Source organism: Pleuronectes platessa, chromosome 23 (genome assembly GCF_947347685.1).
Source record: "Pleuronectes platessa chromosome 23, fPlePla1.1, whole genome shotgun sequence".
Taxonomy (NCBI): Eukaryota; Metazoa; Chordata; class Actinopteri; order Pleuronectiformes; family Pleuronectidae; genus Pleuronectes; species Pleuronectes platessa.
The window spans coordinates 6,136,054-6,424,411 of record NC_070648.1 but is presented as its reverse complement, the minus strand read 5'-3'; the positions used below and the strand labels follow the sequence as shown (position 1 = coordinate 6,424,411).

The window sequence follows — 288,358 nt, the reverse complement described above, 5'->3', positions numbered from 1 at the left end:
CAGCTCTCACCAGCTGCACGGTTCCAGTCCCAGCTGTCCCATGAGCAGCTCTGGACCACCAGAGCGTCCCCCAGACAGATGATGCATCACGGCACGCAGCCCTGGTAACTCACACTTCTTTATGACGCTCGGTGAAGACGACACCATTTGCACTGGGGCCTGGAAGACATTGAACTGTCAAAATCCCGGTGGGGCGCCATTTATTTATTTTCATTTGGATGATTTATTTCCCACCAAAGCACGGAAAGGACTGAGCCGAGTAAATTACTTTTGTCAAACTTGTGATAAAACTGTCAAATTGCTCCCCACCACCAGCTGGCAAGCAATTGTATTACATAAGTAATTGTCAAAAGCAATGTCAAGAGAGGGGTATATTGCTTGGTGGGTTTCTGCTCGTCTTCCCATCAGGGTTTTACATTCCTTGCCTTGGTTTAATGGCCTTGTTGTGTGTTTTAACTACACTGCAGCGTGTTGCTCTTTAGGGATAAAAAACAAAAAGCAGCACAGATAGAGACAAAGTGAGTTTCTCTTTTAGGTCTTTTGTTGTTTCTGACAGAATCTGTTGGGTTTGAGTCCGGTGGCACCCCCTCCTCCTTTCTCTGGTTCAGAACCACACGTAGGCCAAGTGTTATTTATCACTTTTCATTGAGAGCTGATCTCAGCAAGCCCGTCAGGTTCCCTCAAAGCTCTGCTGTTATGAAAGGTAATAAGTCAGACATATGGAGCCATCACTGCAGCAGCTACTCCACCACGAGCGTGAGTCATACGACCAACAAAGCTGCGCCCCCACGCTCGCCACTTCAAGTCCCAACATCCATAATCTCCTCTTCTTCATCACATCATGTGAATGGCGGCGCTATTTCAGCTCCACTTCTTGACAGCCAATTAAGCAGCCACTGTCTGCTGCACGCCCCCCCCCCCCCCCCCCCCCCCCGATCTGATTGCCGATCCCTCGCTCTGATTGTGAGGGGCTGCACAGAAACAGCACTTTAGCAACTTAAATGGCATTTTGATGTGAAAATAATCAGGAGAAACGACCGCCACGGAGGGAATCGAGTGATTCCAAGTGTTGCTGGCTGTGGTTTTTAAATATATCTTGAATCAGGGGAAGGTGTTTCATGTGATCTCAGCAGCTTCCTCCAGTCGCTGCATGCTCAGTGTATGAGGATGAAGCATGGAACGAAGATTAATACTATCAGCTGTATTTACTAAACAGTATCAAACATGTATTCCAACCTATACGCACTTACAAGACCCAAAGGAAAACATCCGTTAAACCATTATATGTAAATCTATATGTGTACACCATAATAAATACTTCTGTTTGATGAAGAACTTGTTTTGACATCTTCTGAGATTACTGAGTAAGTCTTTTTAAAAGGATAACGCCATTTTATATATATATCTAGATGTATTATCCTTAATTTTCTGTTTTCATATCTCACTAAACAAAGCTTTGTGGTTTCAAGTAAAACAAAAGATGTTAAACTGATTGCTTTGCTGTGCCTGTATTGGGCGTATTGAGAAAACTTGTATAATGTTATGTTATATTGTATTAAATTACATTATAATATAGTCGAAAAATACCATCTATTCTCCTGAGTGGTAAAATTGAGTAAATTACATGCAGTATAATGATCTGAACCATTTTTTTATTTCAGCATTTGGTCACCGTCACACAGATTTGGTTTATCCTAATTAGCTCACTAGTCTTAGTGGAGTTTCTCTGTGAATATGAATAATGACCTTTTTAGATATGGAAATGTACGTGTCTTTGTGAAACCGTCTTTTCCACACAATCCAATAACTGCTGTTAGTTTGAAAAGTGCATTTTCTGGCACTTTGTCTTCATCTCTGTTGTTTTCCGAGTATGATAAGGACAACATTCCACATAGGAAAGTAAAGTAGGAGCTGTGATGTGGGCGTGATGATTCCTGTGTCCTTTATAGTTTTTGTACTTGGGTAATAATGCTCATTTTGCTCAGTAAATGAATGTACCTCTCAAGATTGGCCTTTTGGGAGTGAGGTCCTCATGTCACCGATGTCAAAGCGAGCACACATTCAATGGGGGACAGTGGGACAGATGTTAAAATGTCACCCCTCTCTTGTACCTCAGCAGGAACAGGTGTTGCCGGACCTGCTGTCAGATGGAGTCGGCGCCGTGCGAGGACAGGAGGTGGCCGTGTAACTACTTGTTCCAAGTGGCTGGAGCGTGTGGACCTGCTCCAACTCCCCAGGACCTGCACATCCTGCCTGCGGCGGTAAGTCTGCAGACAAAGTGCTGTTTTTTTATGCTCCCTGCAAATAATCCAGCTGGGAAGAGATGTTGACACGTGTCTTCATTACAGTCAGAGAACACTGTTGATGAGCAACAAAATATGTCAGCGTGGAATGGATTCACACTGTGTCCCACGGCTTTGGAAATGAACTGTTTGTTTGTCAGTGGCTAAATAGTTCAGCACACTAATAACGGTTTCTCTGGAATTAATCAAGGTGAGCTGGAAGTGACTGGAACATAAATACATTCCCTCGGCCATTCGGTTTAATCTGGTTCCGTCCCCAGACTAATCAGGAGCGGGGCGATGCAGCCGCAGTGCGACTTCACAAACGAGCGTCGGCGCCATTTTTCTTCCCCAAAATGAACCGACTGTCACTTTTTCTTTTCTTCTTCTTTGCGATTAAAGGTCGCGTGGAAGTGATGAGTCACTTAAAAAATCAACATCCCGAAACCCAGATCCATCATGAGTCATCCTGTATTCACTGCAAAAGGTCCACCTATCACGGTGCTCTTCAATATTGATAACACCCACCTCAACCTGTTCCGAGGTGACTCATTAGTCACCGCGGTAATGATATGTCATAAGGAAAGGAACCGGTGTTCATGATGAAAGTGATGACTGCGGTTTTGGACTGCCCCCCCCCCCCCCCCCCCCTCTCTGTTGTCTCTGCTCCCCGGAGGTAAACAAACAACCTCCTGTCACCGAGAGTTTACCTCCGAGCCCTTTAAAAAAATGCTTTTTTAAACAGCGGGGGGAAGTCACACCAGCCATGTAGGATGTTTCATCAAAAGCTTTATCATCCTTAATCCAGAGGCCCTTACACCGGGTGCAGGGATGACACGGTAATCAGAGGCGAGCAGGCCCCCCAGAACAAATGGCTCCCAACAGCTGAATATGTGAAACAATCAGGCGGAGGCTACTGTTGTACTTAACCTCATCACGCTCCTCGCTCAGGTGATGGAGCACGTGGATGGTGAGAAGGGGGAGGGGGGGGGGGGGGGGGGGGGCTGCTCGGGGGCTGTTTGTTATTTTCAATTTACGCCTGACGGAAAGAATCAGCAGTTTGAGTTCAGCAGGGATAATTGCAGCAGTAGGTTTTTTAGGTAATTATGCGCTGGAGTTGTTTTGCTTTACAGGTTAGGACTTTGTTTTGTTGGCCGCGAGCATCCGCTATTTCCTAAAATGCCTCTCCCCCCCCCCCCCCTTGCCCAGACTTGAATTATTAGATTAAGAGCGATCTGGACGGTGTCGGGTGATGCACGTGCACGTGAACCAAAGACCTCCACCCATCCAATACAGATTCAAGGTCAAAGTTTGGCCAAATTGCAGTGTTTTTAGCTCAAGGGTGGAAATCCCCCCCCCCCGAAAAGCTTCACCAAAGTGATGTGTAAGTGTCTGTTTCTGTAATGGGCTACGCCACGGGAGCGTTTCCATGGTAACGTGGCCAAGGCGCGAGTACAGCTCAATGGAAGCTCTCTGGGGAGTAACTGGGAAGCTTCTGCTTAGTGGGAAATGATGATAATAGCACAGAGTGTTGGATAAAACTCAAATGGGGAAGACTAACCCGCTTCATATTGCAGAGGCAGGAGACGACATCCATCGTCCTTTGCTGGCTCTTTTTTTTTTTTTTGGGGGGGACCAGTTTCCCTAGTTACCGTCTCATGCCGTTTGTCTCATTTTCCTTTTCATTGGACGTCGTTAAGGAAGAAAGACGGCGCTGCTGATCACGTCCTACACAAACCCAGCTGTAGAGCTCAGGGCCTTTCAGGAGCTTCACCTATTCAAATATACAAACGCCTGTTTAATTGGGAATGCTTGAGCTTCATAGTCTTGTCTCACAATTTTGTTTTTGTTTTTGTATCACCTACCTTGTTTTCTTGATCTGTTGCGTGACCTTCCTGCACAAAGCTATTCTGGTAATTATTATTATTATTTGTTGTGTTGTTAGCTGCTTGCACAGAGCTCTTAGGAAGCAGCCGCCACAGCCTCAGAGTCCATTTGACCCGGTGACTCCTCTCACAGTGAGAAACCTCCGCTCCAATCAGATCCCTGTTTACACCCCACCTGCACTCTGTTGCTCTTTCACCCGCCGCCGATGTGTGTGCACACGTGCTCCTGAGTTGTGGGGATAAAACACAGCGTTGTGTTAGATCACAACTGTGCATAAATTACATCCACGTTGTGAGGAGCTATAACTGAAGACTGAAGCTCTTTGGAGTTGAGAATGTCACATTCATTTCCAACACATTACCCCCTGCCTGAAGCCTTAATGAAGAAGCCCATTAGAGTGTCATACCTGCTTACTGGTGAGTTTTGTGGAAAGTTTATTTGATATGTCTGAGTCAATTACCCGAAGTCTTTGTGATAAGGAACTGCTCAACCGACCTGAACCCCCGGTTCTACTCTGGGAGCACTTGGATATTTTCTACACGGCTGTGCTTTGAATAATTTCCAGGCAGAGATTCTTTCTTGGCAGGCCACTTTATCCCCCCCCCCCCCCCGCCAGTTTAAAGGTTTTGTCCTTGACGTCTCTTTGCAAAGTGGGTGCAACTGATTCGAAGTTAAGATTTAAAGATCAGTTTTAAGAGGAGCCTTTAAGAGGGCTTCTTTTTTTCTAGAACCTGCACACAAACAGGCCGACAGGAGGAGGAGGCAAACATGCCGTGGAGTAATACACCAATGACTTTCAAATAGAACAAAAGGTGTTGTGGATATTACTCGGGGAGAGTTATTCCATCTATATAGTTGTAAATACTATAATAATATGCATTAGAAGCACTTTTACGGTCTAATCATAGTAATTACTATAAGTGTGCATTGGGTATGTAGGTGAAGAATAGTGTTTTTGACGTTTTGAAATATTGCCGCCCCTCTCATATGGCTCAGAGTGGTTTGTTCCACAGAGCCAGGTGACAGGGGCACAGCAGATCATGAGGACCCTTAATGCCATCACCAGCAGAGGCCTGCATTCATCATCCAGACTAGGAATAAGGATTTCCTATATATCAATATAGAATAGAATAGTAAAGAAATCTTTTATGTGAAAAACAAAACTGAAAAAGGTTTAAATCCGACATAACACATAAACCAATATATACTAAACTATGAATAATTTAAGATATGAGTATGCTCGTTATTGCACAGAATAGATAATACACCTGAAGCTTGAGTATCATGATCTTAAGTCCAAACTTCCTATTTTTCCCATAATGCAACTGGAAAGCATCTTTCACAAATGCTCTTTCCGACTATCGGTTTTGTTTTGTCATCACAGTAGTATTCATGACAACAATTATTTTGATCTGTAAAAGCGTAAAACTTCTCAATAACATTCACTCTTGTGTTTGTGAATATAATGGTGTGCAGTGTTCAGACAGATTCACTGACACACTGGCTTAAGTTTACATCCTCTATAAAACATACGAGGAACATGAGTGGACATTTTTGCACGTTGTTTGCTTTGAGTTGTTGCTACAAGCGTCCAACTTGTGTTTTGACTCCATCGCTGTCACTTCCACGTGTCGGCGTTGTCACCGTGGAGTTTGTCTCTCTGTGGACGCCGAGCGTTTCATGTCCTCCTCAGACGAGCTGCCGCAGCTCTGGGACAAACACCGGATGAGTGACTAAGAAAACAATTCCCCAGGATATGCATGTTGTCTCGCTCTTCCTCCCGCTCGTGCTCGCTCTGTGCGTCTCCGGGGCTGAATCACATTTCTCTTGCTTCCCTCCACTGTGTCTCTGTCATGTATAGGTGCATGGGCAGGCATACCACCACACACTCACAGACACACACACACCATACACAGTCTGACAAATCCCCCCCTTCTGCCAAAAAGTCGATAAATAAATGCATTGTCTCTTCACTTTCTGCTGTTGGCATCAGCCTGTCTAAATTGTCTGAGAAGGCAGTGGAGTGTGAAATTGAGTTCAGAACTGTACGCTGTGTGAGGGGGCACAAGATGAGCGCATGTTTGCTTATTTATTCATACTGCAGCTGCATTCAGCGGCGGGTTTTGCACGAAAGGGTCAGTTAAACACGTGGAGGGCTTGTATGTGGAAATTTGACAAGTTGAAAGGGAAGAGGCTTGGGCAGTGGCATTTTGCCATCGCACAGGGAGCAATAGGTTATCCATCCCAGGGCTAAATGAAGCTTTAAAGTGAAATTGTGCAGTAACGGTGCGTCTGGTGAGTTTCTTCTTTCTGCCGTGCCTGTGTGCTGTGAACCGGGATGACTTCCTTCTGACAGTCGCTATCATTTGTTCTAAATGCCATCCACACCGAAGCCCAGTAGTTGCATACAAAGCAAAAAGGTAATTTTACTTGAATCACTAGGTAGCGATTGAATAAATTCACAGTGATTTGCTCGGCCCCTATTTCTGAAAAGATGAATTTCCCCTCTCAAAGCCAAAGGGTTCATGCGAGAATAATAGCACCTGCCCACACTAATTTGCCAAGAACAAATGATTTTGCTTGAGAATGTAACTTTTGCGCCGCTTTCCTGAGATTTAATCAGAGGTATTACGCAAACCTCCCCTTCCTCAGCTCTTTTCTTGCCACTCGGTGATGAATGTGTTGTTACCGGATGATGTATGTTTATAGATTGCTGGGGATAACCGCTGTTTTGAAGAGTTATGGCTTCCCCTCACATCACAGAAAGTGCTTCTGTGCGAAAATCATTCAGGGATTTCAGGTTTGTCTCTCAATTTCACTGAGCACAGAACATGATTAATGGGCATTTGTTTAAAGACAAAACACAAAACCTAAACTTTGTTTCCAGACTTTTTGGACCAGGCGGATTGAATGTCAGCGTCCGTGTGTTGAGTAGTTTTTTTAAGATGAGCTGCAGTGGTGGAGGTGTCCTTCACTGTCACCACAATCACCAGCACTGAGGTCATCCCCTCAGACGGTTTTATTCTAGACTGACAGAAATTGTAATTGCAGCATAAATCCCATCAAAGTCTTTGCATTCTCAGCATTACCTGTAAGAAGTGCCCAGAGGTCATCTGATAGCCCAGACTCCATTTCCGCACCGCTCATCCCTCTGTGGCAACACCGCATTGCATTTGGCTGATTGGGAAATGTGTTACAGGGAATTAGAAATTGGAAATAATGTCTAAGTACAAGTGATTTGCAACAGCAAAAGGGTTTTGAAGGAAAATTAATTGCGACTGGATTACGTTTTCAATTAACGCAATGAGGACATGCTAATTTATTTAATTTATGTATTTGGAAAGTTGCAAATATGCTGGTGCTGAACAGGAGTCAAATTTTCACAGTTGATGTATTTGCCTTTCTGTAAAGCATCTGATTGTTCACAGCAGGATCTCCTTTATCGATCCTCAAGGGGGGAAATTGGGAATTTACAGCAGGTACAAGTACTGAAGGAATACAGCTAAAGATAATAGAAGTAAGGTAGAACGATGACAGAAACAAATTCCAGCTGTGCAGTGCAGTCAGCAGGGATGTGCTGTAAGTAGTGACTATTGTTAATTTAATTTAATACAGTCATATTGAAGCCATTCATCCCTTCCTGATTTCAGTTCGATGTGCAAAAACAACCAGGGAGTCATAGCCCAGGTTTCAGAGTGGATCGCCCACTTACCAGAAGGTCGTTGGTTTGATCCCTCGATTCCACATTCCGATGTGACCGTAGGCAAGATGCTGAACCCTAAACGGCCCCTGACGGCTGAGTGTGAGTCATGTGTGTTAACTAATACAAATATTGCTTTTAAAAGATAGTAATACTGTAGTGGTAGTGTTAACTGAATCTGTCTGTGCCGATTGAACTGTATACTTCTATTTTGTGTGAGCCTAAACGCTGGGACGACAGGTTTCCATTGCTCAACAGAAATACATTTTTCTTTCTTTTTCATTCTGTAGTTCACATCCACCCCCCCCGGCTGTGTCTTAAACCTTGATAAGGAGTGTGACCATGTCTGTATTGGAAACAGCTCGCTTTATGTTAATCACAGCACCCTGAGGACATATTGGCCTATTATCTACTTTAAGCATCTGCACTCTTTAAATGAGTAAATACACAATTACTGTCACAGTAATTAATATGCAATTTGGCCTCGTCCTTAATTTTCCAAACCTCATTCCCGATCGCAATGTTACCGCAACACAAAGCGTCTCAGACCGAACATGTTGTTTGGCCTTTTCTGGAATGCAAAGTCATTTCAATGCGGTTAATTGTTATTGAAAACCCCCCCCCTTCCTTCGGCTCGCTAATGCCTGTGACTGTTTCATTTCCATAAACCGTCACATTGAAGGGAGGCTCTGGTCTTGACGGGCTTGAAGCCTGCTTCTGAGGCCTGACCTCGATAGAGGAGGCTGCTCTTTCAGCACACGGCTGTTTAATATAGATTATATTTTTGATTGATCTCATCAGCTCGCGAACATACGGTGCTGTTAGCGTGAAAGAAATCGCCGTCAGTTTGCCAGCAAAGCTCCACCTGTAAATGTCAGACAATCTCCAAAACGACTGTCGGCGATTATTCTAGCGGCGTAACCTTTTCTATTTTTCTTTCAACTTGACCACATGCTGCACTTACACATGACTGCAGAATAGTGGCGAAAGGGCGTCAGTAGGTAATTATCACTACATTCTCTCTGAGTTTCATCCCGGCTAACTTTTTTAATTAAAAAATCTGTTTCCGTATTGTTCCTTGCGTCTCAGAGTCGGTGAGAGCCGTCGCCTCCATCGTGCCATTAAACCGGTGCCTGCCCGCAACTCCCCCGAAGTTTACTCCAATCAATATTTCAGTGCTGAATGGCGAGTTCGTCGTTAAACAAAAATAATTTTCTTCGACAACCTGGGCAAGCGTTAAGCCAGTGAGACGAGGGCTGTCCTCCTCGGAGCCCATTAAAAGGCTTTTAATGAAGGCAGAGTGGAAGGCAGCAGTGGACCCCCCACCGGCTTTTGATACAATGCACTGTCACCTCATTAAATCCTGATGATGTTCACTGTATCTCTGGACAGTTGCGAGACCCATGTGTTACTCTGCAGACGCTCAGCCGCCGTGGGGGCACTGCCGGGGGGGGGGGCGGCTGAGGAGTTACGGGTACCAGCTGGACCTGGCACCACAGCTTGGCCCTAGACAGTGATAATGGCCTCGCTGCTTCTTGTTCACATCACATGCTTTGTCACTTTAAACTGCTCCGTAATGGCCTTTATGGGCTTCCATGAATTGTGCAATAAAGACGGGCGTGGAGGCAACCCAAACAGAATAGTAAGCAACCACGGGACCTCTGCTAAAGAGGGTCTGCGTCGTGTCGGAAAGGTCGCGGGTTTGATTAACTGTGCTGACATTGTCTAATGCGGCGGTGCTCCATCTTTTCTCTGTCATACGTCCCACGTCTCTCTGGAGTTAATGATGTGCAAATGAAGAAAATGTGCTTCGGGTCTATGCACCAACAGAGACTTGGATTTTGACTTTGCTTGTAGGAGCCAGCAGCTAAAATATGAAGAAATTATAGAGAACCAAAGAACGACAACAATCTGATTTAAAAAGCAATGGCTTCAGTGATTGACACTGCAGAGGTGAGAAGTGTTTTATGTCCAGGCGACTTTTTAGAAAAGCTCTATTAACGGCTATCTTCAATTCTGCAGGTTTAAAGAAAAATCTGATCAGGAACCTCTGGACTCACTTATGAAACTTTGTTAATTAAATAATAGCAGGTGTCATGATTTTAAAAATCATTTTGTTTGGCTCCCATTTACAAAGTCAAGAATGACTTCTGTGCCCGTGTTAGTAAGTGTTGATTGCAGAAATAATGAACTTCCATTGAAATTAGAAAGAAAACACAAAAGCACTCGGATATTAGGATTATCGTGATTCTTTTCTCATTTCACAACAGAACTGATGAACCCTAATGCAATTTAAACACAATTTCCTCTCGCCTTCCTCTGCAGTGCAGAAAAAGGCGCTTGATGAATCGGTGTCTGCAGAAAGAAAAAGCATTTCAAAATCTGTCAGATGCATATTTAGGTTTTTTTGTGAGCGATATCATTTAGTGTTTGTTTGAAATATGCAAAGTGTCCCGGCTCCTCCAAATTAAGAGGTTCTCGGCTCTGAAGCGAAGCCATTTCTGAAAACAAGCATGAGCAAATCATGTCACCGTTATGAGCCTATATTGTCGTTCGATTTGAATTAGTGCCTAAATGAGGCATTATGATACATGCACACAACCTCTTGGTTTATTATCTCAGCCTTTACAGCGGCCGGGTGTTATTCTAATCACATCGAAGCATGGTTGACGCAGAATAATAAAAGCTTCTGTTTTGTGTTGGGCTCAACCTGGAGGTATATTTAAGGGATGTTGTTTTTAAGATGCAATTTGTGCACGGTGTCTGCGCTGAGGGCTGACGGTGCCATACTATCAACGTGATGGAAATAGAATGTAATCTTCAGTATTTCAGTCCCGGGAACACATCAGCTCCATTTGTCTTTGTGATTTTACGCAGCCACAGGTTCTATACCTGAGGAGATGGTAATGAGATACTGAGGCTACAGTATCAGTGGAAAAAAGATAATGGAAAGAAGAAGCATGTTGTTTGAATGTTATTGACGTGGCAACAAATCAGGCCACCTATCGCCTTCAGAGCATCCTCGTTTTTAATTGTGCTGTCGTGCACTTTGAAGGATCCTTCAGGAGAGAAAACCTCCAGTTCCTTGAGTAATGAAGGAGGCGGAAATCAGCGCTCCGCTCTTTCCAGAAATTCCCTTAAAGGATTATTCCTGTGTGATTGGAACGTTGGCTTATTTCCTGTCATCCTGCTCTGGTTTTTACATCACTCCATTTCCTTTTCTTTTTTAACAAGAGTTGATATTTACTGTGAAATCTAGTTTGTGGAGCACAGTTTCAATTTAATACAACCAACATGAGGCAAATTGAAAAACAAACCATAGTTTTTTTTCAACGCAATTTTTTAAAAGAAAACATGAATATCAGATTGTGTAGAAAGTGAAAAAGTTGAATTAAATAAGAAATAGTTTTTTTAATCTAGGTTTAAATTGTGTTCTTCAGTGTGTACCTTCACATGTAAAGCCACCAAACCACAGACTGTGTATGAAGATGACATGACAGCTTCCTAAACGTCAAAGCGTCGCAACTGCTGCGGTATTGGTCACATGCCCCCCCTCCTCTATGTTAGTGGACGGGACATGGGCCAAACTAAAAGCTTGAACAATGCTATAAAAACATTTGATTGACAGCTGAGTCTGACTCAGCCGAGCACAGATATCGGCCAATCTTGCCACCACGGCTCCATCGTCCAATCACAACTCTGCAGGCTCTTATGATAGCAGCAGAGATATTTTGGCTTCATTTCTGGAATAGTCGTCCATCTTTATAAAACAGTCTATGGACCAACCTTGGAATTCTCTCCTAAAAGTTAGTTTGATGAATAAGTAGATGGATGCGCTTTACTTTTGACCTTATATATTCTAGGAGTGAACGGGTGTGTGCTCCTCACACTGATGCTACTTCCTCCATCTTTGAGAGAGCGGCGCATTGTTCACATAGCAAACACACAGAGTCTCTTATCTAATCTCACACACTATCTCAATCCACAACTGCCTCACGTATGCAATAATATATTGTAACTGCTAGAGGGGATCCCATATATGATACGGAGACTAGAAGACAATCCACACATCTCCACCCTCGTTACCCTAATCCCTTAACCACTGTACTCCGGGAGACAAAGTAGGACAAAGCCTGTAAAGTACTGAAGCATCATGGGTGAACAACCAGCAGAGCAGACAGTAGTAGCATTTCATAGTGCACATTTTCTCTGGCAGTGATTTGAGTTTCTCTTGTTCAAGCTGATGTTTCGAAGTCGGTCTGACCTTCACTCCGAGTCTGAGACTGCTCTATTTGTCCCTGATGGCGGAGGCTAAAGAAGTGTGTGAATGGGCTTTCTTGGACTTTTAGACTTTTTGGTTTATTTACAGGAGGAATAGAGAAATGCCTGTGAAAGAAATGAATGTACCAAAGTGAAGTAAAAGTGTGTTAATCAGTAGAAAAACTTTAAATACGACAAAAGCCCAAACTGAGAATAACACCAGGCCTGATAATAAACCTAAGAAGGAACTGCCAACTGGAAGAAGTTACACATTTTGCAACATTTTCTATGTGAGTTGTGTTTATGTCCTTCCCATGATTCAACGTCCAACATTCATTTGCTCCTCTGTCTCCACCGACTCCTGTGGGAAATATCAAACTGGGATATAAGAGCTGATGGTGCTGCTGGAACAATTGCTCAGTTATTGTCGGGGAAATCAAAACAATGAGCCGAAAGATGCTAAAATGAGAAGTTGTAACTGCAGCTGTCGGTTGATAATTGACTTCACGTCCCGTGTTTGGAGCTGTTGTTAATATGACTCACAACACGGCCCGCTTTAGATAACTGCTGTTTGTGTGCAAGATATTTCAGCTCACAATAACACTAATCGATTCATTTAAACCAAAACTCCCGTAGAAACTGCTGTGCTCCTCAGTGCTCTTTGAAAGCTAATGCATCATTCATAATGATTTTTGTCTATAAAAGTTATTTGACACATGCGGCTTGCAGACACTTTTCACGGGAGGGTTGAGTCCACGCGCAGCCCTCTGCCTAATTCCCCAGTTTATATTTTTAAAGCCGTCTCCCTCTGACAACAGCCATTTGCCACTTTGGCATTTGTCGCAGCAATTGCATACGACTCTGACTTTTCATTCCCTTTTTTCTTTTCAGTCATCTGGACAAAGACAGTATGCCCACTTACTCACTGACACAGGCGCTGTTTGTAATTAGACGACTATTACTGTCTGCCAAATTACTGGTTGTTTTTCCCTTTTGGCGAGCTCCAAACTATCATATGCTCACATTCGCCAGGGAGAAACCGAAGCCACTTTGTCCATAATGGGGAGGGGGGAGAGATCCAAAATGGATGTTGTGAATTTTCATTTTTGAAATATGTATCTTGGCTGAGAAGCTGCTCCTGGTTGCTGGAGATTTGATAAGCCTCCTGCCCTTTTGTCAAGTTGAACAGACCGGAAAGGCAGAGCGATGTACCCCGGGGACCAATGAACGGCTAAACAGATGACATGAATCCGACCAAGAGTTCCAATGAACTTTCCCTGAACTAGAGAGGAGCAGTGATCCATGGCCATATCCCTCTTCTCTCCTCTTTTCTCTCGCCTTGATTATAACTCCTCTCCCTTCGCTCCCACACTCTATTTCTCTCTCTATTCATTTTTCCCAGCTCTTCTTCCCTCTCACCAGGAACCCGGTGCAGTCGTACTGCAGTTCTTAAGCTAAAGTCACTAACAAGGCGCTGTCACAGTGCAGTGCCACTTCGCTGCCTTCCCATCATGTGGGATTTTGGTTTTGAAAGACAGCAGTTCATTTTCCAACGGGTGGGCTTTCACTCCAACCATCCCCTGCTCGCTCTCCCCCAGTGAGGCTGACCAGGAGGGTTCCCAGGCCACTGCTTTGATTTATCCACTCTGTGAAGGCGCTGAGCAACAATAGATCACACAAAATGGAAATTCCCCCAACCTCTCAAGATATGCTTTGCTTCTCAAGCCTGCCAGCGTTACACAATGTCATCAGGAGAGTTACACTCTGAACAATCCGTTGAGCGATCGCTTGTGTTACTCTCTGCATGACAAACAAAACGACCTTTCTGCTTTTAAGTGCAATTTTATTAACCTGTCACCAGATACTAGATTTAAAGGTGAGCTTGAATATGAAGCTCTGGCATTTTCATTGACACATGTAGTCTGAATAGATATATATATTTTTTAATAACCCTATAATCCTTCCGCCATCCAGCCACTTTCTATAAGCACTTAACCGGTTCAAGGTTATTCTGACAAAAGCCTGATGTAGTTAATATGTGTCATGGAAGAAAAGAAAAAAAAATATTCCTGCATAAATTGGATGCATCTGGGCCTTCATTGTGCACTGCTGTGTCAAACCAACAGGGGGCAGTATAGGAGTTTACAATGATGCCAGCTCTTTCATTCCCGAGGCAGCCTGTCTGTCCTGTCAGAGACACAAAGGAGCGAGCAGGCATCGACTTACATGTATCAGTGATGTCTCTAAAATACTTTTCAAACACTGATAATCTCTCTGCCTCTTTCTGTTCGCCTGCTCCACATTTCAGTCTTTTTATTTTTTATAAAAGAATGAGTGTATTTCTGTTAGTCAGAAGCCGTTATAGGCACCTGTTGTTAAAATGCAATGGGTGCAGATCAATACTGATGATCTCAAAGCCGGTGTCCAATCATCCTGTTGTTTTAAATAATAGTATTGACAGTAATGTTTGCTTCTGCACTTACCATAATATTGGATTTGTTTGGAGTGATGTTTCTTGAATGCTTTCTTCTCAAACGGTGATTATACATGTTAGTAGTTTGAATTGAGGCGGCTGTGATCCATCACCCCGTCCATCTCACATGTTCACATTCCATATGGTTAGTCTATGCATGTAATGTAATGTGTGGACTCATGTCATTTAAAGGCATTTGTTTGCATGGTTTACAGTTTTGAGGAAAATCCAATTCATTTGGAAGCCGTGAATCAAGAGGTAGAGTGGGTCGCCCATGGAAGGTTGGTGGTTTGAACCCTGGCTCCTCTAGTCTGCATGTTGAGACGGTGAACCCCACATTTCCTGTGCCATGTGAATGGGATGTAGGAATAGAGAAGTACTACTCATTCAATATTTAGATAGAAGTACTATATGATTGGTTGAATGAGACTCAACACATTGAGTGGTGGTTAGGAATAGAATTGCAGTCCATACTCAATTTAAAGGAGCAAAAATGGCAATTGAGCTTTTGGAGATGCTGGTTATCTCTTATAGAAACACCCCACACTTTCCCATCATTTAATATGATATAGCCCTGTTGATCTATCAAAGTTATTAGGAGCTATATGGCCTTACAGTTCTTGTATTATCCATTATTTAATGTCTTTCTATACAAGTTCATTGGAAAATAATGGGTATATAACTTTTTTGCATAGTCTTTTCAGAGCTTAGTTAAAATATTTGTGCAATTAATGGCCCGGACATGAATTTTCCTCTCGTGTGGTTCCTCTGGTCTCATTCTTGTCTGAGACTCAATGCCCTGCAGACCTGGTCTATAGTCACTGGCACCAGACTAAAGAAGACTTGTTGGTTGCAGCCCTGCATGGCTCAGTATGTGTTAGAGGGCTTCCCAAGGTGATACATTGGCATGAGAAACCTACACCTGTCAGTGCTAATATTTAATGGAAGCAGTCCCTCAGGGTGAAAATGTCACAAGTCCCAAAGTGTCTGGCTATTTGCTGAATCCGAGGAGCCAAACCCATGTGGAATGTTGAACTGGTACAATATTTGCTCGTAGTGCTGCCTAACAGCCACAAAAGGTGGATTGAAGTGCGACTATAACGCTTAATGACGAGTAATGACTAGATAATGAGGCCAAGTGCAATTATTAATCCAATGTGAACCGTAATTATGGACTGGGAATCGAGCCGACTCTTCACAGAACCACAACAGGCAGATTATCTATTACCTTTTCATTACAGATTTAATTGTTCATAATCATCGTCAAGTTACTTTAATCATCTACAAATAAACCATTGCACACAGCAGGCGACTGCAGAGTTGGAAACTTTTTAAAGTTAGGTAACTCGGAGATGCAGACTTTTTGTGCCGAGAAGTAGGTTCTTCACAGACGTACATGAACAGGCACTTAATGATGCGTATCTTTTGGTCCAACTTGAAAATATATATATATATTTAAAGCATTTCCATTGTTTAAAGCAGCTGTTCACAAACACAAGGGGATGTGAGATACGTCTCTTGAGTCCCCTTACATCTGTTCAAATAAATCAAGAGGAAAACTCCAGAACTGTTCATTTACCTTTTTTCTTTCCGTTTATAAGCATAAAGGGACGACTATGATTTTATGCCATTAGTGGAACCTCTTAATCCAAGACAAGAAACACATGCTGAATGACATGTTATTATTCTGAAGACTACAGTCTACACCAAACATTCATCACTGAAATACTGCATTGTGAAATATCACTGGAAGTAAAAATCTATTTCATGTGCTGCAAATAGATTCCTTGAAATTAAATGTTGTTGGCAGTGAAGACCAGTGATAAACTGAGAGCATATTTCAAGGATCCCCTCAGCACTGATACCCGGCTCAGCTTCTGTTGCTTTTTTAACCGTGCTGCTTCAGGACACATTGGAAATCACTACTGGGCTTGTTTTTTGAAAATAGTCACCAAGTATGCAATTATATTTTTAATTGTGATTAGACGTGGGGCTTTTCTCCGAGCAGCTTGTTTACATTACTTCTTATCGGGCATTTACTGACACGATGCCTCATGAAATGGAGTGATACTCTGGGCGGAGAGTCGCGGGCATGGCCGGACTTCTCCTGCGACTTCCTGAGGCCACGGGAAGCTCCATTTGGGGGATTAAGTTCGCAATATGGCTTATCTGTGGAGCCGAGTCCCTCCTTCAGCCAGCTGGTACTTACAGATGAGATCTGGACCTTACTGCCTCTGACAGCTAGATTGGCATTCGATATCCCCCTACTCCATACCTCTTATCCTGAGCCGTCTCATAATAGAATAGACATCAACAAAACTGGACACGCTGAGGAAACTAGTGTAAATCCAAAATCCCCATGCTATCACTTTGGCATAGCTAATCAAAATTTAAAAAAACTGTTGAGCCACATTTTTTGAAAAAGGGAAATAGCTTCAAGGCTCGAGGCAAAATTCAGGATTCCCAGTAAACAAAGTGAAGTTCAGCGTTGCCTTTTCACTTTGGCATTGTTTGCAGGCGCCATCATCAATTCTTGCTGTGTCAGGACACAGGAATGCTTCAGGGCTCTTTGACTGTGCATTGTAATAGGCATCATTAAACAAATAAAAGTGCATTAGTCTGGTTTCCACAGCTTCGTATGTGCTGGATCATTGAAACAGCGTCAAGTGAAATTAAAGTATTTAATTGATTTTTTCAAGATATTATTGCAAGTGTTGTTGTTTTTTTTAGAAAAGTCATCTGGATCCTCTTTCCATACGTATTCTTGCAACAGTAAGACCCAATGTTCCTTTAGTAAGTAAATCATTTTTACATAAACACAGTATATATTTCATAGGGTTCCCTACTTCGATAACATTATATATTTCCCAACATAATTCGAGCGTAAAATATGAAATACCAGATGCTTCTTCTTTTTGTCCGATGATATTAGACAGTGGTAGTAGAGATGACAAGAAACGAGGGAGGAGGAGACAAAGGTCCCCATTGTGGTTGATGGTTGCTGTTTAAACTCCTCAGGTTTGAGGGTGGCCCCAAACGAGCTCTTTCACCACTGTAACAGTCAATTTGTCAGCAGAATGACTTTGGCCATTGACTCTGTAATTTCATGTAATTGTCGTGTGGGGTTATATATTGTTCACCCATATCTATAGGACAGAGACCGGGCTCGGATGTGAGGCAATTACAGTAGATGTGAGAAAGGAAATGCAGCTCCCCACTTCAGCTGCCAGAGGTATTAATACATTTCTGTGCTTCTCATGAGACGTACTTCTGCTTCTGACTGCTTGATACCATCTTCTCCTTTCAGCCGTACTGGTTTCTTCTTTCAGCTACTTTGGAATTTACCCTTTTGTGACTAAATTGAATCTGTGACTCTGGGATGTCTGCGGCTCCCTGCATGAACAGGTGGTGGATGAGGCTGCTGCGTTTTTTCCTGGCACTCTCTTCCACGGGGCTGTCCCTGGCTCCTCAGCCTCACCGCTGAGCCTCAGATGTTATTCTGTTTTATTTATGTTTCATATATGAAATTTCTCCGTCTGGTATTTTGCCAGAGTTTCCCTGGCAGTGATTTCTGCTCTTTGCATCTTTCTAGGAACACTTTTCAACTCAACATCTCTCTTGTGCTTCAGCAGTAAGCACTTTGGACTTGGTCTCATTTATGGCCAGTTTTTCTGCTAAGTGTCAAATTATTTCTGTGTTTACATCAGCATTGTTATTACCCAGCATTTTATTCCACTTTTTAAAACATATTGACCATATATTTTATAAGAGTAACAGGATTTCTGCAGGGTTTTGAAAAAGACAAACATTTTACTCGAGTAAAAGTGCAAATAATTAGACTTCAGAGTTGCACCAGGAGGCGGGGTCTAATATGACCTGCTCGCTCTGATTGGATCCTTGGACCAATTCCCCTTATATCATGCACTAGGTCTTAAATATAAAATAAATAAAAACTTAAACCTAATACTTCTGTTGTGCTTTAAAACTATATCAGAGGAATATTGTGATGGCATGCAGAGTTTGTAAAGTCTCCGTGTGTTGTAGTTCTTTCTCAAAGATACAGATATCATCCAGCTTTGATAAAACCACAAACAAGACCAACTTGGAACTGATAACTGAATCCTGACCAGAATGCATTGCAGTACACTCGGCTTGGCATCCAAAGAACCCTGTGTTTATCACTTGCTCCGATATAAATGTCCTTCCCTCGTTCGTCTTAAAAGCATATTTCACTCTCTGCGATTTGCTCCTGTTTGGATTTAGATGCTGTAGATGAAAAATAGCGAGACTCTTGATGTTCTTTTTGTGTTTTCTCATCTTTTAACCAAATATCTCTTGATACGAGGCGGCACTCATTAATCACAGCAACAGTCAAAGAATGCCATCTCGTCTTATCAGTTTATACTTTGTCTTCAAAGCACATTATATTTCAAAGACTTATTTACTGCTCGGATGCTTTGTATTTTTTACCCAATGCCCATTATCCAGTGTATTATTGCCTTGACACAAAAGTCAAGAGTTCCACCGGAAGATATAATGGGGATTATCCAACTTCCCCCTTTGCGGTTTCTGTATTTAAAGCTGTTGGACAAGTTCATAAATCACTCACTTAGCTAATGTGGATATCCCTTTTTGGAGAAAATGACTATGGATTTGGAGGTGATGGTGATTGCAGAAAGAAAGTAAGCACATTTGTCATTGTTATCATTCAGACCGGTGCTGGCCACTAAGGATGCTATTCGGGAAATGATGAGGCCAGCGGACGTAAATAGACTGGACGAGCTCAGGATAAATGGGAAATGCACTTAAACTCAATCATTACATCCGTTAGCTCTTCTTTTTCGGCAGCCTCGGTGCGGCCGGATGACTGATTATATAATGGAACATGAGAAGAGAAGGTAAATAGCAGATATCAACAAACCACTCTGGAGAGTTCTCGTTTCAAAGAGCGTTTGCTTCAGTCACACGTTTATCACCCATCGCGTCGGGGACTGGATCCAAGAAGCTTTCAAGTTCCCTTCTTGAAAGAGGCCGGTCGGAACCAATGTATCCGACAGTTGCATCATCTGAACACTAGAGAGAATTGGCTGCTTAAAACACAACCGCTGTCGCTTCTGTTGCTCGCGGGCGAGACGTGATAACGCAAAGTTTACCGCGCCGCCATCATTCGTGGTAAATCCGATCGATTCGGCTCCGTCAACCGTGAAGACGAGGCACAACAGGTCTGGGCAGTAAGCTGGTGAAGATCTGAATGTCTGTCATTCTAATCAGTTTCTCATACGTTCACAAAATAATATCAGTTCAGTGACGCCGCTCCGGAGGTTTCGGTCACACACAATCATCGGCAGCAGATTGAGTAAGCTCGGCTGCCATGGAACAAGCCTGTCTCACACAGATGAGGTTATACACTAACATGTTTGTAATGCTTAATGTGTTCTGCCACCACGGTTGGTCGGAGGACTCTCTGTTTTGTTCCCTGCTTCTGGACTTTTCCTTATTTAACCCACATCACAATCCCTCTCTAGCATTAACAAAGACCTCTGTGTTTCCTGAACATACTCTAATCACAGAAAGTATAATCGTACTTCAGTTGCTTTGAGTGGAATTGTAGGAATAACATAGAATATACTAATTATGTTTTGACTCGGCATAAACGCTAATTATAATTGAGGGCTGTGGATTTTCATTACTTTTCTTTGGTGTTTGGTCACAAATCAAACTACGGGACAAATGAGCACTTTGACGGTAGTTAATTGTGCATTAGGTGACTTCTAAAGTGAGTCAATGATCCTGAGGTGGGCATTAATGTGTGTATCAAATTTCACTGCAATCAATCCAGTAGTTGACATTTTATCCAAACTCCAAATGTCACATTTGCGTTGGTGCTAGAGGCAAAATTAGTTTTTTATGACCCATAGTTCAGTTTTATTGCGAGGTGACCTCTTGTGGGCATGTTAGCTTAAAAAAGTTAAAGTTCAGATTTAATGGTTGGAAAAAAAGCAACACCACCTCGCTTCATCGTGCCTGATATTCAACCAGTCTCATCTGACGCTGATTCCTTGTGTTATGAAGGAATCTGATATAAAGATCATCACATTTCAAAGCCTTTGGCCTCAGTGTCATTTGTCTCTTGTTTTACCCCAAGGACGAATGGAAATAATTAGATTTTCATATTCAACACCTAGCAAAAATTAAACCACATGCAAACATTTTGATAATTAATTGTTTATTGTAAATCATTTATTAAATTAAGCGTACTTTAATGTTTACACTTGTGTAGATGAGGGTGATGATCATTAAATAAATGCTCTTTTAATGTGTAATCAAACTGACAGGGGGATGGCCCACTTCCTGTCGTCCGGTATGAATTCAAACCACATTCACCCTTTAGAGCCGTTTCCCCGTGGACCTCTGGGGGAGGGAGAGAAAGTAAGCAAGTTTTGACAAAATCAAATTTGATACAAATTGCATTTGCTCCCAAGGAGGAGACATCGAAACCTTTTCGCCGGAATAAGCTGACAGTGATTTCATTTGTCTAAGTAGATAAATCATACATATTGAACTTGTCTCTCACGGCATGTCACTGCTCAGACCTGATTTAATTTGCCACTTTCCTGCCGGTGCAAGAAGCCATGCTGGAAATGGAGAAACACTGAAGGTTACACCATTTCAGCATTTTAATTAGCTGCACAGTTCCCCTTCTTTTCACATCCTAGAACTGGGTGAGTTACAGCCAACAGATTTCCCTTTCTTCTCTGATCTGAATGTAGTCCCCCCCATGTGTGCTTTCAAAACACAATACATTCCTCTTTACTGACCTTTTGAGAGTTTGGACATCTGCGGCTGTCTCTGTGCGTCCACTGCTCACCACGGTGGCCTCGCCCCCAAAAATCAAACAAGGGAATTCAAATGGCCCCTCAGAAAAAGCTCCATTAAATTGGGTGGAGTTGGATGGTTCAAGTGCACCTGATGTGAGATCAATTGTATTGGAGTGCCGGCGGTAACACTTAGGGTGCTCTCTGCAGCGGGGCTGGAGGAGGTGGGATGTCATGTCTGACAAGGGGACAGAAGCAGTCACAGGGAAAAAAGCCTGATGAAAGACAAACCATTTGTGCCCACGGCTGAATACTGAAAGCTATATTTTACCGCCGCTATTCTACCAAATTGCTTTTGTGCATCGGGTGGCTTTTTAAATAATGCAACTGGTTAAAAGCTCTCGGTAAATGCTGTGCTTGTATAGCGTGGGCGGCTGGGACGGGATTGAGTACATTTTTTAGGGAAAGAGGGTTATAATTTATGTGCCATTGAAATCGGGCCACTTTGTGTTTTTCTTTGCCACTTTTGATTCAACAGGGTTCAACATGTTGACGGTGGTTTTCTGAAGATGGGTTCAGAGACCCCTTTGGTCCATTGTCTTTAATAACAGTCATTGACAGGAGTCTGGACTGTTTTGATAGCCGGGCTTTGAGAGTATTATGATATGATGATGGCGACATGCGGCCGTTGCTCCTTTTTTAAAAACTAATTAAAATTCTCGCCGGCGGTAGGAGCACCATTACCGACACGACAGTGCTTTGTACCGTGGTAATACTGATGCTAAGAGCAGCATGCATCACCTCTGCCTCCTCCTCTGTTGTAATTAAAAGCCCTAAGTGGCACTTGTTAGCATGGTCACGCATTCACCAAGGGGGGGGCGTAGCTTTCCGACCCTCCCCATCACTGCTGCTGATGCTTCTCATTGGCAAAACGCAGGGTTTTGCCCTCTGGACTATGGCTGACAAAATGATGGATCAGTTCTTCCATATTGGCTTGTTGATCCATAGGCACGCCCCCCTTTGCCCCTGCGACAGAGTGGATATTGGCATTTGCCACTCAGGCGGCTGCGCCCCCGAGTCCCATAACTGCTGATTAGTCAAATGAGTCCCGGCCAGTGGAATAATTAATGTTTAACAGTGGGCTCTTCACTCTGTGGATGATCGAATGGCGCCGAGGTGAGAACGACGGTGAAAATTGGACTGCAGGGGCCTGGCACCCTGTGAGGAGAGCGAGGCTGGAGCCTGATCAATGTTAATGTTATCCCAGGTTAACCTTAGTGTGCTTGTAAGTGGCTGAACGGCGAGGCCAGGGGAGGGATTGGTGTCTGACGCTGGACCTAGCATTTAATTGTCTCTTAATTTGTTTGTTTATTGCTTCCTGGATCTAGAGGGCGTTTAGAGGAAGCAGGAGGAAGTGGCCACATGTGCCCTCCACTTGGATGGCTCCCTGTTTGTCAGTGAAACACCTTTTGAGTTTGCATGAGGGGCGGGCGCACATCTTGTCACAGACGTCCTCGTGACTTTGTTGATCCTTTGACTTTTCATCTCCAGACATAATCAGGTCCAAATGTCAAATACTTTGATTAATCTGTTTACAGTTCATATTCATTGTGAGCACAACTTCCCCCCCAGCGCTGCTTATGTGGCTCTACAGCTCTATCTCAACTCCTATCAATAACTGCTTGACTATTTTTTTATGATTTTTGACTCTCGATGAAAAAACTAGTTTTTCAACTTGAGTTCTGGGAAACTCTGACGGGTGCTTTCCACTATTTTCGGACACCATTTAGACCAAACACTTTCCGACAATGACTCAGGCTGGAAAATAATCTGCAGATGAATCAATAATGAATGCAAATGTTATTTGCGGCCTGTTAATGCATGCAGAATGTCTTCCTCGTGTAATCTTTCACTAATCAAAGCCGGCTGATTCAGTACACAACATGCACACTCTTTTTTCCCAGAGTCACCTTCATGCGATCCCGTCCATTTGAGACACCATCGATGATGAATCACATTTTCACTTCAAGGACAATAGAGGGGAGCAAATGCAGACGGTGATCCAAACATGATATCAAAATGAGAGGAAAGATTCAGCCCTGCTTATACCGTAAAACACCACATCTGAAAGCCATCCTGAATGACTCGCAGGTATGTTTGAATTGGATGTACTATTTTTCATTTTGAAGTGATAAAATATTTAAGGAGCAGACAGAAGTCTGTGTGACATGCTTGACCTTCAAAGCAGAAAGTCTTGCCTGTTATTGCAGTATTAATATGGCTGTCCCCACCCGCACAAGCAGGGATATAAAAATATTTAATTACTCAATTAACTGAGGTGCAATATGACCCTGTCGGAAACAGGTGAGGGAATAGGGCACACGTGAGTGGATTCGACAATAGGAAGAGCAACAGACAAGCACAATGCAAAGACAACAACATGCTTTTTGTGTTAATGTCATATTGTTACCTGGAGTTACAGATGAGACGAGGGAGAATAGGCTGACATTAAGAATTTGGAGTTATCATTCTGAGCTTTTCACTCCAGTTTGTCTTTTAGCAGGATTACGCAAGAACCACTGAACCGATTTGATTGAAACTTGGTGGAAGGATTGAACCTGGGCCAAGAAAGAGCCGGTTATTTGTCATGGAACACTTTCTTTAACATTGCATTTTTACCAATTTCCTACATAATGCTTCATGGATCTTGATGGGAAATAATCAGGCATATATAGGTGACTGACCTCTATGAGAAAATCCTGATGTATTGAATTTAAATGTAGTCTTTTATGGGGAGAGTTGTTTTTTTTGCTGAAGTGCGGCTCTACTGAGTGCAACTCTATTTTCACATTGAAATGATGCCTCTGAATGGCATTGATAGAGGAATAATGACAGATACCAGTGGTTTGCATTGCTGTATTTTTCTGTTTGTATAAAAAAAAACAAGAAAGCAGAGCGTTTTCTCTGTTCTGGCCTTGTCACTGGGTTTCAGCCATGATGTTATGGATTTATGGGGGAAGAGAACATTCTCGTCCCAGATGGCGGGGTGGGCTCTAATGTGGCCGGATTCAGTTCATTATCGATTGTTCCTCTTTTAACTGCACTGAGAGTGTTCAAAGCAGTGATGAGAAAGGGGATTACCGTCAGCGACTCGGAATAAAACTTTCATAGGAGCGGTTTTCCGTTTCCTTAATGCTCAAAGCTACTTTGAAAGTAAAATTTGAAAGCGAATTTGCATTTCACGTTCGCTCCACTAACCGGTGTGAAAGTGTCCAGTCCAGTGGGTGAGAGCTTGACTGAAAACTCACAGCGAGGGATGAAGAATCTTTTCAAATGAAATACTTGTTTTCACCCGTGGGCACTGCAAGTAAACTGGATATAACAGCCCACACTACATGGCTAATGATATGATTATTAAAACTGTAGATGTGTTTGATTCATTAAAAACTTTTATCTTCATTTTCTGCAAAACAAAAACTCTCTAATCGGATCTTTTTATATTTGCATTTTGCAGTCAATTAAACAAAACATTTTTCAAGCAGCTTCAACATTTCTATCGGTGTAATTTAAATCGTAATTCACAATAGTGTTTGACAATATGCGTGTCAAGTAATGATGGTGAACACAAAAGCAGAGACAAATGAAGAGAAAAAAAAACCTTAATTTTCATCTGCAATTCCAGGGAAGAACTCATTAGAATCAAAGCCGACAAAAGTCACCTCTTCCCCCTCAGAAAATGAAAAAAGAATTCTGCAGACATTGATTAATCATCTCTTGAGGAGTTTGAACACCCATTCATAAAGACGCAGCCTCCATTCCACCGACTTTATGGGAGAGATTAATCATGTTTTGATTTGTTAAAGGACTGCTGACTTGGAGTTGTCGTAGGAATCCATTTGATCTTCCTCTTTTTCTTCGATTAACAGTTTTCTAATAAGCACAGTGGCGCAGACTGCAGATGAGCTCAGAGCCACAAAATACAAACTTAGTTCTTACCTTGATAATAGCTGCTCAGGAACAGAGACTTAAAGGCTGTTGTGTATATTGTGCCCTCATGTGACAATGCAAACAACACATGCATTAGCGGATGAAGTGCTTCCAGTGGTTTCTTTATGGAGCTGCAATGGGCTTTTTCAACACCCTTTTCAGCTGCATTAGCGGAGGACATTGATTCCCAACAGATCACACAGTAAGAGCACTGCAGTCTCACTTACCAGAAACATCTCTGGATCGGGTAACCTTGGGCTCGGCGTGGTTTGTCTGACATGACGGCTCACGTGCCCGTATCAAGCCACAGAGTGTGAAATCCCAAAGAGATCCCATGACAGAAGCATGATCGGTAATAGATTAACACTGTCACACGTCTCGGACGTTAACACGTGTAAGACCTTGACTCATATTAGGATGTAAAGCCATCATTTAGCATTTTGATGGACTGCCCGGCGCGTTGATCGCACAAATAATGGAAAATATTTGCAAGATAAGACTTTGGCGATCTTCAAATCTCAGAAGCAGAGCCAATAGGCGGTTGTGTGTATATGCCGTGTGCATCATGGTAGATTTGGAGAGCAGTCCTACCCAGACCAATTTGTTTAGGAGGACTAATGCCAGACAGTTGCGCAATTACACCTCAGCACAAAGCTAAGCCAATCTACTATAGGCAGTAATGGTTCGCGCTGATATGCCCGTGTCTGTCTGAACAGTACCCACACACTGAATTGTCAACATAATGTCACACTCGCGTCTCAGGTTGAGCGCCGGAGCGCCGTCTGTTCTTTTTTTTTTCTTTCTCTCTCTTTCCTCCAGTGCTTGTTACTTGATAATGAAAGTGAGATGATGGCAGCAAAATGCACCCATATTAATCTCTCGGCATTTTTCCACCATGACAGCACAATTTTCAGTGGCTCCTCATAAACTATCATCCGCCGCAGTGTGCACGTCTCTCAGGGCAGACGGAGGTTGCACTCGTCTATCCCCCGAGCCAATTCGGACGGAATGTTTAAGGTCCGTCATTGTGAAAAGGAGAAGGAGAGAATCTGTTGACAAGAAACAAAGTTTGGGAAACATTTTAAGATCTCTGGATTCTTATTTTGCACACATTTGATTACTATAATCTATGAATATGTGCTTTTCAGTGCATTTCCCAAGTCTGAGTGACTGTGGGTGTAAATACCCACCCGCGGGGAAATGACTAATAGAGGATTTAACCTGCTCAGGAAAACAACAAGCCTGTTCTGTCTCCTTGCAGCTTCATTATCTGCTGCCATAAATTGAATTTGGTCCAAAACACGGCTCCTGTCTTGCAGCAGCACTCATCTCTTTGCTTTTTAGATTACAGACTTCCTTCAGATTGAATTCTCTTGGGCTTGATGGGGAAGACGTCTGTGTCCTTCTTTGTATCTCGTCAACAAAATGATGAAAGTCGCTCTTTGCTGTTCCCTCCAGGAACCAAACATAATTTCCAAGGTTGTAAGCAATTTTAAGGATAGTGTCTGTGTTCTTCTTGGTGCTTTCACATTTTTCTTATTGTCAACAAATTTACTTTGACGATGAAATAAACAATGAGTTAGTTTTAGAAAAGTGCTTCTGATGTTGATGTCCAAACATTAGTTTAAAACTTATTCCTTAACCATTTTGAAAAATTGAAAATTTTGATCCAGCAACATGTAAAAACTTTATACAACTTTTTTTTTAACCTGTTCTGTGGCCAAATTATTTCTAGATTCCGTTTATCGAGAATTTTATGTTTCCACGAGATTTCATAAAAACACACAAAGCTTGGAAAAATCAAACAACTGTCTAATATTCATAGACTGTATATAAAGATGGACGACTTGTCTCCACTTCCTTCCACTTTCCAGAAATGAAGCCAAAACAGTTGAAAGGTCCGCCGCCATCTTGTGCCGATTTTGAGTCTCAATCCGATGTTCCACCCTGTTTCTATAGCATCAAATTAAAATTTTACAGGGAACTTGAGAAAAATGTGTATGATGTACACTGTGTGACTTGTTAATAAGGTAATGTCCCTTCCTCTAAAATGGAGGAAGCACGCATCATGACCATACTATAGCCCGCCGACATGTGGCAGACACTTTCAATTTAAAAAAAAGTCGTCCATCTTTATATAAAGTCTATTCATGAGTCATGAGATAACAAGATAATAGCATCCACAAAGATAGGGAATATGAAATCAATAAATATCCTGTAGATATACAGATTTTAGTCATAATCCTGCTCTGGATTTCTTTCACTAAACTTCCAAGTGAACACTTTAGGGAAACTTGTTCGCAGCACTTTCTGTCCTGAAAGTTTACCATGACATTGGGTTTGTGTAAACTGAAAGCGACTGAGACCTTATTCAAAGCCGACCTTTCTCAGTGACATAGAGAGAAAAAAAGTGCAACAGGGTGAGGAGGCACTTTACAGCTTTGTCAGCTCGGAGTGACGGGGGAAGTTTGTATAGAGCAGTAGCCACAGTGTCTCCTTGAAAGACAACGTGTGGAATTATAATGCCTTTCTCTTTGCTTCCTCTGTGTCTTTCCTCCAAGTTCACAAAGAATCAATAATAATGGTCCGTTTTGGAAGAACAGCTCCTCAAATGATGCTGCTTTGCTGTGGTGTGCACATGTGCTCCGAGGCTGTGATTGGCTTTCTGTCTTATTCACGGCTGTGGAATAAAATGGGACAGCACTGGAGTATTTAAGGGGGAAGGCAGAGGAACAACGAAACCACTGCTGTGGCTCTGACTGTGGCTAACGACTGGCCTGTGATATTTCCCATAAAGGTTGTCTGCCATTTCTCCGTTATCTCCTCTTCCTCTCACTCAGTCTCTTATTTTCACTTTGGCTCTCTCTCCCTCTCCCACACCCTATTTCCCAGAGACCATTTTCTGACAGGAAACATTACCGCCATTACAGATCACTAGATACCGCTCAGTGGATGTCAGAAGAATCAGATTGATCACATGGCAGCGCCGAAGTGTTGCAATGTGGCAGAGGGGACAGTCAAATGGCAGGAAATAATAGGGTGCTTGCTAGGCCTGACAGATAACTTGGAGGGAGCCATACAATAGGCGGGCAACGTGGCTCCGCGGCACAATGGAATAAGCAGGAAATGGCTTCGCATTTCAGCCGTCCTCTCATTTCAGCTGACATCCCACATAGCATATGTCACGCCGTGGAAAAATATCTATGCACGGATATGGTGAATCACGGCTGCAGGCGGCCGGCGAACTCCCATTACAGACCCGACCTGCAAACTGTGCAGAAACCTGAAGGGTTATTTTTGCTTCCAATACGAGACGATCCCCTGATTTATGCTCAATTAGCTTTTAATTAGAAATCAATCTCATTTGAATAAAAATATCAATCCTCGTTCAAAATAAGCAATTTATCCGCAATTACAAAACCCATTAAAGCATAATTACACTTTCACACCGAAAATCGCATCAAGACAAAAGTGAGCGTTTCTCAGTGTGTGTTTGCGGTGCAGTGTCGTGCTCTGTCATTTTGTCCCAAGGCAGCTTGATAGTAAAATGTCAGAATTTGTTTAACTGATTATTAATTGGAAGCAAGGGAATACATCTTGACAGTTACTGCTGCAAATTGTGAGAGATTTTCCATAGACTGAATATGTAAGATAGACAACGTGTCGCCACTCCCCCCCACTATCCAGAAATGAAGCTTAAATACACAAGCGCTGCCATCTTGTGCCGATGATGTCATTTGGAGTTTCACTCTGTTATCAAATATGTGAAAACATCTTCCTAAAATTATAAAATGAAAAGAAAAAAACCTCGGTGTAATGACCTATATTGCAGACAGCCTTTAGGAGGTGCTCAAGATACTTTGGGTTCACTTTTGGGGAGCAGTCATGTCGTCCATCTTTATTTAGACTATTTTTTTTTTATTGTCTTTTTTTCTGTGTTGTCACAATCGGCTCAAATATTGAATTAGTACACAACTTTAGTTCATGACCAGATAACTCCAAAAGTTATTGACACTCTGCCTCAGCAGTACTTTGTGGTCTCTTCTAATTTTCAAATCTTCGAATGCTGACCGGCGTAATTAAGATAGTGAAATGGTATAATGAGCATGTTTGTACTGTCATTACGATCATGTTAACATGCTGATGTGCACATTTAGTCCAAAGCAGATTACAGCATCCCAACATTGCAGGCAAGGATTTAAAGTCTCACATGAATAACTTTTTTTTTTTTTTTTTTCTAATGACAGTAAACTGAATATTTGGGGGTTTAATAACGTTTGTCTGACAAATGATGGATTGAGAAAGCGGTTGGCAGGTTAATGTGTATTGGAAATATTTGTTAGTTGTAGCCTTGTGTATTCATTTATATGCTGTGATAAGCTTGACATATACAATGATTCACATCAGGACCAGCAGTGAGGACAACACTGCATAAAAAGATGCCAAACCAAGCAGAAAATAAAGAAAGCAAGTGGTTATTGGTAAAGCTTTATTACCATTGATTTCCACTGAACGCCTGATAGTGTAATGAATTAATACTTCATCTGGTTGAACACAGTCCATTCGCTGCAGAAATTGATCAGATGGCACACTGTACCTTCTCATAACATCTCAGCCATCACACCCCGCCTGTGAAGCTTCTTCTGCTGTGCGGTCGCAGGCTTGCAGCAGCAGTGTCCTGCAGTAAAACCAGCATGCTTCTCTTCGCTGGGTGTGGGCGTTGGCTTCCCCCCCCGCCCCCCGTCATAAAAAAAACACACTGCTCGCGACGTTTAACCTTGAGCCGTTGCTACCCGGGCACATATCACCTTTGCAGCCCCCTTGGCTACTGATATAAATCAAAATGTCCACCACTGTTTTAGGATGAATCAGCAGTTTTGGGGGGGATTGATTGAATTTTATCTTGATTTCATAAAACATTTAGACAAACCAATTAAAGAGGTGGCTGACTGCGGCCACCAGCACTTAATCCATCATGCTGTCGGGGGGATCAAATCGGATTGACACTAATGTAGTCGATATGTTGGTGTATTTGCAATCCGGTACAATAAAGTGGAAATTAATTATAGGAGCCCGAGGAAACGAGTCCTGATTGGGAGGGAAATGGCCGCACCTTTGACAACAAGTCATTTCAGATTCTCTTAGAGCAGCGAGGAGAACATTTTTTTTAACCACGTTAGTTTTGTCACACCCAACTTCCCCCGTCCCCTTTGACTCCAGTCATTTAATTTCCAATGTGCTCCACGGTGCAGCAAATCCATTGCAGTCCAACGGCATTATGCTGCAGTGCGGTCCAAATATTATAATAAGATGGATGGCTCCTGCACATTTTTTCCTGGAGGACCGGCTTTCTTGGTGTTGTCCACCAACTGCAGGTGAAATACAACGTGCACATTAACATGCAGCCGTCCTCCTCGGAGTTAACGGCCCAGCTCCCGCAGAACTCCTTCTCCCTTTGTTTTAAGGCAGGCTTCTTAATTACTGGCTGTCCCATTCAGGTTGTAAATGACCCTTTATTGCCATTCTGTAATCAGAATAAATCCTCGAGTTCTTTCACTGGCCTGATGCCCCTCCATTGATTTACAAATGACCCATGTATTATTAATATGATGTTTTCCCCCCTTCTCACCTCATTATAGGGACTATATCTGCAACCAGAGGGCACCTCACCACGGCGTTATCGCAGCGTACACTGTTGCTCCTAGTACACACTTGTTTGTTTTTCGATATGATACCGTGTTGTGTCGATAACAAAGAAAAAGGCGAAGGGGTGTGGCCATATCAGCGCTTCCTCCTCGAGTTCATCCTGAGCATATTATCACTTTTATCTGCTGTAGTCCTTTTCTCCTTTTTCTTCGACCTTTGCTGTTGTTGAAATAAGAACAGGGTGCTATGTATAAAAAACAAAAAAAAACATCATATTCTCAGGCAGGAAATTAAAGTTTCTAGGCGTCTGTGGCAGCGGCGAGTTTTTCAGAGCATGTCTTTAAGCGAAAGGCTTTGATGAATGATGTTGGAACCGAAACCTTGGTGTAAAGAGTTATCTTCTGAGATATATATATTTTATGACGAGACCTTTTGATAACGGCTATACATCTTCCAAGCTATGCTCCACAAGTCACCGCAAAGCTATTTCTATATCAGGCGAGACGTTTGTTTTTGGGCTTTGTGCACCATCCTAAACACAAACAGCTTTGTCACCATCGCAGCGCAACACAATCTGCGGGAGCGGCCATCATCAGCCATTAAATGAAACCGTAGATGGTTATCATTGGGAGATGTAGGGTTTCAGTTCCTTGAACCACTGGACCGGGCCGAACACGGGGATGAAATAAGTTGTCTTTATTGACCCTTTCGTTTCGCATTACCGCCTGAAATGAGATCATAGGAACGAGAGAAGCTCTGATCAATGCCTCGGCGGAGCAGTGGGATTAATAACAGTCATGGCCGTATTGACGAGGCCTTTGGCAGATAAAGGATTTCTGGGAGAGAATAACAGCAAATATACTGTAATTCATACAGTCAACACTTTTTTTTTTTTTTTCACAAAGCTGCCCATCTCCTCTGGAAAGCTTGTAACCGTATTTGCAGGGTAACAGACACTGACTTCCTTTTTTAAGATAAATAAGAGAATCCTTCATTTATCCCATGACGGGTAATTGTATAACTATATATTACCTTTATTTATATTTATGAATTTGATTTCAGATACTTCAGGACACTAGTGCAGTGCCCCTTCTAGCTTAGCAGTAATTGAGTGGCGGGTGTGAGTCCATTGAACCCTGAAGCCACCGCTGCCGCACAAAGAGCTGCTGGCCTGTTTGTTCAAGACTAAGTGAAGCTCAAGTTGTGTTGGTCATTGTCGGGAACTTGCTGTTGTCATGATCAAAGTCACTTGTGTTGATGAATCCCAATCGCCACGTTAAAATTGAACTCGTCGCAAATTTGACACTTTGCTTACCTGGGCCTTGACAATACACATGGCACTACGTGAAGCCGGTAAGATGAACGGTTCTCGAGATGGCAACTTCACCACTAGATGTCACTAAACTCCTCACACTGAACCTTTAAGTCACCTTCACCTCTTAACTGTTTGCCCAAAAGTTACTTGGAGGAGACAAACTGAACTTTAAAACCAGATGAATTTCCATTTAGTCCCCACCGTCCTCCTTGTTGCTCTGCAGTTGTTTCATTGCACACACAAAAAAATGTACAGACACTAAATGCAGTTATCAATTTCAATCAACATGCTGCCTGAAGTCCAATGTGTTCACAGTTTCATCTCCTTCAATTACCAAAGCAAATTGGCCTGAAAGTCAAATGAAGCAGTTCATTCTTAATCAGCGGGTGTGGTATACGCACCGGTCGCATCAACTCATTTATTACCTTTCGTGATATTGTGTTTGAAGAGAGGAGGAGGGGGGGGGGGGGGGTTAACGCTACCTGAGGCACATTTATTCTTCGTATGCATTAAAGAGGGGGAAGTGTCGGGTAACATTGCACAGCACGTCTTGGCGTTCTTCAAACAATGAATAACAAAGAGGGCTCAAGGAATGTTCCCGTACGGAGAGCAAAGAGAGCGCTTTACATATCCACAGTCTGTCAGGGAAATAAATAAATTACCCCCGCGCCTCTTCAAAAAACAAACAGCTGTCAAAAAGTCACTCCGGGGCGGCTCACACGCACCTCTTCCCCCCCCCCCTCTGGAAATACAAACCCAGACAAAGAGGATTCTTTAATTGTATTCCAGTTTTTTTCCATTTTTTTATTGCACCACTCCTTTTGTAAGTCGCCATCTAAGAACCAAATCAAGCAAATAACATCCCTCGGAGGTGCCGTCGTTTTAATGTGATGTCTGCGGTGCAGTGTCTCACCACAGAGTAATCCGCCTTTAGCCCCAGGATGAGCCTATGATCTGCTCTCTGACAGAGCAAAGGGGGACTTGGCGATATGATAAAAACGTCATTGTCATCGGGGTCGTCTGTACCTGCACTAAATGCAAATGGCGTGAATTAAGTGGGAGGGGGGAGCGGTTTGTAAACAAATACAAACAGTCAAAGATGAAAGCGTGGGAGTGTTTCCTCTCTTTGCTGGAGAGGGGGGTTGATTTGCATGTCCCCAGCCTCGGAATGCAGCGCCTGCTTGACTGACACGGGCAGAGCTCTTAGTTATGTGCCGTGTGTCGATTCCACGATAAGTTAAACCTGCAGTGTTTGAATTTGTAAAGTGTTTCATCAAGCAAACACTGCTGCTAAGTGCGTAGTTATTTATGAACATATATTACAGTAATGAATTGTTTAACCTACGTCGTATTAGTCGTTTTACATATTTTCTCAACTTGGTAATTATGGAAAGAAAATCATACATTTCTGTGAATTACATGGCGCTTATCACATGTTAGTTCTAGAAGAGAGACCCCTCCTTTCACAGCCCACTTAGACAAAAGTATGATTTTCTTTTCCATATTTAATAACTAACTGATAAAGACTTTCACAGACGTTTAGTTGTGTTTCTTTGCTGATATGTCCTGAGGAACTTCAGTGTCACCGTCTTTGTCACCTGCCATTACCTAAGACCTTGTTATGTTATCTCCGCTCCACCTTGGTTGTAGTTACTGGTTTGTAGCTCTATTTAGATCCACATTTGTTATCATCATTTCATCATTATAATAAACAATCTTCTTTTCTTGGTAGTGCTTAGAGTGGTTTTTGCTACATGTTGTTGACGAACAAATAAACCCACGGGGCGTAAACAGAACCTCCTTCGTGGAGGTAAACGACATAAACATACTTTATTAATAGAAAACCTAATTTTAACTTTGAATTGTAATAGGTATGCATACCCAGGGCTGGCCAGAGGACACATTTCTAATTTGGTTTAATCCATATTGTAAACATGTTCATGTGTGAAAGGTCACAGTCTGCTGGCAGAGTCTTCTCTATTTTATGCTTTCTTGAACTCAGGTGCTCTGCAAACGCCTCAATCCAGTCTGACAGCATCATCTCCATCTGACAGGGAGATGACTGCAGGCTCTCAGCGCCTCACACCTCCAATTAATGAAGTTACCTTTCCGTGCGGATCTAGGTTATGCAGAGGGATTGCCTGTCTTCTTAAATAATCATTTTGTAACAGGATTATTGTGCATGAAAAATAGGAGTCGTTTGAGCAGAAAGGTCAAACAGCAGCTGGGATCTGGTAAACCCAGGAATGAGTCACTTTCTCAACAGTGAGATTTATTCCTTCTTCCATTCATCCGTGTGCTTGATGAATATAAATCGGAGAATCGCTGCATATACACTGTTGGAAAGCAACGAGGAATAAAGTGAGACGGAGCCTTGAGAAACTTTTAGTGTAAATTGTTTTTGAATTATTCCTTCAGGGAATCTTCCTTTTTCAGTGTTGTGCCTGTATAGAGAGCAAATTAAAGGGATAAGTCACTGATGTAACAGTATTTGTTAGTTTTTGTCTTCCCTTCAAGGTTAAATAAAAGTGACAGAATACAAATAGCAGTATTTAAGCCCTGGGCGGAGAGAAATCCTCTGACCCTGGTGTCAACAAACTCACCTATTGCTCCACAGTGGCTGCAGGAAAACCTGAGGCGCATCCCCTGATGCCGCCTGTCCCGGGTTTTAAAGGGTAAATCATGGCTGTAAGTGTAAGCCGGTGTCTTTCTTCAGCTGTCGGAGACAAAACACCTGCTTGGGGACATGACTGGGGTGTGGTGCAACATACTGGAAAGTTTGGATGCCCACAGGGCAGCAGCATCTTTCTGCCAAATGTAATTCAGTGTTCACTCACCATTTACTGCATTTCGGTCGCGGGCAACAGGGTGGATAGTGTCATTTCTTATTTTAGCACAATGTGACATAAAGCAGTGTTCAGGCTGCCTCTGTGTATGAAAAGAGGTACGTCTATTTGAAACTACCAGTTTGGCACATTGCATTGCAATGTGTGTTTTTGTGTTAACACCCTGCCAAGTTGAGATTTCCAATTAAAAGATACAACCACTTCTGGTGCTGAGTGAAAACGTAGGGTCTCACCCTGCACGTGAATCACTGGGAGTGCTGGGCCACAATGGGAGATTATTAACTGAGGAAGCTTCCAATTTGCCTCTCAGCTGATTCCCCTAAAATTTCCACACGTCTATTTTACACCTCTTAGAACCGCCTCCATTTGCAATTTCCAATACAGACTCCACGAGCTGCACGAGCTATTTTAAATCCTGAGATATATTTATATAGGTGTGGTTATTGTTTCTAGTTCACTTTAACAATGTGAATGGAAATTTTACAATCACAAAACGGTTGTATATTTACTGCTTTCTTCATGTGGATTGACTTCACAGTATAAAAAAAACATTGCTTCCATCTTCACCTTGAGATACAGCACAGCGTGCAACGCCAGGCAATTCCAAAGTGTCACTCAGTCGTGCTGTTTCCTCGCTGTGTGCTGTGAGCGCACTGAGAGCGAGTGGACCTGTGCAGTGGTGTGTCCAGATTTTTGGTGGGCTCCCCGTGTTGGGAGGCATCTTGAATTATGGATTCCCCCCTGTTTGGCGAGTTTAGGGACCTGGTGAGGAAAGAAAGTTTCCATTTAATCTTTAGATAAGAGTAGGAGGGGGTTGCCCACCCCTGTCAGCCTGTATAACCACCCTGCAGGGAAACAATGATTACCAGATCACCAATGAGGCTTCGACTGAAGTGATGCACCAACAGTTTTTTTTCCAAAACCACAGTAGCATGAACTGTGTTGACTGTGAAACAGATGAGCACATTTTCTTGCTCTGTGTGTTGTATCAGGGATAACAAATACAAAATAAACCTAAAATGCTCTCATTGCCGTCATAAATGGCAAATATGGGCAATTGTTGTTAGAATAAGGAAAATATATATATATTTTCAGAGTGTGGTTCCTCTGTTGTCTCCGTGAAACAGGCTCAGGCCAGAACAGATTCCACATTGTCACTTCTCACTGTCGTCTACTGCAAAAGACCCCAGCCATTCCATCAGGTTGATTTATCTACTTTAAAACCTAAGAGAGGAGATGATTGTGAAAATGCTGCTGGTTGGGGGGGGAAGGGGTTTCTATTCCTGGGCTGTCATCGGTCACCAAACAGCTTCTGCTCTTTGGTAGAATTAGTGTGTGGCTGAATGAGCGTCCCCTTTTCCACAGCTCATCATTTAACGGATGGGGGGTGATTGTGAAGGACCCACCATCCTCCTCTCTGATCTCTGCACACCGAGAACTGCTTTCAGCTTCCCGACTGCAAACAACAGTGCACCTCAATGGAGAAAATGTTCAGAAGAGAGAAGGTGCAGAAATGGAAAAAATTCGAATAAATTGAAAAAAGTTCCAGCCCATCGATCCTCTCGGCCAGCTGTCGGAGGTGACATTTCATTAGCACACTTTGTCAATAGAGAAATCGTCTGCAGAGAAAGCGGCTGGGTGCGGGTAACGAGGAAGGACAGAGCCACGCGGAGAAAGAGGAAGACGAGGAGAAGAGCACAGTCCTTCTTCATTTGACCCCTTCCTGATTCAAGCCGCTGGGAAACTACTAACACGGTGGCTATAGATGCAATGAGAGAGGAGGTGGGTGTCCCTCTCTCGTCCTCAGTCTCTATCAATCATCCACGCTTCGCTCTTTTATCCCCCGTCGATGTGGCGTCGCCCACGTGTCTCTCTGCCTGTTAGGGGTCCAGCAGCGTCGCCGTGCATCCTTCTCTCCACCAGGCAAGCGGCAGACACATTCAAAGGAAAATCACCGGCATAACGACTCCTGCCATTTCCCATAACGTCCTCATCCATCAATTAAGGGCTTTGCAGTAAGTGGGAGATGGATATGGCAGAATAGGGCCAGACTTTCTGATGACTGTAGCACAGGGGGAATGGAGGCCCCCGCTGTAACCCCCGTGTAGGCCAGTAATCACGGCGGTGGCTGCAGGCGGTTTGAGGCGGGAGCGGTAATGTCAATCATAAGACTCACACTGTACACAGCAAAGGCATTTTGATATCTCTTAATCATTTTAACGATAGAGCACTATTGTGTTTTCAGTGGTTAAATGCTGAAATAGTCCAAGTGACAAGGAATCCACTGAAATAAGTAGTTTTTACTTTATATCACTCAACATGAATATAAAATAGATAAAGGAAATGTACAAGCGGGTTGTGACATAAACCAGTAATGGCTTATACGAAAAACCACTGTGTCAAATTTGACAAATAATGGTAAAACAGAAGAAAATGTGAGTGACGGTGGTCTGGCATGGATTATAGAGCTAAACAGTGTTAGCTCACTTATTAACCCTACATAATAAACACAGGCCAATTTACACGTTTGTAAGTACAGTAGGATTTAAGAAACTTTTCAGCCTTTACCAGCTTGTGCCAAAAGAAGGATTTCTGATTGAAACTGTTTATTTTTCTCTTTAACCTCTAGTGTACAAGTTTGACTTTTAGAATTCAGCCCAGTATGTTGATGGTTACCATGTTCAAAAAAGAAATGAATCGTAAAACTGAAAGTTAATCACCAGAGATTGAATCACTTCATCGTTGAAGTCATTAATCGAGCAGAGATGCCTAAATATTTCTTAATTAAGCATCTGAAAGTCTGAGGATTTTCTTATCTTCACTCTTATCTTCACTTATCTTTTGGGTTTCATGTTGCTTTCCAGACAAAAACAGCCATTTCTGAAGTTTTAGAGACAGATGAATGGATAGGGAAAATAAATGTTTGTTGCAGTCCCCAACTAGTTAGCTTTTTTTTTGACAGTTTGAAACCTGGACTTTTAATTCTTAAAGTCATTATTTAATAAACCTATTTAAATAAATGTGCCTTTGACTGTACATTCGTTTTTTGAGTCTAAATTCAAAAACTGAGTCAACTCTCGGTCTAAAAATCTTTGAGCGTCTATTAAGTTCGATATAACTCGGTGCAAAACTCTGACTGACTCCATCCTTTACACATTCATAACCATCCCGATGTGTAAACAGCAGTGTCACCCTGCCAGCCTCCACTTCCAAGTGTTCCAACCCTTCACAGCCCACTTAGCCCATATTCCCCCAGCACCTCGGCGCAGCCTTTGCTGTTACTAGTTCAACAGGGATCCGTTGGGCTCCTAAACTGCCAGCGCTTAGAAGCTCGCGAGATGCACATCACAGGCAGCGAGAGGGGAGAAGTCGTCAGTTTTCGGTCGTTTCAAGTGCGGAGCGGAAAACCTTGAGGCTCTCACCGTGCGAGAGACAGCCTTTCCACACGGAGACGGAGCAGACAGCGTTTCAGATGGCAAAAAGTCAAAATAACACAACAACAAAAAAAAAAGCTGTGTCAAAAGCTTTAGTTTAAATGTTTTAAGGTTCGGGGCTGGGGCGGAGGGGGAGCTGTGCAACGAGTCTGCAGATAATTAGACCTTTTGGGGTAAACAAACACAGGACTCCACTGGTCTAAAGCGTTTGGTGCCGGCTATTATCTCGGTTTGCATCACTAGACAGTGGATAAATAATCCGTAAGTGGCGGTAATCAGGATGATATTGTCCCAGAGGGATCCTTACCGCTGAGTGTCTCGTGTCCATCGGCAATAGAACCTCAGTCACATGTTTGTTGCTCCTTATGAGACACTAACCGACTTATTTATTGTCGAGAGAGAGAGAGAGAGAGAGAAAAAAACATAAAGCGCAGGGCAACAGGTAAAACAACATTTTCCTTGTTAATTAATTCAGCAACTTGCCGTCGTGTTGTTCTGAAGCATTTAATTTGACATATGAGGGGGAAAGAAGAAACGCAGAAAAAAGGCTGCAGTTAGTAACGTTGAGAAAATATTAGATTGGTTGAAGTCTCAACAAATTATTTAAAGAAAGCATTAGCTGGTTCTTTTCATGGCGCTGCGACAGCACATTTCTCGGGGAGATATAAATCCCTTTCAACTGAAATGAAAAGGCGGCTGAAGGTGAGTTGCTCTTTCCATATCGCTGATGAACTTTGTCCGGGGAGGACTCTGTTTCCGAGAGATAGTATATTGTATTTTTTGCGGCGCTAATAAGGGAACTGAAATGTGTCTTATGAACAAGTCAAAAGAAATCTACTCAAGGATCTACGAAGAGCATGGAAGATTATCACGGCTCTACAAAACCGCCTGTCTTAGGGCTTTGCCATTAAACCATTTGTTTCCTTGCGTATTGACTGTGGAGCCGCGATGACGGAGTAATCTCTTCAAACACTCAGATGTTGTCGACTTTCGCCCACAAAGGAGCAATCAGAAGCCTGGAGATCCTCAGCTGCCATAGAGCACTCTGTTTTCGAGCGGGCACCATGGTCAGAATTCTTAATTGAGCTGATGATGAATGGGCTTCTCTTATTTATGTAAGATTGTATCGGTTGTTGATATCAAATTTGAAAAAAAAAATACTGAAATGTCAGATTTGTTCGGGACTAGTTTCAATAACATCAAGAAGTCATTGTTGGAGGTTTGGGAATTGCAAAGTTTGACTTACAGGTGGCGCAAGAGAAAATGTGTGAGGATGTTCTGAAAAGGATTCATCCCCTGGCAAGCATGAATGTTCACTTGTATTAAATTAATATAGATGTAGGATCTTGAGTTTGCTGTTAATGTCCCACAAAGCAATCAGGTACATATTGAGATGTTAAAGTGACAATATGTTGATTTCTTTTCTCCTCACTGTGTTGAAGTAATTAGTATATGTACATCCTGTTTAAAATCAGTATCTAATATGGAATTGGGACATATGCCCAGGCTCAGTTTGCCCAAACAGGGGGTTTGTTTACGTGTGTGTTGCTACAGCCACTCGGCGCTCGGCGAAGTTGTTTATATCACCTCCCGACATGATGAACAGATTTAGATTAACTTTCCCTTTAAATCTCACTCTATTTATGCCCCCCGGTCCTCTGCAGAGAACCTCCGTCTCCTGAATGAATTGGCTGTGTCTCGGAAACAAATGTGCAACAGAATAACGGAGGAAGAAATGTTTCCAGAGTTTGCACATCGCGTGTTAAGCCAACATTTAAAGTCCTGCCGATACCTGCAGTGAAGTATTGATCTCCTGATGCTCCTTGAGGGCCCAAAGCATATTGATAGATTATGTAGATTATTTTGTGCGGCGTTCGGATGAGCTGTCTCTGCTATGATATAAGACCGCGACAACAATCTCATCTGTTTACTTCACCTGAGTTGTTGTTATGAATTTCATAATAGGCTTCCGGGCGGCCATAGGCGTACTGCAAATACGATGTGATTTAGCATAAATGGCTTATAAAGAAGAATACAGATCTATACGGTCCATCTGACTGTACGGCAGACGTAAATGTAGAAATATCAGAATTCACACGAAAAAGCTTTCTAAGCTACCGGGAATACTTTCTCAGTTTCCTTTAAGTAATGCAGGTGTTGATGCTTCTCTGAGGGGAAAACAGGATTAGGGAGGAAAGTAAATTGCACTGTCACTTTGTGATGGGTGCTGAGGCTGTATTTCCCTGTGACACCGCCGCTGCACAGACTGACTTAAACACAGATGACAAGGTGTTGCTATGGAGACCTTAGCGAGGAACCTGCAGCAGCCGATCCGTGGACACTTTATGCAAACACAAAGACGAGTGTGTCTGTGGCGCTGGTTTTTGTGGAAAACATCGAAGGAGGCAGGTTAAGCTCCATCTCGAAGACACTGGGTATGTTCATTAAGACAAAGCAGCAATGTGACAACAACTTGTTTATTAGGTCTACACAACGGTAATCTATAGAATTCACAGGTGACCACATGGTATACAAAAATGTGTATACTGTCGCTATCTGAGAATGTAACTGTGGCTTTGTAACAAGTCCTCTCTGTCCATCGGTCGGATATTTATGACAAATCTTCAAGTAAATAACAGACACTGTGATAGACTTAAAGGTCCAGTGTGTAAGATTCACGTGAAAGGGATCTGTTGGCAGAAAGGGAATAGAAGAGAAAAAGGTTGTTTCATCTAAATTGTACAAATTGTTTTTTTCTTTAACCTGTAATGGGCCCTTTAATTTAAATACTTTATATTTATGGAGGCTGACATGTTTTTTTTACAGGAGCCCAAACTGGACAAACTGAAAACCCTTTGAGTTTTTTTGACAACTGAAGGTTTCCACAGGTTCTCGTTCATGTTTAAAAGGGGAGGGCGAGGTGAGAGGTATTCAGCTGCAATATGAAACCTCACCACTAGATGTCCCTTAATCTTACACACTGAACCTTTAAAATTCTTCTACATTTTCTGCTGTAAATAGCTAACAAGTGAAATGGCCCTCCACTGTTAACGTCAGATATTTTTTTTCTCTGATTAAATAAGATAATTGCCTTTGGTAGTATTTTCAGGAAAATTTTTGCAGATATTAGATACTATGAGAGTTTAATTTGTGATTGTATGTCAAACAATAGTTGAAGGAATAGTCATGGAATTTGCTACGCAATCCCACGCCTCCCTTTAGAAATACATTTTAGCAGTTTTTGAGATATTCTGGCCTTGGCTACTAAACTGAACCTTTTTTCCTGCACAAAAATGCTTTGAAAAAAGGAAAAACACAAAAGCCTTATATGTGCAATTGAAGTTCCTGATAATGTGAAGGATCGATTGATGTCCAGTTTTATTTCCCTCATGATTTGTTATTGTCTCCATACTCGAGTAATATTTCAGTGCAGATGTATTTGTATTGAAAGTTCTGATGGGTGTCTACATCTGCCGTGCTTTGCTCCGATATCCATCTTTTGAATATGGTTACTGCCGCCCTGCTCCTGCTTGCTGGCTCAGAATGATCGATAGCTGGAAATGATGGTGTGTCCGTGTTAGTGATGATGACAGGCGAGGACGAGGAGCCTTTCTCACCAGCGTCCAACTGGCAAAACACGCTCGGTTGTGTGTTTCTAATTGTGCCGCGACTGGGGAATTTCAGACGGGTCTTTTTCGGTGGTGGAGCGGAACTTGAGAGTCTCCAAAACAGTTTTCAAACATTACTCTGCCAAACGTGTATGGTTTGAGAACGCACAAGAATTTGCAAGTGTTTTTTTCTATTCCATATCCAGGGTGAAGTGTGAATACGTAAACCATCATTAACCACAACATTAAAACCAGTAAAATGTTATTATAGCTGATATAGCTTGCAACTATACTTAGAGTATCATGTCTGCTAAGTAGAGAAGATACTGGACTCGCTTGATTGTGAATCGTTGCATATATGTAGTTATAGTTAGCCAGTACCACAAACCATATTCTTTTGGATTTTCAAAATTGTGGTCACTGTTGGAACATCTCTGTGTCTTTCCTACGTTTGTGCAGGTTTATGATTCTGCATATCTCGGGCAGATTAGTCGCAAATGTGCCAATCACGTCGGATTTGTCAGCCTCAAAATCCAAATCTGTAGTTTGAACTGATTTAGCGACAGAAATCCGAGCAGGGCATATGCCAATTTCCTCAACCTGTAAGTTCATCATTTCAAAAAAGCACCTGCAGTACATAGCTTCAGGTGTAGAACTGCACCAAGTGATGGTTTGTGACACCTAACCACGACCCACATAAAAACATAGTTTCTGTCTTCCTTTCTCTTTGTTGGTAAAAATGACCCAAAAATTGAATAATTCTGGGAACTATGCAAATGGGCAAAGCAAATGACCATTATGATTATGCATCATTGAAATTCAGATGAAAAAGATGAAGCCCCCTATTTTGTAACATTCATCAATATGGTAATTTTAACATTTACTCCCCCTGTTCTCCATTTATTGCTTCTGTACTTTCGACTCCGAGACTTGAAAGCACCGCAGCTGCTTGAGAGCACCCACAGACACGCACACAGCACCCACAGACACACTTTACACATAAACACACAACTGGCAGCAGTTATTAAATGACGGTACAGTCGCCTTTTGTCTCCGCAGCTACATATTCTAATATTAATGTTTCAAAAATATTAATCACCGAATTATCTTTGACATGTAATTTCATTCAATTTGCTGCGGGCGCTCTGGACAATCCCTGATGCTCAACCCAAATATGCAAATCGTGAAGTAGTCTTTGTAATAATTAAGAACATTGTATACATTAGCACATCGTCGTCTAAAGTAAACTGAGGATATTTAGCAGTAACTTTATCGTAGGAAAACAGATGCAGATTAATGGGTCCCCGCATTACGGGAAAGAGATGCATTATTTCTTATTTGTATGATCCTTTATCCAGCAGGAATAACAGATGTGGGCAATAACAATAAAAGACCAATAACTCCAACTCTAATGTATTATAGTGTGTGGCTTCATTTTTTTTATTGCTCTGCTCTTTTTTTTTTGGTGCCATTTGTTGTCTGTTCTCTTTTTAGCCATTAATGGGAATTGTTGCAAATTAGTGTGTTTTGTTGTGGAAAGATATTTTCTTTATTTGTGATGAAGAATCTTGATTTGTTTGGGATGTAATAGCGATGCCCTGATGTCATCGATCACCCGCACTACTTACTTATACTAATTTAATTGATCAAACCAATGAAAATGCTTGAATCAACAAACATTTTAGTCCCTTATCTCGATGCACATCTTTAAAAACAACAGCAACAATGTGGCTAAAAATACTGCGTATTTAGTGAGGCGTGTGTTTAGTGTGGTGTCTGAGATTTGATTCATAATATATTTCAGTTCATGGAAGGAACTTGTCACCTAGTGCAACACTGTGGCTCATTGATGTGTTTGCACAACCTCAAAAACCTAACTAGTCCCATCAGGAATATATCATTCAGCTAATAAGCTACAGTACAACATGAAATTAATCAATATGTAGCAGTTTAAACGATTTATGTCCATAATTATTGCTTTTGTAATCTTATCTGCCCCCAGTATGTGCATCAGCTCATCAATGTGCTGTCATCAGGGAGATATGGAGTAATACTGAGTCGTAGATGGAGCTTAAGTTCATGCTTCAACCACCAAAATCAGTAATTTCTTGCCGTTTATCAAAAATAAATGCGATTATATGGTGGAGTGCTGCTGGGAAAATAGTTGTGCAGAGCTCTCCGCGCCAACAATACGCGGTGAGGTTTCTCCTCCTCAGCCTGACTAAAAATACAGCTGAATTGCAGCCAGGGAAGGTCAGTATGGATTATGGAGCTCTGCGCTCCCTGTGGAAAAGAGTTGTTTGTTGTCCGTCCCAATGTCAGATCGAGAATCAGGAGGGAAAGTGCCTCTCTCAGCAGGTCCAGACTTCCTGTCAATGATAATCCGATGGAATGGCTGATCTGGGCCGGATGGACCGTGGCCAGCCTGGAAAAGACAACTCGGGCGGTCCGGTTGAAGCTTGTAACGCCCTCGTATAATAGAGATTGTCCAGGCTGATAAAGAAAGTAGAATGACTCAATTGTTGGCACAGATTGCACGCTGGATATGGCTGTTTTTAAAGTTTTTCAAAATGATGCAGTTAAGCAAAGGAACACTCGTTATATTCAGCACGGACGCAGCCCTTTAATTAGGCCTTTAAATGAGGTGCTGTCGGGATTTCTCTGTGCTCAAGAGAACAAAGTAGCTTGTTTCAGTCGGTTCAGGAAAGTAACACTTATTCACTGTGGGAGGGGAGCACATCACAGCTCGGGTGTGAAATCTATACCAACACCTATTGTGCTTTGTGCATCAACTCGGGAAGCGCAGCTTTAAAATCATTTAAACATCCCTCAAGTTGATTCTAGGCAAACTGGTGTTGTACTGGAGCTATATTAAGTTGTCTTGTGAACGGGCTATTCGTTATGGACGTTAAACAACACCAATTGGGGCTTGGCTGAGATGGAGGTCACACCTGTGTTTGCTGACAGGGCAGCGTGTTCCACCCTCTGGACCATCACATCCAGATGGTGAGATCTCATGAGGGCACGAGGGCTGAGGCTGCAGAGTAAATCTGCTTCACCCATATGCTTTTAAAGAGTGTCAGGAATGTAGTTGTGTGTTCTGCACAAGCACAAACCACTCAAACAAAGTGTATTTGTTTTTTTTGTGTGTGTTTTTTACAACGCCACGTGGTGACAACTAGCAGTTCTAACTTAGTCTTTCCACCCACTGTGGTTGGTTGGTTGATTAACGGCGTCTTGAGCTCGGATGGCAAAGAAACTGAATCCGTAAAAATGATACAAAATACAAAAAGATATCTCAACACAATTGAGTTTTCGGTTCATTTTCTTCATTTGCGATCACAGAGCTTTGCTAAATGAAGCACTGGGGATCTAATGTATCGAGGCTGAGAAAGGAGCCTCGTGAGTTGTAGAAAAATATAATGTGCCGAACAAACCGTCTCTCGACCAAATGAAAACAAACACACACAGAGACCCGCCTCATTGTGAAGACGATTTTCTCATCGTGTGTTAAATCATTTGACTTCTCAGCATGACCAGGCGTTAATGTCTTAAATTACCAGCAGTGGCGACAAAGGTGATGCAGCAGCGCTCGTGTTTACCTCACTGTGATCTGGCCACTTAAGCAGCTGCCACCTTTGTCCTTGCTCCAGGAGCCCGAGAGAGGATGGGTTCGCGTCCTTGACTAATGCTAATCTGTGATTGATGCTTCAGAGCAGAAATCAATAAGGCTGCTCGAAATGAAACAGAATGATGTGCCTGGTGCTTCTTTTCATTTTTTTTCTTTTCTCCACTGTATAATCATTTGCGGCATAGACACTCGGGTTGTTGATGTTTGTGAGCAGAATTGTCAAAGAGGTCATAATATTGTATCGAGCTGTAAGCTGCAGAAGTGGTTGGTTACCTAACGTCCAGCTCCTCACTCTGCCTGAGCTTCATCTTCCCTGCGTTGCATAAACAACTCCTGAAAGATGTGATGTTTACTCGTGTGTCCCGACAGATGTGACACGATCTGCGTCTGAATTTGTCCGTTTGAATTGAATTATCGTTTTAATTATTGTATCTGCACAGAGAATTTTTGTGATTTTTTTATTTTTTGGAGTGAATAGGAGGTTGATTTAATCCTTGAATATGAAAACTCTATCTTACATAATGAATGCATTTCAGCTGAGGCACCGAATGACTCAATCAGAATGCCCGTTCTCTGACAGATTAAAAATGGTTATGAAGCAAAGGTAAAATAATGTGTGATCAGACCAAACTAAACAATTCAGCCCAGATTTTTAAGGTCAAAGCTCTTTTCCAAATCGCCACCAAATATATTAGAACTCTAAGCACAATCTTTCCTCAACTCTAACCTTACTGTCTCAGCTGCTGTGTTTTCCATTAAAGAGAAAAACCAGTAACACAAATATCCAGGACTTTGCAGAATTGGAAGAATATAGGAAAATCTGTCAATCACACTTTAGCCATTAATGTGCTTTTTCATCTTTCTAATTATGGATATTTGTCAACTTAAGCCCTTTTAGACTTTTGGTCAGACAAACAAGCAATTCTCAGACATCACTTCGGCCTCTGGTGACATGGTTTTCTTTTCACTTGTTAAGAACCCAGTCTTACCTTGTCTGGGTCAGATGTGTTCACCACCACAGGTCCAAAGGTCCAGTACATTCAGGTGATGAGTGGCATCAAGCAGGAGGCCGGTCGTATAAATTCTGCTCTAGAAATTCAGCTTTTTCTCTTTCCAGCACATTGATGTTTGTCTGTTCGTATCCGAGAAAGCTCTTGAATCTCATTGTCTTTCTAAGTCGACGTCTTCTCTTTTTCATCCATGTTAGAAACGTCATCGACCAATCGCGAGCTGTTAGAGAATGTCGTGCTACCCCTAACCAAACAATGAATTAGGTTAAATTGATAACCCCCCCCCCAATAGCATTGTTCGGTAATATCAATGTCATCCACGATGGCAAAGAGGTCCCACAACATGACAGCCAGCCTAACTCCACTGGACAGCCTTCACAATATTACCCTTCACCGGCGATGAGTATTGAAATTACACTGACCCATGATGACCAATCCTTTATGTCTGTTGTAATTGTGCGTTCGCGTTTCCTCAGGTGGCAGCTTTAATTGTAGAGCAAGACACACACACACACTCACAAAAACAAAAAAAAACCTGTGGAAGGACAGAAGTTGAATCATTTCCTGAAAGCAGGCCATTAATTATGATGTGCTGTAATTGCAGATCTTTGGGGCGGCCCGGTTATACGATTGAAGTGAAAGCTGGCAGCCCAGGTCTGCGCTGTTTTGGAAATAACTGACACCACTAAGTGCTAGATTGCCACTGCTGTGACTCAGTCTCATCAGATCAGATCATATTTACCATAAATAGAGGCAGGGTCACGCGGAGGTAAGAGGTGAACACGTGGCACGTCGGGACATTTCAGGGAATTATGTCACGGTAATTTCTAGTGTGGAGTTGCGAGATGTGCTTCAGATATTTCTTCCCGTCAGATCCCATGAAATTTAGCAGAGAAGACAGGGAGACACGTGTAACTATTCTGTTAGATCTAACGCAGACCTACTAAATCCAATTAGATTAAGATCTTTGAAATGAGGTTACATAATCTGGGTCAGCTACTGTCCAAAAATATAAAATAGCCCTGAGATAAAAAGAAAATAGGGGGTGTATTTCGTGAGACAAAATTCTTGAAAAACCATCGAGGATTTCTGCTTTGTGAGTTTTCTTGTGTTTTGGTTGGCAGCGTTACACACGGGGGAAACTCTACACATGTGTTTATGGGAAGGTCCTACAGCTGTACAAGTCAAAGGTCGTCATCATGGCATGAAAATGTCAGTTTTAACATGGCCGACATAATAGATTTTAGTATTTACGAGAGAAAACTTGACAATTTGCACACAATACTAGGGAAAACTGATTATACTACAAAAATACAGGTTCTTACGAATTATGGGACCCCCTCAGGGAAGAGCACAAGAGAAGGCACAACATATCTAGAGATCCAGATGTGTGCATACTTTGTGTATATGTACATGTTTATATGTGTTCTATGACATATTAGTGATAGATCTAAAATGAAAAATAAATCACATCTCTGTCATTTCAGACTCAAAACCTAAAATAAGCAGACAAATAACACGTCTGTGGAAAAACTTTGGGATAATTCTAACTTTGCTTGATTCTCTTTAGACCTTCAACGCAGTATTTCCAAACCCCCCCACTGCACCTCGCAATTTACGATTCCGCTGTGTTTGTCATTTGTTTTCATTTAGGTATGCATAAGCTTTATCATCACCCCGTGTGACCTGACTCCGGGTCTCACTCACAACATCAATAATGTGAATCAATTGTCCTGAGTCACTATACAATTAGGGCCACCTATTTAAAAAATCTTCTGTGTTCCTGTAAGGAAATGGGCTGCCCCAGGTGGCTGATTAATTTGCAATTTGTTGTGGACTTATCCTCCTCAATGCACTGGTCGACACACGTAGATCTCTCATGGGGGGGGGGGGGGGGTCGGGTCATCATACAACACTTGTCCCAATGTGGACAAACATAAGTGAAAGGACGATGAGAGGAGAGCGTTTACTCTCCATCTGTTTGGAAATAGTTCTGCTTTGGTTTTTCAGTGGCTCAGAAATGATCTGGTCAAACTAAAGGTCAAACTAGTTCTCCTTTGTCTCAGATTGAAACACAAACTGTAATGATACTGCAAATATTGCGCAGGAGAGGGAAACAATTTTTATTCGGACGCATTCGTGGAAACAGTGTTTCAGCCTCAAACCTCTGGGAGGAATCGGCCGTGGCAGCAGCTGACTGACATTTCAGTGCTGGTGTTGCTAGGATACGCAGACTCGGCTGCCGTCTGGAGGAAGTCGTCGCTGTGATACAACATGTTGTGTCCTCCTTTTTTTCCAACACAAAAACGGTGATGGTTATTTACCTTTAGGTTGTCCCTTTACAACTTTTGCGAGGCGTCATCATGCTGTTTGGTTTGGACTTAGTTCAAACTTGATTCAGAAAGTGGAAGCCAGATTGTTTTAAAAGTTGTTCGTGTGAAATCTGCGGAGTCGTTACACAATTCAATTCTTGTGATTACAATTTTAATTTTAAAGCAAACGCCCAGGCCATATAAACCCATTTCTGTCAGATAATCAATACTTTAAACATGCGGCAAACTGTGATTAACATGGTTTAATATTTAATGTTACATCTCCAGCTAATGTCAACGCCAACGTTTCCATTGCAGTTATGGAAACCGCGCTTCCCCTGGTGGCTCACTTAAACACACTTGCCCTTTCAGCCCCACTTACCTCAGCCGTCAGCACATTGATTATCACGTTGGCTGTCGCCTCCTGCGTGTCAGCCCCCTCGACTCTGATGAGCTAGGACAGACAGCGTCTCTCACATGTGTGCGTCCCCTCGCAAAGTACTGGCATCCGTGACCTTTGCCGAGTTAGGACCACAATTTACCAAAAATTAGCCGAGTCCGACATGCAAATCATCCGTCGAAAGGGCAGCGGAATCAATTTCGTTTAAGTTTAGATATTACTGTGTCGTCGTGGAGGAGAAGCAGTGGGACAGAGCAGGAAATAATTACCAGGATGTAAAAATAAAACCAGGGGGCAAGAGCCGAGATTGAGAGACGTGACCTTTTTAGTTTGAAAAATGAGTGTTGGGGTCCTTTAAGAACTCTGCACATATGAGTGATCATTATCTGCAAGAGTCTCTGAGTCTCTGAGTAGGGCCATTTGCAAACTTAGTATGTATTTCCATGCATCTTCACATATAAGGGTTGAAGCTCTTCTGTTGATTTTCTTGGTTTCGTGCCGATACATACTCTGAAGGTATTGACCTATAGGACCCGTAGGAGAGGATGCAGCATCTGTTGGCTTCTCCCTTTAGAGATGAATGAGACGTACTTGTAATGCAGTCGTATTTAAGACATGTCCCTAAAATTCTCCTCAGGAAGTTGAAATGCATTGTGGGAAATGTATTTTTTAGTTTTGAAACAGATTTTTGGAGTGGACCGACACTTGATATGCTTCCCGAGCTGCTTGTCGAAACTCAGAGTGAGAGACATGTTTGAGGAGGAGAGATCAGAGTTCGGCCAGTATCAATGAAATGTTGAGCCCTGCAGGATACACTGTTACAGGATCACTTCAATCTGTATTTCTCAGCCTCTGACTTTGATAGAAATATGGAATCAAACCACCTGAGGGCATAAATTGACCTTATGTTTCATTATTTAAAAAAAAAAATCTAAAAGCAATTAACCATAATCAGATGTAAGCTCCTAAGCAGTTTTTTTTTCATTTTTTTATCTGCTTCAGAGGCGGAGGAATTAAGGTTTTAGCAAACATTAGGTTTTTCAGAAAAGCCCGAGGTTTTAGGAGGTTGTTTTCAAACAATGCTTAGGTTTTGGAACGGGGGTTTTAGAGGCTGCCTCAGGTCCTAATGAGTTAAAGAGGCATCATTTGCATCCATAATCACAGTTCTCTCTTCTCACGGGGGCCCTTCCTCTTTAAATCCTCCGGTAAGGTTTCGGATATCAAGCATTGATATCCTTTCCCCCGATGGCACAATACTTTTTAAACCAATTAGGTGGCCCTGCCTCCCAAGACATCACCATTGACAAGTAGCCAATGCAATCTCCATAACAGAGCGATTGGCACCCTCAAGGCCAGTCGAAGAGCTTTTCGGGAACACGCTGCCATGCATCCTGACGTTTGTTCTCAATTTACCGGATTGGAAAGTCACATCGTCAACAGGCCAAAAGACTTAAAAGTCTCAAAAGATTAGAGTCAGCAAAGTTTCGGGCTTTAATTGCCAGTGTGTGCCGTCGTCAGTATAACTCATGACCGGCTTGATGCTCATTACTCCACCAGTGGTGCTTCTCAAGGACAATTACCAGTAGTCCTCCCTCTCCCAGCATCTGAGAACGTCACGACCCTTTATTACAGAGGCGCAGTGATTCAGCTTTATCGGATTACCTCTCAACCTTGACCCCCCCCACCCCCCCACCCCCTGTCTGAGGAGGAGGAGACCATCTCAATGTGGGAACTCATCTCCCACTAAATGACTTGAACCGGACTCCATGTTTATGTTGACCCACGATCAGACTAAGATGGAGATGAGGGATGGTGGAAAAGAGAGAATACAGAGGGATTATCATTACACAGTAGCCACACCTTTTAATCATTAGGAGGATTAGTCATTGATACTAGTCACTGTTTGCAGGCTATTTATGGCTTAAACAATATGGATGTATCGATGCTTTAAGCCTCTCTGCATGTCTGCTGTGGTATCGTTTGCGCTTTTAATTGAAATGAATAGAAAAACTGTAATTAAAACCAAAGGAACAAACACAAGGGATTGTAGGATGAATCACAGAGGTCATGAAATAATCGTAAGACTAAAGTATTTATATATATATTTGCAGGAGGAAATATATTATTTCAATGCTAATTATCCTCTTTTCCCTTTTACCACAAAAAGGGAGAAAAATAAACATTTGATTTTCGAAATGCATCGAGCTCTAGTGGTTTTCCTGAAAGTATCCAAAAGGGCTGGAGGGGAGAAAAACAAATATCCGAATCAGTTACTCTGGACGTTTTCCCGGAACTTGTCCTGCCAGACACTTTAGGGAAATGTCTGGAATAAGTCTGAGGGAGTCCTTGTTAGAATACAGCAGGACAAATCTCAGGAAGTGAGTATGTCGGTGTTTCGAACACACGACTGAAGCAAAACCGAATTAAAGAAAAGAACTCACACGAAGATGTCAGCTAGGAAAGAAAACTAGATGCCAGAGGTTTGTTTAATGATGGCTGCTCCTGCCTCTCTACTCAGTCACCACCCCTCGCCTGAATGATACCGACATTATCCTGTTGTTCTGAACTCATCCAGAAAATCTCTTGCTGCGTTCTTGAGAAAAGTAAACTCTGGAAAGTTCTCTGGACCCATTTTTCTGCACATTTCCAGAGTCCAAATGGCTTTAGTAACGTTTGATTTCCTTTCCAGGTTTGTAAGATGTGTTCACAACTCCAATGAGCTGTGAGATCTATCACACAGTCAGTAGACGGAGGATGCACATATTTTACCAAAGTATTTTTCTTTCACAATATAGTATGACTTTAAAGATTGGCTGGAGAGTGACAACACAAGCAAAACCTCTTGTCTCTTTTGTTGTGAGTTGTCAGGAAAATGTCATGATTCAAACATGCCGCTGCCTCTCCAAGGTCACTGCTGCCCTTTAGAAAAGCATTCGCCGACTCAGACCAGCACATGAATAGATGTCAAGAGATGTTATCACAAACATTTCAACCTTTTTGAAGTATCAAAAGCCGGCCGAAACACGGTGGAACATGTGGCTGAATTACTTGAGCCCGCCAGGACCCCGCTGATGTCCCTGATGAAATGTGATATCCATGTAATCAATCCCAAATGGTGGCCTCATGCTCGGAACGCCGCTCGCATTGTAATTTCTATAGATCCAGAGTCAGGGTGACACAGCAGGGAGACCATGTGCAGCATATGAAATTTTACATGAGTTTGTCCCTTTTCAAAGATTCTGCTTCGTGATAAGAGTCTGTCATATCAGTGCTGGGCGCTGTGATAACGGTGGGCGCTTTGTTCAATCAGTGCATTGGTCAAACACTGAAAGGACTTTTAAAGGCAGTTTTTTTCTGACTGATGTGAAAGAAGCATGATTTAAAGGGGCAGGAGGAGGTATTACATTTTGTCTGAGAGCAATCCATAAGCCAGGGTTGTGAAAAAGAGCGAACGGAAGCTGAAAACAGTTGCTTCTTGTTAAAGAACACTTTAGGATTATGGTAAATAATAGAAAATGTCTTTGTAGTTGTTCACAGTGTCAGCACGTGGAGCGTATATTAAGATGGACCGCGGCTACTCCCCATATGTGAAGCCAAAGCACCTTGATTGCCACCTGGTGGCTGAATGCAGCAGAGGACACAAATCCCTGTTGGATGGGACATAAACCAAACCCCCCCAAAAAAAGCAAAGAACACATCAAATCATTTGTTCTCCAAGATGGTTTCTGTCAATGTACTTAGTTATCATCAGTGATGTATGTTCAAACCTTTTTGATTGGTTATTTGACTCTATCTATATGAAATGTTATAATTGACAGCTGAGAATGACCCGAGAGTCCTTCCACTGATCGCTATTGTGCAGACTTTAAATGTGCATCGTTGCAGTGTGTGTTTCTGAATTGGCTTCCCTTCTGGATAGAGGGAGGAAGTGGAGACACATTGCCCATTATCATAAACATCTGTGTCACTTAAACAATTCGCTGACACTGAAACAACCACCAGAAGACCACCAAATTAGGCATTTGCAACTGACACAAACCCCCAAAAAACCCTCCATCGGAAATCATTTGAAAACAGCAGGAGAGGAGTGAAGCAGACTTCAGCAGCAGCAGCAGCGGCGGAGAGAGCTGCTTCATCCACAGTCTCAACCTCTTCAATTGAGTCTCTCTAGTCACGTAAGGTGCGTGGGCGAGCGAAGGCTCTGGTTTCTGTGTCTCTTTGCCGGCCTGTCGGTTTCATCAGCGGGCGCGGCGCTCCGTTACTCGACATCCTCCTCCAGAGAAGACACCTGCTGTTTTCATCTTAAAATCTCACGTCGGTCTGCGATCAATCATTCCTTGTCAAGGGAAAAAGCAATATTGATCCGAAGTGGTAGTGTTTGGCTGTTGTGAGTGTGTTGGTTGAACCGCAGCCTACAGTACCTCAGTTGTTCAACATTTTGCACGTGGCTTCCCTGTATCAATAACGGCAAAAAGCTTTGGCACGTCGCCACCACTTTTTAGTCTTAAAGTTAGAGAAGAATATGGAAAGATAAATGGATTCGGAAAAGTTTGAATGCTGGAAACCGAGAGCTACAGATGTGCCACGTATAAGTGGGTGACTTTCCTGGCTAATGGTGCTGTCAGTGTCTAATCACACTGTCAGCTACCATTACAGTTAAGGCGTCCATCTTGTCTCTGTATTTAACCTAACCCCGAACTTTAAAGTGCTTCAATTCTCAGATGAACACAATTACACAAAACTTAAGAGTTTCCCCGGAGGCAACTTTACATCATAACAATGTCTCATGCAGGTTATTCCACTCTTTTATGTGCAGTTATTCTGGTCATTTCCCTATGCATCGCTCCGCAGGCATCCTGTGTGCTCGCTCACGCTAGAGTTAAGTTATAGGTTTGAATTTGTTCTGTTATCAGCCCCCGTGGGGAAATTTGTTCCGTGCACATGACCCTTTCTAACTATGTGGGAGCGCAGTGCAACGCCACAGTGCAACGCCACGGGATCAACTCCAGCTCTGAGGCCAGCGTCTTGGTCAAGGGCAAAGACCGAACATGCAACACCCAAGCAGACACGTGGGGAACATGCAACCTCCAGTCAGCGCGACCCGAGCCGACCTCCCCGACGTTTCAACCCACAACCTGCACGCTGTGAGGCTACTACCGCGGTGCCACCTACCAAGTGCACATTTAAATGAGGCTGTAGTAACAGTCTCCTGTGGGCGGCTGTGGTGTCATCACAGTTGACGGTGCACGTTTTTTCCCTCAGTGATTTCTGAACATGTGTATGTGTTGAAGGAGTGCGATGAATGAGATGACTTGCATATCACTCTTTTTCTCAATCGATGGAAGAGTGATGTCAGGGAGTAGTGGAAGATTCCCGTGTTTTTCACGCATCTTTGAAAGAAAGAAACAACTGCTCACATGTAATGGCTTCGGTTCAGACTGAAATGTTACTGGATTGATTACAGAGGGGACGAATCATGGACTGTATATACAGATGGACCCCTCCATGTTAGTGGATGGAACATGGATCCAAGTGCATCGGGATCATTTAACTCTTCATTTACAGCACAATCATTAGTGCAAAGTTTTAATTTGGAAAATACTTCAGTTTAGCAGCAAATACCTGCTCAACTTTAATTAGTTTTTAACGCTCATTAGCAAATAACAGGCCAAGCTAAGCTGGTGAATAGATGGTCAATTATAATTGGTTCGTTTGTGTGTATTAATGCATTTTGAAGATTTAATTTGCTTTGTGATTTTAAATAAACTGAATTACTGCAGCGGACTTAATACTGACGACATTACTCCTTTACCCTTTGTGCATAGACTCAACTAGTTTCCATTGGAAACTGTTTTCCTTTCTCAATTAGTGGAATCAGATCAACCGAAGCCACTTTTTGACGGCGCCGCGTGTCAGATTTCCCTGACCCCATGTTTTTTGCACATCAAAGCAGCTCATGAATAGATTCCTCCCCCAAATCCATGCAAATCAAACATGGCGGCTCCTGTTTGTCGGCGTGTCAACGTTCGTGTGCTCTTATTAATCTGGATGATTTCAGCAGACACCAGTGGGGGCGACGCTATCACTTTTGAACACTGGCTTATTGGTCGGGGGGGTTGAATTATCCATACGTACCACAGGACTGCTGCTCTGCTATGCGGTCCATGTCAATGTCTGTCTTGGGCCTGACGTGGGACGGATCCTGGAAGCGCTACGACTCAGAGAGATCCATGCCCCCCCCCCACACACTAACCGTCCTTCATCAGCAGAAATGCTACTCTTGATTTTTGTATTTTTTGTGGATGGATCTTGGGCCTGATCCAGCGTTTGCTTTTCTCCTCAACAACCATATTGCACAATAAAACATTGTCCACGCGCTCAGATATCTGCTGATGAATTGATCTCTGCTTGCGGCAGCTACACAGTAAAGTGTCCTCTCCAGGTCTGCTCTGTTGGGATTGATCGTCCCAATTCGCTGAGGCCATAAGGCAACGTATGCCAACTGCTTGACAGCGCCATATGTCCAAGGTCTTCTTTGCAAGAGCTGTTCCAGACAAGGTGAAGCTGTCATTGTCTCTGAGATGAAACTTTGATTGTACTAGTTCCTCTCTCATACATCCCCTCCTCTGACAGCCAATATGCTAATAAGCTCTATTGAGATGATAAGGTGAAATCTCTTTTAGTTTGTTAGACTTTTGGGTTCCACTTTTCTCATAGGGCAACATTAATTGTTTCACTTTTAATTAATGGCTTGTCAATAAGTCGTCTAGCCCAGATCAGTCATGAGCCATTAAGAAGACCAATGTTTGAGTTGTCAGCCGATGAAAAAGAAAAATATCTGCTGAGTTTTTAATGGTGAAGTCATTACTCGAGGGTCATGAGCTCTTCACATTTTAAACGCTGATCAAATCTGCATTCATGAATAGATGTGAGCGAGGGAAGTTTTCAGACAATCGGCCGTTAAACTTTAACAAGTAAACTATTGATTGATCTTTTTTTTATCCCGATTTCTTTTGGAAGCTAAATCAATCAATGAGAATTTAAGGGCTCATGAAATTAAAAGTGAATTTATTTGGATTGTTATTTGTATTATTAACATTGGGTTTAACTTTTTTATGTAGCAAGCTATTTGAAGATGTCAGGTAAAATGTGATGGGTATTTTTTTTAATGTTTTTACAAATACATGGACCTAACAATGAATTATGGTTTCATCATTATGACCAATGATAATGAGAACAACACGGCTGTCAAATCTATATCCACAAACGTTTTATAGAAGATAATAAAATGTGATATATATCTATAGAGTCTGACATATGCATACCTGGAAAACCACGAGAACCAAACCGGTGGGGAATGCACAGGCCTAAACTGTGGTTCCATGACTCTTGCTTGTGTACATCTGGAACCGTATCTGATAAACACTTTATTGTGCTGCTGTGTCATTTTTGAATTTCCTCTACGGAGGATAAATGAAGGTACATCTTATCTTACCTTATCTTAAATACCTCATGTGCCAGACATTTTATTTTTTATCGTTTTATTTGGTGCAATACTATCATTGTCAATCAATCAATCACATTTTATTTGTATAGCCCATATTCACAAATCACAATTCGTCTCATAGGGCTTTAACATTGGTGTGACATCCTCTGTCCTTAACTCTCAACAAGAGTAAGGGAAAACTACCAAAAACCCTTTTAACAGGGTAAAAATATGTAGAAACCTCAGAGAGACACATGTGAGGGATCCTTCTCCCAGGACGGACAGAAGTACAATAGATGTTTGGTGAAGAGGAGAACATCATCAATATTCAAGTTTTTAGCAGCACTGATGAGGGTAAACATCTTGAAGGATAACTTCAATACTATATATCAAGCAGTCCTGCTGCAATAATAGTCTATGGTAGAGAGTCCACAATGTTGCGGACTCTCTACCACAATGAAGCATTCTGTGGTTTCTGTCTTCTCAGGCCGCCCTGTCTCCTTGGGTTTGGGATCAGGGAGGTCGTTAGAGAGAACCTCTTCCTCAGTGAGCTCAGTTCTGGAAACACAGGGTTAAGATCTTTGGAAGACCAAATCAGCAGTAACCCTGAACTTCTCCAGTTTTTCTTGGAGAATGTTCTTTTCCATCTTCTCCTCCTGGAGCTCTCTGTTAAACTTCTCCTGGTTGGCTGCATGACTTTGGCAGACCTCGTGATGAGAAGCTTTGAGACTTTTCAGTTCTTCTTGGAGAATGTACTTCTTCCACATCTTCTCCTGGAGCGCTGTGTTTAACTTCTCCTGTTTGATTGCAACCCTTTGGCAGACCTCTTGATGATAAGCTTCTAGATTTTTCAGTTCATATTGGAGAACGTTCTTCTTCCTCATCTCCTCCTGGAGCTCTGTGTTTAACTTCTCCTGTTTTGTGGCAGCACTTTGGCAGACCTCGTGATGACAAGCTTTGAGATTTGTCAGTTCTTCTTGGAGAACGTCCTTCTTCCTCTTCTCCTCCTGGAGTGCTGTGTTTAACTTCTCCTGTTTTGTGGCAGCACTTTGGCAGACCTCGTGATGACAAGCTTTGAGATTTGTCAGTTCTTCTTGGAGAACGTCCTTCTTCCTCTTCTCCTCCTGGAGCTCTGTGTTTAACTTCTCCTGTTTTGTGGCAGCACTTTCACAGACATCGTGATGACAAGCTTTGAGATTTGTCAGTTCTTCTTGGAGAACGTCCTTCTTCCTCTTCTCCTCCTGGAGCTCTGTGTTTAACTTCTCCTGTTTTGTGGCAGCACTTTGGCAGACCTCTTGATGATAAGCTTCTAGATTTTTCAGTTCATATTGGAGAACGTTCTTCTTCCTCATCTCCTCCTGGAGCTCTGTGTTTAACTTCTCCTGTTTTGTGGCAGCACTTTGGCAGACCTCGTGATGACAAGCTTTGAGATTTGTCAGTTCTTCTTGGAGAACGTCCTTCTTCCTCTTCTCCTCCTGGAGCTCTGTGTTTAACTTCTCCTGTTTTGTGGCAGCACTTTGACAGACCTCGTGATGACAAGCTTTGAGATTTTTCACTTCTTCTTGGAAATCGTTCTTCTTCCTCTTCTCCTCCTGGAGCTCGCTGTTGAACTTCTCCTGGGTGGTGGTATGAATTTGGCAGGCCTCTTGATGAAAAGCTTTGAGCTTCTCCAGCTCTTCTTGGAAATCGTTCTTCTTCCTCTTCTCCTCCTGGAGCTCGCTGTTGAACTTCTCCTGGGTGGTGGTATGAATTTGGCAGGCCTCTTGATGAAAAGCTTTGAGCTTCTCCAGCTCTTCCTGGAAATTGTTCTTCTTCCTCTTCTCCTCCTGGAGTTCGGTGTTGAACTTCTCCTGGTTTGCATTGCTGGACTTTTGTAACTGCTCCAGCTCTTCCTCTGTTTTCTTTTCTCTTTTAATGATCATTTCCTTCAGCTTTTTCTGTCGAAACAGCTCTCGTTTGTGCTCCTCCAACTCTTGGCTCAGTTGGATCCTCCAGTTGTACTCTGTTCTATGGTAGGCATTCTCCTTGGCCAGCAGGTCTATGAGGTAGCTTATTTCTTGAGTCATACCAATAGAGTTCTGCAGAATCGTTGCTGGGTTTGGCATAGCCCCCATGTTTTGGTGAACAAAACCTTCCATCGCTGGTTTGATCTATTAGTTTGTAATAGACAGTTATAATTATTCTGGACAGATTTCTTAACAAGTAGAAGTTTATCCCTTTCATCTCATTTAGCTATAAAAGGACCTATCAATGGAACCTTTTAGATCAAAGAGCATGAGCCTTCGATATATAGAATATTGAACGTATCTTTAATCTTTAACATTAAAGATGTTTGTGATCTTAATGAGTCATTTTCCTTTACATGTATTTTTGGGTCTCTTTATAACCTTTATTTATTTTTTATAGAACATAGGCGTAGTTGTGAAAGGGGAACAGAGAGAGTGGGGGAGGACATGCATAAATGGCCGGAGCATTCCATTCATTCCTTGATTTCTTTATTAGGGCCCGAGCACCTCCGGTTGAAATTGTAAGGATTATTCTGAGCGTTTTTCAACGTGCTCAAAAAGTTTTAAAAGTTTGCAGTAAATTAGAAAGTGGTGAAAATTGATGTATTCTGGAGAATTTGGAAATGGGCATGGCAAAATGGCTAAACAGCGACACCTATGGAAAAGCCCCTCAGTTAGTATTCACTGAGCCTGACGAAAATGAGGATAGTTGTGTATCATGACTAGATGCACAAAAAAGCCTCAAGGAGCATTATGAAAAACGCAACAGGAAGCTCGCAATTTTAGATTTAGTGGCCATTTTGGCCATATTCCACATTTTTACTTTGATGTGTTTGTCGTAGAGCTTTTATCAGATCAACTTAAAATTTTGTTCAGTGTCATCACAACAAGATGTAAATCTAAAGTTATTGAAAGATCGATTTTTTTGTCACACCGTGTGACCATGGCTGAGCGTCAAAGTTTGATTACACGCCATCAAAACACAGGCTTCTGTATCTTGGACATATTTGGTCCAATCGAGTCCAAACTAGAGGTGTAAGACATCTATACAGAAATCGTGACTTAAAATCACAGTGCCCCCTGTTGGCAGCAGGAAATGTCTTGTTATTGGTACGACTTACACTTGGATGTATTTCTCCTCATCCACTTTGCAAAACCATGTCAAACTGGGTCGAATGGGTCTCAAGATAATGATAATGTAGCCATAAGATTACTGTGATTTTTCATCATGCGGATTATTAATCTTGGCATCAAAATTCATCAGCGCGCCATGACACACGAATTCGCTGCAACTTCCGTGATCATGGGTCCATCTCCCTCAAACTACATGTGTGTACCAACAGCCCCCCCTTGAAGATATTCAGATGGTGTGGCAAAATAACTGACTAGCGCCCCCTAAAGGGCAGCGCTGGCACTACGATTGGCCTTCATCTACAAAAATCGATAGGGACATGTGTCTTCATGACAAAGAAATAAGTCTGTTGGATAGATATGCTAGAACAAACAGGAAGCCTGCCATTTTGGATTTGGTAGCCATTTTGCCCATATTCCACATTTTTATTTTGATGCACTTGTCGTAGAGCTTTCATCAGATCAACATAGAATTTAGATTAGTGTCATCAAAACAAGATTGAGATCTAAAGTTATCAACATTTTATCTTTTCTTCCTACCGTGAGACCATGGCGTGGCCGCAAAGATTGATTACACGCCATCAAACACGAGCTTCTGTATCGTGGACATATTTGGTCCAATCGAGTCCAAACTACACATGTAAGACAAGCGGCGCGACCTGATGACATCAACAAAGACACAATGACTTAAAATCATAGCGCCACCTGCTGGCTACAGGAAGCGCCATATGTCCAAGGTCTTCTTTGCAAGAGCTGTTCCAGACAAGGTGAAGCTGTCATTGTCTCTGAGACGAAACTTTGATTGCACTAGTTCCTCTCTCATACATCCCCTCCTCTGACAGCCAATATGGGGGCTCATGAAATTAAAAGTGAATTTATTTGGATTGTTATTTGTATTATTAACATTGGGTTTAACTTTTTTATGTAGCAAGCTATTTGAAGATGTCAGGTAAAATGTGATGGGTATTTTTTTTTATGTTTTTACAAATACCTGGACCTAACAATGAATTATGGTTTCATCATTATGACCAATGATAATGAGAACAACACGGCCGTCAAATCTATATCCACAAACGTTTTATAGAAGATAATAAAATGTGATATATATCTATAGAGTCTGACATATGCATACCTGGAAAACCACGAGAACCAAACCGGTGGGGAATGCACAGGCCTAAACTGTGGTTCCATGACTCTTGCTTGTGTACATCTGGAACCGTATCTGATAAACACTTTATTGTGCTGCTGTGTCATTTTTGAATTTCCTCTACGGAGGATAAATGAAGGTACATCTTATCTTACCTTATCTTAAATACCTCATGTGCCAGACATTTTATTTTTTATCGTTTTATTTGGTGCGATACTATCATTGTCAATCAATCAATCACATTTTATTTGTATAGCCCATATTCACAAATCACAATTCGTCTCATAGGGCTTTAACATTGGTGTGACATCCTCTGTCCTTAACTCTCAACAAGAGTAAGGGAAAACTACCAAAAACCCTTTTAACAGGGTAAAAATATGTAGAAACCTCAGAGAGACACATGTGAGGGATCCTTCTCCCAGGACGGACAGAAGTACAATAGATGTTTGGTGAAGAGGAGAACATCATCAATATTCAAGTTTTTAGCAGCACTGATGAGGGTAAACATCTTGAAGGATAACTTCAATACTATATATCAAGCAGTCCTGCTGCAATAATAGTCTATGGTAGAGAGTCCACAATGTTGCGGACTCTCTACCACAATGAAGCATTCTGTGGTTTCTGTCTTCTCAGGCCGCCCTGTCTCCTTGGGTTTGGGATCAGGGAGGGCGTTAGAGAGAACCTCTTCCTCAGTGAGCTCAGTTCTGGAAACACAGGGTTAAGGTCTTTGGAAGACCAAATCAGCAGTAACCCTGAACTTCTCCAGTTTTTCTTGGAGAATGTTCTTTTCCATCTTCTCCTCCTGGAGCTCTCTGTTAAACTTCTCCTGGTTGGCTGCATGACTTTGGCAGACCTCGTGATGAGAAGCTTTGAGACTTTTCAGTTCTTCTTGGAGAATGTACTTCTTCCACATCTCCTCCTGGAGCGCTGTGTTTAACTTCTCCTGTTTGATTGCAACCCTTTGGCAGACCTCTTGATGATGAGCTTCTAGATTTTTCAGTTCATATTGGAGAACGTTCTTCTTCCTCATCTCCTCCTGGAGCTCTGTGTTTAACTTCTCCTGTTTTGTGGCAGCACTTTGGCAGACCTCGTGATGACAAGCTTTGAGATTTGTCAGTTCTTCTTGGAGAACGTCCTTCTTCCTCTTCTCCTCCTGGAGCTCTGAGTTTAACTTCTCCTGTTTTGTGGCAGCACTTTGGCAGACCTCGTGATGACAAGCTTTGAGATTTGTCAGTTCTTCTTGGAGAACGTCCTTCTTCCTCTTCTCCTCCTTGAGCTCTGTGTTTAACTTCTCCTGTTTTGTGGCAGCACTTTGGCAGACCTCGTGATGACAAGCTTTGAGATTTGTCAGTTCTTCTTGGAGAACGTCCTTCTTCCTCTTCTCCTCCTGGAGCTCTGTGTTTAACTTCTCCTGTTTTGTGGCAGCACTTTGGCAGACCTCGTGATGACAAGCTTTGAGATTTGTCAGTTCTTCTTGGAGAACGTCCTTCTTCCTCTTCTCCTCCTGGAGCTCTGTGTTTAACTTCTCCTGTTTGGTTGCAGCACTTTCACAGACATCGTGATGACAAGCTTTGAGATTTGTCAGTTCATCTTGGAGAATGTCCTTCTTCCTCTTCTCCTCCTGGAGCTCTGTGTTTAACTTCTCCTGTTTTGTGGCAGCACTTTGGCAGACCTCGTGATGAGAAGCTTTGAGATTTTTCACTTCTTCTTGGAGATCGTTCTTCTTCCTCTTCTCCTCCTGGAGCTCGCTGTTGAACTTCTCCTGGGTGGTGTTATGAATTTGGCAGGCCCCTTGATGAAAAGCTTTGAGCTTCTCCAGCTCTTCTTGGAAATCATTCTTCTTCCTCTTCTCCTCCTGGAGCTCGCTGTTGAACTTCTCCTGGGTGGTGGTATGAATTTGGCAGGCCTCTTGATGAAAAGCTTTGAGCTTCTCCAGCTCTTCTTGGAAATTGTTCTTCTTCCTCTTCTCCTCCTGGAGTTCGGTGTTGAACTTCTCCTGGTTTGCATTGCTGGACTTTTGTAACTGCTCCAGCTCTTCCTCTGTTTTCTTTTCTCTGTTAATGATCATTTCCTTCAGCTTTTTCTGTCGAAACAGCTCTCGTTTGTGCTCCTCCAACTCTTGGCTCAGTTGGATCCTCCAGTTGTACTCTGTTCTATGGTAGGCATTCTCCTTGGCCAGCAGGTCTATGAGGTAGCTTATTTCTTGAGTCATACCAATAGAGTTCTGCAGAATCGTTGCTGGGTTTGGCATAGCCCCCATGTTTTGGTGAACAAAACCTTCCATCGCTGGTTTGATCTATTAGTTTGTAATAGACAGTTATAATTATTCTGGACAGATTTCTTAACAAGTAGAAGTTTATCCCTTTCATCTCATTTAGCTATAAAAGGACCTATCAATGGAACCTTTTAGATCAAAGAGCATGAGCCTTCGATATATAGAATATTGAACGTATCTTTAATCTTTAACATTAAAGATGTTTGTGATCTTAATGAGTCATTTTCCTTTACATATATTTTTGGGTCTCTTTATAACCTTTATTTATTTTTTATAGAACATAGGCGTAGTTGTGAAAGGGGAACAGAGAGAGTGGGGGAGGACATGCATAAATGGCCGGAACATTCCATTCATTCCTTGATTTCTTTATTAGGGCCCGAGCACCTCCGGTTGAAATTGTAAGGATTATTCTGAGCGTTTTTCAACGTGCTCAAAAAGTTTTAAAAGTTTGCAGTAAATTAGAAAGTGGTGAAAATTGACGTATTCTGGAGAATTTGGAAATGGGCATGGCAAAATGGCTAAACAGCGACACCTATGGAAAAGCCCCTCATATAGCATTCACTGATCCTCACGAAAATGAGGATAGTTGTGTATCATGACTAGATGCACAGAAAAGCCTCAAGGAGCATTATGAAAAACGCAACAGGAAGCTCGCAATTTTAGATTTAGTGGCCATTTTGGCCATATTCCACATTTTTACTTTGATGTGTTTGTCGTAGAGCTTTCATCAGATCAACTTAAAATTTAGTTCAGTGTCATCACAACAAGATGTAAATATAAAGTTATTGAAAGATCGATTTTTTGTCACACCGTGTGACCATGGCTGAGCGTCAAAGTTTGATTACACGCCATCAAAGCACAGGCTTCTGTATCTTGGACATACAGTGCCTTGCATAAGTATTCACCCCCCTTGGACTTTTTCCCATTATGTACTGTTACTAACTGGAATTCAAATAGACTTAAATAAACTTTTTCCCGTTTGTTCAACAAAACATGCATAGTACTTTGGAGGTGCAAAATAAATTTTATTGTGACACAAACAATAATGAGAACAAAAAAGTTGACATCTGTTGGGTGCATTAGTATTCACCCCCCTGTGTCAATACTTGGTAGAACCCCCTTTCGCTGCAATTACAGCTGCAAGTCTTTTGGGGTATGTCTCTACCAGCTTTGCACATCTAGAGATGGAAAGGTTTGTCCATTCTTCTTGGCAAAAAAGATGAAGCTCAGTCAGATTGGATGGAGACCGTCTGTGAACCGCAATCTTCAAGTCTTGCCATAGATTCTCTATTGGATTGAGGTCTGGGCTTTGACTGGGCCATTTTAAGACATTAACATTCTTTAATCCAAACCATTCCTTTGTAGCTCTGGCTGTATGTTTAGGGTCATTGTCCTGCTGGAAGATGAACCTCCGCCCCAGTCTCAAGTCTTTTGCAGACTGCATCAGATTTTCTTCAAGGATTTCCCTGTATTTGGCTCCATCCATCTTTCCCTCTATTCTGACCAGTTTCCCTGTACCTGCTGAAGAGAAGCATCCCCACATGATGCTACCACCACCATGTTTCACTGTTGGGATGGTGTGCTCAGGGTGATGGGCAGTGTTGGGTTTTCGCCACACATAGTGTTTTGCATTGAGGCCAAAAAGTTCAATTTTGGTCTCATCTGACCAGAGCACCTTCTTCCACATGTTTGCTGTGTCTCCCACATGGCTTCTGGCAAACTCCAAACGGGATTTTTTATGGATCCCTTTCAACAATGGCTTTCTTCTTGCCACTCTTCCATAAAGGCCAGATTTGTGGAGTAGACGACTAATAGTTGTCCTGTGGACAGATTCTCCCACCTCAGCTGTGGATCTCTGCAACTCCTCCAGGTTAACCATGGGCCTCCTGGTTGCTTCTCTGATTAATTTTCTCCTTGTCCGACTCTTCAGTTTGGGTGGACGGCCTCCTCTTGGTAGGTTTGCGGTTGTGCCATATTCTTTCCATTTTCTTATGATGGATTTTATGGCGCTCAGAGAGATGTTCAAAGCTCTGGATATTTTTTTATAACCTAACCCTGCTTCATATTTCTCCACAACTTTATCCCTGACCTGATTGGTGAGCTCCTTGGTCTTCATGATGCTGTTTGTTCAGTAATGATCTGCAACAAACTCTGAGTCCATCACAGAACAGGTGTATTTATACTGAGATTAAATTGCAGACAGGTGGACCCTATTTACTAATTATGTGACTTGTGAATGCAATTGGTCGCACCAGATCTTTGTTAGGGGTTTCACAGTAAAGGGGGTGAATACATATGCACTCAACACTTTTCAGATTTTTATTTGTAAATAATTGTGAAATCCATGTAATATTTCCCCCCACTTCCAAATGATGCACTATTTTGTGTTGGTCCATTACATAAACTCACGATGAAATAAATGTTAATCTGTGGTTATACCATGACAAAATGTAGAAAAGTCCAAAGGGGGTGAATACTTATGCAAGGCACTGTATTTGGTCCAATCGAGTCCAAACTAGACATGTAAGACATCTATACAGAAATCGTGACTTAAAATCATAGTGCCCCCTGTTGGCAGCAGGAAATGTCTTGTTATTGGTACCACTTACACTTGGATGTATTTCTCCTCATCCACTTTGCAAAACCATGTCAAACTGGGTCGAATGGGTCTCAAGATATTGATAATGTAGCCATAAGATTACTGTGATTTTTCATCATGCGGATTATTAATCTTGGCATCAAAATTCATCAGCGCGCCATGACACACAAATTCACTGCAACTTCCGTGATCATGGGTCCATCTCCCTCAAACTACATGTGTGTACCAACAGCCCCCCCTTGAAGATATTCAGATGGTTTTAAGGAATAGGCGTGGCAAAATAACTGACTAGCGCCCCCTAAAGGGCAGCGCTGGCACTCGGTTGGCCTTCATCTACAAAAATCGATAGGGACATGTGTCTTTTCATGACAAAGAAATAAGTCTGTTGGATAGATATGCTAGAACAAACAGGAAGACCGCCATTTTGGATTTGGTAGCCATTTTGCCCATATTCCACATTTTTACTTTGATGCACTTGTCGTAGAGCTTTCATCAGATCAACATAGAATTTAGATTAGTGTCATCAAAACAAGATTGAGATCTAAAGTTATCAACATTTTATCTTTTCTTCCTACCGTGAGACCATGGCGTGGCCGCAAAGATTGATTACACGCCATCAAACACGAGCTTCTGTATCGTGGACATATTTGGTCCAATCAAGTCCAAACTAGACATGTAAGACAAGCGGCGCGACCTGATGACATCAACAAAGACACAATGACTTAAAATCATAGCGCCACCTGCTGGCTACAGGAAGCGCCATATGTCCAAGGTCTTCTTTGCAAGAGCTGTTCCAGACAAGGTGAAGCTGTCATTGTCTCTGAGACGAAACTTTGATTGCACTAGTTCCTCTCTCATACATCCCCTCCTCTGACAGCCAATATGGGGGCTCATGAAATTAAAAGTGAATTTATTTGGATTGTTATTTGTATTATTAACATTGGGTTTAACTTTTTTATGTAGCAAGCTATTTGAAGATGTCAGGTAAAATGTGATGGGTATTTTTTTAATGTTTTTACAAATACATGGACCTAACAATGAATTATGGTTTCATCATTATGACCAATGATAATGAGAACAACACGGCCGTCAAATCTATATCCACAAACGTTTTATAGAAGATAATAAAATGTGATATATATCTATAGAGTCTGACATATGCATACCTGGAAAACCACGAGAACCAAACCGGTGGGGAATGCACAGGCCTAAACTGTGGTTCCATGACTCTTGCTTGTGTACATCTGGAACCGTATCTGATAAACACTTTATTGTGCTGCTGTGTCATTTTTGAATTTCCTCTACGGAGGATAAATGAAGGTACATCTTATCTTACCTTATCTTAAATACCTCATGTGCCAGACATTTTATTTTTTATCGTTTTATTTGGTGCAATACTATCATTGTCAATCAATCAATCACATTTTATTTGTATAGCCCATATTCACAAATCACAATTCGTCTCATAGGGCTTTAACATTGGTGTGACATCCTCTGTCCTTAACTCTCAACAAGAGTAAGGGAAAACTACCAAAAACCCTTTTAACAGGGTAAAAATATGTAGAAACCTCAGAGAGACACATGTGAGGGATCCTTCTCCCAGGACGGACAGAAGTACAATAGATGTTTGGTGAAGAGGAGAACATCATCAATATTCAAGTTTTTAGCAGCACTGATGAGGGTAAACATCTTGAAGGATAACTTCAATACTATATATCAAGCAGTCCTGCTGCAATAATAGTCTATGGTAGAGAGTCCACAATGTTGCGGACTCTCTACCACAATGAAGCATTCTGTGGTTTCTGTCTTCTCAGGCCGCCCTGTCTCCTTGGGTTTGGGATCAGGGAGGTCGTTAGAGAGAACCTCTTCCTCAGTGAGCTCAGTTCTGGAAACACAGGGTTAAGATCTTTGGAAGACCAAATCAGCAGTAACCCTGAACTTCTCCAGTTTTTCTTGGAGAATGTTCTTTTCCATCTTCTCCTCCTGGAGCTCGCTGTTAAACTTCTCCTGGTTGGCTGCATGACTTTGGCAGACCTCGTGATGAGAAGCTTTGAGACTTTCCAGTTCTTCTTGGAGAATGTACTTCTTCCACATCTCCTCCTGGAGCGCTGTGTTTAACTTCTCCTGTTTGATTGCAACCCTTTGGCAGACCTCTTGATGATGAGCTTCTAGATTTTTCAGTTCATATTGGAGAACGTTCTTCTTCCTCATCTCCTCCTGGAGCTCTGTGTTTAACTTCTCCTGTTTTGTGGCAGCACTTTGGCAGACCTCGTGATGACAAGCTTTGAGATTTGTCAGTTCTTCTTGGAGAACGTCCTTCTTCCTCTTCTCCTCCTGGAGCTCTGTGTTTAACTTCTCCTGTTTTGTGGCAGCACTTTCACAGACATCGTGATGACAAGCTTTGAGATTTGTCAGTTCTTCTTGGAGAACGTCCTTCTTCCTCTTCTCCTCCTGGAGCTCTGTGTTTAACTTCTCCTGTTTTGTGGCAGCACTTTGGCAGACCTCGTGATGACAAGCTTTGAGATTTGTCAGTTCTTCTTGGAGAACGTCCTTCTTCCTCTTCTCCTCCTGGAGCTCGCTGTTGAACTTCTCCTGGGTGGTGGTATGAATTTGGCAGGCCTCTTGATGAAAAGCTTTGAGCTTCTCCAGCTCTTCTTGGAAATCGTTCTTCTTCCTCTTCTCCTCCTGGAGCTCGCTGTTGAGCTTCTCCTGGGTGGTGGTATGAATTTGGCAGGCCTCTTGATGAAAAGCTTTGAGCTTCTCCAGTTCTTCTTGGAGAACGTCCTTCTTCCTCTTCTCCTCCTGGAGCTCTGTGTTTAACTTCTCCTGTTTTGTGGCAGCACTTTGGCAGACCTCATGATGACAAGCTTTGAGATTTGTCAGTTCTTCTTGGAGAACATCCTTCTTCCTCTTCTCCTCCTGGAGCTCGCTGTTGAACTTCTCCTGGGTGGTGGTATGAATTTGGCAGGCCTCTTGATGAAAAGCTTTGAGCTTCTCCAGCTCTTCTTGGAGATCGTTCTTCTTCCTCTTCTCCTCCTGGAGCTCGCTGTTGAACTTCTCCTGGGTGGTGGTATGAATTTGGCAGGCCTCTTGATGAAAAGCTTTGAGCTTCTCCAGCTCTTCTTGGAAATTGTTCTTCTTCCTCTTCTCCTCCTGGAGTTCAGTGTTGAACTTCTCCTGGTTTGCATTGCTGGACTTTTGTAACTGCTCCAGCTCTTCCTCTGTTTTCTTTTCTCTGTTAATGATCATTTCCTTCAGCTTTTTCTGTCGAAACAGCTCTCGTTTGTGCTCCTCCAACTCTTGGCTCAGTTGGATCCTCCAGTTGTACTCTGTTCTATGGTAGGCATTCTCCTTGGCCAGCAGGTCTATGAGGTAGCTTATTTCTTGAGTCATACCAATAGAGTTCTGCAGAATCGTTGCTGGGTTTGGCATAGCCCCCATGTTTTGGTGAACAAAACCTTCCATCGCTGGTTTGATCTATTAGTTTGTAATAGACAGTTAGAATTATTCTGGACAGATTTCTTAACAAGTAGAAGTTTATCCCTTTCATCTCATTTAGCTATAAAAGGACCTATCAATGGAACCTTTTAGATCAAAGAGCATTAGCCTTCGATATATAGAATATTGAACGTATCTTTAACATTAAAGATGTTTGTGATCTTAATGAGTCATTTTCCTTTACATGTATTTTTGGGTCTCTTTATAACCTTTATTTATTTTTTATAGAACATAGGCGTAGTTGTGAAAGGGGAACAGAGAGAGTGGGGGAGGACATGCATAAATGGCCGGAACATTCCATTCATTCCTTGATTTCTTTTTTAGGGCCCGAGCACCTCCGGTTGAAATTGTAAGGATTATTCTGAGCGTTTTTCAACGTGCTCAAAACGTGCATGAAAAACGCAACAGGAAGCTCGCAATTTTAAGATTTAGTGGCCATTTTGGCCATATTCCACATTTTTACTTTGATGTGTTTGTCGTAGAGTTTTCATCAGATCAACTTAAAATTTTGTTCAGTGTCATCACAACAAGATGTAAATCTAAAGTTATTGAAAGATCGATTTTTTTGTCACACCGTGTGACCATGGCTGAGCGTCAAAGTTTGATTACACGCCATCAAAGCACAGGCTTCTGTATCTTGGACATATTTGGTCCAATCGAGTCCAAACTAGATGTGTAAGACATCTATACAGAAATCGTGACTTAAAATCACAGCGCCCCCTGGTGGCAGCAGGAAATGTCTTGTTATTGGTACGACTTACACTTTGATGTATTTCTCCTCATCCACTTTGCAAAACCATGTCAAACTGGGTCGACTGGGTCTCAAGATATTGATAATGTAGTCATAAGATTACTGTGATTTTTCATCATGCGGATTATTAATCTTGGCATCAAAATTCATCAGCGCGACATGACACACGAATTCACTGCAACTTCCGTGATCATCAGGGAGATGGACATCTCCCTCAAACTACATGTGTGTACCAACAGCCCCCCCTTGAAGATATTCAGATGGTTTTAAGGAATAGGCGTGGCAAAATAAGTGACTAGCGCCCCCTAAAGGGCAGCACTGGCACTACGATTGGCCTTCATCTACAAAAATCGATAGGGACATGTGTCTTTTCATGACAAAGAAATAAGTCTGTTGGATAGATATGCTAGAACAAACAGGAAGCCCGCCATTTTGGATTTGGTAGCCATTTTGCCCATATTCCACATTTTTACTTTGATGCACGTGTATTAATGAAGACAGTGACTTAGAAACCCTTCACAGACTTATGATAAAGAGGTACCAAATACTTTTCAGCTGTATCTCTCCCTCTATAGCCCGGTTGTGAACATTTACACTTGTGCTTGATATGTTTTTGGAACTTTACTTCCATATGTTGACTGAAGGGAAGGATGCCTTGGCCCTTAAGCCAAACACTGATAATGCCAAATAAAATGTAATAGCCCCGGAGCCCATGATTCATGTCTTGATCCCCGCAGCTACATTAAACAAGCATTGATCGTCCCCAACGCCCACCCTAATCCTAATGCAAAAAATAAATACCGTGGAAATTGCCCCAGCAGATATTCCTCTACCTTCTCCGAGAGGCTGTGCCGAGCGCACGCGATCAATACATGCTTTTGGGTGTAAAATAACCTTTTGATGACCAGTGAGGAAATGCAAGCCATTCAAACTGTTTCTCACACACCCTTATTGATTTCCCCATCTGTGCCTTTTTCTCTCTCTCTCTCTCTCTCTCTCTCTCCCCCCCTCTCTATCTCTTCACACTCCTAATGCCGCTATCGTTCCCCCTTTTATTCTGGGCGTTCGGTGGGAATCCTCTTTCCCCTGCAACACATTTGACCGCACATGTGGTTGAGAGTGCAGGCAGCGCAGCGGTGGTGGGTCCTGCTCCGCCCGTTCTCTTTTTCTCTGTGGTTTTAAAGGTTAGTTTGGCTGCTTCACCACTCCTCTGCGGTGAGGGTGGGTGGGTGGGTGGGGGTCTCCTGCTGTGCTTACTCAGCTGAGCAACCATCGCTTCAGTCCACTTAGTCTTTTCTTCTGCTGTTCAACTCATTTTTTCTCTCTAAATAAGAAACAGTTATTAGTTCGTGGAATATGCATGTTTGTTACATTAGTCGCACATTGGAAAGTAACGTAAAAGCATAATTTGGCACAGGGGGAAGTTGGATATGTAAATAAAGGTGAATGCACTTTGAGAAAATCAAGTCAAAGTTTTTTAATCGGATGAATTGCATTGGACACTGGCATTTTCACCTCTTTGATCTTTAAAGCCATTCAGAAAATACCATATATGTTATTTTTTACATGCGGATATTACACATGCATGTGAGTTTCAGCTGTTGAGGTTTCATTTTCTTGGTAATTCCCTATTCTGTATTCAGTGTGTCACACGGAAAAGACTCTAATTGCCTTTTAGTGATAATAATGTTTCCATTGTTAAAAATATGCACTCGTTTTCTACTATTTTGATCCAATTCAGCCTGAAACGTATCTCCTGCATCCAAATGGTTGAACCTCATGCTCCCTGCTTGTTCAATGCATTTAAAGAAATATGTTAATAAATTCCCTCTTTTCCACTAGAGTAAGCAGCACCGCTGCCGACTCAGCTTTCCTTGTGGACTTTGGCGCTGGCCAAATAAGATTTGGGCCTTACATCGTGGGCATTTACTTTGTCTGACATCTTATTACCATGCACGTGTTGCAGCATAATCTACAATGGGACGGACGGCTAAGACTAATTTGCTAGGTCGGCAGGTTAAGGGTAAACCTATCGCAGGGGACGATATTTTATTGCAGATAAGCCAACGAGAAATACAGATGATATAGAGTGAGCGGGGGAAATTAGGTATGAGAGGAAAGCGGATGCATGTTTGACAAATCTCATTATTATGTTTGTGTTTCCAGTCAAGTCAAGTATCGACTCTCATGATAATACAGCCCCTCAACAGGCCAGAGGGATTAGAGCAAACCAAAGTTACCGTAGAAAAAACAGTAGATATGCTTATTTAAAATTCACAGTAGTGTTGAACAAACCTCCAGGTAAACTAATCAATCCCCTCATCACTTGGATGTGTTGGTGCACACGTGCCTGGGCTCCTTTGTTCATGTTAGAGTCGATATCAGCCATTGATTGCACATGTGTGGAGTGCAGGAACCTCTGTGTGCGACAGGTAATGAACATCTTAAGTGCCTCGTGTCGAGCGGTCGAGTAGATAGCTGCTGTCATAATATATGTAAGCTGCTGTTCTATCAATTTGGGGGGTTATTTGTAAATGGTTTTACTGAGTGTATTTTGTGACACGGGCATGTCACAGCTCATGTACCTGAGAGCCCCTGACTGTGCGGGGCTCGCCTCCCGTCTCTTGGCGGATCCGTCCCTGCAGCAGCTGCTCCGAGACATTGTCATCACTCTCCCCATAATGAGCCCGGGGTGGGATGGGAAGGTTAGGCAGCAGGGGTGGGGAGTGCCGCTCGGTGGTGAGGGAGAAAACCCTGCAGTGACACAAGCTGTCTGTGTGGACATGTGCGCCTGCCAGACTCTCCGAGACTCCTCAGGTGAGCCAGTGAAACAGCCACAATAATGGAGTTTCATAAAGTCCATAAAAGTTGAATTATCTGAGCATACATCCGTCACCATACTTGTCATACAGTCAACTGTCACAAGCCTACAGAAATGTTATGAATTTTATGATTTGGCCTTCATCATTTCATGCCCCCGCGCCTCCAATCAGCCGATGACACGTCATGTCATGTGATTGTTGTTAATCATTGTGAGAATCTCTGCAATTTCTGAACCGCAGCTGCTTCTTTCTTCAGCCTCTCCTCCTGTTTGTCAGGGCCAGAGGACCTGGGCAGAGAAAAAGGCAATTAAGCTAATGCAGCATGGGTGTCATAAGGTTGCAGATATTTCAAGAGCGGAGCAATTTACCACTTGGAAAAAGAGAAGAGCGCTTGCATAAAGCATTCCACTCTCCCCCGGATTTATTATGCTTTTAGTTGTGTTTTATGTGATACAATTAGCGCTAGGTGCCAATAAGGCTCGCAGCTCAAGGACGTGGTCATCGCCGGGCCATCTGTCATTAATTGTGTTCTCCAGTTATGCGGCAGGCAGGCCGGCGAGCGGGAAGGCCCGGTGGTGGGTGGGGGGGGGGGGAGCAGAGTTGAGCTGCGTGTCACATCGCACCACAGGTGTGGATTCAACATTTCTGTCAGTGTGGATCTGTTCTTTAGTGGATAAAAAAATAGGCCGGGCCGACTCGTCCTAGAAAAAGTAAAAACTGAGCTCGGAATGTTCCCCGGATGACAGTCATTTTTCTGCGCTGATTTTTCAAAGGATTTAATTGTTCGACGGAGGAGGAATTAAAATGTCAGACATGCAGAGATTACGCAGGGTCGATATCTTATCATTAGAAATGGCTGTTTTATATTTATAAGAATAAATTAATAATGCTTTTCCCCCCAAAAGCCCTGTCGTAGGACAGCAAAAGGCTGCTAGAGGCCTGTTAGAGCCTCGGCATCGCCACACAGCCCGTTACAGCCTTATCAGCTCCTTCGGCTGTGTCATCTTCATTAGGGAGCAAATGGGTGTAGAACTGCAGAGGGCGGCAATGATATGTACAGGGATGGCCCCCCCGAGTTCCATGTTATCTGTGGAGAGGGGAGGGGAGACCTGACTGCAAATTCACCCAGAGTGCTCTCATACAGCAGCAGCAGCACATGCCTCGCTCTTCATCTGCTCTTTTTAATCAAGAGTCTGGGACTATTTATGGTTCCATTTCATGGGCTTTACATTAGCGTGTAATATGTCGCTGCGAAAAACAGGACATCACAACACACGGAGAATACAAAGCACCCGATCTCCTTCCTTACTGCCGCAGTAATAGACATGTTTCCTTTTTTCTATTTTTTTTCCATTTCTGCAGAATACCACTGATATTGGTGTTTCGAGTGCTTTTTAACAGCTTGTTTCTGTGCCCCAGCGGCACGGCAATAACACCCTTTATCAAGAGCTGTTAGGGTGCACTGTGAAAATTTCCAAGCAGGTGTGAAAAGCTTCCTATAGGTCAAATAAAGCCAGTGTCAGGCTGATGTGCTGGACTCTCCACAGTCTTTTTTAAATTCAGGGAGAAGAGCACAGTGTGCGTGGCCACTGCCAGGAAATGGAGGGATGTCAGCAATTCAGCCAGTGCAGCATTTGCATCCTTCCAGGTCACGTGGACCTCCTGGAATGCGAGTGAGACACTTTCTTCCACTAGTTTCCTTGCAAAACAGCCTCTGCCACAGGTTCATGTTCTCAGATTACAGTTAATACTTGTGTTTTCCATAAGGCGACAATGATGAACCCCGAGTGTAGGTGGAAACGCACAAACATGAGAAGTCGCTCCGGAAGAATTCACTGCACAAACATTTCACTCTTAGGCTGAGTCCACACCCTCCACCAGTGTGTCACTGATGTGTGCAAGCTTAATGGGATTTGATCTAAATTTAGAGGGATCGTGTCTCGCTTGTATTTAAAAATTTGGATTGCGGATACCTGGACAAATTGCTACTTTGCACAGCGCACTCCGAACGATGTGTCATGACAAGGAAGACTCGCTGCTGCCAAAAAGGGGACGCGGGACCCGGGGTCTATTTTAGGGGGAAACAGGGAGGGGCCCCCACCCCCCCCACCACTCTCCATCGAGCGCGAGTAAAAGCTGGATGGCACCCCGTGGCGGCGTTGAAGGACAGGTGCGGAGATGAGTTCCTGACACACGTTGGCACGCACGCTCAACATCACCCGGCTCGTCTGTGCTTGACAGGGTTCATTTTGTCGGCGAGGGTTTGACTTGACAGGTTGGCAGAGATGCAAATGATCATTTCCTGCTCCTTTTCCTCCCCTTTTTTTTTGGAGCGTGTGATTCCGTTAAAGCCAAAGGTTGGCAGACGAAGGTTGCTTAAGCATTCGGTGTTGTAGGACAGCATGTCGGATCCATCTCGGGCGGGTTGATGGACTCGTGATTGGCAGATGTTTCTGACTGAACTGGCACGGTGCATGCAAACAACTCGCCGAGGGCAGAGTCAACATGTTTGAAATCTTGAAGGGTCCTGATTGGCTCGGCGTCGCAGCATGCTAATTTAAAATTCAATGTACAGTCCTTAATCTGCCATATAAAAAAAAATATGAAGTTGATCTCAATTATTTCATTATGAATTAATTCAACGCATGCTCAAATGGGTTCATCTGAGACATCTTGAGATTTGTAAATATTTTGAAAGTATTTGCTAAAGGGCGTGCAGAAGAATAGGCACAGACAGGGCCCGCTGATGGGCCGGGGAATAGCAGGCTGCGATGCACCATCTGGCCTATTCTGCATATTCTTTTTCCATTTGAATTGCAGATTGGAGGTAGAGGGGACCATTTTTTGCAATGTGGGCAGTGGCACACGACCAAAGCTGGCACGACAAACCGTTGGAATGGGATCGTTTCGGTGAAAAATAATTACGACAAAGACTTAATTGAGAAGCTGGAAAATTTCACTGCATTTGTTTGTCACAGACATAGATGCACTTGTTGCCTTGGTGTCCAGGAGGAGTTGTCAGTGTTGTAAAGGTGTTATTGCCGGTGTGTAACCAGCGTGGAAGTCAGAATAATCTGAAGTGAAAGTCCACCTGAGGCACTTTCCTGACCTTTCCACCCTTGGCTTGTGGTCTTCGTCAGTCAGTCAATGCACTTTCACCTTGTGATAACAGGTGGTCTTACCATGGTGGAGAATAACCTCTGTCTCTGTTTATTGGCGTCAAACGGCAACGCTTGTTTTGCCCAAAGTTGTTTCTGCAACGTCAACATTAGTGGTTTTCTCATTTGTATACATTTCCACTCAAATCCCACTTTCAAAAGTGCTGATTCCCATCCGGTGCAAGTGAAATGCAGTTTATACAACCTCAAGTTCTCTGCAGCTAATTGCCATGGTTATAAACTCCCGCACTGTTATCGTTGCCCTTAATAATTACAGTCATTTCACTCCCAAGGAATTTAGCTTCACACATCTTAGATGCTCGTGCACCCACACACACACACCCCCACTCATGGACAATTTCAAAGACTTTGTTTTACTTAACACTTTGAAAATGTCAGGCAATAATGTGCAACTGTGGTCAGTGTTTATGAACAACCATAAAGGCAAACTTAGTGTAGCGTCACAGCCAAGCTATTATACAATAAAAGTTAATGTCCATGAAGAGAGGGGAAGGGAACGGAGGACAATGCAATCATTAAATAGGAAATTACTGCTGTGTCACTCAACTGAACGCTGGGGATAATAACAGCTTTGTAGGTTCCAGTGAAATGGTAAATGCAGCTCAGAAAATGTCAACAGAAAATGGGAAAACGGCGGACTCTATAGGGTCGGGAAGAAGAAGACAATGATGGGATTCGATGTATACGACAAACCTAAAGAACATACTGTGATTTCTCAAAAGTGAAAAACACTTAATAACACCCCAAGGCGTCGAAGAAAACACATCTGCAGAGTTTTTTTGAGAGGGAGCCAGGATTTATGAAACTCTCAAAACTTGGCCACTGACTCAGAGCAGACAGGAAAAATCAATAGAAGCAGATGCCCTATTTTCCCTTCGTCTTGAAAACAGATATATATATATTTATAAAAAAAAAAAAAAGAAGCCCTATCTCAAAGGTTAATGCTTCTTCTCTCTGCCCAAGTAGGAGCACTTGAGCCTGGGGACACGAGGTCTGATGGAAACGGGAACTGGAATCGAGTGCACGTGGTCAGGAACATCTCTGGCATTTCATCCTCCACTGGAAGTGATGCAACGTTGCCCTGACATTACTCGGCCGCGAGGAGATAAATCGGTTGCAGACAGAACCCGGGCCACTCTGCGAAGTCTGCTTTCTGAGGCCAAAATATTGCCGGCATATCGAATATGTCAAGTTTGCGTCGGCAGAGATACGACCGATTAATGGAAATACATTAAAACGAGGATTTAAATGCCATAAATGGGGGGGTGAAGTGAAGTTCCGATGGCGTCGCAGTGCATGGTCAGAAAGTTTATATATGAAACACATTTTTTCTTCATGCTGTTATTCAGAGCTGAAAGCGGTGCACTGAGATAATGGAAGGTTCCCGCTGGGTCACGGAATATAAATATTTTTCTTGCCCCTGAACCCAAAGCTTTGCTGTGTGTGTGTATATATATATTTGTTTGCCGGAGGTTGAAGTAATAAGACATTCCCTGAGTGAGCCCCGTTGGGTTTGGAGTGGTGTGTGCGCCGGGTGGCTTTCAAGAGGCGACCGAACAAAAAAACGCATCAGGTTAACTTATCCACCTCGGTTCAGGGCCTCAGTCGCCGCACGCCTTTGTGTCAACTTAATCCAAAGAGCTTTGCACAGTTTATTTGTTTACATAGAGAAATGCATCCCACGCTTCCCGACGGCAGCTCCAGACCGCCTGCTTATTAGCAAACGCTTTGGGGCAACAACCACTTTTAAATGAGCAACCACTAGACACTTGTGCAGGATATCATTCCCCTTTCTCCAGCGTGTCATATATAATACTCTTTGATTCTTGGAGTTCTCTGGACTAGGGGGGACGAGTCGCTGCACACAAAGGCAGAGGAGCAGGCTGACCCCGGGAAAGGACAAACAGCGGGCTGCCACAGACAGCAGATTACACTTTATCACATTTAAAGGACTGGGACCTTGGAATAATGCACCTTTAATATAATTACCTACCGGTGGCGCAAGAGGGGGAAGAAACACACACACACGTCTTTTGAGTGTCACTTCATATCTGGCCTGACCTTCGGTGAACCACTTAGAATTTCTGCTGGCGTAAAATCTTTTGTGCCGCTAAACTTGATTTTGCCGTATGAATTGAATGACGGAGGCTTTTAATCTGAGCCCGGACGGTTTAATTAAGTCTTTTTCCTTATCAGTGTTTTTTCTCGATAAGGTCTTTAAAATTGGCTCTAAAGGTATATTGATTAAGGTTAACTAGAGAGAACTGATAATGTAGTTTTTTTTTTTATTCAAACTTTTTCTGCGAAGCCTGGAAATCACAGAGATAAAGGTCAGAAAAGCCTCAACTCTGTTTGAGAGGGGGGAAAATCAAGACATTAGGCATTATGATTTTTTAATCAGGGCCTATGTTTGCTTTAGATTTGTTTTTTGAAAGGATTTAATTTTCAAGCATCACTTGGCTCGTCTATAACTATTTCTTTCCTTGTCAAGTTGAGGCTTATTGTTCACTAACCTCACATCTTACCCAGGCATGTTGCCATTTTTCTGTTACTTGTTTCCAATGATTGTCACTAAGTAGCTAGTTTAACTGTGTGGAGAGATCATGTGTCCATTTTTTATCCTATTTACGGATCTCTCGTTCCCCATCATTTTGGAAAAAGCAATATCTATCTGAAGATCTGAACAAATCTGAATTACATTTTGAAAATCTGGAATTGTTTTTCTATGAATTTGTACCTTCAGTGTTCGTGGATGGGACACGGATCAAGCTAAACAGTTTACGTACACGTTGTATACATTTGACTCCATGTCATGATGTATGTTCAAGTCTTTGTTATAGTTTTCGTGATTGACAGCTAAGACTAACTCACTCGCAATTGGTCAAACGTGTCTATCAATGGTAACGTGCTCTATCCCCCTATCGCCACTGTGTGTAGATGCTAACTCGTAATGCGCAAGATGGTAGCGTTTATTTTTACCTTGTTAGATAATTTTTTGGTTTGTACAAACTGATTTATCCATACAGCTAAACTCAGAGCATATATTATCATTGAATCTTGCTCTTTATGTGCTATTAATCCCCTGTATTGCTGATGGTTGTACACTTCTACATCACTGCAACAACAAAGAAAAGTGCAATAGCAGTAACTTCTCAAAACCGAATTGCTGCCCCCAATTTTACGATACGTGTCATTACAAATGGAACTATGTTGCCTGTGTTATTAAAATACCCTTGTCATTACCACCAGCAGTGACACGTATCGCCAAATCAACCAGGCCTGACATTTTAATATTCATCTTTTTTGAGACGGCTCAGAGGCACCTTGATTTTATTCACTGTCTGTAGAAATGAATATAAAAAGAAAAACACTCTTACCATCTGAATCCTGCAACGTAAATCAAATCTTATGAAACGTTAGCTCGCGTGTTAGCCGTTGCCTTTCATGTCGTTGTCGGCTGGATGTGTTTGCCCGGACAGATTCTAATTTGATTGGCTCCACTGGTAACGATCTGCATTAGCTCCATTATTGGAAACTATAAAACCCAGCGGTGAATGGACTCAATCTTGTTAATATCAATTTCCTTAATGTTAAAAGCACTGAGGTAGATATCTAAATGGAGATGTAGCCGGAGAGACAGAGAGGCGAAGGGGGAAAGACATGTTCTGATGCGCCACAGCAAAGCGAAAGCGTATCTAATCTGACACCCAGCACTCCTGGCTAATGTCTTGATAAGGCATAAGTGGATCATTTCTGCCCTTAGAACATTTTCTCTGCTGCAGCTTAAAAAGAAAGAGACTGAGCAATCTCTGCCTTTTCACTGAACCGTGCCCCCTGTTCTCTTACTATTTGTGTAATATTTTCTCTGTCTCCAGCCTTATTGATTTCGGATTACAGTCGCTTTATGTTTCCCTGCATCCCGTGCTCTGGTACAGTGAGATACCTCGCCACGCTGGCTACTGGAGAGTAGCTTTCCAGCTCATCCAGCCCGACGGCTGTTTACAGCACTCCGTTGCATTGCCTCAAATGTCAAAACAAATTCCTCAACTCTGCACTGTTCTGCAGTGTGTAGGTTTTTTTTTTTTAAATTGTGAAATACATGTCCAGGTTGATGCAGGAGTTCAGAGGAACACGGACATCCATCACCTCTCTGCGTTGGCATGGCTCAGTTGAAAGTATATTTTTTCCGTGTGGAGCTTGAAGAGGAGTTACTTCACCCTGGTGCCCGGCAGTGGTGTCCAGCTGAAGTGTAATAATCTTCTGCTTTTAGACTCCACAAGGTTTTGCCATAAACAAATCACTATTTATTTTTATGTTTATAGCATCTTTGCTGCGCTGTGGAGGTTAAAGTGCTGGAAACTTGCCAACTAATTCTCCTCGAGGAGCTGCCTGGACTTTGCGGTGGAGATACAGTGAATGCCTCATTCAGAAGGTGTCTCACCTCTTAACGGACACTTTCAAACGCAAATGTTTCACCAATAGATCCATTTTGGGAAACGGTGACCACTCCTTTTTCGCATTTGCTGGACTAATCACATATAGGAGGCCGGAGCCAACAGCGTTTCGATGCTGCAAGTCAACAATCACCCAGCGGACGGTGGAAATGACAGGGCAGACATCAGCCGCTCCTCACCGGCCACGATTGATGAGGTCATTTATCTCTCCCTGGCCCTGTCCTCCGCCTTTTTTTCCCCTCGGTTGCTATGAAAATGAATAGTCCATTTAAAATGAGAAAGAAGAAACCTGTCTTTACAATACCACAGAGGCATATTTATATCATCTTAAAGGGGAGGTTTGAGGTCACCCTCCAGTCCTTCCCCACTGACATTTTCTGACTTGACATTCTGTGACATTTCCAGTTAAATATTGCTGATATTCCTGCAGTGGAATTAAAAGCATGTCTAAAAGGGACACCAGCATTAAAGCTCTTTCTCTCCCCGCCTCCCTATCTTCCTCCTTCACTCCCTTCTTCTCTCCCCCCTCTCTCCGTCTCCTCCCTCCTCCTCTTCGCACAGCAACACAGGCTTACATCCACTACCTACTAAGTGCGGTTGACTTGCATCACCAGGTATTAGAGGAGGTCTTTTTAATCCAAAAGGATTACCAAAAATTCTATCGCCCATTATACACGGGAGACAGACACAAAGTGCGTGACTGGGGAAAGCTTACGGGGGCTATTTTGAGAGAAAACTCTGATTAAGATGCAGGAACATGTCAAGAAGGAGAGATGAAGATGGCCTTAACAAGTGTCCTACATGTGTAAAACTGGACCCGATGAAGACTGTGAAGAATCTAAATTCACTCACTTGCACTTAATTTGGTTTGTAGCGATTTTCTCCATTAAGCTTGTTTTGTTTTAATATCATTTACAGCAACTGCCCGTTTAGACGCATGCAGGACCTATACTCCTATAACCTAGGTTCGGCCTTAACGGTCTAGACGGGCGGCAAAAAACAATGAGACTATAGGAATATGTGACTTATCTGACCTGTTTTATTTCAACTTCAATTTTCTAAATTGCTATGTCCTACAGTGACATAGTTGCTTTTGATTGGACGGCACTTGAGATGTGTTTGGTAAAAGTCAAGCCGAGGAGTTTCTTAATGGTGCGACTCAACGTAGTGAACAGCTGATCTGAAACTAGCTCGTGGCTACTGGGAGCTCAGTGAGGAGATCACATACCAACCCGGTTGAAATATATTGTTCCAGTTAATCAGTCTTTAATTAAAAGCAAAAAAGCAATAATCAATGTTGTCACCTAACAACCATAAGTCTTGTATTTCGTCCCCTTCACAGGGTTGCACCATTTGACCAGTCACTCCAGTGAGTGTAACATCAGTGCGACGTGTGCTCTTACTGGCAATGCTGTGTAAATACAAGGTCCTTCTAAGTGTTTCCTATTGATTCCTCGGACCATTAGCTCCGACACACCACACAATCCCTAAAAGCAAGTGCGGACATGCGATCAGCTCTCAGTACTTTAGTTGAACAAAGCACCTTTTTAGTCTAGTCATGGTGATTCACTTCTTTTCCCTCTTCAGGATGACGCCAGCGTGAACTACTGCTCCTGTTGCTACAGAGAGAAGTGTATGTCATAACTCATCAGTATTATGTACTATCAGTATAATGTGTTTGATGAGCTCACCTCAGCAACGGGGGAAAACACAGTTTATCGTGTATTTAAAGTATCTTTCTTCGACATTATTCAGATTGTTATAATCTCTTATCTCATCACGTTTAATTTCTTGAATCTTATCTAATTACATCATACTTGTATATATAGAGCTGAATCACGATTTGATTGATTTCGATATGAATACAAATCCTTTACTCTGCCGGGAAGCCACACTTGATAACTGATATCCCTGGATTGGGGCTCACTGATTATTGATCAGTCAAAGCCCAAAAAACTCAGATCGGACAGAAAGTTGAGACCAAAATCACAAAGAAATATTAAATTGACCTCAAGAAAACAGGTGCATGTTAATACGTCCAGCTGACCCGAAGCAAAGTCGCTATTAATTTGAGTTCTTGTCACATTCAATCACATCACAACTCAATCTTCTTTTAACTCTAACTTCATTTATTCTCCCTTCATTTTTCTACAGGCAAATAAAAGTTCTCACTAACCTTCTCACATTGTACAGACTCCTCTGAACCTTTGTTGTTGTAAATATTGAAAAAGAGATATTCAAAGCCTTGAATTCACTTTTCACACTGACATATAGTCAGTCGTTGGTTTCTTACGAGTTGCAGCTCGACTCTTCTTCCTGTGGTTAGTCATTATGCTCGTCTCACCTTGGTGGCAGAGCCGTGCACTGTATCCGGCTCGGACTGATTCATGTTCCACGTATCCACTCCCCACACCTCATCCGCGCTCATCACACAGAATCTCTGTAAATAATCCATGATAAATATGGTACTACACCCACTCTGGACTTTATTTCTTACTTCCATCGCCATCAAGATCATAATCAGTGCCTATAGGGGGTCACTGAGTAAAAGCATAAACGCTATAAACCCTTCAAGTCTGCAGAGTAGAGCTTTCTAACAGTGGGACGGAACCAGATCTGTGGCCGGAGATAGCAATTGATCGTAATCAAAATGTAAAGCAAGCCTGAGCCATCCCGCTAATGGATTTAATAGTTTATTTGACCAGAGAGGTGAATCAATCTTAAGATATTGACCACAGGATCCTGAAGGATTACGGATGGGCCAAAGGGTCGCAGGGCAGACCAGTGTTTTCGCTGCGAGGAGGCTAGTACTTGGACAAAGTCCCCGGTTCTAAGCAGTTTAGCATATTGAATCGAAATTAACCTTCCTCTGAGGGGGGGGAGGCCAAGACGAGCAAATCCTCTTTCGTTTGTTAATTCATTCATCAGTCCGGGAATGACAGGACTGCTTAAGAAGCGGCGGCCATGCTCAGTTTGCAAAAGTTTGTCCACAGACAGAATCCTTCCAGTGACTCTGCGACGGCTATTTACGCCATCCAGCTAGCAGGAAGTTATCAATATTGAATGGATATCATTTTTGAAACGCAAATGTAGCCCCAATGTGGCTGAATGAGGTTCTTTCTCCGTCGCCAGGTTCCACTGTGACTATTTCCTTGAGGATAATACCGGATCAAGTGCTCACGATATTGACATAGTAAGCACGGGGGTGATGGAGGGTCTCAGCAGTTAGTGGCCCTCGATGGGGCACAAACAATAACTTCTCTTGCAGCCAGTGTCAGAACCAATCAATAGCGCAGTTAAAAAAAAATCCAGTGAATAAAATATGGATTATGAGCGCTCTCCGCCTTCATCTCCCAATCTGTGGGTGTATATGCATCTGGCATATTTCTCTCAGTAAATAAACCACCAACCCATCTATTCACATGCTGTTGACACTGGCACCAGACCATGCAATCAACACGGAGCACTCGCCTCAGTTTTGCGAAAATTAGAAGTGGAATTTTTGATTGTGCCATTAAAGAGGGCCCTCATTATGACTCGGCAAGGACAATTTGCATGCTCTGTTCCACAGAATCCGAATGAGGGTCCAATCAATTACACTCATTATCCAGGCAACTGATTGGTATGTGGTCAGACGCCGCACCCTGACGAGGCAGCGCCCTGGTTACCGGGCAAGCTGCGACACACACAGACACACACACACACACACACACACACACACACACACACACACACATCACGATCACAAGGAAGAAAAAAAAACAAAGCAAAACAGAAGTTAAGCAGTTTGCCCTTTCCTCATGCCTGCAAACACACTCCCTCAAAGACACCCACAAACACACACACACACACACAAAGACACAATGCATGTTCAGTGCGTGATGATGCCGCTATAGCCGATCAATTAGCACTTTAAAGCGTTTAGGATTTCTTTGTTTTGTTGTTTCTCACGACCAAAAATGTGTGTGTGTGTGTGTGTGTGTGTGTGTGTGTGTGTCTCTGTGTATATTATATCTATATAATTGTGTTGATTCTACCAGGAGTCATGGGCTTATTTATAGTAATGAAGACACATATTTGTGACACTTCTCCTTTGTCTATCCAAATATACGTGTTGCTATCATGATAGCTTTCAATGCTGCTTTCAAGTAATATTATTTTGTAATGTTTAATTTTCATTAATGTGCAAGTGATGAGATAAGTTACTAATTGTTTCAGTCATTTCTTAAAGAAAAGCTCCAACTTCTCACTGACTGCAGCTTCTCCAGTATGTGGCGTTGCTGTTTTGTCATGCTAGATCATTAAATGTTAAATATCTTTGTTCTTTTACTGCTGCTCAGACAAAACAAGACACTTAAAGATGTCTTGATCTTTTGGAGACTGTGAGAAGATTTCAGCATTAAGCAGAAATGTAACAATGGAACCAAGAATATGATTTCTAATGCAGCCATGTGAAAGATTTATTCCAAAAGAATAACCATGAAAAGCCTAAGAATTGTCTTAAATCATCCCGATAACCAGTAACAGAGAGCATTTAAGCTGTATCTACTTCAGGGAAATGGCACCATTGAATCCCTGATAAGTGTTTAACAGATGTTTGCTTTACATGTTTTTGCTTTTATTTCCTCTTTTTTAACTTTCATTATATTTTGCCTGGGCTTTGAGTATAAGCCAATACCAGCTTATGAGAAACAAATAAGAACTTGTAGAACGCTTTTTAACAACTATTTGCTTCTAACCCTGTATGGAAGTGATGTATGCTATCATTGTTCAGGTTAAACCCTTTAAAAAAAGAAATGCGTAAAGAAAATGAAGGCCTTTGATCTTTTTATTGCCAAACTGCTGAAATGTTAGCTCTGAATATGTAAAAATTCTAAATAATATATAATTAATAACTCCTTTAGGTCAAATGCACATGATGGTGTGAGGTTGTGGGTGTGATGAAGAGAAACACATAATCCTCCAAAACCGCTCAGTTGAATTTTACAGGCTCCAACAGCATGTAAAGAAATGTCGCAGTATTAATCTTCAGTATTAATTTTATAAAGCTTGTCTGTTACTCTTAATATTTCTTTACATAACTACAAGTATAGGATTAAGTGTAGAGCTGCATTTCTCTGGGGATTCAGATGCACAGAAATAACTTCATCCCCTTTCTTTTCTACAGTCAAAATATGTTCATTGTATCTGCCATACGTCAGTACTATAATCGATTTGATATTTTGAGGTCAAACTGTTAATTCGTTTTGGCTGGGTGACAGCTCACCCTTCAAGTCTTTAGTTTTTAAACGTGATGTTGAATAAGTCTGTTATTTTTATGCGTGAGCTTATCTGGGAATCGCTCAGCAGTGTTGTACTGTAACTGCTGGCAGACGTTACAGAGGTTGCTCCCGCCCACACAGTGTGTCTGTATTGTAGATGAGAGCGGCCTCACCCACCACCCTAGTTTAAATATTAATAAAAAAAAACATGTGACCTGTGTTTGTCTGAGTTTTCGTAGCTTCTGAGGAAATCCCCCTGCGAGGCTCCCCTAGCAGCCAGGAGAATGTAGCGCCCACCGACACTTTGCCAACTTGAGGAAAGCCTTGGCAGTTATCAGATAAGGTTTCCTTCGCCTCGTGGTGGTAACCAGACTGCTTCCCTGCCACGGGCTCAGCTTCGGCTGCAGGGCAATACATGCTCCCATGAGTATCTCCGGGATCACCCCGCTATTGGCAGGTTAAATGACTGGAAAGCAGCCAGATGCACGACGGCCCGCCACGAATCAGCTCAGCCCTCTCGAAAAATATGCGCCTGAGCGTAGTCTCGGTCGGTAATAGATGCTGCATTTCAGTGTTTGTGAAAGAACACGCGGTGGCCTGAGTAATCAATGCTGCATTAACCTCTCTCATCAGAGCGATATTTGCAGCCTCAATTTGAGCCACGGGTGCTCGTGTTTTGTGCATTAAACCACAAATACCATGATTGCTTTGCCTATTTGCGCTCGTCTATAGAGAGTTGTTCTTGTTGACAGAGCTATTAGTCTGAGAGATACCACAAAATTCATCATAGTCACCCTGCGGTTGTTTCACAAATTCATCATTTCATTACTTTTTCCACGGCGGGGCGGGGGGGGCTGCTGGAGACACCGTGTTGGTGATAACATCGAGATCCCAGAAGAAAACAACACACAGCGGTGCTGTTAGGGTGTGGCGCTGGGATACAATCCCCAGTAATTGCCAAAACAAGGGCACAAATTAAAATGTAAATTCATGAGAGCTTGGTTAGAGAACATAAAAAGGTTTTCATTATATCTTGATCAGAAAGCCATTTATCTCCAGGCTCTCAATAAGTCCGGCCCCGTATCCTGTCGGACAGATAATTAATGTCTGCTTATTGAGTAAATGAAAGTCATTATCTTGATTTCCTTTAGATAATTTATCTGTCTGTGCTTCACAGCGAGGACACTTTACGGTGGGGGCCACTTTGGCGCAGCATGACATTGATCACCGTCTCAATATATTCAGCTAAACAATCAACTGTAAGGTCGAGGTGCACTTTGTCCAAAAATGAAATGCGTGAACAAACTTTGAACAAAATTAAAATCAGGAAAATCTGCAAAGAGAGTCTGAAGCTCTCTCTTCTGGATGTGGATAAACAGTCTTTTCTTCTATGACAGTGCCCCCACATATCTACAAAGCCCCCCCCCCCCCCCCCTCAAACGTAGATTTCACACATCAGGACGAGGAAACCAAGGCAACCCACATACATACATACATTGATTGCCACAGAATTCCATATGTGCAGTTAATAAGTAGTTTGCTGCATTAACACAGATACAGAGAAGAGGCTGCGATGTGAAAATGTGTTTTTAAATAACATAATTACAGATTTTTTCGCATTCTCCATTTGCATAATAACCGCGGCTATACGTGCGACTAGTGTTTCACAGCTCGCACTCTAAATGTCACACGCTGATGTGCACTAGTGGCCACAGACTCAAATAAATAAATGGAGACTAAATTTATATATTTCTGATTTTCTTTCTACAGATTGTTTTTTCGGAAAAAGGGAAGATGAGGTGAGCCTGGACCCGACTGTGGCTTCGACTTCAAAGCAGATCGGAGGAAACTCACAGTTCGATGCCCTCAACTGACGACAACAGGTGATTTTATTGGAACACACAGTGGAGGACGGTGGTGCCACCTTGACCTTGGTAGCCACTCGCAAATAAACCAAAGATGCAATAATAAGGTGAAAAGGGGCTTATGAAGTAGCTTAGTAGATGTCGGTAATGCATTTTTTACGTTGGTTGCCACCCGCCAATAACCCGAACAAAGAAGAAGATCAAGCGAATATTAGAAACTCAAATGTAAAAAAAATTGTGCATTAATCTTCTTTGACAATTCTGTAGCATCTCACTCTGAGGGTTTGGTGGCATTTCTCAGCCCTGACACCCTTAACTCGGATGACGCACACTTGTACTTTTCCTCCCCTCTGCTTTCTTGTGGGATTTGGCTGAGCAAAGCAGCCGCCTCCCGCTGTGAGCCCTCAGGGGCGAGTGGAGTCCGCGGCGCTTATCGCCCAGGTGGACATCCAGCCGGAGAGAGGCTGCCGCGGCACAGCCCAGCCCAGGCGCCCCTCGATGGCATGCCCCCGGTCGTGTGCCTTGGCTCGGCTGCTCCCTGTCGTCTGGCTCAGCGGGGGGGCTGCGGTCGCTCCTCGCTGACAGGGGATTGTCCCTCGGCCCAGCGGAGAGTGGAAATAAAAGCAGTGGGACTTCTCGTCTAATGGGCCGAGACACTACTGTGAGGTTGCGTAACCGAGGGTGTTTATACTCGTGTGCAGCCAGGCAAACATACAGTTGGTGGCTGTTAGGGCTGCGTGGGATGCTCATGCCTTAGGCCTGTATTTAAACCCACTGTAAAGTAGCTGCCATTGTAAATGTCCCCCTTTATCCTGCATCTGCCATGCATTAATGCGGCAGCCGATTCTTTGTTGAACCAAATCAGTACAGTGTCAAGCGAAGCTCAAGTGCTCTCAAGCAACTAGTTGCCAGACCAGAGTTCGTAATTTGCAATCACTTAAAAGAGGAGCAAATTTGATTTTTAATTTTCCCGAAGAAAATCCTCAAGATGCAGCTGCGGCAGTGGAGGAGGAACCACAGAAACCCATCATGGAAAAAATACTTGTACAGTGGTTATGTATGTGTGGTGGTTGTGGCCGTGTTTATGAGCTGAAGTGGCAGTTTTATATATTATTAATTTCACGTTAATGAAATCCCTAAAAGTAAAGCCAAGCATCTCTATTACCAGCTATATAAACAACATATATCACCCAAATAACTAAGTGTTTAATTTGGGTTTTGATTTGTTATGTGATGCTTTAAAAAATTGGTTCCAAACACACAAAATGGCAGCGTTTGTATCCAGGATATTTTGGCCTCATATCTGGATAGCAGGAGGAAGTAGAGATCCGCTGTCTATCTTTACAGTTCTTGGTACAGACTCATGTTACTTAGTGAGATTTAAAAGGCACCAGGCAGTTTTTCCCTTAGCTATGAACTGAGCCACACTATAGCTTTATGACTCCTGGATGTAGTTTTTAGATTTAGAGACAAATGTTCGCGTGGAATCCACATTAATCCATTCCACTGACTCTAACAAGAAAAAAGCGCATCCCAAAGTGCCACGCTATTCCCTTAATATGGAGCCGGGGCCATACGATGTTCAAGTGTAGTTCAGTCAAGATAAGCAAAGCAGACAGTACCTGACCAATTAAAACCAAAAATAGACTTTTATTGGAATGATGCTGAATCGTAAACAACTTATCTCTTCAAGGTTCAGGCATTTTTATTCCTGGAAGCTACATTGACTGGTTTGTTGGTTCTGTAATAGTCACCATGCACCTCGGCCGAGTTCCCTCCTGGCACGTGATAGGCTTGTTCGTGTTCAGTCTCCTGCGTTCTCTTCACAAAGCAGATGTTTGGCTCGTCTGATGCTGAGGAGCCATGTGATGTATGGGATCTCCTCTGTCCTGTCCTGCCGGGCCCCCCTCGGGGAGGAAGGGTGGGCGGGGAGGGGGGGGGGGGGGTGCGGTGATGGCAGGCAACACTTGCTGGAGAGTGACGGGAAGCTTTATCTCGAAATCTGTCAGTCACCCGTTCTAGACCTTCTGCGTTCGGAGAGCTGTCACGCCGCGGTTCGCCACTCAACTTCTCCGTGTCCCGCCGCCGCCTCCCCCTGGTTACGTAAGCTGCCACCCCTATCACAAAGAGCCATGACAAAGCCAAGGCCCAACACACACACACACACACACACACAAACACACACACAGCACCAGGGCTGGAATGAGATCTCCCTGCTGTGAGTGTGCTATAGAATATGTGGGTGAACGAGGTCCATGGTCGACGACAGCACTGATCATACAGTGCTGGAGTCCCAAGTAATCTCCAACTCTCTCTCCCCAGCACCTCCGCCTCCGTATCGGACATAACATCCTGAGCCGGCGGAGATTGGTGGCCAGGATGCTGAATTTTTCATGAGGCAGGAAAGGTTAGATAAGGTCCTCCCATGTACTGCAAGAGAGTGCACTATCAGCCAAATGGTGAAAAATACATTTGAATGGCTCCGGTGTTTGAATGTGACCCTTTATAGCCAAAAGAAGAAGCGGAGAGGAAATGTTCCAGAGCTCGAGGGGGGGGGGTTTGAGACCAGGGACAGAGGTGGTTTATTGTGGGAATAAACCCTCTTTACCTCCAGTGACGGCTCGAGCATGACTCATGAGAATAATGAATGTGAAACTGTATGTATACTGTGAGTCATTCAATCACATTTGCATGAACTCAAACAAATTGATTTTATTATAATTAAAGTGGGGTTAGGGAACATTGTTTTTCTGTTACGTTATTTTCAATGATTCCATCATTCCAACCATATTGACATATTTACCTAGAAATTACTTGTAAAAAGTTTCAATTTAACAAAGAATGTGTAATATTATGATATTAACTTTGCACTAATTATTATTGTAAGAGTATATAGAAAAATAAAAAAGTTTAGGAAATAAGCAGCCAGTTTAACCAGTGCTTGCCAGAGTTCCCCTCCCTTTGCATTTTGGGTTAATTTGTCTCGATCACTAATAACATTGTTTCTTGAGAAACTTTTTATTTTTTGTTTATTAATTTAAATTTTATTTAACGGGATTTGTTTTATTTAATTGTTATTTTATTTTTGCTTTGCATAGAAGAGGTAGGAAAATACATCTTAAATCACCACAAAGGGAAAAGTAAGGCAAAACTCACAGTGTGGTTGTATGAGTAATACAATGAGTAATACAAAATAGAAGCTGCATGATCACAAACACATTTTTTTATTCCTATTAAATTGGCGTTGCCGGTTTTTGTTTTGTTTCTTCAGTCATTTATTTATACAGTTTAAGTTGAGTTCAGTTTATGATGGTGTTTGCTGTGGCACCAAATGTTTGTTGGTGCAGGTACAGCGTGCGCTTGACAGCGTTTTGTGCTACAGAGGCTTTGTTTAAAGCAGAAACATCCCCATGATGATACTTGTGTTTTACTCAAATGGCTTTGTGGGGGAGAAGATTACAGGCTGACAGAGCCCCACTAGGAGCAATCCAGCGCAGAGATGGGAGCAGGATGGAGGGCAGGCCTGATGGTAGGGGAGCCCGGTAAATGCTCCCCTGGGGCTTTCTCCAGGTTGAGATATCTCCAAATATTTCCATAATCACAAGAAAAGCCTGTGATTGCCAGGCCCAAGCCCAGATGCAGCAGACAACATGTTTGAGCTCTTAGTGGGAAAGGTCAGTAACTGCTCCTCAAAAAGCCCCGCTGCCATTTCCAGTCTCATTCTCAACCACAGGTTGCAGCCTCTCCTTGACAGGAGCCAGCTTCCTCATCCACAGCGGAGACGAGATAACATCAGAAGGCCAGAGGTGTTTGCATCGTGTTTTCCACCTCAAACCTTCCGCCGGCGTATAGATCTGTTTGGACTTGGCTGTGATTTGATCCAATTTGGGGAGTTTGTTCTGCTGCAGGAATCAGTGTGTGTGTGCCTGTTGCATCCCACATAATTATGTTGTGCATGAATGTTGCCAGTCATGGTGTTATCCTGCTAGTGGCCCACCTAATCAGCTCCATCCTTGCTGAACCCCTCACTGCCTCCGTGGAAGCCCTTCGTCCGAGGACATGTTTTGACGTGCAGGTCGCCTCTAAATGAAGCTCGCGTGACACCGGCAATAATGAAGAAACGGCAACCGCCACCGCTGACCATTAACCGACGATGACTCACCGCTTGTTTGGCGGCTCCGGTGACGTGTGCCAGCTCTTTTGCAAATAGCGATTAGAGGACTTTTATTGGACTGAGCCTTTCATGATGTGCGATAGAATTGACCTTTGAGTGCTTTTCAGCGCTGACGAGTTGTCAAAGCATGATGTGGGAGTGGGAACTGATGGGTATGTAATTTACGGGGGACGCTGTGAATCTGCTTTCACATTTATGCCAGGAAAAGAAAGTCTGTGAAATTCGTAACTTTGTGAAGATTTGTTTGCCCAGCACAAACTGCTGCATTTTTAACTCCCTCTGTTGAGCAATTCAGGGTTATGTAGAAACAAATCTTATCCATGTCTGTTCAACCTGCGGAGCTTGTAACCTACGCTTGTTTTGCCATATTAAGGATCCCTTTGATAATGGTGGAATCTGACAAATCAAGGGCTGGTAAATATTCCAGAAGTGCAGGTGGAGTCGAATCCTCCGACGCCTCAAGGACACTGGGTATTAGCAGGCAGGAGAGCCGGAGCGCAAAAGTCCACCCAACTCATTTGATGACCCCTACAAATGTGCTTTGATACATATGCATGTGTTGGTGTGTGTTTGGCGCATTCAGGCAAGGTTACTGTACAGAGTTGAGGATCTGCGAAATCCAGGATGGACACAGGGACACATTAGATAGTTTGTCGCCACTGATGCTGAATAAAGTGACTTCTGAGAGGTTGAAGTCCTTTTCCACAGCCAAGGCAATCTGAGGGTGTGGTTGTGCATAGAATGAGGCAGCTTAAAATCACACACAAGCCTGTCTCCTAGAAAACCTGGGCAAATACAACTAAAGTGCAACAGGCTAGAGCGTTGCAGGGTCAAGGTATTTATTTAAATGAATAAAGCTCTGGATTTGGGCAAAGAAAGTGTTTTGGTTAAAGTTATGGTTACAGGTAAAATGAGCATGTTGTGTTCATTTGTGTTAATTTCAAAAGTTGCTTTATCTCATCTAAACTCTTCACAGTCACAGTATATACATGTGGTAAGTGTGCAAAAAGCAATTAGGTTACACAAATTAAATGAAAGATGGGCGACAGGGCGACTCCCCACATGTGAAGTCAAATCATCGCCCCCTGGTGGATGGCTCCAGTATAGGTCATAAACCATGTCTCCTCCATGTTAGTCGATATGGGGCCAAACCAAAAAGTAAATTTAAAGTAATTATTTCCTTCAAAAGATTTTTTTCTTCTGTCGCTCTAGGTACTTCTTATCACAAGGGCTTCTTCTGATTGTTTGTTCTTTGGGTAAGTTTGGTTTCAATTAATTATTTGATGCCAAAAAATGGGCACAAAAGAAAACAGACAAAAAGAAATAATATAAAAACCATCAAACTTCAGCAGGTGTACTAGTAGTTTTAGCTATTATGTATACAACAATAAAAGTCTAGATGTGTTGCCCGTCTTTATTAACTGTCAATGGTCTAATTCGTAAACCGAAGTGATTGTGTTTCCTCAACCAACAAAAGGTGTCCTTGAAACTCTCGCTTGTGGATAAGTTTTATCTCTTGACAGAAGTGGTGGCGTACCAGTAAATTAGTTTCCTCTTCAACTGGAGCTTCCAACCACTTGTGAGGGACTCATGGACAATAAGAATTAGAGTAATCGTCGTGGAGATAATGTCACACACAATTATTTATATAGTGCACAATCCTAACAACATCATACTGGTGTCCGTTATTGCCTGTGACATCACCTGTGTCGTCTTGTCATCGCTTCACCGGCTTCCAGTTTAAGATTCATGTGTGACTCTTTCCTGTCTCCATCAGCTGCTGCACACGGTTTAAAAAATGGTGCATAAATGCTGTAAATAATTCAGGTTTCCCACCGGCAACCTAATTAATACACCTTTATTTAATGAGTACTATATTCAATTTACTTAAGAATATTGTGAATAACAGTCATTTTCAGACGTGTGTGTGGACAGTCCCCCTTTTCCTTCACTTTGTCTAAACATGGCCTGCCCGAGTCCCCAGGGGGTAATCACTACATTTCCCAGTGATGCCTGCTTGGCTAAGCAGTTTTAATACACAAATCAATTTTGCATTACCCCCTTCTGGCTGTGAGTGCTCATAGTGTTAGAGCCATGAAAAATTGATGGGCCTTAGCATGCAGATTGCAACCTTGGTGAATCTTAAATCTAGCTGGGCCTTTTCTTTCTTTTTTTAACAAGACAATGTCAGTGAGGTGGGTCGACTGTTTGTTTTGCTTGTAAAACTGTTGTTGGGCTTCTTTTCTTTTTTTTTAATACTTGGGTTAAGAAGAGACAGCTGCTCCAGTGGAGGAAAAAAAACTGTTAAGAGGCGCAGCGTGAGAAAGTGCGATGTGTGAGAGGATGTGAGGAAACAGACAGAAAGTGAAAACGTCTCCTGTAACCTCAAGTGACACATACATACCGACCCAGACAGTATGAAAACATTATTATTCTCTCTATTAAAAGGTCATATTCGCTGAAACTAGATGTTTCACCAGCACCGGTGTCTCAGAGTAAAACAAATCTGTGGTCGGCCTTCTCTTCTTGTTCTCGGCGTGGTGTTAGCCATAAAGTGAATGTTGTAAAGCCGATCTCTAAAGCATAGACCGTCAAGATAGACGACACGTATATCCTGTGTACGAAGGCGGCCATCTTGTTGCCAAAGTCTGTGCATCAGCGATTGGCAGAGGTAGTCGCGGTATTAAGGTCCCGCCCATGCACACACTCGACCAATCGCAAGCTTGTCTAAGTTGTCAATCGTGATATTTCGGACTGTTTTTATTGCAACAAATAACTAATTTAAACCAAACTTTCCGGGACAATGAAAAACGAGAACAAGCAACACTTCTCCATCTGTGAGGAAAATGTTTTTGAGTTGTAGTTTGACTGTTTGGTCCATGCTCCAAACCAGAGGTCTTCAACAGGGGGTCCGCGACCCCTAGGGGGTCCGCGGAGGTACTGCAGGGGGGTCGCAACATTTTTGGTTGATTCGACAAATTTTTCAATTCTTTTTTTTTTTTAAACCAATTTTTTTCACCACTAATTTAAATGTCTTTAAATACACATTAACATGAATCCAACATATTGTAGCGAATGGATAAATGGAGGCAGAAGGCGTTATCGTTCAGTCACCAGTGCACACACTTCAACTCCTATACCTTGCATGTTTAAAATAAAAACATGAATATATGAACCTGTGTATTATTTGAATAACTTAGTATTGAATGCACAATAATAGGGTAGCTATGTTTATACATGGCACTAGTCCCAGTTTAATATAAAACACAATTTTATGCAATACATATAGTAGGGGGTCCCTGCTCCATCTCTCCACCAGCTTGGGGGTCCTTGACCTGAAAAACGTTGAATACCTCTGCTCTAAACAAACAAAAGAAAAACAGCACACAAGAGAACTAAATATATATAGAAAATGGTTTGCTACTTAATTTCTTATGACGATCTAATATATGTGCTTATACACTGGAATATATTGACAAGTGCCTTAAAGAGCCTTTGTTTTTACCACAGCAATTATATTATGTCATTTGATGGGTCGCTCTGTATTTGTCCGGCTGGTAACTTGCGCGCTGAAAGAAATTACAGAGCCCATAATTAGCTTTCACTATGAAATGAGGCTATCATGGGAGAGAATGGGGAAATTTCACACTTTGGAAATTAGATTTTGAAAGGTGCTGTGTCGATGTCCTTGAGTATAGGCACATCAAACGCCTTTATGTTCCCCTCTCACTCGGTCCTTCGCTCCTTTCTTTGACAGAAATCTGCAATGAGCAGCAAACTGTACAGCTAAGAGGTGTTTTGAGGATCTAACTGCCACATTCGCACGTGTAATGATTGCTCTCAGTCTGACAATACTCATTTGTGCCTTCCTCTGGAAATTCGCAGCGCTGGTAATCCCAACTAAGCTTATTTCAAACATGGCTTTGAGTTTTTTTATTTGATGATATTTCTAATAAGAAATTAGCAACTATATTTGTTTGGAGAGTGAATTTAAGTTTTTTTTTATAACAAAGTAAAAGTCCACATTCAAATTCACTCTTTAATTTGGCTGTGCACCAAACTACAAACACTCACAAACATCAGTCCTCTAAACATGCCTGAATTGTTTTACCTTTTTGAAAACTTAACCTCTTCGGCGGAGGGAACAATAAAGTCATCACAAACTCAACAGGGCACCTTTAACGTCCAAAATATGAACCAGCTTTCATTTGACAAATCTGTAGAAACACGAGAAGGGGTTTGAATGTGTTCCTCACCTGATTATTAAATTACCATGTAAATGTCATGGAGAATGTCGGTGGATGTAGGAGGCACATGTTGACTTAAGCTATAAATATGATGTACAGTGCTGTAGTAATGCCTGGAGCTCAGTTCAGCTCATATGGATGCTGCAGGCAAATGTCTGGATTATTAGGACAGGGTGATCTGAACAGAATAGCACACCAACCTGCTGGTTTACATCCTCTGCTGCTCGTACTGTAGGTTGTTTCCCAGCACTTGTCACACCAAAGGACGTCTTTTTGTGTTAGAAATAATGATTTTATTTTGTGTGTGTGCGCTCAATTTAATTCTGATGCACCTGACTCCAACAACAGGATGCCGCCTTCCACCGTTCCTCTTTTGAGAAGGGGGTTTGTTGCCATGACAATAGTAATGTCACTTCAATGGCAGAGATGGTAAGATGGCGGGTGTGTTGCATTTCATATGCAGGTGCTGGGCACAGTGGAGAAGTGATACAGATAATGGAATCAATTTCCTGTGATTTCTGGAGCAGAGAGCTCGCCGAGAAATAATAAAGGAATTAAATGAGCTGGCGCTAAACATCATTCACCGGTTACCGACGGCTATTTGAGTTCAGACTGCTGCTTGGCCGGGGGAATCAAAGAAAAAGTCAGAATTCACTTCCCCTCGTTATTCGCTCACTTTTTACCCCATGAACAAAAAGGCACAGGGGGCTTCAGCTGTTTCTTTTATTCTGCCACACTCTTTTTAAAAGCATGCAGGAGACCCCAAAGTGCTTTAGAAGGAACAGAAGGAATGATTTTACCCTTAGGACAAGAGAAGACGCCAATTTGAAATAATGAACTGAATTCTGTAATAGTGATAGTTTCCCAGTCCATGCATGGATCTCCTGCAGGTGCTGTTATTGCACATACAGTAGCCACTCATCTGATTAGTCTACTGGCTGTCAGTCTGAGAGTTTGTCGCAGGTCAAAGACAATTATTTTAATTCTGCTTGTTCACTAACATGCTGATTTTGTAGTTTTTTGACCTGCCCAGCCTCGTGACAAGTAGCGTCCCCACAAAAGCAATCTTGTGTCACAGATCAGATTTGTATTGGATCCACCGTCACCTCTGAGAGATCAAGACATGAAGGATCTAACCTGACGTCTGAAAGTGATGTAGGGGACCTGGGAGCTGAGGATGTGTTGGCTGGAGTCTCAGTCGATCAAATACATATTTATCAGAACTAAGTGTGCTTTAGGAAATTCATGTGTTTGCCTTCCCTGCGAGTCTCCAGGCTGGTTACTACTCTTTCAGCTAGAGCAGGTACATCCAATGTGATATTATAATCTGATGCTCATTCTTTTTCACAAAATATGTAGTAGATCACAACTGATATGGATTTTCAGGGAGTAAAACATTTCAGATACAGATATAATGGATGTTACATATATATTTAAAACAATAGCAATGATCCCTAAAGGTCATTATCAAAACTTTAGGAGAAAGAAATGTGACAATACACTTTATAATATAATACGTTTTCATATCAGCTCATAAATCAAATACAAACCCGCTATGTCTGTGCACGGCTCATGTCAGCTGCGCATCCTCAGCCAATTGATAAATCTGTCAGGATATAATATATAGATCCAGTGCAGGTAGAAATGCTCCACGTTATTGATTACCCTATTTGATGGCAAGATATGGGCAGTATAGATAAGAGAGAGAATAACAAGGCTAAGTTAAAGCTAAATTAACATTGATTTGAATGGCTGTGTGTAGCATGAAGAAGCCAATAATAACCCAGTCTCCCTTTTTCTCATTAGCCTTGTTTCCAGCAACAAGCGTTGGTCCTTTCAAATTAAATCAAACTTTTCTCAGCCGTGGGTGGAAACAAAAACAGTATGATACAAGTTGCTTTGTGTATTTTTATAAACTGGAACCTAACAGTAAATAAACGTTGACATCTGACATATAATTAACAAGCGGGTAATTAATGCTGCCATTTGTTAAATTGCAATCTTTGAGTCGGTTTTAGATGGTGATGCTATAGAAGGATGATTTATTACTGAGAAATAGTTTTTGCTCATTTATATACATGAGTGTTTATTTGTCCAATGAATTATCCACTTTCCATACTGCTTCATTCCTGCAAATATTTACCTCTCATCTTCACCCTGACGGCACCGATCTAAAAACATTTTCACGAACTTCTCTTCACTCCTATCTCTCTTCTCGTCTTTATATCTCACAGCCTCTCCAGTAGTTCCGTCGCCGTGTGAGTTCTTTATTTAGTGTTTTCTTGTCTCTTCAGTTATGTTTGCGGTATCTGGAAATAGCAGAGTGAAAACTGCCGGCTCCCTCCCCCTCCTCCCCCTCCCCCTCTCATGCTAAACCCAGCAAAGGCCATTTCTGGCGCCGCAGTAATAATAAATTTAGCTCGCCATTATGAAACACCGACTCATTTGGCGACAAGGTGGCTCGGTCTCCCATCTCTGGACAATCCCATTGATTGGACAGTCCTCTGAACATAATTTTAGACGTGTTGAAAGGGACATTGGCTGCCTGTGCAAGCTGTTCCGGGGGAATATTGGTCCTCTACATCAACTCAAATGGCCTGGGCAGCAGAGAACCTATCCCTCAGTCTGTTCAGTGACAGTCAGCCGTATTACAGCAACTTAACGTATGAAGGGTATTCAGTTTACTGCACATCCACACCTGTCAATTCGAGGTGTGAGTATGGTGAAAATCAAGCAGTTGACACAAAATGACACTGCAGAGCGTGACATGTTTTTATTTTTTATCTATTTTCATAAAGAATTGAGTTTTCAGTGCCTTCATGTCAAAAATAGACTTTTTATAACATAGACATCCACAAGATGTTTTGTCAAAAATAAAACAAGTGTTCACAAATCCTTGTTGCCGCAGCCCGATTGACTTTTCTACATGCCAGTGGAAGATACACATTTCCATTTACAAGATGCACACTTGTGTATGATTGATATATCAAGAGGGTAAATTGCATGTGCTTTCAAATAAGCCTCGTAGTTAGATGACATTTATCGTCAGTGAAATGATGTGTCATATGCAACTTAACAATAAGGTGTACACACTCCTGAGCTATTACCAAGATAAGAGAAAACTCAGATGATGAATAGTTTTGTATTCTTACCACCACTTGGGCTACATTGTTTAATATCTGATATTAGGCTCTCTCGGGAATTAATAATCTATATTTATCAGTGGAAAAAATATCCTTCTGTGGAAATTATAGCTCCGACTCTTCTTGTGTGTGTCTGGACAGGTTTTGCACCAGCACATGGATTTGACCAGTTTATCCCGTTCTTCCAGGCAGAGCCTCTCAAGCCCCATCAAATTAAAAGGGAGGCGTCAGTGAACTGCCATCGCCAGGGCTCTGCACAGACGATCTGTGGGGTTTAAAGTCTGGGTTTTCGTCTCAGCCACTCAAGGACACTCGGGTAATCGAGTGTTTTTCTTGCTCCGGGGTCATTATGGTGCTAAAAGGTGAACCGTCTGACCACCGTGTCCCTCCTGATGAGGAACCCCCTCGTAGCATGATGGGGTTTGCCAGATGAATTGTATAATCCCTCACATGTCCAGCAACGCAATTGACCAGTGCACTTGCAAAATCATCTGCAACCTTTTTTGAAGCAGAATCACGGACATCCATTTATTCTTGATGAAACATTTAACATTTTACTGTACATGTGCTCATAGGACGACATGTTTGGGAGTTAATTTATTTATGAGGATTGTACTATTTCTTTATTTAGCAATTCATGATCTACTGGTGTGGTTCCCAGCTACTTCCTCGTAAGTTGTAAGTACCGGTGAGGTGATTGTGAAGTAGTGAAGCGTCCCTGATAACGACTCAGTCTAATGCTCTGCTTTCAAATACAGGACACAACGATCATAACTGATGATCGAGGTAGACAAGTAATGATCATTCGGGGGTTATGTCAAGTTTTATCTGCTGATTTACTGTTTATCAGGGAAAGATAATGTGAAGTGTGCAGATTTATACATGCAGAACTAATCATAACACATTTTCTCATTAACGTAGTGTGGTGTGGAGCAGTTTGCTCTCAAGTAACTCGCGATCTACTTTTAAATTCTTAATGAAACTCTTTACTTGCTATCCATTACCCAGCGGTTAGTTCTTGACTTGTTTTTATTCACGCACCGCTAACTACTGAACATTTTACATGCATCTTAATATAAAGCTGTTACCTGATTAGATGCAATGGATCCTTCATATATGAAATAATCCCTAACCTTGTAGTGATGTGGAGTCAATGAAGGGGATAATGTTACTGCTATGTATGTGTTGTATATGTGCTGTAATCCTACACGTACATGCGTGTGTGTGTGTGTGTGTGCATTAGTGACAGAGAAGAAGGGGTGTTGGGGGGGGCTGAAGGAGAATGGGAGAGATGTGAGTGGCCCATCTATGAAAGCGCCATTAAATTGTCAGTTATGATGGATGTTCCGCCTTTTCTGCATTAACTGGTACATTAGAAGTCATTAATTCTTCAGGATGTGCACTGGAGATCAGAGCCTCCCGGGGGGTCTCAGTGCCTTGATAAAGCAAGACAGAGAGAGACGGAGAGAGGGATAAAGAGGGTGGAGTGCATTGGCTGAAAGAGTAGGGAGCGAGGGATCCTTGCAGTGCGATGACCAGTTTCCCGATGTTTGATGCCTGCTCAAGTCTCTGTCAGAGGCGAGGAGACGGATTTGAGGGAGACTCTTCCAGCGTCTGCAGTGGACGTGTGAGGGGCATCCTTTGTTCTGTCCAGGAGACGCCATATGAAGTAATCCCCAGTCATCCCGCCATCAGGGGATATTTATACTATCGAGAAATATATGTATTCAGCAATTAGCTCGCTCGGTTGTTCATCAGCATCAGAGGCAGGTGTAGTGACAGGGTTTCCCTCCTGACGTCCTTTTGCGAACTGTCAAACCAGAAAACAACATTTCACCGACGATTAAACAACAATTACAGGACATGGCGGCACTTTGGTGGGTGACTAGGAATTGCTCAGAACACTGCTAATGCATCTCGCTCCCTCTCCCACAAACGGTGGGTTTCAAACAAAAACCTTGACTACGAAAAGAGAGCTAAGTTTGAACAGGAGAAAAGAGAACTAATGGAGGTTGAGCGTTTCTCCTGCCCAACTCGAAATAATACCCTTGGGGATTCTTAAATCAGTCTATAGCTCCTTGAGATTTTGTATTTTCGTGACCTGCTTAGTGCGAGAGCAACCCTCGCCATCTGCCGTGTTTAAAAGCAGTAAATATGTTAAATTAGGGGTCAACTGGGACAAATAGGAGGAGTTAGCGCCGCAATGGGAGGCTGAAACCAAGCTCCCGTCAGTGTCCAACGATGTTCCGGTCGACCATAACCACCGCCAGGTATTTATCATGCCATGACAGAAGGTCACAGGCAAGTCACAAAAGTATTGTTGCTATCCTCTGTATGTTCTGTCAGACTTTCTGGGCCGAGGCCAGAGGTGCTTTCTCCTCTGGTGTTTCTGATTAATGCGCCCTCTCATCCTACAACACGAGACAAAGAGCAAATAGTTCTGAACCTGGACAATGCTCCCGACTCCAGAGGGTAAATGTTCAGGACTTTCAGAAATGGAACGTGCACATGTCGCACAACGATGATTAACTTTTCTTTTTCAATGAATTAATCCAATGGCCTGTACAAAAAACCCTGTGGTAGAAAATCTAAACTATATGAGAACTCAAATCTAGAAAATCTCAAAACAATTCTGATTACACATTTACACATTTTTATACAGTGATTTTTTTGTGTAGTTGTTTCTGGTAAAGATGGCATTTTGGCTCATTTCTCTATCGCTCTTCTTTTGCTCTCCACACGACCACTTTACCTGCGGGCGACCAAAGCCTGCTCACACACGATTGGTCAAACCAGAAACGGAAACCAGTAGACTTCAAGCCTCGAAATCCTCAACCCCGTCCAGATTCTACATATTCACACGTCAAGTCTTTTAATAGAGATAACAAGGAGACCCAAGATGATTCAGTCCAGGTTTGATCTTCATCCGTTGATCTGATTAAGATCCATTTGGGGTCAGAACATCGTCTCCTATTACAAAAACCCTGTCTGCGGGCACACATGTAATAATTACACTCCTTTCCCATTGGAAGTTATCATTAAAGGACCCATTTAATGAAACAGTGAGAGGCTTCAGACAACTATTTCCAGCCCCAATTGTTCATTTTCACGAGTGATAACAACGTCTCCCGAGTCACACTTTTACTTCTGCTCTCATCAGCACAGAGAGCCATATGGTTGAGAGCTGAATGTTCCCACTTATTAAAATGTGTCAGAAATATCTCCTATCTAACCACACAAGCAGAATAAAAAGTTATCTACAGGATCTAATTGGACCGCGCGCCACGTGTAGATCTTCTCCTCGTCTGCCATATTGAATCTGTCACATCCACGCAGCAGCAGCAGCAGCAGCACGTTAGAGGAGAGACTTCCCAGAGATCATGGGCGTGTGTGTTTTGTGTTTTTCCTTTATGGTTCTTGTCTGATGATGATCGCGGCCGACCCCGGGGGCGTTAAGCGTGCCGAACCTTCCCTCCTTTCACTCCACTTCAATGCAGCCCACACATTTTCGAGCGCGGAGTTGAATGGAGAGGGGCTCTCTGAGCACTGCACCCTCCACTGAGCTGGCTGACCTGTGGCGGATTGCTCTCATCTCCCAAGACCTCCCTGGTGTGCACACTGGGCCTGACTAATTACTCTTAAAAACAAGTGGGATGTGGGTGGTTTGTAATTGGCAAGTGTCAGCAGCCAGCGAAAGATCACTCGTCTTAAGGGCATGTGTGTGTCTGAGCCGCCCATTCACGTAGTCTCGGTTCAGCCAGCTGATTTCTATGCTGCTGCACATCCCCCACTGTCTCCTTCCGCACGCCATGTGTTTTAAATCAATTATTTTTCTTTGTGATGCCCCGCCCCAAAAAATAATCAAAACATTTCAATCTATTTAAGTCCAATCACAACCTGTTAAATCATTAATCCAGATGCAGGCAGGACAAAGAGAAGGAGGAAAATGTTTGGCTGCAAATTGGGCGGCCCGGCGACTGGAAAACAAGCTCAACATTAAGCCTCGGTTTGATCTGGGAGCGAGTGGGTGGGATGCCATACATTACAAGTGACATATCCAGTGACAGGAGGCAGCCACAATAGAGCCACTCTGTTTCCAATTAGAATCCGGCGGTGGCCACATAGCTTGTAATTACTTAGCTCTATGTTCTGGGGGGAAAACTGGATTTTTTCTTTTTCTTTTTGCCCATTCAATCGCAAGATATCCTGTGAATCTCACCCAGCTGAAGATATTCCACTTGGGAGATTTCTGCCCTCGCTAATTTAGCGCTGCGACTCCTGCGGGAGCGTCTTCGTTTGCTCTGTGCATGAGTGGAAGTTGTTTTACGTGGTACGACAAGGACTCGTATCGACGTCCACTGGAACCTGCTGCTGCCTGCGAACGTGGGCCGCCAACCGTGGAAAATGTGAAATCGGTTTCCCCCCCCCCCCCCCACCTCGCCCGCCTCACGACGAGACAGGAGCCGAGGCCTGCTGTTTAAGTCAGCCTTCATCGAATCATCATTCTCCGTGATGCCGTGCCTCTGATACCCTTTTTTTTCAGGGGAGGTGTAATTACAAGGCATTCTGGGCGATTATGCAGGGGCAGGCGATGGCTGGCAAATAATAAAGGAGCTTTCAGTCGAGCTGTCACATGACGTGCCGCTGAATGACAAAGGAAAACGCAAAGAGGAGGAGAGGCAGGTTTCAGAAGACATATATGAGATGTGCCGAGTACATGCAGGGGCGACCTTAAACTTTTAAAGGAAAAAGATATTGGAAATGAAATTTAGAACTGTCAGGGGGCAGAGGTAGTAAGTCATTTCCTTTTCCCCCCATTCATGGCCTTTGCTGTGGCTCTAATATTAGAAAACATTACTACAATAATTATTTTCTGACATTCAAATGTTATTGCTTGAACCAGAAATGTGTGTGTTGACACTCCCTCGTTCATTTGGCTACTTGACAGGTGTGACGGGGGGGGGGTTGTGGTTTTTAGCCGGTAACCCTGCGCTGTCCACTGGCCTATAACTCTCAGCAGCTTCTTGGACAGACCATAAATGTATCAATAATTGAGGGTCTCACTAAAAAGGCTGGGGGGTTGGGGCATTCAAATGTTTATGGGTTGTCATTATGCCCCCCCCCCCCCCACCACCACCACCACCACCACAGCCCCTCACCTCCTATTTCCTTTTTTCTTTCACAGTAGTGTCTCTCCAACAGGAAACGCCTCGATATGGAGACGTCTCTCCAGAGCTTAATATCTCCTCCCCTCATTGGTCAATGCCCTCGACTTCACAGGAGCTTTTAAAAGCTCCATCTATGAAAAAGGGTGAAGCGATACGAGTTAAACACAGCTTTACTTTCCCATAAGATGATGGGAACAAGTATTGTTTCTTCATAGAGATCGTTTTTAAGTAGGTTTTCTGACAAAACACAGTTAGAACTGCATGTGTGTCTCTGTATCGCTCAATCATTCAAAGTTACATGAATGTTAACACGTAATGTAAATGTGTGAAAAAACAAGAGTTGATGTGTTGTGCTAATTATTTCCAAAAGTTACACCCTTTTGTAAAAAGAAGCCACGTACAAGACTTTATATAAATATGGACAACAAGTCTCCGCTCCATCCTAATTATATTGATAATGATATTAAAATATGTACACACACAGAGAGACAAGGGCATGGAAATAATTTTGGCATACTATGATAATAAGCTTTATTTATGTGGCACTTTTCTTATTAAAGTTACAAAGTAGGCTACTTAACAACAGAAATAGATGAAAATGTAAATTAAAGCAATCAAGAGGAATATAATCAGTTATTAAAACAGAGGAGCAGAACAGGAAGTAACACAAACATTCACAAAAGTCACATGATCAAGCATCTTTGCACTCTGCACCATTGCACTAATGTCCTCCTCTATTTGCACATAGTAGTTATGTTTGTTTTGTTTTAACTCTATGTCCATCTGTGGAAGTACACTAAGCGTGATTATCACTGGAGTCATATTCCCAGTATGTGCACCCATACATGGCAAATAGATCCTGATCCTGAAAAGCTTCCACTGCTTCCACGGCAAAAGGAACCAGCTCCATTATTTGGCTGTGTTCATCAGGCTGAAATAATCATTTAAATACTTGAGAGCCTGCACATCAGCGAGTCATGCGACAGTAATTCAATGTTGTGTCTAGACACAGGAGTTTTTTTAAGGAGGCGGATGGGCTGGTCAGACATTTAATAATTAATAGCTGTTTTTCCATGTTCCCTAGGTGCTGGGTTTCAAAGCTGGCACACGGGCAGCGCCAAAAGTCTTTGTGTGTACATGTGTACATCCTCAGGTTTTATGATTTTAATGTTAAAAACAACTCGCTGGGAAAACCCAAACACAAAGCCGCTGCTGACATCAGTGTTATCAGATTAATTCTCTTTAAAGCTGTTTGGAGGTGTTACTCATGGCCACACTCTTCCCGCTGACCCGTCTTGACAGAAGGCCATTTTATTCCTCCCTGTATGTGTCAAGTTATCGTCTATTTTTTATATATTTCTGTTGCACTTCACAGTTGCTCTGTGTGTACATGGTGACATGCCGGGTTCCCCCGCGTGTTCGCCAGAGCATGAGATTCTGTCGTTCCAGGCAGCAGGACTCTGGTACAGTACCTGGTGTTTGACAGCCGCTCTCACTGTCTTCGGTGTTGTCGCTGGTTTTATTGGGTGTTTTCACACACACACACACACACACACACACGCAAAGATTGTGAAGAGTTTTGCAAGGTGAGACATGCAAACTCATTGTGTGCCTCGGTGCGTATTTGGAGGAGGAGGTTTCCTGTGTGTTCGCTCTCTCCACACCCAGAAATACCTCTTGTGCTCGAGCTGCAGTCCCAGTCACCTCCAGGAGCAGTGGGTCAGGGGGATTCACCCGGCAACCTGTCATGCCACAGCTCCCAATTACTTTTCTTTCACCTGCTCGGTCCTCCCCTCTCATGAAGATTTGTTTTACCACCACCATTTCCCCCGAAACATATCTCAGAAACACCAAACCTGTCAGTGGAGGGGCTGCCAGGAGCCCACTTTGCCTCCTCGTCCTCCCTCTCTCTTGTTTCTTTCCTCCCCCTCAGCCTCATTCCCCAGAATCCTCCCCTCTTCCTGCACTGCCTGTGTGTCATCCTTCTGTTCTAATGAGAGGCAGGGATCAGCCCGGCAGACCCCTGGAGTTTGACAGAGCTACCTGTTGTGCCTCCACGTTTCTTCCTCCACAGCTCGCTCCCTCGTTCTCTCCCTCTCTCTCTCTCTCTCTCGCCCCCCCCCCCCCCTCACACGCTCCCTGCCTCTCTCGCTCTCCCTCCCTAAACACCAGAGCTGTCGACTACTGGCAGTTTGATGCTAAACTGTTCCCCCGTGTCGGGAGTAGCTGCCATGACGGAGAATAAAACAAGTGAAATGTAGAGTTTGTAGTGAACAATGTGAGGATCGGCTTCCTCTCTATATTGTGCGTCGAAGGGCAGACTCTTTTTTTGTGTGTCAGTCTACGAGGGATTATTTGTGTTGTCTTACTTTTTGTGAAAGAAGTAGTTCAACATTTGTTGGGGGGGAAATACACTTATTTGCTTTCCCACTACGAGAAAGTTGAGAAGATTTATCTCCATATTGTGTCTGTGCATTAACCACTGATCTGGAGCCAGGCACGTTTCTAGTGCAGCATTAAGATTGAAAGCACGAGAGGGAAAGTCGTCATGTCTCTGTTTGGAAAAAATATAGCCTCTGACACCTCCACTGCTGTCTTATTTACATGATCTATCTTGTTTATTTAAGCAGAACATAGACATGCATATAAAAAAGCCCATTTGTGGCTTTAAGGGGAGTTTTGAACGTGTCAGTTCTCTCTTCTTCTTCTTCTTCTTCTTCTTCTTCTTCTTCTTCTTGTGTTGCTGTTCTTCCTCAAATTGCTCAGTAAAAGTCAGTGTCAGGTCCAGATTTATGTTGTCTGTCTGAGCCTTGTCTCTATTTTCCATAATCTACATTTTTATGTAGAGACCTGTCTTCCTTGGAAGGACCACAAGAGCTGTGATTGGTTTGAGATTTTGACTCCTTATACTGCACAAACTCAATTTCAGTTTCCCATTAGTTTATTTCTACAAAAAGACGATACCTTTATGTACATCTAGGAGGAAGGATTAGCTAAGGAGTCACTGGGTTATTGGTGAAGCAATGTCTCGACGGACAACCTGCTTATTTGTCCGTCCAGGACAGGTTGCCACACACAGGGCTGACTGCATAGATGGACACAAAAATAGCTCAAGCACACAAATTGTCCCCATTACTTTGCCGAGCTCGAGAGTTGTTGCCCTGTACTTTTTTCACTGGCCTTGGACCGGTATTGACCTTTTCATGTCCCCCTGAGAAAAAAAAAACTATTATATACTTTCCAAAACTTTATCTGTTGGTTTGCTACCAGACAGGATAAACAAATACATTCAAGTTGCATTGTTAATAACAGAAAACAAACATCAGACAGAGATCCTAACGTTACTTTTTCTCCACACGTTCAACTCTAATATTATTTAACAGGCGTTTTGGCCTCACCAGCAGTTACCATAGCAGCCGTGCAGTGAGTGACAGATGGAACTTTCGAGCTGCCACCAGTGTGGCGCTCTATTTCAGTCTGGCTCTTAATGTAGACCCACTTCAGGTCAAGTCAGATTATCTTTACCAGCCACGACAGCTATTATTATTGTAATATACATCATAAACCTATGGTTATTCTCACCTTGTGAGTCATCGCAGCACAAAGTCACAGCTACTGTAGAGGGAAGTACCACAAGTGTGTCTGTATCTCCACAATGACATCACAGCCACGGAGGGAACAGTAGGGTCACTAAATCAACTTTGCCTCTTTCAGCAGCACAATCAGCACATGTTATTGTATTGACTGTAACAATTTGGATAACATGCCAGAGGTGTAAATATGGCACAATAGCAGAGCATCATGTTTGCCAACTTGCTTTTAGTTTTGCCCTTTTGTGTCTCTTCCTCCACTGAAATCTTGTCTCAATGAATTGTTTTCCATTCCACCAATATTTGTCTAATTTGATTTCTAACCTAGCGGAAAAAAACCCGAGTTTTGATATTTAATTAGACTCGTGAAATTGATTTTTGATTCAAAGCGAAATGCCGGTTTGTCCTTTACCATAATGGATTTATTTATTTATTCTGCTCTTTTCTGTTGTGAATGCAGCCAAACACAGGGAGGAGGAGGAGGAGGAGGAGGAGGAGGAGGAGGAGAGAGAGAGAGAGAGAGGAAGGAGAGACGGGGAGAAAGAAAAAGACGGACGCTAACTTCTAAGGCTCTCACTGTTGGGCTCACACACCACTGTCAAGTAGGTCAACGCGACAGGCTTGACTGATTCCTCCTCTGTACTGTTCTTGCCCAGGCTCTCGCTGAGTCGGTGCCATTGTGAATTCACCTGTGTCATAAGGCTTACACAAATGCAGAGTGAACTGCATGTCTGATCTTGTGCAACAAAGACCCCCCCCCCCTCTTGGGGCTTCCTTTGGCCAAAGCAATAGATAATTCATTAGTCGTAACAAGCCAAAGAACAACCAAATCACTTAAAATACCAAAAACTTTATACACTCTAATGAAGTTCACCTAAAGTTCATCGAGTGCCATGGGACATATGATGATCTTTAAGCTTTGGATGGTTAGTTTTTTAGGGACAGATAATCTCCATGGGGACCAGCTGAGCCATTCTTATTGAAGTCATCTATCTTCACGCTCGTACATTTTGGGAAATGTTCAGCATAATGACCTCTACCTTCCCCTTCACGCCCCCCCTTCCTGCACTCTCAGCTTCTTCGAAAAGACCACATCTGACTCATAATACACCTCATTGGACTTGTATCGAATACGCTCCGAGCTGGCGTAACTTAGCCGCACTGTTTTTCTGCCCGCGTGTATGTTACATTAGAGAATTAAAGATTAATCGACAAATTTCCCCGGTTTAAAGCATTGATTAATAACAGTGTGATTCGCTGGTGGATCCAGAAGATTAATGTCGGGAGAGTCGCCCCCTTTAGATGGCTATTGATTTTGATTTGCTCAAAAAAGGCCTGTCTTGTCTTCCCCGGGGGACAGAGGCTGTGTGAAGCACGACCTGTGAGCCAGCCGGCTCTGAAGTACATTGAGTGAGGCCGGGCTTAAAATATAGGCTTTGTGAATTAAGGTTCGCTTAATTGGGTAGCAAGTGCTTGTACCAAAGAGGTTACCAATGGCAACAAATGATCAAATAATACATTGCATTAGAGAATTTATATTCAAATCAGGCACAAAGAGATAAAATGTGGCCTTACTCACCTCTGTGATACCAAGGGGGCTCTTCCTCGTTTTAAAACCACGATGATGGCGTCTAGTTTCTATTTCAAGAAGTCTGCTCCCTCGTGAGCTCCGGCTTATGTCGTCTCCTGCTGCCCACGAACCGTGGAGACGATTGTCTTTTTTTGCGGCTCCTGTTCAATCTCAGCCCCGAGTCACAACAAACAGGAGCGACTGAAGCGTTTCGTCTGTTTCAACAGGGGGCTCTTTATTATTTGTGCGCCGCTGGGAGGTTGTCTTCCATACACAGGATTATGCCCATTGTGATCTGGTTAAGCGCACCGTATTAGCCATATTCTCCTGAAATCGCATGAAAGCCACTTTGAAAAACGTCAGGATGCTTTCTGATACGCCCGTGTCAGGGGAACCGGCGCCATATCTGGGAGCGCGCGATCTCCGATTCAATTATGCTTCCATTTTAAATGAGATATCTTTGCCGTGGAAAATTCCCCCGATTGCGGCGCTTTGAAATGGAAAGGGAGTAATTCACGAGACCTGCGTGTGATCTCCAGAAAAGGGAGTTGTATCAAACAGATTTGTGATGCAAGTCTCTGTAGAATGTTCATCCTCTTTTCCCCCTCCCAATTGCAACCGCAGGTATGTTTAACATCGCACAAGAGAAGATACGAGACTGTGTCGATGGAAAATTGCAAATATAAAGCTGCTGCAAGTGTAAAATCGGAGCAAAGGCCTCGGCACCGGGCTCAACATGACTGACACTCACCAGGTGGTTACACTCTCACAAGTATCTTCTCTCCTTTCTGTCCTCCTTCCACGATTCTCTCCTTTTCCTTATCTCATTGCTGGAATATAGCTCAGCGGTGACAGCCAGTCGAAGTGTCCCTCTTTTTCCTCAGGCTCTTGAGCTACCTGTAAGTTTCATTGGACGTCTGCGAGGCCCAACATCCAAAACCCGTTCAACTCAATCAATGGCGCTAAGATGGACCATTGGTTGCAGGTCACGTATTCCATGTTGGTGGAATGTTTGTCTCTGTGATTGAACTGTCCCCCGGGTCTACGTTAATAGAGCTCCCTATAATCACACACAGGCCCATATGATCAGCGTCTGCCGAACCTGGAAAAGGCGGCAAGAGATTATCCTCTCACCTGGATGTTCCATTTGGTGACAGAAATCGAAATAGATTTTGTCTTCGTGATCTCCTTTCACATTCGCACCGACACCCCGAAGATCTCACCGAGCTCTTCACAAACATGTGCCGCGTGATTAATGCCTGAAACTTTCTGATATTACTTCAGTAGGTGTGGCAGCAGCCTTTCTATATGCTGAAGGGCTGGAGGTGACTGAGATGTCGGTATCCCAGGGATCCTGAAACTTTTCAGCCACAGATACTGAAAATAATGGTGCCAGTGACAAAAGAAAATGGATAAATAAATAATTCACCGAGCTGCGCATGTGACAATGTTTCCTGTGGTGTTGTAAATTAAGCCGCTGCAAGTATTGCTGTCACCAATGTGTCAGAATCCCCTCAGGTGGCATGTGGGGACAAAGAAACTCTGAATAATATCATGCAATAATGAAAAATAATATGATAATTCTAATTGTCTAATGTTTAAAAAACATTTTTTTTTAATGTTTAAATAATTTCACGACCGATTGTTGACCCATTGCTGCCTTGCAACCCTCCATGGAGTCCTAACCACTAGTTGTGGTATCACTAGACTAAATGAAGGTCATGGTTTGATCCATTTGGTCCTTTGGCAAGAAACTGAAAGACAAATATCCCCCCCCCCCCCCCCCCCCTCTCCTGACGAGTGTCCTGGAGTGTGTGAATGTGTCTTGTATTGTAAAGTGACTGGAATAGGATTATGTAAAATACAAAACAACTTTAAGCATAAGTCTCAATTTTAGTTTGTGCAACAAATCAGTGTGTCTTGACTTCAAACGCAATCATGGCACCGCTAAAACTTTGCTCTGTGTTTATAACTTTTCTAATATCTGCAGTGGAGAAAAGCTTTTCCTTTTTCAGCTCCACCGAGTAAACCTGTGATGAAAGTACCACAGTGGTTCTAAATAAATGAGCAAGTCCTCTTTGTCCTCTGTGCCGGTCCAATCACATCCCAATAAATCCCTTTGCAATAATGAATGAGATACAGGCTCAATTCATCTTCCCAGTAACAGCGGGCCGACTAATTTGTACAAATATTTCTTTGGGAGAGAAGCAATTAACTGTCGTGATGAACTAATTTGACACTGCAGAGGTGAACCACACCAAAATAGGATCCAACGTGTTTGTCTTTAGTTAAATTCATTAGGGCGGAGAAGCCATTATCTCAGCAAACTGCCATGACTAAATAATTAATCATCCCATCACTTGTTTGTTTGACCTGAATGTATAACATTTATCCCTCGCTCTTGGCCTGCTAATGAAAACCTTTCTTCCATTTCAGTGAGATGTTGGCTCTCCGTGTTTGGTCGAGCAAAGTCGCCTGTGACTCTTGATTTGGTTAATGCATAATACATGACAAGGTCAGACGCACCTTGAGATGCAACAGGAGGCCTTTTGGATTTCACAGACGTGACCTCATCAGAGTTCATCGCGTGTTTTCATCTTACGCGTCAAACGGTACCCAGACATTTTGTTTATGGAGTTTGCGTGTTCTGAGGTTAATTTCATGTGAGCGGGTCCCGGGTGCGTCCCACATCTCACCCCATGTCACGTGGAATCAGCTCCAGCCCCCCAGTGACCCTTAACGAATCAGAAGTATGGATGATGGATGGATGTCCAGCCCAAGACAGACTGTCTCCAGCTCAAGTGGAACATACTTTCCCTCATTAAACATCATTAAACATTTGTAGCTTAATTTCAAGGAGCAGGAGAGAACAGCAAGAGGAAATAAGTCCTTAAAGTTGTAAAAAAATACAAGTACTATAGGGTTAGTATTATTTTGCTATCTCCACATAGGCGGTAATGTTTTCATTGCTGTTTGTTTGTCGGTCTGTTTGTCTGCAGGATTATGCAAAAACGACTAAACCAATTTCCATGAAGGGGAGAGAAATGACCCAAGGAGGAACCCATTGCATGTTGGAGCAGATCCAGAGACAACAGGCAGGTACAAGGATTGTTTTTTTCCCCTTGTTTTTAACATGGTGAGAGTGCCCGTCTAGTTTTATTATTCTTACTGACACATTCATATGTAAACAGCATTTTACTGTTGTTGCAGAACTAATTTAAGAATTGCAGCTCATCATTATTTTCATTATAGTTTAATCTGCTAGTCATGTTTGTCCATAACTCAATTTATTTTTTGAATTCTAAACTAAATATTGAGAAATGTCCCGGAGTCCAATGCGACCTCTGCAAATGGTCAGATTCAGACATTGCATCATATTATATAAGCCAATCAGATATTTTCTATTCTAAATTCACAAATAGGGTTCTCAAATAAACGTAGTGGACTAAAGCTTGGATATACTGAGGTACCTTTGGAGCAAATTGGAATGGTTATAATATCAGAAAGCCCAAATGCTGTTTTGCCTTTGTTTTCGAAGCGCTGACATTTTGGAGCTCCAGCACAAGGCTTCCAAATGCCAACAGTCCAAACACCCCAACAACAGCTGGCAGATTCTGGCTGACAATAATGGCGACTAATTCCACGTGTGCCGGCTGCACAATGAGGTTTTTCATGCTTTTAAAAAAACCTAATGAAAATCAAAGTGAACCCCCCCCCTATGTGTTCTGATGGGTCTCCGGTTTCCCTGGACTGATTTCTCCTCCTGGAATCGATCAGTGGCTGAAATGATACAAGCACCGCCTGCAGTACAGTACGCTGCTGGTAACCTGACCTCTGCTTTTTGTTAGCCAGGCTGGCAGCGGCACATAAATAACCTTTAAATGGATCGTGCTATTCACGGGAAACAATGTTCTTTAGGGAGCTTATAAAGTGAAATAAATGAGCTGGTGACTAAGTCTCCTCCGGTCAACGTAAGACCCTTGCGTCCTCTTCGCTGTGTGCACCGCGATGCTCTTGATGAAGCAACACAAGCCGGTGTCATCAATTAAGACCCGATGTGCTAAAATGCTCTAATGGCTCTATAATGAGCAGGACAGGAAACTGAATACAGGAGACACAGAGGAGAAACTGCAGCAAACAGAGGGCCTATTTTCTCAGAAATCTGAGTTTTCCCCGTGTTAAGACTCACGCCAGAGTCTGAGGACAATTGGCTTCCAGTCAGACACAAGCTTGGAAACTCCCTCCACTTCTAAGACGTTGGGATTTAAAAGGGGAGCCAAAGATCAAATTGCACTTACGAGACAAAGTGTGAGCAGTCGGCAAGCTGCTGTTTAATGATGCCCTTTTGTTTGTTTTCGCGGAAATTCACTTTCTAATCTCCTGGACTCTCTGCGAAGGCTTGCCAGGGAGCGGTGCCACATAAAACCCCTTGATTTCTTATTTTATCTGTGGACAACCTAATCGATCGCCATCTCCCCTGCACCTGCTCCCCCTCCGCTCCCCTGCACCCCCAAGACAGGCCTACGCTGTCCACTAAGACTACTTAGACAAGGCTATTTCAGTGGGGGAATGAGATACCGGGTGGTCAAGTCAAGTGTGTGTAAAAAAGCATTGAAATTTCCCGAGATCTTGACACATCTAATTGAGATTTCATGCCCTATTTTCTCACCGATCTGAAAAACTCAGTGTGTTCTGCTGCGAGCAGTATTTCCCCGAGGATCCAGATGAAAGAAATAGTTTTTCAGGTTTTATTTGTTTTTTGTTGCTTTAAAGCTTTGGCTGTTTTTTTTTCACGCTCGCGCAGCTTTTCATTAAAAGTGCCCTGTTTTTGCTCAGTAGACAAAGTGACTGCAGTTTATTTGTTTGTCTGAGAGGTGATAAAAAATAGAAGCAGTCCCAATAAACTTTCATCGCAATAACTCATTTGACTACATGCATAGATTTGTCATGTTTAGAAAAAAAAAAGAAAGTACAAGACTTTTTGCAGCTGCCTCGGCTTCTCCTTCATTTTTATCACAGGTTGCCTTCAGCTGTTCTCAGCTGTCAGTCAAAATGTTTGACACCGGGTTTAAAAATGTATTATTCTCCTTTCACTCTCTTTGAATATTGAAGACCTTGAAAACTTTGAATATTTAATCTAAAGACATCTTATGTATTTTTTAAATTTCGTTGTCTAGGTCTCTGAAGTCAGGATAAATCCCTGATCTAGCCTGTTTTGGGCATATATGTTTTGGATATGTCAAACAATTGAACAGAGAAAATAATGACTTTTTTTGTCTCGTCATACATTCCAGGTCAATGCTGGATTAACTGCTATTTTGCCATTTCTGTCTTTCTGGTCTTCACGCTCCTGAAATGACATCACCCAGTCTTCTCATTACACAGCCATAACAGTCACAGTGGGAGCACAGGCTTCCCAGCAGGACCCATATTGGATGGTCTGCAATCAATGACATCATGCTCGAGCATCAGGCTCAAATACCATGGGGAAATATACAAAAAAGGGGGGAGTGGTCCCAGCTGCCTCTTTTTTGTTCTTTGCTTCTGGTGTGAAACAGGTTACATCATAAACACATTGAGTGATTTAGTTGCTGTGGTTTTGATGGTCGATTTGATTTCTCTTTCTGTTTAAGGCTTCGCTTCCTCAGTGTTAAAAACATACACGTTATTAAGAGTTGTTTTAAAGGTTCAGTGTGAAGGATTTAGTGGCATCTAGTGGTGAAGTGGCATGTTGCAGCTGAATACCCCTCACCACACCCTGCCCTTCCAAACATGAAAGAGAACCCGTTGTCATAAGATTTAGTTTGTCCAGTCTGGGCCACTGTCAAAAACATGGCGGCCTCTGTAGAGAGGACCTGCTCCTGTAAGTTAAGTAAAGTGTAAAGTATTTAGATTACAGGAAAAACATTACCTTTCTTAGTGCTACTGTTAGTGCACAGAATACAAGTGCTTCTATCGTTTAAAAGATTGAACTGTTTTTTCTTGTTGCATTTATTTCTCATCAGCAGCAAATGTCACAATTTGCTTCCAAAGGTGATGGAGGAAAAAGTTCAGTATCAGAAATGTAATCCGAAGTTCAGTCGAGGTTAAACTAATGCTTCAACAATCTTGGTCGAGACAAATAAGTGGATGTCTAATGCTTTCTCTGAGATGCGTTTGAAGTGAAAGTGCAGCATTCAAAAAAAAAAAAAAAATTATAAAAATCGCAATTTCTCATGTACCTTCAGTCAACCTCTGAATTTTTCTGAAAGCTGTAATGTCAATTGAATGCAACCTCAATAGCTGATTCCTATACCTCAGAATTAATCATCTGACCAATGTTATTTGTATAACAGAATTGTTTTTTTAATATTTACAGCAGCTAAGTAAAAGTATTTAAGCCTCATTTTTTAACAGAATCTAAAATGTTACATCTCACTGACAACACAAATTCAAGGATTATTTGGGCTCCTATGATGATATGTGAATTGTACATCAGAGAGGTGTGGAGCTGGAGTTTGGAACAGTAGTAAGTCCTAAGCTATACCGAAAAGGTTTTTGTGCAAGGAGCGAATAGAGCGATGTGTAGTTTGCCTCCTGCCGAGAAGCCTTGACCAACTTGTAAACACGCCAGTTCATAAAAATCTGTTCTGTCCTCTTCAACGTCCTCCCTCCACTTTCTCCTGATCGCAGCAATCTTTGGGCTAAAAGCAGGAAATGACACATTCAAAGATATTTTACTGCCATTTTGCTCATAACCTGCTATTGCAGCCTTTCAGGAAGCTCATCTCGACATGTTTTTTTCCCCCCCGGTCCTAGCGGGGAACATTAATAATCCCCTCCATGCAACGCTGTGACCATTGTGACCAAGTGGCTACAGCGCAGGGAGCGTTAATGTCTCATGGGAACAACTATTGACATCTTGGTCTCCTTGCTGGGATCTATCAGAGAGACGCAACGCCTATGTGTGATGAAATGCAGGCCTGTCATCGTCGGGGGGGGGGGGCAGAGGTCAAGAACACTCACCCTTGACATTTAATAGCAGGAGGTGGGACCCACTGGATCAGTCATACAGATTATCAGTGAGCAGAGAGGGGATTAAAGGGGGAATATTTATGACTCGCACCTTGTTACTGGACGTGATCTTTTTTTGGGGCTTCATCAGTGTGTTCATCTGATTAAAAAAAAAAGCATGGACTAGGATTTCACATTATTTGCCAACATACCTGACAGAAACTAAAAATGAATTAAAAAATGTAAGTCGTAGAAATACAAATATAGATTATAACTCAGGGTACAAGTGCCTACAACCGCACAGTAAATGTATTTAGAATACTTGGTCAATTTGAATGTGCCCCATTACTCCACCCTTTCCAAGTCAGATGGACTCACAATACACACGTGTGGTTTGTGACATGGGATATTTAGTGATTTATGAGTCACTCAGGCAGATAAGAACCCCCCCCTTTTCATTATTGATCTGGCGCGAGCTGAAGAAGAATCTCGATCTCCACTTTCAGACCTCGGTGCTCCTCATTACAAACAGGGATTTGGTTAATGACCCGGCCACTGACCTGCATACGTATTACACACGCGTGTTCATATTTATGGCCCTGAAATATAGACGGCTGTGTGACCCCTGGTCAGTTAAGCACCGTGCAGCATTTCATCTCTTTGGATCTCTGAGGACACAAAATCTTGTGGGAATGTTATTGATCATATGCACATATATATTTGATCAAATATTCTGTACTATATATACTTCTTTCCTTCAGAATTATATTATTCCTTTGTAATATTTCCAGTTCTTTATTTCGTTTTGGCGTAAGATTGTTGTCTAAATTCTTAAAGATTTTTTTACTGTGTATACAATTTCTGTAAGTTGTCTCTTCTCTCTCTTTAAGGCCCCGCCTCTCGGACAGCACATCATGGGTGTGGTCAGGAAGATGTCACACCATCTAGCTGCAGGTGAACACCAGACCAGGAAGTGAGCAACGAACATGGAATTGAACCCACTCGTGTTGCATGGTTTACCGATATTAGAAAGGTATCCTCCTGAGCTGCCAAATCAATTCTTATTAGACTATTGTACGAACATGTTCATTCACACATTACAACTTCAAAATGATTTACACTCGTCGCCGATTAATCTTTATTATGACAGACTGGAGGTTCAAAAAGAGTCAAATATGTCCACAATCTGTCTTCACTCCTGCTCCTTTGTCTCAAAATGTTATTTTTTGCCACTCTCCGGGTGTGGTGTAGCTGGCCAGGAGCACGCTGTGAGGGCCTTACAGGAATATGGTGCTGGACCAGAGCTACAGGAGACCGGTAAGATTTTCTAATGATTGTTGCCTTGGCTGCCACACAGTGAAATCTCCTGAGAAGCATAATATTTAATACACCGGTGCAAACCCTGAGCCTAAAGTATCGACTGCTCGTCCGTGATGGCGTCTGTGGGTGTTTAACTTAGTGTAAGTCAGTCTTTTTTACGAAGGAGCACAGCTGTATGTGAAGTGAAAAGGGGATTGTTGAAATGACAAGAAAAATTAGCTCGGCCGCCTCTTTATTAGGTGTTAATTTGCTGCCTCCATATTTTCCCCGTTCTCTTCTATTCCTGGAAACAAGTCACAAAGAAGCACCGGTGTCCTCACATTTCCCTGATTTATCCTGATTTATTGACCCCTCCTTGTGTCTGATCTTTTAAATACAGTCTACCTGACTACTAAGCCTTTCTGACATTCTTTTGAGACACACTTTCACAAATCACAATTAAAAACGGGGAGCAATAGGTCCATGTTCTTTCCTTTTAAGAATCCTCATACGCTATCTAAATGCTAATGATCTAATTGATATTTGTGGGCATGAATAACTTCAGCCAGAGCCAGAAACCAGAGCAGGGAGACTTTAGAGTCTACTGTTAAGATGAAAAGCCTGGAGATACCTTTTTTCAGGAGATTGATTGTGAATTTCTTATCCTTAAATGTTTGACTTTTGTAATGCAAATTTTAAGCCAGACAATTGTACCCACACCGAATTACCTTGCTTGATTTTCAGTCGCTCTGTATCTCAACATTTCACGTCAGTTACCCACTTTGTTTCTGATCATGTGTATGTTCTGTGACACATCCTGAAAGATTATGTACTTATATAATTATAGGGAAGTGATCCCAGTTCAAGAAATTATACTAACATGCCATTTTTTTCAGTTTCTCAACTATTGTCAACTGAGATTTTTGTGTTTTTAGAGAAGGTTTTTTTCTTCTACTTGACTGAGAGTCTAATGGGACAAGTCACACCTCTATTTGTTCACGGAATAAACCAATACACTGAGGTACTTTCCTGTCGAGACACAGGAAAATTCCCAGCTGGAACTTCACTGAATTCGGCTCTGTGCTATTTGTTTGTTTGACTTGCTGATCTCTGGAAGTACAAACATTTGAATTCATCACAAACTTAAGCGATACTGTAAATAGTTTGAGGTTAATAGAGGCTACAAGCTTAAATGTTAATTATTCAAATCAATGCAGTTATATACACACAATATTTGCACATTGATTGTTTGTACATGTTTTGTTTTCAGGTCCTTTACATACTATGTTAACTATTCAACAATTTGTATTTGAGCACGTTGCAACACAGCCCTTGAGATTTCCTCCGGCTATGAATTGGCATAATTAGAATAGTGTTGATCCTGAATGAAAGCTCGGTTATGCCTCTCATTACCTCCTTTAGCTGTTGTTTGGTCAAAGGTTAAAATGCGAAAATTACGTTGGAGCTCAAAATGAGATTATGGATCATAACTTGTTTCCAATTGTAAAGGTTTAATCTTCTATTTCTGTTTGTTTAACCTTCGATACGGGGGAAGGGGAAGTTGTTCGGTTGATTACCATGAAGTGAAAACCCTTTGCAGAATATTTTCAGTTTACTATTTATTTTATCTTTACATTGCTTAAAACGTAATTGAATGTGATGATGAATATGATTTTGCATGCATTTCTCTTGACAGCATCTATTTAAGGACTAATTGTATGTGTTTTAGCCCCTTTTCTAGTGAGTATTAGTTGCGTGGTGTTTGTCGGTGAAATGGTTTGAGGATATTAACATGCAAATCCATTTCACAGCTTGTCATTTATTCAATTGTTTTCAGTTTTGAGAAAAGCGTGCACCTAAACATACACATAGAGTTTATGGGAGGATTGTCTGCAGGTCCTGTATTGTGTTGACAGTTTTCTGCAGTGAGCTTTTGAGTGCATGGCCATTTTATCAGTGCTGCTGTATGTGGCCTTACATACTGAAACACTTTGCTGCTGAAAGCCATCGATCTTCCTCTCAATTGAATCCATGCAAGCCCCCCGAACTGTTGCTCCACCCTCTAGAGGTCGACAACACATGTGCTTGGGATGAGTCTGCAGCCACTCCTGCATGGTGCACAGGGCTGCCCGGCCACTGTGTGTGTGTGTGTGGTGCTGCTGTAAATATTAAATCCAGCGTTTTTCTATTGTGTAGAAACGCATCGAGGGAGTCCAAATTGCCGCCCACCTTTGTTTCCAGCCTGTAGAGGTGGAGTGTGGGGGGGCTGACCATTGACTTTAAGGGTGTGAAGCAGACAGCGAGACGCATGGAGGCTGCTCCTCTCCTCTGCTACTGTACTGGAGCCCTGCGCTGTCCGTGGTGCTGGAACCTGCACCGACACAGACGTGCCTGTAGCAAAGTCACAGTCTCATTTCTGACAACTGACGATTTGAGATGTGAAATGGCGCAAGGGGGGGGGGGGGGGCATGATGTTGCAGAAATAAAAAATAAAAAAAGAGGCTGATGACGAGTGGTTCGTGAGGGGGAGAATGTTTCGGAGTTCTTTTATAGTGGAGCATCACCTCATCTGGCAGAAAAAGGTTCGACTCCTGACACGAGAACGCGGCAGTCAAAGCTCAAATGGCTTTAATAGGGTCAGCTGCTCCTTTTGTGGAGGGCAGTGGCAGAGGTGGTGCTGTGGTTTAAAACGCTGTTGTGTGTGTGTGAGCGCGAGAGACAGAGAGAGGGGGAGTAAGAAAATAAATAAATAAAATCCCCTCGAGGAGTCGTGGTGTTATTCCCGCCCGCTGCACCTCGGCGATGGCAATGTTTGACTTCAAATGCCATATTTAGGAAAGATGCTTGATCGCGTTGAGTGACTGCGCCGTCGACGAATGGCGTGCTGCGCTTTGGAGCAGACGCTCGAGCGCAGCGAGGAGCGCGCCGGAGCCAATGGTGTTGGAGAGCTCGTGTGTGCATGAGCGGTGGATGGAGCCACTCTCGGTATACTTCCGCGTCCAATGCGTGTTCGTGTGTAGGTTGAATGGATGAAACGGAGGGAGCGGAGAGGTATAGGCATGCTGTGATACGGCCCTATATATTCGCCGGCAGGACTATCTTCCTTTTAAAGACCACCTCCTCCTCGCGTTGGTTTCCACTCAGTGATGTCGCGTATTTGTGTGGCGCACCTGTAAAGAGCGAGACGGGCAGAAGCCGGCTTTTTTTAATTATTTGATTCCTTTTATTTCTTCTGTTCTTTTTTCTCCTTATGTTCCATGCATTTGCTGAAAGGAAGTCATTTCTGTGTTTTGATTTAATAAATATTTCATTTCCTCATTTTCTCTGGTTTGTGTTGGCTTTTATGTTTCCAAGTTTGAACTAAGAGAGCGGAATCCTTCATTTTACACGCTATTGGCCAGGTGTTTCATTCAGAGATTGTTTGCCTAAGGACGTCCCTAACTTTCATTTGTAGAAACGGTAAGATCTCTTTTACACCTTTCCTCTTTCGCCTGAAACATTTTTCTAAACCGATTTCTTTCTTCCAGCCTGTGTCAGTGCTCTTGAGGACATCGTGCATTTACTGTGTGTGTGTGTTTGTGTAATCTCAGCCTCTGTTTCATTGCATGTGAACGCGATGGGGGGAAAGTCTCCGTGGTGCATTCATGTTTCCATTGACTCTGGATTGCGGTGCCTTGGCTTATCACGCGATATAGGAGGAGCAGGCTGCGCACATGTGCCAAGTCTCCCAAAGTCTCCGCCGTGGACGGACGCTTTTATTGCTCCACTGTGTAGAAATACAGGCCTTGGCACAGTGCTGAAACGTGGGATCCGCATAGTAGTCGCTAATTCTACATGCATCCCAACTAAAAACGTCAGAATACTGGAAATACAACTCGAGCTCGGCGGTTTTACCTGCAATACTTAACACTAGATGCAGAAAGAACGGATGCAGGATGCAAACTATACCTACATTTATTAGATTTTATTTTAATGTGAGTTATTTCATAAAACTTGGGATTGATTTATTTAAATGTGACAATATGTACAAATCCAGTTGGGATGTAAAAAAAAAGGCGTTTGGATTTAATGTATAAAAAAGCCCATAGGGCAACAAAGGAATGATGCTATATAGGTTTAGTGCAACCTGTGTGTTCCACTACTATGAGTTGCTGGATGGTATTTTCTAAGTTATGCTGTAATGTTCATGTTTTTATGCTATTTCTGGATTTCCATGCAGGTGCATGGAAATGTACAGTATAGACGCCCTTGCACTGAAATCCACTCTGGATTTGGATCCTATTTGTGAAGGTTTTTCCTTTCATTATTAGGCTTTTTTTGTTTTTGCCAGATGCATATGTCTCTGCTTCAGAATAGAAATAGCAGTTCTCATCCACCTCTGTTGCAATCATAGTGGATCAGATCAATATCTCTAATTGTGCTGGTTCCCTCTGGACACCGCAGGGGCCCCCGAGGCTCCCACCGGCAGCTCCCAGGGGGGCCCGGGGACTCGGTAGTGCTCGTTCTTTGCGTTTGGACGCATGTGTCAAAAGTGCACCTGCAGCAAATCAGTGCGTTTACACCCCACTTCCGGGGTTGTGACGCGGCCACCGGCGATTGGCCGACGCGCTGATTAATGTTATGTTAACGGCTGCGTTCCCGCCACCGCCCCCTTTATTCAGCCGCTCGAACACCGGCGAGCAAAAGTTTGATGTCCGCAGATCCTACGTCATTAAAACCACGCGACGTGCGACCCAACAGCTGCAGGTAAGCTCCTCAGAGGGACGCGGGGGAAATATGGTCACTGTCCGAAGCAACTTAGCTCCGAGCGGCCGCAGACGAACGCTTTCAAAGGAGTTACGGTAGCTAGCAAGGCCAAACAGAGGCGGGCGCGGCGAGGCTGTGCTTCCGACTTGGCTTGGTGAAGAATCCCGGTTGGGGGGGTGCCTATTTAAACAACACGTGTTTTTTTAAATAACACCTCGGCCAAACTACACAGTTATTGTTGTTACAAGTGCGTGGACGAAACACGGCGCCGCAGCAGCCACGCAACTCTTTTTTTTTTTCTTTTTTTTTTTTTTACCGCGAAAGCTAAGCCCCGCAAAAGCCAGGTTGTAAAACTTAGGAGTGCTTGTTTTAAAACCCCAGAAGTTGCCACGCAGTTTTTTTGTTCGAAGCTTGCGGTCATTCGACGGACCGGCAGAATGTTTTTTTAAAATGCTAACTCATTTAAAAAATGGCTTTAATTTGGACTTTAGCGCGGAGCCATTTTCAGCAGCAGTGGACGCGGTGCGGTTGACGCACAGCAGCACCGGTGCAGCTCGTTAACCAATCAGAGCAGCGTCATCATTGGAAACACCTGGACTCTGACGCTGCTTTATACAGGTTCCATTTCACCCTGCTGGCAATCTGTGGTGTATATGCATGTGTGTATATATACATGCAGATCAGTGGCATGCTTATACTTTGCAGAAATCTCCATTGTTTAATTAAAAGTTAAATCTGTGATTATTCTTTAACACACATTTTCACTGTGTATCTCAGTTTTTTTCTCTCCCTCCAGTGAATGAAACTGCATTTTCCTGTGTTTTGTGTTTACAGATACTTACAGTCACTGTATGGTGAACACATTTGAAAAGGCTTAATGTCGTTGTCCATTGTAGTTTCGGTGCCCGCAGGCTTTCTCCTGACAGTTATAGTATCTCTCGTAAACCACCAGGCACGCTCTCTGTAGTTGGCATTTTCTGTGCGTGTGCAGATATAGAACCTGCCAGTGGCTGTTAACCAGGTGAATGTGTTGAGTTGTAGTTGGCAGTCTGTAGGGAGCGATCTCTGCTCGGCAACTCATGGAAAGATTACATATCATCCAGCCGGCCAGCAGCTAAAAGCCTGGCTGACTCGTTTACCAGGAGGTTGCCCCAAAAAAGAGGACATCTGCCCCCGTGGGTATAGACGGACAGCCCAGCTAAAGGGAACGGGGTTGTGTGAGGATGTAAGGTGTGCTGCAGCTTTTACTGTAATGCAAGTGGAGATTAGTGTTGATTTATTGTGCAGCTTCTTAAGGACTTCAAACTAAATCAAGTATTAACACTGAATGAGAAATGTTCATTTTTCGGTCCTCCAACCGTAGTACATATGCTTGTATTACTATATATGCAGTATTTTTTTGAATTAAAAGAACGCCAGAATAATTTAAATTGTTTAAATAGGGCTTTTACTTGAATAGGGATAGTTTTCTTTTTAATATCCGTCATATTCAGAGTACGTGATATCTCCATTCAAATCAAGTCCAGCTTTACATAGAAGCCAACAGGCTCCTATTTCTATTAATACAGCTGCTGCTTTCAGGCAATTTTCCTCCTCGGCGTTCATGCAACATCCCCAGTTGCAGCAGCCTCTGTGCTCCTGAGAGGGACAAGAGATAAGAGCGGTTGTCTTTATGTATTATTGAGCCCCCACGTTTGCCTTTCTAAATAAAGGCTGCTGACAGAGTGACTAAAATGCTGGACAGTGAGTGAACTTCCAAAGGCCACATCGCTGTGTACAGCAATGTGTGCTGCTGTCAGAACTGGGTTAGTGTACAGTGGAAGGCTTTAGCAGAAAAAAGGGAGGGAAAAAAAGAAACCACTCCACAATTTTGTCCCCTTTGTCCTCCTTAAATGCCTCATCTCCCTCTCTCCTGTGTGGCCTCCCCCCTCGTCTCCCCTCTCGGCAGTCTGGACTCTGTGGATGCTGCACAGGGCTGTTTTCATTTGGTCCTTATTGTCTGTTGGCCACAGGGTGGCCCTGCCTCTGCATGTGTGGGTCATTGCAGGAGGCCGGCATTGCAGTGTCCCTGAACCCTGCCACTGCATCACAGGCTGTAATAGATCACCTCCCATGCTTTGTAGGTGTGGCCAGGGTTGATTTGTGTAGTTAATGTGGAGAAGCAGTATTACTGTGCAGGTCTAAGGAAGTGGGAGGCGGGGGAAGTGTAAATGTGTGTGTTCTATCTAAACATTAATTGTAATAATTTTTGGTTTGAACTTCCACAATGAATAAATACTTTATTGTAACATCAAAAACCAAATTGACTATTTAGCTTGACTAAACTAAACATCAGTGTTTAGTTTTTACAGTACCTTTTTACATTAAGATCTGCAGTTTTAAACAAAGGGTGGATGCTTCAAAGATTGAAAAGTCACATCTTTAATTACAAATTATAAATGCATATTATGAATATTAATTAATAAGTGTCATTTTATTAATTCGTGTCAAATACTCTGACACACTGAGTGTGTCCTTTTGTATATGAACAGTTTATCATGCATTTCAGCTATTTTCGGGTCCAGTGTAAGCATAACACGGACAGACTTTTCTATAAAGCCTATATATCCTTTTTATATAAGATATATATTTAATGAAACAGAAGAAAGTCTAGATAATAGAGCAGGAGATATAAAGGGTGTTCCTTTTTACATGCAGTGACTTTAGTTTTTAATTATTTTTCAAGCAGCATCAAACCAGAAGGAATAAAAAAAGCCTCTGGTCAATAGTGATGAACATGTGTTGCAGTCCCTTGAGAAATATACAGTATCCAACAGGATTTTGTTGAAGGTGAACTGTGTATTGAAGATTTTTGAATTAAATTTTTTCTTAAAGTGCTGGTGCAGTTTCTGGAAGGCGAGCTGCCAATGATGGCTCTGACTTGCATCACTTTTCACTATTTTTCTGACATGCTCTGCCTGGCATTACCCAACTCTCAACCCTACCCGGTGTAGACTAGCACCTTCAGAACAAACAACACATCTATTGTGATTCTTTTAGTTGTTTGTTAAATTACTAATAGAGTTGGCTTTCTAGTCAGAATAATGGAGAAAAGATTAGATAAAGCAATGTGGAGTCGTCGAACATACACTGACAACTGTGATTTCTATTATAAGTGACATTAAGATTTAATAATTCAATAAACCAGCTGTCAATCAAAGACACATTTTATGTAAGATGTACTATTTTTCTTGGAGCATTGAATGATGTAGCTTTTGCCTTTTCAATGTGAGTTAGTGTGGGTAGACGAGTCGCATCCATGTTTTCTGCTTGGATATTTTGAACCGTTACTTGTGGGCTTTTAGTTTTCAAGGACAGGCCGTGCATGTCAGCGTGTACACTCTGGAGTTCTGTGCTCGGCAGTTTGTCACGCATACTTGGTCAATTTAATTCTCTGAGGAGCTCGTAGCAGAGATTCGTGCCTCCTCACTTTTAAGTGCTCAGTGTCACAGAAATGCGTGCTGATGCAGCTTCAGGTTCAAGTTAAGGAAGTTTTACAGTTAACCTATTGATACAAAATGTCCCCTTCGATTGTTGATGTATGTCAGCTTTTATTAGACTGCATTTCTTCTCCTCAATTCAGACCTTACTTGCAGTATATACAGTATGAAAAGCCTTTCAGATTAGTTTTCATACTAAGCCTGAAATTGACAAGAAAACATGCCAGAGGCCTCTGCAGTGTAACTTGTTTGTGCAATAACACTTGGGCTGACATTTGTGTGTATTTCTTCAGAGTTTAATGTGATTTACTTAGTTTCTTTCTTGTTATAAGTCTGTGAAGGTGAAACTATTTTTAAGTATGGCAGGTATGTCTGAACAACGGTACATTGCCTGATGGCTTGTACTCAAGCTGCTAAGTGAAATGAAAATGGCCGTCTAATTATGTTCAAGTGTCAGTGGTGACTTTACTGCATCATGTGGATGGATTGAACTCTGTGCTAAAGGAACTTTGCTTTTCTTGATTGTAGATTACGTTTGTCATTAACTTGTGAGCTCAAGCTCCATTTTGTATGGTCGGGTTAAACAAGTGAACAGGATTAGAGCAGGAAGTTATTATCATTTATATTATAAATTAACCTACTTATCACTTATATTGTTAAGTCTATAGAACATCAGAAGCAACGTAAGTAATCGTCAAGCTTGATCTTTATGATCAACATTTCAAAACAGAAGCTGGAGCCAGGGAATGGAATATGATTTTGCTTAAGAATATAAAAATGATTACGTTAAGACAATTATTATCTTTACTAATCAAAATTGATTGATCTACTCTAATCGTTTCCACTCTGACTGTTGTGACATATTTCCAGGTGATTGGTTGATTTGACAGTTTGTTGAGCTGTGAAATCTTGCTTCCAAACTCCCACTCTGTCACTTTTCCATGTAATTTACCAGCAGAATTACTGAGCCGCTAAAACGGAGCCAGCACCACCAGCTTCCAAGGTTGAAGGATGGTACATGGCTAAGATATAACACTATACAACTACTGTGTTAGATATCTGAGTGGAAGAAACCTTCAAGCTGTCATTGGTTTTCAGTGCCCCTCATACTTTGTGCGTATTGTCATAGTCGCAATATAAATAACCATTGCGTGCAAGTGTTTGTTTAAGTCTGACGTGTTCACTACATCTGAACTGGGAATCACTGTGTTCTCTTCATAGTAACACTCAGTGCGGAGGCTTCTCCTCCCCTTGTGAGACTGCTGTGGGATCTGAGAGTACCAATAACTAAACACGCTACACTTTAATGAGTCCTAAAAGGCCTCCTGCTCAGTGGGGTAAAATTGTGGAGGTGGACGGTTTATCTTAGTCATGATGGGAAAACAAAAAAAGAGGCATGTGGTCTTTATCTGGGGTTGGTTTGTGATGCAAACTATGAGGCAGGGCCTCTGGGGGAACAAGATGCTGTGCAGTGAAATGCCTTCACTAAGAGCAGGCTGCTGGCTGGCTGCACACGCTGAAAGCCTTGAGTGAAATATTTTGGGGAGAGGCGTTTTGCCAAGCCTCCTTTTCCAAGTGTTTATCTAATAAAATATTTCTGCCTTGTGGTATGATCTCAAGCGGGACAATGGCCAATGTTTGTGCTTTGTACGTAGAATAAAAGGTGAAACATATGAAAAGGAGATTGAAGTCAAGTAATTCTGTTCAACAATATGTTCTCTTTTGGCTCGTTTTCCTCTCTGTTGCTGTGCACGTGGGGGAGGCTGCTCGTGGAATAGGTAACTGCTTTTTTGTCATTTTTGGCATGTGAAAGATTTTGGCTGAATATCGAATTTCTGTCTGAGTCGTTTTCTGTCACGTTTGAAGAGAAAGCTGAAAAGTTTTCATGCGAAAGCAGGAGATGTATTTTTGAGTCACTAACTGGTTTGAGTTTGAAACAAATGACAGATGGAAGGAGCAGCAGGAGGGTTCAGCTTAACCCTGTGAAGTTCAAAACCTTATCCTTGTGCGAGTGGAGTGCTCGCAGTATATTTGATGTAGATGTTGACTGTACTGGCAGCAGTTAATGTTGCTTTGAGTTGGAAACTGATGAGGAAGCTCTGATAGAGAATTATTGATATTGTTGGCCTCAATCAACATATCAGCACTACTGCTATTTTTGCATTGATCCAAATCTTTGTCGTTTTTAGGTTATGAATATATTTCAGTATTATCATTTTGTATGTTCATGGTTCAACCAGATGTAATGTGTTAACCCTGAAAGCAAGTCATGCATATTTTTTCTTCTCTGAGCTGTGAATCCATAATCAAATGTTTATATTGAATTGCTGCTAATTGGAGAAGGGTGGAAACTGTATAAGATTTATTCTGTTAATGATTTCTAGATGAACTGTAAATTGTCATATATCCTGATGCCTATAGGTATTTATCTGCAGTTAGAGTATGCAATAGAAACTATAACATGCAAGTTATCTGCATGGAGCAAGTTTTACATATCTTCCTCTACCAAGTTACAGTTAATAAGCAGGGCTGACCCAAACTATTTTTCTGTTGATCAATCTATTGACTTCTGCATCAATTAATCTATTCATTTCATTCCAGAATGTCGATATAGAATAAGACAAGATTCTAGATTGACATACATATTGTCTCGTAAATGTTTTGTCATATTGTCCAACGCTACAGGAGGAACAGCACAGTAAACTTGTTGTGCTTCCTCACATGTTGGACATTGAGTGTGATTCTTGTCGTCTGTGGCAGTGCATCAATTTGAACTAGTTCACTGTTTAGAGACACTCAATCCTAATGTCCCACAGGAGATGGAGGGAGTCACTTTTAGTAGCATGAACCTCATTCATGTGTTTCGCCCTCCTGGTAATCTCCTTGGCCGGCAGACGACACGATGTGGCTAGCAAACAACCATCTGTGTTGACAGGAAATGGCATATTTGCAATAATAATATTTGTATAGAATTGGCCATTCCTGACAAAGCATTGATGCTTACTATTTTTTATTCTTTTTTTTAAATATGTGAGCAATATTTTGTATTAAGATATTAGATTAAACCAAACGAGACACAAGTAGCTGTCATGAGAGAAACTTTTTATGGACCAGATGGGCAAGTCACCCTCGCGCTTTTCGACGACAATAAAGTATCCCATCTGAGCAACTATCTCTATAAGCTACAGCTGTTAAACAGGAGGCTACCTTATTACCATATAATCATTATAATATATTCTTCATATACTGTCATGGACCATATTTTCCTCAACTGTCTGCTCTGACAGTCTTTTATTTAATGCAAGCTTGTATTAGACAAAATACTTTATTTCTAATTCCCTCTGTTTGAAGTATTATTAGCTATATTTTAATATGAAGCCTTGTTTTGATCCTTTCCTGTTTCTCCTTACACTCAGCCCTCTCCTTTCTGGGCGGGGCTGAGTACAAAGTGCACGCTCCTTCAAACGCATGCACACAAAAGCCAACACTGTGCAGCATCTCTGCTGTGGTGGAGAGTGTGAACAGTTTGTGAACTAATCATGAATTATTATGTAAAGGCTAAACTGAAAGTCTGGGTGGTTGTTTTAGTTTATTCTTGTAAACTTAGTTTCTGTCTGAGATTAAACCCTTTCTTCCATTGGTACATGCAGACAGTGAATTGATGCAGCAGATGGAGGACACAGGACTAGTTCTGACTCATGTCTGTTCTTTCTCTCGAAACTTCACTCAGGAATATTATTTATTTTACTGACATGTTAGAATTCTCTCCAGTGACAGGTTATTGAGTTTATAGTGTCTCTTTCAAAGTGTTTCTCCTTGAGAAAAATGATTAAGCTGTAAATGCAGATGCTCCAAATCACATTTTAAAAGTAATATTTGATGTAATTGAGTATCCTACAGTAACACATATATAATCCATATATTTCTCCACATTATACATTTTAATCCATGGTTTACATTTTTTGTTCATCCTGACGTTGAATCCTTTTCTCCTGCTTTGTGTGAGAGTTCATTCTTCCTTCTCTAATTGCTAATTATCCTGTACAGTAATTCACTACATGTTAAGTCATGTAGGCTTTCAAGTGTAACACATGCACAAAATTTTGGCTTTCAGAGCCAATTGTGTGTATTGGGGTCATTCCTCAAGACCCCCTATCTAGTTATCTAGTGGAGAGCCCTGTTAGAGCCTTGGGATTTTCACTGTGACGACATCCACTCTGCTGCTGTTATTGTTTCTTCCAGTGAATGAAATGTATCTGTGGTAATGGGTCATGTGGGTTGTAGCTGCTGGCTATGTGGCTGTAGTTTTTATTTTTGTATTAGGTGATGCAGTCAGTGGGGTTTGACCTTGTTTTGTGGGACGTGACAGTGAATCAAATGACTCATGTATTTGCAGTTGTGCACTGGAACATTGGCCTTCCAGTATTTCCACAGAATATTCAGGATTTGTTATATCCCTGCTCTTAACACAGAAGTAGTCTGTCAGTTAGCACAGTAGCTATGAAGCAGAAGCTGTAAAGAGAAGCTGCTTCTAAATACTCTTTGTATAATGCGCACAGAGGAATCTGCATTACACTGTTCTGCACATGACTTCTAAACTGCTGCATATCTGCAAACACTGGGGTGAGCATATTGTGTGTGACATAGGACATTGTGTAATTCAGCGGAGAATGCACTGTTGTGAGGATGCTCCTGCACCGACTTGAGCGCAGCTTCTCGAACAAAGCTGACTCAACCAAAGTATTGGCTGGAGTTCACTGTGGTCCTGTCACAACAGTGGACTTTGTGTAAAATAAATGGTAAATAAAAGTGACCAATGTCTTTTGTTTTGACGCAGAGAAAAAACGCACAAAGAAGACTGTTGTGCATGTTTGTTTTGTGACTTTAACTTGTGTGGTTGTGATGTCATTGTGTTGACAAAATCTGTCCACAGACCCAACACCTTCCAAAGTACTCAAAATAGAGTTGGTGGTAGTTCCCACTGTATTAGCAGACTCCACAACAAGCACGCTTGTTTCAAAGTGTACCAACACCAGACAAGTATTGCAATACCCACACATTACCATTGTAAAATACTTACTTTTTACACGTCATATAACCACACAGTCTTTGGCCTTGCTGGCGTTTCTAGGATTCTTTTGAGTGGTTTGGCTCTTTATTCTAACTCCTCTGCAGGAGCTCAGACCTTCACTAAAGCGGCTGCATTGAGTCATTTAACACTTGCTTGCAAATACAAATAAAGAAATCACAAACTCAAGGTTTGATTACGGAGACCTGGATATAATTAACTATTATCCAATTATTGATCGTGTAACTGTCATAGAGGTATAGTCTTAAAGGATATATGGCAACAGCATTACTAAACTTGAAATATTGTAGTGGGTCATCAGTAGTTAACTAGAATTCCAAGTAGATGGATTCCTATAACAATGCATATGTCCGTATGTGTATTAGGCTTGTTGTTTTATTTATCTGCCATTGCTGTACAATTTGTCTGCAATTCTTATTAGAAATGTTGTTCTTTGTTATCCTGATTATACTCCCCCCGAGTGGAAATCTTTATGTTCGCTAACATTCACACAGATTCTCTGAATAGATGCATACCTAGATAAGTAACAGTGTTAAGTACATTGTTGTTTTTAGTCATGCCATCAAAGTGGACTCCACACACTCATTACGCCCCCAGTTTTTCACACTTAGGTAGGCTAAGGTTGTAATTATTACCTTTGCCACACAGGTTAGGTTTTTCTGTTGGTTTGTTTTTTGGTTTGTTGGTTTGTTTTTTGGTCTGTTGGTTTGTTTTTTGGTTTGTTGGTTTGTTTTTTGTTTGTCATCAGTATTATGTTAAAGTTACTGAACCGATTTGCACCAAGCTTAGTACAGGGATGAGGCGTGGGCGAGGCCAGAGTTTAATACGTTTTGGTGTGGATCTGGTTCACTGGGCAAATCAAAGAATTTATTAGTTAACATTAACATTTATGACATTCTCAGGAAATAATTGATGGATCTTGTAGGAAAAAAGTATAATCATGATATTGAAATCTTAGTTGTCATAATGCTGATCCAGATCATTTCGATCTGCTTTGGTGGAGGAATGTGCTTATTCATGTTCTAATCTCCAGCTGTGTCAATGTTTCTCCAGTTTTCTAGTTGACATTCATTTATGTACACAGACTTTATTTTGTTGAGTTTCAAAATAATGCTAAGATAAGAAATACCAAGTAAGACAAGAGTCTGTGACTGAATGTGCAAAAGGAGATTGGTTGATAGCTCCCATTTATTGGCACCATATACTCATGAGGAGCACGGTATGAGAGCACAGATCAGCATATTGTACATGGCAGAAAAGTCTAAACAGAGAGCAATGAAATCAAGATGTCATAAAACATTAATCGTCTTCTGGCAAACCCTGAAAATTAGATTAGGAAATATAAAAAATTGAATGTTTCTGAATCATGCATTATAAATGTCTTATGGCTGAGAGTGGTTTTAAGACATTTTCCGTGCTTTGCGATGCTCTCCACTGAGAAATATCGATCAGGTTTATCAGGTTATACCTGACAACGGAAATTCTGTTTTCAGCACTTGAGGAGTGAAAATCAATTTGCATCAGTGTTATGGCAAGATGACATTTTCACTAGATGCGACCAGCAAAGTGGAGCTAGTTCGTCAGTGGGACAGTGAATGCTCACTCGTCTGTGCCAAGATTTTCAACCTTTGGAAAAATATTTCTATCTTAGAATATAAAATCAATGTGGCAAGAGGCATATGAGAGAGAGGTGCTGATCTTATTTATACTGCTTCATCTCCTTTAGTTTTTGCATGACAAGCTGAATATGAACCATTTCTGTTACAACTAACTTTAATAATAAAGTAAAATAATCAAATGTATCTGTTTCATCGTTTGATACATTTCATGTATTCCTATTTTGAAGCTAAGTGGTGTTTTTCCTTATAATCCTACGTATATAAATGTCATTTCATTACTGTTGCTCTTTTACCTCATGTGTTTATTTAAGACTGTTCTCTTCTTGTCTTGCACTGTATATTTGCTACGTGACTCATTGCTGAAGCTCCACTTGTCTTGGTGATTTGAACCTGTTGTCAGTAGTTTATTCTAGAAATAAGTGTGCGTTTAGCCTAACTGGGAAACTTGCTGATAATTTTATTGTCGGTGTTTGCAGTTTCAGGGTGTTGTTTGCCAGAGATCGCTGTAGCAAATGCAGGATGTGTCAGCGAAACCTGAGCATTAGCTGTGTTGCTGAATGTGAGCAATCTGAGCAGACCAATTGATTTGTGCTTTCCGATTTTAAGTGCGAGTCTTTGTGCTGCTCTTCCATCCATTGTGCTAATTGCCATTACTCATGCTTGTTGTCCCAGATGTTGTGGCCAGGTTTTCTCTCTTTACCGAACACTTACATACTTGTCTTGGTTCTGCTGTTTGCTCCGTACTGCAGATGAATTGTGACTAAGTGAAACATTGCCTTTTGCCTTCTCCCTGGCTTAAGCCCATCTGCATGGACAGCTAGGTCCCAAAATAATACAGCCTCCCTCTCTTCTTCCCAACTATGACATGTGATCAACCCTGACTGTTGCTTTTGTTACTGTTGATCTAACGTGAAATACTTTTTGTGTCCATATTTTCAGACGGAAACTCCAAAACTAACATGGCAGTCAGACTGTGCGACGTGGCCTCTCTCCTCAGAAGTGGTTCGTGGGCGCCTGAGCCTTGGACTGGGGTATGTGGCACTTCTTTTTTTGAAATCATTTCGGCCAGAACAAGGCCTGCTGTCTTTGTCTCATTGCTCAGGCCATACCAATGATGTTAGTTTGGTCATATTTCCACCTCCAAACCAAATTAATCAAATGTTTAATTTGGAATTCTGGCACTTTTGGGTTTAGCATATGATAAGCTCCAAAGATAATGTCAGTCTATTGTTTTGGTCTAAACGTGTGTACTATGTTTATCTCATGGACATTTAAAATTGTCCTGTCATGGCCCCTGTTATTTCATATTAATGTGATTGCCTGAGAATAACATGCGTAGCTGTGCGATGACACTGCACATGGTGCATAGTTCTCCTGTACTACTCAAAATGATGGTAATTCAAAACTAAACACAGCATGAAACATCTTTTTGTCAGTCTGTGCTTTGGACTTGTTTTTCCTTAGTGTTTTGTGTTGATGTTAAATAATAATTCACTCCTTGTTAATAATCCAACAAAACAATCTTTGAATGTGTGAAGATCTTTTTTGTTTCGCCTGTTTTTCTCAGATTTTGCATTTGGTCTTTTTTTTATTTTTTTTTACTAAGATTTTCCTTTTTGTTCTGTTTCTTTAGCAGGTAATTGCTGCTATGGAAACACAGCTGTCCAATGGGCCAACTTGCAACAACACAAGCAACGGTCCCTCTACAATCTCAAACAACTGCTCCTCACCTGTAGAGTCAGGAAGCATAGAGGACAGTAAAACTAACTTGATAGTCAACTATCTGCCGCAGAACATGACTCAGGAGGAGCTGAAGAGTTTGTTTGGGAGCATCGGAGAAATTGAGTCCTGTAAACTAGTCCGGGACAAAATAACAGGTAACTCATCTGATTGCTTTGCTGTGTCTGGTTTTAGTAGCTCGGGTCCAACAGATACTTAGTGCTCAGTATGTGCATTCACTTCACTAAATTGGCACAAATTATACTTAAAATTGAACTGATGAAACATTAAAGTAATGAATACAAGCATATTTTCTGTACTTAGTAAAATCAACAATAAACCCACATAATGTATCAGGTGGGCCCTATGAGCAGCATTGTATAAGCTTTTAGAATTCTGCATGCATGATATGCAATTTCCTCGTATATGTGACATCCACTATCATAAATAATGGAACTCTTTGCCCCCAATAAATGCAAAGGCATTAATTTTAAAGTCAGCCAATCATTCTGCATGTCATTATGGAGAACATCGCCATTATAAATCCTACCAAGCAGTAACGGGACTAATTTCTTTCCTGTACAGTATATGCTGCTTGAATACACAGGATGACACTAGTTGTAACAGCAAAAGGATATTTCCTAAAAAACAGTCTCAAGGGAAATGGTGCAATTAAATTTGAGTGTCCTGTAAAATGTCTGTAGTAAAAACCAAGGAGACATTCTTTTCATCCAAGGTTTCCATTACATTTCTTATATTTGGACGGACATTAGACAAGACTTGTAAAGGATTTCAGGTTGTTTTGATGGGAGGAATGCAGCGAGCAGAGCCGCACACCGACGTGTGCAGGTGGATTATAGCTGAGGCTGCTGGATTTTTACTGCCCGCTGTTTTGGTCAAGGTTACCGAGACCTTCCTCCATCTGCTTCCTCATAACACAGTCCAATGGTCAGACGCACAAGTCTCTCTGGCATTTTTAAGAATGTATAAACACATCTGTTTCATTTGCGTGTGAGCCTCAGAGGTCTTTTATTGAGAAACACTAATTATAGATGATCAGTATTCTGAGACTCGAAGGTGGACACCTTCACTAAAATTAACTCAGAATGTGTGCCAAACCACATCTGCTTTGAAATATTAATGATGTTTAATATTTCAGTGCTTATCTGACCAGTGCTTAGCTGGCTCGCATTCACATGTCTGTCTTTGCCTTGGTTGTTAAATTTCCCCACAGGCACTAACAGCCTGAACGCTAAAAATGTTTTCAACGGCGCTAAATATATATATGGCTTCTATAACACTCTGCTGTCTTTTATGAAACATTTTTTAGACTTTCTTTAAAAAGCATTTCCGTTATAGCATTTGTCTCTGTGCATTTGTAGGGAAACTCTGTAAGTGCCCTGTAAAATCAAAGCGTTTATATTTTATGTAACTGGAAACAAATGACAGCAAGATGTGGACCACAAGCTAAGGGTGGTGTATTTGTAGGGATGGAAGGCGAGGGGCTCTCATTATGTATTTACTTTATTTAGATTTTTGGCATTCAGACATGAAAATGGTCACATGTTAGTCTAGCATGGAATAAACTCCCCTGTGTAGCCATGCATATAAGACATGCATTTGATAATGTGTGAAATGAGCTGAATTGTCGAATGATAATTGTTTAAAGTCCGTGTCGAGCTCTGTCTGCTTGGGTGATTGAACACAAACATGAGATATGTTGGATATTTAGTTGAGTAAGTGTGAACATGGAACTCCAAGTAATTAAATTGCATGTCAATAATCAGTTTTTGATATCAATTGACGCAGAAGGACTTCATGCTCTTTGCTCTCCTGAAAAGTCTGGCAGTGCAGGTGTAGATTTTGATTTGGTGAATAACATCGCAAAACTTATATTTGTTTGTTGAGCAACAAAACTGTTTGTTTGTGCCCTGGTGATTCAAATTTCTAGACTGACTTCAAGTTTGATGTTTGAGATGGTGTGCACAGAAGGAATACAATATAACAGATGAACAAATCCTAGTTAAGCCTAAAATCTTAGTTTGTTTAAACTTCTTTTGTGCTTTCAGCAGGCTACCTTTTTTAGAAACAGTCATGTCCATGTGTATCCTTGCAGTCATGTTTGTCTTGTATACATAGGTAATTGGACATAATGTTGAGTCTAATATTAGTTTCACTGTCTTCTCTTGGATTGGCTCAATGATGAGTCGCACCGGCATCTTTAGAGAAACTGTGTGGCACAGCTCTAAAGGCTCTAAGCATCAGCGGTGATCTGATTCGAAATAATTAGTTGTATAAAACCTAATTCCTTTTTATTTTCGGAATACAAATGTACTGAGCTGTAACGGTTGAATTCTTAGTTCTCCAGCTTCTACTAAATGTCTTGTCGAGGTCTATCTTAGGTAATTGCAGCCCTTAATTGATTCTCATTTTTAGTCTGCTAAAACTAAACAGGTGTATGTTGGCTGTTCTTTATCTGAAGCTTATAGTGTGTCCATTATGTGGCTGCATTTATTGAATGACTTTGGTCACATTTGCAAACTTTAGCGTCTAGAACCAGTTGTTTTTATCCCAGGACTGCGTCATAAAAGGAGACAGGTTCTGTTTGAGCAGTACAAGCTGCAGATCGTGCCCAGCAACAGCAACTCACCAGCCTGCTATTATGAAGTCTGCTGTAAAACTAGTATAATTAGAAGAAATCCTTTTTAACTGATAAAAGCTTGAAGTGGGGCAGGAAAAACTGACTTCAGACTCAGTATGGGGGGGAAAGTAACCTTAATGTTATTCAAAGCCTCCAAGTCATTTCTGAGAAATGATGCTGTGATTTAAATTTCAGCACTACATAAAACCCTATCCCCTCCAGACTCTGTTGCTTTTGTCTCTTCCTTGGCCCTGTGGCAATGGATTTAAGCCAACCTAAATCTGCGTACTGGTGCTACATCAGATGCTAAATAATCACCAGAGAGATGCATGCTTCCTCTTTGCTTTAAATGTTCTCGTCTTGGCTGCTTCAGCAGCGGCGGCTTACTCTTAGTGTCGTTTTCCTCCCACCACGGGCATCACCAGTCTTTTACTGGAAGCTGGCTGCAGTTGTGTGTAAGTGCATCCCAGGATGTCGCCACTACTCCCCATTGACAGCTGAAAGTTGTTTCTTATAGCAACATATTACAGGCCCTCCCAGTTATAACAGCGGATGTAGCAGACATTAGACGTTCCATAGGAAGACATCACTATACGGGCGTAGCGTGCCACATGCAGCAGAACATGCTGTTTGGCCTCCAGGCTTTAAGTAAAGTGTCATTTCACCAGCTCATTTCAAAGGCTTGGCGTGTTTCTCTGGGCTATATCAGTCCCACAGATGCAAGGTGAAATTAAGTTTATGAACTTCACTTAATCACAGCTGAACAACCCAAGAGAGCAGTGACTCATGGTAGAAGACAGATAAATCCAGTATATGGCACAAGCATGGTAAAGCTAATTTAATCGCAACGCTGTGTGCTGCATTTATGCAGTCTATTATCATACTTATGTGTTATTTCAATACACGTTTTTTTTTAAATGTACATGTCTCAAATTTTAACTGTCACAATCAAGTTTCTTATGCACAGTATTAATATTCTCAAGCTGCTTGAGCCGGTGAACTTGACCCGCAGTGGAATTGCGCAGAGACCCGGCAGTGTGGGTGGAGGAAATTGAATTGCCTCTGTGCACACAAAGAGTGGGTGTCAATCTTTTGTACATTTAAGAGATAAACTGTAGAGAGAGGGGAACACGCTGCACCTCGGCTACTGTCTCAGATGAGTTGGATTGGAAGCGGAGAAACTGCCTGTTTTTAATTTAAGACATTTTTGTCGAGTTGGTTTGAGTATTTACTGTAGGCTTCAAGCCTAATAGACAGACGTCAGACGACCTGTATAAGGAATGAAGAACCACTGAGCATGTGTGTGTTCGAGTATTAAATTGACACTGTATTGATTTTGCACACTTCAAAACCGCATTGACGTCATTCACCAATTCATAAAAAAGCAGTTTATTTTGTTATACCTCAGTGATGTCTGACGTTGGATGTGTTGTCTGGGTTTTTTATTGCAGGGCAGAGCCTAGGCTATGGATTTGTGAATTACGTGGACCCGAAGGACGCAGAAAAAGCCATCAATACTTTAAATGGCTTGAGACTCCAGACCAAAACCATCAAGGTAAGACATCTTGATTTTGTTTTTTTACTTCATTTTCAATTTAATTTAGTCTCCAGCGAGCGATATCATCAAACATATTCATTTTAAACCTGCAGAAATCTCTTACCCTTCAAGATTAGCTGCAAAAATACCATTCGTGTGTATTTGGAGTCGAAGCATAATTGGGCTGGAGAACTGTCGGGTGGAGAGGGAGCCTATTGTTAATCTGGGCACAAGCTGCTTTGCCTGGGCCTCAAGTAGAGCAGAACTGTTTCTATGGTTGCATGTGCAGTAGCACTGCTGTATGCCTTTACAGGGAGGTGGCTGCCATTAGCATTCATCAGGCAATGTAGCACTCAATGTGCTGCTGGAAAAACTAATTTGCTTCATATAGTGCAGCAGGATTTGTGGATGGTGGAACCAGATTATTAGATGCGATATTCTTTCACAGTGGCCTTACAAGGAGATGGCCAGATCCCTTTTTACAATGGACAGAGGATAGTGGAGAGAACATCTGTGGGCTAAAATGCATGTAACAGAAAATCTTGTTTGACCAGCACCAAACTTAAAAGCTTAATGCTTAATTCACTGTTAGATATAAATGTGAAGATATAGCATGTTATAATAGATGTGGCAAATTCAGAACCCCATCTCTTTTTCATCGAACACATCTTTCTCTCCACTTGGGAACAGTTTTTGTATATCACACCTCCAAAACCCGCTGGCTGCTCTGTCAGAAGTGCAAATAAACCTCAGTGAGGTACAGGAATATACTTTGCAAATATTAACATCAAATGAAGTGTGAGAGTGAGGGGGGGATGGGTAAGAGAAATGGGGGAGTTGCCTGGCTGCAGGCAGGGAGCTCGAGCGTTTGGTTTCACTTCGTCAGTGTCCCCTTCAGGGCGAGTTTTGAGACGGGTTGACCAAGTCGAGTTCTTATCGATCTGAGGGCACAATAATTACTTTTTTGATCCATTGCATACGATTTCAGAAAGGTAATTTGTGTAAAACCATTTAATGTGTCTGACTCTGTCATTAAATCGCTGTGGCGCTATTCAGGCATTTGGCAGTCGGGTCACAAAAACCTGCAGCCACTTCATGGAGAGAATAGCAAGATACAGCAGACTCTTCTTTCATTCTCTCATTTATGCCTTTACAAAACCACCCTCGATCCATATTTTCACATTAACTCTCGAATCTTGGCTGAATTGGGTCCTGTGTGTTATTGTATAATGGTCTGAGACCGAAAACTGTATGGAGCAGGGAGAAAAATGAATTTATGACTAACGGTGGGGTGTAACTATGTATTGATCCGAGGGACATTGACGAATCTCTGGTCCCCCCTAGGTTTTCTATTACTCTGTTGCATTTATGGACAAATGTTGATTTATGCTGCATGTTTATGTCGTCTGGTGCCGGGGGGGCTCTTCAAATATCTACTGTCTAAAGACGCAGGAATGGCCGAGATTAGTTTAAGGAGGTAGACACGTTGCTGTCTAGTATTTTTCAAGAGATATAAATTAGTTTTTGTTTTTTGAATGGGAGTTATCCAGACAGGCCTGATGCTACATCCATCTTTGTCAGAGTTCCCACTGTGTTGATGGACAGAGAATGTGCCAGTTTCTAGGACACACTGATTGTCACTGTCCATTTAACTGATAAGTTTTGTGCAGAGAAAAACTGACAAATAGACCATGGAGCAAACAAATTATTGCAGTGCAGCACCCTATTGTTGTAGGACATAAATGATTATAATAAAGAAATCCAATCTAAATGGTGAAGAGCTGGAATAAGCAATCGCATGAAAAGATGTTTACTGTAGTCGTGATTGTTTAAAAAAAAGCAAAAAGTTGAGTGTGAACTTTGCAAACAGAAGTCAGCTCAACCCCTGTGGCGCATAATCTAAAAACTGCAAGAGGACTTTTCTGCATTAGGTTTCTCGATTAACTTTGAGCAAAAACGACTGTGGCTTTGATTGTGAACATATATTTGTCCGAATAATTTGGATAAAATGCTTTAGATTCAGCTACATTTAGATTATTAAGGCTACCAGGCTAAATTGGTAATTGTATTTGTGGTACGTGAGTTAATTACTGCATGTTTTGTCGTGTCTGCCTGCAGGTTTCCTATGCTCGTCCAAGTTCGGCCTCCATCAGAGATGCTAATTTGTACGTCAGTGGCTTGCCAAAGACAATGACTCAGAAAGAACTGGAGCAGCTCTTCTCTCAGTATGGACGCATCATTACCTCACGCATTCTGGTGGACCAGGTGACTGGTGAGTACAAGATGGCAGCTGTCACACAGAGCAGTTATATTCTCATTCTCAATGTGGAAGCAGAACCCTCATTAAACACTAATAAACCATGTTTCACTGGGGTGTTTTTCATATCTGCTGCTGAAACATGGTTTTTCAGCCATTCGTCATGGGAATCTTTTTCTTTATTTCTCACAAATCAAGCCAATAGCTTCAAGATAATTTATTTTTAAGTTTTACATCGATTTACATTTTGTGATTTAGCTGAAAGAAAAGGGGAAACGCAATTACCCCCCAAAAAACACGCTTTTGCTCACTTACAGATTCAAAGTTACTCCCGTTCGTTGACATTTTGACATGATGCATCTCATGGACAAGCAAAAATATGTATTAAACCCTATGGGAACACACCTTAAATCAAATATTCTGTGAAGTAAACTGCAGTTTTTAACAAACAAAGCAGATACTTAACAACAAATGTGCAACGAGAAGTAGTCCCACAAGCAACTCGACTGGAGTGATGGACCTCTTTTTGACCTGGAAAAGGTTGTGAAGCTCATTGACAGACAGCCGCAAGAAACGAGACCAGGAGCAAAAAGGTATGCATGGGTGTCCCAAGAGAGCAGTAATGTTAAATAAGTTAAAGAAATAATCTTTCTGGAAGGGAGCTAATCATTTTAAGAACTTTGCATTATTACCCCAAATAGCTAGCTAACATTCAAAAGTAATGTAGTAGGTAGATGGTAACGTTAATTAAATCTATTTCTCAACTGCTCAAAATATTTATAGCAGTCAGTGCTTGTAATATAGCTGTTTAATTTACAGTGATGGGTTTCCTTCTCTTTTCACTTTCTGCTTTCTTGGGACGTCTGTGCATTTCACCATCTTAACTTTTCCCTGCTGCCCGTCAATGTCCCGTAATGCAAACGCTTCGTGTTGCTGCTCATTCAAAACTGTTCTCTTCTGTTCTATGCTGAACATGTCTAATGTAAGCTCGGTGTTTACAGCTTTCCTTTTTTTGTTCTGGTACTTCCTGGATGTGAATCACATTGTCTTAATGTCATTATTACGTAAATTATGGTTGTAAAGCATTGGCCGACAAATAATTGAATAAACAGTTTTTAAATTGGTTCATTTACCTATTTTTATGTTCCAAAATGCTATTTGATCATGTTATTAATCAGATGTTAAATGTAAAATCATCTTTCTGATTAACCAATACAAATACGAAATACAAATACATACAGCTAAACCTTCCAACTGTTTGCTCTGCTCAGGTGTTTCCAGAGGGGTTGGCTTCATCCGTTTTGACCGGAGAGTTGAGGCCGAGGAGGCCATCAAGGGTCTGAACTGTCAGAAGCCGCCCGGTGCCACTGAACCCATAACGGTCAAGTTTGCGAATAACCCGAGCCAGAAGACGAGCCAGGCCCTGCTGTCCCAGCTGTATCAGTCGCCCAATCGAAGGTACCCAGGACCCCTCGCACAGCAGGCACAACGCTTCAGGTAAAGGGGGCACACCAAAAAATTTAAATAAAACAAAATTAGAGCCAAGCTTGTTAACACTGCCAGGGATTTAAAGTTGGACCCTCTGGGCCTTTTTTGAAATAAGCATCTAAATTGTCTCACAGCAGTATAATGAAATATTCTGTGTTGGAGAATCATCAACACTGAACAGAACTATTCACCCCCATATCCACATTTTCAACTTTGCTGTGTTCCTCCTGTTGCACATGTAGGCCTACAACACAATTAGGATTTTTAACGCACATGGAACTGAGATGAGAAATACTCTAGTGGATATCTCAGTGGGTGGTGGGGAACCTTTTTTACGGTTGGCTTATTTTAATACATGTGGGAATTGATTCTTTGGTCCAATGATTGACCTCAGAGGTCTGCAGAAAAAAATGTCTATGTGAAAACTATGTTTTTATCTTGCACCTTCTATATGAACTGAATGGCTCCTCTCTGCTGTAGGTTGAATATTGATAAAGAAGTTTATTAATATTATTAAAGTCTTAAGATTATTTGAGTGGAACAATGATAGGAACAGAACTATTGCCCATCTATCATCCTGTAAAAAATGCATCATTCACCTCATTAAAGAAAATACTTTATTTAGGTAGAAATTAATGTACGTCTGGTGTGTTTTGTTTCTTTAAGGTTGGACAATCTGCTGAACATGGCCTATGGAGTCAAAAGGTAAATCGATTTTTATCGGCTGCTTTAATTGATCCTGAGTGAAAACCAGAGCTAACATGAGGGAGCTGATGTGTTTGCTTTCCTGCAAGAGCTCTTAGCAAAATGCGTAGGTAGTGAGCACTGCACTTATTCAATATCAGGTTGTTGATCAAGCAAAAAATGCTTTTGTGTGCACACATTAGTGAGGATGCAGCCATCCAAACTTTCTTCTGTGGATACAAGAGTTGAGAGGAATCAGTCTTTTATTTCCAAACATCAAGTTGGATTTAAACATCGATTTCTAAACTTTGTGAAAAAATGGGAATTGATCGATGCTATCGTCAACAAAACTCGGCCTAGTCTGTATCGGACCAAGATCAGGATTGGACTGAGGCATCCCCACACCCATTAGTGCTCACTGCAAAGAAATAGATCCCTTATTAAGTAGATTTGAGTGAGTCAGACCATTTTTATGTAAATATTAAGTGTGTGTGCAACGTTTATGGCCGCGTCTCAAGTGGGTGTCGCTTAAGATTATCTGCTCCCCTGACCTGGTAAGATCAGTTCATGAAAACTCAATTCTTGTGGCCAACGCCAATTTGCGGTATAAATAAATGCTGATAGACATAGTGAAAGTGTAACTCTTGTTGGCCTGTTTATCATAGTTAGAAGTTGTGCGTTTTCAAATCCACATGGACGCACTCCCACATTAATTGTAAAGAGAACATGTTGCATAAGGCCCCGGTGGCATTGAAATCTAGGACCTTGTGGATGTGAGGGGGCAGTGTAACCACGGAGCTCCCATGCTGTGTGTATTGGTAACTGAAACAGCATATTTCACATTTGGACTTTCAATAATTAATTCTCTCACAGGCTATAAAATCAGTAGCGTCTGGACTGAGCTGCTCAACACAAACTGTCTATTTTCTAAATTAGCACAAGCATTGTTGTTTTTTCTATCTACCAGTATTAATGCTGTAGCTGTATATTTGATGACTGTTATGTGTCTATTAGCCAGACACTTGTACAGTCTCATAATTTCCAGTCATTAGTTGTATGCCCTAAATTTGACTGGTGATTATTTAATGTGTCCCTCTCTAAGATCAGGTTATTGACGGTGATGCAGAGATGTGCTTTAATCTCAATGCAATGTCACAACATGTCTAGATTAAAGCATTGTCTACATAACAAAAGACAGACTTTTACAATCTCTTTCTTGTTATTGCACAGAATTGCATACTTGTATTTGGAGCTCACCACTCTTACCTTGATCTATTATGGACAGGCCTGTCCTGTTTTAAACTCTGTTGCATCAGGCGTCTTTCAGGATTCACCAGGATACCAGTTTGTCGAAGTTGAGTTTTATGAGAATGCTTTCCTCGGGTATGATTTAAAGTCCAGTCCCCTGAAAGCTCAAAGGCTCAAAGGCCCATCGCCGCCGACAATAGACTTGTGATTTCTTTTCTGCCCCGCTCATTGGCTCTCCTTGGGTCCTTGATGCTGGGAGCACACCTGTCATGGTCGATGTTCCCTGAGAGGCCAACTGGAGCAGCTAATCTTACGTGACACCTGCTGCAATAATTCATAGGCTTTCCTTGCACTTTGAATTTTGTTTCTTCAAACTGCAAAACCACATTTACCAAAGGCCAGGACTTTTGTGTGCCGTTTTCCTCCAGTGCTGACGCAGATTCACAACTTTAAAACTACTAACTCTGAGCTCCAAATTATATTGTTATTTACAGAGATTACTTATTGATCTATACATGCGTTCCTTTGTAAAATAAGTTGGTCACAGAAAAAATGCTTTATTTTCTAAAATGTCTTGAAAGCTGGATTTAATCTGGTTTAAAAAGAAAAGTATCTTGATTTGTCTGTGCATTGTCATTTTAACTGCATTCAGCATGACAGCTGAGCCTTTTGTCTGGATGATGCTGTTTTATAACTTTCATCGCCCATGATTTATGGATAAAAGTGTCTGAAATGAGTGTAAGCACTGTAAGAATATGAAGTGTGGCTCGTGCTGATCCATTTGGATACTTGTTAGATTCAGTCAGGCCTGTTGTTTTTCTCTTATTGTGGATCTTGCCTTTAACCATATTATTCTTTTGTATTTTACAGCAGGTTCTCCCCGATGGCCATAGATGGGGTGACCAGCTTGGCTGGCATCAACATCCCAGGGCACGCGGGCACTGGCTGGTGTATCTTCGTCTACAACCTGGCTCCAGATGCAGACGAGAGCATCCTGTGGCAAATGTTTGGGCCGTTTGGCGCCGTCACAAACGTCAAAGTTATTCGCGACTTCAACACAAACAAGTGCAAAGGATTTGGTTTTGTCACCATGACAAACTACGACGAGGCGGCCGTGGCCATCGCCAGCTTGAATGGATACCGCCTCGGGGACAGAGTGCTGCAGGTCTCATTTAAAACCAACAAAACACACAAAGCCTAAAACCCACTGAGATTGTTTCTAGAAAACTCAGCAGAAAATGGAAAAAGAAAATGGGAGCGTATCGACCATAACTTTCTACATTAGTAAAAACAGCTTTGTAAGTGAGTGTTACGAAGAAAAACAATATTTAGAGTCCAACAATGTGACAATTTTTCTTTCTTTCATTGCTACGCTTTGAATCTTAATATACTTTAAAAACAGGAAAAAAGTACTGCAGGTTTCTGCCTGTGATGTTGACTTCTCTTGCTGTCCTTGAAGATGGACCGTCTAAAACTTTACTATAGGTTTTGTCATTTTGTTGCACATCTGCTTTGAAACAGTCTTGTAAGGTTATGTGCAGTGATTTTCTTTGTATTTTTCTGTGTCCTGATTTGCCTTAGGTGCGTTATGCCTTCAGTGGTTAGCGAGTGCTTATTTTGATCTATTTGCGGTTTTGTTGATTTTGCAAGTATTCCGTTTATTGTAATATGAGTTGGTTATCGGTTGGCTGCATAATGTCGCTTATTGTAAACTTAACAGATAAAAGACAAAAAAAAATTCTTAAAGCAGTACCTTGCCAAAGAGCTAAGAACCTCTTTGATGTGGGTTTAAAAAGCATCTATTTTTATAAAAAGAAAAATTTGGAGAAACTTTTTACTGGACCTGGAACAAAATATTTTGACTTGGATACTTTGAGAAATATCTTCATATGACACCTTGTGAGCTTTTGAACTTTACAAGAAAGTTTGCAGTGGTTGAAATTTCTGGAGAGATTTATGATGTAAAAGATACATTTTGAGATCTTTGTATTATCTTTAGAGTATAGAATCAATGGCAGTGCTGGTTTCATCTGTAAAATCATCTTTGGGTCCCCCGTCATTCTGGTTGTTACGACTAGCAACTCGCTTTCCGATTTGATTTGGAAACGGACAAAAATACCAAGGTTTATTCGCAAAAAAGTGCATGCAAAATTATAAAGTGGAGATGTCTTTCAAGGTAAATGGGGGATAATAATCAGTTCTTCCTAAAGGATTCCCTTCAGATGGAGCACATGGTGTTTGTGGTGTACCTATCATTGGACTGATTTTGTCTAAATATTGACCAATAAGGGTTTTTACATACTTTGTATGAAAGGGTGAGGACAAGCCAATGAAGGCAGCAGCTTAAGAACGTCTGAAGAATAGATTGGATTACTCCTGAGCCTTGAGCTATGTAAATAAGTCCTTTTTTATGTTGAGTATTTGGCAGACTTTTTTTTGTTGTCGTTTGGACTTCATTGGAAAGTGTGATATTAATATAACGTTTTTTCTTTCATGGAGTATGAAAGGTATTTTCATTTTAGGATATTTACCTTTTTTTTATTTCAGGGCTTTTTTTTTTCTTTGTTTTTTTGAAGAAAAAGTTTTCCGTTGTCCCATGGACTAGCATTACAGTGCGTCAAATTTGTTGGTTGTTTGGTCTGTAGATAGTCTTGCTTCGTAAAAAAGGTATTAAGAAACTATAGACATTTGTTTTTGTTTTTTATATATAAACATTATAGATATATATTTATGTGGTAAAGAATGGATATAAACCACGGTTTTGAACAATTTGCTTTTTTCTTTTCTTTTCATACTCTTATATATATATATAAATATACGTAATGCATATAACCTGTCTTTAAAATCGTAAAAAGGTGTATATTGCTTTATTCACTTCGGGGGAAGGTCAGTGAAGCAGTTCCATTAACGAAAAGCAAAATTGGTTGCAGGAGTTTGTCGAAACAACATCTAACTCATCTTGAACAAACAAACGGCGGCTGGTCGAGCCTTAGATGCACTAAATACTGCACCTGCATCCTGCTTGTTATTTAAACCAATTACTAGTCATGCTTCCCCTCCAATGAGCAGTGTGCTATGCATTATATAATTATCTTTGCAACTGCTTTTTCTTGTTTATCTATTCCTTCTTTGTGTTATTTGTAAAAGTTAAACTTTAAGTCTAGATGAGTTGTGATTCTTGCTGCTGTGGGGTTGACACATTTTTCATGCCTGACCGAATATTGACGGAAAAAAAAAAAAAAAGTTTCTTTTGGTAATTTCTTCATGAGGATTTGGTCCTGACAAATTGTGCCGATGGTCCGACATGAAAAAATGTTGCCTCCCACCCCAATTCTTGATATGAGAATGATTATTTATTTGAAGTTGTATAGTCTGACTCGGTTCACAGCATTTTTGGAATAGAATATCTTTTTGTTGAGTATTTAAAAGGATGTACATGTTATTTACTTTGTGTTTGGATACTTTGGATTTTTCCATGTTCAGTACATCAATAAATAAGTTGAAGGGCAATGCATCCCAACATTCCTTGTTTGCAAAAAAGTATTGTGTCGCCTTACATTTCAAATGTCACATTCACCACTCAGTAAGTAAAACTCTGTTTTGTTCAAAGGTATAAATCTACTCGTGGTAGAATGGTTCCATGTTTTGGGAAATATACCTTTACTGTCTATACAGTAAATAAAAAGCTGATGGCTGGTAGCTCAGGATAAAGACAGAATGAGGAAACATGGAGCCTGGTTTGAATTACGTCTTTATCTTAAACCTTTGGCTTGATGTTTTCTTGTCTTTATGCAAAGCTCTCATGTCTGCAGCTTCATATTCAACACGCAGGCACAGTACATGACTGCATCCTGTCAATTTACAAGAATCATTTCCAAAATGACAACTATCACTTTATTTTGTTTGTTAACTTAAACTTTGAAACAAATGCATAAGAAAATGATCTAGGAATAATATTTTTTTCCTTGTTTTGCATGGCAACAGAGCATATAAAATATAAATCTGTTTTCAACAGAGCTCAGCTCTGCAAGCACGCAGATGGAGTTGAAGATACTCCACCGCCTTTTAGTAAAGAAAGCTGCTCTGACGTACTCTCTCTCGGGGGGTGGGGGGAGAGGTTCCGGCACATTGCTCAACTTAATGAAAACAATATTTATTGCATTCTCCAGATAAGGAATCAGATCGAGAAGCTTTCAGACTCCCTCCAATATTTACTGTTTACTGTGCCATTAGCCTGCAAGTTAGAACAGCATTAATCTTCCTTGACAGCAGCTTTTATTATGGAAGCAGTTGGTTTTGCAGTTCAATGCATCCCATATGTTTACATTAAGACTGCCCTGCTTTATATGTTGAGCTTTACTGGATTTACATGGATGTGAGCAGCTTTGGTTAGTGACAGGGCTCAACATGGGATAAGGTTTTAGCTGTTGTGAGTCTTGACGAGTGACGTCTTTGCAAAGGCCAAACTATTAAGTTCTGTATTTTAATAGAAGGAACCCAATCAAAACACCATAAAGAGAGAAGTGGCTCCTGTTCGGCGGCACCATCTGATCTCAACCTTTACGGTCAGACAGCCCCGTCACATGAATTCAAATGGAGTAACTTTAAACTGAAGTGGTGGAAGAAGTAGATATTGCATTTGAGCAGAAGAAGCAGTCTGCATAAATAATTATGCAGGCGTTAAGTGTTATCCATTTAGATGTATAAAAGATGAATGTATCTCAAAATTGTACGCAAATGCATTTTATTTTTAAACTTTAATTTAACAGCACTGACCACAATGACTGATCACTTTATCAGGAACACAATACTCATTCTGGTGGGTGCTCTAATAGGCTTTACTTGATCAAAAAGCACCGAGATGCTTTTATGTTCACCACAGTTGTAACGGGGGGTCATCTGAGTTACTGTAGCTTTTCTATCAGCTCCAATCCATCTGGTTATCCTCCGTCTGAAAACACCTTCACATGGACACCACTATTCTGACATTAACATCGAGACAACAGTAAAGTAAACAGCATCTTCTGATGAGGTCACACTCAAAATATGCAATCATCAATTTAAGACATGAAGTATTTTGACCTTAGTCGCATTATGTTGACATGCATATGTGTTACTCATTATTAGGGCCGGAGCACTGACAGACGGTGAGGCCCTATTGAAAGGACTATTATTATTATTTTTAATTTTTTAGGCAAATGAATTGGCTTTTTGAGGGCTTTAACATGCTCAAATGTATGTGGTGATTTCCAACAATGTGGCCCTACCCCCCCCCCCCCCTTACATCTGAGTCTGTATTAATGACGAAAAGGGTCACGCAGATGGTCCCTCTATTATCATGCCACCCATTTGCTGCTCTGACCCTCGTACCCGCCCCCTTGCTACTGTAGAACCTGACATACTGTAGCATGGTATGTAATGAGACAGGAGATAAATAAAACATGCTTGTACATTTTGTCCAGAGCTGCTGATGTCAGCGGGTGCACGTAAACACATTTGCATACGGCCTGTCTGCCGAAGTGATTTATGGCCCACCAGGTTTTCTGTTACTCATTTATAGTTTGCATCTTCCCTCCTGTTCAGATGCTCGTTCGTAACTGAGACACACAAAGGCCTTTTTATTCACAGGCTTTCCTCCGATTGTGGATTTTAAGAGCTTGTATTCAAGAACAGGTTAATTGCCAGGCAACAGAGCATTTAACCTGAATAGGAGTTTATTGTTGGCAGCATGTTTGTACTTTTGAAACAAAAACAACAAAGCAGCAATGGTTGGAACAACAGAATTCAAAAAATATAAACTTATTACTATATGAGGCTGATAAAGTAAAATAACTTTTACACTTCTAGACCTAAAATATTAAATATTTTTTACAAACTGTGGCTTCGGGTGGGAGGTTTAACTTTCTTAAGCATTATGCCCATCAGTCAGTCTTATGACCAGATTTGATAAGTTTACCTTCAATTCCAAGTTTCACAAACTTCACCAATCATGTTATTGTGGAGTTTGTCAAGTGGCTTCATTCTGCATATTTATTTGTTTATATAAACTGTACATTTTTAAGGGCCCATTGGAGAACACCACCCTGACTATGGGCTTATTTGGTTTTGAAACATTTTCTCACTGTAATTTAAAGATCATTTTAAGTGCTGAACTATGTGAATTATGTGGATAATAGCAAATTTGTTTTCCAGAACAAGGTTAACACATCATCAATGATGCATTCCCCCTCCCCCATATGCCTTTCTTGAGCAGACATTGTGTTTCATTTCTAATCTGGCCTTGCAGTGCTCACTTTGAGTCAGAATAACATTTACAGATTTCATGCATCATGGAGTAAAAAAATGTACACAGATAATTTTGGTGATGTTCCAAAAGAGTCACTTTGAAACAATGAAACATTTCTCTTTATTTTCAGTAATGGATATCAAACCACATAGTAGCAAGTGTGCAAAGATTTATCAGTTAATGTGTAAATCTAGTATTTGCTAAATTACCATATACTAGATTTAGTTCACTAAATCATTAAATAGCAAGTCCCTCTTTGGGTAGTTCCCTCTGAGCAAGATCCAGAAGCGTCCTAGCTCCGCCTCCTCAACCGGCATCCTCTGCTTCTACCTGGTGATTCCGAGGACCTTCAGGGATAACAGGGGTGGATTTTCCATTAAAGCCTCTGCAGCCAGCTTCCACAGGTCCACCTAAAAAAGAAATATGATGCTTTTTTACGGCAAAAAGGCATATGCCATTATATATCTGTAAAAAAGTCACAGTTTTGTTTGTCGTTCGAAAACGGATAAAAAAGTCATAGTATGCTGTTATATATGTCAGGTTTGTATGCCGTTATAAATCTGTAAAAATGTCGTTCGAAAACGGATAAAAAAGGCATGCCGTATGCCGTATGCCGTTATGAATCTGTAAAAAAGTCATAGGTTTGTATGTCGTTCTAAAACGGATACAAAAGGCATAGGTTTGTATGCCGTTATGAATCGGGAAAAAAGTCATAGGTTTGTATATATCGGTAAAAAAGTCATAGGTTTGTATGCCGTTATGAATCAGTAAAAAAGTCATAGGTTTGTATGCCGTTCTATATCTGTAAAAAAGTCATAGGTTTGTATGCCGTTATGAATCAGTAAAAAAGTCATAGGTTTGTATGTCGTTCTAAAACGGATACAAAAGGCATAGGTTTGTATGCCGTTCTAAATCTGTAAAAAAGTCATAGGTTTGTATGCCGTTCTAAATCTGTAAAAAAGTCATAGGTTTGTATGCCGTTCGAAAACGGATAAAAAAGTCATAGGTTTGTATGCCGTTATGAATCAGTAAAAAAGTCAAGTCAAAAATGTCGTTCGAAAACGGATAAAAAAGGCATGCCGTATGCCGTATGCCGTTATGAATCAGTAAAAAAGTCATAGGTTTGTATGCCGTTATGAATCGGGAAAAAAGTCATAGGTTTGTATGCCGTTATGAATCGGGAAAAAAGTCATAGGTTTGTATGCCGTTATGAATCAGTAAAAAAGTCATAGGTTTGTATGTCGTTCTAAAACGGATACAAAAGGCATAGGTTTGTATGCCGTTCTAAATCTGTAAAAAAGTCATAGGTTTGTATGCCGTTCGAAAACGGATAAAAAAGTCATAGGTTTGTATGCCGTTATGAATCAGTAAAAAAGTCAAGTCAAAAATGTCGTTCGAAAACGGATAAAAAAGGCATGCCGTATGCCGTTATGAATCGGGAAAAAAGTCATAGGTTTGTATGCCGTTATGAATCGGGAAAAAAGTCATAGGTTTGTATGCCGTTATGAATCAGTAAAAAAGTCATAGGTTTGTATGTCGTTCAAAAACGGATACAAAAGGCATAGGTTTGTATGCCGTTCTAAATCTGTAAAAAAGTCATAGGTTTGTATGCCGTTATGAATCAGTAAAAAAGTCATAGGTTTGTATGCCGTTCTAAATCTGTAAAAAAGTCATAGGTTTGTATGTCGTTCTAAAACGGATACAAAAGGCATAGGTTTGTATGCTGTTATGAATCGGTAAAAATGTCATAGGTTTGTTTATATCGGTAAAAAAGGCATAGGTTTGTATGCCGTTATATATCTGTAAAAAAGTCACAGTTTTGTTTGTCGTTCGAAAACGGATAAAAAAGTCATAGTATGCTGTTATATATGTCATAGGTTTGTATGCCGTTATAAATCTGTAAAAATGTCAAGTCAAAAATGTCGTTCGAAAACGGATAAAAAAGGCATGCCGTATGCCGTAATGAATCGATAAAAAAGTCATAGGTTTGTATGTCGTTCTAAATCTGTAGAAATGTCATAGGTTTGTATGCCGTTATGAATCAGTAAAAAAGTCATAGGTTTGTATGCCGTTCGAAAACGGATAAAAAAGGCATAGGTTTGTATGTCATTCGAAAACGGATTAAAAACGGCAAAGGTTTGTATGCCGTTATAAATCTGTAAAAACGTCATAGGTTTGTATGTCGTTCTAAAACGGATACAAAAGGCATAGGTTTGTATGCCGTTAAGAATCGGGAAAAAAGTCATAGGTTTGTATATATCGGTAAAAAAGTCATAGGTTTGTATGCCGTTATGAATCAGTAAAAAAGTCATAGGTTTGTATGCCGTTATGAATCGGGAAAAAAGTCATAGGTTTGTATATATCGGTAAAAAAGTCATAGGTTTGTATGCTGTTATGAATCGGTAAAAATGTCATAGGTTTGTTTATATCGGTAAAAAAGGCAAAGGTTTGTATGCCGATATGAATCTGTAAAAAAGTCTTAGGTTTGTATGCCGTTATGAATCAGTAAAAAAGTCATAGGTTTGTATGCCGTTATGAATCAGTAAAAACGTCATAGGTTTGTATGTCGTTCTAAAATGGATACAAAAGGCATAGGTTTGTATGCCGTTATGAATCGGGAAAAAAGTCATAGGTTTGTATATATCGGTAAAAAAGTCATAGGTTTGTATGCCGTTATGAATCAGTAAAAAAGTCATAGGTTTGTATGTCGTTATGAATCAGTAAAAAAGTCATAGGTTTGTATATATCGGTAAAAAAGTCATAGGTTTGTATGTCGTTCTAAATCTGTAAAAAAGTCAAGTCAAAAATGTCGTTCGAAAACGGATAAAAAAGGCATGCCGTATGCCGTTATGAATCTGTAAAAAAGTCATAGGTTTTTTATGTCGTTCGAAAAAACGGATTAAAAACGTATGCCGTTATTAATCTGTAAAAAAGTCATAGGTTTGTATGTCGTTCTAAACGGATACAAAAGGCATAGGTTTGTATGCTGTTATGAATCGGTAAAAGTCATAGGTTTGTATGCCGTTATATAAAATCTGTAAAAAAGTCATAGGTTTGTATGCCGTTATATAAAATCTGTAAAAAAGTCATAGGTTTGTATGCCGTTATGGATCTGTAAAACAGTCATAGGTTTGTATGCCGTTATGAATCGGGAAAAAAGTCATAGGTTTGCATGTCGTTCGAAAACGGATTAAAAATGTATGCCGTTCTAAACCTGTTAAAAAAGTCATAGGTTTGTGTGTCGTTCTAAAACGTCATAGTTTTGTATGCCGTTGTAAATCTGTAAAAAAGTCATAGGTTTGTATGTCTTTCGAAAACGGATTAAAGGTGACTTTTTTACCGTTAAAAAGCGGCATACAAACCTATGACTTTTTTACCTCATGAGGTCTTGTAGGGATCTAAAGATCTAGAGAACACATCCTAAGCAACAAGTATCTATAAACTATGAAACATTGCATTTGTAATATCTATATATATACTTACAGAAAGACTTGGTGGCGTTTCCAAATGGTCACATGTCTTCAAACATCTGAGGATTATTTTGGGGGAATTTATTTTACCTATATCTACATGTATAAACCTGTGTGCTACAATTGCCAGCATAACAGACTGTCCAAAATAACAGACCTGGAGACCTGGAGACCTAATATTACTGAATAAATCACGTAAAGAAGGAAAGATTATGCAAAATAGTATATTCTGTCATAAACAAGTGTCTTAGTAAAGTAAGCAGCATATTTGCTGTTCTATGCACATTTGTTAATTGAGTGTTTGTCCTCTACCGATCTTTGTTTGTCCGCCGATGATATGTTTTAGATGAAAAGGACTTTAAACTGATCAGGATGGAGTGGATGATTAGTGGCCATCTACTTGACTTTTATAAGGTCCCTTTAATGGTCTGGTGTCCTGGTTAATTCACAGATAAATTCACAAGTGCCTGCTCTCTGTTCGAGTCTCTTCCATTAAGCATCCCCTGGAATTATTATTTTTAATAAGCGGTTGCGAAGGGTTTGAGAGGATCGGCCTATTTAAGAGGGAAAGTCATCACTTGCAGTGGATTGTGCACAAATACAATAACAAAGCTAAAAACAGTGACATGAAGTCAAAGTAGCTTTTTGAACTGCCCTGAAATTTGTTAAATATTGAAGATCAAGGAAAATAAGACGCGTTTTTAATGCCCTCCTCTGACTGGTAGCTTACACAGTGTAAAATACAGTGTTGAATGCTTCTCTTTTGCATCATATATCTATTTGTCAATGAATCCTGCTCAGCAAAGGACCTTGTTCTGCTCTCTTTCTATTTCTCGCTGTCCACGGTCAAACATGCTCAGTTATTGGATTTAGGTTCTTACATCACAAATTGTGTCAGATCGGACTGGCTTCCATCAACAAGACACCATCTATCTTCCCTAACGACGGCTCCCTATGAGGCCTTGGCACCTCTTTTCCATAATGAGGCAGTGAAGAAAAGGGGTGCAGATTAGAATAACAGCCTTAACTAATCCATAACAGACCGATGAGGTGCCATGTTCGGGGAAACCGTGTCATTTCTCATTTTGCAGTGCCATGGCAAAATCTCTCCTCTCTCGCAACCCCCCACGCAAAATCAAGCCCCAAGAATAGCTGCTGTGGCAATCCGCCGGCACAAGGATGGCAATCAACAAACATTGCTTCTTCCCCTGTCTCTCTCTCTCTCCTTTTTCTCGGCTCCCGCCAATAGTCTGAGGAGAACAGACAGGAAATCCATGTCTCTGACTGTTGCCTTTGGAAATCAAAGATGAGTTTGAGCTTGGAGGGAACTACAGAGGACTCTAACCTCATCTCAGGGACAGGCGCTGTTCTGTCAGTGATTGCTATCGACACATTTTGCTTTAAGTGATGGTTGTAGGCCTTATGGAGATGGGCAAATAAGGCTTTTTTGGGTCAACAAGGCTGTTTTTCCAATACATTTTGTAATGGTTAATTTGTCAAATCTCTCCATCTTCACTAGGGCTGGTCAAAAATATACACAGCAGGGGTAGTTAATATTTTTGTATCATTAGAGCTGCAGTTGGTAGGAATTCGAAACTAGAGGAGAGAGAGAATGTGAACAACTAGAGCTTCCAGACCTCACCTCCCCTTTCTGCTGAGCTCTAGTCTCAAGAGCAGGATCGTAAAAACAACACAAACAATTCCACATTTCACAACAACATATTCAGGTATTTTGCAAATGCAAAAACACATAGCTAACTACCAGTAACGATTATAATCTAAAACAATTAGGTTAGCCGGACTGCTTCATCACAGTTCCATACGAGCTGGCTGGGGCTTCCTGCCTGTACACCACACATGTGGCAAACACAACAAGCCTAATCAATATTAGGCCAAACACCAAACCGCCACACACGTCTACACAGGCACTTCACAACGTTAAAATCAAAAAATTCTCATCAGTGATAAGCTCACGTTAGCCTGACTGCATCATCCCAGAGAAGACTTTGGAACACTCTTATGAGATTGTAACACCCCCCTACAGAATGACTGTTGAGTGTGCCTACAAAAGGGAGTGTGTGGTTGTGTTTATGATGTGTCCACATATTTACATGATGCGAGTTATGCATGTGCCATGTTTACATGTGTGCTAGGCGGAAGACGAAGTAGCTGCTGGCTGCGTTGCTTGTGTCTGTTCTGGTGTAATAAGGGCTGATTTAAGGTTGATCAGAGCAGACCCAGAATAGAGCCACAATCCTCATTTCCTCCAGCCAGTGGAGATGAGATCTCTTCACAATATTTACCCAGGGAATAATGATGTTTGATTTGACTCTCTTCTGGGTGTGTCTCTGTGAGGGCTATTTTCGCCCACTGCTGCCAATGAGAGAGAAAACAGACAGAAGGGACTTCCACAGAGGGAAACAAACGCCAAAGATTATTGTTTATGGATGATGCTACTCTGGGAGTGTTTCTGTGCTTGGCCTTGACAATGTAGACCTGCTGTGCTGCACTCTATCTTTTAGCTTATTGTATTTTACTTTAATGCTCCTGACTAGCTATAGCTGTTTTGGGTGTACTGGTTTAATAATCACAATATTGTTATTGTGATTATTAAACATCACTTGTGATCATGTATACGAGGGCAAATATTGCTTTTAGATGAAAAACAAGGCAAAAAAACATACGTATTAAAAACTAGCTTTTCTAACACAACACAAATAAAACTGTTCATTCTGATTGGAAGTTGTTGCATCTATTCAAACCTATAGTCAGGCTTAAGAAAACCTCTGGGATTGTGGGCTGTATTCATCCACTGTGAGTTTCTTTAGCAGCTCAGCTCAAATGCTGCTGATATCCCAGCTACAGTCACACACTCTAGTATTTACCTCATTACAATCTGCACTCCCTCTGAGGAGCAGAGTCATTTGCATGGCTGCTTGTCAAGCCATGTTAATATTGACAAAGATTTGCACCCGTTTTAATCGTGCCATGCAAAAGGTATACAAAGTTGTTTATGACTGCTCCACCACTGAAGCAATAGGCACATAGCGTACTGCACTGCACATTAAAAAAGATTGCACTTTGTTCCGAGCAGCGATTGCAAATCACAGACATCTGAGCGGTGGAGGGAAAATAGATGGCTGCGATGGCAGTTTGAGTCTAACAAAAATGCATTTACATATTAAACCACGCAGCAGCATGTGGAGCGAGGCAGTGTTTGAATTGCATGCTCCAGCCTGACTTCCCTCAGTGTAAGGAGTAGCAGGGGCCCCGCCGCTGTGACTGCAGTACCGTAAATTTGAAGTTGTTTACGGATGCTGCCATCTTGGTGCGCTCCGGGAGGGAAACTTGGAGCGGGGCCATTTACTGGCAGCTTGATGAGAGTGCAGTGAAGCGAGTTAATTAATACAACATCCCTGGGCCCACAGGCTAGGCTGCAAAGCTAACCCAGGAGGGAGGAAGAGATGGAGAGAGGAACACGGAGAAAAGGGACAGAAGGAATTAAGGCTACATACACAGAGAGGATAAAACCGAATAATAAGGCTACAACACCTGCTAACCATCTCGATCAAATCCAACAATCAGATGGATGACATGATTCATTTGGTCACACTGACACCAAAACCGACCAAAAGACGCCACACACAACTCACTACCACGGCTCCATTCGCAAGATGGCGGCATTCGTATATGACTCTCTTGGACTCTCTTGGAGACATGGATGGACTTGAGCTTACAACCAACACAAACGCACAACACAACCACAACATTTTTACGATTCATGTGTCTGGTCCAAGCTCGGAGGGTGAGATTGTTTTATCCAGACGTCGTGAGGCATCTAAACTGCTGTTGATTGGTTCCGACCACAACAAACGACATTATGTTTTATGCAATGTCACATCTAGAATCCTTCAGCCAATACAGGACATTTACTCACCTGAACTACAAGATAGTTTGAAGAATACTTTAGGTTTAGCTACTAGGGATGTCCCGATCCGATATTGATATCGGAAATCAGTCCGATATCAGCCAAAAAAGTGAATATCGGATTTTATCGGACTGAATCTAAAAACTCCGATATAAGCGCTCCGATATAAGCTGTCCATTTACCGCTACAGGACTTCTATAATAGGTGACTCTGGTTTGATCACACTCAAACACAGTAGGTGGTAATGCCCCTTAATTAACGTTGGTGCCGGCCGCGGAAGAAGAGCGTCTCTGATCCAGCATGCACAGCCCACGTGATCACAACAACGACAACGTGTGTGCCTGCAGCAAGGTGTAGTGATGTCGGCTGTGTGGAAGTATTTCGCTCAATTGGATAGACCTACAACCAATCAGAGCAACGTAGTATGTGACGTATGCTAAGCAACGCATTGTGAGTTATTTACTAACCCGGGTTCACACCGGACGCTTCAGCGCAGCGCCAAGCCTTAAATAACAGCTGGCTCCCATCCACTCCCATGTTAAAACTTTGTGCCGGTCACACCGGAGGCTGAAGCACCGCGAGGCAGCCTTGGCGCAGCGCGGTGCTTCAGCCTCCGGTGTGACCGGCACAAAGCCGTGCAGCGATCTACTGGATCAACGGGTGATATTATTAGCGCTGCCCGGCGGTTCAGCGTCGCTTCAGTGTCCGTTGTGAACAGCCAAGCGCCGGGGCGATAGGGATTAGCGCGGTGCTCTGGCGTCGCCTCCACGTTCTGTGTTCCTCTTTCAAAATGAATGCGCTGTCGATGTCTTCTAAAACAGACTCAATGGCAGCATCTACACATCTCAGCTCGCCAGCGGCAGGCATGTTTGTTGAAAACGAATTCAACCCGAGGGCACTTTGGTGACGTGGTTGATTACGTCACCGTTGATCATCTGTCAATCATCGTATAAAGCCCGCCCTGACAATCTGATTGGCCCAGTCCGGCCATAATTTTTTCCCAATGGAGCGACCCCAGACCGAACTGCCCGACCAAATCTGTTGTGGGCGGGGCTAAATTCGTCTGGCATCCAGGCTATGACAAACTACCACGGGACAGCAAAAAGGCAATGGCCATAACAGAAAAGATAGCCCAGTTTATTGTGCTTGATGACCAGCCCCTGTCGGTGGTGAGTAATGTCGGGTTTAAACGCTTAATGGAGCACCTCGAACCTCGCTACATTATTCCTATAGTTTTTGTTGTTTTTGTCCCTGCCCACAGTTGTTTCCAACATATGCTGACAGTAGAAAAATAACTGAAGTGAACTTGAATTGTTTGCACTTTAAAATTTAATTTATTCTATTCAATTGTATAATGATGTTGGTAACCAGTGGTTATTTTGCACTTTAAACATAACATTTTGTTTTCATTGGATTTGTTGAGGTAATACTCTTATGTTGAAGGTTAAAATTTATGTAACCAATTGGTTAATAATACATGGGTCAGTTTTTCCTATACCTACTGTTGCTGACTATTGTTTTCTGTTATATCACTACAACATCAGTAACAGTAACATCACTTTATCAAGCCTTTTCTAACATTCCACACAACAAAATAAGGAATAAATATATGTATGATTTGTGCCTATATCGTATCGTATTGATATCGGTATCGGCCAATACTCAAGGCTACAATATCGGTATCGTATCGGAAGTGAAAAAGTTGTATCGGGACATCCCTATTAGCTACTTTACACTCAATTAAATTGGCATCTAACTTCACTCCTCCTCCAGTTTAAGCCACCTGGATACAAACACTGATACAAAGTGAGAAGATTCAAAGCAGATGATTGCTCCAGTAAGAGAGATCTTTTGTAAAAAGTATCATGTTCGACCCACCCCGAAATAATCCCGAGACAAATTGATCTCTTGGCCTCTGTGACCTCTTAAACAAATCGGAACGAGCGCAACAGACGTTTCCTATCCCCTGCAACGGATTTTTGGTAAACTAACCTAAGATGTTTTCACCCGTAGCACCGCAGTTGCTGCTTCTCCTTAACTTTGCCTCGGTGAGAAAACTCTGTTGAGCTTCATCAAACAAGAGAAAAACTTGCCTGGAGAAAGAGGAGTCCGTAGGGACGTCCTCGCCTCCTCCTCCTCTCTCGTTCTCTCTCCTACCGTATCCATTTATTTTAGCTGGAAAAAAGCAACTTGGGGACCAAGGTTGTCAAACAACACTTTTTTTGTTCCCCAGCTGAGGTGGAGGAAAAAAAAGCTATAAACAATCTGCAAACTCAGCTTTCCAAGACATTGTTATACATAACTCAATGCATGTAGAGGGAAGAACGTACTAAAGAATAGCTCGGCATGACCACTGCTCCTCTACGCGTAACAATTGTATCTTTCATTTTTCAATAATAAGCTCCCTCATTCATTGACAAAGTTTATCGCGTTGGCGCATCAGCCAAATGACGGCAGCAAAATACAGTAAATAGCACGCCTGCCAGTAGACACAAAAGAGATAGGGGCTATAAATACCCTGAATAAATCCCCCTAATCAGGAAGTGAGAGAAGCACGAGTTGTGGTGATATAGGAAGCTGGTGGCTGAATCCCATTTTAAATGCCTTCGCCAGCTTTTTCTTTTGGTTAGTGTTTAGAATTCACTTGATAATTACCATATTAAAATGCACGTAGGAGTCTGTGTAGTTGTGGTGGGAAAAGATAAGGCTGCGAGAGCAGGGAGGGGAGAAAAAAAGTCCACCGGAGGCCTATCAGTCAGTTCTGAATTGCTTTATAATTACTGAGATGCACAGACATAATTTCCGACTAAAAATAATGCAAAGTTTCATTTCCCTCCCCTGCTTTAATACTGTTGTGTGGGGGGAAACTCTCCCCTACTTCCTCTCTCCCGAATGCATTAACTTAACCTCTTCCTGTATTAGTCGGTGTGGTTTCATGTTAAGCACAGTGTAGCCTAGTTTCTGCACAGCATGAATTCTGCTGCCTCCCGGTTTTAGGAGAAGAATCCAAACTCTGACACATTGGGGTTGTGTTCATGAATATGACATACTGTCTCGCTAAAGTTCTTTTAACTTGTTGGAGTTTTATTTGCATGGATTTCTCATAAGTTTTAATCTTTTGTGTGCTGACACAATTTAGGCACTCACCGTTTCCCATATTGAACAGTAGGCATCGCTTGGCCTTAATTAGACTAAACCTGGTGACTGCTGGCAGTTTCCTGGGCTGTATGATGGAGGTTTGGGTATAAGAGTCTATGAGATTTTTGAAGTTTTAGGCCAAGGGATAGCTGGAAGTTTTCTCCAAAGTAGTTCAAGTAAAGGTGGGTCTTTCTCTATTTTTAGCAAACGTCAATGTCGATTGGAGCAGAACGAAATTAAACTGAGCCAACACAGAGAAGTCAGAGAATTGCAATCCCAACCTCCCCACTGTTTCGTTTTTTGGGGGTTATTTCCTCGATGTTTTAAAGGGGAACTACACTTGTTTTCAACATACAAAGAATTTTATTTGCCACAGAGAGAACCACTCAAACCGGAAGAAATGTTGCATTTTGTATAATGTGCATCCAATGCGGAAAAGACAGATTTATAAGAGAAAGGCTGAGTTACAGATGGGGATGTGGAGCAGGCTGAGGGGGTCTAGTGAAAGATGTTATCAAGTTGCACTATGGGAAATAAAGGATTTGCACAGGGGACTAGAAGACTTATCCTGCTGCTTTGACCATTTTCTTTTCTTAAGCCATACTAGCAGAGCGACTTAAAGCATTTAAGGGGTAGTCCCGACTGAAATATTACCAGTTGTACACATTGTCATTGACCTTCTATAATCAAATTTTCGCCAGCATTGGAATTGTTTCTAGTTATTTTATGAAATATCTTGAATATCGTCCATCTTTATCTACCTAAATGGTTGTGATCTGACGATGTAATTTAATGAAGACAGTAGCATCAGCCTCAGGTTTCATTAGTGTTAAATGCTAATTAAGTAATAGTAACTAATTGCTGGAGTTTCCATTGAAGGTTGACAGTGATTGTACAGCTCCCCCCGTAAATGTCCTATTCACGCTTAAAATTGAAAATAGGGTATGAAAAAATAAAAAAACGACTAAAATATCAACATGACGTTGGCATGACAGCCAGCAATCACGATGTCATTATGTAGACAAAGTGTCTATAATCACTGTAAACACGAGAATGTGGGAAAATACAACTAATCTTCAGGAGGCATCTCGTCCACATACATAGCCGAAGAAAGGACCAAAAAGCAACGAAGTGGAAAACGAAAGGTTGCAGGAGTGGGTGAGTGACGACCAGCAGCTTCTCCTATGATGAAATATTGATGCCTCTGACTTTGATTCTGCAATAGGTACTTTTGATCCAGATCTGTCGCGGCAGAAGAGATGCCCCCCCCCTTCCATTTTCTACCTCAGGTGTATCTCTGGTCGTCTCGCTTTCGAAAAATGCCATCCACCCTCAACCAGCTTTGATCAAACGTGTAGACTTTCAAGAAGAACTTATAGAGATCAATGATGTGTGTATACAGGCAGGCGTACACTCCAGGTCCTATAACTCAATATGTTGCAGCGGCTGCTGGATGAGAGCCAGTGACGGGGCTCCGCAGTTAGTCAGTTGTTGACTTTTATTTATCGCGACTGCCGCTGCTGCAATTGACGACCGAATCAACACAGTTTGGAAAAGTAACCGCTGACTGCTTTGCTTTTCTGAGCTGAGCAGCAATCGTGTCTCTTTCCCCCCGCTCAGCGCTGATCTGAAATTTAAATCTGATTCTTCCAAAAAAAGCCAGGAAAAGCGAGCGCTCCATTATTTAAAGAGACAGATTTCATTCACAAATTCTCAGGGCACTGTTCAAGCTACAAATCCTGAGACTCCTCTGTCAGTTTGTTCACATCTCTTGTTCGGCTCTCTGCAGATTTGTAGATCACCCCGATGCATCGCTACATGATTTTCTGCCTCTTTTATTCTCTTAAAAGCGTCAAGTGCTCTCTTCTTTTGTCTGCCTGCATTCCAGCGAGTGTGTGTGGAGTGGAGAGTATGATACGTCCACTGCAGCCCTTTGTCCCAGGATAATGGAGCAGAGAGCCACCTGTCTGTCTGCTGGGCCATCCGTCCGCTTCCTCAAATCCTATCATTGTGTCTCACCTGCTGATGAAAAGCTAGCAGGAAGTGAGCTGCAGCCCTTAAAATGGATGACTTCCCTACACGGCGGAGGAGCCTCGGCCCCTTTGCCCCCTCGTCTCTCTCTGTCTTTTATTTTCCTGCAGCATGCCAACAGTTTTTAGATTTCAATTCCCCAAGGATCCAATTGTTTGATCTAAATTTTGGGAATTGCAACTATCCTGGTATTTGTTTTGAAAGCTGAATCCTCACCTGGTTGTTTACTCTATTGTTTGGACTATTTATTTTTCTTCCACAGTAACCTGTATTATGTAATACAAAAATAATGGCAGAGTTTGGCCACGCGATATCTCTGAAATGCAAAGCGGCGATGCAAACACGCAGCTTCATTAATAATTGGCATAATTGTATAAGTATGTGGAAACTGCAACACAAAATGGAGCAATGACTATTATCAGGTTGATAACCAATAATTACTTACAAACTCTGTGCTCATTAAGCCGCTCCTGTGGAGAAACTGAGCCCAATATAGCCCTCCAGAATCCCCTCCCCTCGCCCACCAGGATCCCGCTGCTCCCTGTCTCCCCCTCGTTATATCCCACTTGCTCTGCTCTCCCTTCATACAGACTCGGCTTTTCATTCCCTCTGTTATCCATGTTGTTCTGTTTCAATCACGTTCTATGTCCTCACTCAGACTCACTCTTCTTTGTCCCCTTCTCTTTCCTTTTTCCCGGCCGTCCATCCTCTTATCTGTGAGCGGTGATCACCGGAATCTTTCTCCCCTCCACACGTTTTCCTTCTAAATCCCAACATCCTGTTTATTTATGTACAGGGCATGCTGCTCTCCGCCTCCCCTCCTCTCTCTGGGTCTTTCTCTCCGTGAAAGATTAACCATCCCCTCTGCATCTCTTCTCATCTATCATCCTAATGGGGGCTACAAGAGGGAAAAAACAACAATTTGCAGAGGGAGAAACAGCCACAGAAGGGCACGGAAAGTGTTTGGATTGCCACTGTCGATCAAGTTCCAGTCTGTCACGGGCTGAATTTGCGCGGCGCCGGTGCCACAGGACCAGAGCTTATATGAACAAATGAAATTGTCATCTGCGAAGGTAAACGAAACACACGAGCTGTAGACTTAGAAACACCTTCACAATACCCGGCTGCATAGGCCTCATTCTCTCAGTGTGGTCTGACCATAGACTGTATACAAAGATAGACGACTGCTTCTCAAAAAGTGACGCCAAAATGTCTTGGTTGTCCCCTGGTGGTTGGCTTAGTTACTTGATGCAATTTGTGGAGCGTATGTATCAGCGGTACCTCGCTATCGTGGCTTCATCTCCGGTCGCTACTGCGCAGACTTGGTTTGTATCCAGGATATTTCAGCTTCATTTCTGGAAAGAGGGAGTTGGTGGAGACACGTCGTCCATCTTTATTTACAGTCTACGGGTGTGCCACGAAATGGTAAATAATCTGCAAGTAGAGAAAAACAGAGACATGAGGATTAAAAAATAATCTTTGTTGCTGCTGAATGGGTCAAGAAAAGAAACAATTACAAATACAGCCACCGTCTGCTGTCACCACTTGATATCACCATCTGCTGCACAATATAGACTAGGCTCGTTATTTTTATTACTTTATATAAACACAATTTATAATACTACTTTAATACTGAATGCAAAAGGAAAAGACAAAAAGTAGGATTAAATATTCAATAATTAGAAAATGTACAGCATACATTCTGACATTGTAAAACATTTATATGGACATAATTAGCAGCTCATTTGTCATTTTGTGACCCCTTTACGTTGCTGAAGTTGTTAATTGGAGCAAGAACGTCAAAAACTTTGATTATTTTTACTCTCTGAACAAACTAAATCCCTCTTGCGAACACTTCTCCAAAGATATGACATTATCAGGTTTTATGCAAATTAGCAGCAGCTCCTAACACTGTTGATCTGCATCATATCCCTGCTGGTTAATTTCAATTTGCAACCACGGTTCCTTTTTGTCAGTGCACTTTGTCTTTGTTTGATATACGCTGTCATAACGCGGCTTGTTCCCCTTGACATTTGAAACCATTTCACACTTTTAAAGCAAACCACGTGCACTTTGAGCAGAGATAATTTGGCCTCTTTCGAGCCAGAAGCTGACATTACAACTGATAGGACTCCTGTGACAGTGTTGGTAATTGTCCTAAAATTGAATAATCCCTGTGTATTATGTTTGATTTTCTGTGTCATTTACGGGGAATTTAAAAATGTCATTGTATGGACTGGCTTCCCAGGCCCCGACCCTCCTCTCGCTCAGCCTCCTGCACTGTAAGTGGAAGCAGCCGACTGCGGGAGGCCCCTGGTAAGCACATGCTATCACAGCTCGGCCTTCCAGCCTCCAACCGCGACACGCTGACGCTCATCCACTCCACAGGGGAAGTGTTGAGCCTCGCTCGCCGACGTGAGAGCACAAACACAGAAACATTCTCCCTCCGCTGCGATAGGCAGTGCTGCTTATACCAACCCTCCCACCCTCCCTCTCCCAGTTTCACATCTCTCTCTCTCTTTCCCTGCTCCTCCCTCTGCTGTTTTCTACTCGGTTGGTTCGTGTCTCTCCTCCTCTCAAAGCGCCAGTTCTCCCTCCAGCATCGTCCTGGTCTCTGTCACTTCTGTTGCTGTTTATTTCTCTATCTGTGTATCATTCTCCCGCTCCCCCGTCCCTATCCCATCCTGTCAATATTAGTCTTTGTTCATCTGCAACTCTAATCCTCTCACTCCTCTTTATTCCTATATGGTGTATCTGCAAACTCTCCTACTGAGAAAACTGTGTTAATGCTACTCTACAGTACATCTGCTGGTTATATTTAGACACTTGGGAATGGTAGTACATCATATCACATTTTTTTTTAAAGTGTGTACCATTGTATTATGTAATATTAAAAAGGGAACCCAATTAAAGCTTTAGATTCTCAACAATGGATTAAATAACAACGTACTCTGGAGAAAGTGATCGTCATAACTTTGAAACTGTACATCAATGCATTGCTTGATGTACTCTAGTCTCAGGAACCAAGCGCTTTTTAATTGTGTTGTCTCCAAATAAATGAATAAATAAATAAATAAGTGAATAAAATAAGATTGTATGCTGCCGGCTGACAGTGGAGCCTCAGTATCGTGACTGAATAGATTGCAGTGAGCGTGGACGTGAGGGAGACGGATGTGACTGTCGCACGCCGACTCAACGCGAGCGCCCCTTTTTTCCCTCTCAGCCCTGAGGGTATAACTGGCCTCCCTTCAAAGGAGGAAGCTTAAAAACAATCTCTAAAAGAGGGAAAGCGGCACTGGGATGTGGTGGGCGTCAGTCAACCAGTCAGTCAGTCAGTTGTCGAGGGCCCTGCTGTCTCCCACTCCATAGAACAGGTGGCCTGAACTAGTTTCTACAAAGCTGAGTCGGAGATTTAACGCAATATAAAGCCTCTGGGCCCTTTAAGCAATTTGGAGTCAACACACAAATACGCCCACGCTCGACTGGAAAGACTTTCCATCCCTGCCCCTTCATGTGCAAATGTGCTGAATGGAGGTGTGTAAGTATGTGCTAGTTTGTGAGTGTCTGTGTGTGCCCAGCATGTGCTCAGCTTCCCTCCTGAATCCCTCCCACAACTCCCTCCTTCCCTTTTCGGATCTGAAGCAGCACATACGTGGTCAGTCGGTTCAAAAGCCCTGGATAAAAACTCTAAGTATGTTTTGTTTCCTCCCTAACTGTCCATTCAAAATGCAGTCTTCCGATGTTAGCGCACTGTGCGTGGAGCAGCCCACAGTAATCTAACACATTATGATCGTTGAGTAGACAGAGGAGCTGCAGACTCTTTCATCGTGGGCGCAGGTTTTATCTGAGGAAAAGTTCTTTAAGAGACACCATCACATGCCGTCCATATGGCAGTGATGCAATTCCAAGTTTTTTTTCCAGATGCCAATGTTGCCTTCTGCAATATTAGACAGATATGTCTGTGGGATTGGCAGCATTTCCTGCTGCTGCTGTGCTTTCTTAGTGTTTTTTATGCTGACACAAGCTTTGGCATCTGTTGCGTATTTAAAACGTGGAATGAAGAAGAGATTAAAAATGTAGAGCTATATTGTGTTGATTCCTTGAGACGGCGGTGCATCAGAATGGATTATATCCCTAGAAAAACTGTTTTTGTTTGCCTGTTTGGCTGATCGATCCGAGCGTTTGTCTTCGCAGAAGCAAAATAAACATGATAATTAAACCGTGTGTTGTCAGATTTAGCTGCAAAAACACATCTTGACAAAATCAACATTTTAGCTAAAAGAACAACAACTATAGACTGTGCATTTTGAGTTTAGATTTCAACAAGTTTCAGTTGAAATGCCTTTTGTCTGACTTGATTGACACCTTCAGCAAACCTCATTTTTATATAGATTTGCCATCAAATAGAGTGTGTGTATGGGCGCTGAAGCCAGATAAATAAAAAGCAGAAGTCCCTGGGCTACACGGCCCGAGGCTATCGCACTGCTAGCAGGCAAACAGGCATATATAGGAATATATCAGGCAGCCTATTGGATACCTGACAACTGATTTAGCTGCCGCTTAATGAGCAGAGGACAGAGCTGCAGAAACCCCACAGTCTATTACATAACAACATCACAGTGCAAGGCAGACTGCTTACGCTGGGAGAATTGTGTGAAATCATGAGAAGTTATACTCAGTAAACAACCCGTCACTAATAATAGCTGAAGGTAGATAAATAAGAGAAAATACAGTGAAACAATATGTGCTACATAAATTGATGTAGCTGTTGTGTACACATTTGTGCAGAAACATGATTGCTATAAACAGTGCTAATTGTGATCATTCTTTATTCGTCCCACAAAGGGGAATATTATACTTGAGGAAAAGGCTGAACTCATTTTATGTTGTTTCTATTGTCAACACATTTGATAAAAATGCTAACAGTCAACAAAGTATAAGTTACAACTTACTTTGTTTGTAGCACTGCCTGGAGTCCAGGGCCCCATTAGTTCCAGCTGACACCTTAAAAAAAACAGCCACAAATTACACAGGTTACATTTTTAAACTGGGCCAAATAATTAGCTGCTGTGCTACTTAAGCAGGAGTAAACGGTGCTTTTGCTGGGGACTATTTTCAGCTGCGGATTCATACACATTTGGTAAAGCTAGTCTGTGCTCATGTGCATCATAATGAAGGGACATCATTTGAATTACCACATCAGCAACATCTTAAATACAAGTTTGCAGCTTTGATAAAATTAAATAAATAAAATAAAAGTGAGGAGGATACATTGTTGGTTTCAGTTAAATCATGGATTTATTGGCAATGTGTAAAATAGTGAATATCACTGGACTGTATTTTAAAGTAGTCGTAGTCCTTACATTTTTGCTTATGAATAAGCAGCAATTTGACACAGCATTAACATTAGTAGTAATGCCATTATACACTGGAACTGATCTACTGCAGTAGCATTTAATTCATCCAATATTGACATAGTAATCTGGTTGAGCCTTACATATAAAACCCTTATGTAAAATTTACTGGTACATAATTAACACTCAGTTTCACTAACTCATTCAATAAATGCTGCTTCTAATACACATAGCAGAGTTAAGGTAGCACTGTAACAATGGAGATTAAAGTGGTCTAGGATCAGTGTTAGGAAAAATAACACTCTGACCTGAGCAAGACTTTCTTGGAAGTCTGTGTTCTGGTAACAGATGTCAGAGGGGACCCTCAGGACCCCGGCCTGCCACTGCAGGCTAGGCATTTGGATGTGTGGAGAGAGGGGGTGGCCAGTCGGGTGAATCTAGGCTAGGCCAGTGGAGGAAGGGGTCACAGTTCACTGTGTATGCCCCGCTGTTTCAGCACCGGCTGACAGGCCACAGGAGTCTGAAAGTCCATGATGTACTGGCATTTGCTGGGCTCCTTCACCGATAGCAAGGCTGTCTCTGTTCCGCATGTCAGCGTGACCTAGAAAAGCACAAAGAGAGGAAAAGTTGAGGTGGTGCGGGTAGAAGAGCTGTTGTTCAACGGAGTCAAGGGCCACGCCGGCTTCATCTCACAAAGGGGGGGGGGGTGATGGAAGACGCTCTCCTACCTTGTCTTATTCTCAGTCTAAACTTTTGTGAATAAGTAGGAATCACTGCAAATGACGGGATTATGCAAAGACACTGCACTGGAGGAGCTGGCATTTCACACATATTCAGGTCTCTCATCAAAGACAAAGTGATGGTGCTGTACACGGAGAGTTTCACCACCGGGTGAGGATGACAGGGGAGGATGTGATTACCGTGTCATTTAATCGGTAACTTTTGACACCCTCTGCGAGAGATTGAAAAAAAAAGAAAAGAAAAGGGAAAAACAACTTATTTTACTTCTAGGGGGTTTCCATAGCGGTCCCTGGCATTACGCTGCACCCTGAACAGACAAAATCCCTCTGGTGAACAAAAGCACCTAGTGAGGGAGAGCGACGGGAACTTGACAGGTGTTATCGTGCTGAGTCTGGCACAACTGGTGATTTGGTCATGTCCCGCACTTTGCATTAAAAATAGAGACTATTGTTGTGTCACTTAGTATCTTGTTGCATGCAGATATTAAGGGGGCTTGTGCCGCTCGCTGAGACAAGGTGGGTTTGTTATTGGTCGTCCAGTTTGGACTTGCAGGTGCCAGAGCCATAGATTTGTGTCGGGGGGAATAATAATAATAATTCGATTCTTTAAGTTTTACAAGTAAATGCATTTGATTTTTTTTTTTTTATTGCCTTTGTGTGAGCTTGGTCAAAAAACAACATCACAGTTGTCCCAGAGCTTTGACTCTGGGACTTTAATTCCTCTGTTTCAAGTCTCCTTCCTGTTAGCAATGACCTTAGTGAGTATAATATTCTGAGTATAAATGATGACCATGAACACAAAATCAACCATCTTTCATTCAGATATCCTCCTCTGCCACAGCTACGGTTGTGCTAGCTCTACCTCAACCCTCTGCTCCCATGTAGCAGCCACAGACCAGCACTTTGAATTTAATTAATAACTGAAACAGTTGAGTTCAGCCTTCCCCACGGACTCCAGATGCACTGCACACTGCTTGAATTTGGATTACCTCTATATCCACCAGTGAAACAATACATCACTGGTCCCACTAGTCAAGTATAAAGGGAGAAGTGTGTTTCAGAGCAGAAAGAGAGAGCGCTACCCAAAGACGAGGTTCAGCATTTCAAATATAATGAGCGTCGACTTCTGACGAGACTTCATTTATGCCGACTGCACACGGCTAGGAGGTCGTATCAAAGGAATTCAGTTTAGTCTTTTCAAAGGGGGCCCCTGGATGGTACGAGTACATGCATTCGCAAACGACATTTATTGGACTCTGATTTGAAGAGGGGGGCCAGGCAAAGAAAATGAGATGATTAAATGTGCTACATTTTTAATTGAGCTAATTCTCGCGCAGAAAAAGAAAATATATAAATGGAAGTCACAGGGGTGACTGAAGGAGGAGGGAACCCTGGGAAGATGGAGAACAGACGAGGGGGAAGCGGAGAGAAAAAAGAGAAAGCAGCATTAGCTGTAAAGATCAATGTGGACTGACAGAGAGAGAAGCAAGTCAGCTTCCATCACTCTACTTTGGACAAAACATGTTTTTGCCAGGCGGCTGAACGCGCCATGAACATCTCCCACTGATTGACTGACTCTCCACAGCTGAGATGCACACGCACAGGACGTGTGTGTGTGTTTGTGAGGAGCGTGAGAATGCTTTAAATTGTCAGAGAGTGTGTGCAGAGAGCTTTGTTTGGCTGTTTTCTCTCAGTCCGTGTGTCTCTCTGCAGTTTACTCAAGTTTGTCAAGTGGATGGTTCAAGTCGTGGCTCTGCAGCATCTTTGGGTTGTTGTTGTCGGGGAAAGAGTGTTTTTCTAAAGTGGGTTACAAAAGAGATTTCTCTGTCTTATTTGAAAAAGGGGTATGAGTCTGTATAAATCACCTGAGAGTCCAACATGATCCAAAGGTAAAGTGTAGACCACATTGTTTCAACTTGTGTTGGTATTGGTAATAGATGTTATTTTCTATTTGCTTACTCTCATCAGCAGTCATATTATTCCCTGCATGTCAACTTTGCAATGTCTAATTTTGTGAAACCTTAACGACATTAAGGTACAGACCTCAAAATAAGCCCAGCAAGTTTCCTGTGTTTCATTGTGTGTCATTTTTTCTTCTAAAATCGGCACTAAACAAAAAATCGAATCTAATACTGGCGGAGCACCACATATGAAGCTGCACTCATCTCTATTATTCTGAGGTGGCGGCGGAAAAATCTCAGAGGGGGCCAAGTTTCGTTCAGCTCAGAGAACACAAAGCCTTCATTTTGGATCAGGATTATATCAGAGACTTTCTCCTCTAACTTCATGTTAACCTGGTTTGTTGATAAATCCATTTCTATAGCTATAATTCCATCATTACACCAACAGAGCAACAACAGGGTGATATTAATGCTATGCTACAAGAAATGAAGCCCAATCCATCTTCGGCAACAGATGAGACGACCATGGCAAACTGTTTAAATATGTACGTGATAGGAAAATTGTCAAGACAGGAGGACGTAAAGAAGAAACAGGGAAAAAAATGATATTAAACATGCAGGAACAGCTTCAACTCTCAGTACATAAAGGGATGTGTGGGTTGGGTATACATGAAGATATTTTATATTCCCAACATCGTAGTTTATGTAAATTACAGATGATTAAAAGCATACTTGGTCATTTTCATACCAACTTTATTAAAGTGTAAAAATGTCCTCATTCACTAAAACAACAACAGAGCCCTCATTAGGCTTCTGTCTTCTTTTTGTTCCCTCTTTCTTCGCTGCATCATCTGTTTATTTGACAGCCAGTGTGCGCTTACAATTTGTTCATCTGTCTATTTATCAGTTTATTCTGCCCTGCCTCCGTGCTCTCATATGCTCCGTCGGCGTGTATGTTTTTGTGTGAGACACTTGTCGTACTCACTGTGGCGCTGCGTGAACCTCCTTGCCAGCAGGGCTCTCCATTTTCATACACCATCTGACTGTACTGGTTCTTCTGTGTTCCTGCCCACATCCCCCACTTCCTGAAATCCAAAAAACATATCACATCATAAAATTTTACAATTTTGGTTTTATCTTTCCTTTGAAACTTTGACAGAGTGTCTGCCAGAGTTGGAATCTATTAGTCAAGCCAAACAAAAATCTGTAATATAAACAGTTGGGACAATTTGAGGAGAGAAACATATTATTTTTATAAACACCACTGGCTTATTACTGGAGAACACTCTCTCCCAGTGAAAATAAAAAGCTGGCAAGACGACGAGTCTGGCACTTCCCCTCCTTTGGTTCCTGGCACCAGCGCTCCAGCATCCCTTCTCCTCTTCAACAATGGAGGGGGGGGTGGGGGGGTATTAATTACAATTTTGTCAGAGTTAATATGCAATAACACACCAGGGACGGTGAAGAGGAGCCCATCTCAAATGGGCAACCGCTGCCCGGTGCTAGCTAATTACGTTCTCACCAAATATTTCAAAGGGAATTAGGAAACCAAAGCAAACCAGGACGCCAGTGGACTGAGGCCAACACAGCACGGACAGATGCCATTTTATTAACTTCCACCAGCTCATTTCCTCTGATCTCTTGTTGACCTTGAGTCTCTTTAAGGTGGCGACGCCTGCAGTCGTGCTGCTGGTGTGAGTGTGGTTTTTTTGTAAAACATTGTAATCCTGTTAGAGGGGAAGACAATCGGTTCTGAGTTTGGTACACGGACTGAAGAATTGACTGAAACAGGTCTCTGCCCCACATCGGGTAGCAACTGTTTTCTGCCTGCACTGCAAAAACACTCAGGACAGAGGATAAACTATGAAATCAATCTTTTCATTTTCGGGGGAAACATAAAACAGTCAATGGAAGAAAAACCTGACGGCCTGCAGGAGTCTTTTTTTAATCAATGGCTTGTCAATTATCTGTTAATCATTCTGGATAAAGAGCGACTAGAGGCTATAAATTCAACTTTACTTTTAATATGCCTAAGTGCTTTTCTCTGCAATGCCTACCCTGTCACGAGTGCACAACTCTTGATCAATGTGCCCACACTGACCTTTCCGCAGGAGATTAAAGTAGCAGGATCTCGTCTGCGCCTGCTTTTCTTATTATAGGAGCTGTATTTCATGACCTATTATTATATCTTTAATAGTCTTGATAATTGATGTTAGTGGCCTGACATTGAATCCTTGTGTCAAAGCGTTTTGACATTTGTATACAATCTGTCCCTTGACAAACCACAAGCCATAAACCAGCTCAGCTCAAATTAATAAACACATTTATCCACATAAAGCAAAGGTAATCTCAAATCTCAAAAAATTAGACAAATCGTTAAAGGTTCAAAAATTTGAAGGGCTGTAAAAACATAACTTTTTTGTCTGGTCGTCCAAAAAACTAAATTAATCCACCACATTTCTTTAAATGCTGTTTTACTCTCATTTGACCTTGACTGGAAACGTGGAGGTCTCTTTGATTTCCAAAAGCACTTTTATAGACACAGCTTCTATAGACACGTGGCTGTCTCCGGGTCCCTGAGTGTTGCTTCTCTGCAGACCGCGATGTGCATGGCTTATTTAAGAAGCCTGAACAGGTCAGTCAGAGGTGAATTGCTCACACAAGTGGAAGCCGACTGGGCCCGAGCGTCTCGCCTTTCTCCTTCCAGCCCGTTTGATTGGGTTTTAGCACTCTGTTAGCACCAGGAGGCCCTCAAATGGATTGCTGTCAGGGCCGGCACACACGGCGAGCGGTGAGTGTGCGACAGTGCTCCGGCTCTCGCCACTAGTTGACCAGCGATCCCCTTGAGCATCACCTCCGCGCCTTCCTAGTCCATCGCAAGGCCCCCCCACCCCCCAATCCCCTAACGCACTTCACTCTCACACCTCACCTTCGCTCACTTCCTCCCTTCATCTCCATTCTCGCTCTGTCAGCCCTCCCGTGGCCCCAGGAGGCAGCGTGGGCCCTGTCAATTAGGCTTGAGCTATCACGGAGATGAGGCCGACACACTCCAGTCATTTGGACACAAAGGAGGAATCTTATTGACAGATCATTCCCGGTAATAATACCTGCACTCGGTATTGACGGCCCATTTGCTATAGTCATTCCACGCTTATCATCAGAAAAGTGCCCAGCTAGTTATTTACACCTCTGAAAAAACACAGCACCTTGCACCTTATTGCTAAATTTCATGGTATTAACATTAGTCTATGAAACTCTGACTCTGTGTCAGACAATATAGCACAACCCAAATGTGCAAAAATAGACCCCCCTGGCTCAATGACAACTTCATTCTCTCATTCAATTTATCACAGTTTGGCTTTAAGCTGCAGCCGCGGTGATGCACACGATGCAGCAGGGGCCAGTCTCCTTAAATTATCTGGGTTAGTGTATGTATTCTCTTCATGTTGGAAGAATCCACTGCACCTGTTTTACTGCAGCCAGGCTGTAAAACCCTGTTGGTCTGCCCAACAAAACAGCTCGACATTACTATTCAGAACGCGGATTTCCAGAAGCTTTTCTGTTTCCAGTCCAACAAAATACACAGAAGTGAAGATAATTCAAAAAATTGAAATAGATTAACGTTGGCAGTGGAGAGTAAATCACTTTTTCACACCAGTTTTTGTGGAAACACATTTCAGACCACATGGAGACAGGGAAGGGGACAGGCTTTCAAATGTGGATTCCCTTTGAATGATTAATGATGGAACATATTGCTACTTTTAAAGACTTAAAACGTCAAGAATCTTATTTACAGATATCTGGGATATGACTCATTCTTTGTCCCCCCCCACTCCTCTAATGCCATCTAATGCACCTTCCATCACAGAAAAACCTGTAACAGCAGCATGTCTCGCCCGGCTAAATCCATTATCCCTGCATTTGCCTTCTATTGTGAGATAGTGGGCCTTGGAGAACTCAGCCGCTACCTGCGAACCTTAAGGAGTGTATTTCATTTAATTTCATCTCTGAATCACTAAGGTGTGATGCAGATGGAAGTGTGATTTAATTACATCCAGGTCCCACAAAAAAAGCATTCAAGTGGGTTTGAGCTCTTTCAGTTTCCTGAAGAAAGTCCAGATAAATAATATAAAAACAATATAATACCATTCCAACGTCCAAACTTACAGCTTTTGAAGAACATGTAGAGTGCTGTTTTGACAAAATTGGTCCGTGAATATTGTTTTACAGTTTTTTTTCCCCATAATCTAATCCTCATTAGGAATAATTAGCATTAAAAAAGCTTGTTAGCGTCCTTTTCTTCTTCTGATAATGGCTTGAGCTGATATAAGCTCCTCTTATTTCTTTAAAATGATGCAGTCGCCACTGATTCTGTTTTAAACTTCACCGCGGCGCTAATCCCCGTGCCTCGAGTGATAAATCCCGAAGATCCACGGCTAATCTCGCTCAACACTGAGTGGAGAGTTACCCCCTCTGATATAGTCACAAGGCAACCTTTCAGAAGCAATTATCATTTAGACAACTCTACTCTGGTGTTTAAACACCCTGCAGATACTGAGGAGGGGGAGAGATCTGGGCCAAAAGGGTGTGTTTGTGCACGTGCAATGTGTGTCTGTGTGTGTTGAGACCCTGGGCCTTCACTGGAGAGAAACTAGATGAGCAAAACCACAGGGAGAAAAGAACATCATGGTGGCCCTGTTTGGTGTGTCTGTGGTTTCCTCAAGTAAACTGAATATAAATATGCTCATTTGCCTTCAGTGTTTTCTCTGTGTGTTTGTGACATTAGAAAGCAGCCTGCATATGTACGACACTTGTTTACGTACTTCGACTGCGTGCGAAGGAATTTTATGATCACAAACTGTGACGATAAAGACCAAAACAGACGAGAACACTTAGATTCAAGGTTTAAACTTCAGTAATTACCTCCACCCTGGATGTTCGGTTTTCACCCCTGTCTCTGTGTAAGCAGGATTACATTAAAACTACAGAACAGATTTCCATGAAACTTGGAATGATGGAACATGGGCCAAGAACGATCCCTCATATTTCTTATCCCAGGGAGTAATTCACGAATCTTGATAAAAGGGGGCTGGTATCTATGAGTTTGTACAATTTGGAAAGAAAAAGGAAATTATACAGTTTAAGGTACATGAAGGCTGCTGATATTTTTTAGATTTGATATTATTCCTCTGATTTGAAAAAAGGTCCATCCACACATCTTCGTTTTCCAAAATATAACAGAAACGACTTCAAATTCTCCAACAAGCAATGACGGGCCAGTAAGTGGCATTAAATCAGATTGGAAAACAAAAACGGTATATAAATCTAGCCATAAATTAAATCCTAAAAAATATGTAAGTAATGCATGGATCTATCATTTATAATAAGGTGACTCTTGGGCCTGGGCAGATGAACAGGCGTTTACTGAATACCATTAGTATTGACCATTAAGTGCTACTTTGAAACAGCTCAAAAGCAAATGGAGAAAGAAAACAATAAAATAAAAGACATTTTAATATTTCCAATGTGACTTAACAAAAAAAAAAACATGAGATGCCAGGACTCAAATACTTTTTCCTGGCACCAGTATTTAAATATTTCGAATGATACCCAGCAGCCCTACAGGCAACTCCCATCACTTTGTGTTATTACCGAGCATCAGTATCAAGGAAGGTCACACTGACTGTCAGAGATAGGAGGCGCCAACTCAGCATCCGATTCCATGTAAATACTTCTCTAACCATTCCAAATCCTCACCTCTCGCATTACTAATGACAAACAGTACCTGTGTTAAGACGCTGTAACGTCTCTACTTATTACTGTCACCTCCCCACTGTAGCATCCACTCATTAGCTGCCTCTGCAATGAATTATACCTCACGGCGATGCTTTCCACTGCTTTAACAAGGGGTCTGGAGCAGCAAGTTAGTCCCCTCACTATGCCGTTAATGTGCTAATCATTTACAGCATGAGACGCGGCGCTGCACTGGCAGGTAGACAGAGCAATTTGGGAGCTGCTGGGTAATTTGGATTCGTCGCTTCACTAGGAAAAAGAGAAAGAGGGGCCGCCATTCTCATAGCCAAGCACCGCTGACCTCTGCCACTCGCGTAAGGTCACCAATCAGCGAGCGGCGTTCGGAGATGAGCCCGGCGACCGTCATTACCGTGCCAGTCACTGATGCTTCTACCACCCATTGTGCCCGGCACCTTCATAAATAATTCATATGCATTTGGAACATGTGAAGGGCACACGCTCAGTCGGGGCTTTGCTTTCACGAAAAAAAAAGAAAAGAAAAAGCATTTATATTTTTCTTTGCTTGCGAATAATTGAGTGCAGAGCCGTATTTTTTATATATTATTACTTTATACATACTAATGAATGCAGGGATATAAATAAACCTTGACAGGTCAGGTGTTGGAACTGCAGGCAGCATGCTAGATGTTTCTGTTTAATATTTATATTTATATATTTTTTTTATAATTATGTGTTTTGCATCACCTATAAAATTAGTGAGTAACATCCCTGGCACATTTGCTGTTGCTTTTCGCTGCATAAACACTGAGGCCACTTCTTGTGCGGTTACACAACAAACTCAGGGTGCCTATTTCATCAACAGCTCCTGACAGATATGAATCAGGGGCTGATGTCAAACCCGAATCAGTATTCTGTTACAGCTCACTTGTGCCTCATTAACGACCGGGCGAGATGTTGCCATGGCGACCCAGCGGAAAGGCCATCGGGGGTTCACAGTGTCAACCCCCCCCACCCCCATCCTCCACTGCCTACTATTTTAACCCTCTCCTCAGACACACAAGAGTCATTACCCCTTCACCTTGATTGTCTGATGAAGGATGGGCACATCGAGTCGCACAAATATACACACACAGGCGTAACGTGGTCTACATCAGTGTGTGTGTGTGTCGTATGAGTTTCTGTGTCTGCACTCATGCAACCCGGCCTGCTCCTCTTGAGTGCCGGGCACTAAGCGGCTGCAATGTTCCCAGGTAGAGAGGGGCCCTCTCTTTGCTAATGGCACTCCAGCGAATGACCTTGACAGCTTGAAAATGAGCGCATTAAGTAGAACACTTAAATGTATAATTATGCACTTGTTCCAGTGGAACCATCGCTACTTTGCGGGTTAAATCATTACGGCTTAGATAAGATGAGAAAAATAATTAATTATAAAATGCATCAGCACTGAAAAAAAAGAGAAGAAGCCTATCAAAACAATGAAGGGACAGGACGAGCTCTGATATGAACACATGAAAGGGAGCATCTTTCTACTCATTAAGTAAATGTTATTGTGCTTGTTTTCGATGTGACAGTTTGATGAACACTTTAATCTGCATTATGTATGAAGGACAGTAGCACTTTGTTGAACTTTTACTGAAAACTTGCACAAATATTCAAATCTAAGATATGTGTCTGTAGATTAGAGACAGATCGTCGTAAATTTATTCCAGCTATAACACAGGGTAGTGTTTACAGCATAAACTTTGAAATGTGACTTTGAGGGAATTAAATGTTTTTACAAAGGTATAATAACCAGAAAATGTCCATTTGCTCTCATTGAGGGGAATCACCTGAAAAAGAATGTTGGCTGTAGAAGAAACGATCTGGATTTTACACATTTGTACTTTATACAGATTTATAACGTATGGACACAAACTGGATAATCTCCAGAAGTAAGAAAAATCTCATTCAACGCATTGCAAATCAAAGCTAACTGTTTATCAATTAATGGTCTGGTGGAGTATTTGAGGATCTATCGGCAGAAACGGAATATTTATAACTCATCATTCATAGTTATGCTTTCATTCGTGTATAATCTCAAGAAAGGAATCTTTGAGGTTTTGTCAGCCCTTCATAAACACGTCAGGATGATATTCAAGAAACTAAATTGTGTAGCCTCAAGTTCTTGTATCCTGTGCAGGTTAATTTAAAAGGAAATGAAGATGTAAGATGTAATATTAAGATAATGCCCACTATGATGATTCAGGCAGTAAAATTACCCAATGGTTCTGTCATTTGGTGACTGTAATGACTTTAGGTTATTTCAGCCTGATAGCATAACATTGTATGCAGTTAATACTCATTGCCTTGGATCACAATCTCCCTTTCAGGTTATGTTGCTCCTACGTTCCTGTCCTTGTTCTTCATCTAACATCGTTTGCTGACTCATATCTTCAAGTATCAAAATTACCAAAATTACCCTTTTTGTATTTTCCGCCCCTGAGTCCGATCATTTTGGTCGAGAGGAGTGGAACTGTCTCATTTCCCTGATTCGATCCCAGGTAGCCTTTCAGTTTCTTTGTGCTCATTTGTAACCCGCTTGTGCTCGAGCGCTTTAACAGTAATAATCTTACAGCTCCCTCGCGATTGCTGTGCAATAAAATGGCCACCAATCCAGATAATTAGCCGCAGTAATTTTCTCCTGTTTTTACATGCCCGAGAACGACCAGTGAGCAGTAATTAATCTTCGACGGAGAAGGGACATGATTTCCATCACAGTTTGATTCCTTTTTAGATCTTCCAAAAAAAAAAAACGTTTGGCTTTTTTTAGGCGGCCTCATGCCAAATTGACTCTTATTGATCAAATGAGCATCTTTCCATTTTACCGTGTCCACAGAGTAGAGCCAATAAATTTGCTCAGCTAAGGCCCTTAAAAGGAGCCTGGCAGCCTGGAGGCATCCACATCGCTGCACCTCTTTCTCTCAGCACCTGGAGATTTTCTCTCTTACATTCTGGGGGATCTTTTATTTAGAGCGCTACAGGAACTGCACGGTGGGAGAAAAAAAAAAACAATATAGGGTCACCACCAGCCTGGCAGTCGGTGGGAGAAAGTGTTGTTATGCTGAATCTGTACGTGGGTCAAAAAAAAAAGGGCAGATCTGTAAAAAGCCTGCGTATGTCTCCAGTAAAACGCTACAAACAGCCAACCTATTTGTATTTTCCACGGTGGCCAGAACATCCCACTCTCTCTGGGGTTGCTCTGTGCTGTCATTTTTCAACTGCCTGGCTCCATCAGTAGCAGTGGGCACACGCAGTCATTCACTGTGGTTTCAATGTTGCTAGGCTACCCCACTGCTCCACTGTTTGCTGTTTGAAAATCTACTGTTCAATAAAGCAGCTCTAGCGAGACCTCTGGGTTTGAATACTGAGCGATATGAACCTGCAGGAGTGACTGACAACACTAATAGCCTTTTTTTTAATCTCTCTTTTAAGTGTCACAATGCCCCTTTTTCTCATTTTTTCTTCTCCTCGAATAAGTAGAATATCAGCAGCACTTGTGCCTACCTCTACAGCCCCTGCATCTCTTTCACTCACAATATCCATACGTCAGAACATTTTTAACCTTCCACAGCTATGTTTTCCTTTGTTTGTACAATATGAGTCATAAGCAGAGTGGAGAGAAATGTCTCCCTTTGTAGGTCTTTAACGGTTTGTATATTCAGATCTGTCCAGCAGTGTCTAGGAGATATTATTAATATTCCGGCTTTGTCTGTCCTGTTTTCAGCTTTGGACGTATTCCAAGCTTGGACCGTCAAACACAGTGTGTTTCCAAGGTTAAAGGGTGAACAAGCAAGCTGCTTGCCGGGCCCCGCACTATTCCAGCACTGCCTTTTCTCCGCCTGTGCGCCCTCGATGATGACGAGTGCAGAGCGGTCTGACCCCCGCACAAAAGAAGGCCCGGGCTCCTTGACCTTTGCCGGGCGACACACGCCGACCCCCGCGACCCTGACTGCGTGGCCACCTGATTTCCCTGGAGTCCCAAAACAAAACCTCATTGGATGACCCCTCAACTGATCTTTTCCTCCTCCTTTGAATCACCCCGCCCTCCTTTGTCTGGCAGAAAATGCCCCTAAGAAACAATCTACAATTCATCTTTTTAAATTTTTTGTTTTGATGAAACATATCAAGATTTCCCTCTTAGTCCAAATAATTTCTGCATGTTCGGTCTTAGCAAATGAAAATACTTCTTTCATCAGGATACAGAATGAAGGTTTCCAAGTTCAACCCTCTCTGTCTCTCCTATCTCACCACGGCCAGGAGCTATTTCCATGTATTTATCCTGAGCTTACTCTAAAAGCGGCAACATAAATATTGCAAATGCACTTCTGCTCACGGTGAAAGGTTATTATGGCCAAGCGCTGTTGTGAGGGCACACTTTGAAGAGGAGTGTTTTTCTTTTTTTTATAGTTGTAGTCGTTAGCAGGGAATGTTTTGAATACTAAGCTAATTACTGGATGTTGACAATGTTCTTCCTGAGACTTGTGTTTTAAATAGTTACTGATAGTGAGCTGTGCCGTTGAATGCTTTTACAGTCATTTAAAACAAATGAAAATTAGGTTATAGACCGGGGGCCCGCCGCTAACGGGAAGGAGCTGGTGTTATATATTTGATTGTATCACACTTTCTTGTTAAAAGTCAGATCCACACTTTGAGAAATGGAGTTTGTGCTTAAGCTCTTCTGCAACAGCGGTAAAATGACACTGCATTCAATCAGTACTCTATGATATCCATTATGGTGTATTTCATTTAAAAAATTTAAACCCCTGCTCGCCTCCAGATCCCACACAGGATGACCAAATGCAATGTTGCATTAGATTAAGACCTTTATTTCCTTTGCCTAGATTTCTGACCAATGAAAACTCTCATTTACCACCAAAAAACTAACACCTAACCCAATCAGCTGGAACTTGCATTGTAATAGGTCAGTATAAAGAGCAGTAGACATTTTTTGAGGGGGGGGGCATATAGACCTTATATTAGGTTAAGTCAAAGCCAAAATGTCTCAATCTCTCCCTGGTGGCTGGCTGCAGTATAGATCATAAATGCCGCCTCCTCCATATTAGTGAACAAGACCTTGTTTAAACAAAAAAGTATAAGTTCAAAATAGTTTTTCTTAAAGACAGTTTCATTTTAATAAGTGTTCTTATCACACTTTAAAAAAAATCTTCATGTTAACCCCGCTTAGCTTCAGAATACAATTTATTTTACCAAATTGTCAATCTTATTCCTTTGAGTTGTTTAAGGCAACGTACAGAGACACTAGAAATCTGCTGCCTGAGCTGCTGATGCATAAATTACATTAATGTGTAATTAGGAATGGGGGCGGTCATCAATACGATCACACGCTCAGCGCCACAACAAACTGCAGCCTCAGAAATGACCATCGGGTCGAAATCGAAACCTGTGACACCCAGCGCAGCACATCCTTCGATGCGTCATCATTTACTATCACTGATAGCAACTCACACTTCAATGGTGATATTTGTCGAGCGATACGTCAATAACACGGAAGCTGGTGGGAAATGAATGTGGCACACTGGTGACAAAAGGTAATCAATGTTTCAATCAATGTACAGTATGCAGTGTGTGTGTGTTTGTGTTGATTCCTCCTCCATCAGGGCGTAAAGTCAATATTTTTGTTCTTTTTAAGCTCGTATAAGCGGGTGCTGCTGTACCAGCGTACAGCAGTACCCGCCCTGTACTGCGACTGCACATTACGGATTCATGCATGTGTGTATTTGTTTGTCTTTTCAGATTGTCCGCATTTTAAAAAGCTCGTGTTTGCTGTCCTGTCATTGTACCCAGCGTGTCTGGCGCGGGCGGGGGTGTGGACATTATGAAGATGGACGACGCTGTCAGAGCGGGATGGTGTTTGTCGCAATGCAAGCATTTTCTCCTACTCTGTTATCATTATCGTTGCTGATGTTATTGTTACAACGGCCATTTCAGGAAGCGGTTGAGCTGCTGAGACCGAAAGGCAGAAAAAGCGGAATGGAAAACGGAGACATTGGAATTCAAGGGGTGAATATGAGTTGTATAATATCTACATTTACAGATAATTGGGAGCATACAGCATGACTGCCGTGCCTTATGAAATCTTTATGGCTCTGTGTGTGGCCACACTATGAGAGCAAGCGGCTACTAAAGAATGTTCCCAGGCTGATTTATTGTTCCTTAAGAACATTTGTATAGTTAATGGTCTAGTGCCAACTATGCTGCAAAACCAAGCATGAAGGAAGGTTAGGGCTCAGGGAACAATTTCAACTTTTATGAGCCTTGACGCACTTCACAAACTGAGTGGTGGCCATGAGCTATAATCAGAATGCAGCAGCAACACCATCCATTTAACACAGCAGAAACGTAACATAACTAATACAAATTAGAGCAAATGGTACAAGGGAGCATTAGCGATGTCATTGCGCTGATAGTCACAGTTCCAGCTTCACACTTCCATGACGGGACACACATGTTAATGCGGTTTCTCCTTCTCTCCTCCCCCACCCCGCCCTTTTTTTCTCTCTTTCTCACATGGTTGTCCTTTAGGAAGCTGGAGCAGGTGTGATAAATGCTGCCGTTTAAATCAAAGCACTCCCCCCTCACCCCCTCTGGGGAGAAGGAGGATGCCTCCATGCAGATTGATATCAGGAGGCCCGGCCATATTCTGCGAGGGGTGACTGATGGTCTGTCTGGATAAAAAATGAACTTTATTCCCAGCGTGCGAGCTATGAGTCATGTACCTCCCCTACCCCTCCTTCCCAAAAACCATTACACGTATACTTTTTAGAAACAGTATAGTACATCATATAGTGCTGCACCGCCTGACTACACCCAGAAAATACCAATCAGGTGTTTGTGTTTGCGAGTGATAAAACAAGTAAGGAATCGAACTAGCATTACTCTCACCAAACTATTCTTTCTGGGGGAAGGAAGGAGATGATGCCTGTCTCTTATATTTCTCGACGTCCATCATTAAATGCTGTAAATATAAATACATATTTGAAATTATCTCTTCCCTCGAGTCTCATTTGGCAGCGATTTTGTTGCAAACAGAGCAACCGACTCACATGAGTTAGAGACGTGTTTGACCACTGGTTGCGTTTGGTCCCTCTGCCCTTCCATACCATCCTGAGTGACAGGCACACAGACGCTCCGGGGTCATATTACTCACAGTTAGCATTCTGTTCTGCCTCCTTTCCTGCGCTAAAAACATGGTGAAGCATCGCACTTTCCGCTCCAAAAGCGAGTGGGTAGTGTGGGAGGTGGCGGTGCAAAATAAGACAACACAGGCCTGCTTTAGATTTCCAATTAATTTGCCATGTGAAAGAAAAAAACATAAATGCTGGGAGGGACAACGGCAAATTAATCACATTTAACGTCTCACAACAGCCGCCAATAGAAAAGGGAACCCTAATGGCATCTTAAAGGACTCAAAATGTTTTGACACTTGTTGTTGACATTTTGACTCAGTCATGTGGGCTTTTATATTGCTTGTTCGCAAAACAGGTCACAACCGAAGCGGCTCCGCAATTGAGTCGTCCTCTTTTGGGTGGTGCTGCGGCAGATGATAAAAGCTTTTCTTTTTCCTGGAGGGTGTCAATGTCGATGGAATCGCGTTTTCATAATTGCACCCTATAAACGTGTCGGATGGCTGACGGTTAAGGCTAATGAGAGAGCGGAACAGGACAGTGAGGCGACATCCCGTAATTATCACCTCAAATAAAAAATTCAAAGAAGTCAAAAACAAGGAAAACCAGTGTGATGTATATGTTTCTTTCTTACATCTGTTTGACAGAGATGTTACAAAGAGACCGGGGGGGGGGGCCTGAATATAGACGTAAAGCTCAGCCACTAAATGACAACCCCTGTTTCAAACTCAATCAAGTCTGGGGGAAAAAAGGAATCAAGATGACATGTTTGACCAAGAAAGCTACTGTTTCAATGAAGGTTGTGTTTCCCTTCGAGCAACATCACATCCAATCAGTATACTGACACTCCTGGGAAGGGAGGAATGAGGAAAATATGAACACGTCTTCAGACATCCAAGGGTGCTTTGGGTACTGAATGGCATTTCTCTTATCACACAGGCATTCTGATACACACCGAAGTCCGTCAGTCGACACAGTCAATCCCACGGGGATGGTAAAAGGCCAGGGCATAATCCGTGAGATGAAATTGAAACCCTCTGGGGCTGAGGAAATATAACCCCAGAAGTATATGAAACTCGCCCCCTGTTTGTCATTGATCAAAAGGTAATAAAACTATAATAGACATCTGTTAGCGATTGATCAAAGGTCATATGATATCTCAGAATGAATAACAATTAAAAAAATCAATAGCGCAAATATTGGTTTTAGGGTAACTTCACATGAGCACTGTAACAATGATTAAAGAGCTTTCACGGGAGGGCAGCGGTGGGAATTGTTTCATGGCCATTCAATAAATGAAGAATGTTTCTTGAGTAAATTTATCTGTGGCGTAAATAAGAAATGAAAAAGTTTTTTCTGGCTCTATTAGGTGATGAGAGACCAAGGACAGGAACAGTGTTGTTTTGTGTTCCATAAAGCGGCCTTAGGAAAATAGTTTTTCTGGCTTTATAATAAAAGTGAAAATGTTTTCTTCAACGCATTCAGCTCTTTGGTAAAAATGTCCCTCAAACGTTGTACTGTGTACATCCAGTCCTGGTTAATGCTTTTCGTATATCTCCACTGTCCCTGACCTGCAGTGACTGGTCATTGTTGGAGATTGTATCTGTGCAGTCAAAGGAGAGGGTGATTGAGGTACTTACCCTAATGAGACCTCTGTTCCTGCGGTGTCCTCTTGTGTGACTTGATTGAATGGGCACAGAGTGTAAGTGTACCTGCAGAGGAGAACAGAAGAAATGCCAACAATGAAAAAAAGATTTTACGGGTTGGGTTGTTTAACTACACTTTTCCTTCTCAGAATTTGTTTCTTGCACTTTCAACAAAAAGAAAACAAAGCTTCACTTCATCAAACTGCCAGAAATTATCGTCTTTATTTCAAGTTTATCAAAGAATAGTAAAATTGGGGTATTTTTCAGCTGGAAAGGACGCAACAAAATTCAACAAAGATGTTTGACTAAGTGAGAAACAGTTTAATTCACCACTATGGAACACTATCAATGTTTTCACGGTAAAATGTCGAGCTCAGTATATGTCTGACTCTTAACTCTTTAAAGTCATTAAGTGGATCCTTATCAAAAATGCTATGCTATGCATACAATGTGAAATATGTCAAAGAATTAACACTCCCCCTCTTCATCGTTTTTCAGCTTCTTGTTTTGGTTTTACAGCCTGGACTCACCTTTCAAGTTAATTCTCACTACTCTTTTGAAGATCACCTTAAGCTGGATGTATGATCACTGTCCCAACAGCAACAATGTACCGACAAAGCTGGCAGCTAGGTGGTTAGCATAGAGGAAAAATACATATTTCCCTCAGGAGTTGGAGGGGACCCAATCAGAGCTTAAATGAGTGTGAATTTTGTGTCGCTCGGTATATGGATGTATTAAGGAACAAATATTGGAGCAACTTCCCCATGTGTGTGTTGTTTTGCTACTCAAACCTACCAACATTTAAAATACAGGTTTACAAAAGCTTCTTTGTAATTACCTTTATTGAACTCTAAAATATCAATATCTGAGTTAAAGGTCAACTGTCTGATGCTTTCCCTGAAAAACAAAACTTACATTGCAGACAAGCACAGTAGAGAGGATACAGAAGTACTGAAAAGTGAGACTTCAGCCTCAGTAGCTACTCATCGGGACAGAAGATTGACAAAGATCTACCAGTTACCCGGCCACCCACAGCTCCTCAACCAAGGCAAAGAGTTGCACAGAGAAGTTAGAAATTAGCAGAGACCGTCACTAATGTACTTGCTGGGGATATAGCGCTGGAGCGGAGAGGCAAGATCACTAGCTCTGGTAACAAACTGATCAAAGGCCTTTGTGGTGGAGGCGACAGGTGCAAAAGGCAGCCAGGCTTTTCCTTGACATTCGCAGCATTACACTGACTGCTATAAAAGACCTGAGGATGCCCAGACAAGCACAACGAGGGAGAGAAAGAGAACGGGCGAGAAAGTGCAGGGTGGGGCGAAAGAAATGGCTGTAGTGTGAATCAATGTGGGTTGGGGAATTTGGAGGGGGGGGGTCGGATCAAAAGCTGTCTCAGAGAAAAGCAAGATGAAAGAAGATGAAGAAGAAAATCTGCTTGATTGCTCATGCCCTTGTTTGTGGATCATATTAAAATGCCTCCCCTCTCAAAGACTTTCATTTAGCCATTAACCCGTCTGCATGTTTTCAACGAGGATGCCCCTTCCCCCATTTGGCAGATATGAGGTCAGGGGGGAAAAAAACAACAGAAGCATCTCTTTTGACTACAGAGTAAGCAGTAGAGGAGCAGGAGTTGAATTGAATGTGTCTCACCATGACTAAGCCTGCAGGCCTTCTTCTCAGCAGACAGTTTGACTTGTCATAGTAGGAGAAGCCCTGGTATTACTGATAACATTAGCAATGCCTCCGTTCTTTTCAAGGGTCAAAATAAGAAATGACAGTTTGACAGAGGCTGCGTTTACATGGACAGCAATATTCCGACTGTTCACATTATTCTGGATAAGACATTTTGATTATGATGTTTAAATAAGTGGCTAATAGAATAGTCAATTCATATTTACGTTGTGCAGAGAATAGTCTGATGACTCAACATTATGACTAACTGCATTTTTAACCCAGTGTCAAGCAGTTGTCTTTTTGCTGTATGTCAATCTTTGGACATACACAAGTCTTCATCAGAAAATGGTGTATACGTGGCAGTGTCTTATTATTCGGAATCGGAATAATATCGAAATGTTGGTGTATAAACATGAACAGGACCCTGAAAATAAAGCAGCTAAACGGAATTCAGCCATCATTCATTTTATTATTCAAAACTGCTTTATCTAATGTGATATGTCTGCTATGAGAATCCTTTGCCCCCTACAGGGAATAAGACTCAGTGCAGCAAGGTTCCTACCAGCCTGCTATATTTCTGTCAATTGGGTTAGTCCACCATTTAATCAAGACTCAAATACCTCACCAACTATTAAATGGATCGCCTTGAATTTTAGATGCAGGCCCTCATGCTCCCCCTCAGGATGATTTGTAAATACGTTAGAGATCCCATGACCTTTCATCCATCTCCATCTACAAACCAACACTGTGCCTAAGTACAGCCTGACAAGGCCGCTAGCTCGGCTCTGGAGCCTATTACTCCTCTGAAGAAGAAGCACTAAGAGTTAGTTAAAGGTTTATTCACAGCTGGCCTTGACACCCTCGTTCAGCTACAGAGTTATATGACAAGTTAGCAGGACACCCACACACGAAGGACCTGAAAGAACCTACCACTGCTGCATGGTGTTTGAAACAGAAACTGAAACTCTGGTGTTTTTAGCTCATACATTTGAACAAGTAATACAATGTCTGAACATTAAAACCACAATCAACAACACAACGTGATATTAGCCAAAATTCCCTTTGGACACTTCCGTTATTGTTTGTTATATAAGACACTCCATTCACTAAGCTTGAAGGTGCTGAAGCAACAACAATCGTCCTCATCTGAGCCCAGAAACAGATGGAACCTGAAAGACGGAGGTATACTGAGCAGAGGAAGGGGGGGAAGGAAAAGGGGGTAACACAGTGAAAAAGCAATCAACTGGGTCCCATAAGGGAGTACCCCTGTATGTCCGCACCGCTCTCCCCCTCTCTATCACCCTCTTACCCTCAAGGCACAACCATCCATCCCTGCCCACTTTTGCTGACACTCCAGCCCTCCCCACACACACACACACACACACACACACACACACACACACACACACACACACACACACACACACACACACACACACACACACACACACACACACACACACACACACACACACACACACACACACACACACACACACACACAGCTTGGCTATTTGTGTGCTCGGGCACTGTGATCTGACCTTGGGTGCTCGCCTCAATGTGGCAGCTTGTGAGGAAACAAAAGCAGGCAAGGCCAAACCGAAAATGTCGCTAGGGGTTAAAAAAGAAAAAAAAAGTTAGGAGTTACTGGAAATGCAGAGTTGCAGGATGCTTAGATTTTCTTTCTCTGATACAGACCCTTACATGTTGGCCACCTTGGTTACATAATTAGGACACGGCAGAAAGTATAAGCACGTACATTTACACAAACTGTCCAAGTAGGGACAAGGACAACGATTTGAAGGAGAAAGGACTGACAGGGGTGTAAATATAAAGGTAAGAAAACAAAGACGAAGTCAGAAGAAAGACGATGACAGAAAGAATAGAAGTGCGCAAATGAGTGGGAGAGAATAAGATTGCCCTGATAGAGACGCTGTGCGAATGAATCACCGACTGAACAGGCCGCAAATATGACGGAGGACGGCAGATACAACGGATAAGAACGAAAATAAAGAGATAAAACCTGCTGGGTCACTGATTAAGCCTTTGAGAATAACTAGAAAACTGTGGTGTGCAGAAATTCCAAAAATGGAGGACAGTGATTCTCCCATTTTGTCTCGTGAACTCCACACTGCATGTCTTCCCCTCCCCCACACTTGATCAGTCACCATCTGACAATGTAGCTCTGACACCAGCCATAATAAGTTGGTAGCACTGTGTCAATCTTTGGCAGGTGTTCTGGAGCCAGAAGGTACACAGTTAGAGAATAAATATCTTAGATGCAACCACTTAGCCCCTCAGGCAGGGTTTCTTGCTTCACTGGATCGGACTGCAGGCTTAGTTCACTGCTGATGTATCTGGAGCAAAACTAATATCAAATCGGAATTTAAATTTTAGTGAATATAATTTAATACACAAAACACACATTTTACACTAGTGGGAGGCCAGATCAAAGACCAACTCCTGAAGGTATAACATTGAAGACAATGCGGTGCAGAGACAGCAGGCTGGGAAATGATCACCTCTGGTTGGGTCGCCTGGACAAATCAGGCTCAAGCTGAAAGTCGACCCCCACTATGAAGCTGAAGGTAGATATAAGGACATCTTCAACTTATTAATAACATATAACTAATTTCTGTGACATCAGAAGTGCATCAAAATTACTGTATGTCATTAACACAGCAAAGTTCTAATCAGAGTTATTCTTAAACGCGAATGAAGGGTTTCTTAGTCAGAACATAATTACCTTTCAATCATGCTGCCTTGAATTGGAGGCATTTATATATACCTACGGTTCATATAATGAGTGACCATAATAAACACTTACATACATATATTTATAAATGCGACATATTGTTAAATTGTCATGAACTGTTCATATAGTCTCTCATAGATGTTTCCTAGAAGGAGGGACAAATACATTTAGAAAATGTGAAATATCAAAACACATTTAAGTTTAAACCTCCTGCTTATAAAAACTAAAAAGTTATAAATTAAGGAGTTTTCATGGCTTTGTAGACCTTAAAATGATAATTACGGAGAACTTATTTTTAGCGACATCTTTACGTTCGGTGTTTGCGATGATTACATATCGGGACAATCACCAAGCATATGAAAATAAGACCCACATTGTTGTAGAGCAGAGCTAACCTTTAACGATTCGTATTTAATTACGGCTCTGACACAATCGCCAGACTAGTGTTCACGCAGGATAAGCATATTTATTCGTAAGTCCACTGAGATCGAGTCAAGGGAGGGAGACGAAGAGAGAGAGGGAGGCAGCAATTAAGCTCTTCTCCCACTAGACTGTTATGTGACGGCGTGGGTGGAGTTCACTGAGGGTGACACTGCAAACTCCAGCAACGTCAACACTAGCTAATTGGTTTACATGTAATACTGGGTACACTCGGCTGGCATGTCAGGGGTCAAAGGTGCCCCGGAAATATACAGTGACGGTTAACTGTAAGTAGCACTTTAATAATAACTTTCACAACTTTATAGAAAAGCAACACTTTATGTTGACGGCGTAGCGGCGCAACCTCGGGTCAAACATCTAGCAGAAGCAATTCAACAAGATAGTCAACAATGCATAACAGGTTTCATAATCTTCTCCATGTTGGTCACAATATTTCAAGATTTACATTATTTTACCGTCTTTAAATAAATGAGGAAAAATACGTACCTATGTTTTTACTGAATTTAATCATCATGTGAAGCAAGATAATATTGTATTTAGGTTGGAAAATAAACAGGGCAGACAAGGTCTGGCTGAAATAGACTGTAGAAACAAAGTATAACGAAAAACAAGAAAACAAAACATCTCGTTCATTTGAGCCGAGTAATTGTGGGAGATAAAAATAATAGAAAATTTAATTGCTTTAGTCCCTTTCTCATGCAACGCGCATGGTGTTTACTCTGTAGACAGTCACATTTACAGAGAAACAAAGGATGTTTTAGCAGAGGTAGAAAAATGTACAAATGTGATCCTAATTATATGGACTTTAAATTAAATTCAACTGTTGATCATTTGGGGAGGAAAATTTGACTCTTTTATTTTTGCCTTACTGGCAACCAACAGGAAAAAGGTAGCTCAGGTGTATTGTCATTACGATGATATTGTCAACTATTAGCTAGAAAGTGATATCAACTATAAATCCCCATTTAAATTCAGTCCACAGAACGTCAGGAGATGCTCTCATTTTTGAAGATTTACAGACAAAGTCGGGGGCTTGACAAGCACCTCACATGAACAAGGTATCTTGGCAAGTCTGGACCTAATTTCGCCAGCTGCAAGTTTCATACTTCTTGAATTTGCAGTCTTTTATACCGTTCTGCTCTGTTGTTATCGTATTGATCTTTTCCTCGCTGCTAATCAAGGTGTAGGCTTCTCTCCGCAGTAAGCTTCAAAAGTTTGAGGCCGTTTATTGTGGCAGGAAGTTAAAGGGTATTGCATCGTCACTCCAGTGCGTCATTGTCAGTGACGCACTGGAGTGATTAGATATGTCTACTGTCAGTTCAAAGCAGTCATTTTAATGCTTCAGTGGGGAGGGATCGGAGAAAAGTGAAGATGTTCAGGCGGCGAGATGCAGAACAACAACACAAATAAGGATGTTTTAGTGCAGTTGGTGTAGTAAACAGCGGAATCACACATTGAGATGTGATTCGTTGGGGCAGGCGCTTGTTATTGTGTGTGTCTGTGTGTGTGAGTGTGTGTGTGTTTGTAAAAGTCACAGCATGCCACTGGTATATTTATTCACTGTGAACATCCAGTAGCCCGAAAGTAACTAGAAGACTATCAAGAGTTGTTGTGAAAAATATTTTTTATAAACATTATTGACTGTTATTACAGAATCACACATCTTAATAGGTGGATACATCTAGTGTGTGTGTGTGTGTGTGTGTGTGTGTGTTTTTTATAACATCTGATTTGTTAGTTAAAAGCAGCAGGGTTGTCTAGCGCCTCTTTAATCAGCAGATCCAGATTTAAGCTTTAACTCGACACCTTGCTTAAGTGCGACTGCACCCTGCAGACGGGCTAGAGCAGGTCGTCATACAGCTCTATCTCTACTGTGTATCTCAATAAAGCTGCTTGTTATAGCCAATAGCTCCTGAAATTGTATAGAGCGCCTTTGTGTGAGAATAGAAACATCCAGTTTAATATCGGACTGGGACCATGTGAGAATACAGCGATTTCTGCAAACGGGAGATTTTCCTGTTGCTGTGAATGCGTCTGACCCGGACAATCTCCTGCTGTGTTCTTCATTCACTATATGGTTAAAGGTATTTGGACACCTACACATCAATGTACAGCCGAGATGTGTCCCAATACTTTTGTCCATATACTGTATGTGAGAGGCAAACTCCGGTAAAATGTTCTGACACAATTTTGTGGCTTTTTTCTCATGGCTGCAAACTATGCTATAGTTAGTTCATAAAGAACAATAAGAACCACCAAACAGAAAACAAACACCTATACTCTGGATTATAGCCCTCGCAGTGCAACCTGCCCTGCACAGTGTGTACCTCCTTTTAAGAAGGTGGATGAGAAGGAAAGTGGCACCTGGAAGAAGGGACATTCCCTGGACTAAACTTGGATAAGTGCTGATGATGTGACTTTTCACACTTACAAAAATGCAGAGCTGGTAATGTTACAACACAGTATTTCATTGTGTCTTTGGTGCCGTTTCTCTTCCTGAGTTCACTACTGTCTCACCAGTTTATTGTTGGGCTGCAACAATATTTTCTTTCTGTACAGTGAATCAATATAAATGCAGAAAATTAGAGGAGCATCTATGCGTCCTAAGAATAAATGTGCGTTTAGAGGAGTGCATCTATATAAGATAAACTATAGGAGATGAAGGTGGGTGAAAAAGTTCTGCAGCGTCGGGATCTTTCCTCCGAAAGCAAAAGTATTAAAGTTCAGCCGTGATTAAACCTTAACTTTTTAGTGCTCGTAAAAATTTGAATAGTCAGCTCATCAGGCCACTAGTGCAATTATGGAATCAGATTCCAGTGTTATAACTAATATTAAGTGGGCTATTTACATTTCCATCACGATCCCTGTGAGGTTGGGTCACTGCAATTCCAGCCCAAAGATCCAGTATCAGTTCATACTCACAGAGGCAGTTTCAGAATAGAAATTCTCAGTTTACCCTAATTTTCCACATGGCAACCCAAGAATGTGATCTGAGCTGCACAGTGTTTTTACTACGAGTCTGATTCAAGTTGCTTTCTTGACAGCTCATCTTATTTCGGCCCTTGAAATCCTTAATGCAAAGCTAAGAATCTATGCACAGGGTTGATACAAATATATATCTCATCATTCTTCGCTTCTGTGAAACAACAGAAAGAGAGATGTGGCTCGTGGAGCAGAGACTTCTTTCCCACGTAAAGTACCCAGGGATAGAAAACAACAACAACAACAACAGCACAGACAGAAAGAGCTTCTCTCCCTCAATAGATGTCTCCATTTATATGCAAAAGATGGGAAACAAAACAAGGCAAACTTGAAGCCAATTTAGCTTTTAGAGCCATCACTAAGGGCAATGAGCCTCTGGCAGATCATTGAAAGCTACATTCTCCCTTCCATCTCTCGAGATATTACTTTATTATTGCTGCTATTCTCTCCTCAAAACAGGTGAAGGCTGAGGCATGTGGAAGATTTGATAGGAGCTAAGGCGGCAGCTGCTCGGTATTGGGTCTTTAAAATCTCCTGAAAATGCACTGAAGGGAATTGGGGAATCATTTAAAGTATTTCATATTTTTTATGTAGGGTTAGACTAATTCCCCATATCTAAAGAGATTAACCATAGAGTGAAATTAGATCATATTGTTATGTTAATACCTACGACAACATTAGTTTTTCGAGTCACTGCGACATGACTCTAAAGAAACTTTTCAGACAATCAACACTGTGATGGAACAGAAATTATCGGTCCCTTTTACTCTATTCTAAAGGGACCTTTCCTATAACGTGATGAACAACAATATATAACAAAATGTAAAGGAGGCAGTGTAGGTGTGGAGCAAGCTGGCTGAAAATAATATTTTACACTTTTCCTACTCAAAGATGGGGAAGAAAACAGCTCCTAACACTGAAAAGTGTCAGGAAATCAACAACATAACTTGAGGTGATAATGAGAGTTCCCACATTCAGAGTGAAACGAGAAAAGCTGAACCAACAATCAGAGGCTGGGAGACGTTTGAGAATCACTGTGAAACCTCTGCTCACAAGAGACCACAGCTCAGTTTCTAAAAAAGAAAGTCTCTTTGCACAACGAGGGCAAGAGACGCGCTAAAAGTAACAACAGGGCGCAGGTGCAGCTTTCACAGTTAATGTAATTAATAAGACCACTGTCAAGATGCAACAACTGTTTTTATTCAGGATTTAATCAATTCATATGTGCATCATCCCCTCTGGTATCAAGGTGGTGAGATAAAATCATTAGAATGTCTATTTTTACTCCTCAGTATGACTTAGTAGCAGGATGTAAATGAATCATGGGAAAATTACTCCCTTTCAAATGTCAGATGATCAGATGAAGTTATGGGAAACAGACCCACAGTACCTACCTCTCTCTCTCAGTGCGTGGAGCTAAGATGTGTATCCTCTGGCTGTTAAATATCCTTCTCATTTAGTGTTTACTTAAAAAAAAAAAAAAGATTTCATAATTTGATCCAATTTAGACCCTTACATCGCCACTCCTCGAAATACAAAGGGAGCCAAACGCACTCAAAGTCTTGGTCCCATTTCCTCAGCTTTGCTAATGTAGCCACAAACCCTTCAGTACATACAAATAGGAAATGGACAGACTGGAGGGCAAACTGTATTGTACTGTATTTTATGCAGCATGTATTATTATAAAAACTGCATGTATTCCTCAGTTGCATTCAGCTGTGGATAATTTGTCGATTTATTTAGTCACAGATACATAAATACTAAACATACCAGTAAGAGACAGACAATATACTTGTATGTTTGTTTTTTTTCAATGCATCATAAAATATTCTCATGATATATCTAATGTAAATCACACTCATAATTTTCAAGGGCTGGAGCGCTTCAAATTCAGAGGAAGAGCGGTTACGTTCTGCAGGTATAGATATCGCTGTCATAAGAGTCTTCGGCACACTGACAGCTTGCTATCCGCAGCAGCACCACACATGGCGACAGCAGGATATTTACAAGTCGGAGAGCTCATTGGATATTTTGTATTTGCTTATGTAAACTGACAGGAAGACAAGTCCTTACAGTTTACTGCACACAAACATCACTGCTGTAGGTACCTTTCAGATGGACACTTTCACTGTTGGTTCATGGTTTCTTCCACGCAGAGGAAATTAAGATTGCAGCTCATGCTTTGGTGGCTTAGTTCCGTGTTTTGGAAAGTCATGTACTTTTCCACTAAAGCCCAATGACTGTGCAACAGCGTGCAATTGAAATTTTATCTTAAGCTGCCATAATACTCACAAAGTAGGACACCAACGACAAAAATAAAGATGATGAACTTGGCTCTGAATCACCTCATTGTGACTAAGACACAGGAAGTCCCGGTGCGCTGTGACAAGCTGCTCCAAACAAGATATGAAAAGTTGTGTTTCAGCACAACCAACACACAGATACTCTGCCCATTTCTCTTGCCGTGAAGTTGGCAGGATAACAGAGACCAGTGAGAGATGATGATTTTATGACCCCACCAGGCACACGTGCGCTCACTGCCAGCCCTCTGGTCTACCGGGCCAACGGAAAAACTCCTGCTACTTCAGATGGTCACCCCTGCTGATATCTGGGCACGGTCCCCAAGAGTTCAGTTGCTTACAGGAAGCAACCAGCATCTTGACAGCCAATGGCTTTGTTGAATCACAATTAGATGAGGGAGGCAGCGATTCAAAAAAAAACATAAGGAGGACCCAATCCTTTCCAGACCAAATGCATAATAGAATAAGCTTGACTAACAAAAGCTGCATTAGTTTTTAAACATTTTTGATGAAAAGCAAAACTGGGGTCTGGAGTATATCAGGTAGACAATATCAAAGGCAAAAATGCTAAAGGATGCCTCATTGAAATTATAGGAAGAGGCCTTTTTGGAGCGTGACCAATAAGGGAAATGAAAATTTGGCATATGGTTTATTACTTTTCTGTCTTGGCACAGTCATAAAATGTCTATAAGTAAGTTAAATAATTATTCATAATATGAGCTTTAACAGGATGTTAGAGGGGACTGTTTATATATGAGTGATTCAACTAGCAAGTATTATCTGGGGACTCAAAGCCTGATATAGCTTCCTTCTCTGTGCCATAGATATTCTTGTCATGTTTATTTTGAATACTACCAATGTAAATATTTGCTTGCAGATGCAAATCCCTCAGTAAAAAATTGTCCCACAAATGCTTTATTTATACCTGCAAATGTTACATTTTGTTGCCAGCAACTGTAGGAAATACAGGACTTTTGACGTCTACTTAAAGATAAATTGAACTCGTCAGAGAATATTGAGCTGCTCGAAAATGTTGGTTTCCGTCTTTACATTGAATTGGATGATAAGAAGAATATTACAGAATATAGCCAGCTTTGCTTTAGGAACAAGATCAGATTTTCCTTGACACGACACAACGTATAATGTTTTAAAGCAGACCCTGTTATTGACGAATGACCAAATGTGACCTTTTGAAGTTAATTAACTGCATGAGCAGCTCATTAAGAGCAATGTTAAATTTCATGCTTTAATTTAACAACAGTGTCTGTGCCACATCTATCATAATTTGAAAGCCACTGGCTGTGACAAAGTGCTCATGCTCTGAGGCACGGACCTGCATAAGCAGCTACCAAAGCACCACCACTTCTTTTAGCAACAGTCAAATTGGGGTCAACCGGACCTTCTGCCTTTCTGTGCCTTAGTTAAACCAAGACAAACAGGGTTTTCATTTCATTTGGGTGCATTTGTGCTTTGGTAGCGGTTTGTCTCCTTTGCCTTTTGGCACTACATCATTTTCCAATAGCAAAACGCCTCTTTATATGTTGAGGGTGGGTATAGTAAATTAATGTTAAACTATATTAAAAAAAATTCTTTCAATACAATTTTCATTCGCTCTTAATAACCTTATTTCCCAGCGAGAGGTTCACTGAAATGTTTCCATTTCTGACAAACACTTGCCATCCACACACAGCAAATGACTTAATGCTGAGATTCCAATAGCTCCTGTCACCCCTTATTTGCAACAAGATATTATTTATGGCGCAGCTGTTATGAGATCCACAACGTATAGGACTCTTCATTTCCATGTTGCTCTCACGGCAGTCAACAGACACATCGAGGACTCCACACCACCCGCCTTGGTTTGTATCCAATTTGAAACAGCTCCCTCTAGGCTATCCTGATGGAGTCTCTTTCTTCCCTAGAAGACCCAGTGCACTGTTGAGGCCATGTGATGTTCTGCAGACAGTTGGAAGTGTCACTTGTGCTGCGTTATCCTTCTCCCCTCTCTGTCAGAGCTGAACCACAGTGGCGGGCATGACTCACTGAAGTGCTGCACTTTCTAATGACACGAGAGCGGAGGCTGAGTCAATCTGACCTGACAGTCTTGCATAAATCACGGCCCTTCGATTTAAGTTGCTTTGAGGAGTGTCAACAAATCCACAGGAGGAATATTAGACTCTGCTGTAGGTAGGGACTCCGCCTCTGAGAACTCATTATAGGGTGTCTTCCTTCATGCTGTGCCAGGCTGTGTTGACTGAATTGCCAAGCTTATTTCTGATTCACTGGCAGGAGCCTGCGTTTTTAAATTCCCGACTTGTGATAAGAGCCCATGCAAGCACCAGCACCCTAAAGACCATTTCAGGGGAAATACATGGATATTTGATGGGAGCATTTTTGAGGTGAGCGTCAGTGAGATGTAATGCAAAAAAGGCACGTCAATAAATAATAGTGCACCGAAAACAACCCTGCACTCTTAGCTTTTATTCATGTTGTTTATAGTCTTTAGAGAGGGCAGTGTGGAGAGAGCTAACTACGCTGCGTTAATGTTCTGATGTTCAGGTCAATCTTTCCACTTGAAACTGCAAAAGGCTGTTCCCCCGCTTTGAAATCAAAGTAATTATATTTTCCCTTGGACAAACAAGAGACAGCTTCAAGCCCCAGCTCTCAGAAGGGATCCACGCCATCATGAGGCAAGACACATGTAAGGAAACAGCTCAACAAAAGGCTGCAGAGATTGAATTCTCCTTCGCTAAGGCAAAAGGAGGAAATCTCACCTGACACCCTTGGATAGGAATGAAACGCATTTTCAAGATTAACAAGTTTGGCCCGAAGTGTATAAGACTAAACAGGAGTGAATCCAGAGTTCCTGTGCATCTCCTCAAAAGCAATCAGCTAATTCTATTTTCTTGCTCCATTAAGGCCGTCTAATAAACCAAGCTGCTATACATGTGTCAGTCTCACCAAATGACCCTCAACTGGTTTAATTTGAAAACTTCTCCCTGCCAGGCCCCACACCAGCACCAGTTGAATTCCATTCATTTAAATAATGCACAGCTATTAGTTATATTAAAGATAGGCAGCCCTGGAAACTTTTATGGCTCCCGGCGTTTTTCCAATATTGGCCGACACTAGGAGGAGAAAAAGAGAGGGGGCAATTTAATCAAACGTGAGAGATCTCAACAGGGGGGGGCAGATGTACGATGGTTTCAAATGAGGATGAAGAAGCAGGAGAGAGTGCTTCTGCTCCGTTACTGGAGAGGAACTGTAGCTCTGCTAGTTTGCTACTCGAGGCCATGGGAGGGAGTGCTATAGAAAGCCACTGGTTTATGTGTCTGTCAATGTCAAGTCTTTTCAGGATCATGGTTCAAGGCGAACAGCACGAATAAAGTGGGGGAGGGAGGGGGACTGGTACATAGCTGAGAGGGTGCTGGTAGGTCAAAGGACCTTCAACTGAGTTGACACTAGTGGATATTGTGCTCTTCAGTGATTTGAAGGATGAAAAATAACAAGGAGTGTGTGATGCCAATAGGCCAGGGGAAGAAAGGTAGCAGAGCGCAGTATGGGTTTCTGTGCAAAGGATGAGAATGTGAGATTGAGAGAAATAAGCCAACTTGATTCAGCGATTAAGAACGAGATTAAACCTATATTTATTTCACATTTCATCCTCTGCTACAGCCATATATGGCTGAAATACTAATGAAGCTAAAGTTACTTTTGTTGATCTCTGGCTGATTTGTGTATAATGACAAGATGTTAATATGTTTAAAAATAGACATTTGAAGGCTACAACCAGCTTTTTGCTTTAGTGTCATCATTTTCCAACATTGTTTCATTTTATTGTGACTATAGAAAAGACTTGAGCTCATGTAACACCAACTCAAATAAAGAATTTGGCTGCAGTAAACACCAAATTTCGAGATGCTAATACTAATCACTACATGTTGAGGCCAAACATAAGCTAAAAATAATAACGTAACATTAACACAAAACAAACTAGCACGATTAGCAACACAATGGATGTTTATTTTTTTCTGAAAACAGGGATATTTGAAATTGAATCTTTAATCTCAATGTCTTAATCTGTAAATGTGTATAGTTCTCCTCCAATTGGGTCTCTGCATCATACAAGGCCTACATCCCAACATTAAAGCCTTTTGCACCCAATGTGCAGTGTTCTTATCCAATACTGTCCAGATAAAAAAAAAAACTCTCCTTTTCAGATTTCTAAATGGCAAAGTAGGCAAACATATCACTCTGGTGCATAAGGGCATGGGAAAACCACTGATTCCAGCGATGCCTGAAAAATGTATTTGCAGTGCAGATCTCAGAGCAGATCTCAGATAATTTTCTTTCGAAGCTGCAACCACCCACAGGCTTCTAAAGCTCCAGCTGGCAAGCAATCCTGAGGAGAACAGATTCTTCCCCAGCAGGGGCCATAGGGATGCAACGGGAGAGAGTAAAAGAAGCTCATTCTGTTGATTAAATTTAGTTGATTTAGCTGCTTGGCTTCTCCAGGGCGACTTGGAGCTCACAAATTATCAACTTTAAATGGTGGATCTTAACTGGGATGGTTCACAGTCGCTGCAGATAGAATTTGTTTGAGTACAGATGCGCAAAATAAGATGGATTCCAGCCTCTAGTTAACAGAAAAGAGTTTTTGATCTTTAAAACGTTTTTTAATTTTCTATCCAGTGAGTTTTAGTGCTCCTGCTGAGCAAGGGTATTGTGCAAGTTATTGTTTCCCATGATTTCCATTATTGAGAGTACATAGAACTATAAAAAGCTGCAATGATTAATCGTCGAAACCATGACAAGGTATCTTTCTGTCAGTGAGTGGTTTTTATTATTATCATAACGTAAGTATTTTCCAAATATAACAATCAGCAAATTTGTCTATATACAAAGGTAATGATAAGTACTTACTCATATACTCTCAGCTTGTAACACTGGCTGTTCAGAAACAGAAACTCCCAATCTGTTCCATAGTCTATGGCCAGCTTCTTCCGGAGATCACTGTGGAAACAAAAATAAATGTATTAGATCACAGTTTTTTTAATTATTGAAGATGATTTTTACTGATTTTGATATAAACAGCTGCAGCTGAACACACGACAGTGGTATACAGACTAGTTTTAAGCTAATTATATTATTTACCATAATGCAAACTATAAAAAATTAGCCTAAATTGAACATATGTAATGGTTTTTGGTAAAAAATCTGCAGTACAACAACACAAATGCTCTTATTCACGTGAAAGAGACAATTGTTTTGAAATGAAATGGATGTGGGCCAGTGAGTGTACATCTCAGACAAGCAGCTTTAATAACCCCGGGATGACTCCTAACTGTGCTGACGATGTAGCTTCATTTTCCTTAATACTTTCAGCGACTGACTTCTTGGACAGTGTGTTGATGAGGTGGCCCTTTAAAGCTCATCGCTATTCAGCGTCTCCAATTATCTGAGCTGGCGAGGGCTGCTTTTCTTCGCTAATCGCAAATAAGGATACCGAGCCCCATCTCTTAACGGCGAGCAGGCCCTAATTTCCATATTCATAACGTCGAACTGCTAATGGGGTTAACAAATGTTTAGGGAGGGTGATTGTTTCGCTCGAGGTTGATAAGGTAGGGCAGCGCAAGGGGAGGATTTGGGGTCAGAAAAGAAATGCAAGTTGCGTAACTGTGTGCATGTGACTCTCAGCTGGGCAGGGGTCATAACACTCGTGCAGAGAGTCAATTTTTCTGGAAAACGGAAGGAATAAGATCCTCAAGGTATTAAAACAGAAATGCTAACCCACTTATATCTACACACTGATAAAGGACTTGGCCTGAGGAGAGCATGAGGGAAGACAAAAACATATCTAGTGCTCCAACACGCATAAATGATAGTGAGCAATTTGACCAGGAGCGATCTGAGCAAGGTGGACCACGAAGAAATAGAGCATCTGAAGTCATGCCAGATCTTTTTCTCCTCCTCCCCCCCATGCTGGCATTTGTTCAGGGGGGAAATTCTTGACCTTTCGGTAACTGCCATCTCTGTGGTCGGCTCTCCTTACTCCCTACTGTAATGAACAGTTTGCGGGCCTAAGGGCCACTGTAGCTCAGCTCTGTGGAAACATCCGTGAGGGAGCTAAGGCATGTCACAGGAATTCTCACCCAAACACGGTCACATTTTTTTGCGATGAATATAAAATAATAAGTGTTGCCAAAAGTGACTTTAAAAATGCCAGAGAAGCTTTAATGGTTTGCAGGCAGACTATGAATTAGGGGGCCTACCCACCAGAGCACAGTAGGCACTCAATTGCATTTGTTGTTCTTTGTTAAAATTAGCCTTGTGTATCACACAGTGCAAATTCATTTCTGTGCAGCTTTCCTCTCTACATTAGAACAGACGGATGGAGTCTATTTTAAGGCCCGGTTACATACCATGCCATCCTGCTCACAATAACAATGTGCGAACCAAACGCCGTCCGCAGAAAGTGAGGATTTAGCTGCAGACACATGACAATGAAAGATAACCTCTGCTGCTATTTCTCTGTAATCTCTCACTTACCTTATTTCCATGTTGACTGTATCATAGGCTTCTTCTACCTGCTTCAGATTGGTAGCCTCCCACTCTGCAGCTAGACAAAGCAAAAGGTCAGACAAATTAACAATGCAGAGTTGTTGCCTCTCGGCAGCTGTGTGTTGCCAAACAGTGGGCTCTTAATATAGGCAGTTACATCTACAGCTGGGAGAGGAGCACATAATGCACAGAAACAGAAAAAGTGCTATTTCCAGGTGCGGTAACAACCAAATGGGCCGCAGGCTTATTAGACTTCACACTGACGACTGTGTTAACAGAGGCTGAGAGAAAAGAAGTCAGACGGTGACCACAGCTCCATGTATGTGTGTTCATAGTGTCACAAGATGTCAGACTCAAATGGAAAGATAGAGAGAGTCAGACATCTTTCATGTATCTGTGACAGGTGACTATAAAGAAATTGTGGGTTTCCGATGAATGAAGCCTCAGCTGGAGACACCCTTCATTTTAATCCACATTGAAAAATCCACAGGACCATTCGACAAAGCTTGAGTGTTAACTTCACATTAAGAAACATCTGGTAGATAAATATATCAAAGAAGAAAAAGAGGTAGCGAGCAGGAGAAAGTATGAGAGAGGAAGAAAAACTGCCACAGCCCCAGAGGGCCTTAACTTTTCAAACAGTTATCACAATCACAGTATTGTACTCCAACAATACAAATTAAAGTGATTTTTTTTTTTTACGAAATGCTCGAAATTAAACCTATTCAGGCAAATACTTGAAGCAGAAGGAATCAAAACCAATTATTTCACTGCCTACTATAAATATGAACTATACAAACACATGCTATCAAATAAACAGTTCCTTTACAATAATGTAATTAGGTGTTTTACATAAAAACACAGGTTATTGTACTCGAGTTATCAAACCTCACATAAACTGCATTGAGGCCCCCACAGAAGCTGTAAATAATGTTACCTGTAATAATAATAATATTGAAGAACATAATCAAAAAATAATTTCCATGTTTGATTATGTTGTCTGCAGCCGCATCATCAGTAATTATGTTTTTTGGGCAGCTGAAGTAGCTGTAAATACAATATTGATGTACCATTACCTTGTAGAGTGTTGCTTACAGCAGATAAAAAGGAACATTAGCTTTCATTTTGCTCAAAGCAACGTTCTGCTTTGAGCCACTTGATGAATGTCATCCTAATGTTCACTCTCCTTCTGGCTCTCCTTTGGTTCTTAACAACCTCTGAGGGGAAAATATTCCACTCTCGCCATCTTATCCTTGTTGATTTTAAAAGAAAGATTGATTTGAGTAGCTTTAAGCCTTTTCATAACCATAGAGGAAAAACTAGACCTTAACAAAACTTTTCCAAATGGAGGGTTTGACGTTTTTTCCTGTCTTTGTAAACTAAATCTTTAGATGTTACCCTGCTGGTTAAGGATTTGCAGTCTGAAGAAGACATGGATCTATGAATGTACACTGAAATAGATTTTTAAGGGGGATTTTGGACATTAGAAAAATAATAAATCATAAAAAATAATCAAAGGACATTGAAAAGATACACATATATTTTTGTCCTATCCTCCCAATTCTGAAATGCATATTGCACTCCATGTACCTTAAAGTGAGTTCATAACGAAGTAGAAGAAGACTGCACACTGATCAAAAGCCACAAATTGATCCAAATGGATGATGATGCAATCCTGCGAGGAAATATGTCACATCAAAATGTTTTGAAATAGCCCTTACATAGAACACCATAAAACGCTCAGATACAAATATGCAAAGTAGATGCCCTTTCCCATTTAGAGCGACATAATCTGCTATTTCCCACATGTCACAATAAAAGCGCAATTTTTGTAAGTGAACACTGTCTCTCGCTGCAGAATTAAAACGCGAACAAAGGGGGGTCAGAAAACCTGAAGATGGAAAAAGATGGCAGCGGACAGCAAGTGAGGCGAGGCTGAAGAGACTCCGATGGAACTGGGGATTCACTGGTTTCTCTGGTTTCCAGCGAAACAGGTTCGTCTCTGTCGTCGAGGAAATTCTCGCCGGGGCCCGCCGCCGTGGCAACAGAAAAGGAATGTGTATGCGGTGAGGACTGTGTGGGAAGCTGTCACAGCCCTGGCCTGAATACCAATTAGCCTGTTCCTTGCATGTGGTCTCAGCTGGTTGCCCATAAAGATACCCTCCCCACACACACACATGCCGACAATTCCCCTAGCACCTATTTCTTGCCGAGCCCAGTACAGATGTGGTGTGTCCAAGAGGCAAGCTGTGATTTTCCATGCTGTAACGTCTATTCTTATAGTGCCAAGAAGGGAAGATCTGTCCCCAGCTCACCTCTGATCCCCTCAAACTCTTTCAGAAAATCACACAAAACATTTCTGCACAGCTCTTGCATACAATCAGGTTCCTTCTCTTGCCCTATTTCTCTCTCTCTCACTCACTGACACACACACACACACAGAGCAATCATCAGGCTCAGCAATGACAAAAGGAGACTCGGAATCCCAAGTGGGTGACATTTGACCCCTTGCAGCAGCCCAGTCGTATATATGGAGAGAGTGGTGTTGGCGAGTGGGGAGCTGAGGAGGGAGGAGATAGACTCGTGGAGAGCAGCCAGGCGTGCAGAAGTACCCAGAGCAGGGAACACAGGGCGAGTAAAGCCTCCCGAATGCTCTCTGCACCAGTCAGGCCGACATAACCTGAGGCTGATGTACAGTGCACCAAAAAGACCTCGTGCTTATGGTCTAATAAACGTAAGGATTAGATTACTGGTTGTACGGTCAATGGATGTCATGGCTTCACGATCGGAACGAGCATAAATTGACTGCGTGAGCCTATTTTCTATATGCTACATTTTTTTTTTTCTGCAAGTAAAACCTAATGTCATGCATAGGGAAGAAAATGGCTATTATCTGCATTTTAGGGGTATTCGCATCGAAATGTAGGACAAGTGATTTCACATTGAAGCGAAAAATTGACCAGCGGAGGACATCTATCTCCTCAGGAAGTGTACTGTACTTCGCTTTTAGCACTAGGCGCTACCAAGAGGGTTGTTAAATCACAGAGGCCGTGTACAAAAATAGAAGAGGAGGAATACACTGTATAGTGTATGTCATCTTCTGCCCGAAGTCTCCTGTGCATAGATGCCTTGAGTCGGAGACCAGAGATGCTCTGTTTGCGTGCGAGTGGATCAATAGGAAAGGTAATTTCTCTGCAGCTCTAAGAAAAGAAGCCTGGCATTTTGATGCAACGCGCGCCACGGCCAATGCTCAACAAAACAAAAGCAGAAATGCAGTGAGGCCACCCTTGAACCTCAGACCAGGCGCAGACACCTTCAGCATGATTATGTCAACTACCAGGCACATGTAGGAGTTTCCTTTGTTGCCTGCATAAGGCTGCTCTTTAAAATAAAGACCGGCAGAGAGCTCGAGCTTCCATGATGCTTCCTATTCACTTTCCTTCATAACTTCTTTTATTCACGCCACCCATCACACCGCTTCTCCCTTTTTATTTTGACTTTAACATTCTCCTCGCCTTCAACATTTTTCAGCCTGAGCTCCTCCGAGTCTTCCTGTCACCCTCACCTCACTCTCTCCAGCTCTGTTTCCTCCGTTTCCCTCAGTTTCTCTCTCCTCAACATGACGAACTTGCTCCGACTGCAGGGGGAGGAGTGGGGAGGGCTAAAATATAGGTTGAGGATTCTTGTAATGAAATGTTTATGGCGGCCTATAACAACGAACAAGGGGACTGTCAGAGAGTGTCAACAGGGTTGGTGATAGCATTAACAGCCACCTGCTGTCATCAAACACGAACGCCCAGAGGTGCAAATTACGCTGTTTTCCTTAAAAGAAGCCATTAACAAAAATAGACTGATAAAAGGTAATAAAACAGATGTAACATGAGCCAATGCATATAAATCTTATATAGGACATTTTATACCAACAACATTTAACTGGAATAAAGGGCTAAATTTCTGTCTCCCTCCGTTTCTCTTTTGATTCATCCAGATCTCACAAATGACTCTGAGTCTGCAGCACAGGCTGCTGGGAGTTGAGAAGAGGTCAATCTCGCCCCCTGCATAATCGCTGTGTTGGAGTGTCTGATTGTATTAGAGGTGAGTGAATAACAGTAGCTGGCAGAAATAGCATCATGTTTTGAACTATCAGTGCAATTCATAGCTGTGTGACTGACTCAGTTTGTATTCATTCTCCTGCAACACTCTCTTTTATCCACCATGGTTGAAGGACAAGAGCGGCAGTCGGGCGAGGACATACTGAAAATTAGGAACGGCACAGTTAAGTGTTTTAGTTGAGGAAAGATGTACTACTGGTGTTTATATACACACACATACAGACACTCATATCAAATATATATTATATATATACTTGAATATCCACATTGTACTTCTGTATGTTTTTTAAGTTCAATCATTGAGGCCTTAAACGTTTCATCCATAAGGGCTAGAATTAGTAATATAACACTTACCCAATTAATAGATTGACAAGAAATAAATAAATGTGACATCTAAAGTGATTTGAAACTAGATCTACCAGTAAATGTTTGGGTTGTAGACTATCTAATGTCACTGGTCTCCACTAAGTTCGCCTTGCATATTGTCCTACTGAACTTTGTTCCAGTCCTTATGTTATATACAGAAGTCTACTTGTTTAATTCTTAGCAAGAAAGCAAATAAGCATTATTCTCAAAATATCTCATATTTCCTTGCAATTAAGTACCAAAGTCACTTTCTTCATTTTTTTAATTAAATGTTGTATTTCCAATGTTTTAAATGTAAATAAATACATGCCTAACTGCGATGGCGAGGTGTTAATGTGATACTTGTATTCTGTTCATGAAACAGAGTTAAATGTATGTAAATGTGGCACTCAGAGTCAACTGCTCATATTACCATGACGATGCTTAATCACGATTTAACATTTAAACGGAGAAGGGGGGGGGGCCCAATGAGCAGAATAAACAGTGTGTGTGGTGGTGTGAGTTCACTCTGCAACAACTGGGTGCTGTTTATGAATATGGATGATGTAACAAATGCCTAGGAGCTGACCTACTTCTGCGTCTCCTCTGCTCATGACTTGGTCCCCTTCCGGGGTAACTCTGTCATTTTGCAACATGCTGTAATAGCAGGAAGCATGCGACTCTCATGTACAAATCAACATGCTCCCTTTTGACGGTTTCGCTACCGATGATCTCTGTGTGGCGAGGAAGGGCGCCCAGTAGGTAGCCGTGCAGCTGCAGGAGCAGTCCAGGTCTGGTAATGACGGGTTATTCATTCACCGCATGAATACCGACGCAAGAGTTTTGACAAGTGGATCGTTTTTGCTGTAGATGTTAGAATCAAACATGTCGATTTTCAGTGGGTGTCGTGTTAAAAATATAAACAACTAGCGTTTGAATGTGTACTCAGGCAGTCATGTGACATGAATACAAGGAAATAAAAGAAATGGAGTAAATGTATGATGGACAAGTACGCACAGACAAAAGTGAGCTCTCGACATAACTGGGGCTGCACACTGGAGAGTACTCGTCTGCACCATCTCATAAAATATCTTTATCTGGGATCATCTTGGTGCGTTGCCAAACGCTGTTAGCTTCAGGAGCTGGGAAAGAAAAAAATCTATTTCAGACAGCGTAAGAGACAGAAAGCTGGCAGCTGCCTACATCAGACTTCCAACATTTGATAAGTGAAACTGGACTGATTCGGTGTATCCCTCCAATGGTTGCAATCCAATACATCCCTCCTGTGGCTATCAAAACACACAAACAAGGTTGAGAGAGGGTGAGAAGCAAATCGTTTCAACCTCTCAACAGCTTAATGGAAGAAGAAGGAGAAATGCACTAGTAGCTCATTCTATAGCGAAAGGAAGCTCTGTGCACTTTTTCCTCCTCTCTTGACTCTGCCTTTGCTGGCTCCAGCAGACCAGCACTCAAGGTGAGCACAATTATGTCTCAAGGATGCGTTACCCTCAGCCGGGGTCAGGGGGTCTCGCCAAGCACCACGTTAATGGCAAACCCCTCCTGCTTAACATTTCACATCTAATTTGGAAAGTGCTGAACAGAGCCTTTAATTAACATCGGCCCTTGCCAAGGTTTGCAACCTGCCAGAGCACCGATCCCTGTGCTCTCTTACACGGCAAGGCCCCGCTGCCTCACATGCCAATTCATTTGTTGAGTGCTGAGATGCACTGGCTTTGAAAAGCTCCCTGGTCATCCCAATGTGAACTGAGGGACACGCTGAAGTATTTGTATGTGGGAGTCAGAGGTGTAGGAGTGAAATTTATGTAGAGAGCCATCACACCAGCATTTGCTAAAACAAGATGCTTGTTAAATCAGCAGCTGATCTAACTTTAGCAGCAGGATGTTGAGATGAAGACTATGATACCAGAGTTATTTTATCATAGATTGATTATTCCTGTTTAAGAAAAGTGTATGTGCGCATAAATTCAAATAAAAGTCTGCATCTTAAAATGCTTCCTGTCTGGCGTTACATGCCTATCAAGTCCATGCAAGTTTACTATTTTTAGAGCTGCCCCCGCATCCTTAGTTGAAACCTCTCTCAAGCAGATCAAAGTGAACCCAGCTCCACTGTGCACTTATGCACAGAGATAATTTGTTTATACTACTTACAGCAGCTAAAACATCTAAACAAGTAGCATGACAAAAATAACACCCGGGACTGCACAACCGGAACAACGCTCGCCCCATGGATGACACAAGAGACCTGAAGGCTTGAATCATGCAACTGGGGGTGAATGCTTACAGGGTCTAGCACTGATCTACACCAAGCTAGGGCTTTACCACATCATATGCAAAGTCTGCGCTAAGCTAATAGCTTTTGGTTTTGGTCACACTTAGGGTTTCCTGCAGTGATATGAAACAGAGGTGGACCACAACCACTGACATAAACTATTGAAATGAATAAATAAGATTAATATTCAGGGAGAGCAGATGTGCTTTGTTTGTGTAGTAAATGTCTTTAACTCTCTCTGTCATCTACTGATTAAGATCATCAGGAGGTGTGCGAGTACCTCTGGGGCGTACCACCTACGTTTACCGGTTTATACATCCCAACCTTTCATGAGGTATTTATGAGCAAGACTTAATAATCTTTCTGGCCTTTTACTACTACTGGAATAAATATTTGTTTCTGTGAGATAAGAAATCAGAAATGCGATTGATAGTGAGAGTGGACATATGTATTATAGATGTTTTTTAAAACATTTACTCAGCTGAAAACCAATGTACAGGTGTTGATTGATTCAGGGCCAGATCAAATAACCAAGTGTTTGTTGCTCTGCTTCACTCACAGCCAAAGATATATTTTTCTTTTTGTGTTTTTCATCTTTGTGTCTGTCGCGTGTGAGAAGCATCAGCAACCCCCTACTTGTCATGGTGAATGGAGCCTGGGATCCCCTGCTGTGTTCTCACATCGGATTCTGCAGACTTTATGTTGACTTTACACCAGGCAGAGAAAGTCTGAAGATAAGCTTGAGGCTCTCACTCTGATATTTGCCTCCACACTTGCACCTCCTCCGGCCAAAGTGCAAATAATCTCTGGAGTTTAGTGCATGTCTGAAAGCAGAATCAGAGACGTTGGAGTCTGACTGTGCAGAGTGTGGAAGAAGAGGAAAACAGAAGAGTGGACTGAGCGGAATAAGTTTAGTGATTGAGTAGTTATTGCAATAGAAATGTGGCAAATGAATTGCTAAAATAAATAAAAGCTTCCTCCGTGATTCAGTGCATCTCCAGGCACATATTGTGAGAGCTGTGGAGAGGCTTTTACGAGGAATTGAGTTTCTCGTTGTGTGACTGAGTTTTCCCAGTTCAGAGCCCCATGATGAGCAGTCGACACAGTCACTGCAGGAAGGAGAGAGTTGGCGTGTCCTAGCCCCACCTCACAGAACTGCAGTGTAAAGGCATTTTTTCTCTTCCAGGGTAGAGGCAGCCAAAACTTAGAGAAGTTCAACTCAAAGCTGCACCTCAACCACTTCCAGAGAATAAAAAGCACAGAAGTTTGGTTCACAGTGCCATCCAGCTGAGAGCAGACAGGCAGCAGATGGCGCAAAATGTGGTCAACCAAAAATGCATTGCTCTGCTGGACTGCCGGTGACCCCCCCCTTCTGCAACCACACTGACTCACTAAATTACTGAGCAGGGAAAATCCTCACTGCACCTCAGGAAATGCCACAGCGACTGCACGAAGCTCGATCCCTTAATCTCGAGCGATGACAAATCTGCTTCCTGATTCACATTTGACTGGCAGGATATGAGGCACGATTCGGGGGAATGGATCCGGAGTGGCAGTTAGCGGTTTATAATCCGTGGCACACACTGGCTCTGCTCGCACTAAGTGGTTACTGGGCAGCTCCATCTGCATCGTGGCCCGGACCAGCAGCGTTAGCACTATGGATGGCACGCGCTGTGCGAGAAACAGATGAGGGGGCACAAAGGACGGAGCCGACACAGGCAAATGCAGCCGGCTGCAGCTCAGCAAGGACCAACTGAAATAGGAGCAGTGATGATAGCACCATGGACAGCACCAGTTTGCCCCGTCTAAGTCAGCACCATGGAGAGCGCTTGCTGAGCACGCACCAGAGAAACTAGACCACACGGAAAAAGGCTGCGTGAGCTACACTAACACAATAATGCCAGTACACACAGAGTCAAAACAGTTCCCTTCATGCTGTTTTGTTGTTGTTTTTTCCCTTTTGCCCGTCTTAATTTGCTCCACATCTAACCAGAGGGCCTACAATGTTGAGGCTGCATGAGATGACGAAACTTGTGCCAGGATCATAATCCGTGGTGAGTGGAAGTGACAGTGTTCGTTTAACGCTTTCAGGGGACACTGCGAGAACAAGAGCCCCACAGAAAAACATATCCGTTTGCGTACAGGAAGTGACTTCTGTCGACACCGCAGTACTCTTGAGTGCCTCTATGCTAATGCATCTTCAAATGGGGGCTTTTCAGGGCATGTCAGACGAATTAAAGAACTAAAGGCGTGAGGGGAAGACAAACATGCGCTCTCACACATACAGACATGCTGACACACACACAAACACCCACCACTGTGCAGTGAGGTAACAACAAAGCGAGCCTATGTGCGACAGAGGTGTAGCCTGTAGAACAACAGAGTATGGGGGAAGGTGATATGGGTGTGTGTGTTTGTGTTTGTTCCGAGGGGCAATAAGAAGCCTGGGAGATGCTTTTTCTGAAAAGTGGTTGGTGAGGCAGCAGCTGTTGTTGGGCTAAACTGGACGTCACTGACTGGCGAATCTCAGCAGCGCCACCATCAGTTGAGTGAGGGCACTGCTGAGCAGCACTGACCTCCACCAGCTTCACAGCCCCTGAAGGAGGGGGTTGGTGGAGAGGAGCCTGTTGACCTTCAGTCTTCCTAATGGCAGCAGCTCTTTGTCAGAGATATATATATATATATATTACATACAGTATATGCATGCGTGTGCGTGTGGTCCTGACATACATCTGCACCCTACATCAGTCTAATCGGGGGGAAAGAGGGAGAAGGGAGTACGACAAGTGTGAGTCAAGTAGTCACGCTACGGCTGGAGATACACTCCGGGATAGATCTCACTGGCCCTGGAGCGGGGCTCTTTATAGCAGCAAGCTTGGTTCTGACAAACACACACACAGAATGAGAGGATGATGTCTCTACACCTGCATGTTACCAAGAAGACAGTCCATGCTTTGCGTGATTCACATTCCTGCTCTATTCTCCATTACTTATTACTTTCTACATTACATCAATGATGCATAACTTTAGGCTATACTTTACTGATTCATGTACCTTTGAGTGAAAATCCCAAACTGCAGGTTTGTACAATCAAGCAGCGCTGTATACTTACTGTACTTTAGCTTCACGTTATCCATAATGCAGTAGTGTCAGTACGGTCGTTTTCAAATTACACAAGTGCTTCAAATTAACTATTCCATCCTCATTCCTCAAAGGAGCGCCTTTTATTTTTTTCACACCACATTTCTAGACAGACCCATCTGCCTCATTTACTTTTACAACCTTCCTTAATCCCCACTGGGATGAGCACGTTACCTCCTTCTCTCCGCGCGGTGTCACAATTATGATCAAAAGATGTACGCCTGTACGTGCGCACATGTGTGTGTACGTTTGTCAGTGTGAGAAAGGGTTAGTGTGGTCAAAACAAATGGGCGAAGCCAACGCCAAGACCCTCATGTGTCAGTTAATTATTTCCTGCGCTCCAGATGCTGTCGCGGCCTGAGGACGCAGCTTAAGACTTTGCTGAGGGCACTGCTTCGCGAAGGTGCACCGGCCCCTTTATATAATACTGGAACTGCAGGCGAGGGAAGGGGCTCTGGCTACCAACATTGATACAGCAGACGCAGCCTGATGGCAATTATTTAGACGTCCACTTGCTAATTATAATCGAGGATGACAGGTGCCCAAAACAATTTGAGCGCAAACTGCCTGTGAGCTTCTGCGTGTGGTTGTTCTCTGCTTATGGTTGGAGATAAAGATAGCCGAGGCAATGTCTCATCAAACAAACGTCTCTCTTACTCCTCAGCTGGGCTCCGCTGCTCCTGATGCTTTCTGATGAGGGACTTGTTACTGAGATGCTGCGTGTTGTGGGTTTCAACAGTTACTTGAAGCTAATTGTAACAGACCCGAGAGGTAAGAAGCAGATTATAAAAAGGAGATTCAAACCCCCCACAAAGACGATTAAATGAGCGCTCAATTTCTCAAGTTGTGTATTTACTTTCAACAAATCATGTGTAATCAGAGTTGGAGGGATGAAGTTTATGAAGATAAAGTTTGCTCTGTGTCAAATCCTAGTTCCTACTTCAGGACCAGCTGGCAGTTCAGTCAGAGATTCAAGAGTGTGAGGTAAAGCTACTTCCTGCTAATGTAGCCTCAAACAACTGAGGAGCAGGGTTGAGGACTACGGAGACCGACTACAGGACTACAGAGATCTACAGAATTCACTTCTTTCTAATATGCACATCCACAATTTGCTTAATTTTCAAGACCTGTAGTCCTCAGACATAAATTAAGCTGACTCAGCTTTTTTTGGACCAATAAAAGACATTATACAGTTTTACTTATTTCCCATATGCCCCTGTTGACAAAAAGAAAAATCAAAACTACTTTAACCTCTACGTTGTACACAACATTCTCAAATGCTGTCTTTCTTTCAACGGCCAGAGCAGATCCATCCAATCACATGTGCCATCTTCTCATATCCCGACAAGCAGCACCATTTACCATACATAAACCACACACACACTTACAGCTATCCACTAGGAGCTGAGGGGAGCCATTGAGCCTTCCCATGGGACTGAGGGAAGTGGGGGGAGGAGCCAGTTGCTGGTCGAGGGTATATCCAATCACGGAAATCAAGCAGCTGACTGGTGAATAATGAATATAAATTGAATGCTCTTCGCTGGCGTTCGCTGCGCGGGGCTGCGGTGAGAGCGAGCTGATGCACAGCTGTTGATGTGATGGGGTGATTGTGGGGTGTGTTTACACACACTTAAGACAGGACTGTATTACTGTCTGTCTGTCATTTTGTCTGCTTCTTCACTGCTGTACTGTGTGTGTGTGTGTGTGTGTGTGTGTGTGTGTGTGTGTGTGTGTGTGTGTGTGTGTGTGTGTGTGTGTGTGTGTGTGTGAGTGAGTGTGCGCTTCTCTGTGAATGAGGCCTATTGACATCCTTCACTGTGACCCTCTGACTCCTGACAACTCCAATCAGCAGGATGAGTGGGAGGCGACGGGCGGGGGTGTGAGTCCACAGTGAACGGTTATGATGAGGGTGTGTGTGTTTGTGTGTGTTTCCGTGAGAGGTCTGTGTGTGAGAGAGAGTGAGAGACAAGAGAGTGCTGCACGCAAATTGTTGCAATCCATTAACAAAAGTTCAAGAACTGTCCAGTGTTAATGAAGACATAATGTTGCTGCTGTAGTAACAGGTCGAGTTTTTTTTAAGTAATCTAAAAAATCGGTGTTTGTATTAAGACAAATATTTATAAAATTGCATCTCTGAATAAATATTTCCGCCGATTGTTAAGAAATATGTATGAACTAGAATGGCAGAGAGAAGAGTGTGCCAATGTCCGCCCAGGCCCAAGCTGCACCAAATTTCAAATACCCATAGATAGCAGTCCTTCTTTTCGTCGAGATCCATGAATAATTCTCAAGGAGAATAGTGAAAATGTTGAGAAACATTAAAGACAGTGAAAAACAAATGTCCTCAATCTGCCCTATGATCTGGATCTACAACACTTGAAAAGGGTTCTTCCCTGACCCAAACCGCATCCCTTCACCAAGTTTTGTGGAAATCAGTTTTCTGATAAATTGAGGAATCTTGCCAACAAACATACAGGGGTTGAAACAAAACATAAAATATATTATTATTAATCAGGGCTTCAGAGAAAAACATAAAAGGCTCAGAGGTTGTATTTGCAATAAAATGCTCCATTTGAAGACAGAGTCACGAGTGCATCATCATACAACATGTCACCTCCTATTAGGCTGGCAATTATCTATTAGCACCATCGCCTGCACTGGGGTTTGTGAGAGTCACATGCCAAACAGTCTGACCTGCCATTTTCTATTAATTAACAAGGTCCAGATTTAGATCCCACATTAGTCCCTACATGATGCCAGGCGCCTGTGTGAATGAGAGAGAGGAAACCCGTTGCACTTTGCTTAACACAAACACAATCCCAGATGGTTTTCTTCCCCGCTCAAGCGGAGCGCGAACCCAACGCCGTTCGTGCTCACGTATGTGTGATTTTTAACACACCCCCCAAAAGGGATAAATAAAAAAAACAGTACTCTGTCATGCCTCCTTCAGCCAGTTAAGCCACTCGGAGAATTCAGCCTCCCATTACAGGGATCCTGTCAAAGAGTTGTGTAGAGAGCAGACCAGGCCACAAAGAACGTGGAAACAGTCTTTAAACCTGTTTGGAGTAAAAGTGGTTGGTTTGATCACAACAACGAGACTAAAACAGTGTGATGGAATCTCACAAAGCAGTAAAATAAAACCGATTCCCAGCATAACAAAAGTGGTACCTATTCACAGTAGTGGTTTTAGCTTAAAAGCTAACATGCTAATTCACTATCTCAGTTTGTATTAAGGGATTATAACAATTATTAGTACACAAAGCTGATGAACAGAGTACGAAAAAGTCTTAACAATTCTTCCTGGGGGAAAAACTGACTTAATCGGAGTGCAGCTAGAATTTTTTTATAAACTTTCTAATGTAATGTTGAGATATGTCACTGGATAAGTTGTCGAGCCTCTTATTATATAGGTTAATTATATAAATCCTCTTATATTTTAGCCTCTTAGTCTCTTAAACCACACTAATCAAAAATAACTTAAGCTTTAAAGGTTCAGATTGTAGGATTTAGTGACATCTAGTGGTGAGGTTCATGTTCCATCTGACTACCCCTCACCTCACCCTCCCCTTCCGAACAGTAAAGAGAACCTGTGGTAGTCTTTAGTTGTCATAAAAACTCAAAAGGTGTTTGGTGTAGGTGTAGTAGATGGTCCAGTAAAGTATTTAAATATAAAGAACCCTTTCTACGATATAGAAAAACAACAATTCTTACAGTTTAGATAAAACACACTAGAAAAAACATCACTAATATCATTTTCTATTCAATTTCTCCCAATAGAACCCTTTCACCAACACTTAATCTTACACACTGGAACTTTGAAGCTGAAGAGTTAAATCCTACCTTATCCCTACTGATTATCATTCAAACGAAAGTTGTTGGTTTATGCAGCCATGTGTATGCATGAACTCCAGTAAATCAAGCAGATGACGCGCTGAATAATATCCACACAATAAACATGTTTCCAATTTACACAATTTATAGGACCAATGAAAAACGTCACATCGCTTCATGTTCTCATATTTCTCCCTCCACACACAGAAAAATAAAATAAAGCGTGTTAGCATGCTTGCTGACCAGGCAGCTAATCTGGGGAAAGATTGAAAGGGCACAACATGAAGGAATGTGATTTATGTCTAATCTGAGCACTCAGTTTCATAACGCTGCTGCTGCACTTTCATTTCACGGGGTAGTTTGTTACTCACGGAGAGCCCTGTAAAAGATTTCCTGCCCGGCTCCGTGCAGTGATATAGTAAGGGTACGTGGGACTCGTGATGCGCCCCCAGTCCGCAGGTAGTTTCCCATTTCTATACGGGTGAAATTGAAGTGTGTTCTATTCCAGAGGTCCTTCACGAGAGGTTTAATATATGTTTCAGCTGCATGACATATCGGCCAATAATAGGCTTTCTGTTGTTTACAACTAAACGCGATTTTCCTTTTTTTTTGGTCCTGCCAACACTAGCAGGCTTTCAGGCACTGTTTGGTAGGCACGTAAAAAAGCGTCACATTATAAATTCCCAGGTCTATTATTACCGTTGCTGTAATGACACATCCCACACAGCCAGTGCCAAACAGCTCCGCTTGGGAACAGGCCCAGGGCACTATGTTACACCTCGCTAACTGCATTGTAGTGATTGAAATCTGAAAACCGAGTTTAAGGCCTCGTTTTTCTTTTTGCCTCTCTACGCCAGGCTCACCTCCTCCTGGTTCTGCTCATTCACGCGCACTATCTCTATCTCTTGCTCTTTTAAACTCGTCGTTGGCTTCGAGAGCCCGATAAATACGATGAATTATATGACCCTCGAGTACAATTTTTTTTATGTTTTTTAAGAAAAAATAAGTGTTTTTTTTGGCCTTGAATAACAACAGAAAAATGCAGCAAAAACAGGCGGAGCACCGGACGAATAGAAATACTAGCGTTATTATATATAATTAAACATCAGTTCAGCAGCACCATTTGTAAAATGCTATTACATTGTGTTCAATTATTTGTTATTCCCCCACCTCCCCTATATCTACAGCCTCCTGCATGAGTTTCTCATTCATATGTATGTACGAACATGTTTTGAAATATCATATCAGATATCAGTGTGCTACAGTTTCCCCATAAGTGCAGGCAGCCAGTGTAAAAATGTTAGGTAACCAAGTTTCAGCTCTCTTCATGGGAGAATATTTAGCCCCTCTACAGATTTGATTGACTTGCCTAATTCAATTACATTAAGAAACCATTGTTCATTTAACATGTACATTAAGCTCCAATTTGAAGGCTATTTTTTGATTAGCACACAGCAGCAAACAGACTAATTGATGTGTCTGGTGATTTGTGCTGCATAACGCGATTCATGCGCTGTCAATCAAAACTCGACTCCTGGACGCTGGGATGCACCGCCGCTGTCAATCGCTACAACCTCGACATGCAAATTGCACCGGGGCACATCTCTGTAGTATAGTGTGTGTGTGTGTGTGTGCATATCGGTACATTGGGCTCGCTTACATTTGTTTATCCATAGTTGTATTTAACAGCCCTGACATTTACCAAAATTGATTTCCTTCACAGCCTTGCATTTGTTTGAACATACAACGGCGATGACTCTGTAATCCCATTTTAATTAGAAACATGTAGTGAGCACGCTAAGCTCACGCGCTCTATTCCCCGCAGCGATGCCACACTGGCAAGGAATCAATCACCAAGGCGCCGGTTGCCAGGGCGACGAACAGGGGGCTTCGGCACTACTGTCTAAGTGGTAAATGATTGCCGGTGTAACTCATTGGCGGATGTGAGGAGTTTTTATCTATCTCGCTGTCTCTCGCACTCTCTCTCCCCCAACCCTCCTCTCGTCGCATTTCCAGAGAGTTAATTAAAAGCAGCCAACATGAAATAAATCTAAATCTGAGCAGAAATGAAACATACAGGACAAATTGAATTCCCACGTCAAGGGGTTTGAGGTTGGGCGGATAAGGTGGAGGGGGGAGGGGGGAGGGGGGGAGGGGGGCTGGCGGAGAGGCAATAGTAGTGAAAAATGAATATGCAGAGTGACAGGGGTGTGAAATGAAGAAAAACATACACAGAGGCTGTTGAATGGAGAGAGGGAGAGAGAGAGAGAGAGAGAGAGAGAGAGAGAGAGAGAGAGAAGGAGAGAGGGAGGTGTGTAAGGTGGCGGGTGCACCTGAGGGAACCATCAGTTTAATCATGTCCGATTTCAACTTGGGACTTAATTCTGCCTTAACCACAATCTACATTACGATTGTTTCAAATACACAACCTTTACATTTTCTTTGAACTTTGGAGCTCTAGCTTTCATGAATCTGTTCAAGTTAGCATACAAATAAGATAAAATGTTTAAATGTATTGGTTATAATGTGAGCTATGTGTGAAAAACTATAAATTAGCACAAATAGTGAGTTAGAGCGACACATTTTTTGTCTTAGCTATTTTCATTCATGGAATAATATACGTCTAGACATAAAGTGAGGTATGTGGCTGTGCATGAGTATTCTTGTCTGTACACGAGCATGGAGCGAGGTGGATAAATATTCCTATCAGCCAGGTTGTGTATTGTTCCCAAACAACAACTGTATATTAAGATGGACGATATGACAGACCCCCGAAAGTGAAGCAAAAACACACGGATCGCCCCCTGGTGCCTGGCTATGGTGTTGGTCATAAATGCTGCTCACCCCGTAGCCTAAAAGCTGAACAACAACAACAAGGTCACTATAACAGATATCGAGATTGGTTAAATTAGAAGTTTTCACAATACTATCACCACATCACATCACACAACGAAGAGTAGAGTGAAAGGTGAAATAAGCTACAGTGACAAGTCAGCTGGGTTGAAACAACAAGTGACCCTTTGTGACAAAGCCCTGAAGGGATCCCTTGATGTCCTCGTATCAGATTGGCCTGCACGGAAACTGCACAAGGTCTGCGAAGATCTAATTCTGCTCTGCTATAAACACATTGTTGTTGAAATACCAGGGGAAGAAACTGCTGGGGAAGTTGATACAATACAACTCGGCAGTGGCCCCACACAGAATTTGTCATTTCAACATTTCAAGTTTTGTGGGAGCTCACGCATTGCACTTCTTTTTTATTTTATTTTTTTACATTGCAAGTGAATAAAACCAAAGAAAGGAACACAACTGCTTGTTTATATTCAGTTTCACAATGAGGAGCTTCGTGGGAGAAATCTACGACGGAATGTCTCCACAGACCAACGGTAAACCTGTCCCCAATTCTCTTCCTCTCCCTGTTTGTCTCACAAACATAAATTGCAGATCAGCCGCCGCTACACACTGCAGACCTGGTTCACAACATGCTCATACAAACATCTCTGCATAGAGCTAATGTAGCCACGGGCATCTTTTTCTAGTTTTCCAGATTGTCTTACAATGACAAATGCTGATGCAGCCAGTGCACAAAAATATCCCATGTAAGCTCTTACAATGCATCACAATGGAAACTGCAAACAGGAAACAGGCCCAACATGGTATTACATAGTATTAGGAGAACTGCAGGATTGGAAACTAATGTATGGTTATAAAAAAAATATCTGTACGATAACAAAGCCAAACCAAAGTTCAGCGTTTCAGCAAATCTGCTCATATACTTTGTTTCTGAGAGTGAGATTATATGATCAATATCATGTCTGTGGCACTGAAGCCGTGACATGTTAAGCCAAGCTGAACATAAACACAGGAGGCGGAGGGAGACTGCTTGTTTGGAGATATCTTAGAAATATGTCTGTCGAAATATCTAAAGCCTACTTGTTTAAACAATGCAGGTTGTTTGTTTGACCTGCAACTGAGCATGAATATATGGGCCACAATTTGAGATTCAATATTATATGTTATAGTATCTTTGAGGCAATTGCTCAACAAACATCAATTTATCCTGTACTTGGTAGCAGCGCCTCCGGCTATGGCTCATGTTTCCATCTGCTTCCAGGAAACAGGTATTGGTCTCTGCACAGGAAAGACGGTACCGGTCCGTGGAAACTCACTGTGATTAATTAGTGCAGCAGCCCCTAAGTGCATATTGATATACAGTTGGCTTGCTCATATAACAGGGTGAAATTGGACTTCAGTTAAATGTAATATCTCTAAATCACAGGAATAACTATATAATTAATGTAATTAAAATGATATCATATAATGAAGGCTATTGCAATCATCAATGCAAAATCCACAACATAACTGTAAACGCCACAACAAAAACACAACCACAACGGAAGTGAGTGACAACATTTGTTGACGATGAAATAATATTGCTTTGATTTGTCTACATTGATTGATCAGTCTGTCTGTGAGCGGAAATAAACTTGCTTCTGTTGTGGATCTGTAGTTTGGCTTTTGCGTTTTCCTTAAATGAACTTGGGTGATACGTGTCAGCCACTGTAGATTTAATACTTCAGACATTTTTAAGATGGGTTTCCAAATCAACCAGTGCCAATAATGATTACAATCAGCTGTCATTTTAGTGTCAATACTGGGATCCACGTCATGACGAGTTGCATGACTGACACAATTGTCCAGAAATAGAAATGTCTTTTCCTGAACTGTCCGATCGAAAGTCTCAGCAGTGCCCCGGTCTAATTCTGTGTTGTGAAAACTGCACCATTTTTGCAGTACTTCAGACGTCTTGAGCCAAACCGCGGCTGTTAAATAGAACACACACATCACATTGGCCTGAGAATGAAGTGGTGTGCACTCCAGCAAACTCAGGTTGTCCATCTGGCAGCAGGCACTGCCTGTCTATCCACTGGGATCATTCCTTCCTACTCTTCTGCCTCCCACCACTGTCTCCCCAATTAAAAGTTACACATCAGCCTCAAGTCTGAGCCAGACTTCCAGATGGTTGGAATGATATAGCAAGCTTTTCTTCTGTTGCATTGTCAGTGGAGAAATCAGTTACCTGCGAGTCTATTTTTCCAAAAGTGCCGTGCAGTTGGGTGGTTGGCGGATGCTTTGGGAATTGAGCTGAGTTCTGGCGCGCAGTTAAATCCCCAAACACGGCTCTGTACTTTCAGACACAGCAGTGTGAAACTGAGCAAGGACCAGCCGTTTTCAAATGGTAATGTAGAGCTGCGATGTGCTTCCTGTTGGCTTGGATGGCATTGCTCATTTTTCACTTATCTTTCAACACTTGGGGGAGACTTTACAGGGCCTTGCTCAGGTTGTCAGTGAAGGTCTCATTTGCTTTAATTTGAGCAAATATCTTTGTATTAAATTTTGGGCGAGTTTTCAATTGTCCTGAAATAAATGAGACTCTCATTGAAATGTGAAGACAATGTCAATTATGGCCGTGCACTTGGAGCGACACATAGTAATTGAATCTGCTCTCCTACCATTCTGTAAAGCAAATGAAGCAAAGAAGCGAATCAAATAACAGAGGAGCATTTCATAAAAACGTTGGCCTACATGTCAAATATTTGTCTGAGGTATAAGCCAAAGCCAAAGACACTCTGGGGCCAGACATCCAGCGAACCGTGGTTTAATGCAAGTTTATTTTCTGCTTAGCTCTGAGGCACTGACATACATGAAGCCGTCAGTGACCGAAGATCACGGGAAGAGCATGCCAGCCTTTATTTTACCATCACAGCGTCTAGTGTATGTTATCCCACATGCTTAAGTGCAGTTGACAGGTAAATCCCATGGCTGAGTATTTCTGCTGCTCTCACGCTTCCTTGTGAAAGTCTTTCTGTGTATGAGCGACCATCACATCCCCGGAGACGAGGAGACTGCAGCTCTTGCAGAATATAAAATACAACTTAAACAACCGAAGACGCAATCTTGGCAAACAAAGGTTGGGCAAAGACAAAATAGAGAGCGTCCCCTCAATGTATCCACAGCCAGGCCTTTAAAAAAGCATCCTACTCTTTACTCTGCAGTTAACACTAATCAAATATGGGTGCGAACCTCTGTTTTTAACGCATCTTTACAAGGAGATTCTTCCAATAAAATGTGACGGGCACATTTAATGATTAACGGATCTGCCAGTAGCCCAGTTTTTCTAAGCAACGCAGGACCTAAGCAGAATTTCATCCAAAGGTTTCCTGGAACTACCTTTCAGTCGTCTGCTGCCAGGATGGATGGTAACAGAACTCGCCTGCCTCGGATGATGGAGCCGAATATCACGGTGGCAGATATTATAAGGAAGCCAAGAGAGGGAAGCTCATGCACGGAGCAGACAGAAGCTTTATCAAGCAGAGGCTTTAAATTTCATCAAGGTCTGTAAAGAAGCCTGTTTAAATCATCAGTTCTGGTATATTTTCATGCAAAAAATGAACTAGTTCTATCAGTTACACTGTTATCCCAATGAATGGATGTGCAGTAGCAGCAACAGCACTAGCATTGGGATTATAAATTGATTGACAGAAGAATTATGCCAAATTTCCCTCTGGTTCCAGTTTCCAGGGGGAAATAAACAGGTCAGACAAAAGAAGCAATCTGATGGAGAGTTGTTTCTTGCATTTTATTTTACCAACAACTGATTCATTAAACAAGGAAATCATTTGTATATTAATTCAGTAATTAATAAATTTATCATGAGTGAACCTGTTAACAGCATGACCGCGCTGAGAAAGGAGGTGACAAGAAAAGACTTGTGAATAGATGATAGCTGTGAATTCAACTCAAATAACCTTAAGGCTATAGTTAGAGGTGTTTTAATTGACTGCATTAAAGTGGTATGGTTACTTCGGGAAATAAATTTGTAAACTCCTTCAGTCAAATACAAAATTACCGCTAAGAAACCCTTAGAAAATACATTCCTCTAAAAGTGTCACTTCAAAATCTTAGTTACAAATTTATGATTAAAGTTTCAGCAAGATGGCACCGTTGTTCTTCTATTTCAGATAATATTACAATCTTAATGCGTTTCTGCTTTTCCCAGAAGTCAGGTCGTACACATGTGCAAAAGGTCCTTCACGCTGCGATTACCGGAAAAACATGATGAAATCTTTGGTCATCAACCAAAGCAGTAGCTCTTAGATTTGATTGGAACATGTCGAGCAAATTCAATTAAGAGATTTGAAAACCAACGAGGGAGTGCGTTCAGTTTGAGAGCGTAGGAACAAACACTACCAATCGGAACACAACATGGAGCATGGAGCATCCATCTGACAAGGTGCACCATGCAATGAATTTGAGCGATTATAGACACTTTGATGTCTGTCAGCTTTCAAGCTGTAATACTTACGATAACAGAGCTCAACAGATCTAAGAGAAAGAAGGCAGACTGTGATACAGGTCGCGTCACCCTCAGATGCACCCACAATTATTTACAATTATCTATTAAATTAGACTTTTTGACCATTACTTCCATTTTGGAGCCACATATCAATATAAATCGACAGAGAAATAATCTCAGACAGGAAATGTGTGTGTGCTTGGGTGTTGCTGTCTCCTCCATCAAGCTCATTACCTGCCAGAAGTGGACTAAAGGGGAACTGTGTGGGTGAGCCTCGAGTATGTCCCCCTAATAAGTGCTAAAGCAGCGTGGTGGGCACTGGTGGAGAATACTCGGTGATAATTGAGAGCATAATGGTCACTTACACCCTTTGTGTTAAATATAGGCGGGCACATCCTGGGAGCCCACAGTGCAAAACACTCCACCAGGGCTGTGTTTCAACGGGGGGGGGGGGGGGTTCCACTGAAGATGGCGAAGATGGAACAATATTGTAAGATTACAATCTTACATGCAATGGCTGGATTACTAACCAGAAAAAGTATGGTAACTGTGCCTGCCAGAGTTCTTCCCATTGTTCCCATACTCAGTGTCCCTGCACCCAGAACTTCAAGTGGCCCCTAAAGCCTCTGGTTTCCTAAAGCTGCTTTCAGACAAGCTGTTGTTTTGAACATGTCTGACCTGCACAATCTCCTGCTACGTTCTCTATATGTAAAAAGCTAACTCCGGAAAACATGCAATCCCAATTTTTTCAAGCATTTGTAACTTTATGTCTCAATAAAGCTGTAGTGTGTCATAGTAGTCCTATTTATTTAGGAATGTGCACCACTAGAGCAAATTATAAGAGCCTGGAGGCAGGTGCTGTATCATTAATGTTTAGAGTTGCCTTGTGTCCACATCTGCTGCTGTAGAACTTACATTTATAATGTATATGTTTGTGTATCATACACGTTATTAACACAGATTGTCTTCAATCACATTATTAAAACTGAAGGAACTGACACAAAACTGGGACAATGTGATTTCACACTATGAGAATTGGTTGGTTTCCGGGGAATCTTGACAAAATATAATGAAGCTACCTTGTCTCCTCTGTGTTTACTGTAATGGAAGGTCAGACAGGGAGCATACACAAGCAGAGAAGGGAAGAAATATGGGAAATAAATAATCCTGGTGTCAATTAATATTTAAACATTTAACATTCGACAAGGCATCTAAACATGTATCGGTGGAAATGACGACAGCTGCGGTGAGAGAAAACACTTGTGAATACCAAATGATGATAAAATGTCATATATACTCATACAAAGGCCACGGAAACTCATCTCGATTGAATAATCAATGTAAAAATATAACAGGCTTATTAAAAAGTGACATCTTGCACAGCAGGAGCTGAGCGAAGCAGGGAGGGAGGAGCTCTTGAATAAACAATCTTAAGAGAATGGAGCAAATTGGGTGTACACAGGTTTGTCATTGAGGTCTTTTTTTGCACAAATTTAAGTAAGTTATAAAACTGATCTGAGATCTAACTTCACCGCAGCTTAAGAAAAACACGAGAGAAAAATCTAGAAAATTAAGAAAAATGCAACACGTGCAGATACAAATCCACAACAGAACTAAATACAGAAATGATATGCAAAAATAGAAGTGCTTTATTACGAAATGAAATTATAGTGTTTACAAATAGAACCATATACAGAAACACACTGTAATTAGCGCAGATGATTACTAACATTAACCCAGGATTAATGTATCTACATGCATCCATCCATCTCAGTGCCACAAATAAACAACCAGTTTTAAATCAAAGATATTTACTGTGGCTGTCTCCTAGAAAATGCACCGTGTCTTTGTTGTGTGAGTGAGAACCAGAGGTCAAAGCAAAGTTATTTATCTCTGCTGAGTTGGAAATTAACTCCTGCCTCCGAGCAGTTTGACCCAGTAAGAGCCCTGCTGCGCCGCTGACCTCTCAGGCAACGCGTGTGGCAAAAATAGCATTAATAGAGGGTGTGCGACTCCAGCAGATCAGCATCACATTGTTGATATGACATACATTCTCAGGAAATGGGGGAATCGTTCAGCCATGTATCAGGCAGGATAAGAAGAAGAAGAAAAAAAAAAAGGGGTATTTTTCAAATGACAAACGAGGGCAAGAACTCCAAAGATTTCTTGAAAAGCCATGGGGCTAAAATCAGTAAATATGATTCATTTTACAAGCAATAATGATTCCTGTCTGCTTACCATTCCACACAGGGAATTATGTTACAGTGATTCGCATATACAGAATTAAATTGGGCAGCCTGTCCGATTACATTTCTCCCAACTAGTTTCTTTCTCAAAACTCCGTGGAAATCCAGCTAAAACCACAGACTGATGTGCAATCATTAGCGGACCAGTGTTTTAATATGGCTGAAGCAATAAAGCTTCAGCCATGACGAATTGAATACAACATTTAGAATATTTAAACCTTTTTCTGATGTTCGTTATAAGATAAGTACACATCTAAAATTTACATTTTTGAAATGAGTCTAAATAAGCATACTTTGGGGATATGATAAAACATTAATCGTAGATATGTAAAATATTATAAAATCTTAACAGCACTTCCTTCTCGACAGCTTTAAGAGAAGTTGGACTTAACTAAAGAATGTTTTCCCCCATTTGTGCGGCTCTCTTTCTACAGCTATTGGTGTCACTGTGACCTTTTATTCTTGAAAGCTGGTTCAGGACCACAACCACTGCAAATGGTACCTGGTTAGAAAAGCACCAGATATAACCAGAAAGCCAATTTCAGGCAATTTGCTACTAATACGCACATGGTTACAAAGACCCAGTGTGATGTGGTACAAAATAAGCCCCTTTAATGTGTTCTTCAGTTAAAATAACATGAAAAACATTTTGCCGATTAAGATATTGGTGTCTTGTCATCCGCTTTCCGAGCAATTTTTCTGGGCTCGGAATAAAAATGCTACTGTTGGGAGAAAATCTGCAATGTGCAATAACATTGTTCCATATTGTAAAGACGTTAGGACATGCGATAAATAAAAAATAGAGCCTGCATGGAATATTGTTCTCTTCCTCAGCCACAGAGTAGCTGACCTCAAAGTCATCTTCAAATAAAGACCACTTATCCTGAAGATAGCTGACAGCTTGCTGGTGCTTCATCTGATTGGCCGAACGGTCTGAATGCATACAGACCATTCTGCCTCCACAACACACATAACACCATTTGATTCTTTTTTTTTTTTTAAAGAATCCCATTTATAAGTGGATTCAAAAACAAAATGTTTCCAGAGCATCAACAATAATCTTTACAGACGCAAAGTCACAACAGTGTAAAAACTCAAAAATATCACAATGGAATAAAATAATAATATTAAATAATATAAATAAACACTATTTGAAAGTGAAGAACACCTGACCTCCTCAGGCCGCTACTGTTTAAACCTTTAGCTTCACGTTTACAAAAAAACTACAAATTCAAAGATACAAACACGATTTAAGATACAAGTTGTATTTTAATCTGTGATTTGCTCTGCGTTTACTGCACATGCTCATATCGGCGTGTCAACAATACGTACAGTAATATATATCGGTCAGCACCACCTCTTTCGCGCTATTTGCCGGGACTCACCTGGAAACGCACAAGCTATGCGGTACAGAGAAATCAACACTACAGGTCTTATGGGGCTCGCAACTCATACCCACGTCTGCAACCCAAAGACAACAAGAAGCAAAAATTGAACGTGACATGCAAGAGTGTGCATCTTTTAGTAACCAGCAGAGGGAAAAGGGCAGCTCTACAGATACAACACAGCTTCTCATCTCAACTTCAGGCCTGAGCAAATAATTCACAACACTGAATGGTTGCATGCAGTATAGTGAAGAACATTCACAGTTAATAACCATCCTTTTACATTTTTTAACCACCTAGGCTTTTTTACTAGAGCGTGCAGGATCTCAGGCCTCGTGTGGTCACGGAAAATATTTACTCTCTTTTCTTTTTCCGGAGATTATCTACTGGAGCAGAAAACCACATCAAAACAACTGATTCATACATGTCAGTTACACTATCAGCACATATCTTTGCGTCCTGTATTACATAGTAAAAACTCTTATCAGCTTGCAACACATTGGATTAATATTTCATGCCCTCCAGTGCTTTGTTATACAAGTATCCACAGGTTCAGGTAATTTGTCTCCCTTGAAAAACAATGAAATCAAGACATCAAACATATATTAAACTATAAGTGGATAAAAGTAAGATTTATCAATATCATATTACTATAGAAATGTATTTGTGTGTTTTAAACCTTAGAGCTGTATAATATCCAGAAAATTGGGGACTAGATACACGTTTGACACAGATTGTTCATCACATGATATTTGCATTGTTTTTTGTTATGCTTCACGTGTTGGCAACACCATTAATCCCCCCCAATCGCTCCCTATGAATTTTCCAGACATGTCCCTTTGTATTCTCACATTAACTCAAGCTGACGTTTTCTGGATGTTTAATTTCCCGTGAAATGTTTGGAGAAACTAACATTCTTAGAGACTCTAATCTAAAATTCCGGTCTGAAAAGTAGCTTCTGTCAACTATTAGACGAGTCGAAGTATAACAACTCTACGGATTTTATCCTAACACTCAATGTAATGATTTGCAGGTATTGTACAGTAAGTACATATATGGCATGTACTGCATAAGCAGCCCCACTTTGTGTAAATCTCCTCACCAGAATAAATTTAACGGTTTGTGAAGCTGTGAAACAACCAAGAAATTGCCCGACGCCCTTCATTTCCTGATTTGGTTGCTGGTGCCTTTGTGCATACACTGTATGTTGGTGTCTATGGTTGGGGATGTCTCTCTTTCTCTCTCTCTCTCTCTCTCACCCGCTCTCTTTCAGACTCTGAATCAGCAGGTCCCTTCGGTAAACAAGGCAGAGTGATTGTTGTATTTGCATATTCCTGAATAAATTATATTGCATTTCTGCGATAAGCAGTAGACTACTGTTTGGTAGCTTTTCCTCCATCCTTCTCTGCCTCCGCTCTTTCTTTTTCTACAACATTCACACACGCTGCCACGAATTAACCCTGATCATGAGGGACCACGGCGAGAGAGAAAGTGCTGCTCAAAATTCATATTTTCAGCGGTAGAAAAATAAAAAAAAACATGCCATTGGCCCCTGGTGGGGCCCGGACTGCCAACTACGTGGATGGTTAATCAGGCCTGATAATGATGCATGCGTATGTCCGCCACCAAGGACAAGGATGGCAGCCACGCTCAGCGAGAAAGGGGGGGTGGGGTAGAGAGCCTGGGAGGAGAGGAGGTGGAGATTAAAGAGACTGAAGCTACAGAGAATCAAGAAGATAGCTAAAGAGATGGAGGTGGAGAGCAGAAATGGGTAAATAAGTGGGGGAGGAGAGGAAAGGAGAGGAAAGCAAAGGAAAGGAAATGAGAAGAGAGTACCAACAAAATGAGTCTGTGTAGGAATGCAAACGCTGTTTGATCCCATGGATGAGGCTATTCAACGTGGGTGCAAATGACTATTTTGTGTATGTGTGTACATGTGTGCAGCCAGGCAGGCATATGGACAAGTGTGCATATTCACATCAGTGTCTCTAATGGAGCTGGGGGATGTGGTTCTTAATATGAACACATCTACAGCTACAGACTTTAGTCCTGTTTTAATTACAGCCCTGGCCTGCTAAAGAAGCCACCAGGAGAAGAAGAAAAACTCCTCCATTAAGGCCGCATGTAGGCCTCAGCCTTTTCCCCATCAGATCAGCTGATGACTGCTTGCTTCCCCCCCTTATTCCCCTCATCTCCTTCGGAGAATTGGGCTGGTGGTATTTTGGCTGTGAAAAGGAAACCATCGGACGGCAGGGGCATGAATATTCCAAATGACTAATGTTGCGCATGCTTATTTTTGACATATCTGGCTTCCGCAGGGAAATAAAACACTTCTAATGCAGGGGGACCATCTGTTATCTGTTGCTGGTGTTTCAGAGCAGGCGGGCTCGGTGCACACACACACACACACACACGCTCACTTGAACACAGCAAAAATACACACAGGCACACAGAGAGACGCACACATGCACAGGCAGACAGGTCGGCGCGTTCGCACACAGCGGGAGGCGAACGTACACAACGAGACACATGCGCACACACGTACCAACAGCAGAATCCGCTGGGAGCATGCACAACAGACAGGCTCTAAACTCATATACAAATTGAACACTCCCTCTTTTTTCCTTTTTTTCTTTTTATTATTTAGTGTGTTTGTCAAATGTGCTGTAAATCTCAAGCTGTAGGGTGACAGGGAATGCACACACTTTTTTTTATGCTAGCCATAAATACCTGGGCCTGTCTCTATGCAGCAGCTGGAGCCTGATAATATGCTGGTGGTGTGAAAGGGGAATAAACTAGCTGCATCACCTTGAAAAACCAAACGTGAGACAAACAAACAGCCTCCTGCATCAGCCACACATCTACACTAAAGTGCATTCTCACTTGTTTGTGTTTGTGTGGAGCTACGGCCAAAGGAAGAGGTGCAGTACGGTAAACAAAGCTTTTGTATATGCCTGGATAATCTGTTTGCTATTTTCCTCACAACAGCCGAGCTTCTAGGTGCACAGGGATACCTGGATTCAATAGAATGTTTTTGGAAAGCTAAATTTGACGAAGAATTCCCTTTCAACTCCCGTAGCTGAACATTTCTGAGATACAAATTACATTTTAGAAAACAATCCCGGGTATATCAAATATCCCTGTAAGGTCCGGATTTCTCTATTTTACTGGTAAACAGATCTATTTTTAGACCGGTGCTCCTGCAGCAAAACACAATGTGTGTATCCTTGAGGTCTAATAAATGTGAGGAATGTGCTTCCTTCCTTAAAAATCATTCCCAAAGCCAATTTTTTGAAGAATTTGAATTAATTTATTCTTACATCTTATTGTCCAGCGATTCACACATAATCCAGCCGTATTAATGACGGAGAAGTAATTTGATTTAATAAGTTATAATCCTACAATCATCCTTAGGTGAGACATTCTAAGCTTCTGTTTTGAGAGTATAAATTATTACTGAGTATTAGGGCCACGTGAAAATCTGAGATTACGAGAATAAAGTCACACTATTGCAAAAACAAAGTCATCATTAAGCGAGGGGTCATTTCAGAAGATTAGCATGTTGTCTGTGTTAAAATAAGTTTTAGTAGAACTTACTTGTTTCTCATTAAATTATGACCGTATTCTTGTAAATTACAACTTTATTCTTGTAATAGTCCTTGTAATATTATGACAATTTCCCTTTATGGCTTTATTTTCTCGTGATATCACGACATTATTTTGTTTATATTTCTCGCAATATAACTTTTCCATTATAACATCATATTTGGTAATAGTACTCCTTTATTTTAGCAATATCATGAAATTATTCTCAAAATCTTAGAGCAGTTTCACACACGTTTTACAAATAATGTAACTTGACTTAACATCCATAGTAGAACCAAGCAGAATAGAGGAGGGGGTTTAGGTAGACTCATAAGATCAGTGTAGGTAGAGATGACGGTTGCAGGGTCTGATAACTTACCACTGTCAGCAGCTTTTACGTGAGGATCCTCACCCGCAATACTGTCAGGTGCACTGTGTGTGTTTTTGATCTACAAGCACATAATGAAAGCAGAGAGGGAGAGAAAAACAAGGTCAAAGATCTACACACTCATAAGACCTTGGGTACTGCCTGCATTAATGTACACGGCGACAACAGAGGTGTGTGTGTTTGTGTGTGTGTGTGTGTGTCTGTGTGTGTGTGTGTGTGTGTGTGTGTGTGTGTGTGTGTGTGTGTGTGTGTGTGTGTGTGTCTGTGTGTGTGTGTCTGTGTGTGTGTGTGTGTGAGACCAAGAAAGTGATTTTAAAAAGATCATTTCAGCTCAATCCATGACTCTAATATGCACCTCCCAGAAGACGCTGTGCGCTTGATGTTGCAAAATACAAGGCTCCTTTTTTTCTGTGCTCGAGGAGGCTCCCAGGAGCCTTTGAAAGACAGTTTAATGATGAAAGACAACATGCCTGGATGCTAGTGTTCTGTTTTAGGCCACAAGGGAAAAACCGCCAGTGCCAAAACAATTTTAGGTCTTTAATTTTTCTTTTTAAAAATGCGCCACGTTCATTTAGAAAGATCCAAATCACACCGTGGATCCTCATCTTGTGGAAGTAATAAAAAAATCACTAAATCCCTCCAAGAGTAAATATTGCGGATTGCTATGCTGCAGTGAAAAAATATTGATATATGAAATATCATAATATTGACATTTATCTGTAGCTGGGAATCTACCTGAGGTTAGAAAAATGTGTGTTATTAAACTTGTGCTATATCCTGTTGTTGATGCTTATAGGCATTCTTCTTCTTTTTTATAGAGAACAGTGAAAACATTGCACAGGAACATCCTTTCTTCCCGCGTCATTCATGACACTGAGGAGGAATAAATGTGACAAGATTGCCACGTATGGGGCAGAGGAAATAAGGGTCTGATTTGATGACTTGTCACATGCTGTCCTTTTCTTCCAACAATGGAAACCAGACTGTAAACTCCACTGTGCAAGTAAGAGGTGTCGCCAAATGCGTTGTGACTCACCACCTCAGAGGAAAACAAAAACCGGCTTAAGATCAGTGTGACATCGCATGCAGTGTTCGCAACTCGGAGTATTTGGAGAGACTGGACTGAATACAACTGTGGAGAATGTCGTTTAGAAATGAAGAAAACCTTAAAGCTCCAGTGTGTGACTTTATTTTTTCCTTTTTCAAGATGAAATTAGCTCCAAATATGAAGAGGTCTGGCCCCTTCCAACCAATCAGAGAAGGTCAAAGTCTGGAGAGGGAGCTCAGAACTGTTTATCAATATATGAAAAGCTCTTCTGGTCGACTTCTCCTCTCACACTAAGTTAATATTAGCTGCAGGAGGACGTCACTATGGCTCAGTCACACGTTGGCTAGCTCCCGACTCCTGCATCAGCTGAGACAGAGGAGCAGGACGAGGATGAAGATGATGATAGATATACTGTTCTGTTAACTTTACCATGGTATTTCTTTGCACGATCAAATAAAGTGGAAAAATAAAGCTCACAAGCTCTCAATGTGTAGAGAGCTAACTTGTTTGGATGCTAATGCGAACGAGTTTATTCAAAAAGCATAGTTGTACCATTGACTCCTGTCGCATAATTGTCTGTAAAACATTGCTGCTATGGGAGAGGGGTTAAAACTCCGGCAGGCAAACATTTATATGGATTATTTTACTGATCCTCAAAAAGTAAATTCTAACACCTTGACTAGTCTCGTAGAATATGTGAAATATAAAGTTGTTTTCTTGTTTAACTCTGGTCTTCGTGGCCCATACAAATTTAGGTAATACCGTAACAGCGGATGTACAAATAACTGAAGTATCCTTGTGATAATAGTCGATGCTCATCCAGCCACATTAGCCTCAAGAAGATAAGTCTCCTGCATTGCTGCACTGCGAGAGGGAGAAATAATGGAGGAATCACTTGAAGCTCAGTCCTCACAGTCTACCTATCCTCATCATTCTCCAGTTCTTGTTTGTGTCGGAGAACGAGACACCGGCGGAGTAAAGCCTTCAAGCAGCCTTGTACACTGCTCCCAGGAATCAGCCGGCGCAAAAAGAGAAACAGAGGCTCGCTCTTGAAGAAGTGTCTGCCTTTGAAGGATCTTTATTCTCCGTCCCCCAGCTGCCGGGGATGTGTGTAACTACTTAGGCATACAATGGGTGCATCAGGTATTTGTCCACCGAGAGCCGGGGCCTAGCAAATGAAAAGCGGGACACACCAGCCCAGGAAGCGCCTAATTAATTGACAAGCACATATTTCTGAATTTCTAATCATCAAACAGACTTCATGTTGTTCCTCCAACACCATTCGCGCCAGCTCATCCTCCCAGGCGACTAACTTAAGAGACTTATCTTATAAATACAGCCCTAATCAAAATAAATGACTAAAAGCTCCAAGGGAGTTGAAGGCTATACACATTTACATCAGAGGAACTGATGCAATTTAAATAGCCGCCTGTGCACCGACTTCAGGTTCAAACCACAGAGAATCCTAACTTATGTAATACTTTCAGTGGGGGGTGGGGGGTGGGGGGGATGCTTTGGTTGGCAGACCTATATTCATGACAGCCAAGTAGGAGAGACACGGCCTCCTTCTATGTGTGCTATGTTGAATTCCCACAGCTGCAGAGTGCTCGGTTGATGAGCGTGTCATATTTTACAGAATATGATTTAATACTTAATGTGTCACGTGCTTTTAGTCTGTTTGAATGCATGTGTGTTCTCGGCATTTGTGCACATCATTCTACATAAGTTAACTGCTCCTTGTTCTCCGCCTTATTGTTTAGTCTCAATGTTGTGAAAGTGTGTTTCTCTCTAACATAAAGTTGTTATAATTAATATCCTACATTGTATATTTCTATATTGCTGCCATACAATTATATTGGAAATAGAGTTTTAGAGTGCAGTGCGCATTCTAAACTCGCCTGTTTGGAATGGGCTGTTAACTTAGCCTCAATCAATCAATCAAATTGTATTTCTAGCCCATATTCACATATTTAACTGAACAACACGTTTCAAGTGTGAAACAGAAAAGGTAAACAGTTCTCGAGTTACGTGAGCCCAATGTAAACAGACGGACCAATAACAAATAAATAGATGTGAAAATGTCAGCCGGTGGCTAACAGGTGCTGTTGTAGATTGATTGGTGATCGTCAGACGTTTCAATTAATTCCAAGTTTTGATGAGAGTCACAAAGCTCTATACAACAGATGGCTCAGACTGTGGAGCCCCACATCTCCTTGTGTATTGAAGTCCAACAGGTCTCCGTCAATTCAGACAGACACACAGCTGCACTCAAGTCACATTTAGGGTTCACGTGGAGACTTCAGTGTTCACGGCGTGACCGCTGCCTCTGCACAGGCTCAGGAGTTTAATGGTAAAGGTGGCAGGAGCACACTGTTTGCCGAGACTCCAGAATCTCGTCTGCCTCGTGACACTGCTGCTAATACGAACTGAACTTGACTGTGACATTTGTGGGAACCTTTGCAGAGTTTAAAACTTTGGGACGGGAGTGGAGGGTCGATGCCGTCCCTGAGTAGACTTTAAGAAGAGCTCAGCATTCGGCACACGGAGACCTCGTAGGTAAACGGTAAAACAGGTTGTTCAGAAAGCAAAGACTTGAGACTATTCCAAGAAGGACTCACGAGCATGTTTGTATTTGCCAACTCAACCAAAGTTACCTCGTTAAATTCTTAAAGGTGAAAAAAATACACCAATCACAAAAAATGCCATCAAAATTTTAAAAAAAATTATGTTTGGAATATAAGAACTAAGGACCGGTGATTTCTAGAACTAAAACACTTTATAATGAACTAATCATTTGCAGTAGGTTCATTAGAGGTGTATTCCTTTACAAAAAAACAAACTGTAGTAGTAATAGTCTGCATTTTCCCCTATTTAAATATAGCCGTATTTGAGAAGGTGATGCTGGAAGCGTTCGGATGAAGGCAGCACAAGGACGGCGTGCGGGGGTGCAGGTGTGCACATGTGCTACGTGTGTGTGTGTGCTCTGCGAGAGGTAAAATAATGACAGACAAGAACGGATGGCTGGTGACGCGGGGACGAGGAAAGGCGCCACATATTTTCGGGCCTCAGGCTGGGCAGCTGTGAGAAACTTCTTCTCTCATCCCGCCACCCCTCTCCACACCCCCCCCCCCACCCCCAACCCGCTCTGCGGCACTGTTCAAACAGAGGACAGAAACGCCCTGAGTGATTCTCCTCTTTGCGATCTCGTACATGGCTGCCGGCGCTTTCCTCTTCTGTATCTCCAGCTCGCAGCGAGAAGAAGAGTGACGGCGTGAGTCATGGCGGGTTTTTTTAACGAGCAAATCTTTTGATTAATTTTAATGGCACTTCCTTCCAAAAGCTTCCACTCTGAGACGCTCATGTCTATTATTATATGGTATGACGGTTAACTTTCATGCATGAGCTGAGTTGATGGTGTCGCACCTTCGGCTGTATGAGAAAACCATGTTTAAAAATATATATACAGATGAATACTCTGCATTTACAATTAGGTGTTTTCCACTTGAGTGTTAAACCTACAGTCAGTAAAGCCATGAACATATGGCATATTTATATGTGACTTAGCTCTGATGAAAACCCAGGGCTTTATGGAAATGAAGGACACACATGCACAAACACAAAGCATCCTTCACTCATCACTGCCACCCGCCACTGCAACCTGGGACGCCGGTTCAGACAAGAGTGAGAGCCAATTAAAGTTGTTTAATCTTGCAACTCTCCGTATTGGATGGAGGGGGGGAAAAAATGGCAGCTTGCGTGTTGCCGTCACACTTTCAGGTCGTGCCAGTTGGCTCCCCCAACGTGTGACAGCCGAGCGATCCAGACAGAGCAGGAACAAGAAAGTGAAAGAGCAGAAGGGGAGAACATGGCAGCCGAGGACTACCACTTCCACATCAAACGAATGTTGTCACAACAGAGCAGCAGAGCCGCCCCCGTTAACTGTGACATCATGCAGCTGCTCGTCACACTGAGCAAAGCAAGGCGGAAACCTACTGTAAGTCGAGCAAGCACGTTTGTTTATTGAATAAGGGAGCCGAGAGAAGGGAGGGAGCGGCGTGGCAAAGCGTGCATCCAGTAGTGGTGTCAAATCTTTGTAAGTAGCACGGAATGCAGCGTTTTTCATCTCTCCATGAAATTGAATGGTGGAAAGGGAAATGAAGTGTGCCCTTCAATAACAGTAAAGGCAATCATTGAGGTTTGCATTTGAGAAATATGATAGTGAAAGGTTGGCGCTGGCGTTTGGGTAGCGCTAAAAGAAACAACAAAACTGATTACAAGGTGTTTTTATTTAATGGTTGATGCAGCACATTTCTGTTAATGTGCAGCTAAATGAAAGGGAAGGCTGAGGTAAGCTTAAAAAGGTAAAATCACTCTAATGAAAATTAATGGAATGAAAAAAAACACAGAGAACACTTCCCTTTTGGGAATTAAATCATTTTTTATCTCATTAATGTAAATATCAAAGTTGGCAACAGAAGCTGCGGTTAAAGTTTTCTGTATGATCTTAAAAGCGTGTAATCGTTTCCTTCAGTGCTATAAAAGTTGCAGTCTGTGCTGAAACAGATTTGTATCCATATGTCGGCGTTTATCGGCAGAAGTTCTGTAGTCAAACTCAAATTTAAAAAGAAGCATCTAAATCGGTGGCGGTGCCCAGACACTGGGCTGAAAGGGACTGTTGTCTGTGACAGAAGGAAAACAGGAGGGAAAAAGGAGTGGGAGTGTAAGGACAACAGAGTCACAAAAAAAAAAAAAAAAAAAAGAAAGGCTGTCTCCTAGCGGCCGATGGCGTATAGTCCTGTCAGTTGTCATCCGGTACCACTCTCTTTGCTTGATACAGTGAAACTGAGGTAATGTACCCTATGAAATATTCACCAAAGTTGTCTTTGCTTAAGACGGATTGTAGAGAGGTGGGAGGGGGAAAAGTGCTGCGATAGACAGACGGTGAGCCCCCCCCCCAAAATGCTCCTCATGTCTGGTTTTCTTAGGCGTCTGCACCTGTTGTGGGGTAGGAACAAGGACAAGTGTTTGTGTGTGACGGGGGGGGGGGGGGGGCACATTAAAACAGAGGCAATGTAGCGCAATGAAATATTCACCAAAGTTGTCTTTACGTAAAAAAAAGGATTGGACAGAGGTGGGAGAGCAGAAACGCTGCGATGGAGGGAGGGCGAGTCCCCCAAATGCTCTTGATGTCAGGTTTGCTTAGGCTTCTGCACATGACAGGGGGACCAGCAGGGGGTCCATTAAATGTTCCCAGAACGGTGCGTCAGTCTCCACAGCAAAAGCCCCCGACCCCAGAAACCCTCCACTAGTTCTGATGTACTCTCTAAAATACCGAAGGCTTGATCAGGCTCCTGTTGACAAGTTTAGTAATTCTATCTCCAAGCAATTTGAAATATAAAGATTCATTTTACAAAGGGAGAAGATGGAGATGTATCATCCGTCTTATCTACGGTCTCTAGACCAATTTTGAACACCGAGACCATGTTTTCTATCTTAGGTGTTGATGCAGAATATATTTAAATGCAGCTGAGGTGGACAACGCAAATTCCCTTCTCTCCAAATAGTATTCACTTAAACCAAGGCCAGCATTGATCCAGCAACCCTCTGACACGGCGAGGGAGGACAGGTTAAAGTCATATTAGAATTAGAGAAAAGACGGAATAATTCGCTCCTAATTAGGGTAATGAGAGATGTGGTGATTCATTAGCAGTCATTGTATTTGTGATGGCCTGTGTTGCCAGGATGTGTGTTATGTAAGGGACGCAACCATGGCGCAGAGTGTGGAATGCAAAAGCTGCCATTAGCCGCCGTAGCTACCGTGCGAGGCCTTGACACGACAAAATTAGACGGATAGCTTTTGCTTCTGTGAGTCTTAATGTGATACATCATAAAATACACTGCTCTGCCTGATCAGCTTTGAAGAAAAAAACGCTAAAGAAGGGCGTTTAATGAACTGCACCTCGGCCGGAGCGTAACAGATATGAAAGAGATGCTTGATCAGGCCGTGAAGAGAAAGACAACGAGAGGTGTGGAAACTCAAAAGCTTACATGAGTGGCTATTGACTCCTTGAGACCTAGTGTCATGCTGATGTTTTGTTGTCATACAGGCACTCACGGCTTCCTGGACACTTTTCACAGTCTGGCTCATACTAATGCATATAATAATGAATACATTGACAAACTATTCAAAACGAGAACAAAAAACAGCATCAAATCCAGTCGAACTTTGCTTTTCACATGGATATAATTAAGTGTCAACACAGCCGAATTAAAGCAAAGTGTTATTTAACGACACGCTGCGTTCAGACCTTTACACTGTGTAAAAACTTTGAGTGCACTCAACAACAACAAGCCTGTGGTCAAACACAAGACAGGTTTTGTGTGTTACAAATGGTCAAACGAGCATTTCAGCTCCATCGCGAACGCCATGAATAAACAACATGATTCCCTGTATAAGGCTAAAGCTCTGTGGCTTTACAGCCCTTTCTGTTCAGTCAGAGACATCAAATACTTGTCATCTAAAGAGGTAGAAGGTTCTCAGAAAATGAACATCATTGTACTCTCAAGGGTTAGGAGACTTCAAAAAGAGGCAAGAAAATCTTTCATGTTATTTCATTATCCTATCTTTGTTTGGGTTGCTTTACTTTTAGTTGTGTTTTTGAAACTGTGTGGTTTTAAATTCTTATATTGTGTGTACCTCAGGAATACCAGCCACTTCTTTGTAGACACTAATGGGGATCTAAATCATGAAGAAATATTCCTACTGTATACATTAAAACCTGCCCTACCATAATCCACATCGCAGGCATTTCAGATATAGTTCACAGGTCCCCACACAGATCCTGTTTCATCCAGTTTCTGCAAACACACTGAATCTAATTAGAATCGAAGGTTAGTGCTGACCTGGAGAACAACTGACAGAGGAGTCTATGGCTGAGAATTAAATCAGATTGAAGCACTTCATTAGCATATTGGCAAAAAGCATTTCATTCAAATGTTCACTGAATAATGACTGATACACTGAAGGATTATTGGCCTAATTTCAGGTCCAATCCAGCTCTCCCGATGATTGCAGGGGGGCTACCGATCTGAGACATGTCTGATCAGATTATTTGATCGAAAAATCCGGTAATATGAGGGGTTATACATAATCTTACGGAGCCTCCGCCTATTCAGTTTCAAAATCTGAAAAACAACGCAACATGCGACACTAATGTACTGAAACGGGGAAAATGGTTTAAATATGTTAGTAGTTACAAAATAAAGTGTAAAAACAATATTGTTTGCCTTAAGGTTCTTCCAATGCTGTTACCAAGGTGGCTTTGTTAGGTCTGGTGATTAACTCTGATGCAATAATGGTATCCATTTGCAATCCATTTCAAATCCATGTGAATTTCAATGGTGTTTTCATAAAAAGACGGTGGGACACAAGTTTTCCTTATAATTCACATTCTATGATGGAGCAACACCGAGATAAGCCAGGCGAACGGTGAAATCTAATCTGAACCCCAATGTTTTTTGTCTATGGAAATGGCTGGCGTCTTATCGCCAGAGTGGGTTATTTGAGCAGATTCTCGCTGTGGCTTAGCGAAGGGACTCAATCACTGCTGCCTGCCGATAGGCCTCACTTTCGTCCTTCTCCCTCTCTCATCTTTTTATCTGGAGGAGCGGAAATGAAAGGATGCTATCTCGCGCTCTCTACGTCCCCGGTTCGGGAGATGGAGAGAGACGCGGACATTTTCTGTTAGGCCTTAGCCGTCTGATGAAAAACATTGGGTTTGTAAATCTGTGCTCTGAATGAAATACGCCGACAGTTTAGGGGCTCTAAATTAACTCGGGCTCAAGAAAGGTATTATGCTGTAATTTGTGGTGAGGCTGTCATGGCGGGATGCAACCATGAGATAAATCTAACCACATTCTGATGACTAGAGGAACATCAGTGTATAAAATCAACTGCAGCTGTATTTACAACGTCAGAGTAAACAAGCTTTGTACATTTCGGTTCAAGGAAAACAAATGTTCCGCATTTTGTTCTTATCTCAGGTCTTTTTGTCCCTACATTGTTCCTGCAGGATATTACACACAGGAGAATACAGGATTGGTTACGTCTGTCCCAGCATCTTAAAAGGGGCCAAATGGTACAAAGAGCCTACAGCCATGCTAACCACTCTCTAAGTCAAAGTAAAATGGGGACTGAATGGCCGAATAGACAGTAAAGCTGAAGTTAGTAGATTTATGGTCATAAACCAGAGTATAAGTAAGGACTAAAACGGTGGAGGGACGGAAGATGTTCTTATCGGTACAAGTATAAAAGAATCTGTGAGAAATGACACCTGAGCTCATTCCTGGAGAAGCAAGTTCCAACATGCGTAAGATCCACAAATAGTCACTTCTCTGTGTCACCAAGGTTCCTGCACCGAGTGAATATTTAACGTGGAGGCAATGAATTCTACTTTGCCAGTTTCTGGGGTAACTGGGACAAACTCTGGGAGATATAAAGGGAATGAAGTATGTGAATGAAGAATACAGCTGGCTAGAAAAATGGGGGGAAGGCAGAGAAGGAAGCAGGTGGTGGAAATGAAGAATGATGTATCTCACCTTGACACTGTCTCCTTTTGTCAGGATGTCCCAGAGTGTGTGTTGAAACTCAGCGACATCCATGTGAAAGTCTCCTCCCAACAAAGCCTGAGGAAATAAAGTAAAAGACTTTTTTCAAATCACAGTAAAATTAACATTGTTAATGAGCAGCAGAAAAATAATTAATCGCTTTTTCAAATGGCATATGTAGTAGAGTATTAGAGGCCATATTGAAGGGGGGGAAATCTGGGTTTATGAGAAGAAAGATGTAATTTAATGAGAAAAAAAATGACATATTTCGAGAAAATTAACAAATAATGAGCAAGGAGAACGTTGTGCAACAGACTTCCACTCCTTATGGATCCTAAATCTTAATTACCAGTCCCATTGACTCTTGAGAGTCAGCAAAAGGCTGATCTTCTGATATCTCCCTTATATAATGATGCGTAGTCTAATATTACAACTATATTTTTGCAATATTATATCCTTTTAACATTATATTAACATTGTTTAGCAACGATTACAATTTCATTGTCGCCATAGTACAACCTTATTCTCAAAATATGCTGTCTTTACTTTAACAAAATGTAAAAAAAAGTCTAAAAACTGTATTCCTTTATTCTCAAAATATTATAACTTTATTAACTTAACATAAGTAGGGGCCTAAACTCTCGCCATACTGCGCCCTTACTTTCTTATGCCTTTATTCTATAAAATATTAGCCCTGTGATATAATGATTTGATTCTTGTAATATTACAAAGAAGAGGAGGAAGATGCATTAGGTGACCATAATGCACCTTGATGCTGGTTGCCACCCGCCAATAAACTGCCCAAAGAAGAAGAAGAAAAGCTAGTGGTTTTTTTTCTACATTTAAGTGGCCTTAATGCTCCATTATGAGCAATGTGCAAATGGAGAATAAATATAACATGAGCCCAATAACCGCCCAGAGGCTTTGTCTCTTCACAATGTGTTTTCTTCTCTGGTAAATTCTTTATACAACCTAATACATGACCCGCACCACAAGTGTTCAAGTCTGGTCAAAAGCAAATGATATCACAGGATGCACACAGGCTCACAATCTCACATCTATTGCTGAGTGCCTGCTGGCCCCACAGGTAGGGACTTAGAAAAAGTGCATTACATAACTGATAATGAACCGCGCATCATCCATCTCCCATTCAGCTCACCTCGCAATAATCCCCGCTGCCATATCTGCTTATCTATTCCAGTCACTCTCTCATTAAATCAGCTTTTACAGCCAAACAGAAGAAGTTTACTGCTTATAGAAGTCAAATGCCATTCATCACGGAGAAGGCTGTACTTATACAGATATACTGCATGTTTTAATTCACTGAGGGACAAACACATCATTCCTACTATCTGAATAAACATAGACCCTTGCTTGGAGGAAAAAAGGAAGGGAGGCACGGACGACCAAATTAATCTGCAGCCCTTTGCCAGCTGAAATTGAAGTCAGTGAGGCGGTGTGCACCAGTGGATGCCCATCAGTCACAGGACCTTGTGCAAGGCCTGAAAAAGCCGAATGTGATGCCGCTGCACATTGGGAGGTACAGAATGAGGACGGAGGGGTGGAAGATGGTGCAGCTTTCAGTGTTTATTCATCTGAAACAGTGTCCCCTGGAAGCCATTTTGGCAGCGATGTATCGCAGCAGGCGATGACCTTTAGATACCATGCACAATTAAACTAAGCTAATAAACATGACTGCGGACCTGGACACTTGGACTGGAAGGCAGGTGCCGTGGATCACCTTGGACGTGAGCGAGCTCTTTTGTGCTTAGCTGGTCTTTTCAAACTGAAATGTGTTTGTTTGAAACATCTTTCAGAAAGATGCCAAGAGCACCGGGGGGAAATGAGCTGAATGGGAGTTTTGTTTGAGAACGAAGTTGCTTTGACCTTTGTTGAAGAAGTCTGGTCAGATAGATACTGTGGTAGAGCTGAAACAATTATTACCATTATTTAGTTGGTTTTATCATCACTGAATTATCAAGTGATTGAAGTTTTTTAACAAGCAAATACATAATTTACTGGATCCATCTTCTCATATGGATTTGCTGTTTTTATCCGTTATAGATCACAAAGAACAAATAAATGCAGCTTTAAGAGGAGACCAGTGATTAAATCTGCCATTTAGATATTAATTTGTTTATTCTCAACCTAAAGCAAAGACTGTCCTTCCATAGAAATCATGTCACAGAAGTATAAGCACTTTTATACACTCTGCTGTGGAAGAACTCTAAGTCTGTACCCTGTGTTTGAACTGCAATTTATGAGATCCGCCTCCTGCCATGTAAAAAAAAATCCACCAGCGGTCCTGACAAATAAGCTCTACATTTGATTTAGTCGAACTTACGCGAGGGGCTGATGGAACAGTATGCAAAGATATTGCCTTACAGAGGGAGAGGAGAGCGGGAACGATCAAATAACATGGTTACATACTGTGCTATGTTATTTGATAGATCCGGCTTGTTCCAGAAGCACAGTTCTACAAATAACACTTATATGCACCTGGCAAGAGAATATTAGGTTTCTAGTCACAGTTATGAAATGTATCACCTTGCAAATATATGGAAACAGAGCACAAACAAAAAGATGAGACAGCTATTACCACAAACCCACACGAATGAAAATATTACAACTCCCACGCAGTATTTAAGCACACAGAGCATGTGTGCTCATACTGAATGCACATATACATGGGCAGAGAGTCACATATGTAATAAAGCGTTCAGCCGTTAATGTTGGTTTGCCTCATCTAAGCATCTCTGGCATTCAGTTCGGTCTTTTATCCTTTTGCTCAGTCAAGTACCCAGAGACAAACACAGCAGCACAGCGTGTTGTACAGAGACGAAAGTGCTCCTCTTTCAGGCCCTCTGACAGACAAGGACGGGAACATCGACCAAAATAATAGAAGTCAGGGGGAGATTTCCCATGATGGCAAGAACACTGGTCATCTAAGCCGCTACTGAATGGTACACACTGTACGATACACCCTCGGGGCCAAAGGTCCGATTCGAGGCACAGATGGCTTTCACTGAAACCTTCGCCGGGTAATTTCATCTGAGAACAAGTTTAATTTGGTGATGAGAGATTATTCATGCAAATTTTAAATGATTGCCTCACACAGCTCTGTGGAAATTACTGTAATCTTCTGCCAGGACAGGAAATGAACCGTCTTTTTAGAGTAGTAGTCAAGTGAAAGACAAAGTAAAAATGTGCAGCAGGTATATTTCTGTCAGAAGAAAATAAAGACACTTCTTTGTGTTCCCTGAATGTCCGTGAACGTAGAAGTGGAACCAGGGGAGAATGATACCAGATAACTGAGGGAGGAGATGACAGGCTTTTCGTACAACAACTTATTATTAAACTGTAACTGGCACGAGGGAGCGTTTCACAAACTAAATGTATGTTTAGAGTAATTGTGACTTAAGCATCAACTGATGCATCCCTGAAGCTGATAAGCCACAAAATAATCTTGTAATGCACTGAGCTGATTAGACCACCTGAAGCAAAGTAATTAAGTAAAGCAAACTCAAACTTAATATCAAGGTAAACTGCTGCTTGTGTGTTAATGTTATAAACACTGTGAGCTCAGTGGAAGTCACACTGTGATTCACGGAAATTAGACTCATGCAATTCCTGTGAATGTCCCCTGAACTAAACCAATAAGGATTTAATCAATGCAAAGTACATTGCTGACATTTTCTGAAATATTAGTGTTAATGCTTTGAACAAACAGTACTCAAACAATTAGTTGCTTAACTTAACTGTCAAGCAAGAATACATATATTCCCTGGCTACAGATTCAGAAATTCGAGGTTTCACTTAGGGATGGGCAGCAAATCAATAATGATTAATTATCAATAGCAATATAACAAAAGACCAATATATATCAATATAATGTGGACGTATACACATAGTTGATTTACATAAATATTGTTTGGTTTTATCCTTATGTTATAGTAAAATCAATAAGATGCATTGGAGGAGCAACACATACACCAACATTAGGAAAATACATACTATCTTTGTCTCACAACAGGTTTATAATAATACCACTTTTTGACTCTGACCTTATGTTGTTAGGTTCTAATAAAAAAGAATCTTCCAAAAAGTCTACCATAAAATGAATCATCACAATTTAATGGTGAAAAGTAGAATGTTTCATAACTCAAAATGTTCCCAGTGGCTTATGATATTCATTTAACTGAAATAGATTCATCATCACCTGAACGTTCAGTTGCACAATCCACCTATGAGCAGAAATACAGCAGGCAAGTTTAAAGCAAAGCTCAGTGTCAGCCTTTAATGATGTAAACATCACGTGTCGTTGTGAGATTTCTTAACCGAGTTAATGAACAGTGGCTCTTAAGATAAAAGCAAGGGAAAACAGGCACATGGATCGATATATAGCATCGCATCAGTCTATACTTTGCTCAGTATCCGGGCCCAGGGAACATTTCATAAAGGCCATAGGGTCGGCTTATCACGGAGCTAAATGCCAATGTAATTATTAGTGTCTGAAGATAGTGGAAAGGGAAGCACATCCTGCGGCAGTACACCATATTTAATTAATAAATGTCACTCTGCAGAGGGAGTGAGGGAGAGTGCGTGAGAAAAGAGAAAAAAGCAGGGAGGGAAGGAGGGAGAGGCAGAGTGACAACAATACTGATCCTGACTTTAGTACACAGGCGCACAACCACACCCGGAACAAGCAGAAATACACACACAAACACAGGAGGTCGAGCTTGCACAAGCAGCTGAAGACGAGTACAATCAGGTTCTTGGATTACTGCTTCTTTCTATAAAACATTCAACAATAGGGATACAGGGCTGACAGCAATTACATGATCCTGTCTCAAATTACAACACAACAATTTAGCTCCAAGCAAACGGTGTCTGATGCTCTTATAACACCGAGTAAATGAAGGGTGAGGACGCTGTGTCATTGGTCTGGAAATGTTGTGTTAGACTTTAACGAAATAGTGGGTTCTAATATGTATTGATGACCACAATCATAACCCGAACCAAGTCCTATAACTTCCCTGAAGGCTATACCTCAATGATGGTTGCAAGAATAGAAACTGAAAACTGTTGACAGGGAACATTTGGTTGAATTGTTTTTGTATTTTTTAAATAAATGAACTGGATTTATACAGTGCATTATGAGTTCTAGAATTAATCACAGTCACCAATTCAGTACCTTTCCCAAGGAGACTTTGGAATGCAGATTGGAGGAGCTGGGGATCGAACCAACAACCTCCTGGTTAGTGGACTACCCTCTTGGCTTGTACCTTTGTTTGATTACAAACATATTGACAGGGCAATATGTAGCTAACTTGGAATACATGTGTGAAACGTAACGCTGCATGAATTAAATCTTTCAGTCAACATAATGAGGAGATGTTAACATCTGGAAAGTCACAAAGTAATACTGGCTGACATTAAGGCAACTCACCGCCCTTGTTCTGTTAAGGGAAAGGTTGTGGTGAATGTGTAATGTCGAAAAAGGCCACAGTGTCGAGAACAGAGACACACGACAGGTTTACGGGTTTAATCTATAAATAAATATCACTGACTGTAACCTTTTCGTGTGCTTTTGTTGGCGATACCTAACCGCAGTGAAAGTCAGGATTCGTATCCTGGTCTTCACGATGCTCAGTTCTCCCTGTCCACCTCTTAACAGTTAGCATGTGGTGAATGCAGGTCCTACTGTGGAAGAAAACATCGCCAGCCGGCATAATTCAGGCGACAGTTTGTCATCGGATGATAATTGGGAAAACAAATTAGTCTTATATAAATGTAATTTCAGGGGGAGCAGGTTGAAATAGTCTTATTATCATGTATACTTTCATATTAATTCATGGGAGAAAATGGTGGAAAGTTTCCAATTATGGAATTCTACTCTCTCCTGAGTGTTGCCTTTGATGTGTGATTGACAGCTTCATTACATTGCGAGTTAAACTTGAAAGAATGCCGTAATAATAGCGACGGAACATTATAGTGGAACCCTGGCCGTTTAGCTCTTTTTTAAAATCATTGAAAGCAACTAATTCCAGCTGATAATGAAAAATGAATAATTGCATCCAGCGCACATTTCAGCGTGGCGTAAAAACCAATTGGGTTTGGTAAACAAAAAAGTATACAGTGATAATTTATTTGAAAAAAAGGAGCCAGGGTCTGCCCGGTAGCCTTCGGGGGGGCAGCTACGTCTTGCTGATACACGTGTCTAACCAATCATGAGTTCCGTCTAAGCTGTCAATCATACTGTCTCAGTGCAGCATTGAATTAGAAATAAAAACTGTGGGAAAAGAACGGTTCGACAAACTATAAGAATTACGCAATGACCAAAACCATCTTTGAGAGAAATATATCTGACGTGTACTTTGACTTTGGTTTGGCCCATGTCCCATCCACTAACATGGAGAAGGCGTGGTTTGTGACCTATATTTAGGGGGCAATCGTGATGCTTTGCCTTCAGTTTTATAAACGGTCTACGAAAAGATTGGAGTAAAGCTGAAAATGATTTGAGAGGCCACTACCGATCTAAAAAAGATTTAAACAATGTCTGCATACAGAAAAGCAGTTTCGTAGTTTTGGGGCTTTTCTTATCAGCATCAATGATTTCTGGTGTCTGACTTTACGAACATGAATGCAGACACTAGAGAGGTGCGCACTCATGCCACTGTTGTTGAATAGCACAAGTCTGAGTCTTGTCTCACTTTGGTGGAGGTCAGAGGGGTCAGGTGTCCTGTCTCAGTGCTTTTCCTGCTGTCAGGGAGTCTGCACACGACAGGCAGCTTGTCACACAGGACGCAGGCTCCCATGAAGCCCCCATGCTTCTTTTTCGCTCCTTGTCCCTCTCAATCACCCCCCCCCCCCCCCCCTCCACATCTTCGAGTGCTGCTTGAGTCATGACTACACCTGGGACCCTCTCGCCTCGGTGCCATTTCTGTCATTGGATCAGCTGCTGACTCCAGCCCTATATCTCTTGTCTTTTGTTCTCTGCCCACGTGTTAACTCTGAACTGCCTGGAGAAGAGAAAGAGGAGATGAGGCGGCTATGAAAAAAAAAAACTAGATCAAGATCCTGGAAAACTGCAAAAAAATACTGAATAAGATGTCTCTAAATGTTTCTTATGCAACAATTTCTATCCCTCTCTCACATTTCTTCTGAAGGCGACACTCCTCGGCATACAGAAGTGGGTATTCTTGTTTGGAAACAATAGCAGGCGGGCTTCTGAGGCAACTGTTAAGCTATTGCAAAGCAGATGCTTTTTTCTCTCGCCAATCAATTTAACACCTACACCTCCCCTCTCCTCCTTCATGCTGGCTTTGGCTCATCAGCTTTTTAAATGGCACAAGACATTGTCGCATTGTTCTTTTGAATTGCTCGGAGGACAAGAAATGTCTCTGCTGAAGTAACAGCCCTATCAAGCCTGAAACGCCAATAGGTTGGGTCAGCACAGACAAAAAATATATAAAGCGCTGCACGACAGCATATAACAAAACACAATAACACACTGGCGCAGTATGAGAAGACTCTGGTTTCTCATACTTTGTAGAGGCAATTATATTTCAGAGTCTGTAAAAACAGGATGAAGACTTGGGGAAAAAAACTGTTTCCCCCTCTCTTCTGAATTTTGTGCTAGACTGAATTGCAAGGCAAAAGCCATCTGTGTCTGACTCTTATCCCTGGCTTCTCCAGAGCCTGGATGAGCCTGAGCCAGCAAATGTCAGTCGGATAAAGACCAAGCCTGACAGACAGACACAGGAGTTTTGTCATTCCGTGTGTCATCCCTTTGCTAGCAAGCCCAATCTTTGCCGGTCTCAAAAGCCCACAGATGATGGGGGGGAAGAAACATTCTCAGGGTGAACGTCATGTTGTGTAACTCCTCCAAGTGCCACAGTAGCTGAAACGGCGAGGACGTGCACTATTGTGGTGCCCCCGCGGCCTTTAAGAGCTTTCATTATTGTCTTATGTGATGTGCGGCGGGGTCACCATGGAAACACAAAACACATCAAGCGTTTCCCCCACAAAGGACATCAGGGTCTTCAACAAGATGTTCTTTCAGGAGCCACAGTGGGTCAGAGGATGTTTGATGTGACTTGATATTCAAAGAAAATCCTGAAATCTGCAGACAAATGCCATTAAAGTTATGATTTAATGTAAGTGTGATGTTTTAGACAAAAGAAAGATGTAATTATACTGAAGGCCTGGACAAAAAGCAATTGTAAAAATATAACAATTGCTTGCTATTGTTGTTAAGAAGTTTGTTTTCAAAATGAATTACCTTTAGATGTGTTTATAAACTTTAATTACGTCTTGTATATGATATATTTACTTGTTGAGTCAGCCTTTGCTGCCCTGTACTGACATGACCTTCCTATTCATGAGGGATTCAAACGAAAGGTCTGCATATAATCCAAGTTACTGTCACATCCACATCACTCTCCTAAAGAAACAGAGGTCTCTTATTGTGAAGCAGTCACAGGAAATGATAAAATGCATTTGTCACCAAAACAAGACGCCTACAACTTCTCTGCAAACAAACTCACCCCCTGCTCGTGGTACTGACCTTTTCTGTGAGTGGGATACTTGCTTCACTGACTGCAGCATTATATCAAATTGCAATTGCAAATATATATGACTGACTTTACATTTTGAAAAGTGAGTTTGTTTGGCTGCTGCTGTTGGCGTGTCAGGAAACACAGCAGATACTGGTCGACAAGCATTTGCTGCAGAATCAAAGCACATTTGCTGTTACCATAAGTTACCACAGCTGTTACCAAAAGAAGCGAGGACTGAAATCTTAAGGATTTTGAAATTATTCTTGTGGTACTGACTGTAACTGTATCATCACCCAATCCAACAACACTGTAGAAAATGCATGTAGATAAAATAAGCAACGTATTGCCATTAGCATAAGTAAAGAATAATCTGTCTAAAATGTTCCAGAGATTTTCTCCCACTGCTCAAACATGCTTTCTGTTCTGGTGATACAGTGTAAGATCGCTGATCAATGCATTCACTTGGGAAGCAGAAGCATAGATTGTCCCGTTGCACAGTGTGTACCCTGTTCTCAGGAGCTGCACTTACACGGGTGCAACATCAATAGTATTTGTCAAGTGGTTGAAACTGATAAGAAGGCAAACGATTGCCTTAAGCTTGCTTTAAGGCTTTTTTGTTAGTACAGCTTGTAAGACAGAATTTTTTTTTCAGCGATGGAGTCAAAGCGATGCAAACACAGCGATGTGATTCAACTTCACAAAAGGTCTGACGCTGTGTTTTGATCCTAAAACATATTCTATTTTGGTATTTTTTGTTGTTTCAAGTCAAATTATGTGTGAAAATAAAATAAACAACAGTCATACAGATAGATCAAGTAGACACCTCTGGATATGAGACACCTCTGTCAGGACTTGTTGGAGGAGCAGAAGACAATGCCTCTTCGCTCAGCTCCTTCCCTCCACTTGCCTTTGACCTCCCACTGGTTCCATTACCTGTGCCACCCGCGCGACCCCGAGCGCATCCAATCTCGGCGGTTACGTAACAAGAGATGAGTGCGGGGAAGATTAGAGGCGCGGAGGAAAGGAGGAAGAGCAAGGCAAGAGATTGAGGAGCGTCAGGTGTGCAGCATGAAACAAATAAAAAGAAAAAGTCTTTCACAGATACCACCCAAATCATTCGCTGCACCCCCACCCCACCTATCATCCTCCTCCACCTCCCTTCACTGTCCTCCCGTCTCAAAAGAACATGACACATTACAGCGTTTTTTTGCAGGTCAGTTTTTCTGTACGCCGCCTCGACAAAACCGCATATCACTCCACCTCTGGTTTCAGCCTGTCATTTCACATTATATAACTTGAAAGCACTGGGAAGCAAAAACATGATGCGTGTTATGGGCCTTGAGGTGCTTGGGGGGGGGGGTGCAACGCCTCTTTTACCATCTACACCTTATACACCCAGCAGGCTTTTAACACAAGACTATAATCTTGTTGGAATATATGGCTGCTAGTGTTCAATACCACGTTTCGGCTCGCCTGCACACAAGCCTCACTCCAACATTGGTTAGTGAGGTGTAAGCTGGTGTACAGTTTACCTTAACCATAGCATAAACCCGCAAACAAACACAGCGTGCAATGTGCAAGCCTGTGCAGAAGCTATAAAGAAACATCGTGGCCTACATCCATTTCATACAGTCAGTTAAATAAGACTGGAATCCTAAGTACAGCTTAGGTCTGCAGATTTGAAACTTCTAGGTTGCTCTTGGTGACGCAAGAGTGTACAGTGCTTTCCCCCCAAAAATAAAAGAAGTCATTTCAGATAGTTAAATAATAAAAAAGAATCTGTTCTGGTAGTCACGTGCAGACCCCAGAAGTCTCCTCGGAACACACACATTAAATCCTAGAGTCACTGCGAGCTTTCGAAGCCGCTCTACAAATGCAGGAAAAAGGAAATTCTTGGCAGCAGATGAGTATTGTTCATTTCTGAGGAGGGATCTCTCTCTCTTTCTCGTTTGAGGGGGCGAGGCAGGAAGGCAGCTCCAGAGGCCCTGCCCATGACAAAACAAAGAGATTAAATGACCTGTGAATGTGACTTTCCATTTTTTTCCCTCCATTAGCTCGCATTCAACTTAGAGGCCTGCTGCCCCCTTCTGGAGGCTGGCGAGTAAAAAATAAATAAAATAACAAGCCACAACACAATTTTCAAATCTAAATCACTCCAACTCTCTCTTCACTAATATCCTGCACCTTAAGTCAACATCTTATTTCTTGCCTTTGAGAAAGAAAAAAAAAGCCACCCTCTTGTCATCCAAAAAAGAAAAATGCCAATACCTCCGCCCCCCCACCCTCGAAAGTGAGATTTCACCGTTGGCAAGGGCCAAATGTCAACCAGCTCAAACAGATGGTGTGAAGAGCCAGGCAGAGTCGCTGACCTTGCCTGGCAGTGACTCAGGGTGGGCGGGGGGGCAGCAACAGGCGGCCGCATATTTGAATTCTGTGTACGGATGTTGTGAATATATCTTGACAGAAATTGAGGGTAGTCGCAAAAGACAGAGGTGAAGTCAAAACTGGTCTGTTTGCTTCTTGGCCATTATTATTATAGTATCTACAAACCCAGGGGATCATTTCAAAATAATAATAATGGCCACACAGCGTAAAAACAGATGTGTTTCACAGCACGGGGTTATCCAACAACTGGATTCAAATAAGAAATGTGACTTCAACAGTTTCCTTTTCTATCAAATTATGGAAAAATAGGATTTAGTTTGATATAGGAGTCATACCGGTGCTATAACATTAACAGGATTTCATGAAGGTAGTTTGTAAGATGCCAAAAAATTAATTATAATGAGATCTTCATGGTTCTGTTTTTTCCCTTTGTCCATGCACCACTACCTCCCAACTGCACTACAGCAGCTCCGCCGTCTTCATTTCTGCCTTGTTACCAACCAATGTCAGCTCCTCTACTGTGTATAGGAACCCCTCGGGTATAGCCAATATTATTAAACTGTGAAACAAGCAATAATTTCATACCCACCAGCAAGCTGTTATTGAGAATTCCCAACCGTTCATGCACCTACAGCAATGTTGTTCATCTGCACACTTTTAGAAAAGTGAAATTCCCCCCAAACTTCTCTTGCTGAGAGTTGCTGGAACACCCAATGTTCTTGCACCTCTCGGTGTCGATAAGAAAAGATATGGTGGCCTTTTTTCTTTTTAATCAGGGGATTTCTTGCATTCTCTTGGTGAAGAGAAAAACATATTCTATGCTCAGGCTCTTTTCCTTTCTGGTAGACTGAGTAAGGGGCTTTGAAGGAAGGGAGGCGGGTGGGTAGTAGATGGATAAGTGAAATTCACCTCTGCACAAATGCCTATTTCTTGAGAAAAGGCAATTTCCTGCAGCTCTGTTCATCGCTGCAGTCCGAGCTCGGTCACACGTCACTGCTTCTGGGGATGTTTTGTCCTATGGTTAATATCAAGAGAGAGGACAGGCCGCTCGTTGCAGGATGCTGATTTAGTGCAACTGTTGTGGTTTGGGCACTGAAATGATATGTATTCAGGTCTGTGTTTAACATACTGAAAAAGGTCTATTGGCACTATTTATTTATTTTACTTGACAGAGACGAGACATTCTTCGTGGATGCCGATTATTATCTTCTAAATGTGAGTGAACTTGACTCTACATTTACAGTGGTTTCTACAGGAATGGAGGACTATAACATAATGATAGAATACTGAGGGAGCGCCACTTCAGAATATCCATTTTCCCTCCCGAGTGGAGTGCCTCCTTTGATCATCAAATTGTTCTCCTGAAAATCCTCTCTGTTCTTGAATTATCCGGGCCGGTGAAGTGGAAACTGAATTTTCTGTGGAGGCCAAGGCTTCTTAAGAGAAAGGAAAAAGAAGAAGGGAAACTAATAAAAAAGGTGCGAAAATGACACAAATTGAATAAGCGCGCAAAAAAATAGATTTACTCGCGAGTGGGACCGAAGTAAAGTAATCAAGCTCTTCAGATATTACAAATAAGCACATTTGAGGAAAGAACTACTTTCTTTCCTGCCCACCAAAGGAAACAGAGTGGAGACCCAGTGTGTCCGTAATGTTCAACAGCTTTGGTATTAAATCTTCCAACTGAAAGGATTTACACATATTTAGGGTCTCTACAGAGTGGGACGGAGTATTATGGACATATTGACAAAAAGGAAATCCAGCGATGTTAAGAACTATGTCACAATTGAGAAGAAGTAACAAAATGGGAATAAAGTCAAAATTAAGTGGGATTAGTGTCATAAAATATGAGAATAAAGTCATTGTTTTACTATAGTAAAGTCGTTACAAGAATTACAAGAATAAAGTCGGAATTAACCAACAAAACAGTGAGACTAAAATCGTAATTGAGAAGTCATAATATTGCATGCATTAAGTCACAATGTTACGATATAACTTTATTCTCGCAATACTACGACTCTCTTCTTGCAACATGAAGCCTTTAAGTAACCCTTATACTCTGGCATGATACAGCCACAGCATTACAATGTTGAAGTTGCCAGACACTGTACTTGCATGATAGAAACGCTAAGGAGGCGATGACAAAAGGTAATCGACTGTTACAAAACAAAATCACTTAATCCTTCCCAACACATGGAATTAACTACTTCTTCTGTGGTACAACTGTGGCTGCCCCTGGACCCTGATTAAAGTGCTGCACACGCAGCCGCTTGTCAGTTCTAATGCAAGTTGCCTGTTAACTACTGTCATTGGCACCCTGTTTAATTTGCCCAGCTTGATCACCGTTTGTTGTGGTTGCAGTTAAGTGCATATTTTCATATTCATGAATATTCATGATGCCGATTCATCCTCCTCAGATGCAGTTGAATTCATTAGGAATGCCTCCCCGTTTGAAATAACAAATGAGCACTGATTTTCTTTCCCCCCCACATCCCTTTCATGTTGGTTACAGCTTTGGTGCGGCTCAAGTTCTTTAGTTTTTTACTAAAACCACAACATCCAAAACTATTTCTAACTGAACATTTTACATGGGTTAAAATTCCTAAGTCTTTGCAAAATGCACACGTACAAGAGTGGAGGTCATTTCTACTACTCTTCTCTGCTCCATAGATTCAGTTGATTTAAAACCATCTCTGAAATTCCCTGCTCTAACCTAGCAGCTGTTATTTTCATTCTTTGCTTTGTGAGGGTATGATTGCTCATACCAATGGCTAGAAAAAGGAATGAGGAGAAGAGGAGGAAGAGTGAGAGGAAAAATTGAGCACTAGCCATTTTGTTTACAGCCGGAGATCTTGATATCTGCTGCCTGGTAAGAGCGAGGCTCAACAATTTTAAAGTGAAACAGACAGCGCCGTTCTCCCACAATGCAGCTTGAGGGAAAGGAAAAAAAAAATCACTGTTGTGGTCGTACTGCTCAGAATTCAAATGAATATGGAAGGGACCCTGTTGTGCGAGAAGAGAAAACAGCAAAACCAGAAAGATAGATACTCGATACAGAAATCACAAAACAGGGGAAGTGGGTGTTCATAGATGTTTTATATCAGCAATAGTGTGTATTTTATTAGCTGTAGAAGTCCTATGATATTCTACTTATATGATGTGCTGCATGGTATGGATGAATCGCAATGGTGGCATGCAATAGGCAGCCCATTGTCCTGATAGCATATATACTCTGAAGTGCACCAAATGCAATGGTGCTGAAAATAATCCCCAATAAATTAACCGTTCCCTCCTGTTTGAGTAACATCCGTTTGAAAGAACTTACCTCTGCTTCATCCTCCGAAAGAATCCGCTCCTCGTCATGGATGAGTGCCACTTTAGCCTGGACTTCATCCACTGTTATACTGTTGTGAAAGAGAAAGAAAACAAAGATGCAGATGACAATAGTGTGAGTTGGTTTGAACAAGGACAGGAATATTGTGCTTTTATTGCCTTTCTGCATAAAAGCTATGAACACGAAATTAGCCCTGCTATTCGATAAACAATGAAACCGCCTTTAAGCCAGTAGCTGAGGTCGTCACATATCCGGATCAATGTCTGTGTAAAAGGACACGCCTCAAGATTCCACATCGCACAGCTATCAAAATGACAGGAGCTGCATTCTGCTGGCCTTTGTTCTGTTTAGTGAATCACAATGGAGGCTCTTAACAGTAATAGAGCTAGATCTCTACTTAAAGGTGTTTAGTTAATTTGGTGCAATGCTACAAAATATCAGGTTTTGTTTTTTTGTTGCTCCTTCATTAAAATAATTTGCTGTCACGGGGCTCACACCGAGGCCTTCACAGGGTTTCATGATGTACTGTGTGTTTGCCAGGGCACCTGAAAGCTCACAAGACATTTTAATCTGTCTCTCTGTAGGGGCACTTAAATAATTTTGATTCAGTGAGTTAATTATGTTTTGGTTTCATGAAACACAACATTTTGGTCACACATCCTGTTTGGAGGTATCAGACTTGTTTTTCACCTGATGGTAAGTTTAACACTTTTTGTGTCATTGTATTCTCCAGATTGGGTTTATTCAGCTTTGAGTCTGGTCCTCTCTCCTTTTAGCCAATCTCATTGAGTGCTATGGGACACAACGCTGTACAATCTAAATCACACATGCCACCTCTTATCCCACAACACTTAGATCTTTTCTTCCGCCATTCTTCCCTGCTGGTGTCTTTCTTCCAGAGGTTCCACCTAAACTCACACTACTGAGCTGAGGTAATGACTGCATAGCCCAGATCAATCCCGGGAGTCCATCAAAAGCGGATGTGCAGGCAAACATACAAAGCGAATAGCTTGTTCCACTACAGAGGATCAATGCTGCAGGGTAAGTGCTGTGGGGAAAAAAACAATGCCTCTCTCCATTGTGAGTCGGCAGAGAGAAGCAGCGCTGAGAAACTCGTACGAAGAAAAGTGGATTTGGGCCCCAAATACAATGGGCATTTATACAAGGATAGATCGTGAGAGCAGGTGCTTAGCATAAACACCTACAGTAGGTTTCACAGAGAGAGAGAGGGGGAGAGGCAGAGGGAGAGAGGGAGATGTAGAGGGAGGGAGAGAGAGGTGGAGGGAGGGAGGGGGCAAGGGGGGGGGGAGAGAGAGAGAGAGAGAGAGATATGAACATTGCTCGTTCTCACTGCACTGATAAATCTGGACAGAGGGGAGGGGATAAAAAGCACAACCTGTTCATGGGCCTTTGGGAGGCTCCATCATGGTTCATTTCCTGAAGCAGTTGGTAGACTCTATTTATAGGCCGGCACACTGGTACCAGTTAATCCTGCACTGGGCTGCCAACTGCCTGCCAGCTGGCACAGTGGGCCGCACTTGTGTGTGGCTCGGGATGAAATAACGGTGAGGAAGTCCGCAAGCTACCTTAATGACCAAGGTGTGGGAGAGATGTTTTTCATACAGGAAGAAACTTTCATGTCCACTTCCCATGTGTAACACGTAAATCACGACAACATCCGCATTGATATGCGACCTAATTCCACAATCGTCTGTCTGTGTGTGGAATGAAAACCATTTGCGAACTGTCGTTCTTATCAGCTTCACACTTGGCATGTGTATTGATAACGGCCCAGGGTAGTGAGGGGCTGAAGATGGTTTGACTATAACATGCGATACGTTAATTAAAATCAAATTGGAATATAGAGGCAACCAGCTCAGTGTGACTTCAGTCGGTGGACCAAGCAAGACATGTCCACCTCTACGTGTTCAGATAAACTACAGCAGTCGGAAACTGGGTCAAACCGCAGGTCAAATTCGCTGCCAGATGATTTGATAATTCGATTTAGTTTATTCCACCATATCGGACTGACTAAGATATTCAGGGAAATTCAGTTTTATATTAAGAAAAACATTGTCAATGAAATCTTCATAGCAGATAAACCAGGTAGGATGAACACATACTTCACTCTGCACAATAGACTGTTTAGAAAAACCTCTGAACACAACATCCAGCTCGTAAACCATAAACAAGTTACAGTATATTGTAGAACTGTTTGAGAGGACACACCACAAAAGTTTTTATTAAAAAAAAATTGATGTGGAAGTATTGATTCAAACTTCCCCCAAAATAACCGATTCAATTATTAAAAAACAACATGATTGTTGGCTAAGTGGACACAAAAGTGTGTGTGGCTCACAGTGTACTGTAAACGATAGAACAATTATCTGAAAATCTGCATAAAAGATAATTAGCAATTCCAATCGAGTGGATTAAGAACGGGGGTAGTGTTTTGCTAAGTGTCATTAGGGACAAAGCCTTGAGTCTTTTTTTTTACCAGATAAAGAGTCTGCTCTGAGCATGCTAATCTATTCAAAGTCAGCAAAATCGCCGGGCAATGTGCGAGCGAGCAGGTATACCGCCGACTTTCAACTTTGCATTTGTCATCACGGCGACTAAATCAAGCTTGACACCTGGGCGTGTGAGCCGCAGAGCCTTACAGGAAAAAATGGTGATGTAGCATACATATACAAAGTCTCCGACTCCTGCTTTATTCAACAGGGCATCAATACATGTCCTGCCTCAAGATAGCCAGCTCACCGGATCCTATTGACTGACAGGACTGAAACAATGGCCGGGCAGAAATAAGCGGCACTTGCAGATATTTCCGCTTAGTAATGTGTTTGTTTAAGCGCAGAGACAGCGTATGGGATGGAGGGGATCGAGAGGATGGATGGAGGCAGGGCTGGGCAGGGTAGGGGAAGGGATTGGAGGGGAGGGGGGGAGCAGAAGGGCTGAATAATGGTAGACATCCAGACGCAGGAATGCATAAGTGGGCACATAGCGCTCTCTGGGAAGAAAAAAAAAACGCTGCACAAGCACTTTGTCCTCGATGCAGCCATATGTTTTATAGCGCTTTCAGTTTGCTATGCCCGGCCCTGCTTCCTTTCCAGGAGAATACGCCCAGTTAGCTTAAGCAGGATTGATTTTTTTTTTCTTCTTTCCAGGCATGGCGTGGGGAAGGTGAGGAATGTGAGGCCGCGATGGTGGAGGAGAAAAAGCATGAAGGGGCACATAGTCATTTTATATATCATGTGCAGCGGTTTTTTCTGCAAGTCACCAGAAAATGGACACACCTTTTGCTGGAAAAGCAGAACAGATGCCTTTCTCTTTTTAAAAGAAAAGGTAGCAGTGGTTAAACAATGCTCGCGACAGCAAGTTAGTCAGCTGGGGGGGGGGCAGAGGGGAAGCTGGGTGTTTGGGCAGGGGGGCCACAAGTGGGGCCGCTGGGATGTGAAGATTAAACAAAGCAAATTTGGCAGTGACTGTTTTAATTTTGCTGAAGAACAAAAAAGGTGTAGGAGTTTCAGGGAATGAAACGTGTACACTAAACTCAGAAGGTGGAACTAACAGACGTAGTCCATAAGCATACTGATGTGAATCAGGTACTCGCTTTATATCATAGCAGGAACAAAGAGACGAGATGTGAAAGCAAAAAGGTGATTTTAACCCAGCAGTGAGGATCTTCTTTATCTTACTGTCCTCCCTCTGTTGTGTTTTTGTTCCACTTTGCTGCATTAGCTGTATTTTTTCGACTTTGAGAGTCAGTGAACATGACGTCTGTGACTCTGTGGCCCCACCTGACACAGTAATATTCCCTGAAACTCCACTTATCCACACTGACAGACAGCACAGTGATTCCTTAGGGTGTTACACAGAGCTTTAGTGTACAGTGGTGTCTGTAAAACCAGATAACTCGCCTATAGGAAGTGTGATTTTTTTTAGGATTTGCATCTTTTAAATAATAAGTGGAGTCTGTAAATGAAAACTCATTCAAAACATTTACATACATTTAAAGCTTCATCAGTACTGGTAAAAATAATCTCTGTCCTCAAGTGTTTTAGCTCCACATCATTTATAATCCCCGTCCATACTAACGCACCGGAAAATCGTATATCATGTGGGTGCTGGTGTGAACAGGAAGCAAATTGACGACTCTGCAGTTGGTTGCTTGGTTACAGAAAATACTACAACCGTGGAACAGCAAAGGTAAAAAGATAGAGGGGGGGGGGGGGGAGATTGATTTTCTTGGACCGATGAGGAGGAGGAACTGTTACTGACAGTAAGTGTTTTTGCCTATTCATACTAAATCGCAACCCCAGAGTTTTCAAAATAAGACAAGGCTAACAGTTCTACCAAATATCTCAGTGATAGAAACTGAGGACGTGGCCTTGGTTTCGAGACTCAGCTCCTACAAGCTTAGTTTTTGTGTTCGCTTGTATTTCATCACATTTGATTTGATCCTAAATAGGATTCGAGATTTAACAATTTCAGCCATAGTTGCGACATTTGAACACAAAAATGTGCCTGACTTCAGCATTCAGCGGTTAATGGAGGCTGCTCAGTTGTCGAATGAATTGAATACCAATGTTGGGGAGATCATTTGTCGAGGAAAAGAGGTACCGCTGAAATATGAAGTTAGATTTGAAACCTATGACCTTGATTCTCTTTTCTCAGTCGTTATGCCCACTGTTTAAAACTGCACATAAGGAGGTGAACACCCAAAGGGCGCTTTAAGAATTTCTTCTGTATTGGATTTCATCGTGATCTAAATCCTGTGACAGAAGCATTTACAGCCTGGCAAGAGCGAGATCCTGAGGGAAGAAATGTTTCAGGATAAAAATAACAGTGGTGGCCCCAAAACAAAGCAGCAGATCCTCATCATCCTAAAACTTTGCCAGTGACGTTTTCATTTAAAACTCAATTTTGAGAACATTTTGAGAACAAATTTAGGGAAAAAAGTCAAAAGCACAGGGCAAAACGTTGATCTAAAAACTAGTAGATGAAATGATCAGCATGTTATTTACCTGCCGTCTTTATTGGTGTCCAGTAACTGGAACATGCTGGTTACTGTGCCGTTCTGATTTTTGAGACCTAAAGACAAAAGAACATGTGGGTTAATGCAAAATAACTTAATACATAAGAGATTAATAGCATGAACTCCGTTGACAAAGAGGGAATATGTTTCCTTAAAAAAAAAAAACACACCAATCCATCTGAATGCAAACTCAGAGGCTCGGGTATGAGAGGAGAACAGAGCTGGAGTTGGATTTTAAACATGGGGGAGGGGGGTGGGGGGGTGGAGGTTCTTGGGCAATCAGGCAATGAGTCAGTCACGCTGTGCAAGAACATTTGGTTTCCCTGTAGGAAAAAAAAAAAGCATGTCAGGGTCCAGAATGCAATCAGGAGGCTTTGTGCTGTAACGGCTGCTATGACAGCGATTTCCCTCTTCTCCATTCATATTCGCAGGCAGATGAAAAAAATTAGATGCATAAACTTCCTCAACCCCCCCCCTTTTTTTTTCAGCGCACATGTGACCCCAGCTGATTCTTTTTTTGAATTGCATTCATTCGAGTGGGAGGGAAGAGGAAGTTCTCTTATGTTCGACGCCAGGCATCTCCCACATCATCAGGAGAACGCTGAATGTAAAGGGGCAAACTGATTGGCCTCGAAGTCTGGGGAAAAGCACTTTACATAATGCTAATTGCACATCCGCCGCAATTACCTCACCGTACTAATTACAGAAAAGGCTAATTGTGAATTTAGCATTTCTTTCCCCCCCAGTGTACAGTAGAGAGCCAGAGTGTGAGCTGCACTGGTGTAAAGGAGAAACAGAAAAAATATATAACCCCCAGTTCGTGAAATCAGTCCAAATGATCTCTAAATCAATATTTATTTCGTTTATTTAGGTTTAAAAAGATTCACCCTTGACATTTCTGAAAGCAGCAAATATCTACAGAGAAGTCAGACTCCTCTCGATTGTTGGTGATTCGACCGAGAGAAAAAAAAAAGTTTGCTAATATCCTCCTGCAATACACACAACATCTGTCATATTAGTGGCTTATTCTTTTGTTTGAACCGCGGTCTATTCCCAACCGAATGCTTGACATTCTCAACCCATCCTCTAGTCGCCCGTCTCGCAAAAAACCCCAGCACATGGCGGGGGAAGAGAAATGGTCTCATCCCTCCCTCCGCTGCAGAGCTGTAGCTATGAAAAACAACCATAAGGAGGATGGATGGAGAAGGGAGGAGAGGAGGGCAGAGGATGAAAATATGGAGTGGTGGTGGAGGGGGAATGAGAGGTAAGAGGAGTGGGGAAGAAAACAAGTGGGGAGAGAGTGGGAGTGTGGAGGAGAAGAGGAGAGAGAGAAAGGAGGTTCAAGACATTGGCTCTTTAGGCCGGTGGCACATATAGGGGGCTATGTTTACTAATGGACACCATCGCTCATCCGCCCATGTTGCCCTGGCGATAGCGCAGCACACTCATAAAATAAAGACAGGCACAAAGAGAACAGAGAAAATGGAACATATCAGCAGGAGACTGCAGATCTTTGCTTGGGCTGCAGACCATGTTATCCACATATAAAAAAAAAGAAACTTTCTTTGTTATTGTGGGCTCTGCACTCCAAGGCTAACAAAACACACATTCTGCTTGCTTTCATACACTACGAGCAATATTTCCCGGCAGGAAATTACTTCTGTGAGGGTGGGAAAGAAATAAATGCCTGGAAATAGAAATGGATCACGAGCTGCAGGTGTTGCATTCAACTTTTACCTCGCGGAGACGAGGAGACACTGTGAAGAACAAAAAAGATGGATCGTGCAAATAAGGTTTATTTGAACCTAAATGGTGCATTTGATCAATGATTTACTAATTTGAATATATTCATCAGAGTTGTGATTACGGGGGGAATGAGCCAAATGCCTTATTCTCAGCTCTCGACTCAAGGTCCCTACTTGTGATTTTTGAAACAACCTACAGCTGATATGACAGAATTAATGTGCAGTGAAAAAAACAAGGATTGAGAGTCAATGACCATCAACATCTCGCTTTATTGAGAGAAATATATTAAGGCTGCAGCAACATGAATTTCATGGATCCAGATAATCCTGCAGGGTAATTTCGACCGCAGTCCTAAAATATTGTGTTTCTTCACTGCATATTGTATGTGTATTTGATATCTATACAGCCTTGTGCAAAATATGTCCTCAATGATGAAATACAATTCACACAGATGCTAAAATTACTGTTGTGCTTTTAATTATAGTTTTGCCCTATTTACAGTAGCTGGCCCTATAGACACCCTGTGGGACTGCGTGACTTTAACATTTCATTCTATTGCCTTTATAATCCATTGTGCCATTGACCCAGATGAAAATATTAAAATAAAGACTCAACTTTATAACTGCCCAAGACATCTGAAGACACTTAGCAAAGACCCAGTAAGTTCACCACATCCAGCTACAGAATGTGCACATTGAGATCTGACCACATTGCTGGAACAATCAAGTAACAAAACTCTTTAGTCATTCCAAAGAATTTAAATGTGAAACCTTTTACCCTGTTTAGATTTTGTTACCAAAGTAATAAAGACAGGCGGCAGATGTCGGCGTCAAGATGTTTTGTGTTTTTGTAGCTCCTACTTTTATTGAGAAATACTTCTGCAGTTCTTCTGATGGCCAAATAAATAACTCTGTATAACATTATAAAAACTAAAATCATCTCACTGGGGTTTAAATATTACAGGGTAACAGAAGCCTCTGTTATTCTCTGAGGATTACAGTTACCACACACCCCCAGACTAAATTATTATGGTTTTCTTATTCATTAATTAACTATATATGGTAATAAAACTATTCGACGAGGACAAGGTGGGTGTTTTTAGTGGTTTTATGGATCGTTAATAACAAAACAAAAATCCACCAAAAATGGTATTGTTGTATCCTTGGAAAATGTCATTATAAAACATGAAGGCAAAATCAGCAGCCCCAGTGATTGTTCATTTATCAGTTGTTTAATCATCCATTTAATAATTGACAAATAGCTTGTTGTTTTTCCAGCAAACATATGTGCTATTAATATATTTATAGAAATAAATGTGTATATTAACAGAAATGTTCACATCTGTACTTAAATAGTCACTGGCTAATGCTTTTGTTGAATCCGAGCTATCCACAAAATGGGGATTTTAGTCATCAGAAGTTATAATACATAAAGTCAGCAAACTATTTTAATCAAGAAAAAGAAATGTGAATTATCTCGTGATAGAGTCATGTCCAGACTGGATGGAATTAAAGCTGAAATATACTAACTTAACTCTTGAATTGCAGAACCATGAATTATTTCCATATTTGACAAAAATGTATTGTGAAAAGATTTGACAAATGCCACGCTGACAAAAATGTATATTTACAAGGACTAGGAAACATGAAAAACTATTTATGCAGCTTTATCCTTGATGACAAACTAAGCTGGTCTGACAGCTGCAGCATTAACTCGTGCGGTGGGCTGCCTATAACTGCACTCATGCACCTTTGGAAAAACACGAGTAGTGGTTTGCAAAGACGGTCCGCTGGAGAAATCAGGTCAACCGCCGGATTAGCGGTGAACTTGCGGAAATCCCCTCAAACTGTGGATGAACTCGGAGACGATGCAGGTTTGCATATTGGGGCGAACCATTAAAGTGGGTGCCAGACGTAACATACGTTGCAGATGAAGGGATCATATCGAGTAAACATCGTTAGAAAAGGAAGAAACCTTTATGTGAACCCAAAGCTTATCAAGGACAGCATAAGGAGGGGATGTTTAAAAAAAAAAAACAGACACACATGATGCTACAGATTTCCCAGCATGCTTAGCAAAATGTAGATGAATGAAGTCCACCACACGGCTAACAGAAGGACAGGGTACAGCTCAATTTGTCTACAACATTCTTGACTGTGGCACACACACTGCAACATAAACTAATTTTCTTTGAGTACACAAGTGACCTGGCCCTTTAAGACTTCTCAATAAGTGTGCGTGAAGCCCTGGAGACACGTTTGAGCGACAGCCGCAGTAAAGGCAAAGACGGTTGAGTTCTACTTTGCCGGCTCAGCTGCTTGTTCTTCTGGCCTTTCATTCCTATTATGACACAGACTATTGACAGGTCATAAAGCGACAGGCATGACGGTCGTGAAAAAAACTAACTTGTTTCTTTATTGTGATGTTCCTGTATTTAATTGAAGCAACTCTACATTTGTCCTCATGGGCCTTGTGAAGGTTGAATCCCCTTTAAAGAAACCTTTATAGCTTCATCACCTCATAGCCTCATAGGGTTTATAGGGTGGGAGATGTGTACTGTATACAACACGCAACTCTATTAGTCAGGGGTGAAAATGGTCTCAGGGAAGCGAGGGTTTCTTTATTGTGGATCCTCGAGTCTGACGCTGAGTTAACAGGTCACATGATTCTGAAGAGTTATGAAAACATGGAATACATGTATCTAATAATGCAAGGAATAGGTTGGTTTGAATATATATAGATGTAGTCATACATTAACTTGCTAAAATGTCTGTGGGGTCAGACATTTTCCAGAATTTTGCCTTTCACATAAGAAGAACACAGCAGTATATTGTCCAAGACATTCTACTTAGGGGGGTGGCAGGAAAAACGTTCGGAACAACTGACTCGGACATTTGCGTTCTCACATATGGTGCCTCCAGAAAATGTAAGGAAAATATACAGAGTTCAGTGCATGTCTAAAAGCAGCATAAGAAACTCCATAATTTCATGAAGTGGTGTAAACAATCCCAAACTGCTGCCTTTCACTTTACCAGCAAATAGCAATTAAAAAAGGTATTAATTCTCAACTGCTTATAGGTCAATAAGCTCAGGCTCAAATATAAAGTTGGGGAAATGCTTCCTTGATTATTTCACCTCTATAATCTCTGCTCTTTATTTTTACTCGAGGAATGAAATCAAAATGTGCATTAAAGTATTGTCACCTAAATCCCTCAAATAAAAACAGCATGTCCCATCGAGGAGCTTTGGAGTTACCGTCCCGGCAGGTTGATGGTGCTCATTTACTAAAAATTAAAATATTAATTAAACTGTAGGCTGCAGGCAGGGAACAAAAAGGTTGGATAAGTAGCCTCTGAAACGTATGTCCAACTGGAGCCGCCACACACACACAAATGCAAACTGTCATTAAAAGAGCGGACTAGAAGCCTGGATGGATCGCCAACATGGACAAAGACACGCCGACGTGACCACGGAAATGAAAATTGATGGTTGTTGAGCCCTGAAGATGAGCAGTAATGGAAGGAAAAGGGTTGACAGGCGCAGGGGGCCACTGACGTCTAACAAAGGTCAGCTCGCACAGCGGGAGGTGTGATGGATGCACGCTCAGAGGAACCACCAAAGTTAAATGACCTTTATTGCAATCAAAACTTTTACTTGAGGGACAGTTTGACACAAGATAATTGCCGACATTTCATGACAACAGAGATGGACGTGCGAAACCCAATAGCAAACGTATTAAAAAGCAGACGACTGCCGTCACTCAATAAATGTGCAGCTGATATATTGAAACGCAAAACTGTCAGTTTAGGCAACTAAAGAAACTACACTTGTAAAAAATACTGATTCTTCACTTTCCCATTTTGTGCTTCATAGATTTATTAGGAACAGGAATAGCAATCAAAACTCTAAAAACTTTGAGCTCATTTAACTCCACCGGTTTCCAGCCCCCCCTCCTCACACAACACACATGTAATGATTCTAAATCCTTAAAGACCTCAGTGCAGAAAATGATTGAGTCCATTTCCCCATCCAGCCCCACAACTCTCCGCAGATTCACACGCGCGAGTCTGAGCGCCACTTAAATGCAGAGCCAGCTTGTGCTTGGAGCGATAAGGGAATTTTCCTGTGAGTCATAAGCAACTTCTCTCTGATGGTTGGAGGAACGTAAAAAGCAGAGCTGTGGGACTGTAATATGCTGCTGCTCAGCACTCCTCTCCTCGCCCATTTATTTCAATGGCGCAGGCGTCTGTGTTTAACCTCCCAGCTGTTTCTGAAGGTCTAACATTTGCCATCCTGGGCATCTGGCCTGAGGTTCCGCGGTCAATTTACTTTTGTTCAAACGTATGGCTGCGCTGAAATGAAATGGAAGCAGCCCCTGGCAGCTCCGTGGCAACGACCTAATGTCTGCAAACTGAAGTAATTCTGCGGATTGGGCGAAGTGCTTGGAATTGACTCAAAACAAATCATGGAAGGTTAAAGGCGGCGTGACACTTACCGCTGTCGCCTGCTCCCAGCGCCTTTAACGTTTGCTCTTTGAATCGGTCGGCCTCGTGTTTCCTCCTCCGGTGTTCCTCTAGTTTGATCTGTAGGTCCTCTGCTACCTGCTGGAGCTCCCTGAGCTGAGCCTGAGGAAAGACAAACAACAACTATAATCATCAATACAACTACAGCAGAGTCAAGGTCTAGAAGTCTTTAAAGGTAATTGTATTACTTCATAAACGTACAGCCGAATTGGTGTAATCTTTATATGCAATCTAGCAAACAACTTTTCTTTAATAACAACAACAAAATGTTCTTACTTTTGGGCCAATGCCACAGAAGATGTATAAGTGAGCCCCCCTCTCCACAACCATGCCAACACTGCTCTGATGCATTATGACTCATGTTCTTCAATTTCCGTGGAGTTTCAAATGTTCTGAACAGAATCGCCATCTGTATAATTCTATACCTATCAAAATGTGAAAAAGAGCTTGAACATCATACCATCGAGTCCCACTGTGACTAACACCCAAGTTCAAATTGAGCTTGTTGAAAAATGAAACATTCCCACCCTTAACAACATTATTTTGCTATTACCACATATTATTTACACATGTTTTTAACCTAGAAGTGAGTAAATGATTATCTTAAATAAAAAAAAATCATCCATTTTACATTGATTGTGATTTTATTAGCCATATCACGAGAAATTTCAGAATATTCCTGTTTAGGCCTGGACGATACGACCAAAAGAAGAGATCAAGAAACCAAAAATATTCATATCAGCGTACTGCAGAGGTCTTTGATGAAATATGGCTGAATGTCAAATTTTTTATCACAATAGGGAATGAAATGATTTACTCAAGGAGCAACATGACTTTATTACAACAAGGATCAATAATCAGAGACGATTGCTGGCCAAACTAAATAGCTTAAGGTACAACAGAATAATCTCGGTATGAAGCCTAATAGAAGGAAGCAGATAACAGTCTGGTTCACTTGAAGTCATGTCACGATTGTTATTGTTTTCGTAAGAATGGAGACTGTCCCGTCCCGAGAAGGGCTTCTATTGAAATATCCATTTAATAAGATTGATGAAAGATAGAAAGATAAAACAGAGGAATAAAGATGTGAAAAATATATTTGGCAAAACAGCACACACAAACTAAACATGACAATGCAAGTTTGTTGTCACGATATTCAGTTCCATCCACATTAAGCTTCCTTCCTCCTAATACAAGAGATATTTACTGTTAGGAGACAAATAATTGGTAGAATTATGACGTATCCCGAAGAAACTAAGAAATTGTTGACTCAGATAATCGACTCCTATTCTAGAAATGTTTTCTTTGCATATCTGCCTTTATGTAAATCTATCTTCAGACCAGAACACGCACATGTATTCACAAAAACCTGAACGACAGCACCCGGGGTCTGCACAATGCACTTTTTAAATCACTTGCGCCAGGCGCTTTTGTTGTCACACCAGAAATGACAGCTTTTGACAGCCAAGCATAACCTATCATCACTCTCTGTAATGGACCAATTAATATGAAAGCGCCGTGGCTCCTTGTTTGTGCCTCCCAATCTCTCCTCAGAGACTCTCATAATGCAGTGATGGATTCTGCCGGGTTCGGACAGGGATGACTACCTTTCTAGGCCACGCTGTTTTGCTTTGCCAACTTCAGTTTGCTGCAGTGATTTATGGGCTCCATTTTAAGTCCACAAAAACATATTTACCTGTGAATAGAAACCTTAACATATAAAAGTGTGTTAAAGTCATGTACACCGCACCAGATAATAATGCACACAGTATATGAACATGTTTGTGTACACTTTTTCAGAGAAATGCGTGGAAATATCTGAGGTGCATAAAGACAAAAACACGTTTAAACACAATTTTTTCTCAAGAATAATCAGTATTTGACATGAAATGTGTTTTTGTTTTAAAAGATTTGTATGTACTTATTTTTTAGACTGAATAAATTGGGGCTTTCTCTGGGTTTTACCTTGAGAAAGTCAACAAATATAAAACATCAATCCAGTCGTTGCTAGACGTTTTAATGAAGAACTGTTCCACATTAGCTGTGTCTCCATTCAGGGGCTGCATCCTTCACACTTTGCATTTGAAGACCAATTGCATCACAGGATCCTTTCATTCACCTTTGAGTGAGCCAATCAAGAGAAAGATAATCACAAACCCCCACAAAGAGGATTGTATTGAATACCAATTTGTTTTCAATTAAGAGCAACATTCCCATTTCTGCCGGTTCCAGAGCATGCAGTGCTGACATGCTACTCTCATTCTGACTTCAGTTTGATTAAAAAGTTTTCTAGTGTGCGGCTCCTTTAACAGCAGATTCCTGCTTTAACCCCTGAACCGTGGGAAGAGTTCACTTTCCAGTCATTGTGTAAGGTTTTCGAGACGAGGCCCCTGAGGTAACCCTGCCATATCAACAGAGGCACAGCGAGAGGAAAAGGATCACAATGTGCAGCGGGGCTCGGAGGGCCGGGTGACACTTCAGCCTCGATCTGTCAATCAGCCGCCAAAGAAAAGAACATGGAGGAGGAAAAAAGAGAAGAGTGCAGGGTACACACTCAGAGACCATCAGCTGGTAAATCAGACGCGAGTGAGTGAGAGATTGTGTGTGCGTGCGTATGTGTGCTCAATAAAGTCAAAATCTCTGTTGTCAAATAAATGGGGATCTTTTTAACTGTATCATCCATGTTTTAAACACTTTTGACTCTTTCTTTTTTGACAGTAACATTTCTGTGAGTTGCTTCAAAGAATTGAAATAAAATCATTTCTAAAGTTCATAACCATGCAACACAATGATTGAGGAGTCTATAATATTTTCCAGCTACAAATGAGTCCTCTACAATCCCAGCTAAATATTTTAAATTGGACTATAGTCTGGTCTGATCAATTTCCGAATTCAATTACTAAATGTTCGACAAAAAAGGTAAATTAGCTTGCAAATTGCCGTTTGGGAGCCAGCTCTGACCATCCATCAGCGGCCGGGAAGGCAACTTGTATTTCCTAAAGCACAATAATGCATTAAGTAATGAGACCAGTGAACCAGTAAATACAACTTACAAACATCTAAAGAGACCCTTGGCTGCCAAATTTACCAATTTAATTTGCTCCGAACTCCAGGGCTCCGGTTTCTCATTTGGCTTCGTGCTTGTTGAAGCGAATGTGCAAATGAAGAGGGGAGGAAAAAAACGGTGAATCCGTTTCTACTCTTCTTAAAGGAGCACATCGATCCAAAATCGCTCACTTTGCAAACATTTACTTCTCGCAAGTGTTTGTAAATAAAGTGAAGTCCCCTGTGATCCTTAAGAATATAAAATCAAATGCAAAGTTGATGTAGAGAGACGGATGTGATGACGTTTCAAGATTATAGAGGACAGTACAAACTAGATTGGATAGGAGCTTGAATCATTCATAAGATACATACGTCCCATGCTGAGATGGGAGGACGCTCACTTCTAAGTGGCATAAATTGATCAACTAAAACAAAGAGATAATGGCTGGAAAATGCTGTTTCTTTTTATAGTTGTTAAGAGCGAGGAAAAACCACTAAACTTATCACGTCGACAGGGCAAAACACTAACGGCACAGCAGGCTAAGGGTGGTGCTGAAAAACTGTAGAGCAGATGCCTGTAGCAGCAGGTGCCATAAACATGTTTGGTCACAACAATATCATAGAGCACAAGCTGCTCATTTAGACCAGGAATACTCAGAGCGCGGCGCATATAAAAGCAAATTAACCTCAACGTCCCTATCAATCAAGTGTGTTAGCTTGCAGGCCAGGTAATAACGCGGCAGATACTGACTGGCAGCGCACGTAGCCAAGGTGAAAAGTTAATTGAATCTATTGAAACAATATCTACAGAAAACCGCCACGAGGCAGAAGTATTTTTATGAAAACATTAGGGCCAGTCTTCCATAATTTGTTTGCAAACCACAATAATAGACTCACAGCCAAGACACTGGTAATGACAGACACTGAAAAGCAAATACTAGACTTACAATTGTATTTCAGGGCAACACACTGTGTGGATCTTTGCGCCACAGTTCACAGCACAAGGGTTCAACAACTTCACTCCAATGGGCTCCGACTACAGCTCAGCAATTTCACACAGACCACAGGTGCGTATAACCAAAACATTACACAGAGAGCATTTTTAGTCTTTCTAGTTCTCTGAGAACGTTTTTACAGATGGGTCAAAATTACTTTTTTGATCCTCTGACTCTTACACAGCACCACAATGGGGATGACAATACTTGAGTAAATAGTGGAAATATTGGAAACGTCCTATCTCGCACTGTTAAAGAAGGTGAAAAAAAATCGTGGAAATCCATTCAGCAGTTTTTGTGTAATCTTGCTTACATACAACTTCTGTTGTACTGTTTTATGTAAAGCACCTGTCGCTGACTTTTAGGCTATATGAAGTTTACTATCATTATTTTTCAAAATTGCATATTAGTACTTTTATATTAGTACTTTTATAGTCATTATTAGTAAAATCAGTATTTTACTAATAAACCTCTCCACAACTCCAACTTTCCCATTAATTGAAGGTTACCACTTTTATCCTGATGAAAAGATAAGTTGATATAGACATCCATATATATATGGTGCTTTAGAGACTACACTGTTAATGGTAGGAACATGATTTAAGGTTTTAATGGAAAACCCTGATGACTTTCCTGTTACTAATACTATTATTAATACTACTACTGCTACTACTACTACTACTACTACTACAACTACTACAACTACTACTACTACTACAACTCCTACTACTACTACTGCTGCTGCTACTGCATGCTGGATGGTAGTAGTTACTTCAGTAGAATACAGTGTACCTGCTTCTCCCTCCAGAGCAGCACTCCCTCCTCAATCAGCTGCTGCTTGAGTAGCAGACCCTCGTCCAAGGTCCTCATCTGGCCCTCCACGTACGCTCTCTCTCTCTGTCCCAGATTCCTGGAGGAGAGCGAGCGAGAGAGGAGGCACAGCCCCATCATTACTGAGAAAAACGTCGGCCACCCCTGCTATGACCATTGAGATGGCGCGATCCAATTTTTAAGGGCCTGCAATACGGCAGGAATCCAAATGGGAAAATAGAAGAGTAAATAAGACGGGGGCTGATGCTCTGTGGCTGAGCTAAATTGTTTTTGAAGTCTGGCAAACACAATAAGAGTGCGGACCTTGTGTAAACATAATGAGATATACTCTGCTTTTATATGTGGTTGTGAGGCGAACGGCATCAAATTAAATAATGGGAGGACTGTCAACAAAAGATGTGGGTTACTGTATTAGAAGTTACATTTACACAGCGGGCTACATTTCAGTATCCCAGTATGGTCAACGTTCGCTGTGACGCTCGGAGAAGATGATGAATACGAGCTGGCAGGAGTCTTGAGTTCTTGTAAGTACTTTTATTCACAGCCAACGATCTGTGTAGTATATGATTTAAATCCTCAAACTAAATTTTCTGCTTGAAAAACACCCCCGGATCCTCTGGACTGGGTTATTGAGAGAGCGATTTACGGCGGGGGGGAAAAGTCTTTATCACGGATGAACTCTTCAAAACAATACTGTGATGCATATACTCGACATTACAAGAGACTGTCAGAACCACATCAAGTTTTTTAAATCACAGTGACACTATGCCCCCTGGTGGCACACTGAATAAAACATGGGTTACAGCAAGTGAAGAGTCTATCACGCTGATGCTGTGATAAACGGCCTTATGTTTAAATTCAAATTGTAAAAAGGAAAATCTGAAATTGCTTTTTGAGGGACTTTTACATTTCCCTCCAGTGAATGGATTGGATGAGGGTTTATTCTTACAGCCATGCATGGACCTTTATTGTGACAATGTGCACATTTTACAAGTATTGATTCTTAGTTTTCAACTGACCAGCAAGTGTTCTGGCAGCGAGCGTGGCTGTTGTATTCATCTGAGGCGTCGCAGCAATCTGGTGAGAGACACAGGAGAAAACGATTCAACGCACATACAAGACAATAGAAGACAATTCAACACATCGACAAAGAGAACTTAGCAATGTGTCTTTATTACCAGCAGCGACAGCATGGCTGGTGTTTTCAACTTGTGTGTGTCTGTGTGTATATGTGGGTGTGTCATCATGGCAAAATGTGGCCCTGGCGACACCTAGTGGCAGGAGCTACCACAGGACTTTCGGGTTTTGAGTACCTTGGAATGTGTTTGTGTGTGTGTGGGCACAGATTTGTATCCCTGCATTAACATCACAGCTGTGCAAGATAAAAACTACAAAACTACACACTTGTTAACTTTCACAAAATATGACAGATGTGTAGTCGAGCTGAAAATGAAGGCCCGGTACGAGGATGGGCGCGATACTCTCCGCATGGCTGGAAATGTCAACATGGTGACGGGTGTTGCCTAAGAAGCGTTCCCATTGGGAGATGGTTCTGTGGCTCTACATATGATCTGTGCATGATTTGGCAAATAAAGTTAAAAACAACACTTGATTTAAGAGCTTAGCATTACACTATAAAACACGACTAAGAATAAATAATGATTAGTTGAATAATCTTTTGTCGCTCATCTTTTATTTTCAGGTATTTTTTAGGCATATCACTTATCACTCATGTTTGTAGAGTAAATATGAAGCTACTGAAGCCGAGGGCAAGTTGGCTTAGCGCAAAGTCTGGAAACATGTCTGCCCTTTGAAATCCTCAACAAATAAACATGTTACACGCTGTTAATCCGTACAAAAAACAGCAAGAGCCAGGCTAGCAGTTTCCCCTTGTTTCCAGTATTTGTGCTAAGCTACACATGAGACAAGTGTTCTTACAGCCCTAAAAAGATCACATGATTGCACAAAACAAGAACATGTGGTGGAATTTGTGTTAAATGTTTGTATCGGCACCAAGAGCCATCCACAGTTATTAAAGGGCCTATGTTCCTGAATCGCTCTAATTGCCTTCCACTAATAAAACTGACACATCTGTTTTCTCTTCAGTGCAGATAATGATGATATATCCAGTCACTTCTCATCCTCAAAGCCAGAGATTTGATCTTCGTTTCTGCAAGATATCTCTCTCTCTCCGCTTCAGAGAGGGTCTCTTGAGATCAGTCATTTATAAGATCAGTTGCATGGTATTTTGTAAGTGCTCAGATCTGGCTTCATCTCACATGTTTTAACCCAAGAGAGTGGGCACAGTGTGAAACTTCTCAATTATCCAGAACCCCGTCGGTGACCGCGGGAAACGAGAGCATTTACAGCCCAGAAAAGGAGGTCGGCGAAAAAACCTCTCAACAAACCAGTTGACGAGGAAACGCGACGACACGTTAGCTATTAAGTGGCTCCATTCAGGGCAGGGAAGGTATGAGAAGACAAGTGGGAGTTGAATAAAAGAGGGAGGGAAGGAAAGAAGAGGGCTTTGTGGAACATTCCCCTTCATGTTCTTTCACTCTTCAACGCTGCTGAGAAAGCTGGTGACAGAGAGAGGCCGTGTCGACAAAGGAATGTATTGATTTTTTTCGAAGTGGAGAGCGACTGGAGAACAAAAGTGGAGGAGAAGAGGGGCTGAATAACTACCTGATTAGGCTCAGATTGTGGCAGATTTTACAAGAGCAAAAAGCCTTGAGGAATAGAGCAGGATGTTTTTCAAGGGAAAGCCAAGGGATGGAAATGAGTGTGTACACGCCCGTTTGTGCTACAATTATTGTGTATCTGCAGGTTACTCCTTTCCCTTTGCAAGTAGACAACTTTACAAGATAGTAAAGCCCCTTTTTCAACTAGTCAAAACAAAACATTAAAACCCAGCAACATCTTGAATGGAATGGATAGAATCGGCATTCACTCCCGGGTTAAATGACTCTGCAGTAGACATAGGTTAAAAACCTACACATACCTGCTAATTCGGGTTTAAAAGAAGTATAAGAATAAAAATACTACAAAAAGCAACAGTGATCATGTTACAGCCGTTACTTTTCTTTAAGTTTACATCTTTTACTTCAGTCTCTTCGAACACAACTCCTAATAATCAATGTTTAAGGCTGCTTGAATGGAGACACTTTGAAATTGTGTCTGAGATGGAACAGGTGTTGCCAGTGAGTGAAAGAGGCGATGAGCCGTCATTGCCTGCAGCATGTGCGTGATATAATCATTTCATCTGCTACAAACCAATATAAACGTTCTTACCACAGATGCCATCATTGACTCTTGATGATGGGATGTAGTGTGGGCGGAAACCCAGATTGGTGCAGTAGAATCGGCCACGAGGGCAAGCTGACGTTCCTACATGGGACCAGAAGCTGAGGTCAGCATTGCATGGTATTAAAAAAAAAACTTTTTATCATACATTCACAGGAGCTACAGTTTTTCCAACACAGCAAGAGTCTAACTGTGAGTGAGCTACCCTTAACTGCCACAAGGACCAAATTATAATCTTCTTTTCAACATGTAACAAGTTATTCTTTGGAAAGGTCACTGTTTTGTGATTTTCTTGTGTGGTTTAGTGAATTTTGTGATTTTCTTGTGTGGTTTAGTGAATTTTGTGATTTTCTTTCTGTGGAAATTGGACTTCAAATTATATCAAGGTGAGATCCAGGGATTGTTTAGGTTCTTTTAGACTCTCCGTTGACCTGGCTGCATCACCAATTAATATCTGTGATCAATGACTCTAAAACCTTGAAAGGGGAATATAATACAAACAAAATGCTCTTTACTGGACTTTGTTTTCCTATGTGTTTTCTGTTTTGCACACCTATGGTTTTTTATATTTGTATTTCCCTCTTAAGCACTTTTTAACTTGTGTATGTGAAAAGTGCTTTATTAATAAACTTAACTTTCTTGCAAACCTTTTTATGCTGAATATGGAGCTCAAAAGTCGGGTTTAATGGACAAATCAGATCTTTTAAAACAGGTGTTTGATTATGAAACCGGCAATAAAGCACATTTATCTCCAGATAGAATTTCAGCTTGAACATGTGTTGAAAGAAATTTACAAATAAAGTGCACGGTACAGTAATAACAAAACTTGCATGTCTACTATGTTAGTTTTTAAATACATTGAAAATTTGTTCTAAAATACAGTATATATTTAAAAAGTAATCATGCAATATCGAATCAAGTCGGATAACGATATTAACAATAATACAAATGTATTTATATCGCAATAACCTAAACAACGTAACAAAGAGCTTTACAAAATTCTTGGAAATAGTGGAAAAAATTGTTGACTAGTCCACTCTCCACAGGGAAGGAATTCTAGAGCCTCGTGCCAAATTCTAGAGCCTCGTACCAAGTGCTGGTTGGAAGGTCTTCGATTATTGCTTGGAGTTAGTGGGTGCGTTATACAGCTGGGGGCTAGACCGTGCTGAGCTTTAAAAGTTTTCAAGTGAACCTTAAAATCATATCGAGGAAGGGAGACAATTTGGCCCCAATGCTCGGTGTTGTATAAAATGTAAGCAGCAGCATAGACACTGAGATCCATATAACAGTGCATTCCAGTAGTCTCAGGCCACATGTGCGTCCACACTACAGCCGCGAACACAGAACTTTGGAAAATGCCAATTTCAAACTAAAACACAGTACTGTGCATGTAGCTGAAACAGTCATATGGCTCAAGCCTATAGATGTGAGAAGAAAAAGGCAGGAATACGTTTTTTTTTCTAGGTCAGAAAATGAAAGAGGTTTTGAGTCTAGCTTTATTTCTTAGGTAGGTTAGCGTAACAAGTATTAAAGGCTTAAAATGTAGTTGGGAATCAAACACAACACACAAAACTTTTGTTTTTATTAACGTATTTTTAAACAGTGGTAAACAGACACTCACTGGCCCCACAGGTCTGTGTTATTACCTGGTTCATCAGAACCATCTTCACAGTCGCAGTAATCATCGTTCACCTGCTCGAAGGGGATGATGTTGGATCCGTCGATGCACAGAAACGACTTCCTCTCTCTGTAGAAGCGTTTGTCTGCCACACAATGAGAAAAACATTACACACTGCGGTAACACAATAACCAAACAAATGTGATGTTATCATTTATTAAAAGCTCAGAGGTGCAGGGGGAGGGTCTGGGAGGACACCTGGAGCTAGCTTGATGAAAATAATGAACAAACTTTCTGTCCTTTGCGTAACTTTTATTACTAATTCTTATTTATTATGCATTGACAGTCACTTCGTGGGCTTGTGCGTCGTGGTGTCTGTGCTGTCACTCAGCAGCTGCTCGTGTGGGAGGACGCTGCAGCATCTACTTCAAACATTTGAGGAGAGGAGCTCGTTAGCTTGAAGCTAACACAGAGGACGGGGGACTCACAGGACGAAGAAATCCCTCTTATCTTCCGCGACTCGGCGAAGCCACACCACAGCATGGCAGCGACCACAACGTGGAGACGCATGTCCGGGGACACGAACTGCGAACGGCTTCCCTCCGTCCTCGACTCAAAACCCGCTCAAACCGTGTTCAAAACTCACGGCGCGTCCGCAAACGACATTTAAATCTGGTCGTGTCCACGACTTCCTGAAACATGCGGTCACGTGGCGTCAGAAGGACGTCCGGTTGGTTGCTATCGAGGTCCTCCTGCGACCAATCACGAGTGAGAACGATTTCTGAGGCGAATAAGAAAAAGGAAATACAACTTGTTCACAATTTAAAGATTTTAAAACTATGTTTTAAAGATTTGTGTTGCAGAATAAATATATTTATTTATTGTCAAGTCTGTGAAATGATTTTACTAAGACACACTGTCACCAAATCTTGATTTAACTCTCTTAACTGTGCAATATTCCCATACTGCACTTGGTTCTTGTTTTTACACTGTATACATTAGTTTGTATTCCATTCATATTTCCCTATATTTTGTATATTCCTTACACTTAAGTATTGTATGTTATTCATTACTTACTGATGCCTATATGTTGACTCTTGCTGCTGCTGCAATTTACCCATTGTGGGACTAATAATGGATACAAAAAAAGGGGATTTAAAAGGAAATTAGAAAAGAGTTACATAGAGTTAAAGCCGTGTTTAGAAATATGAAACTATTTTGTGGAGCATAACAAGCAAGCGCTGCTCCTCCGTGTTTGGTTGTCAGTCCGGAGACAGAAAGCAGAATTGTCCCATGACTACGTGAAGGGGTCTGGATGTAGCTGTAGCTTTGACCTTTACTCACTAAGTAACATTCTGCTCATTTGCTGCATTGTGACACTTCAATTATGACATTCGACCCCATATTCCTTCACCAACTGAAACAAATACTGTGAAGCAACGTTAAATCCTCATTTACTTCATCGGATCATGTCACTTTGTGTTATACAGGCTGTACTAAACCTGAAAATGGGTGAAGAAAAGGTTTGATGCCTGATTCGTGGGCATCAATCTTTACCCTTCTTCCCAAAACTTAAAGGGCCAATAGCTCCCACTCTACCTCAGCTTTGATCGTGCACATTAAGGTTTATTTTATGTTTACAAAGAGTATATGACTCTCTCCCTTGTGTGAATATGTGCTTGAAGGAGAAAAGCATGTACTTATACTAGTAATGAAGGAATTACCCATTCATTTTACTTTATTCAAAATAAATAAAAACTCAAGTAAAAATACCACATTAACTTTTCTAGTTGAGTTAAATAAAGTAAATACATGCATTTTAATATAGTTAAAGTAATGAAAGTAAAAGTACTTTATTGACTTTATAAGTACAGTGACAAAGTAGTTAAATACCACCACTTAAACTTTCCATAGATAGATGGATAGATAGAAAGATAGAAAGATAGAATAAAACAAAAAAAAGTGCACCCTTTTATTTTTGTAACAATTTATTAACAATAAACCATTTTTACAACATTTACAATATAACTGAATTTTTAGGATGCATAGTTTTCTTTAGTTGGAAGCTCTTGTAAAAATATGTAAATCAGAAAGACACTTTACAATATCATAAACTAAAAAATATAACCATTTTCATGTGTTTATCTTTAGTTATTATTACTGTCATTTGTCGCTGTTAAGTCGTGCGTACAGGCCTGTGTTGCACAGAGCCTCTTTGCTCTGCAGGTAGGAAAGGTCACGGATCATGCCTGGGAAAGAATACGAGTCCATGGGCGGACGCAGTGGAAACATTGGCATCAGTCCGGATGACATGTACGGGGACATGAAACCTGCAGAGGAGTAGGCCAGCCGTAAAGGGCTGAGGCCGAGGCGAGGGCTGAGGCCGTACAGGCTCTCTCCCCCGGCGGCCGGTGGTGCTATGTGGAGCGGGGAGAAGGCGGATTTGTTCCCCAGCGTACCGAGCGCTCCGGGCAGTCCCACAGAGGGCCTGAGCTCGTTTGGGTGGTTAGACACAGACGAGCTGTCTGAGTCGATCTTGTTCTCTTTGGAGGTCAACATCAGCTCGATGGATTTGACAATGTCACCTTTGCACGTTCTCACCATAGACTCCAGCGTGTCCCGCTTCTGATGCGGGAAAATCTTAGCCATGATGTCGGTGGGGTCGCGCTCCAGGCTCGGGTATATGTCCCGGGGTTTGTCCGTCTCGCTCCCTGACTCGGGATCCGAGGAGGAGATCGACCTCGGCGGGCTCTCCGTGTGGTCTGAGCGCTGATCGAACACCGGGGATGGACTCGCACTGTCCTCGACGCATGCAGCGTTCGTGCTGGTGTCTTTGCCTGGAGACAACTCCTTCTTGGCACTTGGGGAGTGCAGCTGTGTGGAGTGGGGTGCAAAGAGGTGTCGACCCATGAATCCGTTGTAAAAGTTGTACTTGCTCAGTTTGTCATCTGAAATGCACATGAAAGAGAAACATTTAGTTTAAAGTCATGTTTGCATGGTTATGGTTGCATCCAACTGTGCGTAAAATGCGCACAAAGCGAAACCTTCCAAAATCAGAATCGCTTAATTTGTGATGTGCATATAAATACAATGTAGTAACACATAATTGAGAATATGCCTCCAAACTGTAATAATACAACATGATGGAACTCACAGTAGATACTTTTTATTTCAACTTACCATCCTTATGGTTCTCTCTTCCATAAACATCAAAACTGGGAGCTGTTGGAGTGTTGCTGGTTGATGCAGGCACCCCCGGGCCCACATGTGACCCCTGAGGGATCCCCGCTTCCCCTCCGATCCCTGGCCCGGAGTACATGAGCCTCAGCTCCCGGGCCTCGCCCTCCTCCTGGGCCTGCTGCCTCCTCAGCGCCACCTGCGCGGCCATCACCCGCTGCCGCTCCGCTATGAGCGTGCACTTTGCGCACACGCAATCTCTCCAGCGGCAGAAGCGCTTGTGGCCCTTGAGCGCGGACACCACGCCGTGGTTCCTGCATCTCGCGCACTTTGGGGTGCGCGGGTATCCCCTCTCCAGCATGGGGTTACAAGCCCGGAGGAAGAGATGCGGAGGGCGCAGAAGGGAAGGGGGCACCTGCAAGCCACATGGTGGGTTCGCGGCGAGTCCGAGCGGTCTGAGTCTGCTCTCCATTGCCTGAGGGAGCACAGTCTTCCTTCCAATAGTTATTCAGGTGAAGTCATTCAAGTGATGTGGCCCCTCTGTGCGTGAGTGGAGTCTCTACTGCCGCTGGCACCGTGCACCAGCGTGCCTTAAGTGTCTCCTCTCCAGGTGGTTTGACGTGAAATACAACACCCTCGTCACACCCCTTTCCGCTGCAGCCTCTTAAAACCCTATCCTGTTTATTTGCATCCCGGGTGAATAGTGGTCTAATCTTACGCAGTTGAACCTATAGACGCAGCTGCGGTTTGGAGGGGGGGAAAGTGAGGCCTGCTAAAACTGGGTGATATTTAATTCCCCTTTTAAAATAGGAATCTGGTGGTTGCTGGAATTTCATTGCTGCAGGATTGACAGAGATTTAATATGCATATGCAAATGCAGGGAAGGAACGTCAAGTAAAGAAAAGCATGTGGCCTCAGGACAGCTACATACAATGACCCCCTCTGGTTTTCCCCTGTACTGAACAATGAATATTCCCTGTTAGGATGTTTTTAACCAAACAATGGGCCCCTAACAGCCACAGAAGCAAACAGGTAATTATCTACCTGGTTATTCTGTTGAACAAATTACCTCGACAAAGGGCCCATCTGTCAACAAACACTGATTGGGCGGATAACTTATCACACCTTGTCACATGTTTCATTCATTTCTCGCCATTCAATCGGGATCCGGTTGCATGTGGCAGATTGTCTTACCGTTATTACAACAACTCGGGCATAATGTGACAAGCACAGTTGGCAATCACCAGGGGAAACACATAACTGAACCATTGTCAGCCGTTTAAACAATAATACATTGCAGCCAATCTTATATTCACTGTAAATGGTAATACACATCCCTTTGTTCAGCCTAAACATCCAATATACAACTGCAGTAATACATTTAAACAGGTCAAGTTAAGTTCAGTTTTGAGGGTGTTGTAGAAACCATAATGGCTTAAACCCACACCCAAATATAGCAAAAATAGATCTATTCTATATCAACAGAAACGAAATACAAAGAGGAGAGACTACTATAAAAACAGAAGCTAAAAGAGCTCAGTTTCATTTCAGGTAAAACGTTTAACCAGCAGAGCAGATCACATCATTGTCTATTTAACTTTAAGGTGTTTCTTTGGTCCCTGTGCTGTATACGTGCAGGCAGACCGCAAAACAATAAATGAAATATTAATACTGGTGGAATTCTAAGCATTCAGACATCCCCTGATCATCTTTAGTTGTAAGAGCGAGACATCTGTGGCTTCTCCCGCTCTCCCTGTAGATCAGCCTCCTCTAGATTCCCCCTGAATAATGGATGCGGGTTAAAGAGGTTGTGTGTGGAAGCACTCGAGCCCCTCGTGGCGTTTCATTGAGATAATGATCCTCTGAGGGGCATCGCTGAGGAACGTGTGCTACAACACAGGCCAGAAAAAAAGACTGAGACTGCAATAAACAATGATTTGATGGAGATATTATTGGTCATTGATGTCATTACTCAGACTGGGAGGTATTTCAACTTGCTGATAAAAGAAGCTTGCTGTTCTGGAAACCAAACCTAATGAGTGACTGGTGCTACTTTTCCCACCTCTTCTCTGCACGGACGCCTGCTCCATCGGCCCCTAAGTGCTGGATCTTATCAGCAGCCCTGTGCCTCCCTACTTTGCAGCAGGGGGAAGATGTAATATGCACATTGACAAAGTGCAAAATGCATATTGTGCAGAAAAACAATCCCCGGTCTTGTGTGTGTCGTAACAAAAGCATCCCGGTGATGACTTTTAGAAAAGTTTGAGATTTACAGAAAGATGCACCTGAAGTTACGGGCCTCCCTGGATAGATAGGGGTTGGTACAGACTCACTCCAGCTAGGCAGGACGTGAAAGTAATCAGAGCATGCATCCATCAACACGGAGCGCGTTCGCTTAAAACATAAATAAATGCCAGTGATGCAGATGCGGCGTGGACGTACATGCAGCTTTTATCACTTCATCCACTGTGAAGGGGAATTTGAGGTTTGGATTTTTGTGGCTGGCAAGTTTATCCAGGCACCTTAAGCTGCTCTGCTCCTGGATTTATACAGACCAGTTGCAGATTTTTGGAAACAGCATAGTATAAATGAGTTTCTTTGTATATTGAAGTTGAACTTGGGTTCATATTCTGAAAGCAAGACAAAAACTGCTTTTTGGTAAAGCCTGTATAAATTGGATCATAGAAAAAAAGCTTCAGTGATATATTTACTCATTTACTGGCTCTTGTGTTTTCCTCTCAAGGTTAAGTCAGGCCTCTTGTTTAAAGTGCCTTCAGTTGGAAAGGTGATTTCTCAACTAGTTTGAGCCAGTTGATCATAAAATAATCTACAGGAAAAGTAGAACACACTACTGTTATCTTTGGCAAAAAAAACATTCGTCCGGTTCCACGGTTTACAAGGAGGATGGGTTTTTAAGTCTTTTCTTCCAACCTCACCCCCAACACAGAACGGAGGGATTATCAGGAATAAGAGCAGTACGAGTAGATATGGCCAGACACTGTCTTAATTGTGTTCTTAACAGATCTGCTCACGTCAGATATGGCGTTTCATCACAGCCATGCGCCCGCGGGGACAGTGCTTTATCAGTGCAGCTTCTTATCTGACACAAGGTGGCTGCTAATCTACTCACAAAATCTCACAAAACCTGATTATGTCTCCCACTGTCAGAGAGATGAAGGGAGGGAGGGAGGGAGCGAGCAAGGGAGGACAGGTGAGAAGGTAAGGCAGATAGGAAGAGTCATTTAACTAAAAATCATGGCATCTTGTCTCATGATTTTCTCATAAGGTGTCTTTAAAATCAATACATTTGTTGTTTTTGATGTTTCCGAGCATTTCCAAGTTTTCTGACGCACAATGCATGAAAATCAGATCACGTCATTGCCTCCGACTGTCACATGACTCGACTCGGACATGGAAACATTGCAGCGTCTCCAGTTTCCCGAATGCAGCATTGTTTCTGAATATACTGCTCTCACGTTACCACCGATTCCCCCTTTCTTCCAGTACGCGGAGGGTCTTGACCTTTGTGTGTTTGCTTTCTCATCTGTCACTTCACACCCTTGTCAGTCAAGTGCCACACAGTAGCCTCCACTTCACTGGTGACGCCCGAGCGGCCACCAATGACGGCCAGCCGGTCGCTCCGGTTGTTGCGGTTGAAAAATAGAAACATGTTCTTATGTGAATGTAACTGTCGACCCGAGCTCTTGCACTGTTATGTCACTGACACTTTGATGTGTTAAAGCTCCGGGGATACAAAAAATAACTGGTTAAACCGATTTGCCTTAAATGGGATGTACGTGGGGTCTCAGCGGAGTTTCAACAAGCGACTCTGCTTTTAGTGGAGCTTTTATGATTATGTTTTTATTTTGATGCCCTGGGATGTTGATTGTCGCCGTGCTGTTAGACCGGGTTTCTCTGTTTACATCGCCCCGGGGTATCAGTGACGACTTTGCCAGCATCATATGGAAAGATTGTTATGCAAGTTTCTGACAAGTTCCTTTGAAAAGAAATTGCATTGAAATGTGTTTCGTTTCAAAATAAAATCTTTGGAACATTTGACGAAAAGATGACATTTGGTCAATCAGTTACTTTGCATTTCTGATGACATATGCTTGTAAAAGCAGAGATTGAAAGTAATTTACTCAAATAGGCCTTGACTGCATTTATATTTCACAATGAATATATATCTACAGTTATTATATTAAAACTACTTGCAGTTTGATTGATATTTCCATGTGTGCAATTTGGTACTTTTACAATTTTAAGGAAATATTGCAGTTTTTAACAATCCTCTTGTAACTAAGGCAGTGTATTTGATTTAAAAAATGTTGCTATGATAAAAAATTGACAGTGCCTTTTACTGGATGGGATGTTTTTACGTTGTGAAAGTTTTACTTATAAGTATAGGACCTCTTAAATTGATAATTCTACTATAGGTGGTTGAAAATGTGGGGGCTACACCTGACATTCATATAGTGGAGTGTGTTTCCCATAAGGACACGACTGGCATCTTGTTTCACAGGCCATGCACAGAGGGGAAGCATCCATATTACCCTTGCACACACCTGTGCATTTCAGTAAATGGGACAATAGATATTTTTTTCCTCCGTTTTCCTGCCTCTCCATTTCTACCATCTCTCCTATCTTCTGCCATCTTCTCGTCCCCTATTCAATATTCCTCCATTTACTCTCCTTCTCCTCCTCTCACACCTTTACTGGTGGTCTGAGTCTGGTAGGTATCCATCAGGGCCCCTCACTTAGCCCGGGGATGCCTCAGCGCCAGTGAACAATGGCGGGCCGAAGACAGCCAAGTTTGCTCATGAGCACTGTGTGTGGACGTGTGTGTGTGTGGGAGTTGGTGGGTGGGTTGTGTGTGCACCCCTGTGTGTACCTGTTTTAATCATGCATATTACATCTGCATCAACACCGTGCATCTATGAGGAAATGCAGGCTCATTTTTAAATACTGGCTCCCTGTTTGTGTGTGTGTGTGTGTGTGTAGGTGTGTGTATGTGTGTGTGTGTGTGTGTGGCAGGAACATTAGTAGCCTGAAAGGTTCTGGTCAGGTGCCCATGAATGCAACCTTCACTGTCTAAACAGGTTAGGATTGAACCCTGAGAGTTCCTCATTCTGCACTCACTGTGGCTACACTGGCTGTTTGTTTCCTGTCAAAGACACTTCTCGATTGAACAATACACTTACAAAGAAAGCTTTGCCGCTCAACAATGCATAACTCAGTGGCAGATGAGCACACCCCTCGGTGGAGGATTTGAAGAATCAGGTTTCTAAGTGTGTTTTTTTTTCATAAAAATGTGACACTTGACAGAGAAGCTAAAAGGACATCAACGGAGAAATGGATGTTTTAATGATAGACGCGGTGTGGGAAAGAATCCTCTGTTGGTACAATCCAAATATGAATATGCACTTTAGAAATCTCCTCAGTGAACACTGAGATTTCACCATGTCAGAGAAGATTGACAGGTATGGAATAATTTAAGAGTTATAAAGTTTTACACATTTTCTAAAAAGTTTTAGATTTGTAAGTGTCGACATTTAAATGGCATCATAAGGAGCTGAGCAGATTAACTCCAACTCTCTCACCTCTGGTCCAATGCACATGTATGAAACCTAAAGACACAGAGACTCTCCCGCCTCATTCTCACAAACAAATAGACAAACAGCTAGACCTCCTAAGTGTTGTTTGCTCGGTCTCGGGGGCGAAAGATCTGTCGTCATCCTAATGGGAATCGGACTTCGGTTCATTTCTGTTTGCTGGAGGGATTTGTCTCAGCTGTGTGGGTCTTCAGATGTCTGCGGAATCAGATTAAGAGAGTTAAAACCCTGGCAGAACACAAGATCTGACGTTAACCTCTGAGAAAGTTAGGCAATGTCAGACAGGGAACACATTTATCTTTTGAATTATCCTTATTTTGGGCCACACATTAATGGTGACCTCACAAAGTTGTTAGAGCAAATATCTTATTACGTAGCCAGGAGATGCAAAATGTATTTGAACAATATTTGCTCTGCTTTTAGCTCCATTTTAGTCTCCACCACCTCAGACATAAAAATCTGTTTTAAATTATGGGCCGAAATGAAAGGCCACAATTCTATTTGTTGTTAATATAAGCATATGGATCCAACGCCGTATGTACAACCTTAAAAAGGCATGTTGAAAATTATACGTGTGTGTTGTTTTACCTCCTGCAGATCAATTGTGATTAACTGTGTCAGTGTTGCAATACCAAGTCACAGTGACACAATCTCAGACACATCCAGATTGCAGTTAACAGTTGAGAACAAAAACGACAGACACGGAGAGGGGGAGGTGAAGCATAAAGAAGGAGGCGAGTGCACTATCAGATGAACACGGTGGACAGGAAGAGACATCAGCCCCGTACATCTCTGCCAGGGTGTTATGGGAAAATATTCCAGGCTTTCAGTTACAGACAATAACAGCTTGGAAATTGTTAAACATTGTCTCTGATAGCAACTGGCATCTGCACTCAGATCAGATGAGAGTAGCTGCTGAGATTAGGGGAAACATGAGACCTGCCAGAGGAGGCTGACGCATTTAGAAAAAAGTTTTGCAGAGAATTAATGTGATATTCCATACAGTATATGTTTAAGGGGTTTTAATATAACTGAAAACATGTGTTCCCCAAGTATTTAACCTCAAACTTGAACCACTTGTGAACAGGTGCATTTTTAATTCCAAGAGGTCGTAGAAGCAACCGTGTTGTGAAAGTAAATACTTGAAATTCTGACCAATCCTGCACTGATGTGTCCATTTCTCGCAAAAGGAACAAGTGAGATGTGATCAATTTGTTACAGTTGAGCTTCCTTCATTTGTATCTGTATTCCCACGATACATGACCTGACTTGGCATCAGATGGAGGAGCAGAGAAGCACACACGCCGACGTTAAAAGGTCACATGTTTGATTAGATGAATAAACTGCTAGAAATGGCAACCAGAAACACATTTTGAGATGTTTTTAATTTGGATTAAAACTCACAACTACAATAACTTTAATTTCACGCCACAAAAATCTTTATTATTACTTTCATCTAGGAAGTTTTCTTCGTAAAAATGTACTTTTCCTCCAAAATATTTACACAGTATGGACACACTAGATGTTGGAGCTTAAGTTATTGTACTTGTTTCCAATATTATAAATAAATATACATATATTGTTGTTGTTTTTACGCAGAATAATATGTACAAAATATATAATATATATAACAGCACATTTAAATTGATCAAATATAGAATATCCAAATTTTAAACAAACTTAGCTTTTCATGTGATTTCTAAAGGGTTTCTCTATTCAGTTTTCTTGGTCTAGTACATCACGCATATTATTACGTTGTCATTAATAATAATAATAATAGCTAAACTGATTTATACTGTGACTTTAAAATACTTTCATGCACAGCGCAATGTATTTGTGATGTGAAAACTGCTACTAAATATTTATACCTTTAACATTTCACTGCAAACCTTGACTTTGCAGAGTCTAACATTAGATGAAAACCAAGATCGTGATTTGAAGTAAGATGTGTTACCATGACACATAATGTATTTGGCTCCAAATCACGGCGACGTGCATCGACACGGACTGACACCTGGACATGGTTCAAAACCACCGGGGGAACCACAGCCAGCGAGCTACAGAGACAGAGGAACTGATAACAACACACAGTGCAGTCTATTCACAAGTAGAGACTGCATAAATGCTGGCTGCATGCAGATTCAACTCAGATAAAGGAAAACTACAAAATAAAGCGCTGACCACAGGTGGGAACAAAGCACCACTTTCAAAAACACTTCCAAATGGGGGGGCTCGGTGGATCTCTGGGGGTCTTTTTTTTTTTTGAAGATCTTTCTCCTTCTCATCTACAAACCCGAAGATAAATGGGATCTTTTTATCAGTTTAGATGGTGTATAATTGTACAACTGGAGTCCCGGCATCAATGCAGGCTTCAGAGTGTAAGAACTGCAACCTTAAGTTCACAGGCCTTTGGAACATTATCTGATCACAACGCCCTGAATCACAAACACGGCTTATCGTTGCCATCGTTCACTAAATGGTTAAGATCCTCACAAAGCTTTATAGAGTGTGAGAATGTACTACAACTTATTTGAAGTTATGGAACTGTTTATAAACTGTATAAAACTTTGATAAAAAATACTTTTGTCGGATAACAATGTCTGAAGTCTATCCTGGATCGGACTACGTATGAGCACTCTTGTCTAAATCTATCAAGCAATGGTGCGAGAGAAAATAAATCATAAATATGAATGATCGTTGTTGGTAGTAATGTGATAGAATCTTCAGCGTCGAATGTGAACGATTAAAACTTGAGGCATTTAACCGTCACCAGTGTTTCCTGTCTAACAAGCCTCTGGTATGTATCAGGGTTTTGTGTTCCAGTCAATCTTTATTTAACCAGTAACATGATTCTTCTGTTGTCATTTCAGCCTCACACACACATGAGAGGCAGACATTCTTCTATAGATCATTAAAAGTGACTATCTGCTATGTTTCAA

At 41.9% G+C, this 288,358-nt stretch overlaps 3 protein-coding genes across 15 annotated transcripts; 1 reads left to right on the top strand and 2 right to left on the bottom strand.

Annotated features, from left to right (window-relative positions):
- The first annotated feature begins 134,153 nt into the window (after window positions 1–134,153).
- On the top strand, window positions 134,154–148,142 carry elavl2 (ELAV like neuron-specific RNA binding protein 2). 10 transcript variants are annotated; one of them, XM_053416218.1, is made up of 8 exons: window positions 134,831–135,074; window positions 139,009–139,112; window positions 141,213–141,366; window positions 142,623–142,848; window positions 143,506–143,544; window positions 144,920–144,923; window positions 145,353–145,366; window positions 145,642–148,142. In XM_053416218.1, exons 1-8 carry the CDS (start codon window positions 134,846–134,848, stop codon window positions 145,970–145,972), a joined length of 1,101 nt encoding a protein of 366 aa, XP_053272193.1. In that variant the 5' UTR covers window positions 134,831–134,845; the 3' UTR covers window positions 145,973–148,142. The 10 variants fall into 10 exon arrangements, with proteins under 10 accessions (XP_053272191.1, XP_053272188.1, XP_053272187.1 ...); XM_053416216.1 differs by lacking the exons at window positions 144,920–144,923; window positions 145,353–145,366 and adding an exon at window positions 134,154–134,228; XM_053416213.1 differs by lacking the exons at window positions 144,920–144,923; window positions 145,353–145,366 and adding an exon at window positions 134,157–134,228 and having other exon boundaries at window positions 134,834–135,074; window positions 145,645–148,142.
- A 2,985-nt stretch (window positions 148,143–151,127) lies between these two features.
- LOC128430216 (glucosidase 2 subunit beta) lies at window positions 151,128–277,318 on the bottom strand. Of its 4 annotated transcripts, none has more exons than XR_008333975.1 (17): window positions 277,119–277,318; window positions 276,659–276,775; window positions 275,001–275,096; window positions 272,729–272,786; window positions 271,671–271,788; window positions 266,811–266,940; window positions 260,559–260,625; window positions 255,523–255,601; window positions 241,243–241,329; window positions 231,588–231,657; window positions 202,905–202,974; window positions 201,279–201,368; window positions 186,198–186,269; window positions 172,605–172,704; window positions 169,287–169,579; window positions 164,070–164,979; window positions 151,128–151,467 (listed from the first exon to the last, which is right to left on the bottom strand). XR_008333975.1 is itself a non-coding variant. In XM_053416209.1 (15 exons), exons 1-15 carry the CDS (start codon window positions 277,198–277,200, stop codon window positions 169,442–169,444), a joined length of 1,374 nt encoding a protein of 457 aa, XP_053272184.1. In that variant the 5' UTR covers window positions 277,201–277,318; the 3' UTR covers window positions 168,633–169,441. The 4 variants fall into 4 exon arrangements, 1 of the variants encoding a protein (XP_053272184.1); XR_008333976.1 differs by having other exon boundaries at window positions 164,906–164,979; XR_008333977.1 differs by lacking the exon at window positions 164,070–164,979.
- Window positions 277,319–278,458: 1,140 nt separating this feature from the next.
- On the bottom strand, window positions 278,459–280,386 carry LOC128430242 (doublesex- and mab-3-related transcription factor A1). The gene is made up of 2 exons (XM_053416264.1): window positions 279,811–280,386; window positions 278,459–279,578 (listed from the first exon to the last, which is right to left on the bottom strand). Exons 1-2 carry the CDS (start codon window positions 280,277–280,279, stop codon window positions 278,794–278,796), a joined length of 1,254 nt encoding a protein of 417 aa, XP_053272239.1. The 5' UTR covers window positions 280,280–280,386; the 3' UTR covers window positions 278,459–278,793.
- Between the last annotated feature and the right edge of the window lie 7,972 nt (window positions 280,387–288,358).

Bases quoted from the DNA above. Each gene is read 5' to 3' on its own strand.
- elavl2 (XM_053416216.1), top strand. From the start codon at position 134,157: ATGGCAGTCAGACTGTGCGACGTGGCCTCTCTCCTCAGAAGTGGTTCG. The intron at 135,075-139,008 runs GTAACTCATCTG...TTTTTATTGCAG, and splicing joins AGTCCGGGACAAAATAACAG to GGCAGAGCCTAGGCTATGGA. The intron at 142,849-143,505 runs GTAAAGGGGGCA...TGTTTCTTTAAG, and splicing joins CAGCAGGCACAACGCTTCAG to GTTGGACAATCTGCTGAACA.
- LOC128430216 (XM_053416209.1), bottom strand. From the start codon at position 277,200: ATGCGTCTCCACGTTGTGGTCGCTGCCATGCTGTGGTGTGGCTTCGCC. The intron at 275,097-276,658 runs GTAATAACACAG...GGTCCCATGTAG, and splicing joins AGATGGTTCTGATGAACCAG to GAACGTCAGCTTGCCCTCGT. The intron at 202,975-231,587 runs GTAAGTTATCAG...TGCTTTGTCTAG, and splicing joins CGTAAAAGCTGCTGACAGTG to CTGCAGAGTGGGAGGCTACC.
- LOC128430242 (XM_053416264.1), bottom strand. From the start codon at position 280,279: ATGGAGAGCAGACTCAGACCGCTCGGACTCGCCGCGAACCCACCATGT. The intron at 279,579-279,810 runs GTAAGTTGAAAT...TGTGCATTTCAG, and splicing joins AAGAGAGAACCATAAGGATG to ATGACAAACTGAGCAAGTAC.